The sequence below is a fragment of the Pongo abelii genome, chromosome 12 (genome assembly GCF_028885655.2).
Source record: "Pongo abelii isolate AG06213 chromosome 12, NHGRI_mPonAbe1-v2.0_pri, whole genome shotgun sequence".
NCBI lineage: Eukaryota > Metazoa > Chordata > Mammalia > Primates > Hominidae > Pongo > Pongo abelii.
Window position 1 is genome coordinate 63,114,038 of NC_071997.2, and position 288,358 is coordinate 63,402,395.

A 288,358-nucleotide genomic window follows, 5' to 3' on the forward strand; every position below is an offset into this window, starting at 1 on the left:
GTGTAAGGAGTGAGGTAGGGCTCCAGCTTTTCCTGTTTCTTTTCAAATTTCTAACCCATTATCTCAAAACCATTTACTACTGGGAGTCTGAGGCAGGAGGATCACTTGAGGCCAGGAGTTTGAGATCAGCCTGGGCAACACAGTAAGACCCTATCTCTAAAAACAAACAAAAAATCCACACACACACACCACACACTAGCCAGGTGTGGTGGCATATTCCCATAGTCCCAGCTACTTTGGAAGGTGAAGTGGGAGAATTGCTTGAGCCCAGGGGTTTGAGGCTGCAGTAAGCCATGATTGCATCACTGCACTCCAGCCTGGGTGACAGAGTAAGATCCTGTCTCAAAATAACCCCCAAAACACACTTATTAAAGATATAATTTTAAAACATGTTCATACCCACACCTATTAAAAAGCAAATACTAATGAAAACTTAGAAAAAACTTGTGGCATGACTTTCTGTTTGTGGATGGTTTTATTCCAATTAAGATGTATTCAAGGCTTAATGAGATCTTACAAAGAAATTCAGGAATAGAAGGAGATGCTCTTCTACCTACAAAATATTTAAATGGAGGAGCTGAATTAAAACTGCTAGGAGGGATAAAGTGAGTTGTATCAGAAATGCAGAAACAATACAAAGATTTCGAGATGTACATAGAAAGGTATTTATTTCAGCACTGTCCACAACACTGTCTGGTTCTTGGGTTGCTGCAAATCTCTGGACTCCTTGTAAAATCAATCCTAGTTGCCTTTCTGCTACGTTAGCCAAACACAATCCTAACTGATGCAGTATATTTTTCCTGTGTGTTCTGTTTTCACTTTTTATTTATTTTCTCTTAGCATGGATTACATTTTTAATTTGAAATTTGTTATGAGAAATAAAAAAATATTTTGAATGTCTGACAGCTAAGGAAGAAATGACAGTAATGCAGACAGAGAAATTAGTGGAAGGCATGAAATCATTTGAGAAATGTAATTTAATGTATAGCACAGCAACCACTGTATTATGATCAGGATATTGAGGACTTGAATACGTTGCACTTTATTTTTATAACAGATAAATAACCAGAAAAAAGAGTTGATTTAAGAAATTTATTATTTTTTTAAAAAAAGCAACTTCCAGGGTTGTCATTGTACAGGTTTTGCCCAGTCTCCTATAGCATGGTATAGTGATAACTGATTTTTTATAACAATGACTCAGAGGCATTGAAGATCCATAACTATCTTCTGAATTATCACAGAAAGAAGAAAGAGTTAGAAGAGTTTAATGTTAAGTGTATTAAAATCATATTCTAATTCTTTTAATTTGGTTATCTGAGTATGATAATATAGGAGAGCTCAGATAACAAGAAAAGGCAATTGGTTAGAACACTCCATTCCCACAGGATGTGCATTAACAGACTTTTTACTGCATATATCTTTATATAGTTTGCAAACTAATTCAACCCTTTTACACAGCATTAATTTTTTTTAACTGGGTTGACATTGGGCTGAAACATTTGCTTATCATCTTATAATTATTTTTTTCCTGTTCTTTAATGGATTTTACCCCCATCTGACATAGTGTTTGGATTTTAGTGTATGTGACACTTCAAGATCATCTCTGCCCATTCTAATGATAGTTACAATGAGGTTACCCATGGCCAGATATCCAAGACTATTAATTAATCCACCAACTCTGTTCTTAACTTTGGTAAAAGAGAGATTGTGTCTCACTGGAGGGTGAACCAAGCTTCAGGCAAGAAACTGTGAGCTGGCTGTCAACAGAATATGGTTCTTATCAAGGTTCTTATTAATGCTGTGCAAACAAGGGTTTCGTCATTTCAGTAACTATTCGTACATTTATAAAAGCAATACAGTCATGGGAAAAACCAACAAGCACAGCTTGGTAGAATAACCTGCCATGAAATATCATCGGCTTTATAATAATTTACTACAACTGTTCTTTTTATTCACACTGGATAGGAAATGCTTCCATCTAACACATGGAATACGAATATATACAACACAAATTTGGCTTTAATAAAAAAAAACAGTTCTAAAGGACAATAACACGGGGGCTGAAAACAATAATTTTGTGCAGTTTCCTGATCATAATCACATGTCTCCTGCCTTTTACAGGGAATGACACAAGTATTGATGGATTTTGTAAACCAGTTAAAACATTTTCCTGTCTGTAATAGCCCACTATGAAGATATCACCTTGTTCATACAGTCTTATAGAAGTTTCTCCTTCTTAACTGTAATTCTAAATAACCGGGGATGACACACTGAGTCGGTTTTAAGAACAAATCCTGCTGAGCCTTTTCAACATCATCATACATTTGCAGTTCCCTATTCCATCAAAACGCTTTGCCGAAACAACATCTTGTAACTGCACTGGGCATATGACTGATGTGCTGAATGGTGCATTTGCACTGATGCTCACCATCTCGTTGCTCAGCAACGTCAGCATCTTGGCTTGAACTTCTGAATGGCCGCGGGAATCACGCGGCAGTGCCACGGGGTGGGTGGACTGTTTTAGACTGCCAGCAGTCAAAACAGTTGTGATGGGCTCAATGTTTCTACACTGTGAGCCTGGGGAACCCATTCTCCTATGGAATGGTTTTCAGGGGTCCAGCAATGTCACTGCAGGTGGCTGAGATATTCAGGCCCCTGCTTATGAGGAACTACATGAAAGAAGAAGCCTAGTGTTCTAAAAAAAATAGACAATGTGGCAGGGTTAGGGAGAGGCTGGGGGGTTGCTTTCATGAGTCTGGAAATTGGTTTTAGCTCTCTGAGAAGGCTGGGAGGCTCTGTTGCAGGCAGCTGTGGGAGAAGGCTAGGGTTGGAGGTACACCTGGAGATGTGTCAGTTTGGCGTTGGCACTGCAGATTCAGCGCCCGTGGTCCCTGACTAAGGCACTCTGCCTAGATCTATTTTCCCCTGACTGTACCTTTTATGCCCCTTGGCTTTCCCATTCTCCCTGGAGACTCCTGTTTGTTTTTGCTTTCTAAGATAGAGATAGCAAGTAGGGTTCATTTCTCTCATCTGACTGTTGGGTTCATCTGACTGTTGAGTGGCGGCTCTTTGGAATTGTAATTTGAGAAGGATTGTGAAGAAATCAGTGGGCTTAATAGGAAATAGTGCTGTGATTGATTAGCAATGTCTGCCATGGCCACAAAAATTGGTATTGATAAAATAAATGCATCCCAGGCCCTTATATCTCTGTTCTAAGTAAAGTGAGCGAATGAAGCTGGCTTGATGTATTTTTAAAGGATCTTTGGAGAACATAGCCCAAGCCACTAAATTTATATTTATTTTATATTCTGCTTTGTTCCAGAAAAGATTTGAGAATTTGGGGGGCTTGGGACAGGAATTTGTGGAAAGCTAGAGGGAGATAATTTTGAATAGGCTGATGCAGGAGGTCCACGACAATGAACTCTGTTTTTACCCCTGGTGATGAAGCCCAGTGTTTAGCAAGTGATTATAGGGCTTATTGATTAAACAGATCCAGAAAGACCTGGATAAATGGGGTGAGTCCTAGGCATGGTGGAAATTTCAGGCAGAGCATTTCTGTGTTGCAGATCTGATGTATTTCCCCTTGGTTAACAGCTGAGGTTCTATGTTGAAAAGCCAAAGAGAAATATATTTGTATACACACACATGCCTTATGGGGGTTAATCAAAGATCCTTATTTTGTCAGGACCATTGTCTCTCAGCTCTACCCAGAAGTCTCTGGTGCACGGCTTTACCAAGGGAAAAAAAAAAAAACAACAAAAAACTAGTGATACTGTGTGATAGGTCCTAATGATGGTATTTTGGGAAGATCAGCTTATGTTTATCTCTGGAAAACAGGATAAACTTCATACCTCAAGTGATTTAAACTGAAGCCAAACCTTGATTTTTAACATGAATCATTAACAGGTTGCTCTTTGACAATGCCATTGTCTGTTGATTTAGGGTCCATGTCTGGCCAAAGCCAGCCACCTCTAGCTGCTGATGGCCTGTGGGTTTTAGAAACTGACTGATGCTCCCATAAATACGCCCCTGTCTATTGCACACAACTGATTTCACTTACACATCAACATAGCAACATACCTTTTCCATCAGTAAACACCTGCTCCCCTTCTCACTTGGAGACTGGAAGAATTTGCAAGGAAAAGATGCCATACATTTTTTATATACCTGCAAATCCCAGGAGAACATCCTTCTGCATACCCGTCTGATGTTGAGTTTCTTACCACACCAGTGACCCCAGCATTTCCAAAGTTGTAGGCAAAGGTTTCCTCTTTCTTGGGTGGTGCACAGGGGTGAAGGCCCTTAGGCTTCTAGGCCAAGGGTCCAAAGTCCAGGGATGGAGGTGGAGTAGAGGCAGGAAGGCAGCATTTTAGAAACCCAGCAATGTATTTCTTATCCAACTCTGCATTTCACCCTCAGATAAATGATTTTCTTACTGGTCTCCATGAGACATAATCCTGTTGAGAGCATCTTGCAGTTTCACTGTCTCTGGAACCTTCTAGAGGTGATAGATGGCTGGCTATAAATCTGACTGTAGTTGCCTCATCATTTGTTTCCTGGCAATTTAAAATATCTGTTTCTTTCCGCTGATCATGATTATTGGTATACTGGCATTGCCAACCAATTTTTAGAATGTGTGAATGTCAGTGGGCTTTATCACCACTCCTCTTCTCTAATTGGAAAGACTTGTTCTAACACCTCCTGAAGTTTCTGAGAGAGCCCAGAACAGGAACTTTGGGCTCTAGACAGAAGGCCTTGGAGGAGGGCGAGAGGGAGGAGGTGCCCTGTTGGGAGGTGGAGCCTGGGGGGGAGGGGGAAGGGTGGAAGGTGGGGACGGGATGGGAGGGGTGGGGGCGCTGGGGGGCGGGGGAGGGCAGTGGGGTGCAGGAGGTGGGGGGGTGTAGATGGGGGCAGGAGGTGGCGAGGAGGTGTGGTAGGCGTTGTTGAGCGGATACTTGGCTGGCTGGTTGTTCTTGACCCTGGTGAAGTTGATGCAGCGCCCCTAGAAGAGAATTGTAGAGAAGGAAACGTGAGTGGACAGCCTCACATCAGGGCCTGTGGTGCTGTGGTGGGCAGCTTGCAAGCAATATGTGGAAAGCCGGCCCCTGTTGGTGACAACTCTCTAGTGGCACATAGTAGAACTTGAGGACAAGTGAGCTCCCCACTTCCTTTTCCTGGACTGTGTTGCAAAACTGTTAAAATTCATCTTTTCCTGGAGTCTAACTCTCTCAAGTGGGAGAAAGGGAAGGAGACTGACCTTAACTGGGTGCTGTGTACAGGGGTCATCAAACTGAATCTCCTCAACAGCCCGGCTAACCGGGTATTATTAACTGTTCCGTTGCACAAACGAGGAAACAGAGGTTCAGAAAAGCGAAGTTACTTTTTCAAGGCCACACAACTAGGAAGAGGTGGGGTTGGTGATTCTAACCCAAAATAGACTCCAGAATTATTCTTCCTGCTGCTACTTTGCCTTCTGGAAGGGGTCCTCCTATTTCATAAACAAAAGTAATTTATTTTGATTATTTCAATTACATGCCTGGAAATGGCAGAAGGTTAACACCACGAGCTTCTCTTATATTGTAATTTAAGGATGTAGCTAGAATCTGTGATTGGAGTTGTCATGGAGGCCCTGATGCATTTCCCTCGCCTGTGCCCCCTCAACCACTTGTTCCAGGTAACGAATGAAGGAGGCAGCTATCTCTACTGATGTGATCAATACAGCTTCCTCATCCATGCCTTGCCTTCTCCAAAGTGCTAGTAAATAATAAACAGTTTATCCTGCCCTTGTTCTGGCTGTGGGAATCCCTCTTCTACATGCGGCTGCACCTGTGCAGGTACACTTAGTTGTTGTCACAGGAACTGATAACCTGTGTACCTTAAGAAATACAACCTGGGGACATTCTATTGCCAAGCAGGCATCTACTCTGAATTCTGCTTTTCTCCTACCCTTCTTGGGTACTCAACTGAACAATGCAGAGAAGACCCTGGAACCCCTTACAGCAGCCTCCTGAAAGTCAGCATCCAAAGCCAGCCATAAGTAGCCCTGTCTCCCCTATAGTGTCTCTGCTCTGCTCTCCAGAGTCATAGGCATGCTTTCTCTGTCCCCCAGTAGATACCCCCTAGTCTCATCTGGTACTCAGGAACTTCTGTGCAACACTCAGCTCTGCAACGGAGGGGAGACAGGGGTTCTGCTCACCATGTTCCGTGCTGGTGTGAGCTCTCTTTGCTTGGCCACTTGCCTGGGTGGGTACCCACCCCCCTGAGGTCTCCTGGCCTCCCTCACTTCCCATGCCTGTGGGGCATCTTATTGTTCTCTCTCTGGCATGTCTGGATGCTTACAGAATTGCTCCCCACAGCGGCCGGGGTGGGGTTGCTCCTCTCTGAGGCTGCCCTCCATGCTAGGCCTGGGGCTGGGGTGTGGAATTGTTCCTGGCCACATGTTCCAGGATGGAAGTTATCCTGTGGTGTCCAGCCTGAACGAGATATGTCCAGAGAGCACAGAGTTTCCCTTTCTAGGCCTTTTAGGGATGAGCCTGAATGGGAATGAAGAGGGTGAGGTGTGGAATTTGGGGAACAATTACTGCTTAAATTAGCTCTAGGACAAGAGGAAAATGAGAGTGTGCTATTAGAGACTTGGCTCAGGATGGGCCACAGCAGGGACAAGCTGCATGCTGAGCACACCTTCCCTCCCTGTGCACAGCCCTGTGCGTCCTTCAAGTCATAAATCATGTCCCTTTTCCTCCACACATTTCCCCCACAGTGACTCCAGCCTCCACTTACCCTTTGCTTCCTTGAGTTCTCTAGTTACAGCCTACACCACACATTGCAGCCTGCATACTACAGTTACTTCATCTGTAAGTGCCTTGCCTCCCAGGCCAGACGAGAAACTTCTGGAAGGCTGCAGCCTTGTTTTGTGCTTTGCTGCTCCACAACTCACAGCCTCACAGGGTGTTCTGCATGGTACAGGGACTTTTGGTAAAAACGGAGTTGTTTGAGCCACTCAGGAAAAGTAGGGGGTGGGAAACCTTAGCAATAAAGTGAAAGTTAATTCCTAGGACATAGCATTAGTCAGAGGGCATCTTGGTGAGGAAGGGCCAAATTCGATGGGACTGCAGTTGGTTTAGGAGTTGCAATGTCATGTTTAGATGCTAGCACCCCTGTTTCTCTGAGCTTGCATTTCATGTGATTAAACCAGGTGCTAAGCGGGGGAGGCTGTGACTGGGGTTCCACTCACCGCAGAAAGAATTTACCTCCTCCTCGCTGCACTGCCCAGAGCTCCCGGTTTATGTCCAGCCTTTCAGGCATGATGCCGATTTTGTAACCCAGTACTGTACATTCCCGGCTGTTCAAGCTGCCCTCTTTTATAGCTTTATAAATCTAAGCCTTGGTTACAGTTTATTTATGATTCTGGATAAAGCTTTCCTTTAAGATGTGAGGGCCCTAATGATTACCATCTGTGATGAATTCCCGTGACGACAATTTAGAGCTGGGATTTACTGTGCTATCTGTTCTGCCTTTCATTCCTAGACATGCTAAGTCAGACAGAGAGGCTCAAGAGATTCACGTCCTTTAAAGATGAAGGGAAACCCTCATCCTGGGGAAGGAGCTGCTGGTGCCTGGGGTCGAGTGCTCATCTGGCTTCAGATCTCTTCTAGAGCTGGCCACCAGGCTGGCCGAGAGGGGAGGCTAATTAATCAATGAATCCAGAAGCTCATGTACTTATTCTCTTCAATTGAAATAAGTCACTCTACTGTTTTTACCAGAGGCTGTTTTGTCCAGAGACAAAATCAGGAGCTCTCAGCCTTCTTCTGCCAATATCTCTGTTCATAATCCATGTTAGGATTCCCAGGGGTTTTCAAAAAAGCTGAAAGCATCCACAGACTAAAAGATGGTCTCTCACATCTGTCCTCTGAAGATGGGATGAAAGAGGGCAGTGGGGGCTGTGGGGGGAGGTGGGGAGGAAGACCTGAGGTCAGCACGTCCAGCTGCCGCCGTGGTGTCTTGGCCAGAGCAGCAGAGGGATGGAGATGGGGTGGGGTAAAATGGTGATGGTGGAGGCAAAGAGTCCTCCTTCCTCTGGTCAGTAACACCCTAGGGGTACACCCATGGGTCACCTACTCCAGAGCATTGTGCTGTGGTTCATTATAGACCCTCCCCCGCACTTCCCATCACCTAGTCCTTTAGAGCTGAGCACAAAAGTCCAGAGCGCTCATCGAGCAGCCAGAGGGGAGGGGCAAGCTCACAGCTTCTGCGTGGCCCCCACTGTGGGACACCCTACAGTGTGATGTGAGGTGGGGGTAATCATACCGCCTGTCACTTACAGGTATTAGGAGGACTCCCTTAATCAGTGTTATGAAGGGCTTGGAACAGTGCCTGGAGCATTGTGTTTAGCAAATGGAGTCTAATGCTGTCTCTCTGCAGATGGGGATGTGCAGACACAATAAGACCCTGTCTGTGGTGGAAAGGCCAGTTGGAGGTGGTATTAGGTGTTCCAACTCCTAGTTTAGTGCCTTCTGAGTGAGCTGCAGACTAGAGCTTCTATACTCCACACCTGGCTTCTATAATAAAACTGGTAAATAGGAAAAAATGTAGCAAAAATGTAGGGAAAAACAAAGCAGCCCCTAGAGCCTGCTCTCTTATGTTTGTTCTCTCCTCCTGTTGCCACTAAGTCCTGTAACTTATTTCTTATAGGACCTCCCACAGTGCACTGCACACACATTTGACTGATGTTGAATTTATCTTCCTGAAAAAAGGTGCAGACTCGGCATCAATAAATCCCTGGGGTAATATACAGTAAGACCCACAGTCTTTGTAAGAGGGGTGTGGTTACAATAAGTTCTTAAAACCTGGAGTCAGAGGTGCCAGCACAAACACGGTAACATTTAGACCATATAATTGGCCTAAAGATCAGTTCACACAACATCGTTTTTTGCTTGCAAGAGGATAATAGAAAGGCCAGATGTTCTCAGTGTCATGTAGGCCAGCAAATCTGCACCAGTGTTTGGTTAAAAGGTTGCTAGGACGATTGGAACTCTCACTTCATAACACTGGTCTTCGTGACCCAGTTTTATTTTCTACAGTATTGGTTTTGGGTGGTTTAATTCAGATCCAAGATTTGGCTTTGACCTCAGTTTACCTCAGCATCCTCATTTACAGGAATGAATGCCAATTATTTTCACACATTAGCAAAAATTTCTCAGATTAAATTCTAAGAAGAAAATGCAACAATATCTCCAGCTAAATGAAGGCTTAGCAGGATGCCAGCTGGCTTTCCTCCTAGGCTTGAAAGTACCATTTTGATTTGGCGGTATCTAATGGTGGTGGGAGGACTATTTGAAAAGTCCAGGTACATTAGCATCTTTATTTATCATCAAAACTCCGTCAGTTAAGTATCATTATTTTCATTGTACAGAAAAGAAACTAAAGTCTCACACCTATTTAAATAACTTGCTCAAGACTACACAGCCAGCAAGTGGCAGAGTGGGATTAAAACCTAGTTCTGTTTGCCTCAGGAACTCATCCTCTTTATACTGTATTCCTGAATATAGACTAAAAGTGCAAATCATTTCTTGAAAGACTTGTAGATAGCATCACACAGTGTAGCACTTGACCACGATCCAGCAGCTCTTGACACAGTCAAGCGATTCTTCCCGAACCTAAGTCTGGTCAATTCACTCTCCAGCTCAAAATTCTTCAGTGATTCCCCAACACCTTTAAAATAAAAGCCAAGCACCTCCACTGGCATACACGGCCCTTTGGGATCTGGTCTGTGCTTATGTCTTTCAATTGATGTTTTACTCTTTTCTTGCAGGATGTCCAGCTTGGTCCACCCTATGCCCTCCACAAATATTTGTTCAATGAGGAATATAATTTGCCATGTGGAACTCTACTCTAAATGTTTCCCATTAGAAACATTGCTCCTTAACTGGTTGGTGAGCACCTCTGAGGCACCCTCAAGGGCTTCTCCTCTGGAGCCTACTGTTGCTCTAAAGAGCCCAACGTTCAAGTTCAAGTTGGCACTCAACAAATACTGCTCACACATTGGAGCTCCGAGGTGCAGCAAGATGTCTTAGAAAGCTCTGATTTTTCCCTGCAGGTTTAGGCTCTCCAAAGGTCAAGGATCCATGAACACAGCTATGAGTTTAGGGCTTCTCAGTCACCTCCCCATGGTCTCCTTGGACATCTCCTAGGTTCTTGGAGAAAGGATGGCAAGAATCCTACGTACTTCCCTTGGTTTCCACACTCGAAAGGTTAATGTTACCTCTAACAATACTTTTTGGGTTACCTTTGATTGCTTTATCAAAGGAAATTGTTCCTCAACAAAAAGCTTTGCCTAAATTGGAGGTGACATATTCTGAAATGGTTATGATGAAATGGTCAGGATGAAAGATCTTGTTGATCAGGTTCTGGATTTCCCTGGGTTTGAACTCCAGGCATTGATGGTCTGAGGCGTTTAGAGACAGGACACTGGTGCTGGGGGCTGTGGTCTGCCTTGTGGGTTGCGGTCAGGAGGTAGAGTTCTACCTCTAGTTCTTCCACTAACATACTCACTGTGAAACCTGGGGCAAGTCACTTTCTCTCTATGGGCCTCGGTTTCTTCATCTGTCCAATAAAGTTGTACCAGCTAGATGACGTTCAAGGGCCTTTCAGCCCTAATATTCTATAATTCCATCAACACTTTTTGTTTTGAGATGGAGTCTCACTCTGTGAGAGTGATCTCAGCTCACTGCAACCTCCGCCTCCCGGGTTCAAGCGATTCTCCTGCCTAGGCCTCCCAAGTAGCTGGAATTACAGGCGTGTGCCACCACACCTGGCTAATTTTTTTGTATTTTTAGTAGAGACAGGGTTTCGCCATGTTGGCCAGGCTGGTCTCAAACACCTGACCTCAGGTGATCTGCCAGCCTTGGCCTCCCAAAGTGCTGGGATTATAGGTGTGAGCCACTGCACCTGGCCTCCATCAAAATTTGAATTCCTTTGAAAACTTTTCCTTGGATAATTTAATCTGAATTCTTTTGGGGCAGCCAGTTTGCACATTTCTTTATACTAATTAGTTTGGCTAATGCTTTGTATTGCATGTTTTTCTGGTTGGTCATTAGATTTTTAAAAATTAATAAATTGAAACTTCAAAATTGGAGGTCTGCCTTCTGCTTTTCTATTATTGTGGTAAGAGTTTGAGCTTGCCTGCAACTTCTGAATTTGGGTTTGTGGGATGACAGGGAGATGTGAGAAGAGGTGTGGGCCGATTGTGTGCAAAAGACTTGCCAGTGGTGAGCTCCTGTGTGCTGAGTGTTATGAGACATCTGTTTGGGCATCAGGCACGCTCCGTGGAGTGGGAGCTGGACTTTGGAGATGGTTAAAAATATGCTATGGCCTCCACAGATTAAACCAAATAGTTTCCTATGAACAGAGGTCATCTAAGGAAATTGGATTTCACAGGAAGAACACTAAAATAATTAGATTGTAAAAGTATAACATATATGCCAAGTTTCCTCTGACAAATACCTTTTCTCTCTGGCCTAGTTCTCCCATTGATTATCTTATTTTGGAGGGCTGTAGGTATTTCTCAAGTTAACTAATGAATTAGGTTTCCAAAGTCAGTTGTTTGGAGTTATGAGCATAGTTTCTAACTGAAATCATTCTTGTAAACTCAGGCTAGACCACAAAACCTCATTGACATATTGAAGGCAATTGACATAATCCTGCCGAAGATGGTGCTCTACTGATGAATTAAACACATGAACAATGAATGGATGGCTGGATTGGATGACTTAATAGTTAGCCTTCTACCCTATGATTCTCTTCATTTGTTAATTTATTTATGCATTTATCCTTTTGACAAATGGGTTTTAAGTGCCGGCTATGTCCTCAAAGGTGCTGCAGACAGTATTCAGCAAATGTTGAGGTCCCTGTCCTCATGAAGAATACAGTCTAGAGGTGAAGACAGACAGTAGTCAAATGGACCCCAGCAACCACATTTGTGATCTGTGACCCTGAGCTTGGCCACAGTTGATTGGACCAGTTGATTGGACAACTATGCTGAGCTAGACCAATCAGATTCTCTCTCCTGTGAATTTGGAATGACCACTGAGTGACAGGTAGTTAGTTAGTCAGGGCTGATCATTTGAATAGAGGGAATGTAAAGTGGGAACCTGGGGATGAGGGAGCAGCCATCTTCTGCCACAGTCAGGGAGAAGCAGGGAAAGCTCTGATTCTGTTTCGTAAAGATCCTTCATACTCATTCATTCTGCACTGCCCTCATTGTTGCTCATCTTCTAACACTTGGCCACCAAGTAAACCAGTCTTCCTGCTTTCAGCCTTTCCCTTTCACTTCGATATTTTGGTTTTCCATGTAAAATTCATACACATGCGCACACACATATATAAATAAAAATGTGCATATACATACATATATATGTATGTCTACATATGTATAGATAGAGGTATGTATAAAATGTATGTATACCTGTATACATAAAAATGTGTAGATACACAGACGCATTCAAAGTTATCTTTCTGGCCAGGTGAGGTGGCTCATGCCTGTAATCTCAGCACTTTAGGAGGCCAGCACAGGTGGATCACTTTAGCCCATGAGTTAGAGACCAGCCTGGCAACACAGTGAGACCCTGTGTCTACAAAAAATAAAAAAAAATTGGCCTGACATGTGTGCCTTTAGCCCCAGCTACTTGGGAGGCTGAGGCAGAAGGATGCCCAAGAGTTTGAGGCTGCAGTGGGCTATCATGGCACCGCTGCAGTGCATTCCAGCCCGGGCAACAGAGCGAGACCCTGTCTTGCTCCTTCCCCTTCCCCAAAGCTGGAGCCACAGGCAAAGAGAAGGGTGTGTTGTGAGTGGTGATGCTCTGATCCTTCTCGGCTCCCTTTTCTCCACCTCAAACTTGCCCTGCCTATAAATCTCATAATAGCCTGCCTTTTATGTGCTGTTCATGGAAAGGGATCCAAGGTCAACTCTTTTAGTTATTTGATTCATTTTGCTGACACACATACTGGCACGTTCTCCATAATAATGTCTTTGGATGCCAGAACTGAGGGTAAGATGAAAGCACACAGGAAATATTTGGTAACACAAGGAAACTAGAAAAATGAAGGAAAGGGTAGAAATAAAAATGGCATCTCTTTAGTGGGACATGTGTAAATACAAGGTTTGTCGAGAATTAATGTTGAGATATGACTTATTTAACAATAAAATTCCCTTTTTCCATCCGATTACACAGTTCTTTGTTGAAAATTTGAAAAATACACAATGAAGAAAGAGGAAGGGAGAAGGGAGTGTTAAATTATAGCATTCAGAATTAATATTTTGTGCTTATCTTTACAGAACACAGACACACACCCAGTGGTGGATTTATTTACGAAAATGGGATCATCTGTATGAAAGTTTTAAAGTAGTTACTGTGACCATTTCTCCCCTGTCATTTTCAATGGTTGCATAATCTTCTATCACATGGAAGCACCAAATGCAGTTAAGAATTTCTTTATTGTTGGGTATTAAGAGTGTATCTAATTTGTCTCTATTATAAACAATGTGGTGATAAAACTATTTATCCATAAATATTTTCATACATCTGTCAATTGTTTTAGAACAAATTGTTTGAGGTAGAATTTCTGGGTCAAAGTTTATGCACATTTTAACAGTTTTTGATAATATATTGTCAAACTGTCTTCTAGAAAAAGTGATATTCATTCGTAGTTCCAATACTATTTTATGAGAATTTCTATTTCCCTACACTTTCAATTACAGAGTTTTAGAATTAAAAATTTTTGCCAATTTGACTATCTGAAGGAATTGTATTATTGTTTCCATGTTCACTGTCTTATTATTTGTGAGATGAAAGTTTTTAAAATGTGTGTGTGTATATATGTAAAGATATATGTGTATATACATATACATATATACACTCACACATACACACATATATATACACACACCCACATATATATATACACACACACTACATATGATTTGTCCGCTCATATACTTTGCCCACTTTTACTGAGGTTTTGATCTTTTTTTATTGGCCTTTTTTATTGATTTGTAAGAGCTCTTTATAGAGTAACGATGAAACTGGTTGATATGGTTAGGTTTTGTGTCCCCACCCAAATCTCATCTTGAATTGTAATCCCCATGTGTCGAGAAAGAGAAGTGATTGGGTTATAGGTGCAGTTTTCCCCAAGCTTTTCTCATAATAGTGAATATGTTTCATGAGAGCTGATGGTTTTTATAAAGGGTAGCTCCCCTGCGCTCGCTCACATGCTTTCTCACCTGTCGCCATGTAAGACATATTTGCTTCCCCTTCTGCCATGATTATAAATTTCCTGAGGCCTCCCCAGCCATATAGAACTGTGAGTCAATTAAACCTCTTTTCTTTGTAAATTACCCGGTCTTGGGTAGTTCTTTATAGCAGTATGAGAGCAGACTAATACACTGGTTATGTAAGCTATTTTTTTTTTTTGGGGTGTGATTTTTAAAATTTTGCTGATGGTATTTTTTGATGTACAGAAGTTAAATAAGTTTATGTGGGTAGCCAATTATATCAATCCATAGAGTCTATTCTTTTTTTTTTTTGAGACGGGGTTTCACTCTGTCACCCAGGTTGGAGTGCAGTGGTGTGATCTCAGCTCACTGCAACCTCTGCCTCCCAGGTTCAAGTGATCCTCCCACCTCAGCCTCCCAAGTAGCTGGGACTACAGGAATGTACCGCCACACCTGGCTAATTGTTTTGTATATTCGGTAGAGATGGGGTTTCACCATGTTGCCCAGGCTGGTCTCAAACTGCTGAGCTCGGATGGTCCACCAGCCTTGGTCTCCCAAAGTGCTGGGATTACAGGTGTGAGCCACTGCCCCTGGCCCATAGAGTATATTTTTTCATATCCTTTAGAAAGGCCTTCATCAGGGCTGGGCACGGTGGCTCCATGCCTGTAATCCCAGCACTTTGGGAGGCCAAGACAGGCAGATTACCTGAGTTTGGGAGTTTGAGACCAGCCTGACCAACATGGAGAAACCCTGTCTTTACTAAAAATACAAAATTAGCTGGGCATGGTGGCACATGCCTGTAATCCCAACTACTTGGGAGGCTGAGGCCAGGAGAATCACTTGAACCCAGGAGGTGGAGGTTACGGTGTGCCAAGATTGTGCCATTGCACTCCAGCCTGGGCAACAAGAGTGAAACTCTGTCTTAAAAAAAAAAAAAAAAAAAAAAGCTTTAATCATTCTTTTTTTTTTTTTTTTTGGTTATGTTATAGTTTCACTTTTCCATGTTTATAGAATGTGGACTAAAGAGCCAAACTACTAGGATTCAAGAGATCTGGTTCTGCAACTTACTGTGTTATCTTGGACAAATTAATTACCTTCTGTTTTCTTTTCTGTAAAATGGGTTAAATAATTGATCCTAGCTCATGAGATTATTGTAAAGATTAATGAAAATAATAAATAACTTTTTTAAATTTTTGAGACTGAGTTTTGCTCTTGTTGCCCAGGCTGGAGTGCAATGGTGCAATCTCAGCTCACTGTAATCTCTGTCTCCCAGGTTCAAGCGATTCTCCTGCCTCAGCCTCACAAGTAGCTGGGATTACAGGAGTGCGCCACCTGGCCAATTTTGTATTTTTAGTAGAGATGGGTTTTCACCATGTTGGTCAGGCTGGTCTCGAACTCCTGACCTCAGGAGTCCTTGGCCTCCCAAAGGAACTCCTGACCTTGGGAGCACTTTGGCCTCCCAAAGTGCTGGGATTACAGGCATGAGTCACTGTGTCGAGCCTATAAATAACTTTGAACGGTGCCTGACATATAAAATTACCCAGTAAATGTTAACTATTATCATCTGGAATATATTTTGCTATGAGGTGTGAGGTGCAAGTTCAAATTTATTTCATCTTTTTCTAAATCAGCCAATTGTGCTAACTCAGAAATACCATTTGTTAAATAATCTACCACCTTCCAACTAATTTAATGCCAGCCTTATATGGCAGATTCTCACTTGTTCTTTCATTTGTGTTTTCAGACCTCTGTTCCACTTCTCTGATGTGTCTGTCTATATCTGTAGCAGCAGTTTCCACTGTTATAGTTTCACAATGTATTGTAATATTGATCTTATAAGTCTATCTTTATTGTTTTTCAAAATTATCTGCACTATTCTCATCTGATTGTTCTTCCAAACAATAATTTAGAATAATATAATTCATAAATTAAGTTGGAGAAAATGGCCTTTTATATTTTTATGTTTTCTCATCCATCAATAGCACATTCCAAATTTGTGATTTTTGAATGTAAGTTCCAGCCTTCTTTAAACATTTATTCCTAGATTTATTTTATTGTCGGTATTGTAAAGTTTAACTTTTCTCTATTTTAGCATCCTACTCTTAGTATATTTATTTTGTATTTAAATATTTTACTGAATTCTCTTACAGTATTTCTGTTGATATAATTTAATATTTTCCATTTCTAATATTTACCTATTATTACATTTTCTTGTTTTATTGCATTGATTAGAAATGATGTCAGGCGCCCTTATCTTATTCTTGTCTTTAGTGGGAATACCTTCAGTATTTCATAATAGTTTAGATATCCTTACTTCTGTTAAAAATATACTTTAATTCCAGTTTAAGTGTTTAAAAAATTTAAGCAAATATCAAATACCTTTTTGATACAAAGTAAGATAACCCTATTGATAGTTATTTTATTCATGTTAGGGAAATAATTTCCTATTCACAGTTGATAGTTTCAAAAAGTAATATTTTAAATTCTATCAGAATCTTTTTGATATCAAGATCATTACATTATTCCTATATTTTCACCTACTGATATATATTTTATAAATTCTTTTCTAATAAAAATTATCTGCACATTTCTGAAATAAACTTTTGAAAAGTTCTGAAATTAATTCTCTTTGACTTAGGATTTTTGCACCCAAATTCACAGGTGAATTTGGCCATGTTTCTTTTGTTGTGAGCTACTTTTCATCAAGATTATGTTAACTTCACAAAACAATTTGGGAGGATTTTCATCTCTTTATATGTTCTGTATTTCCAAAATAGCATAAGAATTACTTGTCTTATAACAAGTACATAAGCATGAGATAATTCTCTCAAAAATTTTCTAGACATGCTGTTATTTAAAAGTATAGTTCTTTGATGCCTTTAAAAATTTTTGCCACAGATATTGACTTTTTCAGGTTTTGTACTTTTTTTGAGTCAATTTCTGTAATTTATCCTTTCTTAGAAAATCATTCATTCATCAAGATTTTAGAAGCATTTGCATAGATTTTACTTTGTCCACAGGGCATTCTTACAGGTAAACAAATCTCCTTATTTGTTGTGATAGCCCTTTTGTCTTTCTTAATAATTACATATTTTCATGTTCTAACCTTTTTCGGATTTGTCTTTCAAAGATTCATCGATAATACTGGTAGTTCCAAAGAAATTCTTAAAGACTTATTTCTCAGTTCTACTGATTTTGCTTTGTTTTCATTAATTTGTTCTTCATTCATAGATTGTGTTTCTGCTTTCTGTAGAGTTGTTTCATATTATTTTCTAAGTTTTAACTAATTCTTACCTCATTTGTTTTCATTTTTTCTTGTTTAATAATGAAAGAATTTAGGGCTATGATGTTTCCAAATCCCACAAGTTTTTATTGAGATGTTCCAATTGTCATTATTTTCTAGGATCCCAGTTAATTGCAGTTTTGATTTCCTCTTGGACTGAATAGTAATTTATAAGACTGCTTTAAAACTTCAAAGTGCTTTTTTTTTTTTTTTTTTTGAGACAAGCTCTCGGTCTGTCGCCTAGGCTGGAGTGCAGTGGTGTCTAATTGCTTTTTTAAAGCAAGAGTTTAATCCCTTATTGCTAAATTCTAGATTTTTATTTTTATTTTTAGTGGTATATGTGGACTCTAAAAATTATATGTTCTCTCTTTTTTCAGGTTTTCTTTGTGGCCTAAGTTATAGTTGATTTTTACAAGTTAAGAAAATAATATGAATTATTTATTTGAAGGGTGCTGTTAAATATCCATGAATCATTTTTTGATTCGATTTAATTAAAACCTCTATATCTTTTATTTACTTTTTCATCTGCTTGCTTTATTGAAGTCCAAGGGTGGTTGTGAGTTTATTAAGTTACTTTTCTGCAATGTTTTACACAATTATATTTGCACAAACTTTGCCCTTTAATCACTGGGCCACCCAAGAGTAGCAGGGAGGGTGCTCTTTCAGGGCTCTCTGGGCAGAAGGAAAATCTTCCATCCCAAATAATTCTTGCTTCCTGTTTGTGGTGGTGGTAGCTTATCTGCAAAGGTGGCTGCCATCTTTTCCTCCTGTAGTACACATGTGCTGTGGTGAGGAGGGGTCTATGCCTCTACTCCCTTGAATCTGGGTTGGCTGTGATTGTTTTGAATATAATGGAAGTGATGTTGTGCTGGCTTTGAGCCTGCCTCTGAGGCCTGACAGTTTCTGCTTCCTGTTTTTGGTGCCCTGAGCCTCCATGTAAGAAATCCTGGCTGGTCTACTGCAGGGAGGCCTGTTGAGGTACAATGAAGGCGGTCAAAGGAGTGAAGAAGCCCTCTGGGATGTCCAATCAACCTTCCAGTGATTCCAGCCCCAGCCGCCATCTGACTGCAACTTCATGAGAGACTATAAATGAGAACTACCCAACTGAGCCCAATCGACCCAAAAAATATGAGGAAAAATAGCAAATTATAGTTTAAGTCATTAGGTTTTTGGATGGTTTGTTATGGAACAATACTGAAACAAGAAGCAACTCATCTCTTTGCCTAGTGGGGTCATTCATGGTGTGTGGAAGCTGAGTATGAGTTATAGGTTTCTCTTTTTTTTTCTGGATTCTGAACTTGGCACCCTTCCTAAAGTTGCTGTGAAGGATCCTGATCTGTGCTTTAGTCATTGCCTGACGGACTAGGACTTTATGCCACTGGAACCCAAGGTCCCCAGGAGAAAGATGGGATAACTGGATGACAGAAAGATATAACCCCAAAGGTAATCATCACACATTTCCTTTTTTTGTCCTCTGGATGTTATCCTGCAGTGTTCATTTTGAAATGTAGGTTATAGATTAGATGAAGAAAATGTGGTACATATACACCATGGAATACTATGCAGCTGTAAAAAAGAATGAGATCATGTCTTTTGCAGGAACATGGATGGAGCTGGAGGCCATTATCCTTAGCAAACTAAAGCAGGAACAGAAAACCAAATACTGCATGTTCTCACTTATAAGTGGGAGCTAAATAATAAGAACTTATGAACACAAAGACAGAAACAACAGACACTGGAGTCTACTTGAGTGGGGAAGGTAGGAGGAGGGAGAGGAGCAAAAAAGATAACTATTGGGTACTGGGCTTAATACCTGGGTGATGAAATAATCTGTACAACAAGCCCCCATGACACATGTTTACCTATGTAACAAACCTTCACATGTACCCCCCAACCTAAAATAAAAGTTAAAAGAAATATAGGTTGTTATGTTGGTGAGAAAGGGCTGAACTCAGGACTGGGAAAGATGTTGCAATCTGGAAAGGGGTTTTTGCCTGTTTACACACTTGTGCATGCTTACTTGTGTAAGCTGAGCCTATGACATCCTATCACCTTCTCTCACGCTGCCAGTGGGTAGCTCAAGGTTGAAAAGTCTCTCCCGATTCTGAAGTCGGGCTAAATACATATACTCAAATTGCCATTTTGACTTGAAAATCTTAAAAAATATTAATAAATACTTGGACACAGAGGAAACACAGTAAGATAAAGTAGCCTTGCCATCAAAATAGGGATGAACAAACTCTGTCCTAAGGCTATATGAAATGCTAACTGTCCATGTCTACGCTACGCGTAAAGTTACAACTAACTACTTGCCATACAAATGAATGAAATTGTAAGGCCAGGTGGTAAAGGACTCACTCTGATGGCCCCTGAGGAAGGTCAATAAACTATCATAGCTAAAAAAGGCAAAAATATTCTAGATGACATAAGGAAATAAAACCTCCTTGTCTGATGCTTAAATCCCTTCTTTAAATCTCATAGCACTATATGAAATCATGGCATGTTATGTTTGCACCTGTTTAGTTCTGACAAATTTCAAAAAATAAAGACAAAATAAAATAATAAATTGAAAGACTATACTAATGGTCATTCTAAGTAGTTAGAGTCATTTAACTGGGGACAGGAAAAATATCCTCAAGATTCTTAACAGGCAAGACAGAAAGGGCAAGAAGGAAGATTGAGTGGGGAAGGTAGGAGGAGGGAGAGGAGCAAAAAAAAAACTATCTGGAGAAAGGAGATTAGGAAAAGTGATCAGGTGGCCAAAGTGCTGTCACTAAACAGGGACTGGCTCTGAGAATTCAAACCTTTCAAAGGGGCAAGACAAAGAATTATGCAGAGATACCCTGTGTAGTATACTTTAGAGGTGGCAGAGAAAGTTGAAAACATTAAGAGGAAGCAAATCATGCTGAGTGGTGACCCAGTGTGGCACATCCTAAATATTGTTTCTTAACTTTGCTCTTCTTAAAACCAGCCATTGGTACTGACCATCTTCTCTTCATCAATGGCATCAAGTCCAATGTACACTCCTGAGTCCTGCCAAGCAGTGTAGCAATAACTTCTCCAAAGAGCCTGGTTTTAATCAACATTTTGGATGGGTCTCACTAATACTTTAGATTTAATGCACTTTTCTAAGATTTAAAAAAAAAAAAAAAACCACCATGGCATGGTCATGCTGAGTGAAAGTCTGACCCAGGATGAACTAATATTATTTAGAGTCTTCCTTCTTGCCCTTTCTGTCTCGCCTGTTAAGAATCTTGAGGATATTTTTCCTGTCCCCAGTTAAATGACTCTAACTACTTAGAATGACCATTAGTATAGTCTTTCAATTTATTATTTTATTTATGTTGAGGTATTTGCTTTAAATATTGGTGCCAGAAGATAAACCAACTAAGATTGTTTGGTCAAGAGCATTATTTAGCTTGGATGTGAAAATGTAAAATTATGAAATTACTGATTCATCTGGTGCACAGTGCTAACATAATCCTGCTCCATATATACAAGCTCATGGATGAAGGTTTGTTTTCTTCTTTTGCACCAATGCGAGGAATGCCATCTTCAGGATGAGTTCTTTTCCTATGCCAGTAGCTGTCAACACCTTTTCCCCAAAATGGAATATTAATTTTTTTTTAAAAAGAACAGGTTTGCTTCTGTGCTTCCTGTATTGTTGCCAGTGAGTGGCACTGTTATGGACCGAATGTGTGTGTCTCCCCAAATCCATGTGTTGAAGCCTCAGCCTCCAATGGGGTAGTATTTGGGGGGGTGGGGTCTTTGGGAGGAACTTAGGGTTGGATGAGGTCACGAGGGTGCCTCCCTCATGATGGGGTTGGTCCCCTTAGAAGAAGAGTTTCCACGGGGCTTGTTTTCATTCTACTCACACATGCACCAAGAAGTGGCTATGTGAGCACACAGCCTGGAAGAGGGGCCTCACCAGAACCTGATCACACTGGCACCCTGATCTCAGACCTCCAGTCTCCAGTACTGTGAGAAAATAAATTTCTGTTGTTTCAGGCCCACAGTCCATAGTATTTTGTTATGGCAGCCTGAGCACACTAAGAGAAGCATCCTAAATGGGTAGGTGTCTGCTAGGTTCACAGCACTTCACACATGCACCTTTTTCCTATCCCACAACATTGTCACACTGGCCAAGCCCCCTACTCATATGTATTCATTTGAGGGACCAGTTGTTTGTTATGGAGTGAAAAGTTTCATACTAATCCCATCTGCCACTCACCGAGTGCTTATGCTGTGCCAGGCTTGGTACTAGCTGCTTTATATTCATCAACTCATTTTGTTCTCCTAAAAGCACCATTGGTTAATATCCCCATTATCCTGATTCAAAAATGTAGAAATGGCTCAGAAAGGCTGCGTAATTTTCCCAGGCTATCTCTGTAAATAAGTGACTGAGTGAAGATATAAATCCAGGTCTGTTTAGACTCTATGCTCTTTCTTTTGAGCAACATGTGCTTTTAGATTGGAATGAATCTCGGGCAGAATGAATCAAGAAGCATAGCCATGAAAACAGTTGGCCACCAGTAATATTACCCATTTGAGAAGTTTCCATGGGTCCCAACACTTACCCAGCCTCCGTTGTTCTGTTCCAGCTTTCCATGTCTCTATTTCTTCCTTCTTTAGGATTTCAGTGCCCTGCAGCAGCCCTTCCTAGAGAAGTGCCTTGTGTATCCCTATCCCTTTTTCCAATCATAATTTACTTGTCTTATGTGCCTGTCCCCTTATAATCCTCTGTGCCTTCTAAGGGACAAACCTCTAATCAGATCCACAAGCTGGGGCCACTATAGTGGTTTATTTCTTAATAGGCTCTATCTTTCTATAGACACAAAAATATACTATGACAGAGATTGATAACTGTCTCCCATATGCATTTTCACTTTCTTCCTTTAGTAGTAGAACTCCTGAGTTCCACTGGCCACATGACCAGCCAGCAATGACTACATTTCCCAGCCTTCCTTGCAAAAGTTGCTTCAAGAGGCAGTAAATGATGCTGAGCTTGACCTAGTGTGATGCAAGGATTGCAGGTGGGTGTGGCCTCCTTTGCATCAAGGTGTGGCCATGTAATCTATGCTCTGGCCAGCTGAACGTGAGCAGAAATTATATGTCCAAATTCTAAGCTGTGCCTTAAAGGGCACACCCTAGCCCATTTCATTGTTGGACTATGCTGACAAGAACCACACTCTTGGGGTGGTGGAGAAACAAGATGGAAGGAGTCTGGGCACCTGACAGCATGGAGCTGCCAGGTTGACTCTGGACAGTTTATTCCCAGAGAGTTATATGTGAGAGGGGAAAAAAAAGTTCGATGGTTGAAGCTTGTATTATTTTGGGCTTTTGGTAGGTCAGCTGAACTTCTAACCTAAATAATATAATTCAAGAAAGGAACCTTCTGACGACAATATTTTATTCTAAAGGAGCGGCCCCAGTGCTGGGCATTTGGGGTGCTGTGGTCGGCTCTTGTGGTGATCTTCTGGGATTAGGCTGGGCTTTGGGAAGCCTCTTACTTTTTGACCATGGAGTTGGATGCCCACCTTTAAAGAGGTGAGACCTGCCCAGCTGGCTCCCAGAAGCCTCTAGACTGTTTCCTGGACTTATCTGCTTTTTAGGTAAGGGCTGCCATGATCCTGCCAGAGTGCCTCTCAGATAAAACTAAAGGAAGACAGTAGTCAAAACCCTGAAGTATTCCGGCTGATGTCAGACAGAGAAATAGAAAATTTACAGCACTCAAAATCTGGGATTCATTTAGGAGTAAAAAAAAAAGCATGAAGTTATCCAACCTCAAAACTGTTTTCAGGCTTCCACTGGGCCCCAATACTCTTCCTAATTGCAAGACCATGTAGAAGTTGGATCTGAAATAAGACCATGAGCCAGTATCAAAATGCCCCATTTTCATGGTGCACGAAATGCTTCAAGAATCCAGCCTGCACTAATTAAATGTCTGTGATACTTCTCCCCAGGCTGGGCTGAGCTTGTGTTCTGTATGATCTGGGAAGAAATGGTTGTTGGATTCATATTGAGATTGTAAGAGGAATCTTTAAGAGGAAAAAAATATATACGTTAAATCTTTTGGAAAGAGGCAGGGTAAAGCTTTGGGGGGATTTCAGCACCTGGATTATAAATAAAGAATGTTGCTAATTACCAATGAGTTTTATTCGTTCATTAAAAGTGGACTCAGCAGAAAGGTCCACTTGGAGAGATGACAAACGGTATGACCTCTATTTCATTTCTTCTATTTCAATGGTTCCTCCTAGTTGCACAAACCCTTACCAGGATAACAAGGTCACCCCAAGTACCTGGATGGGCCTCTGACCCCAGAATTCTTCTCAGCCTCCTCTCACTGCTTATGTTGCTGCTCCTGGCTTGCAGCATTTCTTACTTCTCAACCACCATTTTGGCTCCTAGGCTCTCCCATTTCCTACCGATTGATGAGGCCTTTGGAACTAGCTTGACCTTTGTCTTCCTCCGGCCTCATGACCTGCTCCACATCCTTCCCCAATTGACTGGTCTTTCACTAGGTCCCACTCTACAGGGGATGAGGTCTGGGCCCTGGAGGAGCCTCTCTGAGCTAGATCCCAGGGCCTGCTCACAGAGATCAGCCCTGGAGTGAATTCAGCCAGAGAACCCAAATAAACTCTGTGAATCCAGACAGTCCAGGAAAAGAAAGGTGACCTCATGCTTAGTAAGAACAATCTCTGTTCAGTCTCCAAAGACCCTGAAATGAGTGGGGGTGCTCGTGGTTTGGCCCACTCCCCCGAGCTGTGGCTACCAACCCTCTCATTGAGGAACAGGATTCTTGAGGCTGAGAGATGTGGCTGGGACTGAGGCAGAGGAATGCAATGGAGGGGCAGTGTAGGGACACACTGCAGTTCTGAACAGCTCACTCTGATTTTCTGGGAGCCTTAGCTATGCAGTGGTTGAAATTATGAATAAGCAAAAAGCCCAATAGTAACAGCAATACTCCTTGTCCTCTTTCTGGCCATCACAATTCCCACCTGGCCCTTTCCTGCCTTTCAGCCTTCTTTCTTTCAAGGCAGGGACTTTGTCGTATTATTTGGTTTTGGCCTAAAAGAAGCTCTGGAATAGCATCCAACATTTGCTAGTGTTCAATCCATAAGCTCCCTGAAGAGGCTAAAGAACTACATTGTGAAGCTGGAGAGGGAGTTTGGGAGTTTGCATCGTCAGTTTCTCTAAACTTGTTGCTTTTTCTCAGCTCGCCTCTCTCCTGCATCCTATCTCCCTTGCTTCTCCCCTATCCATGAGGTTAATGAGTGCCTCTGGTAGTGAGCTGAGCAGAACACCAAAATTTCCCTGCCTTGAGGTGTCTTCTTCCTACTCTCTGTACCCCGGACATGTCCAGACTACCACTTGGTCTGATATATATATTTTTAAATTATGTAATAAAATAAAAAATAAAATTTTAAATTCATTCTGTCACCCAGGCTAGAGTGCGGTGTCACGATCATGGCTCATTGCAGCCTCAACCTACTGGGCTCAAGCGATCCTCCCACCTTGGCCTCCCGAGTAGCTGGGACTACAGGCATATGCCACTGTGCCTGGCTCAGTCTGATATTTTCAACATTAGGGATCCCCTGTGGGTATCTCATGGAGACTCCGTTTAAAATGCCAGAGTGTTACCCAGGAGAGAAATTCCCTGAACACGGGCATCCAGTAACATGTGGGTTAGCCAGCATAAAGATCTATTCTTCTGAGGCCAGGGAAAGGGTGCTCGGGACTGTGAAATTTGAGTGGTGGTGATCGGGATAAAGGGACACAGGAAGGTCAAATTTTGAGGGAATGGGGGGAGGCAAAAGGACCAAAGTGTGCAGAGCACTACAGAGAAGGGAAGAGAGGGGCTGGCCAGGAGGTTAGCACACGAGCTCATTCACACAGGCTGGGAACACCACAGAAAACGGAGGGAGGGTGACACTCTAGATGTCTTCAGGCAGCTTCTGACCTGGAGCTTACCTACCCAAACTGTGCAGTGAGCCCAAGAGAGACTTGTTTAATCTCCAAGAAGATTTCTCTTCATATGTTAGTCACACGGTATAATGTGTACTAAGCGCAAATATTAATATTTTAGGAGGAATACTTTTGTAACAGAGAGTGGAGTTGAGACTCTTCTGCCTCTTATGTCATTTTCATGGGAAAATGACATTTTCCAAGCTGCCAGGAGCCACAGATTTTCATGTTTGGGGATCGAAGAGCAGCTGTATCTGAAGACTGCTGTGCAGGATCATGCCAGAGTGTCTGCCAATCCTTTATGCTCCGGTCAAGAGAGCAATGGTGGGGCCCTGCAGGCTCTTTCCCTAGGGATGGAATGGAATGCAAGCCCATGTTCCGAAACTTGGAAGTAGGGCACTTGCAGGGAGGTAGAGATTTGAGGGCAGGAGAAGGGAATAGGGAGGAAAAAAGGTGACAAAACTAAAGTGAAGGCAGCAGCAGGACATGGTACTTCATTCTTCCCATAAACAGAACAATTATATGGCTGATTACCATCTGGATTACCTTTCGCCTACTTTCAAAGTGTGTTGCCACAATCTTCCGTCAACAAAAACCAACAGTGATCTCAACCTTCTGTTTCAGAAGGTTGGTAGTTACATGAACATTACTTCTGATTTGAGTCTTTGACATAATGATCATACACAATCTGACGATTGATGAGGATGGTATCAAAAGGAAAATTCCCAGTCTGTAAGCCTAGAAAGTGCTTCTGAGGAGATCCTATTTGTGTTTTTGGCTGGCTTATGCCAAAGATAACCTGGAATCTGTATCAGTACAGGTCATCTCTCAAAGGCTATTGGCACACTAGCTGGCTTTTTCTATTACCTTAAATGCTACTCAGGGGCCCTGGCCATGCAGCTATAGTAGACAGCATTCAACTTGTCATTGGCAGGACCAGGTGGAGATGAGAACACAGTTTATGTGCCAGAGTTGAAAACTCTAAGGGAAGGGTGGAGGTGTGGTTTTTGCTCATTACATACCCAAAGGTTAACTGAAATTGGGTATACACCTACATTTGAGATCAAGCAAATAATCTGTAATTTTTAGCCGTTTCCTCCTTTAGGGAATTCATATTTCCTTAAGCAAGCAAGGTCTTGCCTGATTTTCTGATATTCTTTCTCTTAACACCTCAGTTTGATTATTCTGATTTAAAGAATCTAGCACACAATGAAGATATTAAAACCTTCTTCACTTTAAGCAAACCTCCTCAAAAATTAGAACATTTTGGGTCATTTTTGTCATGATGATGACAATGATGGTGTTGATGACAATGATGTTGGCCCTTGTTTGATCTAAGCTTCAACAGTGACCTCCCAGTTTGGATCAACCTTACTGGAGCTAAAGGAGACGATCTTGAGTTGCTTTGCTCACGTACTGAGTGCTATCCTTCCAACGACAGCTTTCCTTATTCTTCCATTTGTGTAATAAGGAAGTAGGAAAACTCAGGACTTTCATCTCTTCAGGCTGGTAAATTCGTAGGAAAGAAAAGTTACCAAACAAAAGAGAAAAGAAAATGGGAGGAAGACTGCAGGGGACTTGGAGAGTGACACAGGAATTAGAGAATAGAATTCTCTAATTCTTTAGAATTTCTCTTCTAAAGAAGAGAAATTGGCTCTGAGTAAGGCATGGCATTTCCTTTGGCCTGTTAATGTCCAAGTTACAGGTCACACGAGTCTGTACAGCTTTCCTCCCTATCCATGCACCCTTGAAGTGATCTCAAGTCCTGGGCCATCTTCCAGCCTGCACAGGCCTCCGGGGACCTTCTGAGTAGAGGTGACCTGACGCTGATCAGAGCTACTCCAGGCTGGAGGAGAGCCAGCTCCTTGCTTCTCCACACTGGACCTCAGGGTCTCCGAAAGGTGGGACATGCTGATAGTAAAGAGCCTCTTTCTGAAGGCAAATCATAAAGACATGCATTCTTTAAATAAAAGGGTGTCACCTCCCCTCATATCTGAATGCACATTAAAGAGCACAAAAAGCATCAGTTATAAAAAGTGATTACAAAACTGTAATTTATGCAGAATGGAACCTCACAGAAGGTTCTGGGCCATGCAAAAGTGGTTTATACACCACAAATGTCAGAGTCTCACAGCTTCAGAACATTTCCTTGTGAATGAGAAGAGTCCTCTGAGTTTCTCATCTTGATATGCAAGGGCTGGGGCTAGGTCCCTTCTGCAGGAGTCTGAGGCAACCTGGATAAGGATTCCTCCTCCTCCAGCATCTTTTCGCTCTCCACCCCTTCTTCACCATCCAGTGACTCCAGGGTCACCCCCGGCCCGCTTCTGGTCTGCTGTTATTCTGCCTGATATTACAGTAGCCTCCTAAATGGTCTCTGGGGAAACGAAATTTTTCTTGGGTTGCTTGTTTGTAACTAGAGAGTTCATTACTACTGTTACAGAGAATGACTAACTACAACTTTGCTGTGGGGGCAGATGGAGACAATGACAGTTCTGTCACTCTGGAATTAATATCTGGGAAGACATCACTGTCCACTTCAAATCACTGAAGGAATATTGAACACTGGCCTTTTAAGCTCTCAATGTTTTTCACTTTTAAAGGTTCAAATCTTGAGCCAGGCTGCTAGAAAATATTACCTCATCACACTGTCACTGGGTGAAGAAAAAAATTGTAAACTAAATGAAGATTGAATTTCATGCCAAAGATCTGAGTCCAGAAACCTTGGGGATCACTAGACAAGGAAAATGACAAGAAGACAGGAGAGTGATTTTTAACAATGGTGAGCTTGCAAATGAGTGTCCTGGGAGACCTGGGCCACAGAAGTGATGGTGGTGTTGGATGTAATGTCAGCGGAAGTGGCCACTGCAGAGAACCACTGTGTCCTGGTGTGACCAGTCACTCACACCTCCTCACTCAGGCTTTGAATTAATGGGCTGGAACATTTTTCCGAAACCCGCCAAGGAGTCTAGCTCAGACATCATAGATCTGGTTCTAAAGTCATCCCTTAAAGCTCACATCTGCTTCTCTCTTTCTTCTTTTAAATTACCATTTCTTTTATTAAATAAAAGCAATTAAAAGCATTAAAAACTCTATGGAAAAAGGAGAAGGGAAAATCCTGGGCTCACTAACTCAACACAGCCATTGTTATTATTTGCAAAGTATATATTTATTTCCACATTTCATCATTTTCACATTTCAATGGATCTCCTATTTTGAGGTGATGCAACAGGAATCTTTTTTTTTTTTTTTTTGTAGTGGGGAAAACTAAGTTTAGGCAAAATTTAATTGACTCACTGAGAGTCTCTCTTTGATTGGTTGTTCTATGATCAGAACTCCACGCCTTCTTCACCATCCAGTGACTCCAGGGTCACCCCCAGCCCCCTTCTGTTCTGCTGTTATTCTGCCTGTCAGTAGCCTCCTAAATGGTCTCTGGGTCTCAGAACTAAGATGTTACTGAGTCTCTTTTATTTTTACTTTATTCTTAGATCCCCTTTTACTCTCACTCAAATGAAAGCTGAATTATGATATAGGGACAAAATGGGGCTTAATCTGGAGAACTGAAAAGAAATAACCTTTTGTATCAGTATATGAGCTAATAAGCCCCCCGACTCTGATATCTCCTTATGTGAGATTTTACTGTATTTTAGGTGCATAAAACTGTAAAGATACTCTTTGAAAGGTATTCTTAAATAGATCTCAATGGGAGATGACTATTTCGAGGAACAGCATTCACTGGGCTCTGCTCCTCTGTAATTGGAGAGTCAGTCCCTTTACAGCTCTTGGTCAACAGGTAGCTGTTATAAATGTGTAGTGTCATTTAAGAGCCCCATATTGTTGCAAAAAATAAAAACCCTAAACAATGCCTTCCCATATGTTTCCACTTCTCAATGTATAAATGAGTATTCATTAAATTTTTCTGTGGCATTCCATCCATCTCCTCTATTCCGTAAATGATGTTTTATTTAATAGGCTTTCATTTTATTAAGATGGTGTGTATGAGCAGTATTTCCAGGATATATCAAATAAAATCACCCTTTATATTTGAGGTAATAACGATCTTTTTAAGAGTTTCAAGACCATTTGATGCATGGAGAGAGATCACTGGAGCATAGGGACGTCCAGGGGTCAACTGTTCCATCCTTTAGTTTCATAGTTAGCTAGGATTGGCCCCCAAGCAATCTGCTCAGAGAGAAGACAACTGACCCTGTCTGCATAGAGCAGAGTTGACTTGCTACATAAATTCATTCTAAGAAGTACATTCAACTTAAGCTGAGACACAGAATATATGTTTTGAAATGTTGTTTTAAAGAATAACAATATATACATACTTGCTTTAAGAAAGATTATCATAATTTATAATTATAGAGTATAAAGAGGCCTTTTATGTTCTACATACAAGCTGTAATCTTAGCGTCACACACCCAGAGATTTCAGGGCAATGACTTGTTGCCCCATTGACAATACATGGGAAAACTCTGGAAGTCTTTGTCTGTTTACCTACATTTAGACATTTCTCATCACTCCAGGCTCTAATGGTAATGTCTGGTGAATGAGGAAACCCACTTTAAGAGAAAGATACTACAACTGCAACGGTTTAATTTTGGTTATGAAACTCAAAGTCTAGAAGAGCCTTCTCTTAAGGATCCCTTCAGCAGCTCTGTATGGTGAGGAGAGAGCAAAAATCACACTCCCCTAGGTGGAAAATCTGAGCCACAAAGAGGAAGGTCAGGGCACAGAACCAGTGTCTCTTTGCAGCCATGAGACTGCCTTGGCTTCCTATATTAATATTTCTATTCACTATTTTTTTCTTTTGAGTAGGTGGAACCATCAGTAACAAAAATGGTAACTAAAATAGACTTCAAGTTACTTGGCCACCCATTGCTTTAAATCATGGCTCTAACTCTGCAGGTTTAATAAAATGCAAAAAGATACTGTCTGCAGTTTGAGACAGTTTCCCTCCAATAAAACTTTCCTTTGAGGGTATTATTTTGCTTTTCAGCAGCTAAAAGCCTCTTCAAAAAAAAATCAGGAAGGATGGAGATGCTTATGGGAGGGCTCAACATAGTGGGAAAGGGGATCCTTCTGATGGTGGAGGAGTCTGTGGTCAAGTTCAAAGCCGCTGGTCTGGGGAAGCTCCTGTCTCAGATGGACAACAGGGGATATGGGCACTTTCCACCATGTGTGCTGATGACACTTGGCTGGGAGAGGTGCCTGATGCATGGGAGGATGGAGTCAGGATGCTGACGAAAATTGGACAAGCTGGAACAATAGGCTAAATTAGACAAGATGGTAGTTAGGATTAAAAACTTAAGAAAATCCACTGAAGAGGCACAGTGATCTGGCATGGGGGACCCCCTGGCCCAGTTCCAGCCTGCATGAAGAGGATCTGGGGGTTTCGGACCATCTGGTCAACATGGAGCCGCTTTGTAACGTGACTGCTCAAGGAAAGCAAATGGGTTCTCAGGCCAAGCTGCGAGGTCAGCGCCCCTTCCTCAGGTTTCCAGCCTGCTCCATCCTGCCAGGCATACGATCATATCTGCTGAGGCACTGTGGGCACTTCAGTCAAGAGGTTTCGGACAAGCTGAGAAGCTTTCTAGGACAATGACTTGATCATAAGCATCCCTTGGGCCGCTTGTTAAAAACAGAGGACAAAACCCCACCCTGTATCTACTGAATCATGATTACCAAGAGAATTTGTCATTTTAATATACATTGATAACATAACACTTAATAAGTACTGCTTATAATCAGAAAGTCTTGTGATACACAAAGATAATGAACTTGTTTAGCATATAATATAGTGCCTGGCTCATGGTGAAGGACTCAATACAACTCAATAAGAAATACTCAATATTGCTTATTGTGGCTTATTAGCAATACAAAAAAATGGTGAATGTATAAAAGAACAAGATGTACTCTTAGCCAGTTGGTTAAGGGAGATACCCTAATTTTCATCAGTAGGGTGTGTGTGTGTGTGTGTGTGTCCTCCTTCTGGTGGACACTGTGATGTTACCTAGGTTAAAATTCCTTAAGTTAGAGGGATTAACCTTTCTCCTTTTGGGGAATTTCTGGCAGGTTGAGGAGATGACTATGCACACAGAAGCCTTTATAGTCACGGCAAGGGCCTACAGCCCATTTTGCTTGTGCATGCTCTAAATCAACCCCAAATCAAATAGTAGGACCACCAGAACCCTGATTAGGGACCTGGGGACTGCCTCCCAAGAAGAGGCTGGCTCTGGGGCAAGCTGCCCTTTTGTGGTGGATGAAGAGATTGTGACCTTGGGTCTTATCATGGCTTAATTCTTTTAAGCATTCATTAAGTCCATGAAATAATAATCATAATAAAATCTCTACATCATAGCCATTGACAGAACTTAGAGTGGGTTTCCTGATGTCAAAATGGAGCAGTTATTAAGGCTCCTGGTTTGTTTTAATTGGACCTGGGCCTTTCAGACCAAAGTTGCCCCGGCCTTTGGAACCATTTATACTCCTCCTGCCTTGAGGGTTCCCACCCCAATTAAGTGGTGAGTCTAGGTGGGGCAGGGATATTTAATAGGCCTTTGGTTTTCTGTAAGCCTTTTATTAATGCTGTAAGTTACAGCGGCTAGATACTCTGGGCTGGGTTTCACCTTCTGGTGCTGCATTCTTGGCTGTCACGGTTTTGTTCCCAGTGTGATTTTCAAGTTGGTCAATGTTAAAGCAGGAAGTACTACCCCTCCTAGAACAGCCCAGGTTCACCTAGATGGCATAAGTGCTTTAGGAAGAAGGAATGTGGCAGACAACCTTGTCCTTTCTGTGGATCTTCCCAGCAGCTCTCTGCTCTTAACCTACCCACGTCACTGTCTAGTGTATTTTCCAGTGAAAAGGGCTAACTACACGTGCATTTTCCAAGCAGTTTGAATTCCTGGCTATGGCACACTGAGTTGATTACTTTTATACTGACAACACAATGAAATCTCCCTACTGACTTATCCTCAGTATAAAAATATAAAGGGATACCCATCCCCCCCTTTTTTCCAGAACTGAAAATAAAACTTAAAATTCCCAGCTGTCATTTAGTACTATTGCCTTCAGCTTGAGGGCTTTTAAAAGAAATTGGCTTCAGAAAGTGACCCAGACCATCTAAAGCCCACTACAGCTGAATCTTGCCAGCTTAATTTTAATCTACAAAGGCATGGGGTGACTTTTCTGCAGTTTTCACATGAGGGCCAGGAGAATGAACTGTTAGAACCTTTGCTGCTTGGTTGACGTTGTTCATTTGAGGACCTTCCACCCGGCTCCTCTCTGCCTCCTTAACAGTTGCTCAAGGAGATGATAGGAATCCCTTGTCCTGAGATCTCTGGGGTTAGAAGACACCCTGAAGAACCTGTCCATGAGATAACCTGTGTGCCCCTCTGAAAAGTAGCTTCCTCCAGGAATCAGCCTGGGGCCAGTCCAGTAGGGCCTTGGTTTCACCTGGGGATAGCAAATCCACAAGCCAGGTGACTGAAAGGAGACAGACATTCTCTCATAATTTCTTCTCCATGAAATTCGAGCTCTACAGGGAAGAGGATCTTTTCCATATACCACCTAGTGCCTAGAAAAAGAATTGAACTGGGTACCTATGAATAGTCCCCTCACACACAGGCCCTCCACCCAGGTCTGCTCCTTGTCCCATTCCCACCCCTGACTTGCAGTAGTTAATTAATAAGGATATTTTCTTTTAATAATAACAATGCTGATATGCACCAGCCACTGTGCTGAGCATTTCATGCACAATATTTCATATACTAAATGCACAATATTGCATTTAGTAATCACAACCATGAGCTCCCATGGGCTCATTTTACAAGTTCAGAGTGGGTCATTAGTCAAAACCACACAGTGAGTGGTAGGGCTAGGTTTCAAACCTAGCTCTGCTAATTGGAAAGTCTCTATTCTTACACTCTGACCTAGGTGATCTTGAGCCCTGAGTTGATGTTGTTGATACAGAAATAATTACACAAAATTGAACTCTCAGATTCACATTGTGCTCTTGCAATAGGCGAGTGGCCCGTCCTCTCCAGTAAAGCCTCATTAGGGATGAGGGGGCCACTTGTGTGAGCTGGACACTGGCCAGCAGCAGGGATGGGAGGCCCTGAGGCCCTAAGCACTTTTGGTGGGAACTGCTGACTGGTGAGATGCATGTCAGTCCTTGGCAGGAAGCTAGGACAGATTATTAAGCAGATGGCTTATAAGTTCCAAAGACAGGAAACAGTGGTCATCCCTGGGAGCAAAGGTTTGCCGAAAGTGAATTGTGCCAAACCTCATTTTTTTTGCAAGTCCCACTAGATTCATAGATGGGGGCTGACAGATGTAGTTTATTTGCATTTCAGCAGATCAGTTCACACGGTGTCTCAAAGCACATTTAGGGGAAAGACGGAAAGATGTGGGATATTTAACTGCAATTCAGATGGCTCAGAGAAGGTTGAACAGGCAGCACTCAGAGAGTGCTGGTTAACTTAGCAATGACAATGGTCAGTTGTTTTGAGTGCCAAACAAGGGTCAAGAATGTAGCAAGAACTGAGTAAATATTTGTTGGTAGTATTAAACTCATGGGGGAAGTCTTCAGTGGTCCCGTGAAAGGGCTCTTTCTTTGATTTGGCAAAAATTTACAGAATAGATGAAGAGTTTGGGAAGTGGAGGGGACAAGGTCTTGCTCCTTGATCAAGGGGAGGGAGCAGTAGGGTCTAGTGTCTTTCATTTTCTTTTGACCTCTGGAGCCAGTCTCTGGGACATGGTGATGGGTGAGGAAGACTGTGGGTCTTTCATTGTATCTGGACACACTGTGTTTCAGGAGAACTTAGGGGTTCTGAGGGGGAGGTTTGAAGACTACTCTGAGAAAATCGTGTGCATGTACATGTGTGTATATATGTGTATGCATGTATATATGTATGTGTGTATATATGTATGTATATGCATGTATGTATGTATTAATAGATATGTATGTGTATGTGTATGTTTGGTTTCCCAGCCCAAACATCTAGAACCCATCTAAAACCACCCATCTAGAACCAGATTATCTCTGCTTACCTGTTTTTCATATTGGCTTTCTGTTAAGACTTCATTGAAAGAAGAAGTTTTTTGGCTCGAAAATGTTTGGAAGCCATGGAATCTGATGATATCAAAGGTTCCTTCTAGCTCTAAAAATTAACTGTTCTTAAAAATTGTGTAGAAGGAACCTTGCTAAAGGCAAACTCTAAAAAATACTGGTTTTATCTGCCACTTCGTTTTCACCTCCTGGCACACATGGTCTCCCTGGCAAACCTCTAAAAGAGCTCCCACCTCTGGGCCTACCATCTCCTTTCTTGTAAGTGCCTCCTAGCACTCTTCAGGCCCCTGACAGTGTTCCTGTACATTCCTTGTATCAAATTGTCTTCTTAAGTGTAAATGACTGGCTTCCATTTTCTCAGTGGTGATATCTTTGTTGTTAACAAAGATTTAAACTGATAGAATATCTGATTAGTAGAGTTTTAAGCAGTGTAGCCAAGTGAAGAATTTGAAGAAGAATGGGAGAGAGGCTCTGGGTCAGTAGAACCTCCATTAATCTTACCTAGAGAAATGTGGCCTTTTGCCCAAGTTCATTAATTTTTTTCAAAGCCACTTTTAAAGTACCTACTATGGGCCAGCATTCTACTAGACTCTACTGGGGGCAAATATTGAGTACACATAATCTCAGTTCCCACTCTCATATGGCTTGCAGGCTGAGGAGGGGAGGCTACTTTACTTAAACATTAATTTGTTAATTCAATAATTATTCATTGAGTGCCTATCATAGCTGGGATGTAGTAGTGAATAAACCAGATGATGTCTATGCCCCATGGGGCATATCTTTAAATGGGTGGATAATTAAAATCTGAGATAAGCATGTAATGAATGTTAAAATGGAAGTTTTGACTATGTTCTGAGCTGTAAGATATTCTAATAAGTTGCCTAATAGGGAAACATCTGTAAACTGGCTTCATGATGCTTGGACTCTTCAGCCAGGTGAAGGCTATAAAAGGGGCCTGGGTAGGGTGAAGGATGTATGAAGGGATTTCTTGAAGAGCTGCTGTGCTGTGAGTCTCCAGAGACCCCTCCAGTAGAGATTTCATCAGGGCTTCCCTGGGCTTCCCCTCCAGTGCAGTGAGGCTGTCCCCATGGGGCTACTTGGAGAGCTTGGAATGGGTTGCCTGAAGACGGTGAATACAGAGTTCTCATGTCTGAGAAAGTGGAGGCAGCCTGTGCAGCAGGATGGAGGGGCTGCAATTGGGTTCGCCCATCCATGTGTCCTGTAAGTCTCTCTTGTGGACCAGATGTGGGTCGTGCCGAGGAAATGCAGAGCAGAATCATCTTGGATGCTGTCCAAGAGGCTATGTAATAGGACAGAGGGACTTCGGCAGTAAGAAGCTGGAGGTGACTGCTAGACCCAGAGGCTATGGAAGCACCACAAGCAAACACTGGGAATAAAGAAACACCTGCCTATGTCAAGGAAACTACTGGAAGGAAGATCCCAAAAGAGCTCCAAGGAGCACCCCAGGGGAAAAAAGAGAGTCAGTGTTAAACACAGGCTGGGCCCACAGAGCACAGGCCAGCTTATAGTGGGACCAGTTCAAGGAAGGTCTACTTTTTCTCCTACCTCTGCTCACCTGCCCCTACCTAGGAGGGGTAAGAAATTGGCTAACAGACTTGGGTGGGGACTAGGAGGAGAAGAGCAAAATGGAGAAACAGGGGAGAGACAACCTCATCCTGCCTTTTCACAGGGTGGGGTTGGAGTTTAGCCTAGCTAGGGGAGGAAGGAAGGTTTACCCTGGCTCAAGTTGGAGGTTTTGATTAATCTCTCGGATTATACTTTCTTTTTTATTTATTTATTTATTTTTAATTTTTTTTTATTTATTATTATTATACTTTAGGTTTTAGGGTACATGTGTGCAATGTGCAGGTTAGTTACATATGTATACATGTGCCATGCTGGTGCACTGCACCCACTAACTCGTCATCTAGCATTAGGTATATCTCCCAGTGCTATCCCTCCTCCCTCCCCCCACCCCACAACAGTCCCCAGAGTGTGATGATCCCCTTCCTGTGTCCATGTGTTCTCATTGTTCAATTCCCACCTATGAGTGAGAATATGCAGTGTTTGGTTTTTTGTTCTTGCGATAGTTTACTGAGAATGATGATTTCCAATTTCATCCATGTCCCTACAAAGGACATGAACTCATCATTTTTGATGGCTGCATAGTATTCCATGGTGTATATGTGCCACATTTTCTTAATCGGATTGTACTTTCTACAACTGAATTTGGAGTTTGTTCTTGAGGGTGGACCTGCTTATAGCCTAAGAATACACTGAACAGTTACAGGGCCTGCCATGGCTGTATCTGGTGGCAGGAGAAAAAAATCTCTCAATGAATAAAATTTACAAGGAGTAGAAGAGAAGGAAATACAAACCAAAGCTTTGTTTTGATCATGTCACTTGTCTTCTTGTCCCACGAACCAGGTACCAGTGCTCAGAAGGAGAGAAACAGTTACAGAGGAAGTGATACAGCTTGCAGGCCAGGGAATGGCTTGGTTTTCCTTAACCTGGGGATTCCAGCATCATTTTCTCTTCTTCCTCTTCACAAGCCCCAGAAATGCTCTCCTGGACCAGGCTCTTATGGATGTTCAGGTTCTCACCCACATTCAGCTCTTTCTCTCCTACAGGCTTGGCTGTGACTCAGTGTGGAGGCGCTGCTTTGGCCCTGGCCCCTATCCTGTCCTGGCTGACACTGCCTGGCTGTGGGTTGCCCTGGGGGCTGGCAGAGGGACCAGAGCAGCTGGGCTGACCCCCTCCCATGCCCCGCACTGGCCCATTATGCTCAGTGCCCCCACATACGTCCCAAGGCTGTTGGCAATGGGGGCATGATCATCCACTTGCGACTTGTAAAAGTCACAGGGAATGTTGACTGGAACCCAGGCCTCCTGGCGTCCAGGCCCTGGCTCTTTCCATGACCCACATGTGAGACATGCGGGAGACTGACTTAGGTGTTGCCCCAACACTCTGAAATGGAATTTCTGCACAAGCATGAAAGAAATACATCTAGGCATTTAACAGTGTGTTAGAGACAGGAGTCTGGCGACCCCACCAAGCTGTGCTTCCACAGGATGAGCTTTTCCAGGGTGGAGCTCTGGCAAGATCGCTGGTCTTTGCAGAAGGTAACTACATCAACAGGACTGGCCTGACAGCTTACAAAGAAGAGGCTTTTTGGGAAGATACCTGTTGCATCTTGTTGACAACATGTGTCATTTTGTCTGGCATGTTTTAAATGTACAGAAAAAATAAAAAGAAGCTCTGGTCCCTTTAGGAAAATAGGTTTGTTAAACCAACTGGCCATTTTTATGTGAGTTAAAAGCAGGAAGCAGATGTGGGAATGTTTCTTATGTCTCCATCTCAGGCAACTGGCCATCTGGCTGACAAAGAGATTATAGGCTGCCCAGCCATGAGAAGCAGCGCTTCAGATGGTCCATGTAGTGAGTGCACTAGGCCATAGATTTGAGGTTCTAGACACAGCTCAATCTGCTCTGTGGCTTTTAGGCCCCTCCTCTGTAAAACAAAGGCACTGGCTTTAGTGGTAGGTCTCTTAACAGCGATTGCTTTAGGGTTATATAATTTGCACTTTGTATGTTATTAATTTTGTCTAACAGTAATAGCCAGGTGTGGTGGTGGATCATGTCTGTCATACCAGCATTCTGAGAAGCTGAGGCAGGAGAGTTGCTTGAGGCCAGGAGTTTGAGACCAGACTGGACACCATAGTGAGACCCTCTCTCTACCAAAAAAAAAAAAAAAAAAAAAAAGGTGATGTGCACACGTAGTCTTAGCTAAGGAGGCTGAGGTGAGAGGGTCACTTGAGCTCAGGAATTTGAGGCTGCAGTGCACTCTGGCCTGGGCAATATAGTGAGACCCCATGTTTAAAAAAAATTAGCTAGGCTTGGTGGCATGCACCTGTGATCCCAGCTACTTGGGAGGCAGAGGTAGGAGGATCACTTGAGTCCCAGAGATCAAGACTAGAGTGAGCTGTGATCACTCTACTGCACTCCAGCCTGAGTGATGGAGCAAGACCTTGTCTCAAAAACACCTCAGTACCAACTGCATGTTGTATTATGTTGTTTACAAAAAAAACCCCAAGAAATGGATACATATGCTGTTTTCTGAATAGTACAAATATAAATATGTATCTGTTTTATCATGAAGCATAGGTTAGGTTAAGGGATCACAGTCTGTGCCTGCTCTTAGGTATTGCACTCACTGGTTAGAGCTGACACCCTATGAATGGGCACTGCCCTGCAGTTAAGTGTGGCATGGAGCCAGGAACACCTCCTGGGAGCTGCCTTGGGTGGTCGTATATGCAGAACCTCATGGATCTTCTTTTCCACTAAGTACTCAAGGCTGCGCTCCCTGGGCTTTGCCTCTTATCTACACTCAGTCAAAGTACCACATTCGAGATCCTGTGAAATTCTCTTTCCCACTGTCACTTGCCTGGTTTTCTCCTCTCTTTCTCTACTCCTCCCATCCTCCTCCTCCCCTCCCCTACTTCTTTCTTTGTGATTCTCCTCTTTTACCTCCTTCGTGTTTTTCTTCTTCTTTAATAAAGAATTTACTAATTCTACCATATGCAAGGTATTAGAGATAGAGGTAGAAGCCAGCTATCAAAAGCTAAATGAGTGTGACATAAAGCAATATTACGATGGTCTGAGGCACAAGGCATCTCCAGTCCTGGTAGGGATGAGCAAAGCTTTCCAGAGGAGAAAGGACATGGGTTGACTTACAACGAGAAGAGAAGGAACAGCATAATTTGGGCCAGGGATGGTGTGAGCAGATGTCCACAGGTGGGAATACATATGGTGAGTAGGCTGAAACAGCGTCTTGGGGGCAGTCTGCCTTGTGCAGGACTCCTGAGAAGCAGGCAGCGTCTGACTGTGGAGGGCACTGGGGGAAACCCTTCTTAGTCAGTCCTGCATTTCCCAAAGTGCCTTTCACAGACTGTTAGTCCCAAGTGATGCTCTATGAAAACAGATCAGTAATTTACAAGTTTGGGAAATGCTGCATATGTTCCCCCTTTGGAGATTCCCAATGCATGTCGGCTTATTAAAGCATCTTTGAAGTCCTGCAGAGAAAAAGCCCTCTTTAACACTAAGTGCAACAATTTCCAAATGTATTTGACACCTATGAACAGCTGCAGAATAATTATTCCACAAAACACACCTTGTGTGGGCAGGCAGTGGGAACCAGCGAAGATGTTTAAGGGAGTGTAGTTCTTTGCTGTGTAGGAGTAAAAATTCCCTCATGTCAGAGAGAGATGTGTGTGGCGTCTACACAGAAGAGCCCAACACCTGCTGCCATGGTTGATCCCCCTCTGTGTTCTGGGGAAGAGAGTAGTTGTGCTGGTAAGTGAAGAAGGGTGGGTTTGCATTCCTTAGCACTGAGAGCATCTATTGCCCGGGGGAATTAATGAAGCTCGGCATATATGCCAAGAAAATGTTTTCACTGGCTGGAGAAGAAGTTGCATATACATATGCATGCATGTGTAAACTTTTGCTGACTGGCAACCCGTTTTGATCTCATACCCTCCCTGTTTCTCCTTGTTTAGCCAGAGCCTGAGCATATCCTCTAAGGAAAATCTTAGGTAACACTTCCTCTCTGTAGCCTTTTCAGACCAGCCCTTGCCTCTGGCTTGTCACCTCCACCCAAGATCTCTCTCTTCTTTATCTTACTGTCAGTGGCAAACAAATTATCACTTTGTAACAACCATCTGGTTCTTTTTTTTTTTTTTTTGAGATGGAGTCTCACTCTGTCACCCAGGCTGGAGTGCAGTGGCACGATCTCGGCTCACTGCAACCTCTACCTCCCATGTTCAAGTGATTCTTGTGCCACAGCCTGCCAAGTAGCTGGGACTATAGGCCTGTGCCACCATACCTGGCTAATTTTTGTATTTTTGTTAGAGACGGGGTTTCGCCATGTTGGTCAGGCTGGTCTCGAACTCCTGACCTCAAGTGATCCACCCCTGTCGGCCTCCCAAAGTGCTGGGATTACAGGCATGAGCCACCATACCCAGCCAACATGTGGTTCTTACGTACAATTTTCCTCCCCCATTCCCTACTAAGGAATGCGTAACTATGCTGTGCTGCAGGGTGCTTTGTACATTTGCCGATGACTGCATATATGACATTGCATGCTTCTGGTTTTTTGGTTTTCAAATGGTAGTGTGTCATATGCATATGTGAACAGCTCATCTTCCTGCCAGCCAAAAGGAGAGTGAAAGAATAAAATCATTTTGGCTATTCCCACTGACGCGATTTTGGAATATAGCAAGGCCTCCTTATTCACCTTGAATGTGTTTCTAAAGGTCAACATGAACAATTAAGAGGCTAACAGCTAGGCAGGACAATGAATTAACAAAGCAAAACAAAGGGGTGATAAGTAATGACAATCTGTCAGTGTTTCATTCTGCCTTCTGGGCATTATTACGGGGTGAACAGAAATTAGATTTCCCTGGGCAGAGTGTTTCTGGATGGACATTGCAGGAGTGAAGAGAGCTGGAGGGACAGTCAGGTGTAAAGAGGGATAAGTTATCCATCAGCCAGTCTCATTGGCTTTATCTCCAAAAAACTTCAGACTCCATCCACTTCTCACCATTTCCACTGGGTCCACACTCATCTACCACCATTGCCTCTCATCCGGGACTCCAACCTTGTCACTGATCTCCCGGCTTCGCTCTGGCCTCTGTATAACTGATTCTTCCCACTTCATCCCTGGTCATCTTTGTAGAATGTTAATTACAGGCAGGTGGTATTCAAATGTGGAGGACGCTAGGGCACTTGTCTCCCCACTGCTAAGCCCTCCCTTCCATGTTACATCCAGAGTAAAATCCAAATGTCTTTCCTCAGATTACAAGCCTGCCTGCAAGGCCATCTCCCCTGCCGTCTATGACCTTACTGCCCACCCATCACCGCTGGCCTCTGAGTTCCTCCAACATGCCAAGCTCTTTCCAGCCTTGCAGGCCTTGTGCCTGCTGCTGTCCCCTGATCTTAACGTAGCAGCTCCCTCTTGTCATTCAGATCTCATCTTCAATGTTGCCTCTTTAGAGAGGGCTTTTCCCACCATGCAGGCTAGATATCCATTGTCTTTCCACTCATCACACTGTTTTGATTCTTAGTAGAGCGCTTAACACTTGGGTGCTGTGAATCCTAGGATATAAACTCCACGAAAGGACCATATCCTTGTTTACTAGTGTTTAGCACAACAAATAAATATGTGTTGAAAGAATAAATGCTAGTTCCTCCGTTTATCAGCTGTGGGGCACAGGCACTTGAGCCCTCTGTAAAGATAATTTCCCAGTATGTAAAACAGGAATGGGAACAACTATGTCACAGGGTCAGAATAAATATATTAGAAAATAATTGTAAATTATATGGCTCTCGTCAAACATGAACCATCATTATTGCTCTAGTCAACTCAGGTTCCTTTTTGTAAAGTGAGGATAATATTTGCTTCTCTGGAATTTTTCAAAGATAAAGTAGAACAGATAATCCAATAAATGTACAGATACTTAGAACAAGGTTTTAAAGGACGCAAGTTCTTCTCTGTGATGATGTTGTAGGGAAGAAGCAGTAGAGAGACCTTGAATGCTTGTTTGCTTTAATAAAACACTCAATGTGGTGGCAGGCACCTGTAATCTCAGCTACTTGGGAGGCTGAGGCAGGAGGATCACTGGAGCCTGAGAGGTCAGGGCTTCAGTGAGCTGTGATAGTGCCACTGCACTCCAGCCTGGGTTAACAGAATGGGATGCCATCTCAAAAGAAAACACCCCAAACACCTAACATGCTGGCTTAGAGCATGCAAGACTTCTGCCTAAAAATAAGTTTGGGATAGGAATTGGCCCAGAAAGGCAAAGTCACAGCTGACCTAATAGAAAACCAGAAAGGGCAGAGATCCATAATTTCTGAAATTCTTACGTGAAGAAAAGTCAAAATAGTTGAAGAACTCAGGGCCTGTATGGAAATCATGTCATTCCCCCTTCTCACAAGCGTCTTCCAGACCAGTCCTCTGGACCAGCGTGTCCAACAGACACATAACATAAACCACATGGGCCTTTTAAGTTTTCTAGTAACCACATTTATAAAACAAAAAAAGACAGGTGAAATTAACTTTACTAATATATCTTCTTTAACCCAATATATGTAGAATGTTATTTCAACTTATAAAAATCACTAAAGAAATATTTCCTATTCTTTTTTTCATATTACTTCCCTGAAAATCCAGAGTGTATTTTGCATTTATAGCACATGTTGTTTCTCACTAGCCACATTCAGGTGCTCAATAGCCACATGTGACTAGTGGCTGCCTTTTTGGATAGTCAGCTCTAGATTTTACTTTTGAGATGTTCAGGATCTAAAAACATCTTTTGCTACTTGTGGGGGTAAGAAGGGAGGCCACAATTTTTAAAAATGTGAGTCCATTTGTAATCCCACTGACAGCAGCAGGGGGCAGACAAATGCCTAGGCAAATAGGGGTGGGTCCCCAGCACAACCCCACCTCCAAGTCGAAAAGAATTTAAAGCCTGAAAACCAAGCTACAAGTCAAATCCACAGACCGGATTGAGAACCCCTCTTCCTTTTTGGCACAGTTTCCTCTGATTGATCCCACCCTTTACCTATTTTACATATACCTACCCTTTCCTAATTGGTTTTCTACACTGTTGTGCCTACCTTTGAATGTCTTTGCTTTAACCATTTTTGCATACTCACAAACCAATCAGCATGCACTTCCCAGTCTGAGTTCATAAAAAGTCCCAGACTCAGCCACACTGGGGGAGAGAGAAACCACCTGACTGTGTCTCCACTAAGATCTGTTCCATCACTCAATAAAATTCTTCTCCACCTTCAAATTGTCAGCATATCTTCATTCTTCTTGGATGTGGGACAAGAGCTTGGGAACCGCTGAATGTGGGTACAAGCTATAACTCAGGGTGGGGTGTGGGGGGTGTTGCCAGCAGAGGTCTCATTTGGCAAATTGGCCGAGAAAAATCCTGCTTCACTACCAAGTTGCCTAGTGTTTTTCTACACATGAAGGAAAAAGCCATGGTCAACTCTTCCACTGGCCAGTGAAGAGCTTAAAAGAAAATTCTCTTAAAATTTTAAGTTCCTGTCATGGAAATATTTTTATCCTCTGATCTCCACAGATGCTTTACTACATGTAAAACTGTATGTGAAACTGCATCTCTCTCTTTTTCTCTCTCTTTGGGAAGTACTAGGAAGATTACTCACAAAAAATCAAATCACATCCCCCCTCCCAATGTTGGTATTTCTGGGGAAGGCTTATGGAAAGCTGTGTTTTTTCATGGGGGAACAGTTTGTGCCATGGTTTACAAAGCTAAAGAATTTCAATAGTCAAACTGTTGCCATAAAAAAATCAAACTTGGAAATATAACTAAACATGTTATTAATGGAATGGGCTTGAGAGAGCAAGAGAATTCTTTTGGAGTAAAGTTATCCAAAGTCTATGTGTTCTCCTTTGACACATAAATCTATTATCAACCTAGTCTTGGACTTTTTTTTGGACAGAAATTGGGTAAGCTTTGCAAAAGACAGGCACAAAGCCTGGCTGTGGATGACACCCTGAGGGTCAGAACATTCATTACAGCACTGGCGTCTACAGAAATTTGAAAGCACAGCAATGTTGCTGGATAAAATTGGCATTTTCATATGGGCAGGGTAACCTTTTTGGAAGCCTTCATGTTGCTTAAGAGTGGCCTGCTGTGGGACATAGATGTATGGGTTTCTGACTTGATGCAAATTGCTTGTAAGGTCAAGTTTTTGCTAAGAGATTCTATTTTGATCCATTACTAAATATATTTGCAACTTGAGGACCACCAGCAGTGGATCTACTGCAGAACACACTAGTGCAGCTGATGAGGTGCTGTGGGATATGGGCAGTTCTCATGGGCTTATTCCTGATTTTAGGGGGTGTGCTTATTGTTTACAAGCACAGAGGGTGGCCTCAGCTCTGCAGCTTCCTTGGCTATCTCTGGAGGACTGCATGGCATCCCCTAGGCCTACAAATGTGGTGGGACACTAAAGCAATGACTTCAGGAACTCTGCTAAGCTTGCTCCCACTACACACTCATCTTTCCATTGCTCTCCACCACGATGCCTAAGACAGCCAGCCTTGTTGGTCAGAACTACTTCCCTTGTTAGAGAAAGAAGGAAAATAATTTTCTTGCATAGAAACACAGATGATTCCACAGTGGACTTTCCATTAGGCCCACTTTTACTAGTTATACCACTAAGTAGAATGCTGCCCATTATTATTTCAATTTTCCAGACTCTGTGACATTTAGGGTTTTCCATTACAATTCACCTTTAATAAGCAGGAAAGTAAATGGAAAGGCTTATATACGATTTATCCCCATTTAAAGCTTGTACTTAAGTCAGGGCCACAGAGTCCTTGAAACATAGGTGTTGCAGTAATTGAGGCCAGTCAATGCCTTGGTGCCAGCTGGTGGGGCCACACCATTCAGTGAAGCAACCAAATTCAGATGCTGGAGGCAGACACAGAAATGGACAGAGGTGCTGAATGCTAGAGGAATGGAATGAGCACCCTCACAACTAGCTCTGTCATCACTGTGGATTCTCAACATTGCTCTCAATGGTATTAGCCAAAAAGAAAAAAAATGGACAAACACTAATATTAAACAAATGTTATAGGAACGAATTTGTAAAGTGAGACTGCTAAAGCCTTGGAGAGTTTTTTAAAAATGAATTTTCTATTTTCAAACAAACTTAAAAGTTATTAATAAATGGCAATGACAAAAGTATGAATAGCAATTATAATAAAAGTTTAGTGTTTTAAAGTTTTAATCAGCCTCATTTTATCTGGACACGTCCCTAGAAGACCTTGCGAATTCTCTCTCCTTATTAAGAGATGGAGGATTCATTCAGATGTCTCTTTGCCTGTGACTCAAATGCAGTTTCCTATGAAGACACATCATAAAAGTTTGCAAACAGCTGTGGCCTGGAGGTTGCAGAAAAAAATCATACTCCCTGGAACAAGGAAACAAATTGAGCTAGGTCCTCAGTGCTGTGAGGGAAAGTTAGAAAGAAAAAAAAAAAAGCCATGGTTCCTTCCCTCAAATTGCTTACAACTTATTCAGGGAGTGAAAAGTCAGTATTGGTCAAAATTAACTTGGTGCTAAACTTTGTGGCTGTAAGCGGAGGAGGAAGGAAGGGCCAGACAATGAGCCTTGACTGGGAGAAGGTCTTGGGCTTTGGGTGAGTGCTGAGTGCCTGAAGGATTTGGGTGGATAAAGACTGGAGAAGGTGCAGCTTGCAGGTGGGTGCTGCTGCACTCCCTACCCTCTCTGGTTGCAGGTTTGTGTGTCCTCTCTCAGTTCTTCTCCCTTCTGGCCTTTTACACATGCTGTTCCTCCAACTAGAAGGCCCTTCTCTCCCTGCACCAGGAGAGTTTGTCCTTTGGATCTCAGCCAAATAGTCTCTTCTCTTTGGAAGTATGCCCTGATGCCCTACCCTGGGTTAAATATTTTGGCTCTGTGTTCCCAGAGAACTCCAAACTCCCCCTCATACCATCTACCACGTGGAGCTGTAATTTAGTGATCTTTTCTGACCACTCCAGTGTACACTCCACAAGGGCAGGGATCTCGCCTTGTTCATGCTAAATCCCCACTGCCTAGCTTGGTGCCTGCTGGAGAGTGGGAGCTCAAGATGTATTAACTGGATGAATGGAGTTTCTGTCCTAGACACAGTGTTGGTGGTAAAGTGGGAGGCAGCGAGAGGTGGAATCAGGGAGAGCATGAGGTGATCTGGGAGCACAGCATCCTGTGCAGGAGAGCAGGCCCGTGTGGGAGGACATCAGTGGGTATGTCATCTTGGGCAGGATATAAAAATGGAAAGGTACTGGGAGGTGGCAATAGGTAGGAGGACACGAAGGGAAGGGGTTGGGTGGCAAGGACTAACTCTGCCTTTTCCTCAAGAGATAAGGCTGAGTCTGGATGCTTATCCTCCTCTCGTGGCCTGGGGTGAGGACTCAAGGAGAGCCAGGCAGTGTCGAGCTGGTGGGTTTCCAGTCTTGCCACTTCCACCAACACTCTTTGTGACCTTGAAAAGAGCAGAGATCTTATCTGAGCCTCATCTTTCCTATATTAAAAAGAGGATAAAGTAAGGAGGTGATGGGTAACAGATGAGATAATGGACCTGGGAGGGCTCGGGAATCTCTCCAGACCACCTTTCCAGACCTCAGCTTTGGTGCCTCTACAATGAAGGGTCTGGGATTATGAGGAACTGCCAGTCCAACTCCGAGACTGAGGGTCAGGTTGAGTTGGGGTGGTCATGGAGATGCTGAACAAAGATGGGTGTGTGTGGATGTTTTATAGCAGGCTGGCTCTTCCCCACACTGTTCAAAAGCCTATCTCCTAGGTCAGATTTTGCCATCTATAATCTAACCCAATACTTTCTGGCCAGAACAGAACTTCCCACCAGCATGGATTCTGATGATTCTTAATTGAGGCCTATCACAGAGATGCTGAATGTCCCTCGAGATGATCTTTTCTGGTGCCATCAGCTGGAGGAGCAGGCCCGCAGAAGCCAAGTGGCTAGACATGATCATCATGCTTAGACAAAGTAGCAAACCTCCTAAAATATTATACACTTGGGTAAAATTCTGACCCTAGAGCTAAGCCCTACCTCCCTCAATCCTGATTTTGTTTGGAAGGGAAAAAATGAGGTCAGAGAATTTGAACAGGGTTGCTTTATTCCCATCCCTGTCTGGTTCAGCCTTAGCATTTACTTCTCCTCTGTTTGCTATTTGCAACCTGATTCCAGGACTTGACCTTCTGTTGTTGCAGCTGTTTGGGAGATGAGACAATTTGAAGTTGAAAGTCCTACAAGTTGAAATTGAAAGAAGCTACAAAATGATGATGATGATGATGGTGATAATAAGGAGGAGGAGGAATGTGTGGGAATGTGAGTGTGTAATGCTTGTGGAAAAAGGGGGATCAGATTGTGAGGATTGGAAGAGAGGGAGAGGGAGGGGGAAAGAGAGAAGGAGGGGAAGATAGCTCAACCACAGCAATTGCTTTCATACGTATTTACTCAGAGACACTTCCTACCATGGAAGAAGGAAGTTGGCGCAAAAAAAATCCCAAGATGGTATATTTTGCAGCATCAACTTTGGGTTTAACATCTCTGAAAAAAGTTAACTTTGCAGGTTTTGGGTACAGTTGGTTTTTGCTGTGGACAGAGAGTGTTTTGAACTTTTTATTCCTTAAATTCAGCTAACTCAGCCAAAAATTCTAAGTACTCATGTCCCCCTCCAATGAGACAGCAAAGGAGAGGCTTCCAAGGGTGAGAACTGAATGAATACTACAGAGAATTCAAACATCCAGGGAAGATGGCTGTGCCAGAATAAATCACACCCTCTAGGAACATTTCCTATAATTTGCTCTTTTTTCTTCCTTTTTCTTAAAATGATCCATTTCTTACAAAAATTTATAAAAGGTCACAAGATTTTCCCTCCAGATCTGTTGGGACCTTACACCTGGTGTCAGATAGGAATTCTGAAGATGTCCATTTACTCAACGTAAAGAGCTAATGTAAACTTAATTGTTTATTGTGCAAGAAAAACGACTTTCATTTAAGACTTCAATATGTAGATAACTTGGTTCTTTTGGTCATTGCTGGTTTGAACATAAAATAATTCTGAGAAAGTTTTTCCTACAGGTTAAGAGGTAACTAAAATTCTCTGAAATCAATGGCAGTTTTCAGGGGGAAGGAAGGGAAGAAAATGAACTCCTGTCTTTTCAAATTATTTATACCTATCATTTTATTTAATCCTGAGACATTCACTCTGGAATGTGGAGAAGTGCTGCCAGCACAGGAGCAATGGGGTTCCCAAGGTGTGGCTGTTTCCAGGAGCTCCAGTTCCAGCTGCTCCACTCCTCCAGCCACATCACAGGGAGAACAGAGCCCATCACTTCCCACAGGGATGTCCTCACTTCCTGCCCTCTCACTCATACCTGGGCTCTACAACCCATGTCACTAAGGAGGACTGGCACTTCCCCCTAAGCCCTCCAACCCCTTCTCCTAAGAGTTCCTGCAGTCTAACAGTGAGTTCTTGTCTTCAACCCCTTCCTCTACTGGATCTCTGCCATATGCACTTAATCATGCTCAAGTCTTACTAAGACAAAGAACTCTTTCCAACTCTAGATCTCCTCCAGCTACTGCCTTGGCTCTCCCTCTCATTGTTTGTTAAGCTTTGCTCCCATCCCCATCATCCCACAGAGCTTGGGTCACTAAGGGCACCATAACCGCCTTACTGCTAATCTTATTAGATGATTGCTCTCAGTTTGCATCTTAATTTCCCATCATTTGACACCCTACCCTCCTCCATAATGTATTATCTTCCGTTGGCTTCCATGACCCCAGACTTTCCTCTTGCAACTTCTCTTTCTCTTGGCTGGTCTTTCTTAGTCGTCTTCTTGCTCCATTTCTTTTCTCCACCCTGACTTAAAGGATGTGACCCTCAGGTTTCAGTGCTTAACTTCTTCTCTCTACCCCTTTCGCTGGTTTCCCCTCTATTCACATTGGTCTCAACTGCCATGGCCAATGACTCTCAGATCTTTGCCTGCAGCCCAAAACTCTCACTGGAGCAAAACTGCCCCCCGACTAGGGTGAGGCATGCGAGGTGTCTAGGGCACAAAATTTAAGGAGGCATGTACTCGCAGGTCCCTGCTTTCACACAACCCTGACAGTGAGCAACGCAGAGAGTTCCTGCCCTAGATGCCTTCATGCTTCCCCCTGGTCCTGACCTGCTGCAGTTCCTTTTTGCTTGGATGTCCCACAGGCACTGTGAACGCCACAAGTTAAAAAGCGACGTCCTCATCTTCCCTCCCAAAGCTCTCCTCATCCTGGTGAATGGCAGGCAGCACAGTCAGCAATGTCACTTGGGTGAAATCCTGGAAGTCCTCCTTCACACCTTCCACCCTCTCATCCTCCACACCCAGGCAGTTACCAAATCTGTGATTATTTGCTCAACATCTTGTGAATCCAAGCTGTCTTCCTTGCCTACCACTCTGCACTTCACGGTGCCAGCCTCTCTCACTGCTGCTATGTCCACACTGCAGCCAGCGTGACCTTTCTAAAATGCACATCCGATTGCGCCTCTGCTTAAAACTCTTGCAGTAAGTTTCCACTGTCCTCAGGGTGGAGTCCAGCCTCGTCAGGCTGGCAGACCAGGCTCCCACGGCTGGCAACCCAGGTTCCTCTTCACCACAGTCCCTCCTCTCAGTGCCTCCCACTCTGTCCTCTGTACCCTGCTCCTTGTGTCTCCCTGAAGGAGCCAGTCTCACCTGCAGATCTGTACGCAAGCTTCCCTGTCACCAGAATATTCTACCCCCCCCAACTCCTTTCCCCCTTCTTGTCTCAGCTTAAATGTCCATTCAAGAAGGCATTTGGACTCCAAGGCTGGTGAGATGCCCTTCCTGGGTATAGCTCCCACACCTCATGTGCTCAGCTCCATCACAGAGCCTTTCACACCAGGCAGTGTTTGGGAGCTTCCTGTTTGTCCCTGTTCCTCGAGGGCAGGCACAGGGCTCATTCATTCATCTTGAATACCAAGCACTAATACAGTGCTCATTGGCTCTTAGAAGACGTCTAACAAGTATCTGTTGAATGCATGAAGGAGTTCAGGAATCCCTAGTGTTGACTTTCAAGTCTGAAAGTCCTAAATTCAAGCCCCAGACCTCCTTACCAGCTGTGTGTCCTTGGAAAAGTTAGTAATTTTCCCTGAGCCTCAATTTCTGTTCTTTAAAATGGAGATCATCATTACCCCAAGTTATTGTGAGTGGGTTTATGCTTCTGTAAGCATTTGCAGTTCATACAGTGCGTGACACTCTCTTCTCTTGCACACCATACATACATACATGAACTCCTGGAAGCCAGAGTTTAGTCCTCTGCTAATGGATATCTCTAGTGCCCAGCCCAGAAATGGATTCTTAGTGGGAGTGCAATTGGTTTTTGTTGAGGGAAAGCAGCCATGGCAGGCCTTAGAAATTGGCAGTGAACAGGGAAAAGAAAAAAAGGAAAGGGGTTAGAAGAAAGAGGGAGTGCAGGAAATGTGAAGGAGACAGAAGAGAGGAGAGAGAATGTAAGAGTGCAGACACTTTCTCTGAGGCCTGCTTATGCTACAGGAGGCTCATCTGCTTTAGAAGGACTGGGCGGAGGATGACCTCTCTCCTGGGGGATAACCTGCCCAGGCCATTCTCGCCTCTGCGACAGTAGGGAGACATGGTGCCCATGTGACTGGCCTCACGCCCTTATTAGAAACATCTGGGGAGGATTTCACAACCTCTGAGGCTGTGAAATCCTCAGATGAAGATCTCATCTGAATCCTTCAACTTCAGATGAGTTTCAAACATTGTTTATGTACATTTACGTGTGTGTTTCCCTGGGTCTCTTCTGGTTGCAAGGAGATTCAGGCTTGCAAAACAAGCCCTGAGTGAGCTTTAGTATTTTGTTCTTGCAGATAGTGATGGAATGTACCAGCCTCCTGATGCCAGATCTGAAAACAGATGACATCCAAACCCAGTGGGTTCTCCGGGAGCACATGAAGTGGGGTGGAGTTCAATTTGGAGTAAAAGTGACTGGGGAGGGCTCAGGCTGGTCGGTAGATGATTGAATTTCATCCAGAAAAGACATATGAGGCTGAGTTCTATTTTCTCTTTTCCATCTTCTTTACTCAAGCAGTAGCAATGATATGGCAGCCTCAGTCTAGGTTAACCATCTTCCTGATAGGAAAGGGACTGTCAAAAGCACATGAAGAGTGTGATCAGCCTATCTTACTCTTAGGGTTTCTGAAGGAATGTGGAGAGTTGCCTTTACACTGTTTCAGAAAGGAAAGAGAAGATGCTGCCCTGAGTGAAAAAGAGGGAATTGGACCACCTCACTGCTTCTCAACCTTAGATGCCCGTTAGAATCACCTGGGGAGCCTTTGTGATTCCCAGGTGATTCTATAAGTGCCCAGACCTCATCCCAGAACAATTAAACAGAACCTTTAGGGTAGGACCTTTAAAGCTCTCTAGGTGATAACAATGTGCAAACAGATTGAAAACCACTGGAGTCCATGCTCTGATCTCTGAATTCCCTTACGTTTCTGTGTTTGAAATTAGTGATCTAGGAACAGAATATGTGAAGATGGGAAAGATTTCTTTACAACTCACTGAGGTTTAATATTTAGATTTAAGGTAGGCTAGTTATTCCCCAGTTGTGTCAATAGGTGTTCTATGGAGAAATATAGAAAAGGGGTGGCTTGGTGGTCAAATCAGTATAGAAATATTGCTTAGGACCCCAAACTCTCAGGGTGAGAGGTACTCTGAAGTTTGTTTAGTTCCTTATCTTACTGGTTTTCAAAGTGTAATCCCCAGACCAGCAGCATCAGCGTTACTTGGGAGTTTGTTAGAAATGCTAATTCCCAGGCTCCACCCCAGAACTTCTGAATCAGAAACTCCGAGCATGGGTTCAGCAAGCTGTGCTTTAACAAACCTTCTAGGTGATTCTGATGCTTAAGTTTGAGAACCATTGATCTGCTACAGGAATCCCCTATGTCCTGGCCTAGTGGTTAATTTGTCTTATCCGTGTTTGGTAACATTAGTTACCTGGAACATTAGTCTCTGGGGCAGCCCGTTGTGTTGTTGAAACTTGCATCCTTCAATTCTTTCTGATGAAATTTGTTTCACCGTTGTTTCTACCTGTGGGGCTAGCTCTGTTCAATGGGATGGCCCAGAGTAAATCCAAGTCACTTTCTATTAATACATCCACTTCAAGGCATTTAAGATAATTTTCTAGGATTTCTCATTTAATATAACATATGGCCCATAGCTTCCAAAGGAGCCTTTCCCAAATCTACAGTAAAATACTCAGGAAGATGCAGAAAAGGTGACAATTCGCATTACCATCAAAAACAGACGGAGGGGGTAGAAGTGCAGAAGAAAATTTTTGTGAAAATTTATGTTCTCTTGAAGTAGGGGAGGCTTCTCTAAATTTGAAACTAAAGGCAGGAATCATAAATATTTATAGATTTGACTGTAAAATTGTAGAAAACTTCAATAATTTCTAAAAAGTTAAAAGGCAAATGGCAAACTAGAAAAAACTTTGGACATATACTACATGGTTAGACTTTAAATGTCATAAGGATTAATAAGTACCACATACTTAATGCAAGCACAGGATCTGGTACATAGTAGGCTTTCAAAACATTTGATTAATATATGAATGAAGATGGGTTAAGAAAATGATCACAGGAAACCAACACTAAAATATCCAGTGGAAAAATAAGCCAAGTCAAACCAATTGACAAATGAGAAAATAAACATGAAAAAGATCGTTCTACCCCAGTAGTAATAAAAAATACAAATTAGCACCTATCAATCAAATAGGTATGTTAATAATATTGAGGAGCATCTGGGGAGATGGGCGTTTCATAGGGGCTAATGTGAGGGTTAATTTGTACAATCTTTTGAAGGGCAATTATTTGGCCATTTGTATCAAAGCTTTAAAAATTTGCACACTATTTTATCCAGTAGAAAGCTGGACTTTTTATTCTAAGGAAACATTTGCAAAGGTGCACAATGATTTGGCAATAAGGATACTGACTGCAGCTTCATTTATAATAATAGATACTCGAAAATCAATCTCCAAAAAGGGAAGATATGCAATGGAATATGACATGGTCATTAAAATGATATTATTCAAGGATATGTAGTGACATGGAAAGATTATTCCTTGACAATGGTGACGTGATCAGAAACAGCTTGCAAAGTGGAATGACACACCATATCATCATGGACCAAGTAAGTTAAAAAGCTCTCATGACCCCTTGAAGCGTTCTTTCTCAGAACATTCTAAATTCCTTTAACCATTTGCCCTTGAAAGATAAGCAAATTTTCTGAGCTCAAAGAGTGGCCAAACTGTGTAGGAAGCCTTGGGGACCATCCTGGACCATCCTGGGACAGAGGTTCTAACTTCCAAACCTTCTCACCTAGGCTCTGTCAAATGTGTTCTGCTTGGGCAATGACCCCTTTCAAGCATGAGTCTGGCCAGCAACTTTTTGTATTTACAGGAAACTTCGGGAACAATGAACAATATCGCCAAGCTAGGTTCACTCAGTAGAGAGGATGGGAAAGGCATTCCAAGCAGAGAAACCTAGCAAAGGTACAGAGACACAAAATGTCCTGGCATGTTCAGGGTATGGCCAGCAATTAATTCCATGTGCTCAGAACCTATTTGGAGGTGATGAAGGAATCTGGGGTAAGTAGCGTATGAAATGGAAAGGCATGCCTGTCTAAATCAAGCTAAGGATTCTGGATTTTCCCACAGTTTTTGCAAGTCTGAAGTGGAGGCATGGTGTGTTGAGGTTTGGTTTTGCAAGGAGCACTGTGGTGGCTACATACTGGGAGCAGGGGACACCATGTGCTTGGTAAACTTTAACAATCTTAGAATCAGATGTGCTACTGGTTTACTATTTAGGTGGTTTCCTTTGGCACTTTCTCTTTTATGTTGGCCCAAGCATTTCCTGGTGGGCTCCAAGGAACAATAGGACCATGAGCCCACCGCAGGCAAAAAGAGGGAGATGAGTGATGGCAGATGGAAAACATTCGTGTTCCCTGCTGCCACCCCTGACCTGGGGCTTGGATGGCTCTGAGGAGGTGAGTGCCAATCCCAGGGAAGGGCGGTGGCTCTAGGCTCTGGCTCCCTGAGCCCCTGCTCTATGCTGAGCTGGAGGCCTTTCAGCAGCCTCAGAGTCTCTGTTGGTGGGCTTGTGTCTGCATCTGGAGGGCTGGGGTGGAGTCGCTGGGGGGAGGATGAAGGAGACAGGAACTGAGGAGGAAAATTTGCCAGGTTTCTGTGAGGTCAACATGTGTCTGAAGCAACTTAGAATGTAACCGAGAATGCAATTAGGTGATTTTTGTTTTTGTTTTGTTTTAAAGAAAAAATTCAGAACCTGTGACTCTTGTTCATGAGCACATGCCTGGATGGAGTCATTTTGAGTTTATGGAAAATGTGGTCAGCTCCATAAATCAGTGATGAAGAATTCTTACAGACTCACCACCATGCAAGCAAGGCAGGCCTCTCTAGTGAGTCTCCTAAGGTTATGCAAAACAAAACAGAAGCAGCATGTAGACAAAGCTACAATATTGCCCCCCCTCCTCCCCTGGAATTCTTTCCTGAGTAGCCATAGGCAGCTCTGAATTCTGGTTCTTACCTCATCTGTGACCTTTCTTGTGTAATTCCATGTGTACATCGTGTGGCTGTTGCCACGGCAACAAGGACACAATTTTCTGTATTGATTTCTCTCATGTATCTTACTTTAGCAAGACTTCCATAAAGAAAGGGCACTTAAAAGTAAACTGGATAATCATAATTTGTAACAGTGTTGAGAGTATGTTCAAATGTATCCAAATTCTTAAGCTTCTTATATCTCAAATCTATTATTTTGCATGGCTGGAGAATAAAAGTTCAAGGTGGTATTATGTCTCTCAAAAACATATGGAACATCTTCAGCTGTTAATACAAACTTTCATTCAGAATTGGTAAATAAGAGATTCAATTTAAGTGTGATTCATTAGAGGAAGTTCCATTTATTTTCATTCCATTGTTCTTGGATTTATATAACCAGCCTTTTGCTCCCAAACAGCATTGATTCTTCTGTCTTATAAATGATAATATTTCTTTCTATCCAGCCTCTTTCCTATAACCCTCCCACTTCTTAGGTTGACCCAGTTTATGAATTGGTTTCTGCCAAACTGGTCAGTGGAAAATGGAACGTTAACATATTTTAGTGGAGATGTTTTTCAGTTGCTCTGAAAAAAAAATGGGGTCATACACTGTATCAGCATCTTGTCACAAAAAAATACTACTACTGAACCTTAGTTTAGGGATCTTATTATTATTTTTTTCTCAATCTGTCAGAGGAGTCTCACGCATGCTAAAAAAATTTCTTCATTTCCCATAGAAAGCAAATGAATACTTTATAAGACCAAACACCTCCCAGAATACTAACCTTATGGCCTATGCTTGTTTCTCCTAACTGTAGAGTTTGTATTTAAAATTTCATATAGAAAATTGGTCTTGTTGACTGTCACAGACAAAAGCTCAAATTCCATATGCAATGAGGGCCAAGTCAACCCAGCATTTATATGAGCTGGTTTCACGTTTTTACTTGCCTGCCGTCCTAGTCACAGCAGGAACAGCTAATTGGGCAGTGGCTCACATAAACTATGAAACTTTAGACCAAATCTCCTCAGCTACAAACCACCCACTGTCACCAGGTGCAAGGGAAGGGGGTAGCAGGGCCTGTCTATCAGGCTCTGCGCTAGTGTTCTCTAGTGTTAGCGGTGTCATGCTGGACAGTCAGGAGACCATACACACCAACTGCAATATGGCTTGAAGTTCTGTATCAACCATCCCCAGACAGCAGAACAGCACAAAGTAAATAACCATAAGGATATGTGTCATTGATTGAGCATTTTTTTTTTCTTTTTCTTTTTTTTTTTTTCTCTTGAGACAAGAGTCTTGCTCTGTTGCCAGGCTGGAGTGCAGTGGTGCAATTTCTGCTCACTGCAACCTCCGCCTCCTGGGTTCAAGTGATTCTCCTGCCTCAACCTCCCAAGTAGCTGGGATTACAGGTGCCCACCACCACGCCCAGCTAATTTTTGTATTTTTAGTAGAGACGGGATTTCACTATGTTGGCCAGGATGGTCTCGATCTCTTGACCTTGTGATCCACCCGCCTTGGCCTCCCAAAGTGCTGGGATTACCGGTGTGAGACACCATGCCCGGCCCGAGCATTTCTTTCTTAACAAAAAATTTATTTTCTGAGAGAGTCTCGTTCTGTTGCCCAGGCTGGAGTGCAGTGGTGCGATCTTGGCTCACTGCAACCTCCACCTCCTGGGTTCAAGCAGTTCTCCTGCTTCAGTCTCCTGAGTAGCTCGGATTACAGGCATGTGCCACCATATCTAGCTAATTTTTGTATTTTTAGTAGAGATGGGGTTTAACCATATTGGCCAGGCTGGTCTTGAACTCCTGACTTCAAGTGATCTACCTGCCTTTGCCTCCCAAAGTGCTGGGATTACAGGTACGAGCCACCATGCCCATCCTGATTGCACATTTCCATGTGTTCAACAGTGGGCCAACTGCTTTACAAACATTACCTTCTCCAACCAGCCACAGTAGGAAGAAGTCCGTGCCATCTACTTTATAAGGATGAAGTTCAGAGAGGTCAGGTGATTTGCCTGGAGCTTTCCAGCCAGGAAGGAAAGGCGGTTCAAACCCAAGTCTGCTTGATTTGAAAGGAGTTCTAAATGAGATACTTTTATTTTGCTTTTGGATTAATGTGCCTGATTCCCAAAGAAGTGGATAGAAGATGCATGTTGCTGGTAGTTGAGGGAAAACTTGGTCCCGAGTTTTGATCTGTAAAACTTGAGGAAGAGAGACTAGCTCTTACATGAAGAAATAGTGATAGTGTTGTTTTGGCAGAACTGAGGTTGTTTCCAGTGTAAGTTACTTGTTACTTACTATTTGAAACAGAACAAGCTATTCAACTTCTCTTGTTTTTCGGAGAATGCAATTAGGTGATTTTTGTTTTTGTTTGTTTTTCTTTCTTCATTTACAAAATGAAGCCATGGGCTGGATGGTTTCTAAGGTCTCCACTGGCTCTATCTTTCAGGACTGCTCTTGACTAGAGATATTCCAAGCTTAGCCTTGACAATGCCAAGACAAATCCTCACCTGGGGTGAAAGATCCCTCTGTGGTCCTGGGCTAGCTGGGCCCAACACCTGCTGGGAAGATGGTAGGTGTTTTCTGTGGCCCCTTCCTTGCCCTCACCCCATCCTTGCAGTGCTGGTACTCTGTGGTGCACCACTGGCTTGTGTGGCCGGTGGCCAGCAGAGCTCCCTCCTGAAACTGCCCCAAGTAGGGGCCAGTTCTGCTTTATTCTCTCACTGTGCCTATACATTGAGAAGCTCAAATTCTAGGAAGTTAAACCCAACATATTACTGTCAAAATCCTTTTCAGAAAAGCAAATCAAAACTCAAGATCTTGTAATAACCAACATTTTGAAAATCGATGTCTGATTTGTTGCAACATGAAATAATAGCTGGATTTGTAAATCTGGAGTTATTCTAGCTCTGTTTTAGAATCCAAAGTTATTTTAGCTCTACAAAGATGGAGAGAGAAAAAGAATATGTGTATATGTGTGTGTGTGTGTGTGTGTGAGAGAGAGAGAGAGAGAGAGAGAGAGAGAGAGAGAGAGAGAGACACCATTAATGAATTAACGAGTCCTACCGTGTCTCCTGGCTGTGGACGCATCACAGACACACGATCATATCCTTTCCTCAGTAGGACCCACAAGGCATCGAGTTTTCCCTGAAATAAAACAAATGCACCAAGATTACATATGAAACCAGACCTGTGGCTAGCCACTGTAGGCTCACAGAACTTTCCGTGCTTCTTCAGTCATGTGAACAACACAACACTGTCAATATGGTCATGATGGGATTAGTGACTCTGCAGTCCCTTAATTCAAAACTGGAGCTTCATGAATGGAGGAGAAGAAGAGACACACAGGAGACTCTGATGCTTGTGAAGGACGCACTCTGAGGTCTGAGTGCCCCCCGCCAAGTTTGCAAACATAACTTGATTCAAGCTTTGGGCTTTTGTCTTTATCACATTTCTGGGCATATCCTCATACCACAAGTCAATCTTTCCAAATTTCACTAAAGTTTTTTCTTCCCACTTGGTGCCCAGAGCTCATTAGTAAAGACACTAAAGACAAATTCTGGAAAATTACTAAACGTTAAGTGTCGACAGGGCAAGACCAATTAAAGGCCCCTGGAATGCACATCCCTGGCTGTCTGCTAGGCTCACTCAGTAGCTATAACTTGCTCTGAAGCCTGGGCTCGAGAGACAAATTACCAAGCATTACAGATGACCAAAAACCACACCCCTTTGAGGTTGTATGTAATTGGCTGAAACGGAGAAGAGTGAGAGTATGTCAGCACAAAGGCTTTCACAACTGATAACCAAGAACACCCCTACAGGTGACTCTTATTTACATTCCCGGGAACCTGTGAATATGTTACCTTACATGGCAGAAAGGACTTTGCAAATGTGATTAAGGTAAGAATGTTGAGATGGGGAGAGTATCCTGGACTGTCCGGTGGGCTCAGTCTAACTGCATGGGTCCTTCCTAGAAGACCCATGGTGGTTTTTGGCAGGAGGGTCAAATCCAGAGAAGGAGATGTGCGGATAGAAGCAGAGTCACAGTGACTAGGTGTGAGATGGACTCAACCCAATGTTGCTGACTTTAGAAATGGAGGGTGGCCACAAACCAGTGGGTGTGGGCAGCCTCTAGCATCTATAAAAGACAAGGAAATAAATTCTCCTCTAGAGTCTACAAAAGGAAAACAGCTCTGTCAACACCTTGATTTTAGTCTAGTGAGACCCGTTTGGGGCTTACGACATCTGGAACTGTAAGATAATAGATTTGTGTTGATTAAACCTTTAAGTTTGTGGTAATTCATTACAGTGACAAGAGGAAACTAATACAGTCCTTCTCACTCCCTGATATATTCTACGTTAATTTGCTGATTGTCTGTGCCCCCTGGAATGCCAGCTCCATGAAAGCAGGGTTATTGATGGTTTTGTTCACTTCTATCTGCCTATCCCTTAGGACAACATCTGGTGCTCAATATATATTTGTTGGAGGAATGAATGTTCCTAAGTGGTGGGTGCTTCCATGAGTGTCCTGTAACTGAATTGTCCCAGCAGTCCCAGAGGGCTGTGGAGAGGAAATGGAGGGTCAAAGAGAGATCAAGTAATTTGCCCAAAGGCAGATGGTTTATAAACCGGAGAGTTGAGATTGGAATCCATGTCTGTCTAATTCCAAATCACATATGCTTTCTATTACACCAATTGCAGATTCTTCCTCATGCAGATCTTCTGGCGAGAGCACTTAAATTTAGATCCTTTAGAACATAGGGTTTCTCAGCTGTGGGTTGTAACCCTTTAAGCCCTCATGAAATCAATTTTGTATGGGACCAGAACTTTTAAGAAACAGAAGAGAAAATAGTAATTGCACATGGTGAGGATAAGTATTATTTTGTGAAAAATTTATCTCAGTTAAATGTGTATGGGTGTGTGTATATGACTGTGTGTGCACACATGTGTGGGCATAAACTGGGTCAAAATGTAAAATGTATTTCCTACCCAAGCCTTAGGAACATTTGAAAATCCTGATCTTGCAGGGGTCTGTGAATGACAGTGCTGGGAAGGCTGGAGGAGTCTAAAGAGTTTAAGTTCCTGGACACAAAGCATTTATATAGGGGCAGTGTTAAGAAGCATCTCAAATATTTCGTGTTCTGAAACGATTTTCTGGTGGATTATATACACATATAAAATTGTGTTCTTTAATCTTTATAAACTGTTGTTTGAGTTCTTGTGGGTTAAACTTTGTCTTGCCAAGTGTAGTGTTTCTCATCTATTTTGGCAAGGAATTTACAAAAGCCTTGAAAAATATTTTGAAATGATTTTAGAATGCTGGATAGAACTGCTGCTGTGTGCAGCATGGTTTTCTGTATTAAGCCGTTTCAATCACCAGCTAAATGTTTTCCTTTAAGGTTCTTTTGGATAAGCATTTATATTTCAGGATGTAACCAGGTGGGTTTCCTGGATGACTGCCTCTTTTTTCTTTCCCCTTTTTTTCCAGAAAGAGAGGGCTCCCAGCATTTGGCTTTGTAAATCAGCCCACCCACAGAGCTGTGTGTGCTAATCACTCAACTCTGTGACAAATGAGCAATGAGATGGGGCAGAAAGAAGAACACTGGGCTGTTGAAGGAACACATTAATTAACTCAGCAAAAATTTAAAGTTACATGCATAGCAAAAGAGCAGAAACCACCTAGATGTATAATACCAGGAGAATGAGTAGAAAATGATGTTTCTTTGTGGCAACAGATCACCCTACGGTGTAGTGTTTAAGCACAAAGTGACTGAAGCCAGGCTGCCCCAGTTTGTACTGTGGGTCTCCTTTTCACCAGCTGTATGGGTTAGATGAGTAGTTTCATCTCCCTAAGCCTTACTTTTCTCATATTTAAAGTGGAGATAATACTGCCTACTCTACAGACTTGCTATAAGACTTAAAATTAAATATTGAAGTTAGGTACTTGTCTCATAAAAGGTATTCATTAAATGTTACCTATGATCATAGTAAAGTCATTAAAATGATCATTTGGGAGGCTCTGTAGAAAGATGGAAAAGAATGTAATACAGAGTGTAGGAATCCAGCAATTTGAACTTTGTAAGCATACATCTGTCCATCTTCTATTCTGTGCTCCTCCAAGCCTATTTTCCTCTTACCCCAAGCCACAATTTTTATTCCTTCTGCCCCAATCACTCCACCCAAATTGCTCTTGCTAAGGCCACCCATGGCATCCCGACTGCCAAATGCCTTGACACTCATTTCACTTGGTTCTTTGGGGAGATCCGCTGTGCTGGGCCTCTCCTCTGCACACTCTCCCTCAGCCTCTGTGCCACCAGCTTCTACCTGCTCCCTCCGACCTCTCTGCCAACTCCTTTTCAGCTTCTTCTGCTCCTCCCCCTCTGCCTACACTTGACATGGTGGCCTTCATTTGGCACCTCTATTCTCACCTCTCAGCTGAGTGCTCTCATCTAGTCTCATGGGTCCAACTTCCACCTATCTGCCGGCGACTCACAAATTCTATACTCAGCCCAGTACTCTCTTGAGCTCCAGATCTGGGTATCTATTTACCTATTAAATCTTAATTGTAATGTGGATGTATCACATCACATCACAGGTATCGAAAAGTCAAACATTACAAACTGAACTAACTCTTCTCTCCAAACCTGCTCCTCCTTTTGCACACCCTGCCTTGATTCATGGCACCACCAATCTATCCAGATGGGCATACTGGGTACCAGGAATCATTCTAGCCTCCCTTCTCTCTGCCACCTGCTCATGTCCAACATCAACCGTGTCTCGTGAATGTTCTCTCTGTAGCAGCTCTGCTGCCACCTCTTCCCATCCACCCCGACCCACCACCTCCACAGCTCCTGCCTGGGCCCAGGCCCTCATCATCTGTCACTCATTCTGTGAATAGTTTCCTGATTGGCCTTTCATCTCCAGGGTTCTTGTCCTCTCTCCTATTGATTAATAAAGAATTTTATTGTGAGCCCAAATGGATGCACTGCAGTCAATAAAATGAACCATGGAACATCTTACTAACCAGTGTGAATTTGGGCAAGTTACCTAACCTCTCTGTGCTCTGGTTTTCCATTTGTAGTTTCTACTGATCTGGGTATCTAGATCTGGGTATTTACCGATGGATAAGTAGTTTCTACTTTCAAGGGCTGTTATAAATAATAAAGGCATTAGTGCATAGAAAGCGCTGCCCGACTTGCAGGGCGTGCTTGATCCGGGTGAGCTGTTGTCATTGGGCTCTTCTGGCCAAGGCGAGATTAGCTAGTTCCAGGTGTATCCTTAGCATTCTGAGTTCTGATTGTCCCACAAATGAACCTAAACTCTCCAGTCTGTGGCATAGAAAGCAATCCAGGCAATCAATCAATCAACACAACCTATAACCTCTTTCTACTCCTACAACAGGTAGTTTTTATGCAAGAGCTTTAGAAAAGCAGTGTTTGCAACCAAGAAGTAAGCTTTAGAAAAAACAGTGTTTACAACCAAAATGAGAATAAAAAATAACTCTCAAAATTCAATGAGCACTGCATGACAAAGGCTCTTGGAACCTTGATTTTTCTGAATGTAGGCAGAAGTCTGTCATTTAAAGACGGTAGTAGTGGGCTGGTTAATAACAACCCTTTGGGGCTAGATGTGCCACAGAAGAGTCTTCTAAACAGTCTCTGGGCTTCACCTAAAGTCTTAGAGGATCCTTCTGAGTTGCCTCCGCTTTATCTATCTCAGACTTGGATGTCTGTCATGCACAAACCTCTCCACAGCATGCACTTAAGACACTGGTCCTCACTCCCTGGCAAAATGCCCAACTGCTTCTGTGAAGCTAGAACAAAGATTTATCCACAAGCCTCAAGCCCTATGGCAGATTGTATTAGCTGACGTTTATAAATAGCTTTCTTTCATTTGAAGTTGACAAATTTTGACTATAAAATGAGAAATTTACCAATTCCATGCTCCCAAACTGTATCTTAGCCACAGACAATACCTGCCAATTCACAAAGGCAAAGTGGAAGTTCTATGTAAACTCTAGCTTTGGTTTCTTTCTAAGCAATAAGACTGTGCTGGGAATGATTATGCAGCCAGCATTCATAGCACTCTGGAGGTAGAGGGCCAGGCATGGTGGCACATGCCTATAATCCCAACACTCTGAGAGGCTGAGGTGGGAGGATCACTTGAGAGCAGCTTGGACAACATAGTGAGACCCCCATGTTTACAAAAAATTAAAAAAATTAGCTGGGTGTGATGGTTTATATCTGTAGTCCCAGCTACTTGGGAGACTGAGGTAGGAGAATCCCTTGAACCTAGTTTGATGCTACAGTGAGCTATATGATTGCACCACTGCACTACAGCCTGGGCGACAGAACAAGACCCTGTTTTTAAAACAAACAAACAAAAAACCCAAAGCACCCTGGGTCATCAGCTTTTGTGGTGGGGTTTCCTCTTTTTTTTTTTTTTTTTTTGCCAGGCAGCAGTTGTATCTTTTCTTCTGGTTTGTCTGCCTTAGCTAGCTGGAAGACAGTCAGAGATTGAGAATTCTGAGAGTAGTTCAACTTATAAGGCCACCATAAACTGACACCTGACTTTTTACACTTTGAAATACGTGGTAGGCCAGGTGCGGTAGCTTATGCCTGTAATCCTAGCACTATGGGCGACCGAGGTGGTTGGATCAAGAGGTCAAGAGATTGAGACTATCCGGGCCAACATGGTGAAACCCCGTCTGTACCAAAAAAAATACAAAAATTAGCTGGAAGTGGTGGCATACGCCTGTAGTCCCAGCTACTCGGGAGGCTGAGACAGGAGAATCACTTGAACCTGGGAGGTGGAGGTTGTAGTGAGCCGAGATCGTGCCACTGCACTCCAGCCTGGTGACAGAGTGAGACTCTGTCTCAAAAAAAAAAAAAAAAAAAAAAAAAAAAAAAAGAAATACATGATAAATAGTGTGACCCAGCTTTCCCCTAAAGGAAATAAATTAATGGATTTAATGGATAACGTCAGAAACTTTCCCTACACACAGACACACATGCACTCATGAGTGTGTGCATGCCATGCACAGGGTAATTTTTGTTGCACTTTTTTTTTCTTCTTTTGGTTTTTAAGAAAATTTGCCCATATAGCTAGGCATGACTTCACTTGTCTGAAATGGTCAGCCCCAATTTAATGAGAAGCATGGGGTATTGTAAATCCGGGGGTGAAAACCAAGCAAAGGAAAATGCAGGCTAAATATCAGGGAAAATTTCCCGATCATGAGTCTGGAATGAGGAAGGGGGGAGGTGTGGTTGGTGTGGTTGGTGCCTTAAATTAAATAGGGAGATGGTGGGTGGAGAAGAGCCCACTGTGGACTTCTTCCCTCCGTGTGTTCTCTCTGGGTTTGCTTGGCAAATGTGCTCACCTGCTTCTCAAAAACTCCATTTCATGTAAAGAATGAGTCTAATGCAATGCAATTCAATAAGTATACAATTCTGGCTTCTTTCACTGGGGAGCCAGGAGTCTTTTCAATACCTGCTGAGAGTTTTGTGTGAGGTGGAGCTGTTGTTCTCTTTGCTTATAGTGGAGGTAGAAGGCAGGCAATGAGTGGACGGTTCACTCTCCCTCACCTGCCGGCCCCCATCCATTCTCTGCCTGCCTTCTCCATGCCTTGGAAGCCTGCATCTGGATCACCTAGCTGCCCTTTGGTCTTGGTCTGTAAAGAGCCAAGGATTTGCAGGGCAAGAGGCAACATTATATAGGTACTATATAACCATTTAAAAATGTAAACACCATTCTTTGTTTGCAGATCATATAAAAACAGGTGGTGGGATGGATTTAGATTGTCAACTAAAGAAACAGTTCCTGTCAAGTAGTCTCTTTGCAGGGCTGCAGCTCTTTCTGGAACCTAGTAACACCATTTCCCCACGTGCCCTTCAGGTGTAACAGCTCTAGCTGTTGCCAGCCTCTGGTTGCCCCACCATCCCTGGGGATTCCCTTCACTCTGCCCACATCTCTGTTAGTTCAACTCTTTTCAGTGTGCTTTCTGTTTCCTATCAGGACCACGGTGAGTTCAGGAAAGGGAAGCAGAGTTTATGGTACCACATAAGGCTAAATGTTTTGTCCAAGGCTGAGCAAATGTCCTTAGGCATTGTGGCTAGCACGGGACTCATTGTGGATCGAACATCATGTAAAATAGGATGAACCCTGAGATTCCGGAAGCAAGCCTGCCTTACTTCTGGACAGAGAGCACACATGATTACTTTTGAATTTCTTCCTGTGCTTCTATCCTTCTTGTTGCACCTAAAACAATCTCTTTTTCTCTTCTCTCCTCAGAGAGATGGCATGAAGAATGTCACTTTTCTGGATAGAGTATGCCAAAATGGTCTGTGTGGTTTGACTGGCAGGATGCTCTGGGGAGTGGTTTCATAATTACTGTTCATGCCTCAGCTCTTTAATAAGGGATGAGCCAGGTACAACACTGTTTACTGGGGATTCAAAGCGTAGCTGGTGCCTGCAGGGGGTCAAATCTAGTGGAGAGAAGGCTCATAAACATGAGTAATCACACCAATGGCTATGTATGCATTTCCTCTACAGTAGAAGGAGCTGAGTAAGCATTGGCATTGGCTGTTCCACCAGGCAAAAGGAGGATTCATGCTCTGCACGTCCTAACGAGGGAGTCCTGCTGAGGAGCTCTTCAAGTCTACTGGCATCCTAGGTCATTTCCATCTGGCCTTTTAGTTGACTCCTAAGACACTCAGATTCCCAACCACTTAACATTAATTCAGCAGTTGTGTTTGTGGTAAAAATGGACCCAGTGTGAACATTAATGTGGCTCTCCTTGCTGAGATGCCTGAAAAATCACCGCAGTGCAATCATGGCCTCTTTGTCTATTTTAACAATCCAGGCACCACAGTTCCTGCCCCCCAAGGACTTCCTATAGAATGCTGGCTGGGACCTTTGGTGACAACTTCTTCTTCTTTTTTTTTTTTTTTTTCTTTTTTAATTTGAGATGGAGTCTTGCCCTGTTGCCCAGGCTGGAGTGCAATGGCACAATCTCAGCTCACTGCAACCTCTGCCTTCTGGGTTCAAACGATTCTCCTGCCTCAGCCTCCTGAGTAGCTGGGATTACAGGCACCCACCACCACGCCCAGCTAATTTTTGTATTTTTAGTAGAGACAGGGTTTCACCATGTTGGCCTGGGCTGGTCTCGAACTCCTGACCTTGTGATCCACCATCCTCAGCCTCCCAAAGTGCTGGGATTACAGGCATGAGCCACTGCGCCCAGCTGGTGACAACTTCTTAACTCAGCTTGTTAAAACCCAGATGGCTGGGCCCCACTTCCAGAGTTTTTGATTTAGTAGATCTTAGGTGGGGCCCAAGAATGTCCATTTCTAACAAGTTCTTGGGTGATGCTGATGCTGCTGGTCCAGGGACCACCTTTAAGAGCCAGTGCTTTACTACAGAGACTAAGAAGAAGCTCAAGAGTCAGGACTGCTGAAGTGATAATTGGGGCAACAGAGGCCTATCACTCAGGGAGTCTGGAAGTGAAATTAGAGAAGGGAGGCATTGTGAACAAAAGGAGTTTCACTTGATAGGAAAAGATGGGCGAGTGCTGAGAGCCAGTGTGCTTTTGGAGGCCTTTTGTGAGATTCTGAGTCACTGGGCCTGGGAATCTGTATTTTTTTTAAAGCACTCTCAGGTGATTCTGACACTCAGCCAGGTTTGAAAGCCTCTGTATATTTAACATCCTACAGTGCCTGGCACACAGTAGCTGCACAATGAATACTTACTGAATTGATACTAGTTCCAAGTGGGTGTTGGGAATGTTTTTAGATTTCTAAAGGTATTGGCCCATATACTTATTTATCTCATCAAATTCAGTCCTAAACTGCCAGTCAATAGAGGAATAATATGCTGTCAAGTAGAAACCGGAGTTTTCAAACAGAATTAATGCTCTCTTAGTGTCCAAGATTACAGAAACAAAAACCTGGCTGTAACCAAAGACGTGGCGTTAGTCACAAGGTACAGATTCCTGAGAACGGCATAACAGAAAATCCCCTTTCTTCTTCATGGCTGAGAATCTGCTTGGCTCCTTCCTGTCTGCACATGCATGCACGCCACTGCATGTTCCTCATTAGAAAATAATTAGAAGCAAACAGCTGTTAGTCAAGCAAGCTGCATTTTGCCCATATATTTCCAGAGTTCAATCCATTACCTCAGGGGCAGGCTTATCCTAAAAAAAGAATCTCACTGCTTCAAACATGGCAAACCAAAATAGAAATGCGTGGCAATTCAGGTGAGCTTGAGCTAGCTCAGCTGAGGAAAGGTGACCACCAATAACTTTTCGCTACACTGCCTGAAATGGTACTTCTTTTGATTTGATGGAGAAGGCCTGATCCAAAATTAGCAAATTAACTCAGTGAATGATGAAAATAATCTTTGTTGCTATTGGAAGGGGGGTAAGGCTGTGTGTGTGTGTGTGTGTGTGTGTGTGTATGGATGGTGATGGGAGCTGGCTCTATTGAGTCTTTGACTTGAGGTTTGGAGTTGGTTCAGTTCTGTTTGCAGCATGAAACTGGAGTCTGTAGCCCTGAGTTGGGGGCCTTGGGTTCCAGACCTCAGCAGAACAAGGACTTTGCCTATCTCAGTACGAAATCAGAGAGTGGGGACAGATTATGTCTAGAGTCTTTTCAGCTATAATTTTCCAGTGCTGTCTGACAAGCGGCATAGTGCAGATGTTTATGGGCATAGCTAAAGAGTGAAGGTGTTAACTGAATCATGTGAATTCAAAGCCATTTGGACCAAGAAGAATAGAAAAGAGGCCTTCAGGCTGAGCATGGTGGCCCATGCCTGTAATCTTAGCACTTTGGGAGGCCGAGGTGGGCAGACCGCTTTAGCTCAGGAGTGCAAGACAGGCCTGGGCAACATGGTGAAATCTGTCTCTCAAAAAAAACCAAAAAACAAAAATTAGCTGGGTGTGGTGGTGCATGCCCGTAGTCCCAGCTACTTGGGAGTTGAGGTGGGAGGATGGCTTGAGCCTGGGAGGTCGAGATTGCAGTGAGCAGAGATCACACAACTGCACTCCAGCCTGGATGACAGAGTGAGAACCTGTCTCAAAAAATAAATAAATAAATAAAAGAAAATAAAAAAGAGGCCTTTAGGAAGCATTAACTGCCTCCAATGGCTTACACTTCCCAATAAACCAAAGAGGATTTTAAGCTCTGGAGGTGTGGGGGAAAGAGAGATGGTGGAGAAAAAAGATTTGCTTACAACCAGGAAGAGTGAGTCCTAGATCCATGGCCAGTGAGATTTGCTGGTGGGCCCTGATACACTGGCAGGAGGCTCAAATAAAAGGGAATGGGCTTATATTATGGCAAAAGGAGTAGAGATTAGCATCAAGGAGAATGCTGCCATTTTTCTTAGATAGTAGATTGTCTGCTAAGTGAAGTTATAAGATGCTATGGAAATTTATAGTCACTTTCTGGGGTTACTACCCAAGTTACTTAACTCATAGTCTATGCTTTTTCCAGTACCTTGCCATGGTGATTTTTTTTTTTTTTTTTTAATATGGAACACTTCACGAATTTGCATGTCATCCTTGCCCAGGGGTCATGCTAATCTTCTCTATATTGTTCCAGTTTTAGTATATGTGCTGCAGAAGTGAGCACCACGGTGATTTTTAAAAAGCCTAGTTTTCAACCCAGATTATGTGGAAATTGACAAAGTAATTACTTGTACTTTCAAGTCCATAATTTTAGATAATTGTTCCCCTGTGATAAGCTGGGTTTTAGGTTGGGATTTTATCATGTGGAAAGATTTTGATTCTTCACTATGTAAGTGTTTTATCAGGACTGACGATAGATTTTTGAGTAGAGAGACACACCTTGATTGGAGAGTACCACTTCCGGGGGGAAGAAGGCCGACGCATATTGTTGTTGAGATTTCGCGGCTCAGGGAATTCATATTCCTGCTCCGGCATCTTGACTCTTGCATTCTTTGCCTTTTCCAACTTAGCACCTTCTTCTGTGGAGCCCTTTTCTCCCCAACGAACCTAAAATAAACAAAATACAATGAAACGAAATGACAAAATACGCTGCCCCTCGAGAATGAGAATGACAAATACATGCATGAGTCGCAATGTGAATGCTACCCGACCGTGGATTCCTTTGGGTTTTGAGGGCCAGGGAAGAGGGAAACTGTGGAAAAACAGAAAAGGGAAGGACCGAAGGAGCAGAGAGCATGAGCCACATGGGTGGACATTTAGGGAGGAATTGTCCAGGCAGCGGGGACAGCACGTGCAAAGACCTTGCAGGTTCAGGTACGAACTCTGGATTTTATTCCAGTGAGAAAAGAAATCACGAGGACGTTTGAGCTGATGTGTGACCTGCTCTCACTCACAGTGGGCAAGACATGGAAGTGCACAGTGAAAGGCTGTCCCTCCTATCTCTCCATCTGTCTGCCTTACAATCCATATCCCCACCAGACCTCCAGCAGGTTTTCAGCAATTTGCTTTGGGTTTCTGACATTGAGTCATCAGTGTGGTCTACCGCCATACCGCCCTAGGCATGCCTGATATCTAGAGGCTAAGCAGGTCAGGCCCAACTGGTACCTGGATGGGAGTAGTCAGCACATAGATAAGTGTATATTAAGCTGTCCTCTTACCTCCATTCTTTTAATGCCTCCAACGCCTCTCCCACCATAATAAGAGGCGTCTACCGTTGGCCACTTTTTCTTAGGCAGACCATCATCATCTTCTTCCTGCAGAGAAATTGTGTCACATGAAGGAAGCAGAACAGCACTGCTGTGTGGACCTGCCTACCATGGCCAAGTGATTAGGAGTAGAGCTTGTAGAGTCAGACTGCCTGGGTGCAATCCCAGTGCTACTGTTTCCTAGGACCTTGGGCCAATCTCTGAAACCACGTAAGCTTGTTTTCCTTATCTGTAGAGTGGGAATGTAAGCAGTGCTACCTGGTAAGTTTGTGATACAGTCCTGTTCTCTTGTTCTCTTCTACAGCTCTACTCCTTTGTGGGAATCGCATCTAACCCCACCTACATGCTAATGACTTGTGATTTTATATCTTCAGCCCTGATGCCTCTGAACTCCAACTGCTCCCTTGACATTCACATTATTTGGGGGCTAAAAAACATCTCAACAATACCACAGCAGAGATGTCCTGATTTCCCTACCCTAAACATGCTCCCCCTGTAGTCTTCCCCACTGCCTCTCTCTTTTTTACTGCCTTTCCCCCACTTGTCCCAACTTGCCAGCTAGTTCTGTTGCTACTACTTAAAAATCTAAAATCTGTTCACTTCTCCACCCCCACCCCCACCACCCTGGGCCCACGCCCCCATGCACTTGCTCCTGGACACTGTGGTAGCTTCCCCACTGGCCTCCTGCTGCCCTAAGACTCACCTATGATCTGTTCTCCACAAAGCAGCAGAGTAAGTGCAAACGCCAGCTCTGCCCTGCATGTTCTGGCCTTTGCTCACCTTTCTGGCCTTCTTCCTTATCATGTGCCCCCCTCCTCCTGAGCTCCAGCCTGCCTGCCCTCTCTCAAATACTCTGGGCAAATTCCTGTCTTGGGGCCTGTGCATAGTGTCCCCTTGTCCCCTTGTCTAGGAAAGCACTTTCCCCACCCCATCTTCTGATGGATGGATTTTCATATCACTCCTCAGAGAAACCTTCCCTGGAAATTTCTTCTAAAGTAGCTGTGGTCTCTCCATCCCAACAATCTGTTTTATTTTTAGTTAAGGATCTCATCATGGCTTGATATTTACTTAATATCTGTCTCTCCACACTAGAACGTACGTTCCACAGAGGTTTTTGTTTGTCATGCTTACAATTGTATTCCCAGTTTTTAGAATAGCACTACGTTGTATGTGGTGGGTGCCCAAGAATTATCTGTTGAATTTACAAATAAGTTAAATAAGATGACTCAAATAAAGCAGTTAATTCAGTGTCTGCAACTTAGCTCAGTGACAAGAAGTTAGTGTTTATATTTTTTAAGATGAAGAAAGAAGACGAGGAACTTGTAACTTTATGGATGGAAAAAGGGAGGAGATGTAGCAACTGCTCTTCATCTTAGCACTGTAATTATTCTTGTTGTGGGGAGAAAAATATCACTGTTTACAGTCATGGATGGATTATAAGGAAGTGGCATGATTTCTCTCCTGGGTAGAGAAAGGAAGCTGGAAAAGGGGTTGATAAAGCAGAAGAAAGAACAAAAGACGGAGAAATTGCTCACAATGCTGAAGCCTGCTTCTCACAGCCTTGTTTTGGTGGCATTTGGGTGGAGTCCTATGCAGGGCACCACTGCGTGGGATGGGGCACCCCATGCAGGAGGCAAGGTACAAAAAAGCAAAGGCAGGAAGGTCAGGACAAAAGGTGACAAAGCAAAGCAGAAACACGTTGGCACATTAAGACTCCCTGAGTTACATGTTGTGCTTGGGATGGGCAGTCTTCTTTAAAATGATTTTTTAAAAATTTAATACATCTTAAAGGACAGAGAGGTCATAGCAGACTAGGATGTACAACATTCTGACAGCTGACACTTGGGTGTCTCTCTCGCTCTTACTTGGTTGCTCTCTCTCAGATTCTGCTGACCCTTCTATTCAAAGTGCAAAGTAGGTGCTCAATAAACACACATTACATTCATGATAACACACCATTGAATTTATGCAGCCTTTCCCATGTTATGTGCCATTCTTTTAAATGCTTTAAATGTATTATTAATCCTTTAATCTTGCAACCACCCAGGAAGGTACATGGTGTTATTATTCCTATTTTAGAGAATGAGAATAGAGAGGTTAAATGACTTAGGTCACCCAGCTTGTATGTAACAGAGCTGGATTTGAACCCATGCAACCTCATTCTCGTTTGATGGTTTTTCAGCATTGGCCAGTCTGGATTTTGTTCTTTTGTGGTTTGCTTTTCCAATCATTTGATGGCAACAAATACATGCTCATTTTTGACTTCTCCTTGTACCTGCTAATTTTGATAATTTTTTTTTTTTTTTTTGGAGACAGGGTCTCACTCTGTCACCCAGGCTGGAGTACAGCCTCAACTACCACAGCTCAAGCAATTCTCTCACCTCAGCCTGCCTGAGTAGCTGGGACTACAGACACATATCAATGCACCCAGCTAATTTTTCTATTTTTTGTAAAGATGGGGTTTTGCCATATTGCCCAGGCCAGTCACAAACTCCTGGGCACAAGTGATCCTCCCACCTCAGCCTCCCAATGTGCTGGGATTACAGGTGTGAGCCACCGCACATGGACTTAGTTTTGATAATTTATAACTGCAAAATCTAACACAATAAAGTCCCCAACACAATAAAATATTATAGTTCATATTACTTTACCTTATAATTTCAGAGGTTTCTTTCACCTTATGATGTGAAAGCAGGAATCTTATATGTCTTATATGTGGTTAAACTTTACATTGGAGGTGGATGTATGTTTCTGTGTAAGTGGCTGTACACAGATGTACAAAATATGGCTCTGAAAGCCTGGGCATTCCCAGTCTGGGGCAGTTTTCCAAAGGAGATAACAGAAATTCTATCCCCTAAAGCTGAACACAGCAGCACCACAAACGTTAAGAAACTCCAAGAATAAAGCCGCTTTACTCCATAGGGGACTCAACTAGGTTCATGAGCCTCTTAATTTTTTTAGAAGCTCATCTAATTAAGCCTTTTCACTGCACAGAAGAGGAGTCAGATCTAGAGAAATGAAGTGACTCCTAAAGGTGAAGTTCTGGTGTGGTTTTCTGATGCCTTGTCCAGGGATTTTTCTCCCCCTATATTTTACGAAAAGAACTTAAAAGAAGGATTTACAACTGGCTTTCTCTAATTCGCAACCCCGCTGAGTGCTCAGGATATAGTAAGAAAGCCAGTTTCCACCGCTTTCCGGGTTCCACTTGCACACCGAAGCAGCCCTCCCTCTAGTCCCTGATCCCTCCCTCTTGCCCCTGGCCCCTCCCTCTAGTCCTTGGCCCCTCCCTCTTGTCCCTGGCTCCTCCCTCTAGTCCCTGGCCTGGGGAAGGAGGCGCCGCCCTCGTGCTCAAGGGCAGGGCCTGGCCTTCTCGCAACAGGAAATGCCTAGGTCTTGGGCAATCTCCACACACTGCCGCGCCACCGAGCCCGTCGCTTAATCCCCTGACCGGGGCTGGCCTGCCAAGCTCAGACAACAGCACCAGGCAGCACAAAGGCCCAGGGGCTGACGGACGGGAGAGTCAGAGTTTCCCCTGCAGTTAGCATGGGTCTGTTTACACATTCTGGAGACAGAAGAGTTTTGCAATCCTCAGGAAGAGAGGGGAATCTTTGATGTGTCTTTCCATTTGGCCAAAAAATGGATGGAGTAGAATCCCAGCCCCTCAGCAAGGCCACTAAGAAACTCGGCAGCACTGGAAGGTGGATTTTTACATCTCATTAAATCATAAAGGCTCTTGAGACCTTCCTCCTACACTGCCCTTCAAGGATGGTAGCAGGGAGGGAGAAAACACCAGTATAGAAATCCTCAGTGTGAGCTGGCTTTCGTTTAGTAAACAAAACAAAACAAAACAAAAACCTTGCTGTCCTCTATGGTTATTGGAGCATGGGGCTGGATGAGCCCAATTGCTTTGAATGAGAAATCGGGCTTGTGGGAAACGAGAAGATGAGCAGAACAGAGTGGGGCCGAGCTACCAGCGAACAGCTACGACCCCCCATCCCCCCGAGTGGTGGGAGTGGCCGGTGGTAAAGAAGAGGCCCTTTAATATTCCGTCAGGGGTTGTGGGCTGCACTATACTTTTAAACCTTTAGTAAAATTTGCTGCACAGTTGGATTTGTGCCAGAGCTGCTAGATCGTGTCTAGCAAACCGAGAAGATGAGATAACGCGGAAGAAGCGAGGAGTAGGAGTCAGTGGTGCCTGGGAGAAACCGCAGGGATTGGGGAGGGAGGCCGGTTTCCCATCAAGGGAAGTTGTGTTTAAATCTGAAAGGATGTGGTGGCTCCAGACGTCCAGCTGGCTGGAGCTTGGGTAACACAAATGGCAGCACATTCCTCAGATGGTAGAGGCCCCTTCTGACCTGCGTGTCCTCAGGCAGACCTGGGTGTGCCTGCAGGCACAGTGCTGCTCGAGGAAGAAACAGCTGTAGAGGATGAAGTCTGTGAACTCACTTGGTTAGCCTGTAATTGGATTAGCCCTGTGCTGTCCTCAGACCCTGAACTTTTCCCATCTTTCCCAATCATGCCAGGCTTTTGTGCAGCTCCACGCTTCAACATGCAGGGCTCCACATGCCTGGAAAGCCCTTCTCCCATTGCTTCTACCCATCCCTTAATGTTGTTTAAGTGTAACCTATTCTGCCAAGAACTCCCGGGTTCCCCAGAGAATGCAATGCTCCCTCCTCATGAGTTTCCACAACTCCACCTTCCACTCACTCAACACGTTTAACTGTTAGTTATTAAGCAAACCAGAGGGTAGAAAGGATGAATTTTCCAGATTCTGGGACTGCCTCACTCCTGCATGTAGACTGTGCATGGGACAACTCCACAGACTTGATGTGAATAGCGCCCCCTGGAGTTGTGCAAAGGGTGGCCCTCTCAGACTCAATTGATAAGTTCTTTAACATTCCTGCTTCTCTGATATCCATTTACTAGGAGAGCCACATGGCTGGTTTGACTCAAGAAGGCTTACAACTCCCAATTCACTGCAGGTTTCAATAGGAACTATCAATGAAAAGGAGCACATAACTGAAAGAGAATCAAACCCAAGGCAGTAGCTTTAAACCAGCTTTTAAATTAATTTTAAATGTCATTGAACTGGAGCACATCTTAAACATATAAGCTCAACAAGGGACTTTTATTTGTCAATTATTTCACTAACTCAAGCAACTATCATTGAGTCCCCATCACCTGCCAGCACAGTGTTATATTTTGAGAAAATAAAGAGAACTCAGCTGTCGACAATTTTGTTTACATTTATAGAGGAGTGAGTTTTGTGAGAATGATGACATGAATTAAAGGACTAAGGCTACAGAAACTCCCAGGTCTGGGAGGCTCCGAAGGGCAGAACTTAAAGTAGAACTGGCAGGACTGTCTCATCTGGTCTTTGGGGAGAAGTCAGGGAGATCCCCTCAATGTCAGTCTTGGAGGTAATCTCCTAGGAGTGAATTGGCAAGTCAGAAAGATCCAGCAATACTTCTGTTTGTAAATACAAAACATTCCAAAGGATTTAAGCTTTCGCCATTCTGAGCCGCATTTCACATGTCATGGCACCATTATATCTGTTTATGTAAACAAAGTGATTAAAGACAACACAAGGATTGTCCTGTATTCTTCAATAAAGAATAAGGTGTTTATTTTCCTAGCAGCAATGTTCTTTTTTTTTTTTTTGAAGTATTAAAACATGAATACTGAATTTTGGGCCTTCTCTAGGACTTCTGTTTGGAGTGTATGTGTGTGTGAATGTGTGTGTGAATGTGTGTGTGTGTGGGTGGGTGTGCATGTGTGTATGTGTATTTAATGGTCACTGGCAAGAAGATGCCTGACAGTAGCTTTGCCCTTCATCCCTCCAGGGTGGAGGCTACTCTAGGTGTCTGTGTAGACATGGCTGGAAGGATGCCAGACCTGTTGCTATTAGGAGTTCAACTTATCTGGCCCTGTATAATTTTCCATAGCTCAGTTTCCCTATCTAAACATTTCTTGCCACAGAGAAATTGTTAGGATCAGTGAGCATAATAAAAAATCTGAAAATAAGCTCATCCTTCAAACTCAGGTGCCTATTGTTCACTGGATGGGCATCAATGCCTTCAACAGGCACCCCTCTCGCTTCAGATACAAAATACCAACCTATAGATGTCCACATATTCACATCCTTTCTCACTCTCACCCGCCCCCCAGTGCACATATACTAATCCATGATTAAAACAAGAAGACACATTCTTCTTTTTTTGGAAGAGTTGGGGTCTTGCTCTGTTGCCCAGGCTAGAGTGCAGTGGCACGAACATGGTTCACTGCAGTTTCCAGCTTCTGGGCTTAAGTGACTCTCCAGCCTCAGCCTCCCGAGTAGCTGGGACCACATGTGTGACAGCCACCATGCCAAGCTAATTTTTATTTTTGTAGAGATGGTGGTGGGGGGGTCTCCCTATGTTGCCCAGGCTGGTCTCGAACTCCTGGCCCCAAGCAATCCTCCTTCAGCCTCCCAAGGTGCTGGGGTTACAGGAGTGAGTCACCATACCAAGCTCCCGGATGCATTCTAAAGCTTCATGATGAGACATGGTGATGTGGGAGAATGAAAGACAAGACAGGCGGGAAACATAGGGATAAGAGAGCTAAAGAGAATAGCTACACACTAGGGCCATGGACAGAGCACAGAAAATAAGTAGCCATCTTTACATCAGTCTTAAAAGGGGCTGTGTGCCCTGTATGAGTGACACGGGTCAGAGACAGGTGACACTGCCACTCAAGAAAGGAGCACTGATGCTCCCAACAAGGAGCAGTGGACTTGCTCTTGGTTGCAGGAGCTACATTGTCTTCAGGGACGAGTGAGGAAAGACTGCTCTATGCTTTTTCAGGTATAAGTTTGAATCCCAGTCCCATCACTTAATAACTGAAATATTGGGGCCACTAGTATTTTAATCTCATTATACCTCAGTTTTGCATCTATAAGATAGGGGTTCATAATAGCATACTTTTGTTTCAGGGCTGCTGAATGATAAATGTACCACAAAAAAGTGCTTCATATAATTGCCTGCATAGTTATAAATGCTCAATAAATGTCATCTTCAGTAATTAACCACTATTATTATTAATTTTCATACATTCACATGCAATATCCACCAGGAATCTCTGCCTTTCTTTCTGATTAGGACTGATTAGGTCACCAGCTTTATAAATGTCCAGTTACACACTCTCTCTCTCTCTTTTTTTTTTTTTTTGAGATAGAGTCTTGCTCTGTCGCCCAGTCTGGAGTGCAGTGGTGTGATCTTGGCTCACTGCAACTTCTGCCTCCCAGGTTTAAGCAATTCTTCTGCCTTAGCCTCCTGATCAGCAGGATTACATGAATGTGCCACTATGCCCAGCTAATTTTTTGTATTTTTAGTAGAGACAGGGTTTTGCCATGTTGGCCAGGTTGGTCTCAAGTAATCTGCCCGCCTCGGCCTCCCAAAGTGCTGGAATTACAGGCATGAGCCACTGCACCTGGCCCAGTTACACACTCTCTTAAGGCATCTCTGGCATAGAATCTCACACTTACTGTCAGCTCACAGGAGGCACTCATTCTAGAGTTGTTGAATAAATAAGATTTTTAAATATCAAAAAACATCGGGGCTAGTTACATACCTTTTACCTCTATCCTATTTGACTTCTCTAATGTCCCTCAAGTCAGATTCTAAGATCTTGATTTGCTTGATGCTAAAAAGTACAATGTTTTAACTATTATTGCCTACGTCTCCAGTCTGGGTAGTTTCTTGATTTATTTCTGACATGATATTTAGTTGATTAAGCCAGAGGGTTTCAAAGGGAAATGAAAAAGGGGAGGCGCTCTAGGCTCCAGGAAAGGAATGTTTTGTTTTTCATTGCAAATAAAATGTACTAGTCATCTGTCCAGCCCAGGTCTGGCCAAGGCAGTTTGATTAAGGAAGAAAATGGCAGGTGTTTCCAGAGCTATGCCTTTGATAGAGTGAGAGAGGACATGGGAAAGGAAGCATCTTCTCTTTCCAGCACATTTACTTCATATGTAGGTCTGTGTGTGTCTGAGACATGGAGCTGCTTGGGGCTAAGCCATAACCCACTTTCCATTCAGTCATGGGGCTTCCTGCTATCTATTGCCTTTCAAATACGCTTGATATTGGGAACGATAGGATCTTTGAGAGCCTGTAAAAGTGGCAGATGTTGGAAGAATATGGTATGAATTCCTGGGTGTAGCTTTTATTTTGATGGTATTTAATGAGACCGAAGTTTAGTTTCTGAAACAATACTATTTCAGAGAGGCCACAGGGCCTGCACCAGGTCCATTCTTCCTTCTGAGTGGAGCTATTCTCACCATGGCCACGGGGCCTACTAGGAAGCTTCTCTTTGGCCAGATGCGACCCAAGAGCACCAGTCTGTTGGTTGGCTGTGAGCTGTGACTGATGATCTATGGTCTGGTGTGAAAAGATGAGCTGGACCAAGTATTTTCCCCTATTGGGAACTGAAAGATGGAAACTGAGAGACTCAGCTATAAGCACTGGGGGCAGATGGTGAAATGAAGACTGGAAATATCAGATAGGGTCAGGAGAGAGGGCTCTGTACAAACCAGAGTTACAAGGGCAGAGAGGAGGCCAGTAAGAGAAGGCAGAAGGGAGTAAATTCCCAGAGAGAAGCAGAGCTGCTAGCAGTGAAATCGAAAGCCCATGAGGGTGGTGTCTAGAGCTGCTTCAGTTCTTTCCCCAGCCACAGTCTACCTGAGTTCTTTCATCTTGGACTAGCTTGGACTGGTCTCTATTTTTTGCAGGCTAATGAGGCTGATAAAAACTCAAATATGGTCATAAAATCCATGGAAGGTGATTACATGCAGAACAAAACCGTCACATGAAGTGCTCCATTACTGCATTCTCCCATGAACTGCCAGTTATTTGGAGTAACTGGAGACTTAGGGAGGGATCCCCACTGGTGCCACTTGAGAAGACCCTTAACCCAGGAAATGTCCCTCTTAGTTGTTAAAACTGAGCTTCCTTGCTTCTATTGAGCTCTTCAAGTTTCAAGTAATTTCTCTTTGTACCCTCTTCATACAAGTGTGTCATTGTTGGTTACATAGAATCTCAGAATATAGCTCCTTTTTCCATTATGAATTTTATATTTTCTATTAAAAAGGTCACTGAGAGCTTATTATAAAGTTATCTTCATTCTCTAAGTTTAGTTATTTAAATAGTAGACATGCCTCTCTCAGAATATGATGCTTATAGAGCTGAAGAAAGTTGGGATAAATAATACTGAAGGTCTTCATATATACGGCAGAGAGTGTTTGATTTCATATAGCTATTTATTGAGTGTTAGACACTGGGATTTGAATACAGGGAGTGAGAGGAAAAGACTCTAGATAGAAACTATGATTTTCAGAGCATTGTATAAAATACTTTGCATGGGCTATGTTAGGTTATCTGTTTCTGTGGGATTTCTTTCTTTCTTTCTTCTTCTTTTATTTTATTTTGCTGCCAAAATACATTAGGAAGGAGATTAGGTGGCCTGACTCACAGGGCCAACACACACGCTAAGGCAATCAGCACATGCCAAAAAGTGCCTGATGCTAAAAAGTACAATGTTTAAATTTTTATTGCCTAGGTCTGCAGTTTGGGTAGTTTCTTGATTTATTTCTGACGTCATATTTAATTGATTAAGTCAGAGGGTTTCAAAGGGAAATGAAAGAGGGGAGGGGATCTAGGCTCCAAGAAGGGAATGTTTTGTTTTTCATCAGCAAATGAAATGTACTAGTCGTCTGTCCAGCCCAAGTCTGACCAAGTATAATCAACTGCAGGTGTTCACGTGAGTTACCCCTTTGATAGAGTGACAGGGGACAGGTGAGGAAGCTTCAGCCCAAAAACTCCTTTAAGCCTAACATAACCCTTTAGATTCAAGCATTCTGAGGTTGTCATCCTGTTTGGGAAATGAAGTCAGTTTTCTTTGGGTGTAACTACAACTTTTATGAAACAGAAAAAACTCAACTACTTCTCTTCCTTGCTTTTAGCTATCCTTCCTAGATGGTTTTCTAGTTTGGGCTTTTTTACTTGGCTTCAAAATTGTGTTGCTGGGTCCTTCATCCTAAAAGTCCCTGCTGAGCTTGTACTGTGTGTGAAACCCTAGGCTAGATGTTGGATCTGGGGTAAGTCAGAGCCCAGTCTTACACCTACATCCCCAGGTGCACTTTGGCCACTATGGCTGCCACATCACCTTCTAAAGGCAAATACAGAGCAAGAGCCAAAAGAAAGAGCCACAACCCTTCTAATTGAACACAACAAGGGAGGGAATGTTCTTTGCCTCTGGGCAAACAAAGTCCTAATAAGGGAGCTCCTTGCTCTATTTTGTTATGTTTTGGAAGTCTAAGAGATAGCTGCACACAACAGAAACAAAGCCAATTGCAGTCGTGGAACTAGCCACGGTACTTTCTCTTGAAGGATTAAGGAAAGGTTTTTATGTATGTAAAGAAGGTTTTTTCTTCTTCTTTGCACAGCAATGTAATTTCCTCCCTTGATTTCTGGGCAGAAAGTTAGCATTCCAACAAGATGTGCTTTAATTGATTGCAGCTATTAAATCCCTTGGCTTCCATGCATATGGTTCAGAATATAAGAGCCACATGGAATTTTTAATTTAATCATTACTCTTTCTGTATGTAGGAAACTTGACAAAGGCATTGGAAGGGGAAGGGTGAGGAACTGGCACTTGATTTGCACACAACAGACCTTAGGTATTGAGGAAAAGAACTTGAAACCTTATCAATATATCTTTTGGTCTCATTGAGTGTTTAGATATGTAACCCTGGCTTCTGAATTGGTGGATGTTACTTCTAGAGACTCCAGCTGTACTAAGAGTGATCAGATTAGCAAAGCCACTTGCTAGGCACTCTTGCCTTTCTCATGATTAGCCTTAGCCTTTAATGCCTCCACTGTATTCTACTCCAGGCCACCCTTGCATCAGAACAGCTTACTGGCGAATTCAGTGGTAGAGTCCAAGAACTTTTTTCTTTAGATGATGAGAATTTGAGAGGAAGGCCAGGATATTAACATATCCCTCTCCAGCATATTTTCATTACTGCCTGGCACATCTTTAGGTAATATTGTTTTTAAATTAAAGAAAAATGAAGTATTTGGCATCAGGCTATTCCTAGAACCAATGATTGGAGAATGTAGCAAACCGTGCCTGATCTACACACATAAAGCATTATGTCTCTGCAGGAGAAGAGAATCTTAGGGTTTGTATGAGAGGAAAAGTCAGTATCTCAAAGCTCCAAATAACTGTACTAATAAAAACATTTATTTCCATCTCAAATTTTATCTCTGCAGGGAGAAAAACCTCCAAAACCCATTGTCTTTTCTGGCAGTTTAGTTCAGTTTCTTGTTCATCCCTGGTTAGGAAAGGCCAGAGACTTTCCTCCCTTCTGCTTCACAGGCAGGTATATTAAATCCTTTGAGCTTGACTTCGCTCTGCTCTGCAGGGGGCTAAGTGTCCAGCCAGCTCTCTACCCTACTCTGCCACCCTGCCCACCCACTGTCATCCTGCTGTGGTCACTTACCTCACTCTCCTCGGCAGGGGGTGGAGGGACCTCCTTGATAATCTGAAAAGAAAACAGAGAACAGGTCAGTGAAAAATCTCTGGCTACTTGCCTCCTAAGAGGCCTGCTGTCAGGAGGTACCATGGTGGTGCTGCCATAATTACCATGGCAATGGCCCCAGCAAGTTGGGCTTAATCAGTGCCATGAGAGGTGTCTTTGTTGGACAGAGTAGCTCTGTTAGTTAGCATATGACTCAGGCTGAGGGTTCCAGTCTCAATTGCGTCTTTTGTGGTTTTGTATAGAGAAATAAATGTTCCACAGATAACAGTTTCATTTCCTACCCCAGATAGCTATCATGCAAATTTATTCACTCATTTATTCACCAAGTCATTCACATATCAGATTATTCATTCATCTATCCAATCGTTTACACATTTAACAAAGAATTGTCACACAATGGAAGTTAACATGGTGCTTTAGGGATGCGTCAAGCGTGGACCCCACTCAGGCTGCTGGCAGTCCTTCAGCTGTCACTGGTCCCCACGGGTGTCTTTGCAGGGTGGATGTGTGGCTCAGGCAGACCGATTCCCAACAGAGGCAGCAAAGGAGTGTCCAGGGATTTCTTTCAGGGCACTGACACTTAGGGGCACAAAGATTTAACTAACAGTGTTAGAAGATTCTGACTGTCCCATCTTTGGGGCTGAAGAGAGACGTGGAAACTCTGGGTGGGCAAGTAATTGGGAGACAGTCTAACCCATGAGAGAATGATGACACATGGGATAAAGACAGGGTGGGGACAGCTGGGGCCAGTGAGCAGCCCCTCCTCCCTCTTGACCCCAACTTGTACCCCTCTGTCATAAAAGGAAAGCCCTCACCGTTAAATGGATTTAGAGTCTCTTACATGGCATTTGGCAATTATCTACTATAATTTCACTCTGTCCCTTGGAGGGCTTCCTCCTCTCACCCCAAACTTATTATCAGAATTTTGGGTCCCCTACTTGGTTCTTTCACTTAGAGGACTTCTGGTAAATATAAAGCTCATTCCCTATCTCTTGATGCCTTAACATCAGGCGCTGCCTTTGTAGGTGGGTGCTCAGGCACAGTCCACAGGACCCATTTTTTTTTCTTCCAGTTGGGGAGCCGGCCTCTGGCTGCAGGCCAGGCTGCTTAGCTGGCAGCAAGCACCTCTTCAGCTCTCCCTACTCAGCACATGTCTCCTCTGGTTTGAAGATTATTCTGGGACCTTGTTAGGGCTCCAATCCCCACGCTGTTACCCACCCTACCATTATCTATAACGTCATCTCTGCATGAGGAGGCAGGCTTCCCACTGCAGGTTCTGTTAACCTTAGCCAATGGCCCAAGACTCCAGTCCTCTGAAAGTACGGTATTCCATTAATTGAAGAGGCAGAAGTGAAGGCCTCCAGGGGTTTCAAACTCTCATTTCATCTGCCTCCACTTCCTGGCTGCTGTGAGACGCCTGGTGAAGGTCTCTGGAAAATGCAAAGCCATGATTGTGCTCACCCACTCAACCCTGGCTCAGAGTTCCTTAAGGAAATCTCTGGGGAAGATCGCTACTGCCTAGGACTGATTTCCCATCATCCCAGAAGCAATAAATTACTTTACAGCAGGAAATGTCTGGAAACTGGAGGGAGGGGTGAGGATCTGGGGACCAAGATCTGGAATGCATCTGTTCTCCTGGGGCAGGGGTAGGGAAGGGAGTGAGAGGGGGAACAGGATGTTTGGGAAGAGACAGATGTTGAGAGGGCAGCATATGTGGCAAGGCCCCTGGGTGTGAAGAGGTTTGGTGCTGAGCAGAGGGCTTTTGTCTCCACGGTGCTATGAGCTAAGCACAGCATAGATGTTATATGTGAATTCCAGACCTGCCTTCTCCCGACTGTCAGGATTTGATGAGTCCCTTAACCTGCCTGAGCTCCACTGTCCTCATTTGTTAAATGAAGTAATAAGATGAACCTTGCAGGAACTGAGTCATGATGAATGATCATGTGTGTTAAGCATCTGGTAGTGAGTAGGTGCTCAATAGATGCTGCATGCTATTGGTATTCTCCTTTCCCTTCCTTGTTGTATTTGTCTCTTACCTTGATTACATCTTTCATACCCCCCCACATATACTAAATGCCTTTGCATGGTGGCTTCCAGACAGAGATGCCAAGGGGCCAGCATTTCATGAACTGAGTGAGACAGGAGGCTGGTGTTCTGACAGTGGCCAAGGGTTTTGGGGGAATCAGTAGCAGTATGCCTGGCCACATGTGTGTCAGCATATGACGCTGGCTGGGGAATGCAGTTCCAGGTGGCCCAACACTCAGACCAACCCATCAATGAGGTTGCTGTTTAATTTAATGTATTAAGTATTAATTGACTATCTATTCTACATCCTGCAATGTGCCAGACCCTAAGGAACCCAAAACACAATGCGAAAATACATGATTCATTAAATATTGACAAAGAGGGGCTGGTTTATGATCCAGATTTCACATTGACACACTGTAAGTTGGGCACCTGAGCTTCTGGAAAAAATGCCACTCTGTTCAGGTAAACAGGAATTAAGCACCTCCAACCTGGTCTCACTGGTTGGGCTTCTGGTTATGTTCAGCAGGAATGGGCAGGAAGTCTTCTCATTGCTTCAAGCCCATGCACTGAAAGCTTGCCCCTGGGGAGCAGGGTGCAGCTCACCACAGGATGGCAGGACAGCTTTTAAAAGTATGATCTAGACAGGCTAAGCTTGGAGTCAGGGATGAGAATTCCAAGCAGTGAAGTTGGATAGACTGTCTGTGAGTGGGCCAAATCCTTGTGCCAGGACCAGCACATGGGCCACCCAAAAGAGTGCTCTGAGCACAGGGACATGTCAGCTCTCTCAGCCCACTCCACTCCCCTCAGGGCCAGAGTCTGTGTTGCCTGGAGGAGCAGCTTGGGCAAAAGCCTGCATTGCTCTGTAGCCTGCGGCGCCATGGCAACACAGCCACACACAGAGTAGCCATAAAAATAGACATCTCCATGTTTGCTTCAGTACTTAAAACCAGTGCACCCCTGCTAATGGCTTCCCATGGCTTTTAGGATATAATGCAAACTGCCCCCATGTCCCACAGGGCCCACATGATGTGGCCTCACTTCCCTCCCACTGTGTCTCTCTCCTTCACTTTCTGCACTCCAGTCTCCTGGGCACCTTCCTGTTCCTTCCACATGCTCTGCTGCTTCTCAAGTGCAGTATCTTCTGCCCAAATGCTCGCTACCTCCTCCACGCTCAGTCCACAGCCCTGCACATTCCCCAGTGAACACCTACTTACCAAACAGATCTCCAGTAAATGCACCTCCCCTGGGAATCTCACAGAAAGGACAAGGTCCTCTTTGTGGGCTCCCATCATGTTTGTTTTCTGTAGCATTTTGAATCATAATTGAAAGGCAAATTGCATAATTATTTGTTTCCAACCAGCATGACTAGAAATCTTCTATTTCCAACTAGAATGCAAACTAGAATCAGCTTCCAAGCTCAGGCTTGGTTTGGCCCACTCTCCTTTTTCTCAGGTTATGTGAGCATCCTCCTGGTTATGGGTGGGCTCTTTTGCGCCTTCCTCATTAGAAGGGACAAAGAAGATGGATAGGGTTGAAGGGTCATTAATAAAATATTTTAAAGGAAAATTCTCTAATAAACATAAGCATAACATGGAAGAACTAGATGGTAGTATGGGAGTAAATCTGAGAACATTTTTCATATTTCTACTCTGCAGGCTAGTACTACTTCCCCACTTACTACCACCTTTAGACTGGGTATTTTAGAGAAGCAGAAAGTGACCATTTGCCTCCTTGGGATAGCTGCCCTAGAGTCCCTTTTGCACTAAGAGATGGACTGGTGAGGTAAAGGGGGTGGGAAAAATGAGATGGAATATGAAACTCCTGAATTCTATTGGTGTTTCTTTGATACCTGAGAATTTCTTGAAACTGCTGTGTGTTGGGAGATGCATCTCCTCTCCTCTCTTACCAGTGACTTTAATTCTGACTTTATCCATCTCTGTTCAGGCTGACATGAGGTAGGGCCAGATCTGATGACGATCATTGCATAGATAAAGGAAAGTCAGAAAAGACCAGGTAGAATCTGATCAAATTGAAATGTTACTGACAACTTCTCATTGAGTCAAACAAATTCCAGTTTTTATGTGCACCCCTGAGTTTGGCTGTTGGAAATAGTAATGATGGAAGATGTGGAGATGCAGTCAGCATAGTATGAATAGAGTAAAAAGATCACATGTGCTCAGGGCCTGTTTGAAGCCTGGAAAATTGAACTATTTTGGCTTTATGAATGAAGTTCAACCATTTGGGTCTCTATAAAGCACTCTCTAACAGTTCATTTTGTTTTTATAAATGGTTTTATAAACTGATTTTATAAATTGTTAAAGTGAAATAAAGCACCCGATGAGTTTATTTTGATTTTCTTTTTTCTCTAGAAGTATTGAAGTTTGATTCTTAATGTGTAGGCTTTGATCCTTGCTGCTGTGTTTGTCACTTGCTAACTCTACTGTTACAGTCTTGTGCAGTGGAACAAAGGATGCTATCATTCCAGTTCTCAACATGGGCACCCTTCCCACCTACCAGATGATGGCTGCACAGGCTCACTAGACATTCCATTTGAAGCTGCAAGTCAGGCCCACATGCTGCTCTAGCAGCGAAAGGATGCCAGGCCTAGTGATTCCTTGTGGTCCCCTGTTTTGCCTCTGTCACCTTGTGGAGAAATCCTCCACCACAACTTCACAACTCTCCTCCTCATCTTTATTGTCTCCTCACACTGTGACGGGGACTGGTTAATAGGGTAAGCTGTACAGACAGGCTCATTGTCGACAAATGCTCATCTCATGGCATGAGAAATGGAACAAAACAGGAGACTCATTTTTGGCCCCTTTCTTCTTAAGTTGTATTTTTGTGTCTCCATGTCCTTTTTGCATGAGCTGAATGCAGAGCACTTCCTGCAAGTACTCTGTGCCGAAGGCTGGTCTCTTGCTGCAAAGGAGACACTTCCTTGACACACAGACATCTCTGCTGTTTAGACAAAGTCCAAGAGAGCAGCTTCAGATAACTCCTTTATTAACAAAATGAAGCACTTGTCCTCTAATTTTAATTAGCTCAGTGGTTTCAAACTTTATTGAGTATCAGTATTGCCTGGAGGGCTTCTTAAAACACAGCTTTCTGGGGTACACCCCTGAGTTCCTCATTAGTGGGTTTGGGGAGGGGCACTTGCATATCTGACAAAGTACCTGCTGGTCTAGGGACCACACTTTGAGAACAGTGAATTAGCTTATTTCTAGGAGCCCCATACCTCTGTTAGATATGTAGGGGCTATGTTTAGCTTCAAGTCAGACATTCCCATGAGTGCTCTGTTGAGACTTGCTTATAGCTGATTAGAAATACCAGCTTTGAAGCTGTTTCATTCTAAAAATTATGGTGTCCCTGCTCCATTGTCAGGAACTCTGGGCTCTCGGTTGCCTCCCCTCTCCTGTGTGGGGGAAGACAGAACTATTTCTGGAGTAAATTTTTAGCTCTGCATGAAGGTACTCCTTGGCTTCCACTGATGTGAATTTGTGGTCATCTGCATACAAAGCTGGCATGGCCTGGATTTCTAGATCCAGCCCTGAAACAATCCCAGCCAGATGGCTCCCTAGGAGTTAGGGACATGGATCTTATCTCTCTCTGTCTGCACTCTTAGCAATAAACTCACTGAACTGTGTTTGTTCCTCTGTCTTCTGCACTGGACTCTGAGCTCTTGAAGACATGGGCATACTTATCTCCTGATACACAGCTCAGTGTTTGTTACTCGGCCACTATTTCTGGAATAAATGATTGTGTGTTCCTGAAAAGGGAGGGATAAAGGAAGCATTTCTGATTATAATAAACTTCCTTGCCTCTCAAATAAGCACTTAATACATGTTACAAGATTCAATTCTGGTCTCTTAACCCTCCATATAAATGTTTCTTCAGTAGTTAAGATGCTGAAAGTCCCAACTGCCAGAGTGGGTTGTGATGCTTGGATGCATCGCATCATGGGAATCTAATAAGAGTCATGGGTTGGCCTTACGGTATATTATGCCACCTTATTAGATATCACCTATACCCCCTTTCATCCCCTAACCCAGGCTTCCATGTAAATTCACTTGCCCTGTGATTATAGACTCCATTTTCCAGTTTTGTATCCCAAATTCATTTCTAAGAAGACTTTCTGAAAATTTGAAAACTACGTGCAGTCTGTTTTGTTCCAACACAGATATGTAACTTGTGACTGTTCATATGTGGTAGTTAAACGGGGCATTAAAATCACCAAACTGCAAAACTGTGCTAGCTCAAAATATGATTTTCACAAGGTAAAGGAGAAGGTAATGTATATTTTTAGTCTTTTGTTCTTCATAGTCAACTTCATATAACGTTAACCATTACCATTTAAAAGTGTGAGGTGACAGTATTTGGCACCACTGAGTAACATCGGGTGAATGTGAAAATGCTGCCCAGCCACCAGTAGTGACCTGGGGAGGAATATGCAGAAACCAGGCATACCTCATTTGCTTTCTCACTTAGGTGTGTCCTTGTGCAAGTCCAGCATGTACAGCGCTCCTGAATGCGTGTTCTTTTCCTCATTAAAAACCTTTTACATAGCATTGTCAATAGGAGTGTGTGTCCTGGTTCAAAAAATGCAGGGGTTGAATGAGGGAGGAAAGCCTTCAGCCTGTGCAGGAGATGTTTGTAAAGATATAAGAGAAGATGAGATACTGTGAGAGCAATGGGCATAAAGAAACCCAAATGAGCTTCCTCAGAGACCATGCTGAAAAACTAAAGAAAGGAGAATGGAACTCACAGGAGCCACCATTTGCTTTAGAGGGGATTTGAGGCATGTGTGATGGAGTGAAGAAAAGGAGGTAATGCCGAGAGCAGCAGAATGGTACTTTCATGGTTTTCAGTCTTATTTGGAACCACGCAAATTGCTTTTTTTTTTTTTTTACATGAAAAGAGGAACCTGGCAACACAACAAAAGCTGAAATTCTATTTTAAGCCAGTGCAGAAGGAATAACAAGACACTGAGTCATAGCCATCTCCCCTTGTGTTGTGACACTTTGCCCTAAGAATGTCCTTCCTTCCGTCTTGTCTCTGTAGCTCAAAGCCACAGTGCTACATCAGACTCATGTCCACTAAGAAACTTCACCTGTTTATTTAAAAAAATCAAGGTAAAGAGCCATATTTACTGAAGTATCTTTTATTAAGAACTTAAGGTGTTTAAAATGGTGGCATTTTTATTGAGTTTATTATTCTTTTTTAGCGTTAGGTTGGAGCAAAAGTAATTGCAGTTTCGTCATTCCTTTCAATGGCAAAAACCGCAATTACTTTTGTACCAACCTAATTATTATTTTGTAAGATGGCACAGTTTTGAATGTTCTGCTGTGAACCCATTTCCCCTATTAGTCCTATTATTTTCATGGGCCAAAATTCCATAATGCAGTCATATCTTCAGGAACACACTTCATGTTATAGGAGAAATGGTAATATACAGAGAATTTTCAATGTATCTGCTATTTAACAATTATTGTTAACTTTGGACAGAGCAAAGGGAATAGTGCTGACAGGGACTGACTTCCTCATCCTTTTTCTGGTCTTTTGTGTTTTCCATGTGTATCATAAAATCCAAAGGGCCCAGGTAATAAATAATATTCCTTGGGTTTTTGGTAATTTGGGATTGTGAGCTCATGTGTAGTAGGCATTTACCTATGGGAATTCTACGAGGCCTGGGTTGAGAGACCAACCTACCAGAGGTTTCAGGTTTCCTTTTGCAGATCCCTAAGCATTTCCAAACTTTTTCTCAGCTTCCAATTTACAAAACCTCAAGTAGTGTAAGTTTGAACTCTAGACCTCTCAGAGGTTATGAATTCTTAGGGACACAAACATACACACTCACATCAAACCCATAGCCCATCTTTCACTCAAGGCTTTAGGCAGCTTTAGGCAGAAGACTCAATTTCAACTCCCAAACTTCTATGGGCCCTTGAAAGGCTATTAAGCCAAACCTCTAGGTTACTGAGATAAGAAAATCTCAGGCAGGAAGCCACTGCTTTTTAGGGTCAGCTGACCATCTGATTTCCAGATCCTGCTTTATTTGGGCCCTGGAAACATCTCCTATTTTCTCATGAGCCTGGTTATGCATTTAAGGCAACTTCTATTCTATTTTATCCAGGAATTTTTTTGTTTTGCTGTGGAGTCTGCTGTATAGCCAGCCAATAGTAATGGATTTTTTTTTTTTTTTCCCACAAATGATGACTTCCTGCATGCTCAGAGGTTAGCTCAAATAAATGTGCCTGTACTTAGACGACAAAGGTCTTTTCTGAAGCCTTTGATTTAAAGCACTGTATGTCCTGGGGGACTTCTGGGTTGATCTCTTAAAGCCAGCTCAACTGCTGCCCCCCTGGCCTTTTAAATTCTGCATGAGAAGCCATCAGAACAGAGTTACGTATAGAAGAAATGCCAATCCAGATCTGAAAAGCCATCTAATAAGGGCTTTAATATCACAGCTAGAAGGAGATGCTTGCTCTGACCCTTTTTACATTGTAGCCTTCTGTTCTGGCTCCCAAACCTTGTAAGTATTCTTTTAATTGAAGTCAAGAAACCAAGGGAAAGTAGGCAACTTGATATGGAAAACATCCAGGAGAGGTGAGATGCTGGTCAATGGCGGGTAAAGGAATCTTTCCACGGTATAGACAGCATCAATTGAATAGAGACCTCATGACTGATTGGGGTGGGTTAATGCTGGCCAAGGACTGCCTGAATCCAGTAATTTTACACTGTAAAAGTTTAGCAAAGGATGGTACCAAGGGTGTTAATTTGGAACGTGGTAGCAGAAATTTTCAAAGAAATGAGGTCAACTTTTTTTTCCTCCAATTTAGAACTCAGATTTCAAATGATTTTGTCTCTCATCTCATCTCCCTTAAGACTGAGACTATTTGAAAGGCCTGATTCATCACTGTCTAAAGTGAGAGTTGCAGCAGGAACTTTACCATTAGTTGATAGGGCCTAAGGGACTCACATGGTAATGTGAGAGAATGGCTGTGCATATTCTCCATCAGATGGTATGTCAGTGTCACTGCAAAAGTCTGTGAAGTGAAACAGCAAAATAAATCCATGATTTCAGATTCCCTGAGGCTTGAAGGAGCAGCCTCTGGCCTCTGCCTGGGTTACGGGAAAGCTGATTTTAGACACTAGTAGTATCAGTGGGATCTGAGCAGGGCACAGAAGGAACAAGGGTGAGTTGATGATGTTCACGAGATGTTTAAGCTTGTTGATATTGGTACAGCCTCCAGGGAGGGCACGAAAGAGGCTGCATCTTAGGATCCAGGAACCTGCTCTTTTAGCTGCTTCAGCGTTCTCTAGGACTGTTGTTTCCCAAATAGTATTTGGCAGAATACTGGTGTCCTTCCAGATGTCAGTATGTTAATAGGTGTTTGGGAGAGTACAGGTAGTGACAGGCCAAGGAAGAGTTCTAGGGTCAAAATAAATTTGAAGAGTCACATGCAAATTATCCTATTAATGACTCTGAGAAGTCCTGCAGTAAAAACAGTGATTCAACTTAGTTTAAGGATATCTTTAAAACTCACTGTCTAAATGCCTCTTGTTCTGAAGTGCCCCTATTCATACTTGCAGGGTATGATTGCCCTGACATAGTTTGGAAATGCTGCCCCTGAATACTTGTAGCGTATAAAAAGTCCTCAGGTGGTTTCAATATGTAACCAGGCTTGAGAACCACAGACCAGGGAATCTTGAAAGGGAGAAGCAGATTCACTTAGAGAAGGTATGAATATGAAGAAGCAGCCTTAGAGACAATATGGTTCCAATTTTCTAGTTTTTCACACAGGGGAAATTAAGGTTAAAGGATTGGACTAATCCTTTAACTGGTAGAGGAAGATGTGGCATTGAAACCCAGTCGACTTTTCAACAACAACTCGCCTCTTTCCATTTCACTGGCAGGCATAAGCATAGGGGTTGGGGGTTATCAGGCAGCCCACAAAGGATGAAGGAAGCCAGAGATGAGAAAAAAATGGGTGTGTGAGGTGTGTGGTATACCTGCCCTCCGGAGGTGAGGGCAGGTCATGGCAGGGCTCTGTGTGCTAACGAGAAATAATCTTGTCAGCTGTAGCGTGAGGCTTGTCCAGATGGGAATGGGTGGAGGCTGGAACAGGATCAAGAAAGCACAATCAGTATTAGGCCCAAGATGCCTGCGTCAGAAGTTGTCTGTCCCAGTCGTGTTTTTATTAAACTGTCAGTAAATCCTTTTGGTGATTTTAGGCTTGGGTTGTCTGGCCCTACAAATTGAATGTTATTCTTAACGGTGTGAAGAACATTATTTTAATGCTTTATTTTTATTTCCATTTAAGGTATATCAAGTTTTTGATTAATTTTTGTCCTTTGCAATTTGTCATTGGAGATGTCCAGTGGGCTTATTTGTTGAACTATCCTTGAAATTCAATTAAATGAATTAAACGTGATCTGTTACATAATTCTTTAAAAGCTGTTCGTAAGATACCTACAAGGCCACTGAAAACAAGACAGGGAGAACAGAATTTTGTTTATATAGGAAAAAATTTGAATGCATGGACATGAGCCTCTCCCAAAATACTGAAAAAAATTGCTGTTATTTGAACAGAAATACAGTGATTTGATTTGACCTAAATAGTGTGGTGTTTTAACTAGCTGGATTGCAGAAAAATTGCAGCTTTAAAAGCAGGATTTTTTTTCTTTTTAATTGTGGTTAAAAGCACTTAATATAAAACTTATTATCTTAATTATTTTTAAGTGTACAGTTTAATAGTGTTACATATACTCACATAATTATGCAACTAACTTCCAGAACTTTATTTTTTTAAATAGAGATGCTGTCTCACCACGTTGCCTAGGCTAGCTCAGACTCTAGGGCTCAAGTGATCCTCCTGCCTCGGCCCTTCCAAAGTGTTGGGATTACAGGTGTGAGTCACTGTGCCCTGCCCAGAACTTTTTCATTTTGCAAAATATGCTAAGATCTTTTCCCTTGGAGTTTCTCATATACCATTAACCTCTCAATAAAATGCGCATATTTCTAGGATTTTATTTAAGAAACTGATTTAAATGTCCTTTGTTATGTAATATTAGATACATATAAAATATTGCATATAACATACATGTAAGTAATGAAATAGGATAATACAAACCCCCATGACACAACCACTCATTACAGTTCCATAGGTCTGTGGGCTCCTTCTGCATCTAACACTCTTCCCCTAGGAAGACTTAGCTTTTTAGTTTGATTTGGAAAATACACAAATTATAATATGTACTAGGCACTGTACCATATTTTGGGATTAGTTTCTGTGACTAGTTTCTCCTCGCCATGGAGGAGTTCATGGTACAGATTCTCCTCGATGTATGATGGGACTATGTCCAGATTAAACCCATTGTAAGTTGAACATGTCATAAGTTGAACATGCATTTAATACAGCTAACCTAGTGAACATCATGGCTTAGCCTAGCCAACCTTAAATGTGCTCACAGAACAGTGACATCAGTCTAAACTTGGGCAAAATAGATAACACAAAGCTATTTTATAATGAAGTATTGACTATCTCATGTAATGTATTGAATACTATACTGAAAGTGAAAAACAGAATGGTTGTATGGGTACTTGAAGTATGCTTTCTATTGAATGCACATGGCTTTCATACCATTACAAAGTCGAAAAATTCTAAGTTGAACCACCATAAGTTGGGGACTGTCTGTACAGTGAGAGATATATACATAAATACTTGTGATAGAATGAGCAAATGCTCTAATAGAGGTATGAGAAAAACACCATGGAAACCAAGTGAGATAGCAGCTGATCCTCCCCAGGTGAGGAAAAGGTGCGCAGGATGCTACTGAAATGGACTGAACAGCAAGCTGGACTTTGAAGGAAGAATTGCATAGAGAAAATAAAGAAGGTGAAACTATTTCAGCAAGAGGATATAATATGAGCAAAAAAGATCATGATAAGGAAGTACCTGGTATGTTTAAGGAGCCCCAAAGAGTAGAGTGTGCCCACAGTTGGTCCTCCATCCACTTGGCTGCTAATGAACTTTGAGATACACTGAGCAGCAGCTTTGAGCCAGGCACTGTATTATGCTCTGGGGACCTACAGCCTTGGCTTCCAACAGCTTCAGCTTAACAGAGGAAGACAGACAAGCAAACAGGCAATTTTCACAGCATGATCAGTGCTATGAAAGAAGCAGGCACAGGTGCTAAGGGAGACCCTGCACAGGAGGTGAAGGTAAGAGGTGAGGCTGGAAAAGTGAGGCCAGGATGGAAAAGCCCTACTCATGCCATCTCAAGGGATGGAAACTCTGTTTTATAGCCGCTGAACACTCAAGAGAATTCTAGGCAGGGTAGTGAGTAGGCTCATCACCTGGCTGCCTTTTTTAAAAATGAAAAGTCTCTTTAATGAAGGTGAGAAAGACTAAAAGAGCAGTTAGGAAATTGCTGAAATAATTCAGGTGGGAGATGTAGAGTAAGACAATGGTATTCATTCATTTATTCCACAAATATTTCTTAAGCAACTACTGAGTGACAGGCACCGTGACTATGCTGGAGTAGAAGGTGCGGACGGATGTGAGATAAGATGAGGTGTGGGAAAGGATGTGCTATAGGCAGCTCCAAAGTGAGATAAGACAAGGAGGGACAGAAGAAGACTTCAGCAGTTGCTCTGCAGTCCATAGTTTGGGCAGCCTGGAGGACAATGGCATACCCACTGATGAAGAGCAGGTTTGGGGGTAACGTGAAGAGTTTAGCAGGGAGTATGTTGAGGGTGAGATGCCTTCATTTGAGATGTCCATTGATCCCTTTAATGTGGGCTGGTCCTCTGGAGCCACGGCCAGTGATGAGTAAACACATTAAGTAGTTGAAGTTGTGGGAGTTGGTGACATTGACCAGGAACAAGGTGTTAGAGAAGAGGGCGGAAGGCAACCCTGGAGAACAATTGGCAAGCCAGAGGAAAGAGAGCCCATGAGGGAGACAGGGAGAAACTGCACAGAGACATAGGAGAAGAGCCAGCAGGCACCAGTGGAGGAGACAGTTTAAAGGAGAGAGAGGTCGACAGTGCCTACTGCTGAAAGAGGTAAAGAAGAATGAGAAGTGAATGGAGACCAGTGGCTGGGAAATTCAGTTTTGCAAGCGAAGGATTGGAGAAATAATGGCAATGACGCTCAGGGTGCAGTGGGAGGAAGAGGGAAGGAGAGGAATTGTGGACAGTGGATGCTCTGCAAAGGAGTGTGTGGGTGAAAGGAAGGGAAGTAGAAGAGTAGCATGAAGGAGACATAAGGCATGAGATTAACATGGGTTGGATCCATGTTCCCACGTAAATCTCATGTCGAGTTGTAATCCTCAATGTTGGAGGAGGGGCCTAGTGGGAGGTGATTGGCTGATTGCAGCCGTCAGTCATCACCTGATCCATCAAGTGATTGGATCATGGCGGCGGGTTTCTCATGAATGGCTTAGCATCATCCCTTTGGTGCTGTTCTTGTGATAGTGAGTTTTCCTGAGATCTGGTTGTTGAAAAGTGTGTAGCACCTCCCATCTCGTTCTTCTCTTCCTCCTGCTCCCACCATGTGAGACGCCTTGCTCCACCTTTGCCGTCAGCCATGACTGGAAACTTCCTGAGGCCTCCCCAGAGGCAGAAGCCACTATGCTTCCTGTACAGCCTGCAGAACTGTGAGCCAATTGAACCTTTTTTCTTTATAAATTACCCAGTCTCAGGTGTATGTCTTTGTAGCAGTGTGAGGACAGACTAACACAGACACATTTTTTAAAGGATGAAGGTGGCTGGCATATGTTTGTAGGCAGAGGGAGGAAGCCAGTGGAAAGGAAAGGAGGAAAATGCTGAGTGAGAAAGGATGAAACGAAGAACATCTGTGGCAAGGGAGGGAGACGGATGCTGGAGGAGGATGCACATATGAGGGTGCTGGAGTGCAAGGATTTCTCACAGCACAGCTTCTGTTTTCTCACGGAGATAGAACAGCAGGGTGTCTACTGAATATGAGATGGCGAGAGGTAGTACAGGGAACTTCAGGGAAACGGTTGCAGTTTGGGAGGAGTTCTTATCCATAAAGGTAAGTTAGCAGTTTGCTAAAGTATGAGTGCTGAAGCCCTCATAAATGTGCAGTGGCCCCATCAGCAAGCTGGGCTGCTCTCTTCTGAGGTGACTGATATCTTGGGAGCGGGAGAGGAGAACACACACCACCGGGAAGGTGTAGGTATAGGGACAGAGGGGAGATCGGGAATTGGGGTGTTTATCAGAGTGTCAACATGGGGTCATGAAACTGAGAGCCCCAACAGGGATTTCTTCTATAATCCAGATTTCTCATTTGGGGCAGCCAATCCCCACTGCTAATCGGAATCTCCAGTGTCTTGCTACCTGCTGAAATTTAGGCAGGATACGATGGCCTTTCTCTGTGTACATAAAGCTACCCCCTAGCTGGGCTGCAGGCTCCCATCAGGGCATTGGCTCTTGGCTGGGGTGAGGGTAGACTCTCAGGGTTACCTGCATTTTCTACAACTTTTTAGTGCCCTAATGTCACTGATTCATTGATGACTTTTCCCCCTACACATTCAAGCCATTCATAACATTTACTCGTCTAATACATTGCAACTTTTTTTTAAAAAAAGATCCTTTTCTGTTTTAGATTTCCTAGTCTTCCTCTTTTTAAAGTTCAATTTTGAGATTTCAATAATATTGGACCAAACTTATGAGTAGCTGGAGTGGGCATGGTGTGACTTGAAGGGTTCTGGAAATGTCCCTTGTGGAACTGAGGCAGGACTTTATTATTATTATTATTTGTGAAAATATTAACCCCTTGAATTACCTATTTGAAAATGTGAATAAGCCCAGTGTGCATAGTCCAATACCTCCCTCCCCTTCAAGGTGGATGTTTTGTGCCAATGAATAAGTATAGGAATCTTAAAAGCCAGAGGTCCGCCTGGCGATACTGAGGAACAAGCTGGGAAACACTAAAGGTTTGCTTCAGGATGTGGTCAGTTTTCTCTCTCCCCATCAGTCATTACTGGTAGATTACATCTGGCAGGCTGGCAACAAGTTAATTCAGGTTCCATTTGGCTGGAAGTTAAGAGCCCAAATGGGGGAATGGGGTCCTTAGGGAAAGGCCAAGTGCAGTGGGCAGGCATCATCTGTCACCCTCACCCATCAGGTTTCTTCTTCCAGACAGGACCAGCAGGAAGCAGGAGGATGCTGAGCAGAGGCAGGCCTGATAGCAACCCCTGTGCCTGGTCTGCTCATCCTGACCAGTACATCTAAAACTGCTCTTTGTAGTTAGACTGGGCCTGCCCTCCTATCCAGCCATGCTGCAGGACTTCATCTCCCATCACTTCACATACCCAGCCACCATGGGTTAATGTGTGGCTCAGCGGGGGTGGGGGCCTTGCAGGTTGTTAAATATTTTGAGTATCACTCCTAAAGAAAAGATTGCAGCAGGAAGGAGAAGGCACACAGCAGACATGTACCCCACATTTTTTAGGTCTTTTCTGCTTTCTGGCTTTTCCTCCAGCATTGAGACGCAGCTTTGCTAGTAGGTTGAGGGGCATTCCCCACCCTTGGGGTAGATGCAGGAAGAGTGACAGAGGAAGGCTTGAGGACCATTGTTTACAAGCATGCCCTCTATTAACCTGGGGGCTGTGGTGAGGGGTTCTGTAACTCAGGGGAGAGAAACTTCCCTGCGTCCTCTGAATGAAACTCTGATGGGAGGCCCATGTTCACCTTCATTCCTGAGTATACTGTTTAGGAAACACATGACCTTAATCTGCCCTGCTCCAGAGCATCACCCCTCGTCAAGGAAGCAAGTGATCAGCAAGTAGTTTGAGGGGGCAGACCAAGCACTGGAGCCCAAGCCAGCTTTCAGAAAGAGGAAGAGGAGGCAGCTTAAATAGACATCATAAACAGGAAAATGAATCCCTAAGATCAACCCTCATAAAGAAATCCTTCAAGACTTACAAAGTCAGACCACATTAAGACATTTTGGTTGCCTTCCAAAGCAACAGGGACTTAACCAGATAAATTCATTGAAAAATATTTTGAATATTGCAAAACTCCATTTGGCCTTGGGTGACATTTCTTCTAATAACAAAAGGTTTATTTTGAGAAACATTTCCCAAGAATATAAACTGAATGCCATCCAGTATCATAATAGATTCCTATTACCGTAAAATACTTTTAAATAATAATAATATACAGCAGTTACTATGTGTTAGGTGCTTTCTAAGCACATATATATACACTCCTTTATAGTCTTCACCATCTAACTATGAAGTGGGAGCTCTTATTGTCCTCATTATACCAATGAGGAAACTGAGAGAGAAGTGAAGAAACTTGCCCAAGGTCACACAGCCAGTATTTGGTGGAGCACTGCTTGGCTGTTCTAATGTTCCTAGCTGTCCTCACCCAGAGGTAACTGTTTGTAAATAATCAAAGGGTCTATAATAGTGTTCACTGCCTGCTACTACTAGGCCTGCTGATTCTTCTTTAAGAACACACTGTAAGGTTTTTCTTTTCTTTTTCTGGACTTGAAAATGTGCTTGTTTTTGAATCTCCATAGAAAGCACTTGGGCTGACTCATGAGGATTTTTTACCCTCAAAATAAAATGGTTATGCAGCCTTAAGTGTTTAAAACAACATTTAACTCTTGGAGCTGCTCTGGTAAGAATCTGTTTAAAATCTTGGTGAAATCCAGCCCAGCCTGCAGGGTCCTAATGAATCCAAGACTTGTGCCTGTCCTGGGTCTCTCCTTCCATACTTGTCTGCTGCAAGTCAACCCTTTCCAGAAGTCTCTGCCACATGGTCCACATCCTGGTTGAGCTTCTCATCTCATTCATTTGCCACCTCTTTAACATGTCATCCGAAGCCATTTCCCCTTTCTTTTCAAGTCCAGTGCTCTGCCTCTCTGTGGTCTTGGTTCAGTTGAGCTGTACACACAGATGTGAACTCCCTCACACTGTGTGCCAAATGCTGAAGTTTCAGAGGGAAAATGAAGATGAGTCCCTGTCCTGGAGAGGCTCACTTTCTATTGTACCCTGCCAGCCCTTCCATGGAAGAACTAAAATACAGGAAATGAAGATGCCATGGCAGTGGAGCAGTGGCCACTTCACACTCATGGGCTTCACAGCACACACTGATTTGCAGAAAGGCAGGGCACAGGCTAGAAATAGACACGTCACAGGGAATTTTTTTTTTCTTTATTTGGCTATTACTTTGTTTGGACTTTTCCCAGTCTAAGGGCCAGGGAACAGAAATTGACAGCCAGACATTTACCATTTGGGATTATCGTCAGGGTGGATTATTCCAGGCCCTAAGCTATTTTGGGGAGACATTGTTATGTGGTGACTCCATATGACACTGATGGGGAGGAGGCAGGTTTTTATTGATCTTGTAGCTAAAGTGCTTAGCTCAGTGCTGGACACACAGTAGGTGTGTCCTACAAAAGTTGCCAAAATCAATGAAATAAAGGTAAGTGCCATTCTTTATTGTTGAAAATAAAGAGGTCAGGCCAGAGACACTTTCTCAGATAGGTAGACTAGTTACTAAGACCAGGGTGGCCTTAGAAGAGTATAGGTTGGGCAACTCAACAAATGTGTGTGTGTGTATGTGTGTGTACCGTACACAGAGGCATATATGTTCATTACATGTCGAATAACACTCACCATCTGTGGTGTCCTGTGGATCTTCCCTAAGCACCAGAACTAAAGCGGCCACCCCAGTTGCCCCACCCAAGGGGTATGGCCATTGGCAATCTCACACCCTAACTCATACTGACTGCTGATGACTCATGGTTCCATTGATCAATGTCAGTTCAATATCAATTTTGTATAAATTGTATAAAAAATGTAAGATTTGTCTCCCATCTTTAGGTTTTTAAAAATCCCTTTCTCTCTACTCATGGTCTGTGAACTTTATGTCACCCATCACCTTGCATGGCCTGAGGTTTGGGGCACTTACCACGGTGCAGCAGAGGGGCCAGAACCACCAGAGGAGAGCCAAGGCTAGGAGCAGGAACAGGATCAGCAGGGCGATGGCCAGGATGGAGCCGTCAGACTGCGGGGCCAAGAGAGAGGCGGTCAGCAGCGGGACCGGACCATGTGTGATCTTCCCTCCCCAAACACCCATCACTGATAAGCAGATTTAAGGCTCAGAGAGCAGCACAGTTTGCCAAGCAAATGGCTGAAACTCTGCCCATCATTCTGGGGCTCATGGCCCTGCAACACACTCTGTTTAGCCAATTTTCAAGGGAAATGAATTTATCTTTTCAGAGAGGCCCTGTTCTTCCCTTTGAGGAACATTCTGAAGGACCAACTGTATAAGAGACAGAGCAGGCATGAACATGGACTTCCACTGCTCATCTGGCCCCGGAACACCATCCCCTGCCTGGTAACAGCCTCCTCACTGGGTCTGATGTCCCAGTCTCTGCCTGGGCTGACTCAGGACCGTTGTACTCTGAATTCAGCCTGCTCCCCTGAACCCATTCACACAGGTGCATGTAACAGATTCATAAAGCTGTGGATGAAAAGTCTAGAGCCTGCTGATGGGATGCCTTGTAGGGTCTGTGAATCCAGGTGGTGGGGGCAGAGCAACTGCTGCTGAACCTGGGAGGCAAGGGGCTACAGTCAGATCAAGTGGCTACGTGGGAATGAGGGAGGGAGGAAAGCACCAAGACCAGTTTTACCCACTTCAAAATGTGGCGAGGCCAGTCCTAGACACAATTTCTGTGGACTGAGATGGCTAACTTTTAGAAAACACAGGCCCCACTTGGTATCAACATTCTGAGTTGCTGGTTCAAGGAAGCCGCTTGGGAACACGTGTCTAAGTCCCCTCCACCTGCCTCCCTACAGCTACTGGGAGTGCAAATCAGCAAAACTTTCTAGGAGAGAGGGGGCAAATTGTGATAGGTATCAAAAGCTTCCTTCTGCATAGAACTGGCTATTCCACTTTTAGTCTAAGAATATAATCAGATATGTTTGTACAGATAATAATGAAAACATAAATGGTTAATAATTAGGGAAAGTTAAATAATGCATTACAGAATTACCATGCAATTGATTACTATGTAGACATTATATTGTCAAATAATTTGATTTATTCATTTTTTTTGTGACAGGGTCTCACTCTGTCACTTGGGTTGGAGTGTAGTGGTGTGATCATAGCTCACTGCAGCCTTGAACTCCTGGGCTCAAGGGATCCACCCATCTCAGCCTCCTGAGTAGCTGAGACTGCAGGCGCATGTGACCACGCCTGGCTAATTATATTTTTTTTGTTTTTTGTAGAGATGGAATCTCACTTTGTTGTCCAGGCTTGTCTTGAACTCCTGGGCTCATGTGATTCTTCTGTCTTGGCCTCCCACTGTGCTGGGACTATAGCTGTGAGCCATTGTGCCTGGCCATATTGCCAAATAATATTTAAATGATATTTAAATAAGATGACAAAACACTCCTGGTATAATGAGTAGATTTATGTATGTGTATGTCAAGAGTGAGAGAGACATAAAGACTGTATGATATTTACTAAATTTTTAAATTTATATTTACTAAATTATTAATAGCAATTTTACTGGTAGTTGTTTTATGGTAATTTTCCTTTTAAAATCTATTTTCTTTCTTTCATAGTGAGAAAATAAGCTACTGAAGTTTTCTTTAAAAAAATCTGTATTTGGGGGCTTCCCACTTTGGTGTTAGAGCTCACTGGGCCCAGGGATTCTTATCCAGGGGCAGGGGATCTATGGGGTACCCAGGTGGGCTCAATGGATGGACACTGTGACCCTCCTGAAATGACACCTGTGATGTTTAGTGCAAATGTCTTCAGGGGAGACTGTTCACAGCACTATCAGATTCTCAAAGCTGCTCCCTCTCCTACAGTACAGGGAAGGGAGGCTGGGTGGTCTGCCCAGGGTAACACAGCAGGTGAATAGCAGAGCTGGGATGTGGCTCACTCCCACTCTGAGTGCTCAGCAGGGGCTTCTGGAAGCTGTTTAAAGGCAGCTCTTACTTGCTGAAACTCCCTGGAATGTCTTTGACCAAAAAGCCAGGGAACTACACACCTCTGGTCCCTAGCCAGGGCTTGGGAATGCCAGACTGCCCCCAGGGGAGCTGCAGCCTCACAAGTGCAGGTGCAGGGCTGGGCAGCCCAGGGGTAGTTGGGGGAGGGAAGAGAGCGCAGGGGCCAGACGATGGACATGCCATGGCAGACGGGAAGCTCTGGGCTGCAACATTGATACATGGGTGATGGCAGAGAGCAATGGCTCAGTAGTGACAGAATGAAATTACATGTGTTTTCCAAACTTAGGGCTGGCCAAGGACAACCCTCTTTAATCTCTCAGTCTCTACAGCCCACATTCATAACAGGAAGATAATAAACCTCACTTGCCTCACTGCATTGACGTGTGGATAAAATGATGTAAGCTATCTTATCAAACACCGAGCTGGAACTCGCTCTCCCTCTAGTTCTCCAGGGTAAAAAACATGGTGAGCATTTCAGATCATAAATCTATGTGCATTTGGAATAATAAGTGGTTCTGGTCAGTGAGAGGCTTACAAAACAGCAGTACTTCAATAAAGTCTACAGACTACGTTTATTCACATTATACACAAATTCCCCTCTCCCTGGTTTTATTTTTTCACTTTAGGTAGATGAGCTGTAGCAGAAGGGCTGATATATTTTGGGGGAATTTTTTCACTTCCTTCTAGAGGAAGGTTTTCCATGAAGTAGCGAGAGTGAAGGACTTAGTGCAGAATGGGAGAGAGGGGGCTTCCACACTGGGAGATTTCCTGGCTCTGGATAAAGTGATAGCTGGCTTTTCTCCAGCCAAGCTTGGTGCCTAATGAGGAATAAACCATCCCCCTAATGAGGCCCAGTTCCCTCTGGCTGTGGTGGAGGAGGACAGCCGGGGGGCTCAGGAAGGGGAGAGGTGCAGGAAAGGGGGTCCTTCCTGGCGGGTGGAAATGCACAGGGGCAGACACTTCTTGAGGAACTTTATCCTCCTCTGAAGACTGCTCTGGGATAAAGCCCCCGAATGCACTGTCTGTTTTTTTGAGATCTTCCAGAAACCACTGGATATCCACTTCAAAAGAATGAAGGGCATGACTTTTTGATAAACTTAGAGCTAAAGCTGATGTTTTAGAAGGAGATAACGTATACATGCAACCTCAGAGGTTCATTCATTTATTCATTCAGCAAACGTTTATTGAGGGTCTATTATTTCCCCATTGAACAGAACCAGGAAATACAGGATTGATTGGCTAGTCAAGATGCTTGTGTTCTGCTGGCTGATGGGGCTTGGGCATTCATATAAACAATTAACCACATGCAGTGGTCTACGTGTTACTCAACAGCTGTACATCCTGCACCTTTTTTGTCAGGTAGTGAACAAAATAGGCAGTCTTTATTCTTAAAGAGCTTACATTTTGGTGGAATAAGAATAATGATAATGATGATAATAACATTGTTAGCGCAGTGAACATTCACTGAGCGTTTACTATGTGCCAAGCAGTGTTCTATGTACCAACATGCTTTCCTTATGCTAACTCATTTAATTCTCATTAACAATCTTGTGAATTCAATAATATTCTCTTTCTCATCTCACTAAAAATACCAAGGCAAGGAGAGATGGAGAAACTTGCTGATGGCCACATGGAGAAGCCAGAATTTAAACGTGGGCAGTTTGGTTCCATAGCTCCCAGCAGACCAGCAGGCTATTGTTCTTAGCAAGTAGCCAAGGGCTGAAGAGCTGAGTGTCTGGGAACTAGCACTTCACTGAGGAGGTGACACTCTGCAGAGCAGGGCCAAGGAGATGTCAGCATTCCTGCACAAAAAGGCAAGCACAAATCCCTGGGGTAGGGCAGGGGCAGTGGAGGTCCACATGCTGGGAGCACAGCATGAGTGCGAGTGGAAAGGAGGTGGGGTCCCTGCTGTGGGAGGGCACACAAACCAGGCTGAGGAGTATGGCTTCTATCCTGAGCCCAGGGGAAGGAACCCTTAGTGGCTTTAACCAAGTGACACTGGGGCATCGTGATCAGATTTGCTTCTTGGAAAGCAAATGCTGTTGACACTGGAGAGTATGGACTGGAGGAGGGAAAGATTCAGAATAGAAGGCCCAGGTGGAGGACAGCTGCAATTCTGCCCAATTCTTCTGGGCAGTGTCATTTCCCGAGGTCCCTCTTGAAACGCCTGCATTTTTACGGTTGTGTACAGTGCTAACTTAACAACAGCTAACCACTGTGCTCAGTGCTATCTATGCATTCTCTCATTTAATTCAGTGAGCCTCGGTAAAACAGCCTTGTAGGAACTGTTACCCCGTTTTGCAGGTAAGGAAAACTGAGAATCAGTGAAGATATGTAACTCACTCAAGACCTCCACATACCACCCATAGACATATTTATTTTTATATGTTCACAATGTTAATGTTACAAAACTGGGATTTGAATCCATGTGGTCTAATTTTAGAACCTTGACCCCCCCACACGCATACTTAACCATTACACTATAACTTCAGATTTATAACAATTTAGTTAAGGAATATCTATACTTTAAAGACTAAGCGGATGCAACAGAAGTTGAGATCATGTTTGCAGTTGCTCCTTCCACTCTGACAGAAGAAGTTCACTTACATGGCCCAGTGTGGATGTGCACATAGCATGGGTGAACGTGGACTCCAGAGGAAAGTCAGAGAGGGAGGGGGACCATGGCAGAGGCTGTCTTCCCTTTAGATTCTTGGCTTGGAGTCTTAATCAACTACCTTGTGAAGAGGGATTGACAGCTAATATGAGAAAGGCTCTAGTTACCTGTTGAATATATATCAATATTAGAATAGAAATAGATGCACATCTGCATTGTTTAGTAAATAGTGTTTGCTTCATTCACAAAATAGTTCGGTTATGCTAAACCAGTCCTTTTCCACCTTTACCACGTTCCAAGATGAAGACACTCAGGTGCTAAGGAGCAGGCTCTGCCAGTGGCTGGGAGGCATGTAGAGTGCAGCAGAGCTCACATAGCATAGCCTGACCCCCACAGAGCCTGGCTCTGCTCTGCACTGTTTTGCTTTTGGGCGGACTGCCTCGACTCCTTGGGCCCTGGCCCCCATGCTGCCCTCTTGTGCCCCTGGTTCACTGTCTGTTGGCATACTCCATGCTAACTGCCACCTGCTCCCAAGATCTTCTTCCCGGATTGGACCCCAGGAGGGTCGGGACTGCTGCCCACAGCCTAACTCAGGACTGGTGTGTGAGCTTGGCCTCTGTCCTCCCTCTTCACCAGGGGAAAGGGTGGTCAGGACAGGTGAGACCTTAGGACCACATAGACACCACTCTGGAACTAAGTGGGACCATCTGGGCCAGAGGTCCCCCTTGTGGAATTGTGCCTGCCCAGGCCTCACCTCAGATGAGAGCTGGCAGAACGCAAGGTAGCTTCTGAGAACGGGTGCTCCCTGACCCACAAGTTCAGATCCATTCTCCATGATCCATCTGAGAGTCCACATTGGGTAGGGGGAATCTGGAGTGGGGACCTGTATGGACCTGACTTTATGACACAGATGAGAGCGGAAGCTGACTTGTTCAGCCCAGCAGACTCTCAGTGTTTGCTGCCCTTGGCAGTGCCACCTGCCCTTACCAGGTAGCCCCTGCATGTAGTTCACAAACCTTTGAAAAAGATTCCAGAGGGGGAGAAACAGCAAACAGCCACACATGGAGTCTTACCAATGTTATTTTCTCAACAGCCTAAGTATGAACTCAAGTCCAATTCTTATTTTATTTAAAAAAATGGAAATAAAGTTTAAAAAATCAACATGGCCTTTAATTTTAACAATTTTAACAGCAAGTAGTGGGGGGAGTTCTCAGATGAGCAACTGGAGCTGGAAGCACTTTTGTGGTCAAGCAGGCAGCCCATGGGGTTGCATCTTCCTGTTGGGGGATCATCCATTTTCTTCAATGAATAGTTTTAAGCCTTGTCAAATGCTCGCACAGAGGCCCGCTGTTAAGGAGGCGGACAGGCAATATTAAATATGAAGGCAGGACAAGCTCAGCCCCGCTCCTTCCTTCGGGCATGTGTCATTAGGGATGACATTCTCTGAAGGCTGCCTGGCTTGAATGGCCAAATCCCTGCATCGTGGCTTTCTTTAATTCCCTCTGCTCCCAACTCACAAAATGAGGACCTCTCTTTTAAGACAAGAAGGCCTTGTTCTCAAAGGTATACATTTGGAACTTCAATAATGAAAGCATCTCTTGCTTGGCAGGTGGAATGCAGGCAATTTTGGATTTTTAATGCATGGCATGGGGCAGGAGTGAAATATCTTGCCAGGGCTTGTTTGCTGTATAATGGGAGAGAACCAGGCCTCTGGATGATACAGTATCAAACACTGCTGCTCCTTTCTGTTTTCTTTTGTGGGAGAGGGAGGAGGATAGAATGGAGAGGAATTAGTGGGAGCCTGGGGGAAGTTCAAAATAAAGAAACTGAAATCCTCCACCTCATAGTTGGGTCTGCACCAGGATTCTGCCTGATGCCCACAGCATGGAGTGATTATGTAGCCAATAAAGTGCCTCCAGTAAGGTCTTGAAAACTGTGTTGGTTAAGGAGGGAATGTTTCCTGCCTCTCCTGATGTTTCTTTCCATGTTGGGGCACTCAGTGTGCGTAACTCCAGGCCTGTCTCTGCCCTCCACTCATTCAGTAAATAAGGAAAGTGTAAACCGAGCATGTTTGGCTCCTGTCTCCCGGTTTTCGGGAGTGTGCTGTCTGGAGGGAGCAGGCGGTATTCTCTGCTATTCCATGCAAGCAGCTGTTGTGGGGCCTGATGCAATTTTGTGGAGGCTCTTTAAGAAAAAGAACATAAAAATGCAAATGCAAAATTATAAGGGCTGCTCCCCTGGCCTTAGAAGGGCCTAGCAGGGACCCATGCAAGTGAGGGTCCCTCAAGTTTAAGCGAATCAGCCCCCCGTAACTCTGCCTCTGGCTGTGCATCTTCCCTGGACAGGCCCCCTGCCTGCAATCAGACTGGTAAATCTATTTAATTCTGGGCTTCAGTTTCCAGCCTGTTTGCTGCCACACTCAGTCAAAATCTCCAACTCACAGTAATAAAGGCAATGCTGAGGTTTTCATGTATCATTTTTTGGCCTCATTTTTCAGTTTATTTACAATCAAGGCAGGAAAGAGGCATGCTTTAATGCCCCCACGACAGTGACCCCAATATCTCTGTTTTAACTAACCCCAGGATAGGTCCCAGTAACTACAACAATTACATTTCTACAACAACGGTATGGTCAATTTCTGAAGGAAGAGGTTATCAGAAGCCTCTCTGGTGGCTGGTGGGTTTGCTGTAGTTCTACAGTCTTTGCTAGGTTGTGCAGATTCTGAGTAGCAACACTGAATCACTGAAGCCATTGAAGATACTTGGACGCTTTCACACGGTTAGACTATCTTGTAAACATTTAACATGAAAGAATGAATTGGTAGGTTGATTCTGCCACAATGAAGAGATGTTAGCCGATCTCTGCCAGAAATACGACAGGAAAATAGCTGAGGATCCATTAGAGCTTGTTGAGAGCCGGCAAAGGTCTTTCTCTGGATTCTCCCCTCCACGGGGCACCTGGGGATGCAGCTGATGATGTGAGGCTCCCCAGAGGCCCGCCGTCCACTCCCTCGCCCCCTTTCTCTGGTACAGAGTGAGGGTGCCTATGAAGCACTTTGGAGTGCCTTCAAGGGAAAGAGACCCTTTAGCGGGGGCAGCTCTGTTCCACTAACCTGGTGACTTCAGTAGCAATCTGCTTGTTTTAATTACAAAGACTCAATCCGGGTGAGAGAGAAACAGCAGAGATCAAGGAACTATGTCCACTTCACTCTGCTCCAAGGGGAGACCCTGAGGGCAGAGGGAGAGGCGCATCAGCGACTGGGCAGAGGGAGGCTGGAGGCCTCTGCACACCTGCCGCTGTCCCACTGTGAGCACCAGGAAGGGGTTCACAGGACTGGCGCCTTGGAGGCATCACATTCCAGGGCTCTGAGTGGAATTTAGAACCATCCCAAGCAGCTGGTCTGAGCTGTTTCCTGCCCAGACAAAACTGGCAAAGCATGGGCAATTTTCATTTTGAAAGATGAAATTTAAGCCATTTTATTACTGCTGAAGCAGTTCTAGATGGGCAAGCCTAGAGATCTAAATTCTCTCTCTCCCAGAGTTTATATATTGTTATTTCTGGTAGGCACCTTAGGGATGATCTAACTCATCCACCCACTCTGCCCTGCATGTTTTTGAAATTCTATTCCTCTGGCATCTGTGACTCTCCTGATCTCCCTCTTATCTCTGACCATTCCTTTCCACTTTCCTCACGGGCTTCTTCTTATACTCAACCCTTTAAATGTCAGCATGCCCTAGGAAGTCATCTTTTTCCTCCTCTTTAAAAATTGTGGAGATATATGCACCATTTTGTTATTTTTAAATGTACAATTCAGTGGCATTAAGTACATTTATGATATTGTGAGACTGATGGATCCATTCTTGTCCATGGCCGGTTTTCTTTCTAAAACTCTCAATGGGTTGTCTCATTTCCTCCCATAGTTGAAACTCTCCTCTAGATATGGATGACTTAAATCTTCATCTCTAGCCTAGATCTCTCCCCATGCTTCACGGTCATATTCAGGACCATTCAATTGTCCGGTAGGTCCTATTGATACGTCAAACTCAACTGTTCACACTGAACTCACTGTTTTCCTCTTCAAAGCTGTGTGATTCCCTCCTCTGATCTGATGGCACTACTTATCAGCCCAAGTTGGAAACTTGGAATTCAACCTCAGGTGCCTTTTCCTCCCTCTCTTCCTTCCCCAATATGACACCTGCCATCAGTATATCCTGATTCTCTGATCTAAATACTTCTCAGATCTGCCCCTGTCTACTTCATCTCTAATACCATTGATCAGACTTAGGATCTCATTCTTTCTTTCCTGGACTATTGCAATGATCTCTTTATTGGTTTCTCCACCACCAGTATTACTGTCAGGAATTCCATCTTCTACACTGCAGTTGGAACCATTTATGGCTCTAAACCCTAAAATGATATTCTGATAGATTTGCCTGCCCATGAACTTTTTAATAGCTCTTCATTGCCCACAGAGTTCTTAACATTTGAGAATTTTGTGGAAGTGATACATCCCTTTCCTAATGAAAGTACACATTCACGTTTATGCACAGGCTCACACATTTTTTATTACCATTTCAGGGGGTCCATGAAATCCCTGGAATCTATTTGTGTACTGCTAGGTACAAGGCTTTGAGTCTTTAGCCCATACAAGCCCTCTCTTATGTCTCCAGCACTTCCCCCTCCCTCCTCCCTCCTCACACTTTGTGCTTTGACAGAACTAAATGGCATTAGCTCCACATACATACCTCACTCTTCTGTCATGGTCTTCTCCCTGAGACACTCTTTCTAACTATCATTGCTTGGCTAGCTGTTTTTCATTTTTCAAGTCTTGGCTCAGGTACCACCTGATCTATTCATACCTAACATATTTATTTAACATCTACCATGTGCTAGGCCCTCTCCAAGTGCTGGAGAACAAGAGCATAAAATGGACATGGTTTTGCCAATCATGGACCTTGTCACTGAGTGGGAAAGAGAGACCAGTAAATACCCCCACTGAACTCTGCATTTGTGCTCTTTATCCTAATCATAGCTCTATCTTATCTACTTTATTTTGTAGAAATTATATTATTATGTTCTTGTCTCTGCCACTGAACTAGAAGCCCCTAGAAGACACATATCAGCTTTACTCATATTTGTACCTGTGAGACATAGTACAGTGTTTCAAACACAAATTGCCACTAAATGCCATTCAAGTGTTTATTAGAATGAGGGGAATGAGGATTTAGCAGGCTGATGCCACCTATAGTTAGTGGGTAGCAGGAATGGCGCTGGAGCCTATGTTTCCCATGGCTGCTCAGTTCCCCTCCATGGTCTCATTCCTGTTAATGGCTGCATCAACCTCATGGCAAAGAGCTTGGGCTTTGGAGGCAGGAAAAGATGATCCAAATCCTAAACTTCTACTTACTAATATGTGGGCTTTGAGTAAGTTGCACAACCTCTTTAAGCCTTCCTTTTCTTTTTATGATGTCAAGTTATTTATACTGTTAGTAGTTAAAGACATACACTAAAACTACTCCGAGAATGGGACAAATATGTGGACTTGTAAAATTATTTTTAAGACTGACGACATGGGGGACTTCGCTGGTTCTCACAACCTAGCATCTATTTGGGGGTATCAATGGGGCCTGGAGGCAGTGGGAGAAAACAAACTTCATGGGGCAGATGCTGCTGGGACCAGGCAAAAAGCCTTCATGCCCTAAGGTCCTCACTGTCATACACCAGTCCATTGCAAAGTATCACTCATTCATGACAGAAGGATGACGACATGAAAGTTAATGTACACAGTTAACCCATTTTAACACATTCATTCTTCAGCATTTTTTTCAATACAGTTCATCTTAAATTATATTAAGACATAAAACAGACCTGCTTTTGCACATCCATTACTGATATGTCTCCCAGGGTCAGGCAGAAGGAAACAGAATGACTGTCCACAATTGCTAATTGTTGAGACCCGAGACAGACTCACCCACGAGTGCTCCTGCACACCAGGTACTGCTTGTTGACTTGCGCACACTGGACTCAAAGACTTTTGAAAACTGCTCTTGCCCCTGAAACCTAAAACTCCACTGCCTGTCCTTCAGAATCATTGCAAGTCTTTCCAATGATGGACAGATGAATGTAAGATTTCCTTTTCTTTACATATGTGAAATTGAGATAATTCCTGCTTCCCGGATTGGTTCTGTGATGACATGAGACGAGGTGTGCAGAGATCCTGGCCCAGCCTTCAAAAAATGGCACTTCCCTTTCCATCCTCCCTTTCCTTCTACATCCAAGCCAAGTTCCTGGTGATGTGCCCATGCTTGGCCAACGTAAATGAAGTTGATTTCTGTGAACAACCCTGTACTAACTGTGACTAGAGCTATGGTGTTAGTGGGTGGTCCCAGATTACACATTTGAGAAATTCAAGCCCTTAAGATTGCCATCCATGTGTCAAGAAAAGGGAAACCCAAGTGGATTTTCCAATGGTAAATTTAATATCCTTGATCAAAGTTAATCAACCATAAATGAGGGTAACATAATGAAACATTATGATTCATTCTGGCCACCTGAGAGGTAATTTGGGCTAGAGATGGCAATTAAATTGATAAGACACTGAAGATAGTAGAGTCCTTAACCCAGAGTGGGGCAGTATAGAAAAAGTATTAGGTACCTAAACCTTTGTGGAACTCTTTCTAAAAAGCACGGCTATAAAGCAATGAGGCTGTTCATGTAGTGAACATAACTGAACTCCCACATCCAAATGAATCTAATTATCTCCAAACTAGTGGCTTTGGAGATTGGAGACTACCTCCAGTGATACAGCCATTGCCCAAAGCATTTCTGAAACACCTCCCTTGGGACTCTTTCTAAAGTCAGTTTATAGGCCCCCAAAAGAAAATCTTATAATATCTTAGTCATGCTTTGCTTTTCATGAAAGCATTCATGAAAGTTCTGAGCTTGATAATCCATCATTCACCAGAACTGGTTCCTACAGCTTTTGGGGTTTTAGAAATCAAATGATGACGATATTCCCCTAATCCCCTACTGAGGATGTTCAAATATTGTGGCTTTAAAGTTATGACCATTTCAAAGCAAGAGTGCAGAATATATTTGGAATAGTGACAGCGTTGTTGGAGAAAGCATATGGTTTTCCAGAGCAAATCCTTTGAAGGAGCAGAAATTATATGGATGTATAAATCCTAGTTTGCTATAAATCTTATTACTTTATGCCTTATATGAATAATACCAGAAGGACTGAGATAAGCCATCATTAATATGCAATTAAGGGGAAGATTGATGCCATACTCCCACAAACTCAAGCTTTGAGGCTCTTATCACAGAAGGTGATAAGTACTCTTGCAGTACTCTCGTCACCCTGACCCAGTCATGACATTTCATGTTACTTACGATGGTGAAGGTGATTAAAGTAAATCTTGGATTCATTCAGCACTTTCCTTTCTCTCCATAACATGCATGGAGCTTGTTAATCAAAACCAGTTTTCAGAGAATAATCCAGACAAGATGTAGCTTGTTAGTACTTGGAGTACTTTAGTTCTTGGAAGTGGGGTGTTGAAATAGGATTAAAGAGAAGGTACTTAGTAATGCTCAAATATTATGACACTGGAAGAGAAAGGCTGGTGTCTCATTTTCATTTTTTTGTTTTATTAAACATAGTGATTCGTTTACTTACCATTAATGTAGCCATTTATTTAGTGTATATGCTCAATTGGTCTGACTGATCATCCCTCATGTATTAGTTGGCATCACTGTTACCTATTATTGGTAAGTAAACATCACCTACAATATACCGTGGGCTGTTGCTTTAGATTATGAACTTGGAAAGGTGAATTTGGGTGGTGCCTCAAAAAGATAGATGCTCTACCAGAGCATCTATCATCTATGATCAACCATGAATCTATCATCTATGATCAACCATGAATCTATCATCTATGATCAACCATGAATCTATCATTTATGATCAACCAGAGGTAACCATGATGATCAATTCCTTAAAGCAATGTCATTAAACTGTGTAATAGGGTGTCAATAAACCAAGAAAGTATTTCCCATTGAGTTTCTAATGCATGCTCAACAGTAGGAGGCATAGAAAGATGGACATCAACTTCTAACCCTGAAAGAGGTTGTCAGAGTCCAATTACAAAGTCAGGACTTTGCCTGGAGAGCAGTACAGGTGAAATGCAGTTAAACTCTCAAAGGTGCTGCAATCTGCAGTGCCTGAGCTCAGAGCAGAGGGAGTTAGGAGGCTTGTAGAGGCCAATGAGTCATCCTGGGGCAGGTCCAGACAGCACTGGGCTAGGCCTTAAGGCCACAGTGAAACTGGATAGGTGAAAGAAGAGAGGGCATTCCAGAAGGAAAATGAAATGCGATCAAAGGCACAGAGTAGAAATGGACATAATTTTATTTAGAGTGAGGATGTATGAAATACAAAATTGCCATTGAACATTTTTATCTGTTAGAGATCAGTACATTCACAAATTTTAAGGCCAGTAGGTAGGGGCTAACTGGGGCTGCCAGGCCAAACTCCATCATAAGGAGCATTTTGTAGATATTTACTTTGGCTGAGTTTGCACCTTTTATATACGATCTCAATCTTGAGCTTTATAGATACCTATAAAGTATTTTAAGTCCATAAATTTGGGCAATGCAGGTAAAATAAATAGCTCTTTCATATTTTCTCAGCCTGCAAATGAAACATTTTTCCTGATGCTGGGTTGTGTTGAAAAGAAACCCAGTAATATTTCAGTTGTCACTTATTCAAGTGCTTTTTATTTTTTTAAAAAATGAAACAAAACATGAAGCCCACTGCTTTGGGCACTGACTAAAGTAACATCTGTTCTAGCAGCCACAGTAATGGCAAAGGAATGCTAGTTATGTATTGTTTGTGGCATTGACTCTTCTTTCGAGGAGAAATAAATTAACTTGCTGCCTTTTGCATTTCCTTGGTGCCTTAATGAATAGGTGAGAAGATGGCTGCTTTGCAAAAGGAAAAGTGTTTATATACCCTCATGGGACCTTGTCATTCTGTAGGGAACAGAGGGAGGAGTTTGACTGCCTTCTGGGAATGCAAACAATATAAATCCTGTCAGTCCCAAATATTATCCTGATTAGAAAATACACGTAAGGACCCTGGGGTGACTTGTAATTTAGTGCAATATGACTGTAAGCTGCCAACCAGGACAATATGATCCTGGTGGGTCATCTCCCATTCTCAGATAACCTAGCTCACTGATTTTGCCAATGTTGGACTATTTAAAGAGTTGATAATTATTTTAGCATTGGTAGAAAGGAGATCCTCTCAGATTTTCTCTGCTTTTTGGTCCTTTTTCCCAAACTATTAAATCTCTCCTCTTCCTCCTCCTCCCATTTCTCTTTCCCATTGATAACTCCTTCCCCCCTCTACCAATTTTTTTTTCTTTTTTCTTTTTTTCTTTCTTTTTTTTTTTTTTTTTTTTTTGAGATGGAGTCTTGCTGTTGTTGCCTGGGCTGGAGTGCAATGGTGCAATCTCGGCTCATGCAATTTCCGCCTCCCGGGTTCTAGCAATTCTCTTGCCTCAGCCTCTTGAGTAGCTGAGATTACAGGCACCTGTTATCACACCTGGCTAATTTTTGTATTTTTAGTAGATTCGGGGTTTCACCATGTTTGAGAGGCTGATCTCGAACTCCTGACCTAAGGTGATCCACCCGCCTTGGCCTCCCAAAGTGCTGGGATTATAGGCGGGAGCCATCGCGCCTGCTTTTTTTTTTTTTTTTTTTTTTGAGACAGGGTCTTGCTCTCTTGCACAGCACAGGGTGGCGCAATCATGACCCACTGCAGACTTGAATTCCTGGATTCAAGTGATCCTCTCACCTCAGCCTCCTGAGTAGCTGAGACTACATGCACACACGCCACCATGCCTGGCTAATTTTTCTATTTTTTGTAGAGATAGGGTCTCACTGTGTTGCCCAGGCTCCCAATAACTTTGCGGATCCTTTTTCAATTTTGCACTTCTTCCTATAATTGTGCTTCTCTCAAATGGATTCACTGAACCAGGTTGCTCAACCCAAAAGACTATCTGGAATAGCCTCAATAACCCAGGAGGTGGCATAAATGGACACATTGGTCATTCACTAAAGCTTGGGTTCTTACGCCATATACGTTCTCTCAAGTTCTTAGAGACTAGGAATCCTTATTTCATATGCAATTTATGTAAGCTTGGTTTTCTGATATTCAGGCACCCAGAAGCTTAAACTGTCAAATTAGAAGTGCAGAGTAAAGTATCTAGATTAGAAAACACAGGTATGATATCGAGAAGCGAGAGACCAGAAAAAGTAGAACCATAAACTTAAAAAAAAAACACAACATAGTGATCAGAGACTGCTGTAGGGACAAACAGCTTTGCAAATTGAGAGTTTCATAGTAAACCGGCAAATTTTAGTTGGTGATAAAAATGGGGGAGAATAAAATGTACACATTTTACAATATTTTATAGCAACCATTTTGTGTACGAAGGCTTTCTAGGAAGGAGACTTGGGGTAGGTGAGGGATGAACTCAATTTGCACATGCTTTCTTGGTTCTCTTGATTAATGATTTCTCTCCAGTACTGCCCAGAACCCATGACAGCACTGACTTCAGCTTATCTTCCCATCCAGATTGACAAGCACAAGTACACAGTTCTTTCTATACACGTCTATTTCTCTTTTCACCTCTTCTATGCCCAACTAATAGTTTTCTTTGTTACCTCTCTATTTATCTTGTTTTCTATTCTGTTCTTTCTTGGTCTTGGCCTTCTCTTTTTTGAAAGGGTTTACTCTGTCATTCTTCTCTAATCCCCTGCGTCCTATGCTTGGCTAATTGTCTTAAACTTTTATTCTTTTCTAACATAAACCCTCAAGATGACAAGTTTCCCTGTAAGGACCACTTAGCTGCATTCCAAGTTTGGTTTTGGCATCTTCATAATTGGTCAGTTCTAAGTATTTTCTAACTTACATTATGATATTACTTTGACTCATAAATGCTTTGGGTGTGTGTTTGAAATTTCAAAACATATGAGATTTTCAAAATTGATTGGTAACTTGATTGGCTATTGATTTCAATTGTTTTTTATTTGGTACCAGAATATGATCTATATGTCATTTTTATAAATTTGTTGAGACTTGGCTTATGGTACATGACTGCTTTTTTTAAAGTGTAAAAGTGTACTTAAAAAAGAATAGATATTCTCTGTTGGATGCATATTTCCTATACACAGTAAGCCATTCCCCAAAGGGGAAAGGCTAGAGTTCTTATTTTCCACTGTGGATGGGAGTGGGCAGTAGAAAATAAGTGGCTGATCAGTTTCATTCAGGATATATTTCATTATCTTTACTTTTGGTACAGTACAGACTGATAGAAAATATTTCATTGCATTTCAGATGTATCTGTGGTAGGATGTCTCATTATTTTATGAGCTATTAGGGAAAACACTGCCCATTATATCATGATATATTATTATGATCTGAAACATATCAATTTTAGGGATGTTAAAATGTGGAAAGAAAAGTGTGTCTTAGATTTGATGAAGTACGATATTTTTGTCATTAGTCTTATAGTTGCATAAGTCTTCATTTTATGCAACCAAAAAACTTTGGACCCTATTTTGAATGTTATGCTGGGGCTTTATCATGTGTCCACTAGATTATATTTAATTAAATTCTTCAAATCATTTATATTTTATTAATTCTTTTGGCTGCTTGATCTATTAATTACTGAGATAATTGTATAGAAACCTCCTCCTATGATGGTGGATTTATCAATTTCTCTTTGCAATTCTATCAATTTTTGCTTTATATATGCTGAGGATATGTCATTAAGTGCAGATCAGAATTATTATAACTTCCAGGTTAACTGTTCCTTTTAACATTATGTAATGGTCCTCTTTATACCAATAATTTTGTGCCAATAAGTTTGTTATCAAATATTAATATAGCTATACTAACTTTCTTTTGGTATTTGCCTGATAAAACTTTTCACATGCTTTTATTTTCAATCTTTCTGTGTCCTTATGTTTTATTGAATATATGTTTTATTGTAAATCATACATAGCTGGATATTTTAAAAACACAATCTGTCAATCTGTGTTTTTAAACTGCCGAGTTTGGTCCATTATATTTATTTTGCTTATGGATTATTTTGATTTAACTTCTAGTTCTACCATCTTACTATTTGCTTATCTCAGTGTTTTCTAAAGTGTAGATTCAGAAAAATATTTTTTTCTCAATTTACTCTCAAAACAAGGAAATTTCAAACTTAGGGAAAACATTCTTTAAAATACTTAGATATAAAAATATTGAAAGTCAATTGCTCAAACATCCAAAAAAAACAAATCAGCACGAATCATCCAAAAGATCTTTTAAAAGATATTTTTATACAAACAAAGGTTACAAGGGTTGTCAAAATAGAGATGTTGGCAAACTACTTTTATTTCAGTTCATAAACAATATTTGAGATCTGAGTTCTGCACTCTGATATTCCTGTGGTCTTTTACCATCTCTAATGATTGTATGTAAAACCACAAGCCATCTTGTTAAAATAATAATAATAGTAATCATAATAATAAAAATACTGGGACATTGTAAAAAAAATACCTTGAATTATGTATGGCTCTATGGAGACTGGCTAATAAATAGAGGAGACTGATTTGTGACTAATGTGTTGTTTGTGAATTACAGGGTGCGTTTTGAGATTACTTGAAAACAGATTATTCTCAGGAGTTTGAAGTACTCTAGTCTGAAATATGATCCCACTTGTATTAGGTGGAGGTTGGCCAATCTGAACTGCACTAAGAGAAGTTGTCTGCGGTATCACCAACAGAGCTCTCTTAGATTCATTTTCAAAATGTGAGAACCAAACTTATTTGTGATACTGTATAGGACTGATAGCATTTAGTTTACTTCTTTCCTAACATACTTTTAGGTCTACAGTCACAGCCTCTCAGCAGCATAAGGAGTCTGAAAGCTTTTCTATTCCAATCCCCACTCTGAGGCATGAATGGTGATTACATAATTCTGCCAAGTTGTCCTGCTGCCTGTGCTTGACTGCAACTATAATAGAGAGCTCATTCCCACCCAATGCTGCTGATTAAAAAGGCCTTTTTAAAAACGAAGCCAGAAACTGTTCCTTTGAGCCTATTCTACCCCTTGGATCTATACAACAAATAATCTGTAGAATTAGGGCTCTACAGGTATAGCTGCATGTGTTTCAGAACAGCCCTTTGAATATTGTCTCTATGCTAAGTATGCCCCAGGCTAAAGAGCCCCAATTCTATATTCTACATAACATACTGTATTTGGTAGTATTGCTCATACACTCAGTTTCTCTATGTTCTCCCTTGGAGTGTCCTTGGTACTGAACACAATATTCGAATGGAGATTCTAACTTCACCAAGTTGAGAGGTCCCATCACCTCCTTAGTTTCAGATACTATACTTCTGCTAATTCAACCAGAACTCAGAGTCTTTGGAAACCATTTCACTGTACAAATTCATATAGAGACCACAACATCAGTACAAGAAAACTAAGACTGGGCATCTACTGTGTACCAGGCCCCGTGCCAGCTCTTCTAAGTACATTATTTGTCTAAAGTCATATACCCTGTAAGTGGCAGAACCATGATTTTAGCCACATTGATCTGATCCCAAAGCCCACTTTTCCTCTCAAGTCTTTCCTCTGTGTTTTTGCTAAGCCACATATTTCAAAGGACCTATCACCTATAATTACAGCAATAACAAAGTGCATCAGTGGCTGTCCTTTTTCAAGGGCTGAGTATGAGGCTCTAATGATTCACTTGTAGCCCAATGCTGTGGATTGGTCACTCTTGGTACTAAGTTCCTTTAGCCCAAATAACGGAAAAGTAAACTTAGAGCCTACTCCTTTTCCAGATGACCAAATTCACAAATCAGTGGCATCCAAATTAATGCCATTTTGTTATTAATATATTTAAAGCATACACATGCTAAATTAATCCCCCTAAAATAATGCATTGTGCCTCCCTCAAATGGCTTCCCATTGCCCAAACTCCATATTCTGTCATTCAAACCCTCTTCAAGGTGAGTCTTCTATCTCCCTTCCAGTTCAGTTTTGCCTCATTCTTCCAGGTTACGTGACACTGAATGAGTAAGAAGCAGTGGGTGTGGGAAAGTTGGACAGGAAGTGGAATAATATTGTTGGGGCGAAGGAACCTACAGGGGAAAGTCAGTTAGTGAGTCCTGATTCTGTTCTCTGCAATTGGTTGTTTGGAAGGGTCTTCTTTTCTTCAGAGGTTGTTTCCTGAGTTTTGGGACTGAGCTAATCATGAGCTGCCTACTTGTTATACCTGGATTTCTGGAATAATCTGTCCAGCTTCACTTTGCAGAAGGGGTGAAAATCCTTCTTAGGTAACTGGGAAGTAACTCACCAGGCCCATGAAGTGGACACTCCTCAGAGCATGCCATGTTTGTGTCCATTGACTTATCTAAAGCCTCAGGAGTCTTTGGAACAGGTGGGGAATTTCAGGGTACCTGTGTGATATTTGCTTTTATACCCCAAATTGTATAATATTTACCTCTTTAAGTAATATATCCTGCCTTGGCAACTGTATTGTAAGCCTCTGGAGGGCAAGGACTGGCTATTCTTCGAGTCCCTAACACTTTGCCCAGAGTATAGATTTAAAACACGTTGGTCCTGATTGTTATGATATCATTGGCTCCATTTGCCACCAGCAACCTCCTCCCCATCCTTCTTTCCTTAGTAAAGAGGCCCACATGCATAAAGCACTGGAATGAACTGTCTATCCCAAAGACAGCTACCTACTTGATTGATGGACTGTTTGCTGACCTTGGAAAATAAATAGAAGACAAAAATGTCTCTGATTTCTACTTTCTCTGAAGAGTATGCAATAATTTTTTATTATGTTGGAAGGTGAGATTGCCACTCAGCACAGGCTACTGGATTCACTCCCTACCAGGCTGGTGAAATTCAAGAGATTTTGGCAAGGGCAGCCATGCCAGCTGTCTGTTTACCTAAAGAGTCATAATGACTACAAAACCAGGCTGGATTTGTATTCTCTCGTTGCTTTAGAGCAACTGGTAATGGAATTGAACTGACTTAGAAAACAGGCCTCTGGAAATTTCCTCCAAAGACAGTGTAGGGGGTGGTCACTGCCCTCCTCTGCTGTCTTTTACCTGCAGTCACTGTGGCCTCTACCTCTGGGCTCCAGCACATCCCCTTCTAAGCCAGTCCTCACCAAAGCAGACGGTGCATCCTCAGCCCCAGCTGGCAGCATCCAGATTAGCTGAACTGCTGTAATCTACGTTTCTGGTATTCCAGGGTGAGCTCAGGCCATGCCAATGTTCCCTGGGTCACAGCTTTTCTGGAGTGATCTTGAGTCTGTCAGTCTCTATGGTTCTGCTTGGCTTCCAGCCTTGTGCTGCAGACCCTCACAGACTAGAGGCCTGCCCAGAATCTTGATCCAGTTAGTGGGCTATTTCTACACCCTTCCACCAAGTCTGCACCCCAGGCAGGGGTCTGCTCCTACTGGTGCTGGTGCTTTTATGATGATATCTTTGACTACTGCCCTTCCTGGGAACGCTGGTTATAGTTTCTCACCTGGCAGAATTTTTTCCCCTGTTAAATTATGCTCAAGCTCCTTGGATATGAAGATTGAATTGCTGGCCATCCTTTTCTGAAGTCTACCTCCCAACCAACTCAGAGCCCCCCTGTTCTGATTCTACCTCCTTCTGGCTCCTTTTCTTTCCTGCCAGTAGGTGCCATCATGGTACCAGTATGACCCTTGATTGGGTTCATTCATTTATTCACTCAACCATCATTATTTGCTGAGTAATGAGTATGTGCAGACATTGTGCCAGGTGCTGGGTTGTGACAGTGAACAAGATGGTCTGTTTTGCCTCAAGAAACATAGGGGCAATACTATGCCTGAGAGACAACCGCTCTTTCCAATGTCTGCATTTTCTTTATGACAACTCTCCAGTTGTTTCCAAAGCTATAAACTACCTCTATATGGCAGCCGGAGGCCCGCCTTCCTGTGAAACATAGGTAGCCATGAAGTGTTGAAAATAACCCGGATGTTAACAGGGTCTTTCTTCCTGAAACAATGAACAAGTCTGTGGCTCTCTAGGCCTTTGCATGAGAGGAGGAAGTGAAGGCACGACTTGGAATATGGAAAAGAGGAATTTGGAGAGAAAATTTTGGAGTCTTTGTCTGGCAACATATAAGTGAGAAGGTCCCTAGGCTTGTCATATTGAGCTAAAATTATTTTTTTAGGCAAATTCCTATCTTTATATCAGAAAAAGGGGCCCCAAATATAGTACATATAGAATAGAACAAAAGAACATTTAAGAATCCCAAGATTCTGAATGCATGATAGATTTTTTTTTTGTGGCAACAGAAATTTTGCATGTGGTAATAATGTATCAACTTTACTTGCTTTAATTCATGTGTTTAATTTGTCTAAATATTTCCCTATGTTACTATTTACTTGATTCATTTATTGAGGAAAGCTCTTCAAAAGTAGCAAAGAGTCAGCCTGCCATTCAGTCTTGTTTGACTTATCACCACATCTGATTTACTGGTGTTTTTCTTCCTAGTTATCTTGTGGGCAACATCTTCAAAGTTTGTTTCCAGCCTGCTCCTAAAATCCAGGCTTATCGTAGAGACTCAAAAGGAGCCTGCTTCTTAATCAGGGGGAGATAGCCTGTTTATAAGCCACAGGACATGTACAGTGAATCTAATGGGGCAGGGCATTAGACTTTTACTTGGCAAGGAAAGTTAGGTCAATAACCTAATACACAGCTGTCATTTTTTGACAGACTATTATGTACCTCAAGCCCCTTATATACTTAATCTTTACTATAAAAATGAGAGACAGGTTCTGAAACAGGCCCCAGGTAAACCTGTCCAAGATCACCCTGGAAAGTCAAGGGGTTGGGATGTGAAATTAAGATTTTCAACTCAATATCCTGTATTCTTAATTCCTCCATTATGCTGCAATTATAGAGCAGTTGTTTTCGCTTTGATGTTTCAGGTCTCAGTTTGTTGAATTTCAGGTTTCATTCAAATGGCATTTCTCTAAACAGTGATATGACATGGATCCGCTCAAAGTTATTGAACCTTGTTGCTATTGCAGTCAGGCTGTTTTTCATATAAATCAGGAGAAAAAAACAGGGGTCTTCATTTATTTAATGTTGAATTTGGAACCTTATGTCTAACTTCAGGTCATTTTCTTTTCTTCAAAGATTGTGACTTTCCAACCCAGCAGCCAGTACAAAGCAAATCCTGATCAGGGTTAACAGGGATGAGCATCAACTGGGCCGCACTGTCACATCTTGGGTGTTCAAGATCAAGGGTGTGGAGCGTACATCCTACAAGGATAGTTGCCAACTTGAGAAATGTCTCCAAACTGAAAGGCCCCAGAAACGGATGCAAAACGAGAAGGAAAAACAACAACAAAGTCATAGTCTGGGAGAGCCCATGAACAAACTATGCTCAGAGATATATCCATCCCTGGTTCGGGTTGGTGTCTCTTTAGGGCATGGCCTCGTCCCACTTCTTCACCTATAATTACTATGTTTCAAATCACTCAGGTGTTATCTCTCCATGAAGATCTCCTGACTCTTCTTGACTTCACTTATCCTTCCCTGCTCTGAAATCCTATGGCATTTACACCTGACTCATACAATCTTGTTCTTTATTATACATTTATACACTCTTTTTTTTTTTTTTTTTGAGACAGAGTCTTGCTCTGTTACCAGGCTGGAGTGCAGTGGTGCAATCTCGGCTCACTGTAATCTCTGACTCCCGGGTTCAACCGATTCTCCTGCCTCAGCCTCCTGAGTAGCTGGGATTACAGGTGCGCGTCACCACACCAGCTAATTTTTGTATTTTTAGTAGAGACGGGGTTTCACCATGTCGGCCAGGATGGTCTCGATCTCCTGACCTTGTGAACTGCCCGCCTCAATGTCTGAAAGTGCTGGGAATACAGGCGTGAGACACCACGCTCGGCCTATTATACACTCTTTTATATGCTTGTTGGACTCTTTCTCCAACTGGATTTTAAGCTCCTTAAGGACAGTGACTAGGAGACACAGTAGAAGTCCAAGACATACTTGATTGATTTCCTGATTTTTGGACACTTTGGGTGGGAAATAATAGAATTTTTAAGTATCTAAAAGAAAACAATCTTCATGAAAAATGCTTTATGTTTGTAAAATTTGCTTGCTTTGTTCAAAAGGACAAATCTCTTTTCAATATTTTTCTTAAAGCAGCACGATATTAGTAATTTTCTCAACCTCTGGTTGGAGTTTGGTGAAGAAAAGTGAGGCAGTTAAGACTACAGAGATGGGTGTATTTAAATATCTGGTGAGAGAGGACTCTGGATGTTTGACCATTTTCTATAGTCATGGAGCTCACCAAAGTTTACCATTTGTATAGGAATCTTTTAGCTCTTGGACGGAAAAATCTCTTTCCTGTAAAACTCCATGGAATTTCTGCTTCTGGCTCAGGCAACAGTTATTCATTGCAGACCTTGAAAACTTGTGACACAGGTGTCCAAATGGGCACCAAATAAAGTGAGAAAAGAAAGTCTCAACTACATATTTTAAAAATATTTTTGGTTCCAGGTGATGAACTGGGCAGGCTGTGACTGGCATTGACAATATCCCTTTACTCAGACCCAGGGGATCACTTTTGATTGAAAAACCTTGTCCTCCAAACCAGCTTCCCAAGAAACAAACGCAAGTCCAAGACCTTACTTCATATTTTGGATACCCACACGTTCCACCTGCATCTCTATTTTGCCCAATGATAGTTTCAGCCTTTAATTTGAGCTGCTGTGTAGGACCTGGTTGGGGACTGGAGTTTTATGTTTGAATATAAGGCCCCTTTTCTGGATGAATTTGGCCATCTCTTCTTCCCCCTTTCAGTCACCTGGGCTTGGTCGAGTGATAAACATGTAGCCCCGGATACATGTTGTCTCAGAGGAGCCCCTTGGTTATAACGAGACTCTCAATTAAAGAGCCAGCTCTCTAGGAAGAATCTCAAATTAGTTAAAAATTTTTTCATTAAGCTTCCACTATAAAACAGCTAACAAGTACTGAGCACTTACTACCTGCTAGGTCTTCTGCCAAATACTTTAAAATATTATTTCATTTAATGTTCACAATACTGATAGATGTAAATTTTTTATTATCTTAGTTTTATCGATTGGGAAACTAAAGCACAAAAGGGCTAAACAATTTTTTTTTTTTTTTTTTTTTCCCCGGAGATGGAGTCTCGCTCTGTCACTCAGGTTGGAGTACAGTGGCATGATCTCGGCTCACTGCAACCTCCACCTCCCACGTTCAGGCTGATTCTCCTGCCTCAGCCTCCAGAGTAGCTGGGACTACAGACATGTGCCACCATGCCAGGCTAATTTTTGTATTTTAGTAGAGGCAGAGTTTTGTAATGTTGGGCAGGCTGGTCTTAAACTGGCCTTCAAGTGATCCACCTGCCTATGTCTCCTAAAGTGTTGGGATAACAGACATGAGCCATGGCACCTGGCTAGGGGCTAAACAACTTATCAAGGTCATATAATCAGTACACAGCAAAACTGATTCCCTGATTGTTCCCCCTCCTCCCTAAATCTTCTTCTCCCTCTGTCTTCCTCCTGTCTGGCAGCTGATGGCAAATCCATCCTTTCAGTTTCTTAGGCCAAAACCCTTGGGACATTCTTGATTCTTCTCTCTCTCTAAACCCTACATTCAATGCTTTGGAAAATTCATTAGCTCTGCTTTCAAAATAAATCCAACTCTGACAACTTCTCTCCAGCTCCATTGCCCTCCCCTGATTCAACCCATCATCACCTTTTGCCTGAAATATTAGGAGGGTTTGCCATAACCCTCCTAACAAGTCACACTGCTTCCATCTTTGTCTCTGTCTGCCCATAGCCGAGTAATCTTCTAAATATGAGTCAGACCATGTTGCTCCTCTGCTCAAAAGCCAAAGTCCTTCCACAACCCTGCACATCCTATCCCCGGGCACCTCACTGCCTGCTGCTATCCTGAGAGGGAATGAGGACAGCAGCAGGCATGGAGATGCCTGGGGATGGCACTTCCCTGCCTGCTCTTCTGTGAACACCAAGGATCGCTGGCCACAGGGTCTTAGCATGAGGGCTCTTGGTTTGGGATATCCCACCCTTCCCCATGCTCCCATAGCCTCATGGTTAAATTCCTCACTATCCAGGTTGCTACTCAAATACCACCTTTTCAATGTATCCATTACTCTATTTACAATTGGAACCTACTCGCCTAGGTGGTAGGAAATCCTCTCACTCTCCTCTAATTATCCTATAGCATCTATTACTTTTTACCATAGCATGTAGTGTGTTTACTATGTTTATTACTCATTGTCTTCCGTTCCCTGATCACACAGGTATTTTTATCTGTTGTGTTCTCTGATATATCCCAGGTACCCAGAGTTGTACCTAGCACATTGTGATCAATAAATATGTGTTGAATACATGACTGAAAGAACTTGGATCATAAATCTTAGAGTGGTTATAATTTTGTTGTAAACTAATACAGCATTCTCACATGAAAATGGAATAATGCAGAATACATTATGAGGTGGTCTTGATCAAGGGTCAAGTGAAGAGAAGATTTAGTGGCATGTGCTCAGATGAGGGAGATGTAAGACGTAACTGGAGGCTGGTGTGGGTTGGGAAGGTGTAGTGGGACTCAATGGGAATTCTTTTAATTTTGCAATGCATTGGCAAGGACACCTTTTCTTCCTAATTAGAGGCCCATGATTTAAAGTTGTAGCCCTGTATTTGCCATACCACAAGTTTAGTCCTGAGATGTCTTCCCTTCCCACTTCCTCTGCTCTGTGGTCTCAAGGGCAGTGGCTGTTTCTCGGTGGTATGGTCAGACATAATGAGAAATACAGATCCAACTGTTGGATCACTCAAAAGCTGGGAGGAATCTGGAATGGAGTTATTTGATTTAGAGTATTTTAATCATTTCCTGCAAGTTGGCAGGTCCCAGAAGGGTCAATTTTCAACAGGATCAGGCAGGATACACCTGAAGAAATGTCAACGCTTCTGCATACAGTTTTTAAAATTTGGTGGTGTCCTGCTGAGGCCCACAGACTGAGGGTTGACCAGATGTCTGAGACATGGGCATTTCTCAGTGGTAACACTTCTGTGACACAATCCTAGTTTCTTGCTTTGGGCAAGTAAAACTTTCCCATCATCTGTACCATTTACAATGGGTTACCCTGCTTTCAAGAAAATTGGTTTGCTCCTAACACAAGATGAAAATCGGTGTTGGGGGCATTAGGAGGGAGATTGTTGTCCATCATGAGGACTGGCTTCCTGTTCTTTTATGATAACTCATTTCTATATTATCTACATTCAGTGCATGCCTGCTCTTTCTTATCCAACTGTGATGGTATTAAGGACACAACTCCAGTTACTGAGAGGTTCTATCAATACAGCTTCCAAAGGCCAACGAGGAAGTGACTATAGTATAATAACTACCTAAGCTGACCATCAGGCCAAACATTAGTTTCTACAATGAGCTAATAGAGAAATGTATTCAGTTAAAGAAACTGAATACGCCGACAAAGGTTATTTTGGAAATGCTCATGTTAGGGGTTGATGTCTTTTTTTAATTTTTTTTTTTTTTTTGAGACAGGGTCTCACTGTCACCCAGGCTGGAGTGCAGTGGTGCAATCTCAGCTCACTGCAACCTCCGCCTCTCGGGCTCAAGCCATCCTCCCACCTCAGCCTCCTGAGTAGCTAGGACTACAGGCGTGCGTCATCATGCCCAGCTAATTTTTGTGTTTTTTGTAGAGATGTGGTTTCACCATGTTGTCCAGGCTGGTCTTGAACTCCTGGCCTCAAGTGATCCACACACCTTGGCCTCCCAAAGTGCTGGGATTACAGGCATGTGCCACTGTGCCTGGCCAAGTTTGAGATCTTGACATGAGCTAACTAAGCCCTAACTGCCCCCTGACAGGCTGAGCTCTGAGACATTGACCGTGGGCAGGACCAACTCCAGAGGCTGACGGGTTCTCAGTCACAGCTGCACATGACAACCTCCTGGGGATGCTGTGGAACCACCAAAGCTAGGGCTCATGCCAGAGGCTTAGGTTCAGTCAGTCTTGCATGAGGTCAGGGCACCAATCTTTTTAAAAAGCTCTCCAGGTGATTTTATATATAGCCAGGAATGAAAACTACTTGATGCGAAGGCTCCAGAGAAGGACTATCTGAGGAGCTGGGAGAGAGAATGCAGTCCCCACTCTTGCCTCACAATCCCTATTGTAAGGGCTCCTTCCCCACTCTCTCTCCTGCTTCATCAGTTTTCCATTTTCTCCTGGATTATTTCCACAATAATAAGCAAGTTGCAAATTCTCCCATCCTAAATAAAATGACCTCCCCAAACTCCACATTTTCCTTCAGCTCATACCCATTTTCCTACATCCCTTTAGAGATGAACTCCCTAAGACGTTCTTTCTGTATATGCTGTCCAATTCCCTTCCGTCCATTCTCTCCTAAACCCACTCTATCTGGGACTCCACCCTCATTACTGCACAGACATAGCCCGTCTTACCATCTGGTCAGGCCAGTGACTTTAGATCTCCCTTTCAGCAGAAACGGGGAAGCTGGAGAAGTTAACACAGACATGCCTGATACACTCTGGGGTACAGCACACCCCAATCCAGCCTGGGGCTGGTGGAACAGTGCTGGGATCAAAGCTCAGCAAGCAGAACGAAGAACCAAAAAACTTTCCAGGGTACCTTTGGAGAAGATTGCTGCTTGAGAAACGTTGATAGTGACAATGATAATGAGATCTTTAGTAAAGGGAAAGGTTATGACTTACACAGTGTGTGGTGGTGATGATGACAGAACTGGAGATAAAAGAGAGGCCATCGTTCATGCTGACCTGGAGTGCAGCTTTCCTGAAATGACAACAAGGGAAGCAGACTCAGAGCATGGTGTGCAATGAGCAATAGGCTGAGAGCCAGACACACAGGTCTCCTTTGGGCTCTGCTCTTAACTACCCTTGAGACTGGATACTCTTCTCCAGGGGAGGAGGGGTCTGAGTTTCCTCTTTTGTAAAATGTGGGGGGTAGTCTGTATAGCCCATCCTCCTCTAAAGTTTAGAGAAGTGTCAGGATATGCTTGGCTGGTGTATTAAGGCAGTGCATTCAGACGTTCCGGCATTGCAGTGAGTGGCATTGAATGGGCAAAGCTTATTTTCATTTAACTTGCTAGTCACATTGTAGTTGGACAAAGTATTCCTCAAAAATAGTCCAAGTCAATGGGGGATAGACTGGGCTAACTATAAATGCAATATTCTGCCGTTATCTGGACTCTCAGTGATTTGATGGGGGTGGCTTTGTTACCATCCAACAGACTCACAGAAGTAAAGCAGAATATGAATTTGTCTTCCATCTCTTCCCACTCTAAGACACTCACTGGAAACTGACCTCATGTTTTGCTGGATTTTGCAGCATGGACACTGAGCTAATTTGTGAAATCAGTGGCATCACAGGTTGATGCTGGGCAACCAGAGTTGGAGGTTTTACAATATGAACACACGATTGAAGGCAAAATTCAGATGAACAAGTTCAATTTTTTTCCCTTAAAGCCTCCATTCTTTGTCTAGCCTATTATGGACACGGTTTTGGAGAGGTTATTTTTGTTGTTGTTGTTCTCTGCACCAGCATTGCCTCATTTCCCATGTATTTCTTTTCTTGCTCAGGGTGTCCATTCTCTTTCTTCTGTTGATGGTTTTGATCTCATCTCATTAGTGCTTATTATAATTGCATCACCATGAGATTTTTCCCCCATAAATTAGTTCAGGGAACTTTTTCCGTTCTGAGTGAACATCCGATGCTGTGCAGAGTCGAGGAAGGAGCACCGTGTGGGACATCGGAAGGCGTGAGTCTGGAGTCTTGGCTTGCCATGAACCAGCCATGGCCCTACTTGGCCTTTCTGAGCCTCCTTTTCTCTAAGGAGGAGATAACAATCATCTAGCAGGGCAGTGGTGATGACAGAGCGAGGTCAAGTGTGTGAGAACTTTCTAGAAGTGTAGGTGTGATTAAGCCAGACAGACCTTGGATTGAGCCCAGACTCTTCCACTCACTGCTGTGTGACCTTAGGCAAGCTATTTAAAGTCTTGCAGCCACAGTCTCTATGTCTGTAAAATTGGGATAGTGGGAATACCTGGTTAATGGGGAACCTGGGAGAATGAAGTGAGATACTTTGTAAAACACTTATCGTGGTGTCTGGGTCACTGTAAACACTGGCTCCATCATAAGCTGGAGGAACCTAGAGAAAGGCTCCACTTTCTCTAGAAGCTTTCTTTTTCCCTGTCCCCCTACACCTCCTCTCTCTCTTCCCTGGCTGGGAGGTTCAGTTGCTGGTGAAAACTTACATGCCAACTTCTTTTAAGATAGGTGCTGGACACAGTAAATAAGTATCTTCCACAGAAAAGGGCTTCTCATCTGCAAAAAGGAAATCACTGGATTAAGAAGAGGGAGACGAGTTTATAATTTCAAATTCAGTGACTTCTAGAGAACATCAACCAAGTCCAGGGAGATACCAGAAAAACAAAAATCTTTTTGAGCTTAAAAACTCGAGCTGTACAGCAAACTATCGCAAGGACAGAAAACCAAACACTGCATGTTCTCACTCACAGGTGGGAACTGAACAAGGAGAACACTTGGACACAGGAAGGGGAACATCACATACCAGGGCCTGTCGTGGGGTGGGAGGAGCGGGGAGGGATAGCATTAGGAGATATACCTAATGTAAATGACGAGTTAATAGGTGCAGCACACCAACATGGCACATGTATACATATGTAACAAACCTGCACGTTGTGCACATGTACCCTAGAACTTAAAGTATAATAATAAAAAAACCCCAAAAAAACAAAACTCTTGAGCTGTAAAACCCATTAGCAGTGAACTCAAGTGCTCCTGCCTGAATTATAGCTTCCTGTGGTATGTGCAGTTGAGTCAACTGGTGAGAAAATAGTGAGTGAACTCCTAGATAGAGCAGGAATCACTGAGGGGAAACAAGAAAATATTAGACTGGTCCTAAGGAGTTCCACGTCTAAGGCTAGTTTGAGAGAGAAGCCGTATTTGTGGAAAAAGTTTGCTGACAAATGACTTCACCAAAGTATCACTGGGCTTCATAAGACAAGGAGCTTCCTTTACATGGCTGTCATAGTCAGGTCTTAGGAAAGCACAAAACATGAGCTGTGCTTTTGTGCAGAGATGGGGAAGAGACATTCTTGGTGAGAGGAATGGCATGAGCAAAGACAGGGCATACTAAAGGCATGTTCCAAGGTAGGATATAAGAAGAATTTGAAAAGATCAGTATAGAAAGTTTGGTCAAGTTCTTTGAGTTAGCCTGAGGGATTTGGACAAAGTTCTCTAAGTTATAGGAAGAACTTTGGTGGGTTTTTGAGTAAAACTGAAGTGATGATTTTGGAGGTCGTAGCAGATGTAGCTGTGGAAGGTGGATCAGAGTCGGGGACTCTTGGAGTAGGGAAGTTCTTGTGCTTCTTCTAATGGATGACCAGGAAAAAGCTTAAAGTGGCTTTAATTCAAGCTCACTAAGAACTTCATTGTATCCCAGTTTCTGGGGCCAGAGACAGGGCTGAGAAATTATTATAGTAACTATATAATAGTCATTCCTTCAAGCCTCAGCTTTTATCGGGTATATGTGCTGTACAAAAAGGCTGTGGTGGGGCCTATAGGTGAAATGAAGATGAATAAGATCTATGTCATTAATTAGGCTGTGACTACAAGTTCCTATAACTAGAAGATACAAAGGAATACATATATTATTAAAGGATAATATTCTGCTTTTGTTGTGACACCGATGTCGCTTATGATATCTGCAAGTCATGACTGCAGAATATAGCTGACATTAAACTCTTGCCTGAGTGAAGGTTAGGAAGCTGCCTGGGATGGGAGTTAGAGGACACATCTGAGTGCTAAGCACAACGTCCCCATTGGCAAGAGGAGGAAGAAGATGTACAGGTAAATCTTCAAGTGGTGAAAAGTTAGGGAGATTATTCCAGGTCATTTGTTTATTCATTCATTCAACAAATATTTATTGAAGACCTACTATATACTAGAGATGTAGGCTTTGAGAAGAGAAACACAGTCTCTGCTTTCATGGATTTTATAGGAGGCAGGAGAGACAGTTATTTAACATTATTAAAAAATAAATTCTTTGAGTGTGTACCATGTGCCAAGCAATGTGCTAAGGCTTGCAATGAACAAAACAGATAAAGTACCTTGTCCAAGGAGCCAACATGCTAGTAATTACACAAATTGTTATGTAATTATAATTGTGATGAGCACACAAAAGGAGGAGGGGGCTGGCCCTCATCTGGGAGGTCAGGAAATGCTTCCCCGAGGAAAGGCTATTTAAGCTGAAACCTGAGGTTGGGTGACGGGATGGAGTGGGAGAGGGGGAGGCACTGCAAAGATCCCGGGGCAATAAGGACCCCAGATCTTTTGAGAGCTAAAAGAGGGCCAGTGAGGCTGTTGAATCTAAGTGAGACAGACAATGGCTCAAAATGAGGCTAGAAAAGGCAGCAGGGCCAGATGACCATGGCCACACAGGCCATGATGAAGCTTTTGAAGTTTCTCCTAAGCGCAACAGGGAACTACTGGAGGTTATCCTCATATTTAGAATCAGCTGTTGGCAGATGATGGAATGTTGCAGGAATGGTGACGCTGTATTGAGTAAAATTATAAAGCTTATGATGACAGTGTAGGATCATGCAGTGCCTAAATTGAGCATTATTATTATTATTATTATTTTTTTTGAGTCAGAGTCTCACTCTGTCACCCAGGCTGGAGTGCAGTGGCACAATCTCGGCTCACTGCAACCTCCGCCTCCCGGGTTCAAGCGATTGTCCTGCCTTAGCCTCCCAAGTAGCTGGGATTATAGGCACCTGCCACCACGCCCGGCTAATTTCTGTAGTTTTTTTTAGTACAGATGGGGTTTCACCATATTGGCCAGGCTGGTCTCTAACTCCTGACCTTGTGCTCCGCCTGCCTCGGCCTCCCAAAGTGCTGGGATTACAGGCGTGAGTCACCGCGCCCGGCCTGAGCATTATTATTTTCAAGATGTCCTTCCATCTGTGATGATAATACAGGCAGTCCTCAACTTAACAATGGTTCGACCTAAACAATACTGTGACTTTATAAAGATGCTTTCAGTTGTGTATATTAATGGTGAGTACCCATACAACTATTCTGTTTTTCACTTTCAGTACAATATTAAATAAATTACATGAGCTATTCAACATTTTATTATAAAATAGGCTTTGCGTTAGGTGATTTTGCCCAACCATAGGGTAATGTCAGTGTTTCGAACATGTTTAAGGTAGGCGAGGCTAAGCGATGATGTTTGGGAGGTTAGGTGTATTAAATGCATTTTTGAGTTATGGTATTTTCAACTTATGATGGATTTATCAGGACATAACCCCATCTTAAGTCAAGGAGCATCTACAATGACAGCCAGACTTGCCAGGGCATGTTGCATGCAGGCAATCTCTAAGCACTTCCTGTATGTCACTTAGTCAAATTTAAACTTCTAGCAGAGCTATCAGGATGGTGTATTATTCCTTTCATTTTAAAGGTGAGGAACAGACATAGAGAGATTAAGTAGCTTGTCCAAGGTTACACATGGGAGCTTGGATCTGCACCCAGGCAGTCTGGCTGCAGAGTCTGCATGATTATCTAATAGGCTATAAGCACCAGCCTTGATAGAAGCTGCACTTTGTTTCCTTGTAATGACAACCTTGTGAGTTAAGGCAGGGCAGGGATCATTAGGCTCATATTTCAGATGCAAAAGGGAGGCTGAGGGGGATGACAGTGATCTAAGGTTGCACCGCAAGCCAGAGGCAAAGCCAAGACTAGAAATGAACTCTGCATTACTCTTTCCTCACTAACAGATTCTCCATTCCAGGAAAGGCTTGCATTAGAGAATAAACTGAACTGGGGACAGGCGGGGCTGACTCGAACCTATATTTATTTCCTCGTGGCCATGGCTTATCCTGTTGCACATGCACCAGCAGTACCTGGGAGTACAGATTCCTGCCCACAGAGCCAGCCCACAGAGCCACGGGGCAGCCACAGAGCAGCCACAGGAGGCCTTGTGACTCTGGCTGCCTTCTGTGGGAAGAGCTGGGTCACGCCGAGGAGAGCATCCAAGGCAGCACACTGCAGCGCCACAGCCAGGAAGACTCCAGGCTGGCATGCCCTGCTCCTGGGTTAGCGCCTGGCCTCCCTCACTTCCGGCTGCCTCTGGACAACTCCTCTCTCCTCCCTCCATCCCAATTGGAAAGGAGTGAGAGGATGAGTGTGGCCCAGGCCAGGCAGACATTTCTCACTTTCCCCCTCCTTTCCTTTTCCTTTTCTGCTTGGGAGACCAAATATTTCTGGAGCAAAACGGAGGAAAATCTCACTGGGAGGCCTGCAAAGGCTTCGCTGAGGCTGTGGAAGACCTTCCTCCATCCGAATGTATCAGCCTCCCAGGCTGTGGGCCTGCTCTGTGGAGCTGGCATTTTCTGCTCCGAGAGGATTGTTTGGTTTGGAGCCTGTTTTCATTTTACCACAAAAATGAGTGACTTTTTTCTCTCTCTCTCTAAACAAAGGAGGGCCATTTGGTTTCCATAACTCAGGTCATCTGACTCCTTCCTGGAACTCCATTTGGGAGGCAGAGCACAAAGCCTTCCTTGCCGCACCTCGGCTGTGCCACGTTTGGCCCCAGGGCCGTGCCAGCCTCGCTGCAGCATGTGCCAAAGCCAGTGGTGTCGTGACATATGTGGGGCCGTGATCCACTCCTAGGACAGCCGAGGCCCCTGCTGGTCCACTCTCTAGGTGGCCATTTCGCTGCTCACTAGCACCGGGTGGGCAAGGGAAATGAAGGCCAGGAGCTCGGACTGGCCCACTTGGCTTTTGTTTGCAACTGGGGAGAAAATTAGGGAGGGGTGGGAGTTTGAAATCAGACATTCAATGAAAATTTTATTTTTATGTTTAAATTTTTGTTATTTTCTTTTGAGACAGGGTCTCACTCTGCTGCCCAGGCTGCAGTGCAGTGGTGCAATCATGGCTCACTGCAGCCTCAACTTTCTGTGCTTAAGTGATCCTCCCACCTTGTCCCCCCCTCCCCCACCCCACCCTAGTCACTGCATCACAGGAGTGCAGTGCCACACCTGGCTAATTAGATTTTTTTTTTTTTTTTTTGTAGAGACAAGGTCCCCTATGTTGCCCAGGCAGCTCTGGAACTCCTGGGCTCAAACTATCTGCCCGCTTCAGCCTCCCAAAATGCTGGGATTACAGGTGTGAGCCACTGGGCCTAGCCAAATGTAATTCTTAGAAAATCTTGAAATATAAATTTCTTTTGTCCATTACCAAAGATATTTTAGAATTCTGTGTGTACCTATGACGTACGTTTATCCAAGGCATCTGTCTATAGGAGTCTGACAAGCTTGATCAGGATTTGGGGACCGATGAGTGTCATTATCTCAGAGTGCTAAACGCCCCAGACTTGGGAGCTAGGCATCCCTCAAGCTGCGTACCGAGGGGACAGAGAGGGGCAGAGGATATTTCAGATCACACCGAGTCAAATCTGAGCCCTTTTCTTACTAGTGTGTGACTAGGGACACACGTTCTCCATCTATAAACAGTGGTGATGACATTGTGTGGGGAGTCAATAATATTGTATTCAAGTACAAAGCATGATACTTAGCACTTGAGCATTCAGTAGATGTTACTCTTCTTTATTACATGGGCCTCCACACCTTTAAAATAGACTACATGTATGTATGGTTTAAAATCAGAGGGATTAAACATTAAAATGTACAAAATGCCTGATTGCTTAATGATATCATTTTAACCAAATTAACATCTGTGTAGACATCAGGAATTAATAGGGAAATGAAAAGCTTTAGTGAATTTGTGCGTGTGTATAGATACACACACATATACACATATACATATCTATACACACACGTGCATGCATGTTGATTTTTTCTAACATCATATACTCATGATCTCGTTTGATGCTTCTACAACCCTCTGAGAGAGATATTATTTACATTTTGAGAAACTGAGAGTCAGAAGGGTTAGTTAATTGAGTTAGTGCTGCACCACTTGTTAAGTGTCAGAGCCAGAATTCAAACCCAAGTTTTGTTGAAATAGCTTGCCCAAGGTAAGCCCAGCTAGTCTTATAATGTAGCTGGAAGCACAGCAGGAGCTGAGGCTCTTCATATTGACAGCTCTGGAGGCACATGGCCAAGATCTTCAATGGGCAAGGCTGGATACCAACAGGAGCTTGCCTTCCAGGAGAGGGGGCTAGGGATGAAGAGCTTGAAGAAAAGGTTCAGGTGTCTTTTGAGAGGCCCTGATCATGCCAACTAGAATGAAGCCATGCTCTGGAACCATACACTCATAAGTGTATATTTATATAAGTGTGTATATATATATATAAGTGTATTGTCCCAAGGTTTAGACCTTGGGACAATGTAATCCTTTTCAGACTGGCAAAGAAGAAAGTTCCCAGAATTCTTCCCTGCAGTTTGGTGGCCGTCTAATGGATTTGGGATAAAACCAGGGTTGAAATTCATTAGCCAATTCAAACACCAATCAGAGAAAATCCTTTTTATAAGGGTGGATTAAATAATTCAAATACTTTTCAAGTCTTGGCAATCTTTTTTTGTTATAAATATTTATTTCTGGCAAATAGGAAGAGAAAAATAATCCCTAGTCTTGTGGAGGCAGCGGGAGAGGGTGTGTTGAAACCCCGCAAAGCTGATGTAAGCCCGAAGCAGAGCTTACATTCCCATAGTGACATTCACATTAGGTAGTGGGAAAAACAGTGGAGGTTAGGGACTGAAATGAGCTCGCCTTGCTGTTTCTCCTGGTGTCCCTTGGGTCTAGGGAGCATTTTCAGGGCATTCCAGAGCCAAATATAACTGTTCAGCACCAAATTATCAGCTGGTTTGGGAATGTATCTCCAAATGATGGAACAACAGACAGGCCGGAGTTAGGCTGAATATTTCTACCTCCTCACTGCCTCCAAAAGTATAACCAGCTTGAAAAAAGTTAGACTTGTAAAATATTGTGGAAAAATCTGAAATAAAATTATATTCAGCAGGACTCCAAGTTGGTGAAATTCAAAGAATCTGGGCTGAGCTTTCTGGAGCTCCAGAGAGAATGGAGATGACTGATTGCCCAACTGGGGCTGCCTCATTGATAATTCACAAATGTGTGTGTGGGGGGGTCTTATTACAAAGCAAAATGGGAGCCATTGCCGAGAGTGGAAAGGAATGTACTATGTGTCAGGCCCTGGGCTAGAAGATTTTCAGAGATGAGTGAGATAACAAGCTTTTGATAGAAGACATTAAACTCTAGACAAAGAGATTTTGAAAGTGGAGAGAATGGCTTTTACTTGGAAAGGCTGAACAGTGGTTGAGAAGTCAAGGAGAAATGAGAAGATTCAAAACTGAATGGGAAGGGATGGCAGTGAAATGTAGGTTGGTTGGGCCAAGTTGGGAAACATCCTCAGAATGAGTATACCCACTGTAATGTCCTCTTATCTTGGGCTAAAGCCAGAGGGATGCATTTAAAGTGGCAGAACCAAGCTGGCCACCATCCTTTTCCTTAGACATGGCCCATACCCTCGCTTACAACTCACCTTTTCCCTGACCTGGTATTGTTACAGGGTTTCCTTGGAAGCCCTCCCTGGCTAGTTGCCATGAGATCAGGGGACGGGCTTGGCCAACAGGTTCCAGGTAAGTTTCCTGGGTCTGTAGCTATTTTACCAGTTCCTATATTCTATAGATACCCAGGACATGTCTTTTGATTTCCCATTCTGTTCTCTGAGGAAGGCTGGAGTAGAATGGAGAACACTAAGAGCCTGGACTCTGGAGACCCAACACAGCCTTGCCACTAACTGGCTATGTCACCATGGGCAAGGTTTTTCACTCTATTCATAACTCAAAATTGTCATCTATAATATGGGAGTAATACTTCATAGGCTGTTGTAAATTTTAATGAGATGATATCATTTAATGCTTAGCACTTAATAAGCACTCAACATATAACTGTCATTACTAAGGTAGGGCACTGTTGGGGTCATCGACTGAGGCACCTGCAAAACACAAGGTGTGGATATGTGCACAAACTGAGTGAGTCTTGCAACCTGTCTATTAGGTTGTATCAGGGCTTTACAATATTGGTGTGATAAGAAGCAAGTTACTTATCTAAATAAGATCTTTGGACATGAATATAGTGCAGTGTTCTCAAATGGGGGTTGGTTTTGCCCCTCAAGGGGCAACTAGCAATGTCTGAGCAGTTTTGGTTACTGCAACTGGGGAAGGAATGCTATTGGCATCTAGTGGGTAGAGACCAGGGATGGTGCTGAACATCCTCCAATGCACAGGACAGGCCCCTCCCCACTCCCCAGCTATAAATTATCCAGCCCAAAATGTCAGTAGTGTTGAGGTTAGAAAACCTGGGGTAATGTCTACCATGGCTTTATATGCTTCTTTAGCCCAATGTAGAGGGGCCTACAGATATAACTCTGTAGTTCATGCCCGCAGGGTACTGGTGTAATGCCCAGAAAAGTTTAGAGGTGTTATAAGGTGATGGGTAGAAAAGGGAGGAGGTAACAGCTAGAGAGGCATTGAAAGATCAGTCCTGGTTGGAGTAAGAGAATGTCTCTTGATAAAGCCCTCCAGGCAGGCTTGAATGGGTCCAGGTTTTCTTAGGGGTAGATGGAATTGCATCTGAGCCACTCTGCCTGGTGGAGCTTTATAATGCAAATGGGGCACTCCAGCAATGGGCCTTATATTGCTGCCAAGGCTCTGACATGACATAGATGGGAGGGCTGTAGAGTCAGAACACCTTACATACAAATACCAATACAGGACTCAGAGCTGTGGGCAGTCTTGGAAGGAAATGAAGTGGGTTATTATTGTTACTGTGTTCATGAGGATCAAGATTACATTATGGCCCCAGATGGAGAGGAAGTAAAAGCTAAGGGACCATAAGTCCATTCCCAGAGGAGTGCAGGCCTGGGATCTAGCAGCCCTGCAGATATCTGGATTGTCTGTTGGGCTACACACCCCAAGTTCTGCACAAGGTTGTGACCTCACAGCTCTGGGCACACCAGCATTGAGAATTGTTTGTCAGCACAGCTGGTCTGCCTTCTCAGGATGTAAATTATTATCTACCCATATGTGTCGTTATTTGTAGTAATCACAAAGTAATACACATTAGTATAAAAACCTGGGAAATACAGAGAAGTATATAAAAAAGGAATTAAAATCCTTGATAATCTCAACTTCCAGTGGTAAAATTAGTGTCTTGGGAAATACTATTTCAGAATTTTTCCATGCGTATTACTTTTAACATAATTGAGATTACATATAATTCTGTGGCATTTGGCATTTATCTCTATCTGAAGTTAATAGGGTAGTTTTAGGCAGTACAAGGAAATAAAATGAAGCTAATGGGGTTCAGCGTTCTTGCAAAGTATTTTCTCCTCTCAATAAATCCACACCCAAAACAATTCTTGACTGTTGACATTTATAGAACTTACAAATTATCTTCTAAGCAAAGCATTAGCTTTTTAAGATTTTGTAATCCTGAGGTCAGAATAACTGCAGCACTTAAAACAGCTATAACTTGCTAAGAATACGAATATTTGCAAAGCTTTGTTTTCACTTGGTAGAGGATAATTCAGGATTCATGTGCAAGGTATGTGTCTCCTGACACACGAACCCTTGTGGCAGTATACAAATTTGGAATAATTTTACCTTTGGAATTGGAACTGAGTGGCAAGTCTACCAAAATGGCTAAAGCCTTCCACACACTCATGGCCACAGGTTATGGCAAATGCTGATTGCTCTTAAAGGACACAAATTTACAGAGAAACTCAGAGGAGAGGTGGGAAGGAGACCTTGGGCACACACTTGGGCCACTAAAGTGCTGTGGGATGCATGCTGGCTGCCAGAGCTGAATTGCATGGGGGACAGAGCCACCAGGAGCACTTTCTTCCTTTCCCTCAGCAGTACCCAACTCCTGTCAATGGATGTTGAACAAATATTTAAAGAATGTCAGTTTGAAGGGACACAGACTATTAGCCTGCCTGGGGTTCCAGGAGTATGGCCTGTTTCTGAGTTAATCATCTTCTCTTCCATTATTCTACTGAAATGGCAGAGGAGCAGTATTGCATGGGGAAGGGCAGCGTCCACCTGCTGGTCACCTTACATGAAAGCTGAGCCATGGGGTGCAGAAATAGAGAGGGATGCCAACTTCCCCCCACAGGACAGCAGGACTAGGGGAAAGGTGGGTTTCAGAGAAGTTCACAAGCAAATCTCTCCCAGCCATGCATAAAACAAATGCAGCGCATGCCTGGAGTCCTCGTGGAGCTCACGATTTTCACGTGGAGTCAATTTCAAACTTGGTAGAGCAGGGGAAACATCAGGGATGACTGTCCACCAGGGACTGGTGCAGCTAACTTTGGACCGTGTCAACTCGCCCCCAGAATAAACTTTTTTACTCCCAACTGAAAACCTTGCCACCTAGTTACCTCTGGTGGCAACTTCCCTTTTGTCCCCCAACCATTCTAGATTATGGCAGTAAATTTCAACGTATCTGTATTTTTCTAGAACTGAAAGATGGGAACATCCATTAACACAGTCTCTGCAGGAGCCACTTCAAAAATCAGTGGGCAAAGACCAGAGTTCTGTCTGAAAGAGGGCCAAAGGCGAAACACCACCAGATACACAAAATGCTCCTGAAGTTCAAGAAAAAGGGCCACTCGGGGAATGAGGAGAGGTGCCTTAACTGTGGTCACACAGCCAGCTGCAGACACTGACACTCTAATGCCTGGGGTTCTTCCTACCCTGGTCGGGGGCTTTTTCTCTTGATCTTAGGTTCAAGTCTGGACTTCTCTACTAATGTGTCCTGTGACCTTGGGCAAGGAGTTAAAATCCCTCTGAGTGGTGATTATCTTTCTGCAAAATGAGGGGGCTCTGTTGAAATCAGCATCTCTGAATCAGGCACACATCTGTCACCTGGGCATTTGGAGTCAGTGGTCCCAGGGATCTTTGGGGATCTGTGTCTTGGAGGCAATGTAGAGAAGCAGTCTAAAGCCTTTGGAGTCCGACTGCCCAGGTTCAAGTCCTTTCCACCCCTGCCAACTGCGCGAACTTGGGCACTTCATCTCTCTGAGTTCATCAGCAAAATGGGGATTCAAATAACTCCTCCCTCATTGGGCTGCGGTGATGATGAAATGAGATAACACAGGAGGGTGCTTGGTCCAGCACCAGGTGCGGAGTAGGTACTCAACAATCAGTAGTTGCTATCACTTGGAGGAAGCTCCCTGGTGATTCTGATGGGCATCCCCATGAAGAACATGAGACTATACGCTCCTTTACGTTTCTTCATTCTGAGTTACACAAAATGACATTTCATCACCTTCACATGATATAAAATCCCTAGGGATGTATCAAGATTGCGTTAAGTACCTTTGACCAACATATGGCAAGATTCTGACCCATGACAAAGGAAACAATAGGCTTTTGTTTGGGAAGTTTATGTTCTCCTGCCCTCGATCTTCCCTCCCCATCTACACTTTAATGATCTCCTTAGGGTGCCCACAGCAGCCCTGGAGCCCAGGGGTTTTCTAACAAGAAGTTTAGTTTCTGGAAAATTGGGCATGTTTTTGAAAACAACACCCTCTGGAACGTCTACGTTTGAATGAGTGTTGTCTCTCTTCCCCCTAGGAAGTTGAGCCCCCTCCTCAGAACTCCTAGAACTGTCTTCCTGACTGATGTTCAGTTTGGGGAAATATGTTCAAATGGGACAAAGCTTTATCCTTTGAGAGTGTGCAAAAGTAAACCAGAGCCATGCCTGGTGAATAGGATTGAAAATCAAGTTGAGAAATAAAATTTTGCATCAAAAAATAAAGTGTGCCTATAATATAATGAATCTGATTTCTCACATGGCCTATAAACTCAATTTTAGTGAGTTTGTTAAAAATCAGTTTCTTTTGTTTATAGTCATACCTCATGCATCTCCATGCAACACTAGGATAGTCTAGCATGTTTTTCATTATTGCATTAGTAAAACGTCCATTTTTAATTTACAGTGCATAAAATGGATCATTTCTCAGCTCATACTCCAGTGTCTCCTTTTTAGCATTTGAATCTCTCTGAAAGTGGATCTCCAGTTGAAAGTGGATCTTTTCTTGGCATAGGACACTGAATACTAAAGGAGGAAAAAGTGCAGCCAGAGTAAATACAGTTTGTGTGAAGATTTCCAAGATATTTTCTTGGCCAGCAGAGTTCAGCCTGGTGACTGAGGAACTAACCAAATGTTAAACTTAAGATGTATTCTAGACCTCAATAATTGGCAAGAATTTAAAAATTAAGTTTCAAATCAATTTTGTGGGTTCTTTTCTGATTACGTCAGGGACATATGATCCCAGAGAACTTAGAAAACACAGATAGATGGAAAGAAGAAAGTAAAAATTAATAGTGGTTTCATTCAGAGGTGACGGCTGTTAACATTTTGATGAATAACTTTCCAGTCTCTGTCTGCATATAAATATGTGTGTTTAAAAAACAAAAATAGTATCAGTGTATTGTTCTGTAACATTTTTTTTGAGATGGCGTCTCGCTCTGTCGCCCAGGCTGGAGTGCAGTGGCGCTATCTCGGCTCACTGCAAGCTCTGCCTCCTGGGTTCACACCATTCTCCTGCCTCAGCCTCCTGAGTAGCTGGGACTACAGGTGTGCACCACCATGCCTGGCTAATTTTTTTCTATTTGTAGTGGAGACGGGGTTTCACCGTGTTAGCCAGGATGGTCTCCATCTCCTGACCTCGTGATCCACCCGCCTCGGCCTCCCAAAGTGCTGGGATTACAGGTGTGAGCCACTGTGCCCGGCCTGTTTTGTAACTTATTTATTTTTTTGCCATATTATTAACATTCCCCACTCCCCACATCAGTAATTATTCTTCTACAACATTGTTTAATTATTTAGGGGTGAAGTATAACTTATCTAACAGATTACCTATTGTCAGACATTTAGGTTGTTACCATTTAGATGTTTTTCTTTTCCCTCTCTCCCTCATTCCCTTTGTTCTTTCCATTTTTTCTTTTGCTATTATAAACAATACTGTGATGAATATCCTTGTGGTCAAGTCTTTGTAAACATTCCCAGTCACCTTCTTTTGATGAAGCTGAAATTGAAATTCTGGGTCAAAATGTATAAAAGCAGTTGACTCATTTAAAAAATTGCCTTCCTAACGATTTAATGGTCTCTCACTGATGATGAATGAAAACACCTGTTTTCCAAGACTGCGCATTGTAGTTTTGTTAATCTTTGTTAGTCTGACAAAGTAAAAATGGCAATTGATTATTTCAATTTGCATTTTCTTGGTTATATGAAACATTTTCTATATGCTTATTAATCATTATTTTCTTAAAGATTTCCTTTGCATATCTTTTACTCACCGATATATTCACCTTTTTTTTTTTTTAACTGATTTTAGGAATTGTCTTTATACTAAGTTTATTGACCCTATGTTTGTTATATATCCTGTTTTTCCAGTTTTGTTTCCTGTTTCTTTTATTGTAGTAGGGTTTAACAAGAGAACTTAAAAATATGCGCTCAAACATTCAAATTTTTCTTTCATGGTATGCTCCTTCATGTTTAAAACATCCTTCCCACCTGGAAGATTATATAAATTTTTTTGTTTCCTTCTAGAATTTTTACAGCTTCATGTCCCATTAAAAGTTCTCCTTCATCTGGAATTTGTTTGGATGAAAGGTGTGAGATTAAAAATGAACTTAATTGTTTTTCCAAGTGGTTAGCTAGTTGTCTCAACTCATTTTTTGAATAACCCACTCTTTCCCTATAGATTCGAAAGGCTGCCGGATTTTATACTAAATTCACCTAAGTGGTTCTGTTTATGGGCTTTGTTCCAAAGCTCAGTTCACCTATTGTGGTGTGATCATACATTGTTCCAATTACTGCAGCTTTTTTGTACATCTTAAAATCGGCTAGGGTGAGTTTCCACATTTTTCTTGGCTATTCTTGTGTGTTTATTCTTCCATATAAACTTCAGAATCATTTTGTTAACTTAAAAAGTCCCCTTGGAATTTTCATTTGGATTGTAATAAAAGTAGATATTAATATGAAGACAATTGATATCTTTACAATACTCAGTTACTGCTCCATTTAATAACAGTGATGATAATACGGTAGTACCAGCAGCCAATACTGACTGACTCTTAACTGTGCGTCAGGCCCCATTTTAAGCCCTGTCTGCCACATTTAAACCTCATAACAATCCAAGACATAGTATGGCTATTATTGCCATACTCATTTTACAGAGAGAGAAACTGAGGCATGGAGATGTTAAATAAGACATCCCAGTCACACAGCTAGATACGACAGAGCCAGGACTCTTTTTCCCTGGTGGTCTGGCTCCAGAGCTTGTAACTATGCCATGAGTCTATGGCTTTCCAATTCTTCACACTTGCTTTATATCCCTCAGAAAGTTTTGTGACTTTCATCATATATGTCTTTACAAATTTGATTAAATTAGTTCTTGTTACATTTTATTTGTCTGCCTGTCAATGATAGACTGGATAAAGAAAATGTGGTACATATACACCATGGAATACTATGCAGCCATAGAAAAGAATGAGATCATGTCCTCTGCAGGAACATGGTTAGAGCTAGAGGCCATTATCCTTAGCAAACTAATGCAGGAAGAGAAAACCAAATACCGCATGCTCTCACTTGTAAGTGGGAGCTAAATGACGAGAACACATGGACACAGAAGGGAATAACACACACTGGGGCCTACTAGAGGGTGGAGGGTGAGAGGAGACAGAAGATTAGGAAAAATAACTAATGGGTACTAGGCTTAATACCTGGGTGATGAAACAACCTGTACAACAAATCCCCATGACACAAGTTTACTTATGTAAGAAACCTGCACTTGTACCGCTGAACTTAAAATGAAAGTTAAATTAAAAAATTTATTTGTTGTTGCTATATTTTTCTTGTGATATTTTCTTTTTTTTTTTTATTTTTTATTTTATTTTATTTTATTTTATTTATTATTATTATTATTATTATTATACTTTAGGCTCTATGGTACATGTGCGCAACGTGCAGGTAAGTTACATATGTATACATGTGCCATGCTGGTGCGCTGCACCCACCAACTCGTCATCTAGCATTAGGTATATCTCCCAATGCTATCCCTCCCCACTCCCCCCACCCCACAACAGTCCCCGAAGTGTGATGTTCCCCTTCCTGTGTCCATGTGTTCTCATTGTTCAATTCCCACCTATGAGTCTTGTGATATTTTCTAATGGTTGTTGCTGAACACTGGCAAAGCTACTGATTGTTATAAGCAAGGTATTTATTTTGAAGTCATCCAACTTAATTACCCTCTCGGTAGCCTAGTAGTTCTGTTCACTCTCTAGTTTTCCAGGAAGACACAAGCATTATTTTAGAGCAATGACGTTTGGCTGCTTTTCCTGTATTTATATTTATTATCAGATTTCTGGTGTTATTATAATGTTCATGGCATTGTCTAATATGGTAGTCACTAGCCATATGTGGCTATTTACATTTAAGTTAATAAAAATTAAATGAAATTACTAATTCAGTTCCTCAATTGCACTAGCCACATTTCAAATGCCCAGCAGCCACATGTGGCTTGTGGCTACCATCGTAGAACATTTCCATCATTACAGAAAGTTCTATTGGACAGTGCTGCTAGAACTTTCAGATCAATATTAGATAATAGTGGTGAAATGGATTGTCCTGCTTTTTTTCTTCTGAACTTTAAAGTGAATTCCTCTACACAGTGATTTATTATTAGAATGATGTTGAGTTTTGAATTCAAATACATAGATACATTTTTATGTTAAAGAAGTCTTATCCTATTCCTAGTTTACTGGAAATATTTTTTTAAAATTAGGAACAGATAATGAATTTTAATATCTTCTTGGCATCAGTAACTTTTGCTATATGAGGAACAAATTCCCCCTCTGTCTTCAAAATTGTCTTAGCTATCTTGGTCCTTTTTAAATACATTGCTGGATTTTGTTTGCCAATATTTGATTTAGATGTTTATCATTAGTGAGCTTGGTCTCAAATATTCTCTACTTTTAGTGCCTTTGTCCAGTTTTTTTTTTAAAACCAAGATTATGTTATTATCATAGAATGAATTTATATGCTTTTTCTTGGCTGGGTGTGGTGGCCCACACCTGTAATTCCAGCATTTTGGGAGGCTGAGGTGGGTAGATAGCTTGAGCCCAGGAGTTAGAGACCAGCCTGGGCAACATGGTGAAACCTCGTCTCTACAAAAAATACAAAAATTAGCCAGGTGTGGTGGCTCACATCTGTGGTCCTAGCTACTCAGGAAGCTAAGGTGGGAGGATCGCTTGAGCCTGGGAGGCAGAGGTTACAGTGAGCAGACATTGTGCCACTGCACTCCAGCCTGGGCGACAGAGCCAGACCCTGTCTCAAAAAAACCAAAAAAACAAAAAACAAAAAAACCCAAAACATTTTCTTTATATCTTTCCTCTGGAACAGTACATATCTGATATGGGTCATTTGTCCCTTAAAACTTGGTAAAACTTGGCTGAAAAAAATCTGGATGTGGTGCTTTGGTTCGGGGCGGGGGATGAAATTTCCTCAAATTCCCTTCTCGTTCATATATTTCCTGTTCATCTGTGTCTAATCACACTGTTTAATCCATCCATGAAGTTTTATTTCAGTGAATAAACTTTTTCAAATCTAGAATTTATACTCAGTTCTTCTGCAAATCTGCTTTTGATGAGTATTCTTTCCCCTGTGATCTGTTTGATCTCTTCACACATTTTAAACACGTTTATTTTCCATTCTCTTTCAAATTTGCTCTCTGATCCTCCCTTCTTGCTTGTCCTGTTTGTTTCATTCATCTTGACATGGTTTGTCATTTTGTGCCATCAGCCCACCTTTAGGGGGCTGTTTGCTGCAGGCATGCTGTGGGGTTGGGCTATGTGGAAGACTCCCACAGGGTGAAGGTGCATGGCCTCTGTAGGGCCACAGAGATCAGGGAGGTCACGGACACATTTTGGGGCTAGTTTCTTGACTTGGTGCTTCTGTATCACATGGGTGGTGTAACATCATTACACCTGTGGATTTTCATCCCCTGCCTGCTTCCTTGCCCAATTAAATGCTTGGTGTAGCCTGCTGGAGCCTGATTTCTGCAGGGGGCTCTGCTTTTATGTGATGCCTTGGCACAGACCTGAGATCTGGTGTCCTGTATTGGCATCAGCATTGGGGTCACAGCCTGCAGCCTGGCCTGGAGCCCCTGTGACTTTGTTTCTTACTTAGGTTTTTATTCCCATTTTGTTTCCTATACTTGGAGATTCCCACTTCTTTCCTTTGAGTGAGGCCACACAATATAATTTTAAAAATCATATTTTATCCAGATTTTTGGATCTATTTTGTTGACCACAAATCTAGAAACTGTCTTCGATTTCTAAGTGGTTGATTTTTTAAGCAAATGCAAGGAAATTGGGAGAGAAGCATGTATTAACCTATCTTCTGGTTATGCTTATCATCTAAGAATGTGTCTAAACAATTTCTACTTTTGGCATTAATATATTGGCATTTTATCCATGTCTTAGCATGATCAATTTGCAAAGTTGTTCACAGTCATTTAAAAAAGTATTATATGCCCTACCTATATCTTTAGAGCATAAAGATATGTGCTCTATATCTTTAATTTTTAAATTAAGTTTTAAGACTTGAAAAATCATATTAATATCTCCCACTATCCATATCATTTTTAATTTGTTCTTTTGACAGATTTTGCTTCATATAGCTTGCTATTGCATTATTTGCTGAAGATCCTGAGGTCTCCCTCATGTTTGAAGTGGCTAGAGCCACACAGCCTTAGCTTCATTATTGGGCCTTCAGTTAAGTCTTTCTCATTAATAATGGCACTTATGTTCTCTTGTTGTCACAAAATTCAATGCAGCACTTAGGAAAAAAAATCTTGAAAAAAGAAATATGTGATATAAAAATAAAAACAGATAACATTTTAAAACTTGGGGTATAGAGGTGGGGAAGGAAAATGGGAAAGGTAAAGGAATCTAAGTGTATTTTATTTTACAGGGAGGAATCAGTAGAAACTATGACTTTTGTAAAGTTGACAGAAAAATGTAGATCTAAATATGCTGCATTTAAAAATTTGTTCATCTTTTCTTCCTCCACAGGTTCTTGTTCATATTATTTTCTGCATGGAAATGAACAGGTGAATTACTAACTAAAGGCCAAGTGTTTTCCTCAAACGCTATTTTTCCCCTTAGAATATTTTTAATAGCTGTATGCTTGAGTTTTGGGGTGTTGCTTGCAGCATAGAATACGATCAAATCACTGCCTTCATCTTCTCCAAACTGTTAGTATTGTGCTAAAGGCACGGGTTTGTGATTTAAGCCAAATCCCTACCCCAACAACCTCCATTTCTTTTTGAATATGAATGAGGTGACAAGCCTGTGCATATGTTTGCAACTATATATTAGGAAAGGAAGAAAGGAGAGAGAGGATGGACTGGTTTCCCAAGAAAGAAATAAAATTTCACAGAGAAGTTGGAAAATAGGCCTTTGAGTACTCACTTTACAAATCCATAGTGAGTTTGCATTTCATCTTCTTCCTATTATTATTTGGATGGGGTCTCACTCTGTCACCCAGGCTGGAGTGCAGTGGCATGATCTCAGTTCACTGCAACCTCTGCCTCCTGGCCTCAAGTGATCCTCCAGCCTCAGGCTCCAGAGTAGCTGGGGACCACAGGTATGCACCACCACACCCAGTTAATTTTTTGTATTTTTGGTAGAGACAAGGTTTCACCATGTTGCCCAGGCTGGTCTCGAACTCCTGAGCTCAGGCCATACACCCACCTCAGCCTCCCAAAGTGCTGGGATTACAGGCGTGAGCCACCGTGACTGGCCTCATCTTATTTAATACAGCATCTTGTGTAACCTTTGAGCGATGGCACATAGGGTAGATTCTCTCTCTCCCCAGCCCACTTCCATGTATCTTCAGAGAGCTTGGGTCTGAAAGCCTGCTTGTCTGGGGAGTCTTCTTTGGAAGGTATTGATGTCTTTGAGTTAAACCTTCAGGAGTTTCTGATGTTAGACTTGGGATTTTGGTTAAAGAGAAAAGAGGGACTTAAGCGACATCACAATTGAAAGGGAGAAAAAAGAAAGAACTCTGCTAGGGGCGCACGTCCAACTTTCACACTGTGACTACTCAGGGATATTTCAGAATGTTTTCAAATAGCACGTACTTTTTGGATCTGTGAGAGCATTTCCAAATATTAAGAAAACTAACTGAATGTTTCTAATGTTTGGAATTACTCCAAGGCCAGGAATTCCAGATGTTTGTGAGGAAGCCACAGCATGTGTCTGTTTAACTACTAAAGTGGGTTTTATGATGTCAAGAAGGAAATATCCATAGCCCTTCATTCTTCTTTAAAAACAAGATAACCTCCTTCAAAAGGCTATCAGGAGCTGGGCGTGGTGGCTCACACCTGTAATCCCAGCACTTTGGGAGGCCGAGGCGGGTGGATCATCTGAGGTCAGGAGTTTGAGACCAGCCTGGCCAGCATGATGAAACCCGTCTCTACTAAAAATACAAAAAATTAGCTGGGTGTAGTGATGCACACCTGTAATCCTAGCTACTCAGGAGGCTGAGGCAGGAGAATCGCTTCAACTTGGGAGGTGGAGGTTGCAGTGAGCCGAAATCGTGCCATTGCACTCCAGCCTGGACAACAGAAGCAAAACTCAGTCTCAAAAAAAAAAAAAAAAATAGGCTATCAGGAGGAGAAAACTAGTGTGAGTGATTAGTCAACAAATGTGTGTCCACTTGTCCACCTTGCTCTCTTTACCTCTCAGGGCTGTCATAGCAAAAAGATGTGAAGCATTTAGAAGGTACATAGCATTACAGAAAATGCAGTATATTATGACAGTTATCACTGCAGATGTGGAATAAATAATTATCTGTGTGATGGATGCCAGATGCAAATCATAACCAGTGCTTCTGGCATCTGTCCATCATATAATCATCTTCCCCATCTCTCCTGGTCAACCACATGAATCACGTACATCTTTAAATTAGGAACTTGACTGCTACAAATGTCTTATGAAGAAGCCAATGTTATGATACTTCATTTTTTCTCATGAAATGCACTAGTTTTACTTCCATATTCCTGTATTTCATGCAAGATATTCACCATGATGAGAGTTTCTTGGCTACTCCACGCAAGAACCATCCAGATTGAAAAAAGCTGCAGAATCTACATGTGCAAGCCTAATGGTTTGGTTTTCGGTTTATTCAAGATTAATGCATTTAGACCATTCCTTTTTCACACTTACCCTTAAGAGTCCCAATACTTTGTTATAGAGGCTCACGTTTCCCCAGCCCTAATTAACCAACACCAGCACTCCCACCTGAGAGTGAGCCACTTGGTAGATGGCAGGGGACAAGGAAACCAGTGCCCCACTGCTTCCTGAGGGCTGCTGCAGGGCTGGGGCTTGTGGCTCTGTGTTTTGTGGAGGACGGGGACTTAAGTCCAGCCTTGCTCTGCTTACCAAGCTGGAAACCCATGGGGTTGTGCCCACCTAAGTGGTGCCTTTTCTGACTGGAACCACTGTAAGGGCTCACTATGCCCTTGCTGGGGGTCTTTCCAGGAAATAAGACTTTTCTGCTGGTTTCATGTGTGTGGCCTTGCTGGAAGACAAGGGTGGGAATTCCCTTCCCTGAAGCCAGTTGTTGAAGAAACCCTCTGCAAGGACTTACTGAGTGTGACCGAGTCATTGATCTTGAAGCTGCAGAGGACCCTGTCCACGTTGCGGGCGTGTCGGAAGCCGTTTCCTCTCACGACAACTTGAAATGACTCTGAAATAAAGAATAATGACAAGACTCATTACTTGACCAATAACCTTAAGCTTCCCATCTGCCCTGATTTATAGCATTTGTTCACTATTTCACCAGGCTTAAAATATTCAAAAATTAATTTAGGTTGAACACCAAAAGCAACCGGGTGGGTTCCTTTCACTACTTACCAGTGCATCCTTACTAGGTGTCCCGAGGAGGGCCTATCACTTCTTATTTGAATTCCCACCCTTTTACCTTTGGGCTTACTGGTCCTCCTAATGCAGAACACCTTCCTCCCTCCTCTCTGTCCATTCAAATCTTAGCCAGTTTTCAAATCCAGGCAGTTTGAAAATCTGTGATCTCAGTAGCCAGAGGGAGGCACAGGGGAGGGGTCCTCCACTTCCTCTTTAATCAACTCACCTCCTCTGTGTCTGTTTTGCACATTGTACTCCCCTGAAAGGATTTCTTAAGAGCCCAGGGTGCCTACATTTTAGAAAGTCACTGCCTTAGGGCATTCACAGCTAGTCCTGAACAATGTAGGACTGTCATTATGTATGGTCTGGTGGTGTTTTCTTGTCTTTTCTCCCCCAGCTGGAGAAACATTCCTTTAGGTCAGGAGTTGTTTGATACCACTATGGCACTCCTATCTCTACTGGGCACACAGTAGCAGTATGTAGGCTAGGTAGGAATAACTGTACTTAGGAATGAATCAAAGTCTTTCTTAGCAGTGGTCAGTTGCCAAGCACTACCTACTTGGATTGATATCAGCCCCTCAGTGTAGTACTCATTTGTCTCTGCATAGAAGAGATCATATATCTTGCTGGCCTGCATATTAATTTCTCATTGGCATAATGTATGTTTGATTAATGCACATGAATAAAATCATTATTAAGGAAAAACAACTATCCTTTACAATAGTCCTACCATGGAAAAAACCCAATAATTAGTTGGCTAAATGCTTGGGAATATTTGCTTAAGTTTGTTGGTATCTAATGGTCAGTGTTCCACTTTATTTCACTTTTATCATCCTTTTGTATCTAAAAATTGGGGCTTGGGATAATGCTATGTGGCATATCACAAGAGAAATAGACTAAAGGTCAGAGGAAAAAATGCAATGTTTGTGAATATGGATCTTACACAGTACATTGCCATCTAAATGTAGACTTTTTGTTGGAGGAACAATGAAATTAGAGAATTAGTATACGGGACTCTCAAAGTTTAATAAATGTCATGAGTATATGCCACCTTCAGTCCCAGGAAACTAATTTAGAGGTCATGTTTGCCAAGACAATAATAACTAATGCTAATTGCTCCCTCAATGTGAGTCAGGCCCTCTGTGAAATATTGTACATGTCTGATGTCATTTAAACCTCACCACAGCCTGGGGAGGTACAGATGAGAAAAACTGATCTTAGTGAAGTTAAGTAATTTGTCCAGATCACACAGCTGGTAACTGTCAGAATCAGAACTGGAATGGAGGTCTGTTAGGCATCAAATGTCATGCCCTTAGAACTCAGCCATTAGCTCCTGAACCACCATGTGAAAAGGGGGACTCACTGCCTTCTGACAGATGAGTCATTTAGGAGTTGAAGTTGTGATTTTTTTTTTAAAGCTTATTTCATTTTAATTTTAGGCAGGTTTGCTCATTTTGCAAAAAAGTGGAACAGGCCTGGATGTAAAGCAAGAAACTGAAATTTAAGTAAAAGAATGCAGAGACACTTCATGTGCCACAAGGAGTACAAGTTAGAAAAGAATGCTTTTTAGAAGTGTAAGAGACCTTCACAGTAAGGAAATGGAGACTGTGACATTTTGAATGACTTGCCCAGAGTCATGTCATTAGTAAAGCAGAAAAACTGGGACTCATATCCAAAAGTTAAGGTGATGAGCCTATGGTTTTTTCAAGAGCATAAGTCCTATGACTAGGAAGGATTTATACATACACGTTGACGCAAATGCACAATTGCTACATGTAGAAAGATGGGCTTAGTAGTTTTCTCTAGATGTCTGTCAGGCATCTGACAGATTCCTCAGTTGGCTCAATAAGCAGTTTAGTACGTGTCAAGCATTTGTAGAAGAATCTTCTCTTATTTGCTCAGTTAAGCCTATAGAAACCTATTTCTGTGTCCATTTTGAATGCCAGACATACAGACATCTGTTGTTTGACGTTTTTGCTGATTCCAAATGTTTTCTGCCTCACTGCTGTGCCTACTTCTCTTGTTTCCTCAAAGATCAGCAGAGGAAGAGAAGACTGTGGAAATGCAGGCCACATGCCAAACTCTATTCTCTAACACCATGTTCTAACGTTACCAGTTGAGTTGCTAAATCCTCTATAAAAGAGGCTGCCTGCATGTCTGCTTGGCCCAACCTCAGGGAGTTTAGGAAGAAAGACAGCAGGAATACATGATGTGGCAATGGTGGAAACCAAACAATTTAACCCCCTAGGCCAGGGGAGACGATGGAGGAAATGATGCTCTGGGGAGTGCACCAGGGCAGAGGTGAGCTCCCATCCTGCCTGATAGGGTGTCTGTGTTAGTGCACACATTTGGTTACCAGAAGAGCCCAAACATCTGGCCCAGCAGCCTGACTAGAATGTCAGCTCTTCACACGTAGACGTTATATAACAAAACCCTTTCGAATGAATCTGCCAGTAAGTGAAAACCAGGACACACTAGAACCAGGACATAGTGATTTAACTCCACTAATCTACAAAGCCCTGAACCCACCTTTCAAAATACGTACAGCTGTGATTTTAGGCAACTTGTATGTTGGCTTGCAGCTCCTATAAGAAGTACCTCAAAATTGCAGGGCTTTAGGGAGGAATTTTCCACCTGAAAATGGTCTTTGATGTAATCTTTTAAGTTATCTATCCTCTAAGGTTTCCTTAAGATCTATATTCTTTTGTCACTGTTATTCCCAATTACAATGAAAGCTTCCTGATGGCAGAGGCCAACATTTCTATTTCTTCTGAATGCTGGGCTGTGCCTTAACCCAGGACTAAGTCAGTCTCAGGATGAGCTCATTGAGTGATTGAATAGATAAATAACATATCTTGACACAGAAAGATAATAAAGGGGAAGGATAAGGTGGTCATTTATTCCGGTCCCAGCCAGGTCTAATCCTGTTTGTTTTCTGAGGCTTAATAAGGTCCGTCAATGAAAAGACGTTCAACATCATTAGTCACATGGAAATACAAACCACAACCATATGGAGATATCACTTCATACTCACTATGATGGCTGAAAAAAAAGAGATGGACAATAGCATCTGTTGGTGAAGAAATTATAACCCACATACATTTCTGGTGGAAATGTAAAATGCTGCAGCCTCTTTGAAAAAAGTCTGGCAGTTCTTCTACAAAGTTAAACATAGTTACCTTATGACCCCCAAATTCTACTCCTAGACATGTACCCAAGAGAATTGAAAGTTATGTCCACACAAAAACTTACACATTAACGTTCACACTGGCATTATTAAAAGCAGCCAAAAAATGGAAATAACCTAAATGTTCATCAACTGATGAGTATGGTATTTCTATACAATGGAATATTATTTGGCCATCAAAAGAAATCAAGTTCTCATACATGCTATGACATGGATGAACCTTGAAAACATTATGCTAAATGAAGCAAGACACAAAAGGCCACATATTGCATGACTCCCTTTATAAGATATGTCCAGATTCGCAAATCTACAGAGACAGAAAGTAGATTAGTGGCTGCCAGGACTGGAGGGAGGGAGAAATGGGGGAATAACTGCTTAATGGGTATAGGGTTTCTTCTTGGAGTGATGAAAATATTCTGGAAATAGATAGTTATTATAGTTGTACAACTTTGTGATATATTAAAAACCACTGAATTGTACTTTATTTATTTATTTATTTAGACACAGTCTCACTCTGTCACCTAGGCTGGAGTGCAGTGATGTGATCTTGGCTCACTGCAACCTCTGCCTCCTAAGTTAAAGCTATTCTCCTGCCTCAGCCTCCAGAGTAGCTGGGATTATAGGCATGTGCCAGTACACCAGGCTAATTTTTGTATGTTTAGTAGACACAGGGTTTCACCCTGTTGGCCAGGCTGGTTTCAAACTCCTGACCTCAAGTGATCCACCTGCCTCAGCCTCCCAAAATGCTGGGATTACAGGTGTGAGCCACCATGCCTGGCCTGAATTGTACCTTTTAAAAGGGTGATTTTTATAGCATGTGAAATATAGCTCAATTTAAAAAAAGAAAAAATAAGGTCAGTAAGTAGTTCGATAGAGTTATTCCATTCTGTTTTCTCCTTTTATTTCTTTGGTTTCCTTTTTTCTTTTTGGAAATGTGGAACACATAGCTTTGAGATGACCTCAATAAAGACTGCATATCATTCACTGTGTCTAAAATGAGACATCTGTATATTCTCCACTTGTTCTGGTCACCCAAGATTTTTGTGCCAAATTATTGTTAGGGATATTTCATCTTGTGAGTCAGTTTGAATTTGCTCTCCTCTTAGATGCTTAATGTGGCATGGAACATCAAAAATAGAATGTAGGGACTGACACATAATGGGTGCTTTCTGAGGCCTGAATTGTTCTAGAACTTTTTTCAGTTGTAGTTTTTAATTTATAACAATTTGAGTGAGACATAATTGATATATAATAACTTGCACATAAAGTGTATGATTTGATAAATTTTGACATATGTATACAATCATAAGATAATACCACAGTCAAGACAGTGAGCGTAGCTGTCACCCCCAGAACTTTCCTAGTGTTGCTTTGTAATCTCTCCTCCCAGCCCTCCCTACCTCCACTCCCACACAACTACTGGTCTGCTCTCTGGAACTGTATATTAGTTTGCATTTTCTGGAATTTTATGTAAATAGGATCATGCAGTAAGTAATTTTCTTGTCTGGCTTCTTTTACTCAGCATAATTATTTTAGTACACAGCCACAATTATTTTGAGATTTATACATAGTTTATTGCTTTTTATTGCTGAGTATTAATTAGTCCATTCTACAGGCAAACTGTAATTTGTTTATCCACCTACCTGTGGATGAACATTTTAGTTGTTTTTGGCTATTAAAAATGGAGCTGCTATGAACATTTGTACACAAGTCTTTCTTTGTTTGGACATAGATTTCCTTTTCTCTTAGGTAAAACCTCGGAGTGGAATGGCTGGGCCATATGGTAGGTGTATATTTAATTTTGTAAGAAACTACCAAAACTCTTCCAAAGTGTTGTGCTGTTTTGTATTTGTAAATGAGAGTCCTTCCTCCACATAGAAACGTCTTTAAATGAAAGGAAAGATTGAGCAGAGAATGAAGCAATCCATTTAGAAGAGGTGGCCAAAGGTCAGAAATGAATGCTTCGAAAAACAATGAAAAGTGAGAGGAATACACCACTATCTGATGTTGCTTGAATGTGTCTGTTTTAAACATCGAAATTTCCAAATGGTAAACATGACACCTTAAGAGAACTTCCTTTTGTGCCAACTCACCCAGTTTTATCAGAAACAGTGGGAAACACAGTAGGAATACAACTGCTGCTGAAATGACAGTGTGAGGAGCTAATTATAACTTCCTTCCGGTTCTGGAATACAAGAACTTCAAGTGTAGAGCAGTTGGCAAGTTGCACACTTGATTCCAATTAGTTCCTTCCTGACATCCTTGCTTACATAGCACATTGTGAACTATGGAAGTTCATAGTTCATGAGTGGGACCACAGAAAGACTGTGCTCAGGCACAGCGTGCATTTTCCAGAGAGAAGCTAAATTAGGCAGGGCCGAATGGGTCCATATTCTTAATTAAACAGAAGCTAATCTGCAAAAATATTTAATTAGAAACTTTAAAAAAGAGTCTATATTGGGAGCAGAATTACTGAAATACAAGTAATGTCAAAGTTGCTACAAAAGGTTTCCACATAGCAGGTGACTTCCTGCATGTTTTGGAACAGGGACTGTAAATACAGTGACATAAGCACCATGCTAAATGGCAACCACATGCTTGGCCTGGGTACTGGGGTGACAATGGAGAGTGGTGAGGAGTATGGTGAACTGGAAAGTGTATACGCTTCTTTTAAAGGAAGTTATTCAGTCCTCAATAATCATTAACTTGTAATAAATACAGGTTCAGTGTTGTCAGTTCTGATTTTTCAAGTCAAGATGAAAATCTGTATTTTTAGGTGAAATCTGATTTTCTAAATGTTAGCAATAAATTTAAGTTAAAAAATGCGGTATGAATCAAGAAGAATATATATGCAGATCAGATAGGACTTGTAGGCTGCCAGTTTATAACTTCTGAGAGTGGAGGAGTTCTGGGAAGTTTCTCTCTCCCTATATATGTTCACCAATGCAGTGATTGGATTCCTTCCTCCCTCCCTCCCTCCCTCCCTCCCTCTCTCCCTCCCTCCCTCCCTCCCTCTCTCCCTCTCTCCCTCCCTCTTTCCCTCCCTCCCTCCCTCTCTCTTTCTTTCTTTCTTTCTTGACAGAGCGTCACTCTGTTTACCAATGCAGTGATTGGAATTCTTTTTGATTTCTTTCTTTCTTTCCTTCCTTCCTTCCTTCCTTCCTTTCTTCCTTTTGATGGAGTCTCGCTCTGTTGCCCAGGCTGGACTGCAGTGGCATCATCTCGGCTCACTGCAAGCTCTGCCTCCCGGGTTCATGCCATTCTCCTGCCTCAGCTTCCTGAGTAGCTGGGACTACAGACACCCGCCACCATGCCTGGCTCATTTTTTGTATTTTTAGTAGAGACAGGGTTTCACCGGGTTAGCCAGGATGGTCTCCATTTCCTGACCTGGTGATCCGCCCGCCTTGACCTCCCAAAGTGCTGGGATTACAGGCGTGAGCCACCGTGCCTGGCTGGAATTCTTTTTGATGGCAGCAGATTACATATTCTCTCCATTCCCTCTCCCCAATAAGAGTTCCAGTTAAAAATGTAAAACAGTTCCAGGAATACTGGTTTCCTCAGTTATTGAGAAATAATCAGCCATTAATACCTTAGTGGAAACTGAATTAAGTCTTTAGAAATCTGAAGCTGTAAAGGAGACCCAGAGGAGGTTTTCTCCAGATAGCATCTGCTTACAGATGGCCGTTCTGCCACTGCTCACATGATTCTACGGGGGGGAGAGCTCAGACCATCCACTCCATTGTTGGAAAGCTTTAGTTGTACAAGTTGCATGTGGTAGGCCAAAATCTGCCTCACTGAATTCCTCCCCAACCCCTCCATGGTGGTCTCCTGGAGCTATATACATAATGAGCCTAATAATTTCTTTCTGCATGGGAATCCTCCAAATACCTAAAGATGCTCTTGTGAGTATCTCAATTCCTGGCCTCAGTCTCTGTGATGACTTCAGTTTTTCCTCATCGCACAGGCATCTCATTAGTGCTCTCACTACTCTGTAAGCAGACCTCTGCTACAGTGCTTACTGCGTGGTTTTGTAATTTATTTGAACATATGACTATCTCCAGAGTGAACTGTGAGTTTCATAGGGGTATGGGTGGATTTGGGACTAAGTCTTATGCATTTTTGTATTGATATATTTTCATGTGGGTTGGTGCATAAAAGACACTAAGAATCGATGAAAAGAAAGGAGTAAGAAAGGAAGACAGGAAGAAAAAGAGGGAAAGAAGAAAGAAAAGGAACGAGAAAAGCAAGGAAAGAAGGAAATGAAAGAAAGAATGAATCCATGAATGAATTATAATGTGATTTCCAGATCCATTACCTCTTCGCCTATGGACATGCCTTTGTCAATACCATTCTTAAAATGTGGGACTTGAAACCATGGTCTGAACATGGAATAGGACTGTTAGTTCTCCTGACCTGGACACTGGATGGTTATTGATGTACCCTAAGGTTGTGTCAGCTTTTCTTAGTCAGAGGCATTCTTGTTGGGGAGCAAGACAACTATGATCATTCTTATCTTTTCTCCTATCTTACCGTTAATTGTTACTAAGTCAGGATTCCCTAAACCTGTCTGTATGTGAAACTGGATATTTGAACCCAAGTTCAGTGCTTTATATTTGTCCCATTAAATTACACCTTGTTATGTGCAGCCCAACATATAAAGGCCTGTGCTGGATTTTGGCTTTGTTGTCATTATCTCGCTGCCTCGCCCAGAGCTCAGTTTGCTGTCAGAACCATTGCTGGTGTTGAGCTGGGGTTGAGAGCCAGCTGAGATCACTGTCTTAGGGGAATGCAATAATCAGCAGAGAGTGTCTTGAGCAGGACAGACCTGGGTAGGGCTCCACAGCAGGGACTGTTCTAGGGGCCAAGGAAAAGAAGGAATTCACAGAGTGAAGGGAAGAAGCTAAGAGGAAAGGTTTTTGATGAAGGCAAAGTTTACCTTCTTTATATATCTGTCTAGGGATTGGTTCCACCATTACACGTTAGAAATTGAACAGTTATTTCCTTTTTACTCTCTCCCCCAATACATGTTGAGTTAATTAATCATTTTGCAGATACTCTTCCCCAATTTTCTTTCAGCGGAGAAACATACAGGAATGCTTTTCTCATCTAGGTATGACATTATCAACATCATGATTCTAACACTGGCCTTTAATCCTTATTAAGATGATGCTGATAACAAGCCATCTTGTTTTGCATAACAATTTATACTTTTCAAAGCACTTTCACATAAATACTTGTATCTTTGAACTAGCTTAATGAAAGTCACAGAGGGGCTACGCCTCGCTCTATCTGACGGGCATCCGGACAATGAAATGGGCTCCCAGGCTTCCTGAAAGCTATGTTTACTCCAGAGAATGGTCAACAAGAAATCTTCAAGGAAATCTATGGAAGAAATTTTGATGTAGGATATCTTTTGGGAGTTTCATTCTCTTCTTAGAAATGTTATTCTGTAATCAGCATGTTTAAACCCTTACGACTTGAATTTGAGAGGTGGGAGCTTGCCTTTTACGAAACCTAGTTCTAGCTTTCATCATTGTGTCTTGTTTTAATTTTTTCTCTATAAGAAATAAAGATAATATGATTGGATAGTTTACTCTGATACAGATAACTGTTGTTTGCTTATAAAATATGTAATATTGCACATAAGCCAGAGATTTTAAGAAAATCTAAAGAAAGATTCCTTAGATTGGATTTACCTGATTTGTCTATTTTATTGGTTCTACCAAATAACCTTGGAATAATTTATCTGTTGAATTGCTTTAATTTGTTTAAATTTATTAGTGGATTGTGTATTTTTCTTAGCTTTTCCAAAATTATCTTTTAATTCTTAATTCATTTATTTTTCTTTTTCACTTGATGAGAAACATTGAAATCTATGAATTTGATATGATCAGATCCTGTGGACCCTGGTATTTCTGTGTCATTTTTGTTTTTGTGGTGTTTTTATTGTCTTGAACACCTTAATGACATATAAGGGATATTGTTTACTTTTTGAGGTTAAAATTATTTACAAAGGCAATTTTCCATTGTCTAAGCGGTGGAGATTTTTCCTTTTACTTTGGTCTTACTCTATCTTTGTCTATTAATTTTAGATTTTGCTTCATTTTAGTTGCAGTTCAAAGGTATATTAACTTCTTATGGTTGGTGAAAGGAATTAATAAGGGTCAAATAGGCAAATATCAGTGGCATTGTTTTTTTAACGAATACATGAATCAAGACATTTAGTCAACATTTATTAGCCACCTAGTGAGTGCTGGGTACTCTGCTAGGCAGTGGGAAGTAGAGAGAAATAAGGTTCCTTCTCTGTCTTCAAGGAGCCTACAGGAAGGGAATTCATTATACTAGTGAATTAACAGAAATTGTGTTCATTGTCTTTAGACTTTCTGATTCATTCCAAGGTTGCACAACACAGCCAATTAGATTGCTAAACTCAAAGTCTGGGTTTTCTTCATGAATGCAATAATTGCAGTCAAGGAACTCCCTTATTTTCTAATTGTTTTAAAATTACTGAACTATAAAATGTGTGTTTATAAAACAATTCACACACACTACATGAGAATTAATTAATCAAATATCCTACTCAATTCCACTACCTGAATCACACAAAGCCCAGAGGTGAATTTATCTTCAAGGTAAATTCATGAAGCCTAACTGAGGCTCCTCACTGCACGGGCCCCTTATGAAGCCCTGGCGCTGCATTCATGTGATCATATGTTTTTGTCAAATTTGCCTAGGTAAGATTTCTGAATTCTTAAAGAGATTCTCACCAATCTAACTCTGTGGCAATCACATTTACCCCTGCCATCTGTGTGGTCAGGTAGCAATTTATTTAAAGGTCAGTAGGTAATCTCTTGGGATTGCCTTTCTTTGGGAAATTAGCACATATTTCTGAATAGTTAGTTACCAAGTATTTTGCTAACAACTTTATGTATGTATGCATTTATGTATGTACATATGTATTTATGTATGCATGCTGTATATTTATGTATGTACATAACTAGTTACCACGTATTGATAACAACTTTATATCTTTACATATATACGTGATGTTTTGCTGCTGGTACCGATTTTTTTAGTGCATCTAACTCCCTAAAAGTCTTTCGATTGTTCTAAACTATAGCCCAGAAACTGGAATAAAATCTTTAAGGAGTTCCCTCATTTATACCAGTAAAATATGCCATAAACATTGATGTGTGTAGTGTCTGAAGAGGCCTGAGAGTTCTTCCTTTAATGCTTCCTACCTTATCAGGTTGTATGACATATTTTCTGTTGGCAAATTAATAACTGGCACTGTATTTTGGGAGGCTGAAAAGGTGATATCAACAATAAACTCTCAATGGTGAAAGACGCAAGTTTCTGGGGGACAGGAACTCACACAGAGAGTTTTTCCTTCCTTATCTCCAGCACCTAGCACAGTGCCTGGCATGCAGCAGGCACTTAAGAATACTTTTCAAATGAATGAAAGAAGAGTGATGGGGAACCTGTCAAGAATTATATGAGAAGCGCCAATGTGGTTGAAGTTTTAAGCAGTCCATTAAATATGAAACAAGAGCATGACCCTGATTTTGATCAGTTAGAGAAAATCTTGTGACTCGAAGAAGGCTAATTCTTTACATAGAGACTTCCTTATTAATGACAAAACTATATGGCCCTCTACAGGGACAACCAGAGCCATCCACTACCATTCTGTGAGGACTGGCAGATTAAACAATTAAGATAAATATATTAACTGTGTGAGATGGCCAGCATCCAACTAAAAACTTTAGTATAGCAGTATTTCCAGTATGGCCTATGACCACTATGATTGTCTGGTATCTGCAGGGCCTCATGAAAAAGAGGGGTGATTCCATTTCTATCCAGAGGTAGGGTGTTGGTAGTCACTCAGTATTCAGTGTAAGAATCCAGTATTTCTACAATTCCCTTCTAATTAGGTCCCACGAAAGAAGATAATTTTTTTCTTTTTTTGAGATGGTGTCTTGCTCTGTCGCCCAGGCTGGAGTGCAGTGGTGGGATCTCGGCTCACTGCAACCCAACCTCTGCCTCCCGGGTTCAAGAGATTCTCCTTCCTCAGCCTCCCAAGTAGCTGGGATTACAGGCAAGCGCCACCACACCTGGCTAATTTTTTGTATTTTGTAGTAGGGATGGGGTTTAACCATGTTGGTCAGGCTGGTCTCAAACTCCTGACCTCAAGGGCTCTGCCTGCCTTGGCCTCCCAAAGCGCTGGGATTACAGGCATGAGGCACCGCACCCAGTGAAAGAAGAGAATTTGGATGGATTTTTTTTTTTTTTTTAACTTTCAAACAACTTACATGTGGCTTCTTTCCTTTTTTCCTTGGAGCAAATTCGGTTAGCAATTTCAACTCCTCTTTTCACCCTACCCCTTCCTGTTCCTCTTTCCCAACCCACCACCAATGAAGTACATATGTGACTTGAACTCAAAATATCATCAATTGTATGAAAGCAATTAGCATTTCATTTCAATTTACCTCCTGCACATATGGTGGATGGTTCAGCTGCTAGAATTTCGATGCAGGACTTCTTCAAAATCTAGGAGGAGAGGAAATAAAAGAGTCAATGCACAGCTTATTTTGTTCAAAGACAGAATTAGGGTTTTGCTTTTAGCTACTGAGATAGAGATAGCAAGGTTCAAGGACATTTGGTTGCAGTGGGGGTGGGGGTGGGAGGAGTGTAACATCTTGACTAGTACCAATACCAAACATTTATTAAGCCAGATTGTGCTAGATGCTGTTGGGTGTCCTAAAAGCCCTAAGAATTATTCATTCATTTGCTCTTTTGGCAGGTATTTACTGAGCCTATGCTATGCCAGTCCTAGTTTTTGCAGAGGTTTAACATAGGGTTGTGGAAATGGGACTTAACACTGGAAATGATAAATGCCAATGGCCACTCCTATTGGTAGGTGCAAGGGTGAAAGAGTAGACAGTAGGAGCTGCAGAGTTCATGGAGGAGACGCTGGGGCAGGTGTGCTAGGAAAGGCTTCATGGAAGAGCTGGGAGCTGAGGATGGGACTCAAATGAAAGGGAGTGGGTTAGGGGAGGGTTAGGGTCCAGGCAGGGAATGGTATGAGCAAAGGTGAGAAGGAAAAAGTACACAGACTTCTTGAACTGGAACAAAGGCAGCTTGAAAAGTAGAAATAAGAGAGTGATACTAGATAGAGCTGGAGAGATAGGATGGAAATGGTCAACTCTCCACAGAAGCTGCATAGTCAGATGACTGAGAGGTCCTTTTTTGCTTGAAAAGTCTGGAAAATGTGAGTTTCAAAGGGGGCATTTGTGCCTCACTCTTCAGGAAGACCTCCTGAGACTTAGTTAAATGGAAATGTACACTTGTCCACAAATGAGTCTTATAGGGTTGAGTGGAGAGTCGGCAGAGCACTGTGACTTCACAGGAGTTAATAATGAAGACTTTTGCTGGCTAGAGCGGGGTTTCTCTCCACCATTTATAAATCCTACCTTGAGAATATTGATTCTAGAATTTGAATAAGTATTTTAAACAAGTATAAGACATTGAGTTAATTTACCAACCAAATGCAGTATCTTTACTGAATTTGGAATTTGAGATGGTTTAGAGGGCTGAAGGAAACCCTTTCTCTATTCTTGAAAAGGGCATTTGTTAAAACAACTGACGATATGATTATAAAATTTAAAGTCTGTGAAAGAAGAAAGCATCTTTTAGCATTGGGAAACGCCCATTTATTTGCATCGTGCTTCTTTGTTCCAGCTTAAGTGATATATCACAAGACACAAATGAAAGAGAATAAATGAAAATGTGGGGCTGACTAAAGGGAAAATAAAGGGAAGATGATGCAAGAAGTGAGAATAGCATAGAAAAAATATGCTGTGAGGAGCTTATTTCCTTGCTAGAGTGGACTTAGTTCCAAGCTTTCTAGTAGCAAACGAAAAGGACAGCCAATATTTATGAGCTTTCTCAATCTGTGGAATGAAAACAAATCAGTTTCTCAGAAGAGGTAATATTTACCCATTCCAGAGAGAAATCTGGGCATCCTTATAGAGAAGCATTGCGAAAGAAAATGAACAAACATGCTTAAGAAAATATTAAGATGCATTCATTGAAATAGGTTATCTCCCAACCATGTATTTTAGGTAACTCTATGTACCTGAATGTCACCAAAAGCAACATTTCTCCTTGACAATTCTAAAATTCAGATTTTCTGGCTACTTTTCCTTCACTCTGTAGAACTTCATGGCATTTTTGTACTTCGATTCCCCTATTTGTTTGCAGCATCCTCCTGACTCCGCAGTTGGAAGTAATTAGTTCCTTCAGCTTCTGCCTCATTTCCTCAGCCTCTGGCTTACCTAGCCACCTCCACCCATCCCAGACACAGGTGCAGCCTCAGTTCCTCCCTGGTCCCTAAGTCTATCCTGACTGTAGCATGAAGGGAATGCTCCAGACTCCCATGTCCCTTGCCCATCTCTGTTAGAGTCAGCAGTCCTCACACACCTGCTCTGGGCACCTGGGGCAAACACTGAGCTCCTGTTTTCCACTCATTGTCAGTCTAATTTGGGAACAAGGACCCCAAGGATATATCCTGGGCACCTGTGTTTCCCTGCTGACTTCCCCAGTGTCTTATGGTTGATCTAGTCTTTTCGGTCTCTTGTGCATGTAGCGGCGTCCTAGGACTGGGACTTGCTAGCATCCTGGTGCACAGTGATTCATCCCAGACAGCCCTGCCTGAATTGTGAAGATTGTCCATTCACCCATCCCTGAACTTGCTGCTCTTGGGCTCTTCCTGTTTGATGGGGTACTTCAGCCAGTGGCTGCCATGACCAAGGGAGGAAGCCACCCCCTTTGACTTGTCGTCAGGCACAAGTCTCCAGACAGCCCACATTTGAGAAATAGAGGTAGCCCAGAGGGAGAAACTTATTAAATAGTGATATTAGAACAACACAAAGCTGTTTTTTGATGTTTTAAATAAAATTCCTCAGGCATTTGACATCTCCTAATAAATCATTTTATCATCCAAGACTAAAGACTTCAAAACAGTCCAAGAATTTAAAAAGAGCTTTTGGACTAGTCCTGTCCCCATTCCCCAAACACACACATGAAATTTTCACCCAACCTGAGTTTCAACCAACCTTTTTGAACCAACTCTGATCCTTAACCAGGGATTGGTAAAGGAACCATCCGTGGATCTTTAACCACAAAGGCACACTAACAGGGGTTGTCATAATAAACACATGCTGTATTATTCTCTCAAAGTGTCTGCAATTAGCTGATAAATCTAAGGGGTGTATGGAGGGCCAAAAAATGTCAGCCAAGCACTGTGATTCAATCCAGTAAAAACACAGCTTTCCCAATCTTAACTTAAAACATCTGGAAGGATGCAATACAGCCAATAGAGTAAAATTTATCAGTGAGGGGGATGGGCAGGATTTGTCTGGGACTGGAGCTCCTACTCATTTGAAATGTCTGGTTTCAAAAGGTAGGAAGTCACAATGGCAATTGGTGGATTTGAAGGGTTCTCGTGGTTCTTAGCAGCCAAGACTGTATGGTAATCAGCCTGTCTGAACTGTAGCAGACAGCAGATCAGCTCAGGGACTGGAGACTGTGTGGGGGTAGGGAGGCCCGGGCAGTGGTAGCCATGGCAGAGGTGTAGACACAGCACTGGGGAATCACTGACAGGAAATCACTAGATGCAGTGGAAGAGACTCACACTGGGTAGGGCTGATGTTAGAGGTAAGAGGCTTTGAGGTGAGGGTATGATTGATCTGCCGGGGAGAGAGGGATAAGATAATTGCACACCTCAAGTATAATCCCACATGAAGAGTTGGGTCTTGGCCCTGGTCCGTATTTACCTGACCTATGCTCCTTTACAAATCCCTTAACTTTTCTGAACCCCAATTTTGGAAAGCAGTTTAGTATCCTGAGTAATAGCTTGGAATCTGGAATCAAATAGCTGAGGTCAACTCACTCATGAGCAGTGTGACCTTGGGCAGGTTCCACAACTTCTTTGAGTCCCTGTTTCCTCTCTATAAAAGTGGGATAACAATAGTATCTACCTGAAGTACTAGCACGAAGTTGTTGTGTTGGGAAGATTAAATGAGATCACACAGGCAGAGCCCATAGCACAGTGCCTAAAACCTGATAAGTAATCAACGAATGGTAGCTATTACTATCAAGAACTTAGGCTCTGGAGACTGAGAAGATAGACTTGAACTCTGAATGGGTTTATATTCAATTCCAAGTCCCATCACTTACTGGCCATGTGGACTCAGACAAGTTATCAAACCTCCAAATCTCAGTTTCCTCTGCTGTAAAACGGGATAAGAAAAACACCAACTTCAAAGGGCTGTATGATTGTTAAATAAAATGACAGTCATGAATGCAGAGAGATTTTGTTTGTAAAATCAATTGGATTTAGGTAATAAAATTCATATTGGATTGGACAGTGAGGGAGAGCGTGAGATCAAGGAAAACTGACAAGGTTTTTGTCTTATAGACAGAACTAGGCAGATGTGATTGATCCACAGATAGTTAATAACCCTTGGGTCACCAGCCAGCATGAGCACCTTATGAAAATAAGGCACCAAGAAGAGTGGTCAAAATGACCTTGGCAGTAAAGCACTTAAGAGAATGTCTGGCATGTATTCAAACAACAGTTGCTGTTAACTATTTCTTTGTCATTACTATTGCTACTGCTGCTACTTTTGGGCGTGGACTGTGGTTCACATGTGCTTAAACCCCATTGCCCACTACTGGTCTTCTGCTTAATCATATTTGCTGACAAAAACTGAACCAAGGTTAATGCTATTTTCCTGCCAACTTTTGAACAGATTTCAAAGAGAAAATAGATGGAAAAGTATGTTTGAAATCCATAAAGAGCTAAATAATTGCAATGTGTTGTTTCTGGTAAGTTTACTTTTGTACATCTCATTGGATTATTGGTGGGAGGATGAGTAAGACAGGCAGCAGATGTAAAAGAACTTTGCCAAGTTACAGGAGCTGTTTGATATATTTAAAGTGAAATCCATTGTGGACCAGTCTGCATTGTATATAAGAGTTTATTTTTTTCAAATTCTAAAAATCTAATGTCCTTTGTCATGAAGTTCTCAGTTTATGCAGAGATTTCTCAAGAATCTTTATAGAATTGTGAATATCTGCACAGAGTTATAAGGAATCCCCCCCTTATCATAGGCACGGCATTTTTTTTCCTACTTGCTCTGCTTCTTGCTTCAATAAACAACCAATCTTTATTTACTTGGCCATTTCCTGTTGGATAACTTTTTTGTGTGTTTATAATGGACCAACCTCTTTTATCCACTGATGGTATAGGTGCCTTTTGCTTTCACACATATTTCAGAAAGTCTTTCAGAGCATGTTCCTTGGTGTCTTATTTGTTGTAAAGGGCAAATTCTGGTTTAAAGATGTATGGGGTTTGAAGTATGCTGGTGCCAACGATGGTTAAGTGTCTACTGACCATTTACATCTGTTCAGTTGTCTAAGACAAAAACCTGAATGTTTAAGTTAACCTTGCTCTCTCTGTCACTCTCCAAATCCAGTATGAGTTCTGCCACCTAAGTGCTGGTGATTTGACCAATGAAATATCTCTATATCCATGCACATTTTAATGTAAACTGCCATCCTTTAGATAACTTATCCTAGTTTATAATTTACACTGTTTTTTTTTTTATTGTTTGGTCACTGTCTTCTTAGATTATAAACTCTACAAGGAGAAGGACTGGGTTTGTTTTTACCCATTATTATATTCACAATGACTAGCCTGGCACATGGTAGGCATTAAATAAATATTGGATAAATAAATGAATAAATGAATAAAAGACATGCAGGAATTAAGACACTTCCTGCATGTCTTAATAAACTGGTATTATAGCATATTATGTATTAATCTCCTTTTCCCCCTATAAGTGTAACCTCAGGGTCTTCTGAATATAAGTTCATATTCTGCATCTTGTAATACTCCCCTCTTCTGATTAAGTACCACCATCTTTGGGGACTTGCTGCCTTCCCAAGAGGCCAATTTCAACACCTCATTTTAAAAAAATTGCTTACCTTAAAAAAATAATGTTGTAGGTATATCATAATCCCCTGTATTAGGTCGGCCAGCTTTGTAAAGGCCTCAACCCCTTTTCTTGGGAAAAACATAGAGAACTGTAGTTGGCGGGTGGGGCTCAGCCTCCCACAGAAGGGCCACAAACATTATTACAGCTGACGGCAGAAACACATTGGATAAGCCTGAGGACAGCCAGGCAGCTTGGGAGACACAACTGGCTCAAACACATCTTCAGGACTGTCAATGTTGTCCCCATGAATTTTGAAATGATTTAATCTCTAATTAATAAAATGTTTAAAAAGTTGCCCTGTCTCTACTAAAAATACAAAAAATTAGCCGGGTGTGGTGGTGGGCGCCTGTAGTCCCAGCTACTGGGGAGGCTGAGGCAGGAGAATGGCGTGAACCTGGGAGGCGGAGCTTGCAGTGAGCCAAGATCGCGCCACTGCACTCCAGCCTGGGCAACAGAGCAAGACTCCACCTCAAAAAAAAAAAAAAAAAAAAAAAAGTTGCCTTTTCTAACTAAATTCTGCTCCACACTTTAACAGGCACACATATTGTTAACCATGGACATTACCCCAGATCCATGTCAGTTCTACAGAGTCTGACTTTAAATAAAAATGGAATATGGCCATGTGCAGTGGCTCACACCTGTAAGTCCAGCATTTTGGGAGATGAAGGTGAGAGAATTGCTTGGGGCCAGGAGTTTGAGAGCAGCCTGGGCAACATAGCAACACCCCATCTCTAAAAAAAAAAAAAAAAAAAAAAAAAAACTTTACAAATACAAATATGGAATATTATACACATGTATTTCTGGGATTCATATATGATTTTATGTACGCTAATACACTACACCAAATACATTACACCACTCTTACATGCAACAAAACACATTTTGAAGCAGTCTGTATATCTTAAACAATAAAGCTTATTCTTAAAACATGCCAAAGTTTTTGTCTGAGGGAGGGCACCCCACTCACTTAAATAGACGCTACTCTGTTAGTTTCACACTCAATGAAAATCTGATCCGAAGGAGTGTAGGATAAACAAGGTTCTAAAAGTGAGGAAATTCATTTGTTTCCCCACTAAACCATTTTCCTCTCATGTCTGCAGGAGAAAAGCTCAGAGAGCTGGGAACTTCAAAATGTGGTTTATTTAGTAAGATGAGCAGACTGCAAAAGTGAGTGTCCCTTCTTGGGAGCTGATTTCGTTCTAACATTCTGCTGTTGCTTTTACAGTGGGTCTCAGCAGATTCCTCCGTATAGGAGGGGCTGCAGGAAGAATGGGAATGATCTGAGGATTAACTGAACATGCCCCTCTGCAATCTTTGTAGCCTCTTCAAGCTCTGGGAATTCTTGTTCAATTTGGACTTTTTAATAAGCTGAATAGAAATAATAGTGTAGGAGAAATGCCGGGCCTGAGTGTCTGCAAAATCTGAGTCTAATTAATGACTGCTGAGGCAAAAGATTTTTTTTAAAAAAGATTTTCTGCCCACTACAGAAATTACAATTGATTCTATTTATGTTTTGTATCCAAGCCTGCTAATGTGAATGGTGCCCAGAATGCCATGTTTTACAGATGCAATCTTGGAAGAGAGGGGAGGGGAGGGGCTGAGGGGATTTTACAAGAAACAGAGCCACAGACTGCCCTCTTGTTGTGCAGTGCAGGTCTTCCCTGGGTCACAAAAGCTCTATGGTACTCTGTGTTGCTTTATAATTAATAAACATGCAAAGCACAAGCCTGGATATCATGGGAAATAGGACACACGGGGCAGTCTTTGGGATTGCACAACTTAGCATGTGACCAGGAGGAATGGCAGACGGCATGGAACAGATCCACATGCCAAGCAAGAGCTTCCAACAATTGGTGCCACAGGAGTCCAAGGCAGGGAGAGCTCATGGAGGAGGAGAGAGCAGGGCAGGCTTTGTAGAGATGGGAAGACTGAAGGGTGCCTTTGGACAGGATTCAGATGGGGCGAAGGAAGGGAAGGAGGTTGCCTCCAGTGACCAACAAGCCTGATTTATGAGAAGAGCTGCTGCTGCTGAAATGTGCCTCCCCATCTGCTAGCCCTGGAAAAGGGATTAGTTCAATAAGGCAGGCACTTTCCAGGACTTTGGGAATGTGACATGAATTTTGATCATAGGAAAACCCTTTGCAGTTCCTGTTGGGGTCTTGGAAGAGTAGCTGGGAGGCAAGCCTTGAAGACAGATTTTGCCTTTTATCACAGCTTTGTTAGGGCCTGGGCCAGATTAGGGGGTTACATTGCTTCCCATGAGTGGAAGGGACAAATCAGCACAGGATCTGGTTTTCATAAATAAAATAAATTTATATATACCATGGAATAGATTGATTCCTCGGTTTCGCTGATCTCACAGTTTCCCTGATAACAAGGATGGTCATACCACAGCTTGCGAGAAATCCTTGCAAACATAGTTGTGTTTGCTCAATGCTTGTTGTTTATTGTTGATCAAACATGCAGAAAGCTCTATGTGCTGACTCACTCTCCTTAATAGGAAGCCTGATGTCGGCTTAAATATTTATTCTAGGGAAATTCTCCTAGATGCAGATGACTTGGGGCCAGCAACTATGGGCTCTCCTTTTTCAGACAGTGTCCTTGGTTTCAGGCACCACCCTCAATTGCACACCAAGTGCGGACAGCTGGGAGGAGGAGCTGGCATCGCGGTAACCAGGCCAAGTGTTGGGATTCAAAGCTGCTGACCCATTTCGGTGTTATCTGAACCCAGCTTTCATGCAGGTTCCTGTTTCACTGCCTGAAACACTTTGAAAAGGCAAACAAAGACCCAGGAGCCTTGCTGGACCTTTGCTTCATATTTTTGCTCGAGGGCTGGTGCTAAATTCACCAGTTGTGGTCAGTGGAAATTCCCTGAAGAAGCCACAATATGAGAAGGCACAGGGATAGTTTCTTCCTTTACAGTGTTACTGGCTTAAAGGGCTACAATCTTCCAACCATCCAGACTTCTTCTTGTAATTTTATCACTATATTCTGCAGAAGCAAGCGGGAAAACTGTCATGGTGCTCAGAGGTAGAGTCCTGTGCAAGTGTGGAAGGGGAGATGTTCCTTTCAGCCTGTATCAATTCTCCAGCTTCTCAGGACAATGGTACTTCGTCTGTTGGGCAGTAATGATTTCTGGAGGTGCTCTCCACCTGGTAGTAAGAGGCAAAGTGCTCCCCTGCCCATCCACGATGTATTCAGATCAGGCTACAGGGATTCTGGTCTTGCCTCTGTCAAGCCAGTTCACCTTTTCGGTCCTCAGTGTCTTCCTCTCTGAAATGGAGCTACTTCCTGGCCTGCCTGCATTGTTTAGTAGAGCACAGTGGGCATTCACATCGTGGGCATTAGAAAGACTTGAGTCTATTCGGGATCACTACTCACTGTGCTGTGTGACCTTGGACAAGTTAGTGAATCTCTCTGAACTTTTAGTATCTACTTCTATAAAAGGGGTAATGATTTCTACATCAAATGGCACCTATGAGGATTCAAGGAGATGATTATGTGAAATGATTTGCACAGTACCTGGCACATAGTAAGAACTCACTGAATGGTGGTTTTGATTATTTTTACCTTCCTAAGAAAATAGACGTAGGAAAAATCATGGGCTCTAGAGTCAAGGAAAAAGCAGGTTCTAACCCTGCTTTCCCCCTTAGGGCTGTGTGGTCTTGGGCAGGTTATCTGAGCTTCAGTTTCTTCATCTGTAACATTGGAATAGGAATATTTATTTTGCAGCATTGTCATGATTTTTAAATGAGATAATATTATATGGGAAAAAGGGATAATGTCTGGTTCCAAAGTAAGTTCTCTACAGCTGTTAATTTCCTTCTGCTCTTTTCCTATCTCTCTCAGTTAAGAAACTAAAATGGAAAACAAGTGGGAACGTTTTGAAAAAATCTGACACATAAGTACTTCCTCTTGAAGGAGAGAGGATTGAAGAACAGTGGAAAGATCAAAACATGAGCATCAGATTGAGGAAGCAGAGCATCTGGGGATTTGATGAATCCAAGCCCTGGGCAACTGCCTTCTGGTAATCCAGTGGTGATTTTCCATTTCCTTAGATATTCATGGCCAAATGTCATGGAAAGAGCAGAATCTTTGGAACCAGAGCTGAGTTCAAATTCCCCACTCCACCATTATCAGAGGGCAGACCTGAGGGCAGTTTTTCCAACCTTCTTGCACCTCAGTTTCCTCATCTATAAAACGGGGATACTAAATCCTTCTTCAGAGAGTGGTGGCCAAGTGCCTGGCAGAGGAGCTAATAGAGAGAACATGTTCAAGTCACAGTGGGTTTTCTTCTTCAAGGCTGAAATGCTATGGATTCTGAGTGTCATGATGTCTAGATTTCCTGAGTCTTGATTTCAAGCCTGATTGCTCTGTTGTCAGACTCTATATCTAGCTATAGTTTCCTGTTGTCCTTGGATTTAGCTTCTGCCTGCTTCTTCATTTCATCTTTTGCCATTCTTCACTTTAAGCATTGGTCTTTCATTCTCCTATGCACTGTCCTGGGCCGTGCTCTGCCAAGAACATTCTATCCATGCCTTTCCAATGGATGGCTCCATTACGTCCTTCAGTTCATCTCTTCAAAGGAACCTGGGTTCTTTTTCAACCCTTTTACTCTTAATCTCATGGCCATGTTATTTCTTTTATTCCCGTTATCACAATTTTAATTCCACATGATTATTTATTTACTTGTTTTTAATGTGTCTCTCCCACTGGATTGTAAGCTCTACCAGGACAGAGCCTCTACATGCTTTAGTTGATACTGAATGGTCAGAGCCTGCCATAAAAGACTTTCAATGAGTATCTGATGTATGAATAAATACTAGCCCCTGCATATTAATTTAAGGTTTAAAAATATGGGCATTATGGGCAGAAAACTTTGTGAAGAATTTGAGCTTATCAGAAGCTGCTCTGCAATCTTATTTTGGATAATTAAGCCCAGTCTTATTTTATTATGAGAAAATAACCAGCCACAAAACAACATTCATGGGAACAAGCTGGGATAGAGGCTTCAGATGGGGGGAAAATTGAGAGTTTTCTTTTCAGTATCCAAAAGGGGAAATGAATCTACTTCTTAAAAATAGTTAGCCAACTTTTAGGCCATAATTATTTCTGTCTGATTTGAGAAAGATGAGCTCGCTCTACTTGTCTCTGTTTCTCTGTCCAAGCAAACGTATGAACAACTGCCATAAACATGGGTTTCGAGTACTGGAAGGATCAAAACCACTAGCATAACTCACAGATAAAAGCTCACAGGAATGTTATCATTCAGCTAAAAGTTTGGAGACTGAAGTCTCAAATTAGTTTTCTTTCTATTTTGAATGATGGTTTCGCTAAAATTTCTTAAAGATCTTTGCAGTTATTTCCATTTGGGGATGGAGGAAGTTTTACAAACATTTGGGCTCATGTTGAGCTTGGGTGAGTTGCTAAGGCTGATGTATTCAAGGACAACACTGATTTATGCATACAAAAAAGTCCAATCATCTGTGTGGGAAACAACACTTGGAGTTAGGCACACGGCTCATAAGAACGTCTGAACAGATAAGAGTTGTCCCTTTTCAGAATCTAGGCATCTTAAGGCAGGACTATTGCCTCCTAATTGGCCTACAGTCTCTGGGTATCCCCAGTCTCCCTCCTATGTATGCAAGCACTGCCATCAGATTATTTTCTTAACTTGTTTCAGTAACTACAACCACTGCCTATAGGTTAGAGGCAAAACCCCTTCAAGGCTCATGTTAATCTGGTTTCAACCCAATATCTGGGCTTATTTTCCATTACTCCTGACTCCTTTACCCAAACTGTCCCACTAGATAGATAGGTATTATTATTATTATTGACCCCTGAGTATGCTTTTCTGTCTTCCAGCCTCTAGGTTGAGGTCATAATATTTCTCCTTTGGTGCTACCCATCACCTTTTCCTGGTCTTTCAATGATTCAGGTCTGCCCTGCCTTCTCATGAGGACTCCTGCCCAGAATAATCCACCTCTGAGCTTCTTAAGGATCCATGATTGGCCCCCAGTCCTGCTATTAATCATGTTTTGCATCCCTTGGGTTGTTGTTTTACATGGTTATTGTAGTTCTTGTTGCTTACACTGTCAAGTATGCCACAGTGACCCCAGAAATAATTTAGAGTAGGAGTCCTTCACCTGTGGACCAATAACTGGGTCTGATAATTCTCTATGCTATCAATAATTTCCACTTTCTGGTTAAGGTAGCTTGAGGAGGCATATATTCTTTGCAAACAAGCACTTCTTGAATAAAACAACTGTCACTGGAACATAATTAAGACAGAAATTCCAAACCTGAGGTGGGATGAATTTTTGCAATTCTGTATTCTTAAGGTCAGATATGTCAATGTTCTAAAAGCATACCTGGGGCACTTAAAAAAAAAAAAAAGCAGATTTGAAATATATGGATCCCTTGGATCCACCTGAAACTCAATGCAATAGAATCTCTTGGGAATAGGTATTGCAAACATAATTCTCAAGTGATTTTTATGCATATTCAAGAATGTTTAGGGGATCAAGGGAAGCTGACATTAATATCCCTCATATGATGGGGAAGGGAATTGGAAGAGGCAATAACTCATATGCTTTGAGTGCCTATTGTGTGTCTGGAAAAATATTAGGAATTTTCACCAGTAATCCTTGTAATCCTCAAACAAGCCTATGATGTAAGTCATCATCAGTCCCTGTTTCCAAACAAGAAATGTCCAAGGATCTCTAAGTGTTAAGTACGTGGGCCAGTGAAACTGTGGGTTGCCGGGCTCTGAGCTTCTTACTTCCCACTCTGCATTCCACTCTGCTGGAGCTCCTAGCAAACCCTGAAGGGAGAGCAGCATGGAGGCACAGCCATGCTGGAATTTTCCTGGGTTGGTCTGGGAGGGCTGGCAGATGCTGAGCCCTTGGCCGGTAACCCATGGATCAAGACCCCCTTGACGTCTTAAGAGGAAAGTGATCCCCTGAGCTCTGAATTTGCATCCTGGACCCCAAGTCTGTAGCCTGGTAAGCTTCCAATGAAGATCACAGATGCCTGCCTGATCACAAAACCTAACGGTGGAGGCTGCAGAGCATCTGAACATCATTGCAGGTGCAGCACACATACTGACCTGCTGGCTGAGGCTTTAAGACAGCAGCATCCAATATTCTATCTGGACCAAGGGCCTTGCCTGTGTGTGGGAGGTGGAGAATAGAGGCCCTGGAAGCCAGTGTCCTGTTTACCATTCAGGAAAAGGTGTGAAGAAAATCACCTATGTGTGAAGGAGGACTGGTGACTGTGCAAACCCTGGACAACACTGGAGCCCATGTATTTGGGGATTATAGGTCGAAAGCAGTGGGTCTCAACATTAAAATCACTGGGGAGATTTAAAAAAACTCTTGAGGTCCAGGCTGCACCCCAGACCAGATGCCTAGGCAGCAGTGCTTTTTAAATCTCTGCAGATGACTTCAATGGACAGCCTGGTCTAAAGTGCATCCAATGGCCAAGTGATATAAGTCCAGCCTACAAGTGCTCTGAAGGCAGCTTGCGTTTAGTCACAGTGGGAAAGCTGAGGTGGTCAAGCATAAACCACCAGCCACAGTCTGCCCAGTTAGAACGGAGAGGGCCTCCTGAAGCTTGGCTCACTGCCAGAGCAGCGCCCCTTTCAATTGTTAATTTTCCACTGCAGGGTACAATTGAGAAAAGACGTGTAAAAGGCAGAAGGGAGAGATGGGACGTGGCAGACACAAAGATATAGGAAGAAATGATGTTCTCTCAAGCAGAAAAACACCAGGCTTGGAGAGATGGAATTGGGGTATTAATAGCAGATCAGAGACAGAAGGTGCCTGAATGTCCAGTCTCAGAGGAAGAGCTCTACTTACTGAGTGGATGATGCCTTGCAGAGCCTGAAAGCCGTCATTCACAGGAAATACATGATCCTTACTGTCCGCAATCCGGGCCAGCTGAGAACACAGCAAATACACAAACACATGGGGAGACTGTTAGGCTTGGATGTGGAAAATTTAGGAAAGCCGTTGGGGCTAAGGGGCTCTAGTTATATTCAGAACCCAGGGGAATATGAGGCCTTCACTGGGCTCAGGGGCTGCCCTGAAAAGCCATCAGTAATAACAAGCTCACCAGTGGCCTCTCTGGAGCAGGCCAAGGGTTGGCTCCAGCTTTTACATTTGTTTTAATACTTTTCTCCTCGGGAGCAAAGGTAAGAGTGCCCAGCTTGATGAACGCTTGGCCTGGGTTGATATGTTTATAAATCTGGGCACAGGCCATGGGCTCATTTTTCTCCCATTCACCCAAATTCCTGTTGGCAACTTTATCTGAATCAAGCAGATTCAAATTCCCTTTCAGAGCAACTTTAAATTCAAGTTGTGGTGTTGGGTGAGGCCACCTTCACCTTTCACCCAAACTGCCCATTGAGGAAAGGGCCCTTGCAGTTGGTTCAGCTGCTCCTGCTTTATGGAGCAGGAAACTGAGGGCCAGGAGAAGCCGATGTAGGGCTTGTCTGCCCCCAGATCTCTGTGTGGTTCTGTGACTGCCACAGAGTCAGTGTCAGCTGTTGTGTATGGCTTCTAAAAAAAATATGTTTTATTGTTTTTACTGATTGCAAAAGTAATACTTACTCATTGTAAAAACTTAGGAAAATCCAGGAGAGTTAAAACAAAAAGAAAACAAAGGTTACTCATAATCCTTCTGTCTGTTCATCTATCATCTATCTTTATTAGCCATTTGATAGATACTGTTCATACTTTTTCTATGTGAACATACAAATGTTTATTTTAGAAGTGAGCACATACTATTCTCACTGCTTTGTAATCTTGTTTTATTCACTTAGTGATATATCATGAGCATTTTCCTATGCCATTAAAACAAAAAGAAACTATGAACTACATTGAGGAACATGTATTTAGATTGCTAGTAAGCTTTTACAACTTGCTTATTATATGCATCTATACACACTTTTTTGCCCACTTGTCCAATTATTTCCATATTTTTGTGTTGAAAATGCATTGCGTTTTTCATGGGTGAAAAGGAACATTTGTTATTTGAATAAGAAAATCATACTTGTCAAATTAAATTTGGCCCGGGTGTGGTGGCTCATGCCTATAATCTCAACACTTTAGGAGGCCACGTTGGGAGGATCACTTGAGCCCAGGAGTTAGAGACCAGCCTGGGCAATACAGTGAGGCTTTATCTTTACAAAAAATTAAAAATAGCCAAGTGTGGTGGTGTGCGTCTGTAGTCCCAGCTACTCAGGATGTGCACCTGTATAGTGAGCTAATCAGGAGGCTGAGGCGGGAGGATCACTTAAGCCTGGGAGGCAGAGGCTACGTGGGCTGAGACAGCTCACTGTACCCCAGCCTGGGTGACAGAGTGAGACCCTGTCTAAAACACAAACAAACAGAAAAAACCCAAGTTTTCCAAGTTAATTCAGATATCTTTTGACATCCTGGCAATTTAATGTTTGCCAAGAAAGATGCTGCCTTGATGGTCTGTGTTGAAGACCTCAAGAGCATCAGCAAATGACTTCATATTCCTTACACAACCAGTAATTCCTTCCTGTTTAGCATTTCTAGAAAAATAACCTATTTCAGGGGCATTTATTACATTGATCTGCCCTCTGCACTGACTGAACACGTTCTTCATCATTCACAAGCTCAGTATGCTCCAAACCTGAGGAAATCCATGACCATACCTGTGTCTCATTGAAATCTTTCACACCAACACAGTAAACAATTGCACCAAGATCTCGAGACCTATTAGCCTGGGAAAAGGAAAGAAAGGACATTAGAAAGAGAAGCAGTGACAAATGAACTCCTCTTAGAGCTATCTGACTAATTTCAATGATGAGGTATTTAATGAGCACCTACCATGTGGCTGGTGCCATACTGGAGAAGGCAATCCCCGTCCCCAAGAAGCTCAGACTGCAGTGGACATCACATTCTAACATAACACATGGTGGACTTGAAAAGACACACTGAAGTAGAGTCTTGATGAAGGGCTTTGAAAGATGAGGGAGGAAGGGAAAACTGCAGGCTAAGTTAAATATTCTGGGGAAATGATTACCTTTTCTATTCCTTTGACGGATTTTTACTGACATACATTTCTTTGTAATGGGGGTGTGATATCACAAAAGAATGGGGCCTTTGGAACTTGATATAGTTGAGTTTGACCCCTGGCTTTACTCTGTATCGTGTTTTGGGGATTAAATGAGAACATTTACAGAGCTCCTCACACAAGGCTAGAACCACGTAGATACTCATAAACGTCAGCACATTTTGTGAATAAAGCCCTTTCCATACCTACAGAATAAAGTGGTTTAATGGTATGGAAATTGTGGTCCATATTTGAATAGGTAAATCCATGATCTCCACAATTAAACATTGGGATGGCAACATAATGAATAATACCTAGATTTTGGCTCGATTTCAATATTTGATTTATTAAAGTCTCTGATAATCTGATTTCCAGATTCTCCTGTGTTTCAGAATGGAAAAAAAAATTGGAAATCCTTGGCACTTACAGTGGGTGCTTAATAACTGATAGCAAACATAGAGTGAGTGCTCAATATATGCATATTGATTTTGATTGTGTTATTTTTTCCCTTTCTTAGTACCCAAATCCACTTCTGTTTAACACTGAATTCTAGAAAGGACAAAAACATACGTCTTTTTTTCCTTCATGTTAGAAATTTCCCTGCTGCTTTTAGGATAAAATAAACTTTTAGATTCAGTGTAGCCCCAACTTTATTTGCAACAACTCTGTGATTCTTCTTCTCCAGTTGGACTTTATATAGAATTGTCAAGAAGGGAAAAGTTCAATTTCTTTATATCTTGAGCTTTATCTTTCTTTTTCAGAAGGTCTCCTTCTACTGGCACTCTGAATATTTTCCCAAGTTTGTATGTGCCATACCTAAAATTCCTTCCCACTAATCCCTATCTTAAGCCTCTGACACCCCATCATTTATTTTAGTTTCAATTCTTTCCTTATTAGGGTTTCTACTTTATTTGACTGTTATTTGGCACCCAGTCAAGCCATCTTGCATTCCCATCACATAGTGAGTTTCTACTTTCAAATACAGAGATGTATTATTTTCCAAATGCTCAGGGAGTGTCTGTCATATTACCTTGTGTATTTCCTCATTAGAGTTACTTTTTATACTAGTGAGAGGAGAGTTTACCTACATAATTTCTCTAAGTCCTCTGCCAGTGTAGACTTCAAAAGGCTGACCATTATTTCATGGTAAGTCTCATGAGGGCAGCAGCTGTGTCTCACTCACCTCTGTGCCTCTAGTTTCTAGCAAACGGTCAAGTATATGCCAAGCTCTCAGTTAACACTGAATGAATAAATGAATGAATATATATTTTGTGTTTGTGGAAAGAGCTGAATTTAAAGTAAATAGTTGTTAAGAGCTTGAGGAAAGTGTGATGCTACCATTAACTCCTCTTCTAGAGCCTGCATCTCTAGGATGTTGTTTCTTTCTACCTTGGGCCTGAATGACCCTTTGTCACTAATAAGGCTATGGTTTCAGTACATTTCTATAGTTAATTTGTTTCCTTTTATACTAATTATGCATATAGCTCAAATGTGAAACTTGAAAGAAAAGAATTTCATAAGTATAAATGTTAGTTTTCAATTCATCAGCAAACTTCTTTTTCTAAGTCTATTTATACAAGGTAAAATCTTCATTGAGAGAATTTTTCCACTTGCCTTGAGGAATAATTTTTGAGAACACAAAGAAAAGAAAAAAAGGAACTATTAAAAGAGATGACAATTTAACTTTGCTACCAACTGCTGTTCAACTTTGGTTCTTAGAGTGAAAATCTCAATGATTGATACATTCTGACAAGATTGGCTCTTACATATTTCAAGTAATTCTTTTCCTTCCTCCTGTTTTAGTAGAAAATATAAGGAAAAATTATATCAATGTTTATTTGTTTATAAGTGATATACAGTATTTAAAAACTGTTAGAGCAATATAATGCCATCAATAAAGGCAGGGTAGATATTTTTAATCCTTCAAAACAGAGTAATATGTAAAAATTTTGAAAGGGGAAAACATTTACTATGTGTAAGACATGAAAATTCACTTGTAGAACATGAATTATTATTTCTACTCACGAAACTCTATTTCATTCAGGGGATTTGCAAAGAACACCTATCACATAAATAGAGAGAGTGTGGCCCATTTTAGAAAGGAGAAGCCCCGTTCCATGTATATGTTTAGACACAGCCAGGCCATTGCTTACCTCCCTCTCTGAATAGAAAAAGAGATCTTCATGGAGTTCTCCATCAGTCAAAGCAATGATGACGCTGGCTGTCCGGTACCCTGTTTAACACAATACAGACTGGCTCAGTCCACCCTGCTCCACCCAGGGAAACCCCCTCTCAGTCCCGGGATTCAACCTCTTACCAGTTCAACCACCCAAAGTCAATATTGTGAGAATCACCAACTTTTCTTTTGGGCCTGGAAGCAACTCCAGCATGAAGAAGGACCCTCCATGGGGACAGACTTTAGGGGGAATAGGTTTTGCTTTCTCATTTCTCAGCCTCATCTCGAAAAATGGCCAAACCTGGTGAAATGGTCACTAAACCAACATTTGGGAGTAGCACCGGTGAATCAAGTGTGATTATTTTCTATTAGCAGATACATAACTGTTGCCCAAGCTGTAAGCAAACTCCCACCTGGGCTGTTCAGACGTCCTTGTCACCTGCTGTAATGGACCACATACACCACCCCTTGAAGACAGTTTGGTGAAAGTAATAGTCATCATGATTTACAAGTTGACTGGAAGAATTATAGCAGTTGGCAAAGCCTACTAGAATTATTTCAGTGATTTTTAGGCTTCTCATATCAACGTTCATGGTTGATTTACATTAGCAAGATTTGGTGTTGATATTGAGTCTGTTCTGTTTGTTGCAGTTTAGGATGAAACAAGAAATGGACACTTCTATAGGCCTGGGAGGAAAATCTCTACTGTAATATTGAATCTCTTTTTTAAGAGATTTGACTGAGATACAGAAATGCTACTCATGAAAGGCACTGTAGTAATAATAGCTAAAATAATAAAAACTTCTATGTGCTAGGCACTCTACTAAGTATATTTTATGCAGTTTTTTCATTTAAATATAGGAAAGTTTAAATCAAACTGTTATCTTGATCTTAATGTTATGTTCAGTCACAGTAATGAAGAGGCTTGGAGCACAGAGAAGAACAAGAAAATTAAATTTTACATAAAAATCCAAGACTTTACTAACCTATGCAAATATTTACTAATTTAATGAATTCAACATGCAAAACTCTTCATGGGAATTAGACTGTGGCCAAAATGAGATCTTAATTACTTTTATATAACTTTTCTTGGCATCAACAGGACAGTGGAATTTGACCCAATACATGCCACCTTTCTATGCATTCCTTGTTTGTGATGAAATGTGTGTCTAAGAATTACAGATAATATCATACATGTCTTTTGAAACATGAAATGACTGAAGCACTTTTTCAGCAACAAACATGGAAAAAGTTAAATAATTCATAATGGTAGTTCATACTATAGTCTTACCTTGTCTGTTTTCATAATAAATCTGCTCACTGGCCTGAAAAACATATGAAAGAGCCCTTAGACTTATAACCACTGTTTGCCACTCCAAAAACCATAGTGGATAATGGGCTCTGTTGTTGAATATGCAGCCAATTCTGTCTTGATTCCTTATGTAATTCACCCAGGCTTTGCTCAATTATCAGTGGCTGATATCCATGTAAAGTTACCTCTCATTTAAGTAGTATACAGTCATGTGCTGCATAGCAATGTTTTGGTCAAGGACAGACTACAAATATGACAGTAGTTCCCTAAGGTTATAATGGAGCTGAAAAATTCCAATCACCTAGTGACATGGCAGCTGTGGTAACACAGTAGTTCAATGCATTACCATTTCTATGTTTAGAAACAAATATCATTAGTGTTACAATTGCCTACAATGTATAGTACAGTAACATGCTATATAGGTTTGCAGCCTAGGAGCAATAGGCTACACCATATAGCCTAGGTGTGTAATAAGCTATACTATCTAGGTTTGTGTAAGTACACACTATGATGTCACAGTGACAAAATTGGCTAACAAGGCATTTTGTTGAAATCCTTGTTGTTAAGTGATAGATGACTATAGTTGTCAGCATGGATCGATGTCTTATTCCTTATGGCCTAGTATTTGTTAAGTGACAGATGACCGTGGTTGTCAACATGCATAGATATCTTATTCCTTATGGCCTAGTACTTGTTTCCCTTAAAGCTGAAGTCCCTGAATTCTGTCTCAATCACTGAAGCTGACATCCAACAAAGGACATTTTTGGAGTGGCGGGACTTGTGTGTGGCGTGAATTTGTGACTGCCAGCCAACCATTAGCTAACAAACCATTCATCAGGGTCAGGGAAGGAGGAAGGGAATCCATTTCTATAGTTCTTTTGGCTAGAGTTATCAGTGTCCAAGTTTATGGGAAGAAAATGTACTCTCTTGCTATTGGGTGCTAGTCAGCCCTCTTAATATATGTGCCCTATCTCATCAGTCACCCCATGTTGATATTTCAATATCACGTTTTATATTTGGATTTCAAACTGTTTTAAAATTACCCTTTCAAATCCTTCATGCATGTAAGTGTCTCCTCCTGGCAGAACTTTCTGGAGTTCTTCTAGGCCTTGACGGATTTGCTCTCTGAAATCCAAAGACACTTTGTTAGTCTTATTTGAGCATTTGTTTACTTTGCTGTTGTAGTCATATGTACTGGTCTTCTTCTTACCTCTGTGGATACTGCTGTCTAGTCCCAGTAATTCCCCAAAAGCCTATCAAAGGGAAGGCCTTTATATTATCCATTCAGGGTCAGCCATAGCACAGGATGAGTGGATTTCAAGGATTAAGGGGAAAGACTCTTCTGCAGGAATCTCCATCTGCTTGTAAACACTTTCCTTTCCCTTAACACAGACAGTGTTTTTCTTCTACATTGGAAATGAGTCTCTAAATGCTGCTCCTGATGGGACACACAGCAACTTAGGCAACAATACAAATGGCTCATGTGAGCCAGAAAGAGGTGAGAACCGAGAACCCAGGGAAAGGCCACCACAAGGATGCAGGTGGAAGAGGGTGGCATCCACAGCAAACTGCCACCGCACGGGTGTGCCAAAGGAAACGGAAAATAAAAACCCAAGGAATCTCCGCTTTCCAGGACAGCCAAGAGTGTTTTCTGTGGGCCGGTGCCTGTGTTTTCTTACTCTGATTGTTCAAGGTGACGGTATAGGCAGGAAGAGTCCAACTGGCAGTGGGAAATATAAATGACTTGGGGGCCAAATGGAATCTTTGTGGACCATTCTCTCTGGGATGTAAGAAGTCTACATTCACGTTCCTGTCTTTTAAATAGCTCCATATTGTGCCAAAAAGGGCAATAAAGTATAATTTCTGACTCAAATACCTTATTCATAAACTGTAACCCTATGAAGGGTTTGAAATTTTGCCTTCCTCCTACTGGGGTCTTTTTAGTGGTAGAGGGTGGAGATGCTCTATTTAAATTGGGAAGAGAAACTCCTTTTGAATAGGAAAAAATCTAACATTTATTGAGCATCCGCTATATACAAGGTAGTGACCAAAGATTTCTGATTTCATCCTCGTCATAACCACTGAAAGTGAGTATTACTGTCCTTGCATTACAGGTAAGAAAACTTGGGTTCAGAAAGGTTAAGTAGGAGAGTGGAGACTTGAAGTCAAATCTACCCGACTCAAAAAAGGCTTTCTCCTCTGCAAAGCAGCCTCTAGCATGGAACAATGCTAGAGAAGTGGGAACCTTGCATCAGTGAAAGGCAATGGCAATTCCTAACACTGTCTGGGAACCTATGGCTCTGAGAACGTATGGTGCCAGGCTCTGTCTAGATACATGAAATATAATCGATCCACTTAAGCCTTATGACAGCTCTTTGCAGTAGTACTATTGTTACCGCCACTTCACAGATAAGAAAACTGAGTCACAGAGAGGTTACAGAACTTACCCAAGGCCCCTCTTACCTAAGGCAGAGGTGGGATTTAATCCCAGAGGCCCTGCTCTTAATCAGTATGATAAATACTCTCTTTTTCTCTCATTTATCCTGGCATTGCTTGGAGGGGGAATTCTAAAGAAAATAGTAATCTTTTGTTAAAACTGATATGATGGGGAGACCGTGGGTGAGGGTGGATTGCCAGACTGCTGGAGATTTTAAAAGACAAACAGAAAAGGGGTTTGCCTGTATCTGTCCCTGGGTTGCTGATGCTTCATAGGTGGAATATTTAATACCAAGTAACTCAGACTTTGGAAACTGACTATTGTCTTTTCAATACCTGTGTATCAGACCACATGCCCAGCCACCCAAGTCAGAAACTGGAAGCCCTCCTTGATCCACTAACTTGAATTTCCTTCCTCTCACCATCATCACATTCTGTTAGTTCTATTTCAAACATATCTTGAAATGGACTACTTCTCTATCTCTTCAGCCAACACCACTGTCCCAGCCACCATCATCTCTTGCTTAGCCACTGGGGTAGTCACCTGCTATCTTTTGACTGGCCTCTTGCCCCTTTTTCCATTCTTTCTCCATAAGGTTGCAAGAATGTCCTTAAAGTACAGATCAAATCATGGCATTCACTGTCTGGCTCAAAGCCCTTCAACACCAACCCATTATACCTGGGATTATATCCCAAATCCTTTTCATGACCTTCCAGTGCCTATGTAGATGGCTCTTGCCTCCCTGTCCAGCCTCATCTCACATCATTCTGCCCCCACTCTCTTGCCTTCAGCCATACTGGTCTTCCCAAGCCCCTTTCTCCAATAGGCACTTCATATCGGCAATCACTGCCGCCTGGGAACACTATTTGACCAGCTCTTCATGGGGCTAATTCTTATCCAGCCTTCAGTCCCAAGTTAAATGCCACTTGCTCAGAGTAGTCTTACTTGACCTTCCTAATCTGAATTGTCTTCCTCTATTAGACTTTTTCCTGGTACCCCACAATTTTGTTTTATAGCACTTAGGATATTTTATAACTAATAACATTTGATTATGCAATTATTTGTTTAGGTTTTGTTTGTTTGTTGCAGTTCTAGACTTTAAATTCCTTGAGGACTCGGTCATGGCTGTTTTGGTCCCCACTATATCTTCTGTGCCTACTACAGTGCCTGGAACATAATAGACATTCAACAAATACTTACTGAAGGGGCGAGTGGAGGGAATGGATGTCTCCATTGTTACTCATTCTGGGAAGAAACCATTTTGGGGCAGGGATGAGCTTCCCTTGGCCATGTGGAAGGAGGCCAAGCAGGACCTGACCTGGACATTAGCCAGATCTGGTCACTGACAAGTCTGGGCCCATGTGGTGGTTAAAAATCATTCTCTAGGTTGTATTTCTTATATTACCTCTAATATTCCAATAAATCCCATCAAAAGGCATATTTTAATTTCAAACTCTGTTGTTTGGTAATGAGAAAGGGCATATATCCTGGAGGATAAAGATGAGAGCAGTGTCCCCCACCAAGTCCATGCCCCCACCAAGGGCAGTGCATGGCACCAGCAATCCCCAGGCAGGGGGCAGCTCTGCCCTGTGAGTTACCAGTTTCATGAGAGTCAGAGCAGCAGAGGTAGTGGCAAGGGGACATGACGGGGAGGCTGGGATAGGAAAATTGGGGTCTGTTTGTGAGCACACAGAGGTGGCACCATGGAACCCCTCATAATAGCTGGGGGGCACTATGGGGCAGACGGATAATTTCTGACAGTTAGGTGGGAGAAGCTTGGGCATTAAAAGTAAATATGATCTAATTCTTTGGTCATGGACTAGTGAAGTCTGGGACATTTGGGTAACACTAAAAGTGGAATATTGTGTTAAGACTTGAGACTTAAAAAGAGAACAAAAAAAAAAAAGGGCATCTTGGGGGTGTGGAAATATTTGCTTGGCTTCACTGTATTTTTTCCCTGCCAAATAAAGTCTGGGAACTGGGGTATTTTCTCTAAGCCTATTTCCCTTTCTTTACAAGTATTTTCTTGAGGTTTTTTTTTTTTTTTTTGTACCAGAACAATCAAAGGCTGTTTTGGAAAATGTCCTTATCCTTGATGCTTTGTATCTGGCAAGATACGAACTCAATAGTTGCGAGTGGTGATTACAACCTCCCCATTATACCACCCTTGCTGCTCAAAAGATCAAATAACACATGGCCCCATCTCCCTACTCTCTGCCCTTCTTGAAGGACCCACAACATCTAAGCAAACAAAATGGATGGTTTCATAGGAATTGTGGGTGTGTTTTAGTTCTGGGACAACAGAACTATTAATAAGGGTCTATTCTTATTTTCTCTTGGAAACTGAAGGAGATTGGGAGAAAGATCTTTTAGGGGATGATAAGAACCTCTCTGAGGACTTGGTTATTACCAAGTGAAATGTTATCTTCCTGGGAAATGAAAGAGGCAGGGAATCCTATGAAGAGAGGCTGCTATTACAGAGCCCCTGTTTTCCTTGGTGATTTCACATGTCTGCCAGTGTTCCTACTTAGAAGCTAAGGGTTTTAGGTCACATGTTTTGTGTTCCTTTTGCAACTCCCACTACACTTAATGATTGGCCTCAAGCAGGTGACTGTTGAATGAATGATTCCAGTTTGGGTGCATTCACCCATCATTCATTAATGGCCACTGCTATTTGTTGAGCATACACCATGCACCCAGCACTCTGCTGGTTTGTAGGGGTAGAAGGTGGGGAGAATCAGTCACAATGTCTTCTGGACTTTCTGTTGTTCTAGGAATTGCTCTACTCTTCATGATTACTTTCTGGGATTCTGGTTGTGTTATGACAGTTTGATAACATTGCTGATGAAAACATTAAAAGATGAACACATAAGAAAAAAATTAAATTAAAAAAATAGCTGGGCATGGTGGTGTATGCCTGTAATCCCACCTATTAGGGAGGATGAGGCAGGAGAATCGCTTAAACCCGGGAGGCAGAGGTTGCAGTGAGCCAAGATCACGCCATTGCACTCCAGCTTGGGCAACAAGAGCAAAACTCCGTCTCTAAAAAAATAAATAAAAGAAAGAAAAAAAAATTTAAATAAAAGATGGACACACATAGAATGTCAAGAAGTGCTTCAACAAGACTTTATCCCGAGTATTCTACTGAGGTTTCCACTGCAAAATCTCCCTTAGGATTCTGCAATGGCTATCATATTTTGGTTCTATAAAAACAACCTCCATCACCATCCAAAAATAACCCAACATCAGCTCTGCATTGTCAACTTCCTAGTCTTCTTGTAAAAGAGCTTTATCATCTCTAGTACTCTTCCTTCTTCTTCTTTATTCTGAATTTGTTTTTGTGGATCTAGTTTACACCTGGTATCATTTTCCTTCTGTGGAATTGGACTCTTCTCAAATGCTTTGCAGTTGTTGCCTTTGGTTCTCAACTTATACAGTAAACACCTATCACTATTTATTACCACTAATGCCACTCTTGGAACATTCCCAGATGGCCTTATGGCTCCAATTGTTGACTATAAGAAAACAGTGTAGTGAACAGAAGAACACAGGTTAATTAAACACATTTTGCTGTTACTTTAGGAGTTATGAAGTTCTACAACCAATTGTAATCATTTGTTTACAATGTATATAAAACATAGTCTCTTTGGGACTTTTACCTAAGCATAGGCCAAAATGATTAATATGATATCAAGATGCATGCTGAACCAAAGCTCCTCTTGTGTACTTTTTAGTGAAATACAATTTATACACAGTGACACGCCCAGATATTTGTTCATTTCCCTTATAATTGTTGAATATATTTCTATAAAATTGTTTATAATATTCCTTTATTATATTTTAACATTTGTAGGATCTGTAGTAATATTCCCTTTCCTGATATTATCTGTAAGTTGTATTTTCTCTCCTTTTAGAAAAATCACTCCTTTTTTTTTTTTTTTTTTGAGACGGAGTCTTGCTGTGTCACCCAGGCTGGAGTGCAGTGGCACAATCTCAGCTCACTGCAACCTCTGCCTCCCAGGTTCACGTAGTTCTCCTGCCTCAGCCTCCTGAGTAGCTGGGACTACAGGTACGTGCCACCACACCTGGCTAATTTTTTGTATTTTTAGTAGAGATGGGCTTTCACCATGTTAGCCAGGATGGTCTCGATCTCCTGACCTCGTGATCGGCCCGCCTCGGCCTCCCAAAGTGCTGGGATTACAGGCGTGAGCCACTGCTCCCAGCCTAGAAAAACCACTCTTACCAGTGGTTTATCAATTTATTCTTTTAAAATACTCAACTTTGAGCTTTGTGATTTTCTGTATTATTTGTCTTCTTCCATTATATGTCTGTTCTCAATTTGATTGATTCACTTGTTATTATTTTCCTTTCCCTACTTATTTTGAGCTTAAGAAGTTCTCTCTTTTTACTTTTTCATTGGTTTTAAATCATTTAAACTTTTCTTCTTTTCTAAGGAAAACACTTAAAGCTATACATTTACCCTAGGCACGTGACTTTAGCTGCATCCCGCAAATGTTGATATGCTGGGTTTTTGTTCTTTGTTGGATACGTTTTCTAATTTCCCTTGTGATTTTTCTTTAACCCATGGATTGTCTTTGACACACAGACTTTCTTCGATAACTTTTTATCTCTAGTAAATACTTTTTATGTTGAAGTCTGCTTTGTCTAATATCCATTCTAACTTTTTATGATTGGTGCTTGCACAGTATATCTTTTTCCATTCTTTCACTTTTAATCTATCACCATATTTATATTTAAAGTGTCTCTTGTAAACCATATATAATTGTATGTGGTGGACTGTTATACTAATGTCCCCAAAGATCACCCCTCCCACTGTATGGTCCCTGTATGGTCCCTTCCCATACTGGCTGTGCATGTGGCCATGTAACTTGCTTTAGCCCACAGGACATCTGTAAATATGACAAAAACTAAGGCTCTATTAGCACAAGAATATTGGAGTTTGTTTTGTTGGACTGTTGCAGCCACTGTGGGGGAAAACCTGGTCTTTTCAACTACTTTGAGAGAGAGATCTTCAGCTGTTCCAGAAGCATTGTATTTCCCAGCTGAGCCTAATCCCCAGCTGATCCTATATATAAGCTGCATAAATAAGTCCAGGTGAAATCAGCGTAAGAAATTATCATTTCAAGCTATAATATTTGGGGTATATTTTATGCAGTAATAGATCAATGATATGCTGGATCTTGCTTCTTTAGCCAATGTGACATTCTCTGCCTTTTATCTGGAATCTTTAGCTCATTTTATATTTAATGTAAGTCTTGGAGTGGTTGGGTTTGAGTCTACCACCTTGCTATCTTGCTATTTGCTTTCTAATGGTCACTTCTGTTCTTTGTTTCTTTCTCCTTTCCTATATTCTTTTGCATTGATCATGTACTTTTTGGTATTTCATCTAGTATGTATCATCTACTAGCTTTTAAAAACACAAAGCTATATGTCTTCTTTGTCTTTTTTAGAGCAGTTGCTCTACGAATTATAATATGCATCCTTATTTTATCACAAGCTACTATAAGTCAATATTATGCTACTTCTCACATAATAGAAAAACCTTTTAATATTATATTTCCATGTAGTTCCCTCTTATCCTTTGTGTTATTATTGTCATACATTTTATTTCTCTGTTTGTAACAAATCCCAAAATAGTATTATTTCTGTCTTAGTCAATTGTCTTTTTATGAAATTATGAAAAGATAAAAAATAACCTTTTATATTTACCTAAATATTTATCATTTCTGGTACTCTTCCTTTTTCTTCTTTATTTTTAATTTGTTTTTGTGGATCTAGTTTATACCTGGTATCATTTTCCTTCACCCTAAAGAATTCCTTTAGCATTTTTTTTTTCATAGTGCAGATTTACTGATGATGATTCTCTTAGGCATTTTCCCCCCTCTGAAAATGTCTCATTCTGCCTTAAATATTTTAACTGGATATAGAATTCTAAGTTGATTTTTTTCTTTTTTCTCTTTAAAGATATTGGACCTTCATTCTCTGGATTGCATTTTTTTCCTAATAAAAAGTAAGTTATTATTTTTAATGTTGTTTCTCTTTAATATATCTTTCCTCCCTTCCCTCTGGCCACTTTTAAGATTTTTCAGAAATTTGACTATGATGCACTTAGGTGATGCTTTCTTTGCATTTGTCCTGCTTGAGGTTCTTTGAGCTTCTTGGATCTGTGTGTGGATCATGTTTGGTATTCTAATTACACAAATACATGTTATCAAGCAGTGTAGATCACTTGATAGTCTCCCATAAGTCACAGGACTGGTTCATTTTCTCCCTCCAGCCCTCAAACTTTTCCCTTTCTGTCTTTCAGTTTGGATAATTTCTATTCACTTGTTTTTAAATTTATTAATCCCTTTTCTCTGGTGTTCAATCTGGTTTTAAGCCTATCTGATAAATTTTTTATTTCAAATAATGTATCTTTCAGTTCCACAGTTTTCACTTGGTTCTTTCTTTGAGTTTTCTTTTTTTAATTTCTGATGACCCATATCTTCCCCCATTATATTTGCCTTTTCCTGTAAATTATTTAACCTATTTATAATAGTTGCTTAAAAGTCAGAAAAAAATAAAAATAAAAATAAAAGTCCCTGTCCATTAATTCAAATAACTGAGTCATCTGTGGTTTGTTTCTATTAACTATGTTTTCCTTTATTGTGAGTAATATGCCTCTGCTTCTTCCCATTTTTCATAATAGTTTACATTTCAGTCACTGAGTATAAAAAAAGCAGTGCAGACTTTGGTATAATATTGATTTGTGTTGTTTACTCACTGCAGAGCATAAGGCTTTTATTCTTTGTGAGCTAGGGTGAGGGGCTGATCATTAGATTCCTCCTTGAGTCAGGGTGAGCTTGGGCTGGGCTGCACCTTTTGTTAGATTCATGTTCCCTGTTATTAGGCCAACTCCTGGACTTTTGCTCTGCCCTGCCTTTGTGATCTTCTCAGTACTTGAATTGGTAGATGGCTAGGTGCAGCTTCAGATATTTTTGCTTGACCTTTGTATTTCACTCTGGTAGGACTCCAGAATCCAAGCACAATGAGAATCCACCTAATTATGTGATTTCTCTCTACTCTGCAGGCAATTCCTCCACTGCTGCTTTCTTGGAAAAATGCAGAAATGTGGGTGAGGGGGGATAACTTAGGCTGAGAGATTTCTTTTTCATTTCAGATTCTAATGCCTCCTTCTGGCACACATGGTTATGTAAGACTCAGCTGACTTTTCCTTATCCCTGCAGAGTCTCTGTCTATGGCAGACCCACTCCTCCAATTACCCAAACCTAGACCACGCATCCATCTTTAAGTACGGAAGCTTCTGCAGAAGCTTCTCTGCTTAGCTATTATATAAAGGGTTTGTTTCTCTCTAATTCAGTTAATCAGTGCTTCCTGCATCTCTGCTAGCCTCCTGGAAACATATGAATTTTATTTTGTCTGGGCTTTTCTGGTTGACCATGGAAATGAAGGCTTTTCACATCTCTGAATATCATAAACAGAAGCAGACATACTTTACAGTTCTTTTCTAAATGTTTGTGACTACACATTTGTCTCAAATCGAAAGAAAAATGCTAGATGCTGATTACCAGCATACAAATACACTCTAGTATCTCTTATCTTAAAAAAATTTTTTTAAGTCTTCTTTGATCCCACATCTCCCTCTAGCTACTGACCTATTTATTCACATCTCTCTATACGACACAGCTTCTTGAAACTTGTCTCCTCACTCCTTGTCTTTTCTGGTGGAGTCCTTCTTCCAATGTTTAGTGATCTTTGGCTGTCTGTCCATATCAAATGAATGAGACTAAAAGCCTTGTTGGAAGCTCTGCATGCATGGTGGGCATGCCAATTGATGAATGACCAGCTTTTTTTTTTTTTTTTTAGTAGTTTTTTTTTTGTTGTTGTTGAAGACCCTCAAATATCATTTTATGTGTGTGTATTTTTCCCTCTAAGACATTTATTTCTACAGAGAAGTAGTTTTCAAACTCTTTTCTTAGATTTTAAGTATGAAATTGGACAAGGAAGAAGGCTGGAAGTAGCAACATTTGTTTTGCAGATGTCTCTATAATTTCTCTGTGCCTGGTGTCCCTGACTATGAAACCATTCTTGTGCAATTTTGTCAGAAAATATGCTTCTCCTCTCTGGTGGAGGTAAAGAAGGGGTAATTTTCAAACTCTAGTGGGAGGGAGGGATGGTTCTGAAGGTTGAAGAGCTTTTAAACAATCAATATTCCAGTTTTCACTCTGTAACCCTTCTTTGCCTTTTGCAATATCTAGGTTTTGAGCTTTCTAGGATTCTACAAGGCTACATGGCTTGTTCTTCTTCAGTATTTCCTTCCACAGGATTATATTTGACTTTTCTCCACAGTGCCATATCATTTGCCACTCTTCCTTCCCTTCTATTCTTACATGTGGTGTTTTTATGGTTTAAATATTTCTCAGTTTCCTCAAAGATGGTCTTTGTGCTTTTGTTTCAAGTTTTCCTGGTTTGGAGTTGGTTTTTTGAGAGAAAGGGGAAAACATTTTAACTTATTAAAATATTTTTATTTATTTTAATTTAAAAATCTCATTTTAAAGTCGCAAGTCCTCATTTTTTAACCCACTCTGCTCTGACTTTTGTCTCCACAACTCTGCCTCTGCTGAAACTGCTTCTAGCAAGGACCTCTACATTACCAATCCAATGGTCACCTCTCTGGCTTCATGTTCCTCAACCTCTTTCAGCATAAGACACAGTTGACGTCCTTCATTTAAGCAATGCTTTCTTCTCTGAAAGATTTGAGAGTAGATTTGTGTTTTATGGCATGATTTCCATTACACCATACTCTCTCCTTCTGCCTCACATTTCTATGTAAGTTGTTCCATCTCATCTAGAACTCTAAAGATTGGAGTTCTAGCTCCAGAACTCAGTAAGATCACCCATCCTCACATCAGCACTGTTTTACAAGGTCACCTCATTCTTCCATGACTTCAGAGCCAAACTCCATCAAAGAAGCATGAGCTTTGGAGGAAGACAGACTTGGGATGGAAATCTTACTCTACCATGTGCTAGGTATGTCAGCTAACCTCCCTGAACTTTAGCTTTCTCAAAGTAAAACAAAGGTGTGGAACGCTAAGATCCACCAGATTTCTTCCAGCTTAGAATATTGCATCTGATTTGAACTGGGAACCAAAGAGCAAGCAGAAGTAGAACCTGGGTATCTTCTGGGAACTGGGGAGGCCACGCTTGGCAGACAGGAATAGTCCATGATGTAACACAGGATCCAGTGCAGAGCCAGAAGTGAAGCTGACAAAGAGGAGCCCATCAAGGAATTTTTAAAGGTTGTAGCATAAGCTGGCATAAAAGACAAGAGTGATGGTTTAATCACAGGACAAGATGGATTTGTCCAAACTCTTCTTTATACAGCTCTAATTTCATTGGTCACACATTTGTGCAGTAATTTCACCATGTGGTTTTCTATGGCACCATCTGGCTTTTGAAATAAACCCTGTTAGACCTTCACATACCTTAAGACTCAGCAATTTAACTCCTGGTTATCTACACGCATACCCTGGATATATTGCGGGTTCTGTCCCAGACCACCAAAATAAAGTGAATATTGAAATATTGAAGTAAAGTGAATCTCGCAACATTTTTGGCCTCCCAGTGCATATAAAAGTGATGCTATACTATATTGTAGTCTATTAAGCATGTAATAGTAGTATGTCTTTAAAAAGTACATACTTCAAATTAGCCGGGCATAGTGGCAGGTGCCTGTAATCCCAGCTACTCAGGAGGCTGAGACAGGAGAATCACTTGAACCAGGGAGAAGGAGGCTGCAGTGAGCCGAGATCATGCCATTGCACTCCAGCCTGGGCAACAAGAGCAAAACTCGGTCTCAAAAAAAAAAAAAAAGTACACACTTCAGTGAAAAATACTTTATTGCTAAAGATTGCTAATGATCATCTGAGCCTTCAGTGAATCATAATCTTTTGCTGGTGGAGGGTCCTGCCTCGATAATGACGGCTACTGACTGATCAGAGTGATGGTTGCTGAAGGTGGGGTGGCTGTGGCAATTTTTAAAAACAAGACAACAAGAAGTTTGACCCATCAATTCACTCTTCCTTTCACACAAGATTTCTCTGTAGTATGTGATGCTCTTTGATAGCATTTTACCCACTATAGAACTTCTTTCAAAATTGGAGCGAATCCTCTCAAACCTTGTTGCTGCTCTATCAACTAAGTTCATGGAATATTCTAAGTTCCTTGTAATTTCAACAATGTTCATAGCATCTTCACTTTCATCTCAAGAAACCACTCAAGAAACCACTCAAGAAACCACTTTCTTTGCTCATCCTTAAGAATCAAGTCCTCATGAGTTCAAGTTTTATCATGAGATTGCAACAATTCAGCCACATCTCCAGGCTCCACTTCAAATTCTGGTTCTCTTGCTGTTTCCACCACATCTGTGGTTACTTCCTCCACTAAAGTCTTGAACCCCTCAAAGTCAGTTGTGAGAGTTAGAATCAACTTCTTCTAAGTTGCTGTTAATGTCGATATCTTGGCCTCTCCTGCATGAATCACAAATGTTCTTATTGGCATCTACAATGGTGAATCCTTTCCCAAAGGTTTTCAATCTACTTTGCCAAGATCCATCAGAGGAATCACTATGTATGGCAGCTATAGACATGCATTTCTTAAATAATAAGACTTGAAAATCTAAATTACTCCTTGATCCATGGGCTACAGAATGGGTGTTGTGTTATCAGGCATGAAAACAACATTAATCTCCTTGTACATCTTTATCAGATCTCTTAGCTGACCAGGTGCATTGTTAATGAGTAATAATATTTTGAAAAGAATGATTTTTTTTTTTCAAGAAGTAGGTCTCAACAGTGGGCTTAAAATATTCAGTAAACCATGCCGTAAACAGATGTGCTGTCATCCGGGCTTTGTTGTTTCCTTTGGATAGGACAGACAGAGTAGATTTAGCATCATTCTTAAGGGCCCTAGGATTTTCAGAATGGTAAATGATCATTAGCTTCAATTTAGAGTCACCAGCTACCTTCACTCCTTACAAGAGAGTTAGCCTGTCCTTTGAAGATTTGAAGCCAGGCTTTTGACTTCTTTCTAACTATGAAAGTCCTAGATGGCATCTTCTTCCAATAGAAGGCTGTTTCATCTCCACGGAAAATCTGTTGTTTAGTGTAGCCACCTTCACCAATGATCTTAGCTAAATCTTCTGGGTAACTTGCTGCAGCTTCTCAGTCAGCACTTGCTACTTTGCCTTTTATGTCATGGAGATGGCGTCTTTCCTTAAACCTCATGAGCCCACATCTGCTAACTCCAAACTTTTTTTCTGCAGCTTCCTCCCCTCTCTCAGCCTTCTAGAAATAAAGAGTTAGAGCTTTACTCTGCATTAGGCTTTGGCTTAGGGAATGTTGTGGCTGTTTTGATCTTCTATCCAAACCACTAAAATCGGCAATAAGGCTGTTTTGCTTTTTAATCATTTGTGTGTTCACTGGAGTAGCACTTTTTATTTCCTTTAAAAACGTTTCCTTTGCATTCACAACTTAGCTAACAGGTGCAAGAGGCCTTGCTCTTGGCCTGTCTTGGCTTTTAACCTGCATTCCTCACTAAGCTTAATCATTTCTAGCTTTGAATTTAAAGTGAGGAACTTGCAACTATTCCTTTCACTAGAGCACTTGGAGGCCATTGAAGTGTTGTTAACTGACCTAATTTCAATATTGTTGTGTCTCAGGGAATAGGGAAGACCAAGGAGAGGGAGAGGGAAACAGATGGGGGAAAAGCTGGTTGATGGAGCAGTAGGAATACACACATTTGTCAATTAAGTTTGCTGTCTTATATGTGTGTGGTTTGTGGCACCCCAAAACAAGGACAATAGATAGTAACATCAAAGATGACTGATCACAGATAACCATAACAGATATAATAATAATACTAACGAGTGTTGAAATATTGAGAGAATGACAAAAATGTGACATAGAGACATTATAATGAGCATATGCTTTTGGAAAAATCATGCCAACAGACTTGCTCAAATCATGGTTGCCACGAACCTTCAATTTGTAAAAAACACAGTATCTGCAAAGTGCAATAAAGCAAAGTGCATAAAGAACTTCTTGCTTTTGCCCACCCTGCCCTCAACAGGAGGCAAGTATAAGTACGTTCATTTCCTCTTTGTTTATAATAGCAAAAAGTTAGAAAAAATTGTCTATGAATAAGAGAGTAGGTAAGTACAGGTGGTATGTTATTACAATAAAATATGATAAAATAGAAAAGTATGCAGTAGTTAAAATGAGCCAACCAGCTATATGTATCTACACAAAAAAAATCTCAAAAACATGACATTAAGTATAAAAAGCAAGTTCAAGAAAAATACATACAATATGACCATTTAGAAAGTAAAGTTTAGGCTGGCTGTGGTGGCTCATGCCTGTAATCCCAGCACTTTGGGAGGCCTAGGTGGCCAGATCACTTGAGGTCAGGAGTTTGAGATCAGCCTGGCCAACATGGTGAAACCCTGTCTCTACTAAAATAAAATAAAATAAAATAAATTAGCTGGGCATGGTGTTGCTCACCTGTAGTCCCAGCTACTCGAGAGGCTGAGGCATGAGAATTGCTTGAACTCGGGAGGCGGAGGTTGTAGTGAGCCAAGATTGCACACTGCACTCCAGCCCGGGCAACAGAGCAAAACTCTCTCAAAAATAAATAAAAGTTTTTAAAAAGTTTAATATGAATATATATTATAGCTTATGCACATATAAAAGTATGCAATATCCATTGAAATGATAAATCCCTAATTCATGATAATAATTATCTCTGGTGAGGAAAGAGAAATGGTAAGCCTACATAGGAGACGCTGCCTGTAACCTCTTATTCCACAAGCGTGGTGGTGGGTAATGAGTGTTCATTAACCTTTTTTTCTACACTTTTGTTATACCTCAAATATTTAATCACTTAAAAAATTGAAGTGAGTAGTGAAGACTGAACCTGGAGTTCATGAGGAGGCATTCGGAGGCTATCAGAATCAGCATTAAATACAAGACTCAACAGGTTACCCACACTGGTGGCAAAGGGGCTGAGTCAGGTGACAGCCATGTGGCTTCCGAGGTAGAATTGTGGATGTGGACCAGTACTGGGATTGTTTTTGTGGAGCCATAAAAAATATGTTGGTTTTGGCTAGCTAGCTTTGGATATGAGAACGCTACTGTTCTTTGGTTCTGTTGACTACTTCTAAAGTTTACCTTGCTGTCTCCATCCAGACAACAGAAATGTTTCTGGGCACTGCTTTGTCAGTTTTTATTCTTAATTTGTATTTGCCACATGAGTAGTAGCAGGTGAAGGGTGGTATCTGTGATGTGCTAGGGTCTCTGTTAGGTGCTTTCCATACGTTAATTCATGAAAGTCTCATAACAACTCCATATGGTGGGCATTACTATCTTCATTTCACGTTATGAGAAAACAGATTCAGAGAAGTGCAATTACATGTACATGGTGGCAGAGCCCAAATTGGAAACCATAATGGGTCCTGGTCCAAAGTCTGTGTTTTCTCTGTTACATCTGTGGTGCCCAAACTTGGTATGTAACAGTGTACTATATACAAAGACACAGGAGACACATAATTTTTTTTTTCTGGAGCATAAATTGTACTCCAAAACTTGAGAAAGAACTCAACAGAATTTTTATGTAACATCATATATAATGGAACTATATTATGGAATAGAATACATATGCATGCACATTTTTAAGATAAAAGAACTTTAAAGAAGTTCTTGCTTTTAACAAGGCACTTCAAACTATACCGTGAGGCCCCAGGGGGTACACTTTTACTTTCTTCTACTAACAAGGGTACTCCAGAGGAAGGGATTGAGAAGCAGTGGACTACACTACTCTCACAAATCAATCTGTTCCCAGGTCTGCTAAATTGCTCCATGGTGATTTCTTTTTACCATCATTGTGACCAACATGGAGACCCCTTAGACAAACCTTCTGTGGAGACATTCCCTGTGTGCCCTTATCTGGAAGAAGTCTCCCTACAACTATTACACAAAAGAAACAATAATTTTCATCTGGCCTCATGTTGAGGCAATATTTTCTACCTGCATCCCTCTATATAGGGATAGACTGGCCAAATGTTAAAACTTCAAGAAGGATGTGGGCCAAGGGGAGCTGGGGACTTGCCCTTTGAATCACTGTTGGGCCTACTGTGATGATTTGAGGTGGGATTTGTCCAGGAGGATTTGGGGCCATTCCTTAGCTGTTTATAAAAACCCCTAACAACAACCACAATAGTAACAACAACTAATGTTAATTGAGCACTTTCTATGTGCCTGCATTGTTAACCCTTCCAACAGTTCTGTGAAGTGGGGATCATCATTGCATTCACTTTGTAGATAAAAAAACTGAGGCACAGAGAGGTAAGGAACTTGCCTGTGGACTCAGACCACATAATATTATCTCCCAATCAACAGGACAAGAGAATAAACAAATGCCCCACTCCCTCACCATTTGTCTTAATTTCGCCATCAAGCCCTCACACAACTAAAAGAATAGTACCTCAAAATGAAATGAATCCAAGTTCTTTCAAGCACTAAATATCTTAAGACTCTTTCTCCTTGTTGCTTTTAAATTTAGAAAAGGCCTTTAGAACTATGTCTTTTGGTAATGGCAGCCTGTAATCATTCTACTCCAGGAATCAAGTGATGTCTTCAGAGTATGTCATTTTCCCCTGTGACACTAATAGCAAAACCACACTTTCAACCAAACCAAAGGATGACTGAGAGGGAGAGAGACGTGTGGTCTCTTGGTTTCCACTCAGCAGTTGGAGCCAAGTGTTCTTGGCTTCCATTCTACCTCCTTAAGCAATAAGCAAGATACTTAACCTCATACCTCCATCTGTGAAATGCTGATGCTACCTCTTTACCTCTTTGTGAGGAGTATTTCCAAGTTCCGGTTTCCAAAAGCCCATGAAGATGAAATGTATACAGGGCATAGGCTGCCTCGGGGAACTGTTTTCTTAAAGATGTCAGAGAGTTTGGGTGGTGAATTGTGTATGCTTGGATTTGTTTTAAATTTAAAACTGTACATAATAATAAAATCATGGGAAATCCTACAGTATAGTAATTAAGAATATGAACACTGGGATCGTGCTTCTTGAGTTCAAATTCAGGTTCCTACACTTTCACATTACAGTGGCCATGAGCTTTCTCTACCTCGATATCCCCGTCTTTGATAATACATATAATAAATGTAATTCTCAAAACTACCAAATTAGGTAGATACTATTATTTCCTCTGATTATAGATAAGGAAAGTATACTAGGCTACTGGTATATAATAAGCCCTTAGTAAAAGATTATATTTAGATATACACACATATGCATATGTATGTACATACACATATTGGTGGCTTCCATTTGACTATTACACAGATAAGAAACAAAATAATACATGCAGAGGCCGTATGTACTGGGTAGCTTTGTAATGTAATAGAAAAATCACTGAGTTTATACTTTTTAATTTTGTGAGTTAAAAAAAATGGTGCTGCCAGTGAGTATATGAATGAATTTGAGCAAAGAATTCTGTCTCTCTGGGAATCATTTTCCTCAGCAGTAAAATGAGGTCAGTGGGTTGGATAAGATATAATAATTCTTTGACTCATAGTTGTTCTGTTATGCTTCGTTTTTTAATCTTGCAAAGTTTGGAAGAAAGGTGAAATTTCCAGTCAAAGATAATGATCTTGGTCTGCATATTTTAACTTTTGCTTCTTTTTCCAAATTGCTGTAGAAATAGCTAACTGGTATAATAGAGAAAATGTTTCTTCACTGCTGAAAAATAGGCAAGGATGCCAGAAACTTCGAATTTCTGCATGATGTGGAGCTGCGGAGGTCAGAGTAAGGGAAGGACCCACCACCCCGGGATCCTAGAGCACAAGAAGAAAAGCATGAGGGATGGCGGGGAAGTGAAGGAAGCTAGTTCTTAACACAATAATCCAGCATCTACACCTGGCCATCTTCCTTTAACTTCATCTTCCTCTTTGCCTTGGAAAGACTGCTGGGTCTCTACTCTGCCTAAGATAAAATTACGCTGCATATAAATGTTCTCATTTTCCTTAGCCTGAGCTCTTAACATTTTCAACAAGGATCTTGCATGATCTGCTGCAGAACTTTTCCCAAATCTCAGTACTGAAAAGCCCATGTGGTTCCATTTTTAAGTCACTATACTCAGAAAAAGAATCAGCAGTTGGGAAGAAGAGGACCAATTTTAGGAATTTGAGAAAAATCCCCCTTTGAAATAAAGTCATATAAAAAACAAGGGAGCACATATAACCAATTCTAATTTATATTTATGTTGAAGACATTCTAATGTATATTTACGTTGAAGACATTCTAATGTATATTTATATTGAAGACATACCTTCAACAGCAAGGTCATACACACGTGGAAAAATTTAGGAACAGGAAAGTATTCATAGGGATGAAAGATATTAATTGTCAATTGAAAAATGCAATGGAAGCAGTGAAAAGTAAGCTGGGTGACTGTGAAAACAGAAGCAAAAACAAAATAAACAACTTAGACTGGTAATTACAGGATCTGAATGAAACATTCTCTCAGATGTCAAAAATAATAGAAAGATTAAAAACTTAGAATATAAAGAGATATTGGATAGATTCAAGAACCAAATGGACAGAAGAAATGTTAATCACAAAAGGCATAGAAGAGAAATGTTTTAAGCTGAAAGTTTATTAAGTCTTCAGATAGAATGGCTCAAGTACTATACAAAGTACTGTACAAAATTAATGAAAGGACTACACCTGGAAATACTCTGTTGATATTTAAAAAAATATGTATGATAAAGAGAAAAGGTCTATAAGCAGCCAGGAAGAGAAAACAGGCTACCCACATAGGAGAGATATATTAAATTGGCATCTCTCCTTTCTAATAATGCAAGTTGACTATGTCTTCAGAAAATGTAGGGGGAAAGATAGTTAAGATAGAAGAACTTTATATTCAATGGAAATATTTACCTGGAGGTGAATACAAAAAAATTCTCATATAAATAGTGACTTAGAAGTCTTAATAGTCACATATTCTTCAGGAAAGTCTTACCTAAAAAAAAGACTCAGCAAACTGAGGAATTAAAAATATATAATTAAAACTTAAGTACTGGAAAGGAAGTATGTGTGTGAATGTGTGTGTGTATTCATATATATTCAATGAAATCAGTAAATCTTACAGTAAGTTTAATTATTGTTGATATGTTTATAAAATACAATGCAAATATTTCTTAAGAAATTCAACAAGAAGAATCAGTAGATATTTATTCAATTCTTGTCACTATTGAGGCAAGCAAAATTATCTGGCAACTGTTACTAGGATGCAAATGAAATTATACTTTTCAAATCATTGAAAAATTACACAAAATATCAACGAAAGTAAAAAATGAATGAAAAAGATATATCAGGAAATGCAAACAAAATTCAAGTTTAATAATACTGATTTTGGACAAAGGATATAAAGCCAAAAGCACTAAAGGTGACAAAAAGATTATTTTATATTGATTAGATGCACAATCCATAACAAAAATACACATAAGCCAAGTAAGATGATGTAAATTAAAAAGCAATGTGTTGGAAATTAAAATAAAACAGTCATGGTGGAAAATGCAAAATGTCTATCTTCACAGATCAAGTAAACAAAAATATAAAATATTTAAAAATTGAATTAATGTTTCTTATAACAAAATTTTAATCATCAAAGTATACATATTTTCTAACATCCATGGATACTAAATAAAATTTGATCATGTAGTAGTCCACCAACAAAAATAAAAAATAGAAATTATATAAATTGAATTTTTAAAAACTGCAATGACTCTAGAAATTGAGGAAAGGGTAAACAAAAATGTGAAAATTGTGAAACACTTTTCCTAAATCATCTTAAAAATAGTAAATATAACTATTAAAAAATTAACAATAATAAGAACAGGACATGTCAAAATGCATAAAATTCAACAACCATATCAGATTTAAAGTATAATTTATACTATTAAAGCTTTTATTATTTAGAAAGAAAGTATAGTGAATAATCTTCTTTTTTTTTTTTGAGACAGAGTCTTGCTCTGTTGGCCAGGCTGGAGTGCAGTGGTGCGATCTCGGGTCACTGCAACCTCCGCCTCCCAGGTTCAAGAAACTCTCACCTCCCAAGTAGGTGGGATTATAGGTGCGCACCAACATGCCCAGCTAGCTTTTATATTTTTAGTAGAGATGGGGTTTCACCGTGTTGGCCAGGCTGGTCTCAAAATCCTGGCCTCAAGTGATCAGGCTGCCTCAGCCTCCCAAAGTCCTGGGATTATAGGTGTGAGTCACCACACCGGGCAATTATCTTTTATTTTGAGAAGCCAGAAAAACTTGCAACATAAGAAGCAGAAGGAAGGAATTAATAATAGTAATAAGATAAAATAATGAATCATAAAATCTAAAAATATATAAAACAGAACTGATGAATACATTTAAGAAACAAACCATTAGGTAATTTGAATGGAGCAAATAAGAGAAAAGAAAATAACTTTATACAATTGGAGGAAAGGGGTATAACCAAAGATACAGAAGAGCTTTTGAAAATTAAAAAGATACGTGATAAATTTAAAATGTCAACATATTGGTAATTTCTACCATTTCTCAAGTTAGAAAACATGATAAAAACAATAACACAAAAAGCTGAGGTAACTGTCAAAGAGCTTCTTCAATAATAATTTAGGCTTTGATGGTTTTCCTCTGAGTTACATTAAACTTTGAACAAACGTTTGCTCTCTATATTAGTTAAGCAATTCTGCAGCTTACAGCAAGATTGCCTACTCATTTTTCCAAGCTCATGTAATCCTTTTACTCCCAAACTGACAGAGATTGTATGAAATAAAGCCCCAGATACTCTCAATATTAAATATTGATAAGTAATATCTTTCAGGTTAAATCAAATCCAGAAACACAATAAAAACATAGCAAACCATGATAAAGTTTATTCTAGGAATGTAAGGTTAGTTTTTCATTAGAAAATCTTCTATTTATTTATTTATTTTTGATATGGCACGCTTTGTTGCCCAGGCTGGAGTGTTTTGGCATGATTATGGCTCACTGCAGCCTTTAACCTCCTATGCCTCAATGGATCCTGTCACCTCAGCCTCCTGAGTAGCTGGGACCACAGGGGTGTGACAACATGCCTGGCAAATTTTTAATTTTTTTTTTTTTTTTTTATAGAGATGGGGTCTCCCTATGTCGCTCAGGCTGGCCTTGAACTCCTGGGCTCAAGCGATCCTCCCACCTCAGCGTCCCAAAAGTGCTGAGATTACAGGTGTGAGCCATTGTGCCAGGCCCATTAGGACAGCTTTTGATTTAAAATTTTTACAGAGAGATCAAAGGAAATAGAAGAAAGATATAACTATTTTGATATGGCAAAAGGGTATTTAATATAACAACTATTTCAGATAAAAAATTTTTAATAATCTCGCATTTGAAGAATCCTTCCTTAACAAAGTAGATAAAATGTATGAAGTTAGCATCCAATAAAATGCATAATTGTAAAACCCAATTGGGAATTAAAGTCTGAAAATTTTAGAATGTAAGAAGATACACAGGAAGATATAATAGCTATAAATATTAGAAAAGAGGACAGAATTAATCACAGATACTACAATCACCTTATTGGAAAACCACTTAAAAATTAACTGGAAAACTATTAGAACTAATAAAATGTTTCATTAAAGTGGTGGGATAAGAAGGCAGATGTGGTGGCTCACACCTGTAATCCCAGCACTTTGGAAGGCCGAGGTGGGTGGATTATTTGAGGTCAGGAGTTCGAGACCAGCCTGACCAACATGGTGAAACCCCGTCTCTACTAAAATGCAAAAATTAGCCTGGCATGGCAGCGTGCACCTGTAATCCCAGCTACTAGGGAGGCTGAGGCAGGAGAATCACTTGACCTTGGGAGATGGAGGTTGCAGTGAGCTGAGTTCACACCACTGCACTCCAACCTGGGTGACAGAGCAAGACTCCCTCTTAAAAAAAATAAAAATAATAAAAATAAAAGAAATCTACAAAAAACCTGTTGGAAACCTATTGTTTTCCCCAAAACTAATATTTCTGAAGCTCTTTTTTTGGCAGGGGATGGGGATGGGGGCTGCATGCATGGTCTTTTCTACAGAAAACCCACTAACATGCACATTTTTGTAAATCATTTTATGGAGTTCAATAGAAGCCCATGGATCACAAACTATAGGTTCACCAGTCAAGAGTGAAGAATGACAGTTTGGAGAATACAACAGCAAAGCATTTCTTTCACAATGGAGGCAACTTAAGCTGCCTGGGGAAAAAATGTTGACAATTAGACTAATTTGAAGAAAAAAAACAAAACCGTACTGAGGGACGTAAATGAGACGTGGTATATCCCTAAATAAGAAAATAAGTATAGAAAAAAATGCAGTGCCATTGCTGCTGAGTTAATCTGTATTTTTCACACAGTTCGAGTGAAAATCCTAGGGATATCTGGGAACATAAAAAATTATTTAAAATGTATGTGGTTGGAAAAATCCAGTAAAGACCAAGATTTTCACCCAAGATTAGAAATGAGGATAGATTTTAACATCCTCCAGATGTTAAAACTAATTAAAACAATGTGATCCAAGTATAGAAAGAGACAAAAAAACAGAACAGAATAGAAAACCCAGTAATAAACCCAAGCCTAGCAAAGAGTTTAACTGTTCAAGTTGTTGGTAAAAGATTATTACACAATGGTGTGGGAAGAACTGGCTAATCAATCGGGGAAAGAAACACTGGACGTTGACCTTGTACCTTACATCATAATAAATTCTAGAAGAAGTACTAATTTAAATAAAAAAGAATCAAAAATACTATAAAGAAAGGTAGTAATAAAAAGGACAATGGCAGCCCAATTACAATTATAAATAGGGGTGCTAAATTTCTGAATAATATTAAAAAAACAGAATTCAGATATACATTAAAAGAATACATCATAACCAAATGTATACAGAAATACTAGAATGATCCAATATTTAAAAATTTTTTTATGACATTCACTGTACTAGTAGGTAAAAGAAAAATATCACCATCTTAACAAAACGCAAAATTGCATTTGATTAAATTGAGCATCTATTTTTTTAAATGAATAGTTGAACTTCCTTCACATGGTCTTATTTCTAAATGATGACACATTTGAAGTATTTCAATTAATGTAAGAACAAGACTCTCCTTGGAGTTTCCAGGGACTCATATGCAGTAGTTAACATCATTTTATTCTAACAGTACTTAAATTGACATTGTACACTCTATTATACTAATGAAGTGACCTGCAAACTTTGTTACAATCTATCAACTATTTAAACTGATGAAGCCAGGAAATCTTGGAAGAGCAACATGATACAGTACAAAGTACAGGAGTTGGACCAAATTTAGAATCCAGAATCAGAGTACTAGTTTGGCAGATTACTAGCTATCTGACCTCGGCAGGTTACCTAAACTTTTTGAACCTCAGTGTCCTTATCTGTAAAACTGAAGTAACAGCAGCCAAGATAGAGTATACTTGCTGCTGCCTATATCGCCTGCTGATTACAACAGAAAAAGCAACCAAGTAGACTGGAAAGAAAACAAAACTGGTGGACTGGGGAGGAAAATTTAAACCTAGAGAAATGACCTACACTACCATGAGGTCCAGAATTTCCGCCCCCCCGACTCAAGTAGCTGCAAACTCCCCAAATATGGTGACAGACAAGTTTATAGATTCAAGAAGCTCTGCAAAATCAAAATAGGGTACCCTGAAAGAAAACCATGCCCACACAAATAATCAAACTGCTAAGAACTAAAAAAGAAGAAACTGTGAAAACAGAGAAAAACGACACATTCCATATATAACAATGATTCAAATGACTGTATAGTTCCTTCCCATTAGAAAATAGAGTAACAATGGTTATATGAGGATAAATAAAAAATGATATATAAAGTGCTTTGCAGATAAAAGACACAAATCGTAGGCATTATTATTCTAATTGGAGTTTCTTTACTATATCTTAACATTATATTTATTTTCCATTCTATTTTTTCATCTTCTTATAGCTTTACCCTACGTGTATTTGATCCCAAGAACTGAATGAGAATACAGTCATTCCTCGGTGTAGGCAGAGGATTGGTTCATGATCCCTGAGTATACCAAATCCATGCACTCGAGTCCTGCAGACAGCCCCGCAGAACCTGCATATACTAGAAGTCAGCCCTCCATATATGTGGATTTTGCATCCTGCGAATACTGTATTTTTGATCTGCATTTGGTTGAAAAATACCTGTGTATAATTGGACCCATTCAGTTCAAAATGTTGTTCAAGGATCAACCGTATATCTTTGATATTATTTCTTTTGATTTACCCAAAACCTTTTGCTGAAATGAAAGTCTTTGCTATTTCATATCTTGCTTTTGAACAAGTTTTTCTTAATTCTATAAGGTCTCTCAAGTATTATACAGGTATCTTAATGGACGCTTTACTGTTTTATAGGGATATTATGACGATCAAGTGAGATAGAAAAATATAAATTCCTGTGCCCACCTAAAACACTGCAAGTCATATATTTCAGAAGCAGTACTAGCTTGGAAGTTCTGAAAGCCTGATTCTTTTAGCCAGTCTCCTGAGAAAGAGTTTGAGAGAGATCTTGCCCACATTTCTTCCATAGGCTGATGAGGTTGGGGGTGTGTCCATAAACCATGCTGTGCTTTGCCAGCTGACCTAGGCCAAGCAGTCACCACATGAAATCCACACAGCCTTCAGCAAGGCATTTTTGGCTGTTGTTTGATGTGCATTTGACCCATACAAAATGCTGCTTCCAGCATACCAGGGACTCTACCCTCTGTTTTCTCTTCAGAACAGGAAACTAGCAGTAGTGACGTTAAGGTACACAAAAATTAGATTCCCAGTAGATTCAGAGGATGACTAATTCCAACAAGCATAACAAACCACAATGGGTCTGGAAGACTTGGCATTCTGATAGTGTTTATAAATCCCTGACTCCTCTGACCCTGTCAACTTCCCAGAAGCTGTGAGCATTAGCACACAAAGCACCTGCAAGTGATGTGTGAACCTGGTCTCTTGGCCAAACTCTTATGAATGGGGCATGGACAGCATGAAGCTGCACTAGGAAGCCTCGGGTTGTAGGAGGATGTGACGAACAGGTGAGAGGGGTGTTTAGCTCCCCATCGCAGAACAAAAAACATCTCTGCATAAGGGATGGCATCATCTAAAGACTGAGCAAGATGAGGAGTCTTGAGATGGCTACAGACACCTCCTCAGAGCTTCTTAAAATCCTTGGCCAGTATTGAAGGAAAGTCACACAAATGTCTTGGATCTTATGATTCTCTGTTCAACAGAAGGCAGCAAGGTAAACTGGAAAGAATGTGGAGCCTGGGTCTGGTCTGGGTTCTGTTTGCTATTCTTGGGAAGGTGATATGGCCTCAGTTTCTCCTTCTGTTAATAAGGGATCAGAAACTCCTGTTTTTTTGAATGGAGTTTTTGTGCATCTCAAATGAAATGCATGCACATAGTAGATCAGGTTGAAGGAATAACAGGATTTGAAAACTCCTACATGGTACAGAGCACTCTTTTTGTTACAGATCCTAACAAAGTCATGGGAAAAAAATAGGGACTAGCTCAAGTTTGCTGACTTCAGCCAGGAAATTTTACTCTATCTTGTTAGTCCTATATTCATTTCTATAAGAACGTTAGAGAATAAAGTCTTCCTGCCCTCCCTGTACTGGCCCTTCCTCCTTTTCTTTTTCCAACACATCCATATATGAGTCTCCCAATAATCCCACATGTGTTCCCCATGGTGCTTCTCTCATGTGGGCCATCTCACTATTTAAAAAGTGTACAATTTCATAAATGGGGGAAGACTATTCTCTCCACTCTCTAGTATGCCATCCTAACTATGAATAAATGACATGACTCTGTTATTGCTAGTTTTCATCTGCAAGTAAAATGTGGCAAAACCTAAAATACTTTTGTTAAGCTAGGTCTACCTAGTTTAACTACTTCTTTGTGTCAACAACATTCTTTTACACTGTTTAAATTTCCTTTTATTTTGTGGTACCATAAGCCCTCCCTTTCTACTCCCTTCCTGGGTAATTATGAATAGTAAATATTTCAAGCTCTTACCTGTCTCACAGTGCACTTGTATCTCTGAAACCTTAATCCAAAATAAGTCTAATTTAAGTAAAAGAAAATATAGTCCCCCAATAATATGGTTTGCCAACATTTCGCTCCAAGTTAGCAGATGGAGTCAACAATCAAATGTGAGATTTATCTTAATGTAATTTCATCATTTATAAAATTTCACCAATATCAGGAAATTCTATCAAAAGTAACTGAAGAGTAAACTAGCAGCAGGACCCACGTGCCCGTATGTAAGGTTAAAAACTTAGGGTAAAAGGAGAAACTATTAGATTAAAGTGATCAACAGGTCAAGGCTGGCACCAGAGCACAAATCTCAGGGCTACTCAGGAAGTGATGGACTTCTTAACAACAGAGATAAGAAGTATCCTTACCTGTCTTCTGTCAGTTTCATTAAGGTTGTTCCTCGGGTGGAGAAGACAATAAAGGACATTCTCAACTGTGGGCTGGAAAGGAAAAGAAGCTCTGTTAGGACAGACAATAAGACTGCGCATGCCACTCCCTTCAGGCTCCCTCCCTGTTCTTCGCTTTCTATCATGGCTGCCAGAGCTGAAGACCCATAACCCACAGGGGGCCTCCAAGGCTGGTGCTGCGGGTGTTGATTAGCCAGCAGTGGACTTGAAGTGTGGGTCAAAGAGAAGACACGCTGGGTCTTCCTGAGGCTGCTTCTGACCTGATACCATTGCTCAGTGAGTGTGGATTACGAATAAGAATGATAAACTTCATTGTTGCCCTGTGTTCTGTTTGAAGTGTGTCCCAACAAGGGGACCAATCTGTATGGGTGTCTATAAAAGGGGATCCCGATAGGCAAAATTTGATAATGTTTCCATGGTAGCCTGGTGTATTCTCTAATGATGAGTTGCAGCTTGATGCCATCAGCTATTAACATTATATAACAAACTCCCTTTGATCTGAAACTGGGATCACTATCAACTTTTAATTTCTCCTTGGCTTCCCAAGGAGATTATCCTATAAGGAGAGAATGTGCTGATTGGTCATAAGAATATCTATTCCATTTGGTAGTTATACTTCTCATTATTGATGAATAAATTGGCATGGTTTTTATATGGCAGTGCTCAGGAGCATTCTCAATGTAAGAGTCACACTCTGGAGACAGAAGCACTCTCACCTGAGGACGAACTTGTTTCTCAGTCTGCAAGATGGACCATCAGACTGCAGTGGATTCAGCAATGCAATGCTGTTCTGTGTGTCCAACTTGTTCTTCTGTGATAGCATCAATCTATTTCTTCACAATGCAATAACCTCCCACACCTGATCGGGCTCTGAACCTTGTAGTTCCAGTTCCCCAAGTGTTTCTCAAACCTGCCTCACTTCCCTTATCTTAGCTTAGGATCCTGGCCTCAATCGTCTGACCACTACAATTTCCTAGCTGGTGTCTTGCCTAGGAAGGTTCTTTGCTCCAATTCACTCTTCACACTGTTCCCAGAATTATTTTCCTAAAACAAAAATTAGAACCTGTCACTTATCTGCTATAAAATTTCCAATGACTCCTACTGTCTCCAGGATAAAGTCTGCATTTATTACCATGTGCCTGATGCATCTTTGGAAGCCCTTGGCATGGTGTTTAATATTTGATAGGAGCTCAGGCAATACCTGGTGAATTGAATATTGGTCCCTAAAACAGATCTCAGTTTTCTGTCCATGACCCCATGCTGCCTGGGACTACTTCCCCAGCACTGGGGCAGCAGGACACCATGTCCTAAACGATAACAATCATAATGATTATAATAATACAATAATGGCCAACCTTACTGAGTTCTTACCATGTGTGAGATCATAGTGATTTGCACGTATGATCTCATTATACTTGAACAACTTTATGAGATTGGTACCTATAGTACCAATCCTGATAGTTCATATCAAACTAATAGTTCCTATTTTCCACAAAAGGAAATTGAGGTCCTGAAAAATGGAACAATTTCCTCAAGGTTACACAGTGGGGGAGTGGCAGACCTGGGGCTTGAAGTCAAGTGTTTTAATTCTAGAACTTGGGCTCCTAATTGCCACATTATATACTGCTTCCCTTCTGTCAAGTTCAGCTCTGGAAATAATAAATTTGAAATGTGGAAAATAAAGGTCTCCAAGAGGCAACTTGCATATAAGTCTAGGCTAGAGGCATAATTTGGAAGTCCTCAGCATACTGATGTGGGCAAAGTTGTTCAGAGAGAGTGTCAGCAGTGAGGAGGGAAGTGAGCCAAATACAAAACCAACACTAGTATGGGAAGGGCTGGCTGAGGCCAGTGAGATGGAAGCAGAACGAGAGCCCATGGAGGAAAGAGTTTCAAGGAAGGATAAGTCTGGATCCAATGAAACCCCTGCATCCAGTGGACTAAGGGCTGCAGAGTGCTCCTGGATTTTTCCTCTGGGTCATCCCTGGGTGAGACCTTGGCAAGCAAGCAGGTGAAGGGTGGGGAGGAGGGCCAGATAGCAGTGGGTTAAGGAATGAATGAGAAGTAAGGATATGGAGATGGCCAGTCTTTAAAGACAAATGAGTGAGAAACTAGTAAAGAAATAGGGTCCCATCTATAGGAAGACAAGATCAAGAGATTCACTGTCATTGCTTTTTTTGGGACAATGGGCAGGAGAGATTAGTTTATGTTTGTAGACTGTGGGGAAGGAGCCAGGGGAAAGGTAGAGAAAAATACAAGACAGAAACAAAGACCTGGAGGAAACTGGAGACAATGGGATAAAGTCAGACTAAAATGGAGAGGTTGGCCTTACGTGGGAGGGATACTTGGATCTCAGAGACTAGTGGGAAGGACATATATGCATCTTTTAGGAGTAGATTGGAACTTGAACTCGTGTCCACTACTCTCTGGATTCCTGGTGAAGTAGGAGGTGAGGTTCTTTGCTGACAGCAATGGATGTGAGGTGTAGGTTGAAGGCTTGAGGAAAACAGCAAAGCATAATAATCATTATTAGAAAAATGACAGAGGGTCAGAATAAAGATAACTAAAAGGACTCAAAATGTCAAAAATCCCACTGAGATTAGAAATGATGTACTTGTATTGGCAACAGCCACTGTTATTGAATGAATTTCCCCCCTGCAGTCCCAGCTGCCGTCCCAGCTGCCTTAGACTTTTTATTAAAATGAATAAATAAATGAAAATTGCCCATTCATTCACTTATTTAAAAATACTGACTGAGCATGTACTATGTATCTGGCACTGTTATGGGCACTTGGGCTGTGACTGTCAACAGACGACAGCCCAGCCTCTGCCTGGTAGAGTTTAGGAGATGGTAAGATCTTGGCTCCACACTTTGAGGGGCTCCATGGCCAAGTAGGGTTAGCGGAGACAACCAGAGAAGGGTGCCTTGTCTGGATTAAGCCATATCAACCTCCCTGGTCCTCGGTTTCTTCATTTATAAAGCAAGAGAATTGGATTAAGGGTTCTCTTAATCCCCTCCCTTGCCCCTGCCCACAATTTTCTAAGATTCTAAGATAGTGAAGAGTCTGGGATTGCTGAGGGAACCGAGAAAGATGTTGTGTGCCCACTCTAAGCCAGGTGCTGGACTGGTGGGCTTGCACATGTTTTCTCTTATAAGCCTCATATATAAACTAGGGTTCAGCCAAGGTTGGTGAATCGCTACGGTTGCACAACGGAACTTAGATTCAAACTCATATCTGCCTGACTTCAAAGGCTATTCCACTAGACTCCTCCACTTCAGAGAGAACAGAAGCCCAGAAGAGCAAATTAGAGACAGAGCAGATACTGTGAAGGGTGTGGAGGCAGACTTGTTTTATGTCACTCCAAAGGACCAATGGCTGCGAGTGAAGAAAGGACATCTTGGTTTAATGACAAAAAAGACTTATGAAAACTGGAATTGTCCAACTATTGGACATTTGCCTCAAAGGCAGTGAGTTTTCTCCAGAGCTATTCAAGTAGAGAGTTACACAATGCCTCCTAGGATAGGGTGGGAAGTCTCGTTCCTTTTAATTCCTAGTTTCTATGATCCTTTCAAACATTTTCTAACACCACCCATGTATTTGTTTCTCTCCTTTTCCTGTATTTTTTCTCCCTTCTGTCCTCTCAGCATCTGTTTTTCCTAATCATCTGGGTTTAGATGCTTCCTGCTGTAGCTTCCAATTTTTGGCATAACAGACAAGCCACCTCCTAACCCTTTCCCTCCAATTAGGCAGGTAGGTATGTGTTGAGGTCAATAACCGAATTTGAGGGGAACATGTCTGTCACTACCCAGGGCTTAGAGGATAACCTGTATTCTGAGACAGAGAACCTTACTCAAAGAAGAACTTTATGGTCACTCCTATCAACTGGAAGACTCTATGGAGGCCATCAGCATGAAGTGGAGCTGTGTTAGATATTTACGATGATCAGACCAATTTTACCAAAGACTTTGACAACTTGCTTCAAGCACTCTATGAAAGCTATTACTGTTGTGTTATCCCTTGGAGGCTGCACACAGCGGGGTGAAGTGACCTCATTTCCTTACTACTAAGTCCAAGACTCCCATGATATTTGCAGTGACTATGTTCAAAACTGCATTGCCTTGCCTGGGAAAGTGGTGTTGAAAATGCTCAGAGGATTCTACCAGATAGTACACACAGCTAGAGAGTGACCATTTGTCACATTTTGCTCAGGACTAAGGAGGGTTCCCCTTAGGATGTGAGACTTTCAGTGCTAAAACTGGGAAAGATCTGGGCAAACTGGGGTGAATTGTTCATCCTACACACTGTACACCCTACACTTGAGTCCAGCTAAAATGTGCCAATTGCTGCTGCATGATGCAGTGTGCAAGAAAAATGTTAAAGGTAATAAGAATAGGCTATTCAGAGAAGGGAGAATGCTAAATATTTTTGGTCTCATAACCAGATTTGGCTCCTCCCAAAAACATAAAGCCAAATGTTACTCTAAAATGTGGCAAAAATGAAAACAAAGCAAACAGTCTCTGGTCTGAGATCTGAGAGCCCACCTCAGTCAAAAAACATCCCCAAAGTATGTAGTAATTAATAGAATAGCAAACATGGACTAGTTTGACTCATGACAGAGAACTACAAGTGGACAAAATGCATAGTGTTTCTCACCTGATGAATTTATGAGCCAACTGTTCCACAAAGTAATAGATTTCATTCCAGTGGTGCAGCACACTTCCTGATCTAGGAAAACAAAAGCAGGTGTTGCGTGACTCAGGTGTTTATTTGTCTTTACCTTGTATTATTTATCTTCATATTCTGTTATTTTACATTTGACCTCTCCAGTAACTGGACTTATTACTTGAAACTTCTGTAACTTTGGAAATTATTTGAAAGGCTGTTTCAACCTTCTGTTAGGGTTCTTTAAGATGTTGTAAAAGAACTCCCCTCGTTCTACCTCACACTGCCCCCACCCCAAATCCACATACCCAAACCCTGAAAAACAACAACAGCAACAACAATGGGCCCAAAGAGATTCACAAGTGAGTTTCGCATCTTCGAGAAACAGCTATTTTTGTGCTATTAAATTATTTCTCTGATTAGGGAAGAAAAACTATTCTAATCCATTTAAATGAAATTAGCACACACCATAAACACATCCCCTCCTCAAAGAGTCCAACTTCATTTGTAAATATAGATGCAAAATCTCTAAATCATATTAATGAAATGAATACAGCAGGAATCCAAAAGAATAATAATTAATTGGTGAAGTTTATTTCAGGAAGGTAGTGATAGTTGAACATTTAAGGAAATCTAATTTAGTCATATTAACAAAAGAAGAAAAATGACACAGCTTTTTGTTATACGAAAAAGGAATCCTCTTAGTGACAAAAGAAGGAAACTGTTTCCCTAGGACATACGGAATCATGGGATTTTAGATTTGGAAAGGGGCTTCTTTATTTCCCAAGTTTGACTTCTGTTTCACTGGTACCATTTCCTACTACTTCAGTCAGCTTATATTTTCCATAGTGCTCATATTCAGTTTGTTGCAATGGCTCCAATTAGTTTTTTCTATTCGAACCCACTCTTTTTAGTAGCTGCGATGCCTCCTCCTTTTCACGTAAGGATCAATTTCAGGCAAGCTCTGCATTTCTGCTTGCCATTCTAATAACTATTGAGGTTAGAGTTTGCTCTGTCTACTCTGATATTTTGTACTGCAAACATTTTCCACTGATTTCTGATGATTTTTATTTATTATGCACTCATTTACAATTTTAACATCCAGAGAGCTATTTGTTGCTGTTTTTCCTTTGTTTCAAACGATTTTATAGAGATTTAAGAGACTTTTTGCCTTCCTTTTAATGGAATGATATTCACAAGAATTCTCATTCTGATTGGGTGTATTCCATTTCCTGGAGGACAATTTATTTTTCTTTGTCCCATATCCAGAAATGATACATCTGTCTGACCTGAACAAAAGTGGTACAATATACTCTGGTCACACCATTAGATACTCTGTGTCATAAGGATGTCTCACTTTCCTCAAATTAATCTAGAACTTCAATTCTAGAGAATGTACATAAGCATCTTTTACAGTGATACTCGTTCCACTGTTAGAGAAAAAAATTATAAATCCACCAGTACACAATTTCTATGAATATATTCACACACACATTCTTATTTCTTTAAAAAAATGGGAAAATAAGTTAACATTTGCTCATTTTATGTGGAGAATGCATGGGTGTTCATTATATTATCCTTTGTCCTTTTTTGAACAACACAGATTGTCTAGAATCTTATAATAGGCACTGTAAAAAGGGTCAAAAGCAATGATTCAATCCTGGATTCTTCTCCTCATACAAGAGATATTCATTATAATTATGTTTTTGTGTGCTCATCTTGAACCCCACTTTGGCTAATTTGAGATGATATCTGGCATAACCAGAGGCAGGAAGATAATACTGGGGATTTAATATTTCTTATTAACTATTAAAAATAACATCACCCAGCACTACTCTAGCTGCCTAAGGTGCAGAGATGGCTAAGAAATGGTGCTTTCCCCTCAAGAACTCAGAGTTGAGTGAGGAAGACAGAAGAATTAACACGTAACCTGTCATGAAAAGTGCTGCAGTTGAGGAGTGTGCATTTGGAAAAAAGAAAAGGGAATGGCTCTCTGTGCTGGTGCAGGCTGTGAAGGGGGGTGGTTTTTAATCCCATTCTTGAAGGACAGGTAGAAACTTGTGAGGAAGACAAGGGGAGAAAGATCATCCTTGGTGTAAAACATGGAAGTTGGGGAAGAGCAAGTGGTTTCATGGTGCAGCACCATGCAGCCTGTAGAGGGGAGGTGAGGAGCTGGGGAGATGGGGAAGGGATCTGGAAGGAGCATGCCAGGGTCCCCTCCTGTCAAAAGCACCCCTTTGTCTATTCTGCTCACTCAGCCTTTATACATACTCCATCTGCTTGGGATACTCATCGTCCGCAGTGGCAAGCAACTCTTCATTCAAGACTCAGGTCAGTGGATGCAGTGGCTCACGCCTGTAATCCCAGCACTTTGGGAGGCCAAGGCAGGTGGATCACCTGAGGTCAGGAGTTCAAGACCAGCCTGGCCAACATGGCGAAACCCCGTCTCTACTTAAAATACAAAAATTAGCCAGGCGTGGTGGCGCATGCGTGTAATCCCAGCTACTCAGGAGGCTGAGGCAGGACAATCACTTGAACCCGGGAGGCTGAGGTTGCAGTGAGCTGAGATTGCACCATTGCACCCCAGCCTAGGCAACAAGAGGGAAACTCCATCTCAAAAAGCAAAAAAACAAACAAACTCAGGTTGGTCTCTCCGTGTTGCTTTTAACCAACACAGACAGGACTCACTACCTTAAGCATAAGGCCCTGCCTTATGCTCTCAGGGCCATCGTGTCCACCTCTCTGTCAGCATCCCCTGATACTGGGTGGCAATCGGTCTTAAAGAAATTTCCCTCCCGAGCATTACCTGTTTATTGAATGAAAGAAAGAAGAGCATGAAGAAGAAAAGCCTCTATTGCTCATGGAAGCTTCCTGATCTTTTGCCAACTGAACCTCAACTATTCTGCCTTGGCTTGGATAAACAGCCTGGGTTTGGGACTCAGATGGCTCTTGCCAATTCCCGTGACTTATGTGAAGTAAGCAGCCTTCCCAGTTGGGTCACTGATTCTAGGGCATAGCTGCTTGGTGACTGGGCCCGCATGATCATCAGTAGATCTCTGAACTGAATGGCAGCTGGAGTCTCCCACGAGCTCACCAGAACTGCACATCCTAACCCTAGGCTTAAAGCTTTAGAAATCTTCTTTCATAAAGACCTGGCCATCCTCCTGGACAGGGTTCACTTGTATACTTCAGGTCACATAGACTTATCCAGGGTGCCATCCTTCAGCCATAGGGTGGATGCTCTGGCCCTGGGGGTCCTGGGTGATCTGGCAGAGATGGCCCAACGCTGTCCAGGTGCCTCAGAAGATATGCCACATGACTGGCTATAAGCCATTGCCAATCCAGAATTCTACAACCCCTTTCCACTAGAATCAAGAGATCTCCTTAAAGACTGGCCATTAGTGGCCACTTCTGAAATGCAATGCTGTGTTTTGGTCCATACAACCAGAAAAATTAATCTTTAAAATTCTGGTTACTGAGCGGGTAGGGTGAGATATCTAATGATTAGAGAGGAATCTCCAAACCTCCTTTATCCCATGTCCAATTTCCTCATCAGTAGAGAATTTCTGCCGGGAGGAATTTATATTGGGAAGATGGTTAATGGGTACAAAAAAAATTAGAAAGAATGAATAAAACCTATTATTTGATAGCACAAGAGGGTGGCTATAGTCAATAATAATAAATAATAATTTAATTGTACATTTAAGTGTAACTTAAAAAGTATAATTGGATTGTTTGTTACACAAAGGATAAATGCTTGAGGGGATGAATACCCAATTTTACATGATGTGCTTATTTCACATTGCATGCCTGTATCAAAACATCTCATGTACCCTGTAAATATATACATCCACTATGTACCCATAGAAATAAAAAAATAAAATCAGGAAATTATACTAGGAGGAGAAGCAATGTGTTGGTGAAATAGGAACTTGAATTAGAATTGGGAAACTATTATTGACTCCCTGTTTAAGCAGCAAGAGTTTGAAGTAAATCCTTTTTGTGTTAATATTTCCTCATTCTCAAGGAGTGGTCCTATTTCACAGCCACAAATTAATTTGCATTCCTTTACTTATTAAAAAGTGTCACCCAATGATAATTCACACTTCCAACTTTCTTAAAACATGTCATTTTCACTATACTTCTATCTGACTGATGTAAAGTTTATACAGTTTTGATGTTCAACCTGATTTGTTGATGCCAGATATAGGGAAAGATCCAAAATATATCCTTGGTGTTGACAAAAGTCTACATCCATCAAAACTCTTGCTAATGGGCAAAAGCTGAATCTTCTGAAGAAGAAAATGAGAGCTTTAAGACAAAACTGGAGGCAAAAAGGCATTGACAGGCTTGCTCCTCTGCTAACAGCTGCCCTGTCGCTGCTGGGGTTTGTCACTTCATATATGTAAGTGATCATTCTTTACACAATTATTTAAGCCTTGACCAAAATATACACCCTTTGAGCCACGCTGGAGATGTACATAGCCTGCCTCCTCAATCATCAAAGGTAAAAACACAAACTTCTAAGATTCTAGGAACCAAACTGGGTTTGTCTTCTCTGGGTTATCCTGGGATTCCAAGGGGCCTCAGCTACTAAAGGCAAGAGAGTAAAGGGTTATCTCGATCTGCACCTTGGACTCCTTCTACTCTTTATTTCTGAAACTTCTTAACCCACACATGCAGGCATTGTCCTAGCCCAAGATCAAACCACCTCTTGGAGAAAGAAAGAGCCCTATGTCCGCTGCTTATGGTTTCAGCATGGCAGCAAACTTGTTGGGGGTACTGCTTATATTTCTTTAACCCAAAGCCCCAGTGGCAGGAGGCTTACCTGCCTGATGCCACAGTCCTCTCCCCTGCCTCACCACCACCCACCAATCCCATCTGACTTCCTATCCATGACCACTGGGACCTCAACCAGACCTCCACCCCGCCCCCCGCTGCCTTCTTCCATAGGGATGAATTTGCTGGGTCTATGACTCAGTTTAGACTTTCTGTTGAAACACGTATGTCTCACCTGCACTTGGCCTTGTAACTGATCTTCTGGTGTGGAAACTGCCCTAGTGGCTATTGCCAGAATAATTGACTCAGGGTAGTTCAGACCGCGGGCTTCCTCTCAATCCTGAAGACCTAAGTGGACTCCTGGTCACAACCAGGTAGGTGTTGGCTGGGGAAAATGGCAGAAAGTGGATCCAATTCCATTTTCTTTCCACCGTACAATGTACAGAACATGACATTTATCATGTCAGTCTCTTTATAAGTCAATGACCTTAAACTCTGGCTATGGAGTCCTGATACCATCTTCAGATAGTATGGCCCACCCAGCCATTATCACCAAAGCTGCAGCTGGAAATTAAAACCTTCTAAGCCTAAATATAAATAGTACTAGAAAGTGTTCCATTGGACTCTGTTGTAGATTTTTTTTTTCCAGAACTGCCTTTAACACGTAACTGCTGGGCAAGCTGTAGTCACAGAGAGTTGCAGTGCCACGTTCTAGAAATCAGTGGATGTAAAAGGTCCCTAATTTCGACTCCATTAAATCCTAACTCAAATGCAGTCCTAGCCCCTGAAGGCTGTTATAGGTCAGCTTGGTCTCAGGATGGCACAGAGGGTCCAGACCCCTTCTTGGGATTTTGTGCCTGTGTTTCACTGCACAAATCTCAGCAGAATTTGGAATTCAAGTAGCCTCCCAGGAATTCTGCTTGAAGACAGTCTTACAGAGTTCTGTGCTTGAAGATTCTTTCAATACACTTGGATCCACTCAAAACCAGAGTCAATGCCCTCCCACACTGTCATCTGACTTGGCCTTGGAGAAGGGCTCACTAGACCATGGGGAGGGAAAGCCACCAGTCTTCACTACTAGACCCAGAAGGTTGTTGCTGAAAGCAGCTCCAGAGTATCTTACTTATTTTTGTTTTTCTATGCTCTCCTTTGTGTTTGGAACATGATAAGAAGTCAAGAAATTTTTGTGACATTGCACTCACTGTGTGTTCCCAGTGCAGGATTCTGCATGGAATCTGACACTGCCCTCAGATTATTGTTCAGTTACTTCCAAGGGTCTAATATGCAAAGAGTAGAAGCAAAATAAGAACTCCAAATCTCATTCTGACTTGTTTTCTGAAGTGCATTCTTTTCTGTTTATGTGAGTTTCCAAACCTCCCTGTGGTTAAGCTCCTTAGAAAACACAGGCTCTTTCCATTAGCCACACATACAACCAGAGTCAAAAAAGAATCAAGTTGGCCAAATTGAATTTAAATTATCCTCCCTTCTTTTGCACACAGATTAGAATAGAATAAAAGGGAAAAAGAAAGTTTGCAGTTGGAACCATCACCAAGGAGTCTTTTAATCTTGGAAGAGCAGAGCAGCTCTAAGGATAGAAATTATAAAACTGCCAATTTCTACTTGTCCCTAGCCCCACCCAGTTGAAGTCACTGATGTCCTCAGCAACCCACTTGGGTCCCAATCCTGGAAGGATACAGATATCTTCAGCAGCTTCGGGCGCATGTAAGTGGGACTCACACTTAGTTCTGCTGTCAAAGACCCTGCATTCATTTGCTGTTGTGCTCCCTCCCCAGCTTCTTCCAAGGAAAAGAGTGCACTTTAGAAAACAAGTCAGAATGAGATTTGGAGTTCTTATTTTGCTTCTACTCTTTGCATATTAGACCCTTGGAAGTAACTGAATAATAATCTGAGGGCAATGCCTTCCTCTGCTTCCTCCTAGCTTTGCCCTGTCCTCTGACTGCCTGGAGTCTTAAACCTGGCCCAGGCCTTCAGGCTTTGTCCTCCTATTACTGTTTCAAGTCACAGCCATGCCTCCCTCTTGCTCAAAAAGCTTGACCTTGACTTTTGCCTCCACTCCAACTTCTTTAGACACCAATACAGACCCAAACCTAGTCACTGAGCACTGTACTTTGAATTGGGGCCACCCACCCTGCTCCTGTCTGTGTCACGGAGACCCCAGCACAGGGTGCCCAGCCCCACTCGACTGACTTGTGATGAAATATCCTGTTAGTATATCTAACTGATGCCTATGGAAACAATGATTTTTAAGCTGCAGAATGGAATTTATTAGTGATTTGGGAAAGCAATTTCATGGGACATTGCTAACATTAAAAAAATAGAATAGAATAGAAATACCAGAATATACTGCATACAGTAACAAAAAGAATGTTATGTGTCAACTTTTGTTCAATCACACATAAGTATTGTATATGTACTGTGTCAAGATATAAAATGTATTTTTCTTGTGGATCATGATCAAAAAGGTATACAGCAAAATATGCACTCCTTTCAACTCCACTCTGCCTTTTTCAACAGGCACACGCACACACACACACAACAGATGCACACCAGGAGAACCCTAAAAACATTTTCTGATATCAGCTATTGGTACTTTTGGTGCAGATTCAACACAAAAGCACTGTTGTTAAGAATACAGACAATGGGTTAGTAACCCAAAAGGTATTTCCCATAATTGAAATGCACAGCTGCGGCTGTGTTTCTCACACTCGCCATATTCACAGAGATGAAGCCACAGTAGCCACTTTGCATCCCCCAGAAAGATCAAAGGGGGATGGGTCAACATCATCGAGTGAGAGTGGCTATGGATGATGTCACTTAGGAGGAAGTGACTCAGAATGAGGGCACCAAGGGAGAGGGTTTACAAATATTGTATCACAAAAGCAGCAGGTCCATTGTTGGAAATTTTGGGGGAGTGGCTAGAGAGGAGGGAAAGACAAACAAAAGGAAGAAAATAAAAATCACCATCATCCCACAGCTCAGATAGAACCATTGCCTTCACTGCAATGATTCTACTTGCAGACTTTTCCCCAAGCATCTTCAGTTTGTGTATTTACAGGTTATGGTCTCTGCTCTTTTCACTTAATGTCATTATGGTTATGAACAAATTTTTATTTCATTCACTAATCCTTCCCAACATCACTTGTAACATCTGCATTTTCTCCACTTTATAAATTGTATAACTTTATAATAGGTATAATTCCTTTTTGTACATTGAGTTGCTTCTACTTTTTCACTATTATAAAATAATTCTGATGAATATTTTTTAACAATATCTTTACATACGTAATGTGGGTAATATTTTGAATTTTGTACTGTGCTTTTCTCTTTAGCAACTGCACAGAAAGTGACCCAACACACCCTGGTCAGTTGGAGACATCCATCTGGCAGGAGCCACCCTGGAGCAGTGGGGGATTCTGTTTTTCCAGCAGTGATGCAGAAAGGGGGAAAAAGTTAACATTTGAAGTTCAAAATATGATTTTTGCAGCAAGACAACTGGTTTGGAAGCAAGATTTTGTCAAAGAGAGATTTTCTAAATTCCTTTAGCAGTTAAAGAACAAAACTTGGAGGATTAAGATCACAATATAAGGAGGACATAATTTCCTCTTCTGTCATTTGGTGAAGAAATCCATGCCTTAGGGTAGGCAGTACAGCAGAGGGACAGAAAGCCCTCTGCTATCTGAGGATTATGAAAAGAAAAGAGAGGGAGGGACAGATGCTAAGAATGGGGGGTTCATGTTTGGCTCTCTAGGAGCTAATTACCCTATAGACTGTCCCCACATCAATGTAATTAGACCGTGCAGTGAGGGTGGGCAGAGGAAGGACAAACCGATCTCATTATTGTTTAATTTGCATGTATTTAACTATAAGCCATAATTTTTTCACATTTATGGTTCATTTTTCTTTGTATCAATTAAGATAAGCTACATAATTTGCAGAACCTAGGGTAAAATGAAAATGCAGTGTCTCTTGTTCAAAACTTACAAAATTCAAGATGGCAAGATGGCCCTTAAACCAAGGGCCAGGCCCTTCAAAATGAGAGGCCCTGGGTGACTGACTGCACAGGTCCCATGCCCATGAAGCTGACCCTGGTCTCAATATTTTTGGCCCATTTTATATTGGGTTGCATATGTTTTCTTAGTCCAGGGGTGGGCAAGCTTTTTCTGTGAAGGGCCAGACAGTAAATATTTCAGGTTCTGGGGGCCATGTGGTCTCCGTGGCAACTACTCAACTCTGCTTTTTGTAGCACAAAAGCAGCTATTGATGGTACATGAACAAAATGAACGTGGCTGCACTACAATAAAATTTTATTTACAAAAACAGGCTGCAGGCCATAGTTTGCCAACCTATGTCCCAGACAATCACTTTCTTTCAGACTTGTTTTTTTCTAAATTTCTATATTCACTGTCATGTCTTTCTCATGACAAGATAAGACACAAATCTGTATTTTTTTTCCTGATAGCTGAAGTTTTGGTGTACTTTGCTATTCATTTCCTGTTATTTATTGCCGATAATGCAGACTGGAAAAATTGTGCCTTGGGAGATATATGGAGGCATTCTTTGTGACCTAATAAATATTTCATGGGCATTTGAAAGGAAAGTTTATTCTCTGTAGGGTATAGGGTTCAAAATATATTTTGAATATACCCTTGAATGCTTAAGTATTCAGAGATGTCTTTCAGATTCTGCTGAGATAATGGTTTTCATCTCCAGCAGTCAAAAAAATTGGAGTTATCTTAAACATTTCTCAAATATTGAAGCCCTGTTGCATTCCTAGGATAAATTTTACTTGGTCTTAGGACATTATTCTTTTACTATACTGTTAGTTTTTTAGCAAAATGTATTTAAAGTTTAAAGTTTTTATTCAGAAGTTGGTGGGAAGTTTTGTGTATGAAGGTATTATCTTTGGTAGACATGGATATTAGATATATGCTAGCTTCATAAAGTGAATTGAGAAACTATTTTTTCCTGCTGTCTGTATGCGTTTAACACTAGTATTGAAATTTTCTGTTCCTTGAAGATGTGACAGAACTTTCCATGAAACCAAGTGGTCCAGAATCGAAGGACTCCTTCACAGAGACAAATCCATCTCCTTCAAATACCCAGATTCTATTGGTGAGGGAAAGGCAACATTTGAAAAACTGAGCATTTTAACTAAAGGGATTTTTAAAAATCACCACAATGGACTATTATCACAACTTGGATTCAAAATTTATGGATTTTCCTCCCTCTTGCTACCCAGAAGGCGGACTTAGAAGGAAGAAAAGAGGAGTTTGGGAAATAAGAATAAACTGCATCTTCTTGCATATGTAAATGTAATATGAGTGATTTTTGCTACCTCACATAAAAATTTTACACTTTTCATTTTCTCTGTTGACAATCCATTCTTTCAGTTTTATATTTTGCTACAAAGTCTCACTGATGGCCTTATTATGACTTCTTAACTTTTCTAGAACCATTCCTTCTGTTTCTTTTATGCTATGTCTTTTTCTTATACATTTTTTCATATATATTTTCCATTTTGATGTCAATAATTTTAGGTAATTTTTTCAGTAAGTAATACAATTTTAAAATGTGTATCATTTTAAAGCCTGACTAAGGAATTTTAAAATCACATTTCACTCAAGACCTTATAATTATTGAGCTTTTTTGGAACATTTAATGTGTAGAGTAAAAAAACTAACGCCAGTCTGAATCTCACTTTCTTTTTTCTTGAGCCTATTTTTTTTTCTTTGTTGGAAGAATGTAGACTTTTCTATTCTTATATTTTAAGAAATTATCAAAGATTGTACAAGTTGTAGACCATTTTAAAAAACTAATTAGGCTGAGTATTTTACCTAAATCTTCCAAATCTAAAGACTCCAATCTTTCTGCAGCTCAGGAAAATTATCTTCCTTTATTATTTTTAATTGTATCTCTTATAAGTGTTCTCTGTCCTCAGAATTCTTATTGTGTATATATCTATATCTATATCTATCTATATCTATATCTATATCTTATATATATATATACTAGATATTAGATATCCTGGACCTAGTCTTTGTACTACTTTTCTCTTTTCTCATTATTTTATTTTATTTGAGACAGGGTCTTGCCCTGTTGCCCAGGCTGAAGTGTAGTGGTGTGAACTTGGCTCACTGCAATCTCCGCCTTCTGGGTTCAAGCAATTCTTGTGCCTCGGCCTCCCGAGTAACTGGGACTGCAGGCATGCGCCACCACGCCTGGCTAATTATTTTTGTATTTTTAGTAGAGACGGAGGGTGTCTCAACATGTTGCCCAGGCTGGTCTCGAACTCCTGACCTCAAGTAGTCTGCCCACCTTGGCCTTCCAAAGTGCTGGGATTACAGGTGTGAGCCATCGCACCCGGCCTCTTTTCTCATAATTTTAATCTCTGTATCCTTTCAGCTTAAGTTCTGAGGAATTTTCTCAAACTGTCCTCTCATGAACTGAATCTACTTTTTTGCAATATTCAATGTGGTGGTCATTATTTCTAATGGATTTGAATATTCAGAAACAGCGTATTTTTTCCCCCAAAGCTTCTTATTTTCAGCTTGTTCCTTTCTCGTGACAGCTGCTTTTGTCTGTTGATGCAATATTATTTCAGAATTTATTGAAAATACTATTTAGACATATATTTGCTTAAATTGATTCTATGGTCATTTCCACTTCTTTTGTGTAATAACCATTATATTTTATTTTTTTAAACTTTGATTCACATTTCAGATAATTTCCTGAAGAAAATTATCCCACTCCCCTTTCACGAAGAATCCATATGTATCTGAAAATGCTTTTTTATTTTTTTCATGTGTAAGTGATATCTTGGCTAGGTATTAACATTTTAGTTTATAAATCCATCAGAATTTGTTCATCAAAAATTTTATCCATCATAAAAGATTAATTGTGTCAATCAAAATTCACCATTTAATGTTCAGAGCCTTCGCAGGTACCATGTGTTTTCTTCCCACTTATAAAGTTCTTCTTTTGTCTTTTAAAGATTTTCACCAGGAAATGTCTAAGTATTAGTGCCTTTTAATGAATAATTAATTGAGATTATCACTTGATGAGCCTACTGAATCTGCATTTTCAAATTTTTCTTAAGTCAGAAGAGTTTTCTTCTATTAAAGCATTGAAGGTTTCTTCTAGACTATACTTTAGCAATGCAAAGTTATTTGGTCCTTTGAATAGCTATTTTTTTCATTCATTATTTATCATTTTATCATTCATCACTTTCCTCTAACTGTGTTTTCCTCCTCAAATTACGAGAATTCCTTAAACATGCCTGCATCATTTATTTCATTTTTTGCATTGTCTGTTCTGCTCTTTACTGCTTCTTTGGTGACTTCAAATTTTTCCATATTATTTTATATTTCCTTAACTGTTCTAGGTCCCTTATCTTCTCATTTCGTATTTTATCTCCTGTTTCACAAATTTACTTTTTTATTTAACTTAATTGAAGTCATATGGTACCACAATTGACCTTTTTTTTTTTTTTGCTACTGAAAATGCTTTCCATAAATATATTATTCTTCCACCTCAGGAATTTTGTTTAATCACTTATCTTAAGGTGCTAAAGTTTTGTAGGCCCTATTTTCATCCTTGAATGTGGAAAGGTATAACTTGGCTTGGCATTTGCTTCCAAAATAGCTTACACACACACACACACACACACACACACACACACACACACACTTGCATCATCTCACACTTACAAACTTCTCTAAGGAATTAATCTGGTGAAAAGGAGTTAGTCTTGATGGCTAAAGTAAGCTCATGTTGTTCCATCAGTCAGGGGAGAGTGGTGAATAGAATCGACCCCAGTCATTTCCACAAAGGAACTTCACCTTTGCAAGGTTTGTTTGCTTGTTTTGGACACGGTTAAATCATTCCAGCTTGCCATATGTAGGGGCTGTTTTGGCCTGGCCTCTACTTCAGGTTCGCATTGAGCTATACCTGGCCTCATTCTTGATCCCTAGTACATCCACATAATTAAACACAAAACTCTGCTGTTTCCCTGGAGGCTCGCGGTCTAGCGGGAGGACTCAGCAGCGCTGGACAGGATCACAGTCAAGGAGGTGCCTGGTTTTCATAGGCATCTCTTGTGGCTTGGTTTCCCCTTTGACCCCCACAGAGCAGCTGCCTCTGCATGATGCTGATGCCCAACAGCAACAGGGCTCCAAGGGGATGGTTCTCATCTCTCTCAGGTCCCCACTCGACTACAAACTCACTTCCAGATCTGGGATTATTCTAGGGGCTCCTCACTGATCTTTCTCTGCATATTTTTTTACAATTTGGCAACAGAGTTGAAAGTAGACCCTGGCTTGACCTCTTTCATACTCAGTCCATCTGCTTTATTTCTAGTGAATTTCTAACGCATGTGTTGCATGTCAGTGTCAACGCCCTTAGTCTCTGGACCTGATGCAGCGTCTCCTAGACACTTTCTTCAGACTTTTTCTTTTGGGAGATGGGACAGTTTTAGATGATAGAGGGGAAAGGAATGAGGGAGAAGCTAACTGTTTATGCTACAGATCTTTTTCTGAAGTCATAAACTTGCTTTCTCATCTCCCATTAAGCCCCTCAGCTCATTAATTTTTAGTTTCTGCTCTTATGGTTCCCCAAAACAGCACTTCCAAAAGTCACCAATGCCCTTATTTCTGCTAAAGTATATGGCTTTTTTTTGAGTTCTCATCTTGCTGGACCTGCTTATAGTATGCCATTTATTGATCAGCAAACTGATATTTGAGTGCCTGGTTGGTCCTTTGGAGTCTATATAAAGATGAATAATTATGACACTTGACATTTACTGAGTACTTACTAAGCAGCAGGCATTGTGCTGGGCACTTTACATTCATTGCCACTTAATAATAACAGCTAGCATTTCCAGTGTGGCCAATGCTGTTCTGAGCACAACCTTATGTGACACAAACTATTATTATCTCCCTTTTTCCAGACGAGGAGACTGAGTTCGTAGAAAGGTTAAGTAGCTTACTCAAGGACATACAGCTAGTATGTGGTAGGGCTGAGATTTGAACCCAAGTGGTCTAGACTTAGAATCCATGTTGAAGTCCATGCTTGTCCAAACGCTATGCTCACAAAGTCTTTCTGAGTTTAACCCTGTGCTCTTAACCATTAGGCAACACTGCCTCCCCATGGAAGGGTCAGGAAATGTACAATTACAGTTCAAAGTGTTAGGTGTTAAGGTAGTGAGAGGTATTAAAGAACTTCCACTAACTGTTATGGGAATTTGGGAGTGAGGATTCCAGAAAATACTTAGAGCACTTAAATGGAAGCAGGAGTGCTGAAATGGCTGCCCATTTTAATGGAACAAAGTGTGCAAGCTGCTTTACCTGTTTGACCTTCAATCCCCTTTCCTTTTGATATTGTCTTTTACAACAGTTAATCAGGATGACCATATAATTTAAAATCCAAACTGAGACACTTTTGAGAGTAAAAGAAGAAGAAATTTATAATTATGCTGGGACAACAAGCATAGACCAGGCCTGTCCTGGGCAAATTAGGATGTTTGGTCACTGTTAACAATAAGCTTTAACGTTTATTTATGTTTAGTGTTGTCTAATAGCATCTGAAGTTTCATTTTACCTTATATTGTTTATTAGTGTGACTGGTGTAAAGTTACAGTTAGGAGTCTTCACTTTTATTTGCTACAGATTTCTTATTTGCTATATAATTTCTGCAAACCTGGAATCTGCATTATTTTTAATGTCAAGAGTGATGGTAGGCTGACTATGATTCTGATCATAATCCTTTTGCAATCAAGATGTTGGGAAAGCCATCTTCCAGGAGGTCTCTACAGGTATTTATTAATTAGGGCTGCATATCATTAAGTATCAAGGGAAAAACAGGTCAGGTCACTGGATGAAACCCCATAGGACAAACGCTAAGGGTTTTTCCTCTCCATCTCTTGAAAATGGACCACTCCACTGCTTGTCATGCAATATGAGTTGTTATGGGGTTAGGAGATTCTGAATAAGGAAGGAACTTTGAATGAAGAAATAACATAGAAAAGTGGTTGTTCTTCTTATTATTTTTTTCTTACCACAGGGAGCCCGCAACTAGTAATAGAAGGGGACCATGTACTAGTAATCGTCTCAAAGGATAAATGGGCAGGCATCACCTAGGTAAAGATGGGTGCGGTGGTGAAGGGCATTACAGCTAAAGGCAAGAGAGGGCATGGGTTAGTTTGGGGAACTATACAATACAGTTTTTTGAAAATTAAAAAGATGTGGGATATGGTAAGATACGAAGTTTTGGAAATGCACAGTGACCTGAGCAATAAGGGTCTTGGATACTTTGCTGAAGAGTTTACACTTTATCCTGAAAGAGCTTCGGAAATGTCTAAGGGGTAAGAGGTGAGAGTTAGGGAAGATAGTATCGAGATTAGATTTGTGTTCTAAAAAGATCAATTTTAGAACTGATTGTCAAGAATACAAGGTGGGGAGACGGGTAAAGAAAGGAAGCAAAGAGACCGATAACTGGGTGAAAATGGTGAATGCCTGAGCTAAGACAATGATAAGGTAGAGAACAAGGTCAACCTGGGAGAGATATGGCAGTGGATGTCATCAGTCTTGAGTGTGAACAAGAGATTACTCTCATATCTCTGGCTTAAGTAGCTGGACTTATAGTGCCACCATTCACCAAGACCATAAATTGAGGAGGAGATGATTTCAGGGGAAAACATCTGAATGATCACGCCTTCCCCCCATTGAAATTCTGTCCCTCCTTCCCTCACTAATACAATTCTTTGCTGGTTCTCTGACCTGCTTCTTCTCAGCTCTGTTTAGTGTAATTTCTTCTCTTGCCCAGACAATTCTGTTAGCAATTCCTTTGGGTTGGACTTTGGCCATCTTCCTCTTCAAACTCCACCTATTCTGGGCAGTTTAAAATCCTGATATTATCTTGATATTATTTATTATCCATACCTGCATTTTCAACTATTACCCTTGGGCTTACAACACTCAAGTTTTTATTTTCAGCTCCAGGGTATCAAGCCAACTGCCTACTCAACATCTCCATGCACATGCCCTACATGTTCAGACTCAGCATGTCCACATCAACTTCTCTTTCCTTCTGATGCCCGCTCCTTACTGTTGCAACCCTTTCCTCTCCCATTCACTCACAGCCAATGGCTCATCCAATCCTGCTGATCCTTAATAAAAAGAGCCCCCAATCTCATTTATTATTTTTTTCCTTCATCCTCATTGCAAACATAGATGATAGATATGTATTTCTAAAACACATACATAAGCTTGACACTTTTGTCCTTAGAAACCTTTAATCTCATAACCTATTCGTGATGGAATAAAATCCAAACTCTTTCCAGATTATTTCCCTGTCACACTCATATCACAAAGAGTATGTGTTAGTTTCCTTTCCTAAATGTTGCCTTTTTCTTTACTTTGTCACCTGACAAAATCCTGATCAACTTCCAAGTTCCAGATCCAAAGTCACCTCCTCTATGAAGCCTCCTAAGTCCCTCTCATCTCAACCAAAATTAAATTATTTCACTATTTCCCCATCTCTTCTACAAAACTATGAGCTCCTTGAGACTTGGCACTTGTTTTAGGCATTTTTTGATTCCAGAAGTCTAGCACAGCTTCATAAATATTGAATTGATATATTCCTTATCCTAGCCAGGTACTACTGCTTGGAATCTATGGAGGTATCTTTTGTTAGAGGACCATATTCTGTTTCTCCACTAACACCACCACCACCATGACCACTGCCATCAGCATCATTATCATTATCATCATCATCATCTCCACCTCCACCACCATCACCATATCACCGTGAGAATCATCACTACCAACACCATCACTATCATCACTACTACCATTATCATCATTATCACTATCACTACCACCACCATCACCATTATCCTTATCACCATCATCATCATCTTCATCACAACTATCAACATTGCCATAATCACCACTATCACTATCACCATCACCATTACCATCACCATCATCCTTATCATCACGTCCACTTCCACCACCATAACCATCACCATCACCATCTATCGTCTCAGCACTCACGTGCCCAACGGTTAATTAAAGGTTTTAATCTTTACAACACTTTTGTGAGGCAGACATTTTAATGCCTATTTTATTAATAATACTGAAGTTCAGAGAGGCTAAATAATTTGCCCAAGGTCACAATGCTTGGTGAAGTGTTGAGCTGATATTTGAAGCTGCAGATGCCTGATTCCAAAGTTGGCTTTCTTAAGCCCTGTGTTAAGCATTCCCATGAGGCACATTTCACGTAGGGAGACTTATGAGAAAGGAAGCAAAGGAGTGTCCTGGCTGGTAAACATCATGGCTTAAATGTATATGTACACACAGCAGGACCTGGCAACACTGAAGGGCAAAACATGGCCTCTCAGTGACCTTTGCTCTTCTGCCTTCATATTGTGTGTGGCTTCTTCTGCCACCATCTAAATAAGAGCTCTGCCTGTAGCCCAGCTCCAAGGTGTGTGCTGCCTCAGCTATATCCTCATCATAAGGCCATAAGCATGAGCCATCATTATGGGGCAGCTTTTCTTGTCTTCCTGTTCAGTCTTATGACTCACTGAGGGAGGGACCTGAATCAGAATAACTTGGGAAGCTTTTCCAAAATACACATGTCTGCCTCAGGCCTCTGAAGTTGTGATCTGGCCCTTGGTTGAGAACCTCAGTTTAGCATATTCATTCCCAAGGTCTACAATTTCCATTGGAGCTCTTATCATGGAAGCCTCCCAATTTCTTCCTTCAGACAAATGCCCAGATGTGCTTCTTGGGTGCTAGGAATCAACATCAATGGCATGCCCTGGTCTGCCCTGCCTTCTTTTAGTCAGGAGTTCTCAACCAAGGTGGTACCAACCTTAGAAATAAGTATAGAGGCTGTTATTTATTGGTCATCACAATGACCAGAAAGGCTAATGGTATTTAGAAAGCAAGGATGAGGAATGCTAAAGCATCCCACAGTCCATCATAATGAAACACTGTCCCATCAAAAATGCCAACAGCACCCTCATTGAGAAGCACTAGTTGGAGCCCAGATACTCTTGATTCAAACTCGGAATCAGCCCCTGCAGTGTACAGGCATCCTCTGAGCTCTGCTGCTGCAGTAGTCTGTGTTCCATGGGCTGCTGTCTTTCCCCAGCCTTTCAAATTCCCTCATATTCCATAAAGTATGGAAGAAGAAAGTTTTATCTTTCAAATATATTAATGTAATAAGTGGCAGGAGAGCATGTCTAATCTCCATTTCTACTTTCCATTTAATCTAATTTAATCCCCCGCCATACTTTAGATGAATATTTCATCTAAAGTATGCGGAGAATGGGGAAGGGAGGAAAAGAGAAGGAGCTATCATTGCCTCTTGGGCATATTTGAAACATCACGTCTGACAGTAATTCTAGGTTGACGAATGCTGTATATCCAAGACTTGGCTCAAAACTGACCTTTCTCCAGAAGTCTTATCTCTTTATTCTCTCTCAATGGCTACTTCTTTCTTGCTTATTCAAGCCAAAGCAAGCTATAATTATACGTTTTCAGTAGAAGCTTTTATTGTCCACCCATATCTGGCTTTCCCTTCCATCTAGGCACATGGAGGATTATTCTTCAAGTCTTTTTCCATAGAGTGAGGCTATCTGACCAGTTCTGACCAATGGGCTGTGAGTAGAAGGACACATGTCACTTCTGGCTGGAGCATTTCATGGCCAGCGAGACATCATCTAGCATTCTCTTCCCTCGCAGCCTCGATGGTGGCAGGAGGTATCAGGAAGGAGTCTCCATCAGCCTGGCTCCCAGAACCATCACCATAAGAAGAGCCCCGCTGACTCCTATCAGACATGTAGTATATGCAGAGAATAAAACTTTGTTTTTTGTGTAACTGAGATTCGGGGTTTATTTGTTATCACAGCATAACCTGACCTGCCTTGATTGATTCAATGTTCTTTTGCATATTTAGATTCTTTTTAACTTTATGCATAGATTATGAGACAGAGGGGCTTGGGTTTGAGACTTAGTTTCACCACTCAGAGTGACCTTGGGTAACCTCTCTAAACCTTGGTCTCCTCGTGTGTGAAACGGTAACGATGACTACAGACCTTATGGGGGTTGTAAACACTAAACAGGGTCATACGGGCAAAGTGTTTACTATAGTGTCTGGTAGGTAGCAAGGGTTCAGTAAATGTTACTTCTTATTTCTTATTGATCTAAAATTGACTTTACTTGGCCCCTTTCCCAAATCCTCATTGAAGTCTTTAGCTTTGGCTGCCTGGAGTCCTTCTAACACTTTTCTCCATAAAAGCCTGACAGCCTGAGACTTCTTCTTGTTTATTTTGCATTCCTTGCACCTCCCATAGCAGGACATTGCTTGCAATAGGCATTGTTTTATCCATGCCTGTATTGGAGTACACACTTGTGATCAAAACTGAGTATGTCATCTATGTCAAATGAATGGAAGAATGTGCTGAGTCAAATTGGAGAAATCTAATTACTTTTTCAGTATGAACCTGATGTGTCTGAAAAACATGTCAACAAACGTTTAAATATTCTCTTTGTCTTTTATTGCAGAGTAATCAGTGGGAGAGGCGAGATCCAGTCTCTTGGCTGCATACCAAACATAGACACACGTTGTAAATTAGCATAGAGCAAATCCCATTTGCATTTATGTGACAGCCAAGTCTCCCTAATTGATCCCAGAATTTGTTTCTGGACCACTAGGAATCCTTTAGCATTTGGACATAATTACAGGTTATCTTGGGACAGGTGCCTTCCTCCAACACTCCTTGACACTGAGTTTAACCAGGTTTCCACAGCTAAATAAAGTAGAGGTAGTTACTTGGCTGACCCAGACAGAAACACAAAACAAAACAAAACAAAACAGTTTTGCCTTATTTATTTTTATTTTTGACCCATATGCCAAACCATCCAATTTGCAGGCAGTTCTACCAACTCTTGCCTGGCCTCAAAGGCCTTCTCCAAATGTGGAACTTAATTGGAGGAGCATTTAAAACCAAGCATTAAGTCCACCTCAATACAAAAATAATAATAATAAAAGAAATTCCTGGCCCCTGATAACTATTTTTCTGATACCCTTTAAAATTATTATTGTAAAAGATAGTGTGGTGATTCCTCAAAGACCTAAAGACAGAAATACCATTAGACCCACCAATCCTATTACTGAGAATATACCCAAAGGAATATAAATTGTTCTATTATAAAGACACATGCATGCATATGTTCATTGCAGCACTATTCACAATAGCAAAGACGTGAAATCAACCTAAATGCCCATCAATGATAGATTAGACGAAGTAAATGTGGTATATATACACCATGGCATTTTATGCAGCTATAAAAAAGGAGATGATGTCCTTTGCAGGAACATGGGTGGAGCTGGAGGCCGTTATCCTTAGAAAACTAATGCACAAACAGAAAACCAAATACCGCATGTTCTCACTTGTAAGTGGGAGCTAAATGATGAGAACACATGGACACATAGAGGGGAACAACAGACACCGGGGCCTGTCAGAGGGTGGAAGGTGACAGGAGGGAGAGGATCAGGAAAAATAACTAATGGGTACTAGGCGTAATACCTCGGTGATGAAATAATCTGTACAACAAAACTCCATGACACATTCTTATGTAATTACTTTTTTTAACATCTTTTATTTTAAGTTCAGGGGTACATATGCAGGATGTGCAGGTTTGTATGTACCCCTGAACTTAAAAGTTGAAAAAAAGAAATGAGTATGAAGTGAGAAAAGAGGAGATAAAATTGTTATTTGCAGATTATATGATTATATATCCAGAAAACCCAAGAGAATCAACTAGGAAATTATTTGAAACGTAAAATAATTCACAACAAAATCAATACAGATACTTGTACTCTTTATATGTCTAAGAGCAAACAAAATGGAAGAAAATTTCCCATTACAATAACCAAAATGATCAAATACTTAGGAATGAAATTAACAATAAATATACAAGACTTATATGAATTAAAATCCAAAAATATTTAAAAAATCTGATTGTAGCATTTTCAAGGTGCCTTCTATTGAACTCTTTGCTTTCCTTATTCAGAGCCAATTTTGCAGACACTAAGCCATCTTCCAATGTATTTCTGAAAATAAGCTACATCTGTGTGTTTTAGCATATTTACAGACTTCAATTTCCCTTTTCTATCAGATTCAGTCTGAACAAATTATGAATTTATCATAATAAAATGTCCTGAACACACCTTAAAGTCTGACTCATCAATTAACCCCCTAGATCTCTGGAGCATTTCTCTGGATTGCAGGGGGTTGGAGTTCCTGATACTTTCCATCAACTACAGCTGATTTAACAGCAGAGCAGTAGCTCCTCAATTAAGTAAACTTAATCGCCTTATGCACCATGATTTACTGAAACTCTGATGCGGGGATTTTGAATTCCTGGAATCTACTCAGTTCCTCTAGTTATATTGCCATGTGCTTCTCATTATGGCCCAACTGTACAGGGAAGATGAGTGGAAAGAGCTGGTCTGGGAGTCAAGGGCAGACATTGTCCTAGCTCTGTCATGATCTAATCCTAGGTCCCTGGGCAAGTCACTTAACCCAATGGACTGAACAAAAGTTTTCTTATCTTCAAATTAGGGACAGTCATGCTTTGCCCTACCTACCAAACAAGGTTGTCTTTGGGACCCTTGTGAGAGAGCATGAGTCTGCAAGACACAAGTTCCCAATCCAGTATTTCTTTTGTAAGTTAGTAGTTGGGAACTCAGAAGATATTTTCCCAGAAAAAAGCCAGTACTATACCTGGTGGTGAAGTTTTCAGTCTAATGCTACAAAAATCTGTCTGATGATCCTGTCCCTGGAGTACAACACATAACTATGGTCCTGCAAATCAGCACCAGCAGGACATCGTCCAGGTGTGGGTGCTGGGGTTGGAACTCTGGGGGAGTGGCAACATGGAGTCCCTTTGTACAGTGGAAGAAAGAGAAAATTGGTGCCGAACAGAAGGGAAGTGGCAGGGGGAGTCGGAGGTCTTATGGGGAAGGAGCACATGGTGAGCCTGTGGGGGGCCTTTAGACACATAAGGATTTATTAGGTGCAGAAAATGAATGACAGGCAGTGGCTTTGGAAAGTCTTACAAATAAAGCTGCTCAAGCGTTTACTCCTGCCCTCCAGCCCACCACCTCCACTCCTCCTGCTCTCTTTCCCACATTCTATTTTTGAAGTCTTCAGGGCATACATAGCCAGCCACTTGAGATTCATGATGCAGAATCCACTTTCTCCATTCACGTGACTAATAGCTCCATGTAAAACAGGCCAATATGTAATACATAAACATATACGTAACAAGAGAGGGTGGGGGGTGCTGTGAGAGAGGGAAGGTTGGTCAAATGTTATGTCTGTGGGTTGGTCAAATGGGTGCATTCATCTTGGAAGATCCCATGGAAGACTTAAAAGAGGCTAGCTGCTTCTTTGCTTTTTGCTGAACAGAGCCTTCCAAATCTAACTTTTCAAATCCCTGATTGAATTCCCAGCAATCTATTTTTCCTGACTATAACCAGAAAAGCATGTTTAAGTGAACATGAAATTCCATCAGTATAAAGCCTTGTGCAGCCCAGTCCACCAGCCCAGTCGCCAAAGCCACTAATAATGCCCTATTGTGTTGCTGTGGTATTTTCTAGGTTTTCATTATGAAGTCTTTGCTCCTGGTTGAGAAAACATGACGTTCCATTAAATGTATAATCTGGGTTCCCTCCAGGCCAGAGATGCAGCTTGCTTAAAGCTGAAATGAGCTGAGATTTAATGTCATGGAAAAGAGAACCAGTTGCAGGGGAAAAGGGAGTTGCAGGGATTGGGAGAAGAATGGTGGATTCAGTCCCCTGTGATCCCTCGATTTCAGACTGTAGACAGTGTCTTGCCAGCCAAAGGATCTAAGAAGCCCAAGGAAAAAGTGAGTCAGCATTTTTTCACTTTCCACTCTGACTGTGGTTGGGTGCTGGACAGCACTGCATGAGGAGGTTCTTTCTAGGACAGAAGATCATGTCTTTAGCGACCACCCAGGGGTCTGTTTGCCACCACTGCCTTTTGGCCCATCCCCTAGCTCTGGACTCATCAATCTCATAAATTAGCCTGGATCGAGATGGTAAGCTGGTGGGGTGTGCACTTTCGCACCAAGTTCTAGCAAGTTTTTCATTCAGCACAAAAATATCCTTCTCTTCCAGCAACAGAACAGCTAAAGGAAATCAGAGCATCCACCTGAATGTCTGTAAAGCTCTCCCCACCATTTCTTTTCCTGGAGCATTTTTGGGTTCCCAATGTGCTTCAAAGAATCCTATGGTGCACTTAGACATTTACTCCAGGATCAAATATAAAAGCAGGAGCATCCTTTACAATAGTAAATCAGCACGCTGGTTAGAGACCCACTTGACATGATTTTTAAAACAAATTCAAAATAACTTATTTTTGTTGAATATAAAAGTAATGTATGTTCAGTACAGAAAAATTAAGAAAAACATGTAAACAAAATTTAAAATTCTACCTGCTAGAGACAAATAGTACTACCATATTGGTAAATAGAGACATACACATGTGTGTGTTTAACTTTTTAAACAGGTGGAATCATAACGCAGATGATGTTTGGTAATTGCATTTTCATCTAAAAGTGTATAGTATATTAAGAATTACGTATTTCTCCTAAAATAGCTTACAAGCTTGTATAACATGCAATGCAGATTCAATACTATGCATATATCATACCTTAGTAAATCTGCTGCTGTTAGACACATGTAATCCTCAGCTTTTTATTATAAACAGCACCTCCATAAATGTACATGTAGGTACTTCTTTGTGACTGTTTGGATTTTTTTTCTTTAGGACATGAAATTTCTCAATGGAAAGGTAGACCCCTCATTTTTTAAAAGCATTTGACACATGTCGCCAAATTATCTTCTTGTCTGCACTATCCAGTATGGTAGCCACATGTGGCTATTAAAGTTCAAATTAGTTAAACTTATATAAAATGAAAAATTCACTTCCTCAGTCGCACTAACTACATTTCAAGTGCTCAAGTCACATATGGCTAGCAGCTACTGTATTGAACTGCACAGATATAGAACTTTTCCACCAACCTAGACAGTTCTACTGGACAGCGCAAGTCTAGAAAGACTGCACCAATTTACATTTTCCCTAGTAAGAAATGACAGTGCCTACCTCCCACAAATTAGCCAATACTGAATATTGTAATTTTTAAAAAAGTTTTTGCCAACCTAACAAAAATTATATTGTTGATTTTTTTCATTTCTTTGATTAATAACGACTTTTTTGGTTCATTTATTGACTCATATTTTTTTCTCTTGTGAATTATGCACTTAGGCTATTTCTTATTGGGATTTTGCTTTTACTGCTTTTTATATATGAAAATCAATCTTAAGAGAGTGATTTATGTGGCAATAGTTATTGTAACTTCTTATGTTTTTTCATGGCTTATTTTTCATTTATAGAAGTGTAAAATTTTAATATATTCAAATCTCTCTTTATTTTCCTTTATGGTTTCTTCCTTGTCATGTTTTAAAAGCTCTAAACCTAAGATTACAGTAATATTCATCTAAATTATCTTCTAGTTCTTTGATCATTTCATTCTAAATATTTAGATTTTCAACCTTTCTGAAATTTATTTTTGTGTATGGTTTGTAAAGTATAAATCTAACCTTTTTCTTTCTCCATGTTATCAATCACTTGTCCAGGAACCATTTTTTTTTAATTAATGAATCATTATATACTGATTTGAAATTCCACTATATGTTTACATGTGTTTGGATCTACATGTACTTGTCTTTTTAGATTTTCTACTCTATCCACCTATTCTTTGGCCTTTACCATCCTGTTTTTATAATTTGCATTACAATACATTTTAATATTTGGAGAGAGAATATGGCTTCATTATTCTTTTCCAAAAATGCTTCAGCTCTTTTTACCTGTTTTTTTTTTCTGCTAAGATAAGCCTAGAATCATTTTGTTAAATTCTTATCATCAAAACAAACTCTTTCAGAACTTTGACTGAAAAGTTGAATTCAATTTCTAAATTAATTTGGGGAAAACTGGTTATCTCTATAGTATCCATATCTCTAGAGTATCTCTACAGTCATCCATTCACAGACATGGTGATTCTGTCCCTTTTTTTTTTTTTTTTTTTTTTTAGATTTTCCTGAATATCATTCTGAATTGGCTTTTTAAAAAAGCACGGAGGAGGAGCACCTCCGACTGTTTTCATGGACTGTCTCTGAGTCTGTGAGCTGATGCTTCCAGCCACTAGAAGTAACAAAAGAAATTCCATTCCTTAGCACTGGAGCATATTTTCAGTATCCACCTTCTCATAAATCTGCAGAAAAGAAATCTCACTTTTCATCCAAAGAATCTGGAGTTCAAAACAGCCTTTACGGAAAAATCAAACTCCAGGGGCAACTGCAAAGCACATTTGGTGTCTAGCTAGCCAGCTTATTTTGCAGGACTCTTTTTCCAACTCCTAAATACTTTCCAGTCTGTGAAATCCATCTCCCCACCACTGTAACAGCAAAGCGCCTCTCCTGGCACTGGAGAGCTCACTCAGTTTTAATGAGAACGGATCTTCTGTGAGGGGCTTTTTATCGTTGAAGCTGGTTTTCAGCAGATAGCATGAAGCTTCCTTGGGTGGCTGTGGCTTGGCAAACTTATGCGGATTTGGGAAGTGCTTCATTGGTCAGAATTCAGCTCTCCCTTGAGCAAATCCTAAAGCCTAACCACTATCCATTTTTTTGCAAGGAAACCAGGGCTCCTGCACCTCCCTGGTAGCTCACCAGTCAAATGGCCAAGAGCTTGAATTCACCTACATCTGGGGTTCTCAAGTCGAAGGGGAGGGACATTTGGCAATGTCTGGAGGCATTTTTAGTTGTCACCACTAATAAGGAAGGAGTGAGGGGCGGGGGATGTTACTGGCATCCAGTGGGTAGAGGCCAAGGATGCTGCTAAACGTTCTACAACGCACAGGACAGCCCCCACCACAAAGAATTACCAGGTTTCAATCTCAGAAGTGCCAAGGTTAAGAAACCCTGCCTTTCATTCTCACTCAGTGCCCGGTGAGAAGTATGCATTACATGATTAGGAGCAAAGATAATGCCTTCCGTGGGACAGCGTTTCAAAACAAAACAAAAAAGCAAAAACAAAAACAAAAAAATGCGACGATTGGCTTTAAAATGCCCAAGCCTCTAACTTTAGGAGTGCCTGTGCCTGCAAATTCTGTCTTTGGTAAGCAAGCCTTTCCCACCAACACGGGAGGGAGTCACAGAAACTCAGCAAGACAATAGCATCCTCCAAGCCTCTTGCATGCTCCTGGGACACAGAAAGCAAGACAGAAAAGAAGTCTGTCCCCTTCCGAGCAAGCGGCGTCGCCTCGGCTGCGGGCTCTGGAGCCGAGGCTGGCAGGAGCGCGCCCCAACAAAGGCGCAGCACTCCGCCGCCGCCTGCCGCGCGGTCCCTCTGTGCCCCTGGAGATGCGCTCCTGTCCCCAGGCGACCCTGCCAAAGAGCCCGGCCCGGGGCGAAAGCGTTCTCGCCCGCTTAGCCTGGGGTAGGGGGGGGACAACTCGCGGCACTTACTTGTCCAAAATGAAGTACAGGTCAAATCCGCCGTAGCAGGCTGGACCCCCATCTTCCCTGCGTCCCCCTTGCCCGGCGCAGATGAGCACCAGAGTGGCCAAAGAGAGCCACTGGAAGCCGATGCCGAGGGCTCTCCGCTCCGCCGTGGCCATGGCCCGCAGCCCGGGGAGAGCAGGGTCCGCTCCTTCCCACGCTCCGCGAACTCGCCACGACCCTCAGGGACGCGCCATCCGCGGGCCCCTCCTCGCGGGTCCTTTATTCCCCCTCGCTCCCTCGCAACTCCCCGGAAGCAATTGTCTGGAGGAGTTCAAGGTTTTCCCTCTGGTTTCCGCTCCGATGCTGTTTCTGGGTTTCGGGTTTCAAGGATCCCAATCCTGTCCTCCGCTTCTTTTAAAGGGGAGGGCTGCCTCGGTCCGGGGCCGCCGGGCAGCTCCCGAGGCCGCGCCGAGCTTTTGCAATGGAAGGAGTTCCGTCCCGACGGTTCTTTGTCCCAGATTTTAAATATGATGGGGTGGGTTTTCAAATTGTTCTTGGTGGGGGGAGTGCTTTGCCTTCTCTCCTTCCTCTCTGCCCCCCTTTCGCGTTCTTACGGGGAAGAAAGTTCAAAGGCTGCCACCTTGTGGACAAAGGCGGCGAAAGCACGCATGGGACCCGCGGGAGTGCGGCGGGGGCGGGGGCGCTTCCAGGCTTCGCGTATAAATTTCCTTGTCCTTACTATTCTCGTGTGAGCTGTGCGTGTTTTCTTACTCCTTCCTTCTTCCCACGCACTTTCCCTTTCTTTTTCCATGACCGCCCCTCCATTCTCTGCAGTCCTTCTATCCCTTCTTTTCCTTTCCTATCCTGCATCTTTTGATAAGGTCACTAAACATTGGATGAGAACTTGTTTCCTCCAAGCACGGTGACTCCGGCTCCCCAGGCTAGGACCTTTGCAAACACGCCATTGTGCAGATGAAGTAGGGGAAAAACGGGACCTTTGTGGTCTGAGTCATCAGAGTGACCTTACATGGTCTTAGTCTGGACCATAAGAGAGACTGTTGGGGTCCGGTCTGAAAGCATCACAAACAGCCCCACAGAGTGTGGTACTTAGGGCTGCTCCCGGCATGGAACAGCTGAGCCTTCTAGATCGCCACCATCTCCATCTTTTAGAGATTCTATGATAATAGTTCTTCTTTTCAGCCTGTGAACTTTGACATTTTCTCTCTATCTTTGATTTAGGATGGAGGAAGTAAACAGCTTACAAGAGTAGAGACGCTCCAAGCAGTTTGGAATTGGCAGGGAAGTTCTGTGCTAGCCTCTCTAAATTGGAGAATCAGCCTCTGAGCCCCAGGTCCGAGTGGTACCCCAGTTCTAACTTCCTATTGTCTTCCACTCTGGGAGCCCTCAGTGCATACGCATGTACTGTTTTCCCAGGATTCTTCCTCCAGACACACATCTTACCCTCCACTTGTGTGCATCCCAGACCCTTATACCCCAATGTGACAGTCCATGATGGTTTCCCCCAACATGTGTACCATGAAATCCTAGTGTCTTGGAATGCTCCACTAACCAATAATCATGTTGTCAAATCAGCCTTGGAGATTTGTCATGCATAGCACTGACCTGCCTCCAAAATGAATCCAGTGTTTCTCACCTCCTGGAATTCACACCCCTTCTACCTTGGGTGAGATTGACCTGTGAGTAATTAAGAAGATGGTGTGTGGCTTCTGAGGACAGGCCATGAGAGATGTTGTGGTTTTTCCCTTCTCTCTGGGATCACTTACTGTAGGAGAGCCCACTGCCATGTTGTGAGAACACACAAGCAGCCCCAAGGAGGGGTCCGTGTGGTAAGGAACTGAGATCCCTGCTGGCAGCCAACACCACTTTGCCAACGTTGTGAGTGACCCATCTTGGACATAGGTTCCTGAGCTCCTGTGAAGCCTTCAGCTGACTGCAGTCCTGTCTGACATCTTGACTGCAACCTCATGAGAGACCCCAAACAAGAACTACCCAGCTAAGCCATTCCCTGATTCCTGATCCACACAAATAAGCGAATTTTTATTAGTGTTTTAAGTCTCTAAATTTGGGGGCAATTTTAAATGTAATAAAAGATAACTAATATATGCCTAGTATCATATTAAAGCCTTGAGAATTTCTGTAGGAAAAAAAAAATTGCTGAACTGTGTTTTCCAGACGTACTTGACCATGAAACTGTCGTTTCATAGATAACATGTATTAAACCCATACTTTGGGAATTATTGCTCTCAGCAAAAAAATAATTGGAGGGAGATTAAAATACCCTAACCATCCAAGTCTTCCTCTTCCATATCTTCTTTCTCCTCAAAGGATTGAAAACCCATGCTGACCCCACTGCAGCTCGATGACTTGAAAGACAGTGAAGAAATCTATAGAAATCAGATGGGTAAGGGAAAGCAGAAACACTGGTGGGAGCTGGTAAGAGAAGAAAAGGGATATGACAATGTGATGGAGAGAGTGTTTATGGGATTGGCAAGGAATAGGAAAGGGCTTGAATGTGGAAAGCGGGTGGAGGGGTGAGAGGAATCAGGGAAGCATTAAGAATGTCTTCTCTCACCCTCATGCCCCCAGGGCCATCTCAGGTTGTTTAGAGTTTAGGTGACAGAGGAATGTGTTGAGAGCTTTACAGGCAAAATAGGTTAGGAAATTACCCCGGAAGGAAGCAGGGGGTGTCTTGATAGAGCTCTTCAAAGTTACAGATACCATTATCCAAGATAGATGAGGGCATAGTTCTTCCAGGGGTGGGAGGAGAGAGGATATTCTGTGGGAAACAAAGTTATGGGGAAGGGGAGAAAGAGCAAGAGGGAACTCTGGACAAAGATGGTATTTTCCAGGGCAGAGAGGCAGTGAGAGGAATTCAGATATTTGAGTGTCCCAGTGCCTTTGCCTCTCTTCCAGGATTCTAGAAAGAAGTTCATCTGTAGATCTTAAAACGCCTCTACCCTGCTCTCCCTCCAGCCCGAGGAAATACATTCCAGGCTGCCTCTTCTACCTAGAGGGCTTTGTGCCAGCCTCACTCACTGTAGGGAGGTGTTCTCCAAACATTCTTGAGAAGTGAGCTTGAAGTTGAGCTACAGAGATATGGTTATTCGCAGGGAGGGTTTAAATACGACAAAGATGTCCATAGTCTATAACAGTGGTAAATGAAGCCTCTTCTGTGATCCTAGCATGTTCTCTCAGTGGGGGATGTTGTCAGGTGTTAAAAATTGGCAACAACTTTTGCCTTTGTTTGTTAGACTGTAGTGGCCTCACAATTAGTGCTTGTAGAGAAATGGGAGAGGTGGGTCAGTCACTGCAGGCTAGAAGGGGGCTTGGGGAGAGTCTTTATGGGTTCCTGCTAGCATTTTCCAGAATGATTTTACAACTCAGAGACATCTAAATGTCAAGATCTTCCTACCCAAATGTTACCATCCTCTTGAGGTAATTCTCAGTGTTCTGACTTGACTGGGAATGTCCTGGTTCCTAATGCCTTCCAAGGCCTCCAGTGTTCTGGAAGAGGTTGATCAGCCTTTTCAAGGCCTGTAGAGATAGATACATGAGGTTTGGAAGGGACTCTTCTGCTTCTTTAATTCAAGGCAGTGGAAGAACGATATACATGGTGATGTTCAGCCTGTGGATGGATATTTCTGGAGTTGGAGAAGTACAGGAGAAAATTAACCATGCATGTGGGAACATTTGAATGGTAACCTGGAAGCCTAGGCAGGGAAGAGTTTCTTGCAGGAAGAAGTCAACAGAGCCATATGCTGTGGAAGTCAGGAGGATAAGCCCTAAGAAAACTCCAGTGATTTGGCACAAGTGTCACTGTGTCACAAAGGAGCATTCCAGTAAAGTAATGCAAAGAATGTTAGACTGTGCTGGGTTACCAGGAAGCGGAAAACTCTCTTTCAAGAAGATAAGGGGATAAGGAGTAACTTGTAAATGTTCAAATGTTTTATTTGCCACAAGGAAGAATCCGAAGATATTCAAAGGTACCAGGAATTTCAAGGTCCCTGCCTTCCAAAAGATTGGAGAGTTTGTCTGACTAGACTGATTGTCTCAAGGCTTTAGTCCTGCACTCTGATCACTGTTCTACCTGAATTTACTAGGCTTCCTTCCTTGAGACAGTAATTATTAAATATGCCCTGCCTATCTACAATATCAGCCTCTTAGTAACTCGCTCTCTCTTACTTGCCCTCTACTTTCCAACACATGTGACTAAGCCCTTCTCCCCGGTTGTCAAACACAAAGTTTACTGTCCTAATAATCTATTAAGAACTCACTGGGCACTAAGTGCCATTTGTCTGCATTCTTAACATTTTAGAAAAGGTTCCAGGTAACCCAGACTACCCCAAAAAATTTTGAGTAAAAAACAATTTTTTTCCTTAGAGAAGAAATATTTGCCACAATGTGGAAAAATCTGATACTCTCCATAAAGTTTTATGTCAGTCAGGTAGGTCCAGTGTTTTCCAGGATCTTGGAGGACCCTCTAGTCCCTGGGACCACCATAGGCAAAAAGTGAAGTGAGTGTTCCCAGAAGCAATTTATCATCTGGAACAACAAAGTGTCTTAAGAATCTGAATCAGCTGAGTATTGACTTTTGGTGTTAGGGAAAACAAAGATACAGTAATAAAATTAAGCCCAGAGGCAGAACCATAGGCCAGAGCAAGATGTCCTGATGGTATCTTATAGGTCAAGCCAGCCACAACTTCAGCCTAGAAACAGTCAAAACCTCGTTGAACTCAGTATCCCATTGATACCCTATCCAAAGCCCAACCAAGTCAACCTTAAAAATAAATTCAGTTCAATAAGTCCCTTGATTCATTTAAGGACACTCCAAAACCCATCCCAAAGCCCTGCTAACACCTACTCCAATGCAGTGATGAAACCCATTCAACACAGGCCCAATCAAACTCTGACCAATTCAGAGCCCTGCAAAAAATCAGCCCATTTCCTATATCATTGTCAGCCCAGAGGCAGATCCTGTTTAATCTGGTTTGCATCCCAGCTCAGCTAGGGCCACACAACATCCCTGTGCGTCTTAAGTCACAGCCAAGCCTCTGAAGAGCACATTCTTACCAAGGATCTAGTCAAGAGTAATCCACAGTTTATAACAACTTACTCTAAAACGTTCATTTCAGATGCTCAAAAGGACCCAAAGCCTTGCTGAACAAAAAGTTCATTTCATTTAGACCAGAGACCAGGGCAATTCAACTCAGAACTCAGATGACAGTGGAAATGGACCAGTACAGTCCAGGGTCCTGACAAGCCCAGAGAGTACAAATGCCCAATGGAAGCCTGTATTAAGCAAGTCAAGGCCAACACAAATCTAGATACAAGACCAATTCAGCCCAATCCTGTCCAATTCTGCTCAATTCTGACATAATTAAACATATTTAAGACTAGGGTCTTACTTGGAGACACCAGATCAATTTACAACTGAAGATGCCAGGAAAAATCTACCCAATCCATCAAGCCTAACACCCCTTTGATCATTTTGCTAATGGCCACCATCCAAGTCCAAAGCCAGAGGGACTAGTGGTTCTCAAAATGTGTGAGCATGTGTGTGTTGTGGTTGATGTGGGGAATGGGTACTGTGAAGGTGGGGACAAAGAGATTTGCTAACTCTGAAATAAACAATGGAGCTTTATCAAGGTACCTTCATCTGAAGAATATCAATAATGAATGTGGGGTTTGAGGAACACATATACTTTTAAATAGTCTTAAAGTGACCCATTTTGTTTCCTTCGTGCTTCAGACCCTCTTCCTCCTGATGTGATCTTTTGAAATAGGTAGAATGAATGATAATTCCCATATACTGTTTGAGGCCTAGGCAGGACAACACACTGACTAATGCTGTAACCTCATGTCAGGCTATTTGGGGCAAAGTGCAAGTCCACCAGTCTTAAATGGGTGACTGTGCAAAGTACTTGACCTGTCCGTACCACAACTTCCTTTCTGCAAGATGGGGATAATAATATTATGTACCTCATTGAGTTGTTATGCAGTTTCCATGAGATAATGTATGTTATGTATGGCCCTCAGGAAGCATGCAGTCAATGCTGGCTTTTATTGTTATTGGAGGGTTCTGGGAAATTGCTCATGAATTTCTTCTTGATATGAGAAAAAATTTTAGAAGAGCCACATTCAGAGTGGCTCACCAGTGAACCAAAGCTATTTATCTACTGTGGACATTCACATTATCAACTTTGAAAAATGCAAAGATAAATATTCTAGCTCATCCAGGAACTACTGGGAGTTGTTGGTTTCCTAGGATGCATGCAGAAAACAAATAGAAAACATGCTTTGGGGATATCAATTATCTATTGGCAGCCCTGCTGTTTCTGCTAGCCAAAAATGCAGGATAGCTAAGCTTTAGTGGAATGTCTTGAGTACATTGTAATAACCCATGATGCTTCTTTCTGATATTGGGTGTTGAGATCTAGGGATTCATAGGAAAGAGCCATTATTATTCCTTCTCATTAACTCATTCATTCATTTGAAAACAGTTTTTGGATATCTCTTATTATATGGCAGGCCTTGTGTTTGAAGATAAAAAAATAAATATAACCTGGACCTTAACAGAGTTTAGTTAGGAGACAAAACACATAAAACAGGTGTTGGTACAATAATGTGGTTTAGTCTGTCTTTTAGAGGAAGCTCAGCATGTTCCAATCACTGCACTGTGCCAATCCCAAGAAGTAGTTCTGACATAGTGGACTCCTTAGTGAGGCACTGTTGGTTTACAACTCATGAGGGCGACTCGTGCCAGAAGATGAATGAATTAAAACATGACAAATGTCTCTTCCTACTAGTAATGAGACATGCTTTCACCAAGAATATTCAAAAGTGATCAGGGAGGAGCCTGTGGCAATGAGACCAAGATCTGGGCTAATTAAGCCACTTCCTGTCCGAGTGAAAGGGATCTCTTGGGTGCTTGCTCTTATTCATAATCCATCATGGCTTACCAGGGCACAGAAGGGCTTGGGGCAGAATTGTAGCTAGTGACAAGGTGTGCATTTACCTGATGGGTTTGCCTCTGAGCAGTGACACCTTAGGGAAGTGCTTGGGAACACTCAGACCTGGGTTAGATTTCTGGCATAGGTTTTCAGGCTGAAATGAATATGTCCAAGATGGGGGTCTAAGAAGTGGGCTTATCCTGGAACCTCATATGTAAAAGCATTTGTTCTTTCTGTGGCCAAAGTAAGAGTGGGGAGATCATATACCATTCTTATAAGAGAGTCTATGTGTACCTGAGATAGGGGTTGATTCATGAAGCTAGGGCAGACTCTTCTCAAAATAGGGAGAGTTGAAGGCATGAATGGTGTTCCTACCCCAGGTCTTTTCTCTTCATTATATTTTTCATCAAGTGTTGAAGACTCACCTGCTATGCAATCTTAATTGTAGTCATAAATGTAGGTACTTAAATTGTGAGCTTAACCCAAAGAAATAGTGGGGTCAATTAATTAACAGATAAAGAAGACCAAGGGCCTTTATAGCATAGGGGAATTACTATCTTGGCTTGAAATAGAGGAAAAAACTCAATGAAATTATTTCAAATCCAAGGACCAGTAAGGAGGAAGTAAAGGTCCAGCCCTAGAATACTGTCCTCTAGAAATCGAATTTGCTTGGAGGCAGAGGCAAAAACCTCAGGTGGTAAACAAGAAGGCTTTTTAATTTGCTGTCTGAACAGAAAATTATAAAACAGAAGTATGGCAGGAGGTTATTACAACCTTGGTAGGTAATGGTGTCAACTTAAAGCACAGTGTTTAATCATATAGTCAATTCAGGAACTGTGGGAAAGAGAAAAACAAGGGAAAAATCCAAATCCTATACATAGCAATACGCTATGCATATGTAGTAGACATATTTGGAATATTTTTTCAACATTTTGATAGTTACCCATAAATCATGTTCTCCTAAGAAACAGTTAAAACAACGACACCTTCTAGTCTTCATTGCAGCTAGAATTCAGATTTATAAACTGCAATCCTACTATGCATCTTCAGTTGAATTACTTTATCCCTCTCTGAGATGTTTCTTTATATCTTTTCTCCAAAATTTTCAGTGTATTCTCCTTTACTCTTCATTGATACTGCTGCTTCATATTTAATTGCAAAATTATAATCCTGAAGACACTTATATAAATTTTATATACAGGAACAGTGCCTAGGCTAAAGAGCTTTTGAAGTCATGAATGTATGAGTTGAAGCTATGAGTGTGCTTAAATACCACCTTGGGCTAAGTGAAGAAAGTAATAAGGAATAAGGGCAACGATGGAGCCCAGGGGAGAACCAACATCTTTACAGAGCTTGACATAGAAAGAGGAAACAAGAAGGGAAACAGGCATTTCTAGAAGAGAATAGTCATGAATATCAATTGGAGTAGAGAGGTCAAGAAGATAAGAACTTAAAGCTGTTCATTAGATTTGGCAGCTAGGAGTTCTTTAGTGATCTTCATGCAAGAAGCTTTGTGGAAATTTGGGAGAATAATTTATATTTCAGTGAGCAGAAAAGTGTATGAAGCATCAAGGTGAAGATGGTGGATGGAACACCCCCATCTAAGTTTGCTCTCTCTCAGAATCTCACTAAAACCAAAGTATGGGAAGTAAACATCATCATCATCATCAACAACAACAGCAATAACGAGTCCCAAAAGGATGGGAAAAAGGAAGCAGGAACAATATCAATACAAATCTAACAGCTGGAAAGTTGCATCTAACCTGACAATGGGAAAAGTGATGAACCCTCCTTATCCGTATTGCAGAGTCACTGGTACTGAGGAATACAGCATGGGGCTAAAATAAAGAAAGTAACTGAAGGCTCTTTAAAAAGCAGCTAGATCCCCAGATGCTCTCTGATAGTCAGTCTTCCTCAACCTCAGCAGAAGATTGGAATGTCATTCTCTGATGAAAATAAAACAGGTTTGGACTGGGGGATGCTAGGCATAGCTGAGGCCATCAGTTCTCTACTGAAAATAGGGGAGTTGTGGGAGTAGAGGTGTACTGAATGTACTGAATGCTGAAGGCTCAGACCTTCAGCTCTATTCCCTCACTGATCTCCATGAGTGCTGGCAGCCAGACCATTACCTTCCAGGCAGGAATTTATTTTATTTTATTTTATTTTTTTTAAGATGGAGTCTCACTCTATTGCCCATGCTGGAGTGCAGTGGCACCAGGCAGGAGAATGAAATGTTTTCTATTGGGAATTTGTCATCCCAAGAAAAAAACTCTAAAGATACTAACATTAGGGCTTTTTCAATGACTGACTCAGCCCAGTCACTCTGCAAAGAAGCCTAAAGAAGACAAGCTCCACTCACAAACTTTGAGCTTCCCACACTTAGACATGAACAAATGAACCATAATGACCACACATTCACAGAAAGGATGTGTAATGGTTTGGCTCTGTGTCCCCACCCAAATCTCACGTCCAATTTTAATCCCCAGTGTGGGAGGAGGGCCATGGTGGGAGATGATTGTGTTACTTCACCCTTGCTGTTCTTGTGATAGTGAGTGAGTTCTCATGAGATCTGGTTATTTAAAAGTGTGTAGCACCTCCCTTTTCTCTCTCTTCCTCCCGCTCCCACCATGTAAGATGTGTCTGCTTCCCTTTTACCTTCCACCATGATTGTAAGTTTCCTGAGGCCTCCCCAGAAACAGAAGCCTGTATGCCCACAGAACTGTGAGCTGATTAAACCTATTTTCTTTATAAATTACCCAGTCTCAGGTATGTCTTTATAGTAGTGTGAGAATGGACTGATACAGACTGTGTTATAAAAGATTGAGACAAACACACACATACACACAGAGAAAAGCACTTAGAGGTAACAGAGACCATGTTGAAAGAAGAGCTTCTTCCCCAAATTGCTATTTTCAGAGCTTTTAGAGAAGATATTACATCCATAAAATAAAAAAAATGCTAGAAAAAGGAACATTCAGATAAAAAAAGAACTTTGAGAAATTATGACACAATAGTATAATTGAAAAAAACACAACAGAATATTAGAAAAATAAGCTTGAAGACTTTTTTTGTAGGAAATAGAGCAAAAAAGACAATGCAATGAAAAAGAGAAGAAAAAATGTAAATAAAATAATGCACAAGTGCAGACGGTCCAACATCTGAATAATAGAATCATAGAATGAGAGAACAAGGAAAATAAAGGGAAAAAACGTGGCACACATATACACCATGGAATACTACACAGCCATAAAAGAGAATGAGATCATGTCCTTTGCAGCAATCTGAATGGAGCTAGAGGCCATTATCCTAAGTGAATTAATGCAGAAACAGAAAACCAAATACTGCATGTTCTCACTTATAAGCGGGAGCTAAATATTAAGTACACATGGACACAAAGAGGGAAACAGCAGACATTGGAGCCTACTGAAGGGTGGATTGGGGGAAGAGGAGGAGGATCAAAAAACAACCTATTGGGTACTATGCTCATTATCTGGTGACAAAATAATCTGCACACCAAACCCCCAAGACATGCAGTTTACCCATGTAACAAACCTGCACATGTACCCCCTGAACCTAAAATAAAAGTTGGAAGTTTTTGGCCAGGGCAATCAGGCAAGAGAAAGAAATAAGGGGTATTCACACAGGAAGAGAGGAAGTCAGATTATCTTTGTTTGCCAATGACATGATCCTATATCTAGAAAACCCCATTGTCTCAGCCCCAAAACTTCTTAAGCTGATAAGCAACTTCAGCAAAGTCTCAGGGTACAAAATCAATGTGCAAAATTTGCTAGCATTTCTATACACCAGTAATAGGCATGCAGAGAGCCAAATCATGAATGAACTTCCATTCACAAATGCTACAAAGAGAATAAAATACCAAGGAATACAGCTAACAAGGAAGGTGAAGGACCTCTTCAAGGAGGGCTACAAACCACTGCTCAAGGAAATCAGGGAGCATACAAATGGAAAGACATTCCATGCTTATGGATGGAAAGAGTCAATATTGTAAATATGGCCATACTGCACAAAGTAATTTATAAATTCAATGCTATTCCCATTAAACTACCATTGACATTCTTCACAGAATTAGAAAAAACTATTTTAAAATTCATATGGAACCAAAATAGCCCATATAGCCAAGATAATCCTAAGCAAAAAGAATAAAGCTGGAGGCATCACGCTACCTGACTTCAAACTATACAACAAAGCTACCGTAACCAAAACACCATGGTACTGCATAAAAACAGATACATAGACCAATAGAACAGAATAGGGAACTCAGAAATAAGACTGCACACCCACAACCATGTGATCTTTGACAAACCTGACAACAACAAATAATGGACAACAAATTTCATATTTAATAAATGGTGCTGGGAGAACTGGCTAGCCATATACAGAAAATTGAAAGTGGACCACTTCCTTAAACCTTATACAAAAATTGACTCAAGATGGCTTAAAGACTTAAATGTAATACCCAAAACTATAAAAACCGTAGGAAAAAATCTAGGCAATACCATTCAGGACATGGGCATGGGCAAAGATTTCATGACGAAAACAGCAAAAGCAATTTCAATAAAAGCAAAAATTGACAAATGGGATCTAATTAAACTAAAGAGCTCCTGTGTAGCAAAAGAAACTATCATTAGCATGTACAGACAACCTACTGAATAAGAGAAAATTTTTGCAATCTATCAATCTGACAAAGGTCTAATATCCAGAGCCTGCAAGGAACTTAAACAAATTTACAAGAAAAAAACAACCCAATCAAAAAGTTGGCAAAGGACATGAACAGACACTTCTCAAAAGAAGACAGTCATGCAGCCAACAAATATGAAAAAAAGCTCATCACTGATTATTAGAGAAATGCAAATCAAAACCACAATGAGATACTGTCTTATGCCAGTCAGAATGGCAATTGTTAAAAAGTCAAGAAACAACAGATGCTGGCAAGGTTGCGGAGACAAAGGAATGCTTTTACATTGTTAGTGGGAATGTAAATTATTTCAACCATTGTGGAAAGTAGTGTGGTGATTCCTCAAAGATCTAGAAGCAGAAATACCATTTGACCCAGCAATCCAATTACTGGGTATATACCCAAGGAATATAAATCGTTCTATTATAAAGATACATGCATGCGTATGTTCACTGCAGCACTATTTTCAATAGCAAAGACATGGAACAAACCCCAAAACCCATCAATGATAGACTAGATAAAGAAAATGTGGTACATATATACCATGGAATACTATGCAGCCATAAAAAGGACTGAGATCATGCCGTTTGCAGGGACATAGATGGAGCTAGAAGCAGTTGTCCTCAGCAAACTAGCATGGGAACAGAAAACCAAACACTGCATGTTCTTACTTATAAGTGGGAGCTGAACAATGAGAACACATGGACACATGGGGAGGTGGGGTACAACACACTCTGGGGACTATCAGGGATTTGGGGGGAGGGAGAGCATCAGGAAGAAAAGCTAATAAATGCTGGGCTTAATACCTGGGTGATGGGTTGATCTGTGCAGCAAACCACCCTGGCACATATTTACCTATGTAACAAATATGGAAATCCTGCATATGTACCCTGGAGTTTAAAATAAAAGTTGATTTAAAAAAGAAAAAAAAATCATGAAGAAAATTTCTTAGAATGAAGGACGTGAGTGTCTAGTTTGAAAAAATGTTCTGAGTTCCCTGAATAAAGCTAAAAATAGATCTACTCCAAGCTCATTATTACATTTCAGAATATTTGGGACACAGAGAAGGCTTTGTAAGATTCTAGAGGGAAAAATCAGGTCATGTAAGGAGAACCAGGAATTAAAATGACCTTGGGTTCCTCAACAGCAACATTTGAAGCCAGCAGGTAATACAGGAAAATTATTTACAACCCAGAATTGGGTTGTATGTCCACACATAATCAAACTGTCAGTGAAATGTTGGGATAGAATAAGACATGTTCCAATATGTGAGATCTCAAGAAATTTACCTGCCATGCATATGTTCTCAAGATGGTGCTAGACAAGATGCACCAAAATGAAAGAGGAAAGCCAGGAAGGAAGACTTGATACCAAGAAAACAGGGAACCCATCTGTGATAGTTAACTTTATGTGTCAACTTGGCTAAGCTGTGGTGGCCAGTTGTTTGGTCAAATACCAGTTTTGACTTTGCTGTGAAGGTGTTTTTTAGATGGTGTTAATATTTAAATCAGTAGACTTTGAGTAAAGCAGATTACCTGTCCTTTGTGGTGGGCTTCATCTAATCAGTTTAAGGCCTTGAGAGAAAAGATTGAGGTCCGTGAAGAAGAAGGAATTCTGCCTCCAATGCACCTTGGGACTCAAGACTGTAAGAATTCAACTCTTCCCTTGGTCTCTAGCCTGCTCTACAGATTTTTGACTTGCCAGTCCCCACAATTACATGAGTCAATTCCTTAAAATAAATCTCTTTCTTCCTCTTTCCCTTCCCCACCTTCCTCTCTCTCTCTGTCTGTCTCTGTCTCTCTCTCTCTTTCCAAACACACATATCCTATTGGTTCTATTTCTCTCGAGAACCCTGCCTAATACACCAACTCAGGAGAAAGGCAAAGGGAATTCTTAGGATGACAGCAAAGGGCCACCCTAGGAGGATGGCTGTGCAGATGGCCTGGAGAACAGCCAGTCCAGAGAGAAGCAGAAAGAAGGTTTCTAAAAGGATACTGCCAAGAGGAAAAAGAGAAATTATTAATAATAGTTACCTTGATGTGATTGGCATTGGAGAGCTAAGTCTCACTTCGAAAATAGACAGTCAATAGATAATGTCTGAAATTGATGAATCAAAATATATCAGTGTATGCATATCATTGAGAAACATGGCAATGTAGAAATGACAATATTTAGTTAAAATAGTTGAAAAGGTCTAGGAACAGGGAGAATGGTGAGATAGAAAATGAGAGCATTTTGTTATGTGACATAAAGACAATTTGACTTTTTTTTTTTTTTTTTGAGACAGCGTCTCACTCTGTTGCCCAGGCTGGAATGCAGTGGCATGATCTTGGCTCACTGCAAGCTCCGCCTCCTGGGTTCATGCCATTCTCCTGCCTCAGCCTCCTGAGTAGCTGGGAGTACAGGTGCCCGCCACCATGCCTGGCTATTTTTTTGTATTTTTAGTAGAGACAGGGTTTCACTATGTTGGCCAGGATGGTCTCGATCTCTTGACCTCGTGATCCACCCGCCTCAGCCTCCCAAAGTGCTGGGATTACAGGCGTGAGCCATCGCGCCCGGCTTGAACAATTTGACTTTTAAACTATGCATATTTATTATTTGGAGTAAAAATTTACAGCATTTTATTTCATTAAATTTTTTTTTTTTGAAATGGAGTCTCTGTCACCCAGGCTGGAGTGCAGTGGTGCAATCTTGGTTCACTGCAACCTCTGCCTCCTGGGTTGAAGCAATTCTCCTGCCTCAGTCTCCTGAGTAGCTGGCCACCATGCTTGGCTATTTGTGTGTGTGTGTATTTTTACTAGAGATGGAGTTTCACCATGTTGGCCAGGCTGGTCTGTAACTCCTGGCCTCCAGTGATTCTCCTTGGCCTCCCAAAGTGCTGGGATTACAGGCACGAACTGCTGTACTTGGTCAAAAATTTACAGTATTTAAAAAAATGAGATGCTTCAGATTTTTCTAATGGTTCTGCTAAGGAATCCTGCTAACATTGCTTCATCCTAATGAGGTATTAGCACAATGAAATGCTAGGCCATTGAAAGTGACAATCACATGAACTAGATATCAATACATGAAGTTATTTATAAAATAATGTTGACAAAACTGAAAGAATTGAAAAAAAACACTGCACAGAGTAATTTGTAAACATTGAAAGCAACACTAAAAATCATATATATATATTCATAAATCATGCATACATACACAGTAAAAATTATATATAATATAATACATTGCCTTCAATGTTTATAAGTTACTCTGTGTGTTCTTTGTTTTATAAACACCACACCACACACACACACATACACAACTTAACAGTTATAATTAAAATGTAAAATAATGCCCAACATTATGAGAACGATTTAATAAGTTTTGAATCAGTAACAAAATCTATGTAGCCATCACAAATAAAGCACATGAAGTCCATAAAACATGAGAAAGTGATATCATTGTGCATTCTTACAAAAAATAAATGTACGATATATGCAGCTTATGTTGGCAACTATGAAAAATGTTCATATGGATAAGAGCTCAAAAGTAAATGTTACAAATCACAGTGTTAAAAACAACAGTAAATTGAAGGGGAGGCAGTAGACACAGTGAGTGTAAAAAGTTAACTGTGAAGCTATAAAATGGGCAATAGTTGGGGTAGAGTTGGAGGTAGGGAAGAAATACAAGGTTGAAGGAGCTTTTGTGTTTGCTTGTTTGTGTGATTTTTTTTTTAAGTTGGGAGTTAAGTAGATATCCTTGTCTGAAAAGGGAACAAGGAAATGTAGAGGCTGGCAATGAGAGAGAGAGAGACAGAAAGAAAGACAGAGAGACAGAAAGAAAGACAGAGAGACAGAGCTAGAGAGAGTTGGATTTAGGGGTTAGCATTGACCAAAGAAATGAATTATTGTATGACAAGAGTTCTGTTAAAGGCTTACATGAATGCCATAGTTCCATTAAGACTCACAACTGTGACTTTGACATTATGCTCCTCATTCTGTGAATGAAAATCTGGCAGTTACCAAATATCTTTGTTAAAAATCCATGTGCCTGTAAGGGATAGAGCTCGGATGCTCCTTTGCCCATGTCACCCGTTGAGACAAAGGAAAGCTTGCTGATAACATCTGTAAGTGGGAAGGTGAGGAACTGAACAAGTTTTGAAAGTTTAGGTTTAAACCTGATAATCCTTTTTTTTTTTTTTGCAATTTTTTCCATGACTGGAATTTCTAGGAACTAGATTTTCTGAATCCCATTCATAACACGGTGCTTGGCTTTGTTATTTCTTTATTCTACTGCAGGATGTTGATTTTTGTGTCACCAACTTGCAATTTGTCTAGTTCCTTTGAATCCTTTAAATGACTGTATAACTCTCATGTTTAGATAAGTGGATGATGGGGATTCTTCCTTTGACTTACATAAGGGCTGAAGGTCCTTGAATTCCAACAAGGGGTTGCTGCTTTATTTACTGTAAAATTACTTTTGCAGAGCAGATGTATAAAGCAAGTCAACAGGAAGAAATCACTTGAATGAAAGTGTTGTAATTGCATTTGGTTTCCAAGAACGTTGTTGGGCTCCTGTGGACATCTCCTATGCTCTGATGGGTGGAGTTCTCATGGGGAGGTGAGCCCCCACGAGATCCACCGGGGCCTTTTCAGTGGCTCTCAGGCACTCTGTAGAGCTTCGTGTGCCTGCCCATGGGCTTGTCTTCCCCAGAGCTTGTGAAATAGGAGAAGTCAGTGCAGAATTCTGGGGAATCAGATTCTCAGATGCCTCTTGAATATGGCATCAAGTACATTTAGGGTCAAATGCAAAGATCATCTACTAGTCAAAAGTCTAAGAGTCAATTCAATTCATCTTAAGTCTGAGTCATTCCGAGTCCCATGAATGAGGAGAGTTAGGGAAACATACATGCATCAGAACTCTGAACAGCCATCCCCTTTCAGCCCCTCGAAAGGCTTGAACTTGCATGTGTCCACTCTCAGTGAGTTGCTGCCAAACTAATTCTGTTTACCTCCCACACCATGGACACCTTCCCCGCTTTGAAGTGAAAGGGGTTGGAGAGGGAGCTAAGCTAATGCTAAAATCCTTTTTAAAGGGCTCTGACAGCCCTGGAAAGGGGAGCCAGGACCAACACCAAGAGGGAACTCTGGTGAGTTTGGGGATGAGAAGATTCTCTAGCCACCAGGGTTCTGCATGGCTTCAGTGACCGGTGGAAATATTAGCATTGGCCAGCCTTCTGCCTCCCTACTGCTGCAAAATAAACCGTCCTAAAACATGATGACTTAAAACAATGAATTATTATTTCCCATGGTTCTGAGGGCTGACTGGAGCTCAGCTGGGAAGCTCTCATTTGGGGTCTCCCATGTGACTGCAGCAAGATATCAGCTGGACTCTGGTCATCTGAAGGATCAACTGGGCTGGATGTTCAAGTGGCCCACTGGTATAGCTAACAGCGGATGCTGGCTGTTGGCTGGAAGCTCAGCTGGAGTTGTAAATTTTGGCATGTACTTGTGGCCTCCCCATGTGGCTTGGGCTTCTTCCAGCTTGGCCACTGGGCTTCAGAGGGAGTGGTCCTAAAGTGAGCATTGCAATGACTCAGGCAGAAGTGACAAGTCTTCTTATGTGTTAACCTTAGGAATCTCAGACTGTCACTTCTGCTTCTCTATCTTGGTCAAGGGAAGTCACAAAGTTTAGCTTAGATTTGAAAGAAGAGAATTATACTCTACTTTTTGATTCATGGAAAAGCATGCCAATAGAGTAAGGGAAGAAATTGATGGAAGCCATATTTGACTGCCTCCCACAGCCTGAATAGACTTCAGCCAGGGCACTATAGCAATGGGTCTGGAGTGTATGTAATGAAATGACACAAATGATTATTAAATGCTTAATATGTATATGTATCACACATCATTGCATTTTGTCTTTTCCACAACCCTATGCAGTAGCGGGGCAGATTGAATTTTCAGCTCCAATTCTTCACCACCCGCTTTTGCCATCTAACTGTTGAGTGCCTTTCACATGAGAAGTGCACAAAGGGGTTATTTACCTGCACCTTGACTTTTGGCTTGATCATAAAACTTATTTTAGCCCAAGGGATAAAAGTAAATGTGATGCAAAGAGGGACTTATGTGGCAGACCATGCTCCATGAGAAGGGCTTCTCCCTGGAGGTGCTGCCCTTCCACCTGTAGCCAGAATGAGGGGCATGGGGCACACTGGAGCCAGATGGACTTATAGCTTGAAGGAGAGATGCTCAGCCAAGTCCAGACTCAGTCAGCTAGTTTCCAGCTAGCTGCCCATAGATGGATGCAAAATGCTTGTTATTGAATGCTACTAAGATTTTGTTGTTGGTTGTAATAGTTGACAACAGTAGGCATTATTAACTCCATTTCCCCTCTGAGGCCCTGGGAATTTAATTAACTTAGCTAGGAACCAGTTTTTGAATCCAGCTCTGGCTAATCCACTGCCCCACACTGTCTGCCACACGGGTATCATAGGCAGGTGTGGCCAAGCCTCTAGGAAGTTCTTAGAGATTGCTGACAATTTTGATCTTGGGGGGTGTGTGGGTTGGGAAGGAGGTTGCTGCACTGTGTTTCACTGTTTATTGAATAATTTCCACTGAAGAGATGAAAAGCTGAGTAGGGAGGACCCATCTCCGTTGCTCAAGCATGAAAGAGAGCATTGTTGATTTGAGCGCCTTGTTCTATTAGCTAAAGACTCGAAAGGCCTGGGAGGGCGTTGGTCTCACTGAGATTAGCTCTTGCGTGTGTGTGTGTGTATGCGTGCGCCCCAAAGCTCTGGCGCTTGATACTCTTGACAATGAGAACAAAGGATTTAGCATTCATCTAAGACTTAGCTTTTGTTATTAATGCAAATTAAAGCTCTTTTTTCCATAAGCTATGTTTGCTTTCCCACTGAATGATATTTGAATACATGTCTGAGAGGAAAATACTGGAGTCAGAGAGAGAGCCAAACCTGAGACCTGGTCCTGGTTTGGCCTGGGTGGTTCTGAGCGAGTCCCTTTGGCTGGCTAAAGCTCAGTCTCTGCATGGCATCATGGCATCTGCCTCTGCCACCTCATGCCATGAGAGGCAGATGACACCCCCACAGTGGAGAAAAGCACACCTTCATCCAACAGGTGGTAGATAAGCAAATCTGCATATTTCTGGAAAATAAATTATTAATTCATATCTAAGACCTAGATAGTTGATTTTTAATTTTTTTTGTCTTTTTAATAAAATAATGCATGTGGGGCCTGTCTCTGTTAGAATCTGGCCCAGTCTGTCCAGGTCACTGCTAAACATGGCCATTGTTCACTGTAGCCAAGCCAGACCAAAGACAGAGACATCAGCAGCTCAACAATTGCCCCTCTCGTTCCTCAGCTTCAGGGTTACCACAGCCCTGTCACACGTACCAGTCCCACTGGCCACCAGCCAGACCCTCAAAGCCTCGTGAAAAGGCCATGGGTGGTGTCTGCCATTGACTCATCTCCCTTTCTAGCCCCTGGCAAAGGCAGCATTTTAGGCCTGTATATTAACTCCCCTCTCTTCCATATTCCCTTTGAATTGAACAAATAATACGAAAATAGAGTAAAAATTTGTCCTAGCAGTAGAATAGATGAAAGATGCTATTGAAAAGCCAAAATCTAAAAAGTTTTTGTTACTATAATACAATGAAGGACCAGTCTGAGGGAAGTATCAATGAGCTCATGATTCAAAACAAACAGTACCTGAACAGTACATTAATGGGACTTACAGCTAAGCCTCAAAGGGCCTGGATGTGAAAGCAGGACAAGGAGCATCTAGATGCAGTCAAACCTCTAATCTGCAAATGATTCGTGGTCCATGCCAGCAGGAGAGCAGGTGACTGAAGCAACAGCCCCAGCTTCCATTTCACTCCGGTAACCTGCAAGTCATCTCAGCAACAGGGTTATGATGAGAATTGTCATTGTAGGCAAGAAAGGGGCCATTGCCCAAGCCTAACATCAGCAGCACCAACAACAACCTGTCAAAGAAAACATTTGGCACAGTGGGAATGTTTCCAACATTGAGGGTGCCTTTGGTGAGACCTCTACCCCGACACAAATACTGCTGTGTTCAGAAAAGGAGAGGACAGAATTGAAGGCAGTTGCCCCTGGGCAAGGTCTGACTCTGCCCATGACATCAGGATTTTCAAGAGTAATAGGCATGCAGGGTGTGATGGGCTTTGACTGAAGCAACAGCCCCAGCTTCCATTTCACTCCGGTAACCTGCAAGTCATTTCAGCAACAGGGTTATGATGAGAATTGTCATTGTAGGCAAGAAAGGGGCCATTGCCCAAGCCTAACATCAGCAGCACCAACAAGAACATGTCTTTCTCTTCCAAGCAAGAGAAGCATGCTGATGTAGGGAAGACAACAGGGGTGTCAGTTGCCTTAATGGTCCCCTAACTAGAGAATCCTGTTAGAAGACCAAGTTAAGTGTAGGCAGTAACCAAAGTTGTGCCCAGTTGGGACATGCCTGCTATGCTAAGGGCCTCTGTTTTGGGGCTTTCTGCATATTACTCACACATAATATGTATCAAGCAAAGTAAAAAATTCAGAAGATTTCAGGGGGATTTTAGTTGTCGAAATTAATGAAGGTGGGGGGACACACCAAGTTGTTTGAAGGGATGTTCTGCTAACTTTGTTCGATTGTGTTTACAGCTGCATGCCACGAAAACTTGTCCTGTGTTCCATCTGATTGTAATTTTCTGAGATGAGATGTGAACTTGCTTCAAACATAAAGAAATTGACTTTGTAACTTTTTAGTAGGCACCAAAATTTTCAGGAATGCATGTAAATTTAGGGAAGGCTGTATTTCCTTTGTTTAGAACACTATCAGGAATTGTTTGCTGTTTCAGAAAAATCATGTCATCAGTGCCACACAGCTTGTGACACTTAAGCTGTTGCCAGCAGATACTTATATGAATCTGCATTTCATGGTGATTCCACTTCCTGGTGCAAACATCTAAGTATTGAAGTTTTTAATATTTTATTTTTGTGAATTTGAACTGTCAGAAACTGATAGAAATGTCTTCCCATTTTGTAGCTTTGCTAGTTTCTTTTAGCATTTCCAATAGATTTTTTTTGGTGTTATATATCTTCAATCTATGTAATTTTGTTTCTAAAGTTGATGACTTCAATGTAGATTGAATGTTTTGTTATCCCAAAGGATCTTCTATTATTTTATTCACTAATTTTGCCACAAATTGTTCTTTTTGACAATATTACCACCCCTGATTTTATTATTTATTTAAAATGTATCTATGCATTCTTTCCAATTTCTTTTTTCACATATCAGTGTTTCTTTAGTTTTGTCTTTTCTAATATCTAGACTTTTAAACAAAATCTCAATCTTTATCTTTGAATAAAGTAGTTCAATCTAGTCACTTTAAAAACTTGTAAGTTTGAAACAATTTTAGATTTATAGAGAAGTGATAAAGACAGAGTTTTTATATACCCTGCTCCCAGCTTCCTCTAATATGGATGAACATCTGAACATATATATATATATATATTTTTTTTTTGAGATGGAGTCTCACTCTGTTGCCTAGGCTGGAGTGCAGTGGCGCGATCTCAGCTCACTGCAACCTCTGCCTCCTGGGTTCAAGTGATTCTCCTGCCTAGCCTCCCGAGCAGCTGGGACCACAGCCACATGCCACCACACCTGGCTAATTTTTTGTATTTTTAGTAGAGACAGGGTTTCACCGTGTTAGCCAGGATGGTCTCCATCTCCTGACCTCATGATCTCCCTGTCTCGGCCTCCCAAAGTGCTAGGATTACAGGCATCGTGAGCCACCGCGCCTGGCCCCCAATCTGAACATCTTAAATAACCATGACACAATGATCAACACTGTGAAATTAATGTTAAGACATTGTTAAGCAATATTATGAAACTATCATTGTTATAATATTATTAACTCACCTGCTGATTTTCTTTGGATTTTTTAAACCAGTTTTTTCATTAATGCCTTCTTTCTGCTCTAGGATCCAAGACAGGATCCCACATTGCATTCAGTCATCAGGCCTCCCTAGTTTTCCCCAATTTGTGACAATTTCTCAGTCTCCTTGTCTTTCATGACTTTAGCAAGTTGAATTGGGTTCTCCAATAAGACGTGTCCAAACCCTAACCTCTGGTACCCCTGGAAGAACTTATTAGGAAATAGGGTCTTTGTGGACGTAATTAAGTTAAAGACTGCAGGATGAGATCATCTTGGATTTAGAGTAGGCCTTAAATATAATGACTTAAGAGAAAGGAGAAGAGGATTTGAGACAGAGAGACATGCAGGCGAGAAGGCCGTGTGAAGACGGAGGCAGAGATTGGAGGGGTGCTGCCATAAACCAAGGAACACCAGACGCCACCAGAAGCTGAAGAAGCAAGGAGGGACTCTCCTCCTATAGCCCTGCTGACACCTCAACTTCAAATTTCTGGCTTCCAGAGCTAGGAGAAAATAAATTTCTGTTATTTTAAGCCACTGAGTTTGTAGTAATTTGGCATGGCAGCCCTGAGAAACAAATACAATAACCTCGACACCTTTGAAGATTTCTATCAGATCTTTTGTAAAATGTCCCTTGGTCTGGATGTGTCTGAAGTTTTCTCATGATTATACTGGGGTTATGGATTTGAAGGAAGAATATGAGCAAGGTGAAGGTCACATTATATGAGAGGACACAAGATATCAACCTGTTTAATATTGATGATGTTCACCTTGATCACTTGGTTAAGGTGGTGTCAGCCAGATTTCTCCACTGGAAATTCACTATTTTTTTCTTTTCTATGTTCTGTTGGCTAGAAGCGTGTCACTGAGTCCAACCTATGCTCAAAGGGAGAGAATTAAACTCCACCTTCTCTAATTTTACATTCTACTTTGAATCTTGGAACTGACACATCTTCTTTTTAAATATCCCTGGAATGTTTTCAAAAATTGATCTAGACTTGAGAAAAGCTCTATAAATTCCATTAGGAGACTCACATGCCACAGATAAAACTATAAATTAACAATAAAAGAACAAATGACATAACAATTCAAAATATGGTCCTACAGTATTTTTTGTAGTTGAAGTAATAAAACATGTAGTTATTGGCTTTTAAAATAAATAATAATGATGTTAAAAATATATGTCGAAAATTAAGGAATGAAGTCAGTTATACACAGAAGAAATTAATGATGGTAAATGGTTTTATTGCTTAATATACAAGGAATGATAAGCTTAAGGAGAGTAAGAATTTAAAAATTAGTAAGTAATATTAAAAAAAACATACACTGATGAATTATAAAACAGAAAAACGAGAGAATTGATAAGCAAACCCTAGATCAACGTATTTGGTTTGGAGCAGAGCCCAGTGTTAAGATGACACACACCTGGTTGCAGAAGTCATCTGGCTGAACTATTGCAGCTTAGGCAGGAATCTGCACCAGGAGCCAAACCTTGGCAATGCAGTGTTCAACTTTAACCTCGTGTCTGACAATCACAAGTTTCAGGAGGGGCAGCTTTGTTCTGATTCAATTGTGGGCCACAACAGCAAGCAAAGACCTCTCTTTCAAGTATCCAGATTTCAGCATCAGAACCAGACCTTCTGTTTAGGGGACGGCAGCAGCTGCAATTCAGCTTATTCTGGCAGCCATTGAGGAGTCTTCAGGCTCAGTGAGACATGTATGGTTCTGGCTTCATGTAGAACTGAGAGTGACCAGGAAGGCCCTTCAGACACAAATATACTCCCAAATATACAGACATGGTAGGCAAAGCCCTAGGGAGACAGAAAGTCTAGAATCTGGCAAATCTTGGCAAATGAGTTTTGAGCGTATTACCAGGGAGCTATTATTTGCACCCCAACTGTAAGGCAGGATACTCCAGTTATCTAGAAATAATTTATTAGGAGCTGAAGTCCATTTTCTGACTAAGCTAAATGTTTTATCTTGCGTTATGAAACTGACCTTTTAATAACACTCAAATCATAGAAAGAACATTAAAAAAATCTGAGCGAAGTTCTATCCTCCTAGTTCATTTAAAATAATCCATTCAAATATAAACATTTAAAAGTTTATCTCATTAATTTCTTTTTTTCCAAGTTAAGGTAATCTAACAAATATTAGATAAATTAGATAAAATAAATCTTTCAATGTATCTATGACAAACTGATTGTTGGAATTCTGTATAGTGATAAAAAAATAGAAATATAAGTTGAGGATATCTGCTATCACTTTTGTATATTCTTTGTACTTAATGGTTTAACCAATTCAATTAGGCCAAAAAAAAGTGAGAAAGAGAAAAAAAATGAAAGAAAGAAAAAGAGAGAAAGGGAGGGAGGGAGAGACAGAAAGGAAAAAAGAAATAATTTACAGTACATACCGTAAAAAGGAAATACATGATCGAACTCGTAGGCATTATTATCTCCACAAGAGTACCTTTACTTTGGAAACCAGTCGCATGTCCAAGAGTCACCAGACCACCCTCCCCTCTGACCAGCTGGCTACAAATTCAGCCTAGTTTGAATATGTGGGTAGATATTATTTAAATGTAAGGTCTGGCATATTTTCTCTTATGCCTTAATTTTTTTTTTTTTTTTTTTTGAGACGGAATCTTGCTCTGTCTCCCAAGCTGGAGTGCAGTGGTGCGATCTCTACTCACTGCAACCTCTGCCTCCCAGGTTCAAGCGATTCTCCTGCCTCAGCCTCCCGAGCGGCTGGGATTACAGGTGCCCACCATCACACCCAGCTAATTTTTGTATTTTTAGTAAACACAGGGTTTCACCATGTTGGTCAGCCTGGTATTGAACTCCCGACCTCATGTGGTCCACCTGCTTTGGCCTCCCAAAGTGCTGGGATTACAGGCGGGAGCCACTGTGGCTGGCCTCTTGTGCCTTAATTTGATTGTGCTGATATTCTTGATTGATTATTTCTAAACTTTCAAATATTTGGGACATTAAAACTCAGTTAATGAATATATGTATATATCAATATAAAAGTTCCTCAGAAAAATTGACTTATAGGTTAAAATGTATTAGTGAATGTTCTGGAAGGATCCAATTGCTGGAGGTTTGTTTTAAATGATCTAGTTATGTCAGATAAACTCTTAGATAAGCCCTTGCCTTGCCCATTATTACAGTATCTACAATTGGGCAGAGACCAGAAAGATACTGTAATAATGGGCAAGGGCTTATCTAAAATATTTTTTGTTAACGTCGCTCTCTGAGAGGCCTCTAATAGGATATTATCTGCTCCTCTCTGGTGTCTCTTGGGGTCATGAAGTCAGGAAAACTTCAGATGATCCTGCAAGCCAGCCAGCTTTGTGTACGCTCTGCATCTCCCAATCCCAATAGGCCAAGTGCGGAAGATGAACCGTGGCCTGGCGTTAGTTACTCAGGTCATCCCCAAGGCCAAACAAAACTGCAAATGGAAAGCTGTGCACAGCAGGCTTCTCAGTGGTGATTTAGAATCTTGCAGAGCGCAGGGCTTGGCCCTGGCACAGCCCAGGAACAGTGAGCTCTCTCTGCAGTCCTCTTGTATCCTGGTGCTGAATGAACTCATTTTCACTTACACCACTCTTCTGGGAATATGGGTCAAAGGCTGAATATTTGGAACCACCAAACATTGAGTTGAGCCAGCAGTGAGAGGCCTCTGCCTCATGTTGGAATCAAAGAGCAGTTTCTTTCCATCTGCACAGGTCTACTCTCTTATTGTCTTCATAACATGATCTTACTTGTGCTTTCAACTTTTTAAAATTGTGATTAAGTATTGAGTAAGTACAAAGACTACTTTGAAATATATGTAAGATGTGAAGAATAATGTTACAATACACACCCACGAACACCCCTCCCCTCCGTCTAGTTTGAGAGAGAGAGACCATTACTACCACCTTGGAAGTCTTCCATGTACTCATCATGAACACTTCTCCCCATCTCAGGGGTTAATATCTACACCCAATTTCGTGTTATTATTCCCTTGTTTTTCATCATAGTCTTACCACAAATGCATGCATTTCTAAAATATGCATGTTGTCTATTTTGCATGTTTTTGTACTTTATATAAATGCTATATGTTTTCTTGTGCAATTTGCTTTTTTGGGCCCCAAATTATTTTCCAGAGAGTCATTCATGTTGTTGTGTGTGGCTGTGATTAATCTAGTTTTCTTTTTTTAAATGTTTAGTATTCCTACTAAATAAATATATTTGTCTGTTCTACTGTTGGCAAATATTTGGATTATTTCCAGTTTTTTGCTGTTTCAAACTCTGTTGCTATGAACTTTTTTGTACATGTTTCCGGATGCCCATGTGCAAGAGTTTCTCTAGGATATATACTGAAGAGTGCAATTATCGGATCAGGATATTCACAGCTTCAACTTTATTAGGCAATGCTGAATTGTTTTACAAAGCAGTTGTATAAATTCACAGTTGCTCTGGCCATTTTCTGGTTACTGAACATTCTCTTCAACACCCGATATTAGACTTTTTCACTTGCCACTTGGATGGGTATACAACGATCTTCCCACTATGGCTTAAATTTGCATTTTTCTTATTACTAATGAAGTTAAGATCTCTTCATATCCAGATTCACCATTCAGGGTTCCTCTAATGTTAGAAACCTATTAATGTCCATTTTTCTACTCATCTTTTTCTCATTGATGTGTTAGAATTCTTAACATCACTTTTGTACAAATCTCTTACCCAGTTTATGTGTTGCAAATATCTCTACTAGTTTATGGCTTGAGTTTCCACGTGATTTTTGTTGTCTTTGGGTAAACAGACATTCATATTTCTAATGTAGAGAAATCTATTAATATTTTATTTTATGGCTAAGATTTTTTATGTGAAGTTTAGCAAATCCTTTCTTCTCTCAACTGTCATGTAGTTATTATTTTATATTGCCTTCTACATTTTTTTGCCTTTTATATTTAGAGATTTAATATACTTGGGATTAATTTTTTAATAAGGTGTGAGGTAGAGGTCTATTTCATTTTTCAGTTTGTTTTTATTCCATTTGGCTACCTAATTGTTTTAATACCATTGATTAAAAAGCCCGTGTTTCACCCACTGAACCTAGAGTGCAACCTGTGTTCTATTCCAGCCATCTGTAGATGTGTGAATTTATTTCCAGGCTTTCTATTTTGTTCCATTGATGAATTTGAATATCCTAATACTCATATCACATCATTTTAATTACCATGTCTCTGTCATAATTATGATAGGTCTAGTTCACTCACTTCATTGTTCTGCACCAGTAACTTGGCTATTTTTGGCCCTTTCAAGAAGAGTCTGAAATTTTATCCTACTTGAAAGCTGTCGTTTCGTGGATGATGACAGAAGACGTGAGACTTCTGGATCAGAGACAAAGGACTTTATTACTCGTGTCACAGCAAGCAGTATGACCATGAGCATGTTTGTGTCAGTGCTCGTTGCCTATAAGTCTCATAGAAGTGACGATGTAGACCAAGATTGATGCTTGCACACACAGTGGATTGCATTACTGAGAGAAACCCTGAGCTTTGGGAACTCGAATCTTTTATAATAGCATGCTTGCTCTTTCCTCTAAAGGAAGACACTATCTCTATCTTCCAAAGCTATTTGCCATACAAAAAATCTTTGCTAAAATTAGTTAAGAACAAAGGGCAGTCAGTGCTTCTACTCACAAGATGTATAGAAGCACCAACAACTCATGGAGAACTGTCTCCCAACTGGCCCCTGATCTTCCATGTATATTCTAAATTTAGTTTGTTATGTACTACACACACACACACACACACACATGCACTCACACCCAATATGTTGAAAATTTGTTTTCAATTTGCCTTGAATCTATAGATTGCAGAAGAGCTGACATTTTTGTAATATTAAATCTTCTAATTCAAGGCTATGGTGTATCTCTGCATTTATTTAGTTTACCTTAACATCTCAATAAAGTTTCCATAGAAGTCTAGCACTTCTTTTGTTAGTTATTACTTAGCAAAATGATATCTTATCTCTGCTCAAATTCCTGCATTGTCTCCCTATTTTACTCAGAGTAACACCCAAAGGGGCTCTTCATGATTTAGTTTTCCATTACCCTTCTGCCCTCATCTCCTATTACTCTCTGCTTTGCTCATTCTGCTTCAGCCACATTGACCTCCTTGCTGTACTTTTAATGTGCCAGACACGCTTCTGTCTTAGGCCTTAACACTGGCTGTTTCCTCTGCTCATAATGCTTTTCTCTCAGAAATATTGGCATGGCTAAGAACTTCATCTCCTTCAGTCTTTGTTCAAATGTCACCTTCTCAATGATGCGTATCCCAAATACCCTATTAAAAATTGCAAACTACCTCTTACCTCCTGACACTCTTGATTCCTCTTACTCTGCTCAGTACTTTTTTTCTTAGTATGCTAAGAAATAATACTATGCTACTATGTTACAGTATAAATTACTATCCTACCAAATATCCTACTATTAATTAATTATATTTATCATTATTTCTGTCTCCTCTAACTAAAATGTTAGCTAAAAGAGGCAGGGATCTTTGCATTTTTATATGCTGATGGGTTTCTATAGTGGAATAGTGCTATGGATGTAGCACTATTAAGGTGCTTAAGAAATATTATTAAATAGTTTTTCCTAGGTATGTCATATCTTTTGCAATTATAAGTGTATCTACAAAAAATTAAAGTTTCTATGTTTGCTGCTGATGCATAAAAATACAATTCATATTTGATTGTCATTTTGGTACTTAGAAATCTCTAAATTCTCTGACTCCCATAACTTATATAGGTTTGTTTGAGTTTTTACACAGAAAATCATGTCATCTGGGCAGAATGATGGCTTTTTTCTGCTTTCTTTCTAATCTTTATGTCTTTTTATTTATTTTTCTTGCTCTACTAACTTTCAGTACAATGTTTCTAGAAATTGTGATGGCAGGCATCTTGTTTTATTTCTTTTTTTAATAGGAATGCTTTCATTGTTTTATATGATACAGTAGATTTTTGGAGGGGATGATCTTAGTTTAACGAAGTTTCTTCTGATTCCTAATTTTTGACTTCTTTCAAGTATGAATATTCAAATTTACTATGTATTTTTTGTTGCTAGTGAGATACATCACAAAATTGTTGTCTTTATTGCAGCAAATTATATTATTTCCTATGATCAAATCAACTTGGATTGCTGTGAAACATCCAACCTAATCATGCTATATTATCTTTTGTATACATTGCCCAACTGATTTGCAATGATTTTGTTAAGAAATTTTGCATCTATATTTATGACAGAGATCACTCTTTAATTTCACTTTTTCATACAATCCATTAAATCAAGTTAACAATATTCTTATGAAATGAGTTGGAAGTACTCCTGGTTTTGTTTTCCCCCTATACATTTGAATAGTTTGTATAAGTTTAGAGTAATTTGTATCTTCAATATTTGTTAGATTGCCTGTAAAAACCATCTTGGTCTGAAATTTTCTCTTGTGAAGTTTATAAATTTTTGACCCTATTCCTTTACTACTATTGTACATTTGTTTTCAATTTTATTAATTTTTGAATTGTCAATATTATTTCTTTCCTCATATGTATTTTGTATACATTATGCTCATCCCTCATTTGTAAAATTGAAGGCCTAACTCAATGTTCAGCCATTCTTCTATAAAATAAAGATTTAAGGCTATCAGTTTTTCACTACATATTGCTATAGCTACTACTCATAAGGTTCTATATGCAGTGTTTTCATTATTGCACAGTTCTAAATGTGTTTTACTTTTATTCATGAATTTTTTGTTAGCGCTTGTATTATTTAGAATTAGTATACCTGATTTCAAAACAAATGGGTAATTTGGTTTTATTTAGAGAAAAATGTTTATTTTATCCTAATTAAAATTAGGTCAGAAAAATTTCTTCTTTTATGATGCCAATCATTTGAATTTTTTTTGAGATTTAATTTATGTCTCAGCAAGTGACCAATATTTGTAAATGTTTCTTTTTCTTTTTCTTTTTTGAGACAGAGTCTCGCTCTGTCACCCAGGCTGGAGTGCAGCAGCGTGATCTCGGCTCACTGCAAGCTCCGCCTCCCGGGTTCATGCCGTTGTCCTGCCTCAGCCTCCCAAGTAGCTGGGACTACAGACACCCGCCACCACACCTGGCTAATTTTTTTTTTTTTTTTTTTGTATTTTTAGTAGAGACGGGGTTTCACTGTGTTAGCCAGGATGGTCTCGATCTCCTGACCTCGCGATCCACCTGCCTCGGCCTCCCAAAGTGCTGGGATTACAGACGTGAGCCACTGTGCCCGGCCGTAAATGTTTCATACGTGCTTAAGAGGATATATATTCTGCAGTGTTCTACATATGTTTATTAACATAAGCTTGTTAATTGTGTTAAACATTTTTTATAGCTGTAACTACTTCATTTATAGCTTACTGAAAGATATATGTTAAAATCTTCAACTAGGATAATGAAATTGTTAAATTCTCAATTCTTATAATTTTTCTTTTATGTATTTTGGTAAGTATATATAATCTAGAATTTTTATATATTGCTAGTGAATTTAATTTTTTATCCTGAAATAGGGGCTAGACAATTCTTCTAAGAAACATGGGATTTACCAGTTCCCAAAAGTCAGGTACATGATATTGTATCCAGTTTATGAGTCACAGTTTTATTTCTTTCTCACTCACAGTAGGGAAATATCTAAGGCCATAACCTTTGATGGGGTTTTGATAAGTTTTTACCTCTCGTGGCTTCAGAATATTTTGGAAGTTCTACCAACCTTGTAGTGCACTTCATGTGAACAGTTATGAAATAATATCAGTATGAGGAAAAATATAGCAGTCTTATCCCAATAAAAACTGGTAAATATTAGTATTTTTCCAAATGGTGAGAATCAATGTCTTTAGTTTTATTTGTTAGGATTATTTGTGGCTATTTCACCTGAAGACATGGGAATGGATTAGATATTCCCCTATGGCACTGGGGATTAAAAAAAGATGTATGGGAGCAACTTTTAAAAATTAAGAGTTTTATATTGTAATACACAATATTTAGAGTCTCTATTTTCTCTGAGACCTTTCACTTTCCTGGCCATCAGTGAATGGAAGTTGCTAACTTTGAGCCAAACAGGATCAAGGAAAATGGAATTGGGATTCAACATGAGTTATTACCTCTTGAACTGGAAAGACATGTAAACATGAAAGATGAGGCTGAAAATTTGGTTCAGCCGTTCTGTGCCATGAGCACAAAAAAATCCATCTGCAATATGCGAAAAAGAGGGAAGTAAAATTTAGAGAAGAAGAGAGAAGAGGTAACACGTGGCTTCAGGGAGAGAAGCAGACTTGGGTGTTGGTGTCAGCAGAGTTCCTGGATGTAGTCTTTTTGATAACCAGCTGCTTTTCTTGCCCTCAGATTTTTTTAGATATTCTTATATCCTTGCAATAAACCACCCTTTCTGGCTTATGTGACTCTGAGTGAATTTCTGTACTTGCTGATCTGAAACGTTACTGTGCACAACAACTATAGAGCAGCCTTCAGAGCAGTTGGAGAGTCTTGGAACCATTCGTTGTGGTTAGTGGTGTCTGAAGCACCTGAAGGGGTTCTTTACAGGAGATAGGTCTTGAATATAGGTTGAGTCTAAGGCACTTCAACAACTTGCCACCATCACATTGCACTTTTGATCCAGTGCATTCCAAGTCATAAGAAATTGTAAGAAATGTGAGTATACACTGAATTCAATGCTAAATGACTTTATTGAAACTTAAAGAAATCAAACATAACTAGTAGAGAAAAATTTCAGAATGACGTGGTAAAAACCACTAGAGCCCATATTTTTTCTGCACAGCATATTCAGATGACTAAATCCATAGTAGCTTTAAAAAACTGTTTAGTTCTCCACTGTGTCCCCACAGAAGGAAATGTCCACAACCCATAGTATACTGGTCGTGAAACAGCTTTCTGAGTAAAATAACAGGCTTGCCCCTAATAAAGAGAAAAGAAGAAGCCTATATTAATGTCTATTCAAGGATTCTTTTCTTGCAGAGGATTGGGGGAGTAGGGGTTTCCAAACTAGCTATGTGCTAATGTCAAGGTTTATCTGTCTGTTGTGATGAAATCAATCAATTCAGAGATCTGGAAAATTGCTGTTAAGTTAGATTCCTAGGTAGACACTTTGTTTTTGTGCAGCTGTTCTTTGAATGTCCAGAAATTAAGTGATTGTCTGAGCTATAGAAAGTTAATAGATTCTATTAGCATTCTTCTTTCATTTAGCCATTCATGCATTGTTTTGAATATGACTTGAGTCTACTCTTGATTCACACTTAAAAGGCAGTGTTCCATAACATTTAAGAGCACAGAATCCAGGGCCAAAATGCTTGGAATTGACCCGGGCAAGGATTTTGTGACCTCTCTGTACCTCAGTTTCCTCATCCATAAAGTAGGATTAAAATAGAACCTATAAGATTGCTGTGAAGAACCAACTGAGTTAACACACTTAAAGCACATAGAACGGTACCTGATACAGAGCAAGCACTGCACAAATGTTGGCCTTGATGACCATCCCTGCATCACTGGTGCCCACTATGGACACGCGTGAGGATAGCCTGACAATCCCACCAGCACTAACTTAGGGTGCACAGTAGGGATGCTACTCACCTTGCATCTCCTCAGCCATGTATGTTGGAATCCCACGACACATGTTTGCAATGTTTTCTCCAAACTTGCTCAGGTCATCGACTTTGTTCGGGTTGACTGAGTACATCAGGCCCTTGGGAGGTGGTCCTTCTGGTCCCTTACCCTGAAGCTGAGTGTGGAAAAGACAGGTAGAAAGGAAGAATGGGAGAGAATGAATGCCAAGCCCAGTGGTTTGTTGACTTGAGGGGTATACAAGGCCAACAGTGAGTATTGCTCAGCTAAATTTTTCCATAATCAAGATGAAGAAGAGCCATTTCTAGCTTATTCTGTATATCTTAGCATTTCTAAGTGTCCTAAGGGATTTAGCTGGTTTGAAACCTCAGCTTCTCATAAAAACAGAAGTCTGAGGCTAAATTTATTCTGAAACTTGGATCTCATTTGGTCATCATAGATTCCTTGGATTAGACTATGTAATAATCATCTTCTGAGAATGCAGTTTATTTATTTTCTCTACCTTGTCAATGAAAGGTACCCATTTATCAGTTATAGGAATACGAACTCAGGCAAATATTTTAAAGCATTATGGAACTCTTCTTTCCACTTACCTGGATTAGTATGGCCAGACAAAATATACAATACCCAGTTACATTTGAATTTCAGATAGACAATGGATCTTTTTTTAGTATATCCCAAATATTGCATAGGATATATTATACTAAAAAGACCTGCTGCTTACCTAAAATTCAAACCTAACTGGATATCTTCTATTTTCATTTGCTAAATCTAATAACCCTAACTAACTCTTGCAGAAAAATGTCCTTGGCAAAGTACTGAGGCTCCTATTGGTGTGACCAGAACTTTGCTTCTCTAACGGTCAAGGTTTCAAGTGCTTTGCTCAGCGGTTGTAGAGGTAGGTGTGAGCCACAACATTTGATGTGGCAGAAGTTGCCTTCCCTCAGGCAATCACCAATAACTTCCCCCATTGTGCTGCACACTACAACATACTGTGGTCAAGAGGGAATGACTGTGATCTTCCTGTTATTTACTGAAGGATGTAAAACCTCTCCCCTCACCAAAAATAAAAAGGCTTTTATTTTTACCTTCTTTTCCTTGACCAGTGCATCAAGGGATTGAATGGAGGGCATGACTTCCTTGTTCATTTTGTGCACAATGCATGCCTTCTTTCGAAAGAGTCTGGTTGCAGCAAAGCCCTGTTAAAGTAGATGGCAAATAGTGAGGCATGTGTTCTCCAAGGAGCTTTTCTTATCAGAAGTCAGTTCCACCTGCAGAGAGAAATGGAACTCCAAGATCGTGATGAGCTGGGATAAGAGCACTGGATGTGGCACTGCTTGGCAATCATATTTATTGCTGACATTTGTGAGGACAGACTGCAATTCTGTGAGGGCAGAGACTAAGCATCTAACTGGTTTGCTTTATTTTCAGGTTCCAGCATGATAAAAACCCCTCTATATAAGTCTGTTTTACTGAAATAGACTTTAAAAGCTATCATGTTTTAGTCTCCTTTGATCCTCACATTTCAAGGAGACAGGTAAGACAAATATTATTTTTCCAATTGATGAGATAAAATTGAAACAATAAAGAGTTTGCTATTGAAAGAGTTTGCTATTTAAAAGTATAACGTTTGTTAAATATATAGCTGATAATTCCAGAGTTGGGTCTCCTAACTAGTGCTAAGTGTTCCTTTCTTTGCTCCTCTCTTTCTTTGCTTCTCTTTTCCTTTCCTTCTCTCTTTCTTTCCTTCTCTCTTTCTATTTTTCTTTCTCTCTTTCTTTTTTCTTTCTTTCTCTCTCTTTCTTTCTTTCTTTTTTCCTCTCTTACCAATTAATATTGTCATTTACATTTCCCGAGTTTTAGATGAAATGTCAATTTCATTCTCTTTAGAAGGTCGTAAAACCTCCTTTGAAAACAAAGTGAGATAGTCTAAGCTTTGGAAGCAGTAATGTTGTATAAGTCTTTCAGCATTATTGAGGGTATCTGCAGGCAAGGCAAAAGGATGTTCATATTTGTTGTATATACTCAATCCCTTGAACATAGTGTTTATTGGTTTGAATTTTAACTGATCATGCAACACTTATTAACAGTAGTTATCTCTAGGGAACAAAATTGGATGAGCAAAATGGGCACCTTTACTTATAACTGTATGCTATGTGTAATTAGAATTTATTTTTAATTTCTTTATGGTTAACATGCACATTTTTTGTTAAAAAGAAAACCAATTTTTCAACAATAGAGTGAAAATTGCACGTTGGCTACCTACATTTCCATAATCCCAGATGGAATTCCAGGAGTCCCATCCATTGTTATTGTCAACATTGGCCACATTGTGTTCATTGTTGACACTCACTGACTGCTGCCCACTTCCAGCATTGTTGTTGTCATTGTTGACGTTGATATTCTGAAGTTTATAAGAGATTGAGAGTGATTTAATACCACATTTCCTTGCAAATGCATTTTGGTAGCAAACTTGAAAAGGTGAGACTTACATAGCTAGCAAGGGCAGGAGCTAGAAAGACTCCAAGAAGTCCAGCAAAGACAATCTGAAATCACAAATAACATTGGTCTCCTGTTACATGGCACAATGATATCTTCTTCTTTCTTCCTCTATCCAAGCTTATAAAAAATATTCACTAATTTTACCAATGTGTTCAGTTCTAGTTCAGTGTGTTTTCTTCTTCTCTTACCTTGCATTTTTTAACCATAAAAGTTTTTAACCATAAAAGTTTTAATGGTAATGTGAAATTGCTGATTAATTATAAGTAATTATATTAATGTGATACATAGTTTTAGAATTTTTAGTGTAGGTCTTATGAAATGCTGGAAAAATTGATGAAGAAGGGAAGTTGAGAGCCAGGAAAGCTGCTTTCATCTCATTGCTGCTTTCATCTCAAAGCTGCTTTCATCTCATTGCCATCCAGTACTGAGGAAGAAAATGTAATTTTCAAATAGTGATAAATCAAATTATTGAATCAAATCCCTTTTAAAGTAAAACCCAGAATGTACCATCTTGTTTCTCTTCAGTTTAATAAGTGGTATCATAAAGATGACTTTGCTAAGATGATACTTCTGGAAATGTCAGAATAGAGTTTAAAAATTTTTAAGATTGCTCAAAATATTAACTTTATAATAAAACATATACTTGGCAAATGAATTTCCTATAAATTATCATTGGTCAGAATGCTGTTTTGTTGAATTATATTGTGTAATATAAACCATAGGTGTTATTAGAAAGCAGAGAACTGCCTTTCTTATTTAGAGCTTTCAAGGACTTGCTATAAATGATTATTTTTTAAATGCTTTATAAATCTTCATGATTTTTCTATTTTGGATAAACTCAGCTATAGTTAATGACAGAGCATCCTACCTTGAGTAGATATTTGGATTATTTAAATCTAGTAAAAGAAGAAAGTTATACTTCTTTGAGTATTAAGAGGTGGGAGTAAAGATTCACTTTTAAGTTATTGAAAATATGTGTATTCTCCTAAATATTAACAAAAATGATTTGGGGTAACTGACATGGCTTGGTTATTCAGCTTAAATTTGTACTGTGGCTTATGTTACACAGGTTGTTGATGTTCACCTCCCACTCACTTGTTTCTAATTGTTTTATAAGGTCTAAAATTCTCTCTTTAGAGAAATTCAGAAAATTCACCTGGCACATATTTTGACCTCCTAGGAAACATATTTGTATTAGTATTGAATTTTGGTCAGTGCCCCAATATAAGAAAGTTACTGTTTTAAAATAAAGCAAACTATCTTATTTTCCTTGGAAAAAAAATAAGTTTTACAATAAATAGCCATAAATGAATACTATGGTTTGAAATGGCTATAAGTTCTAAAAATCACATCTGAAAATGATTTCAGTTAATTTTCCTATTTAACATGGGATGTTTTCTTCCTAATAGAAATAATCTTTTTATTAAAAAAAACTTTCCAAAGCAATGGATTAGTAGGCCGGTTGGATGCCAGTGATGAGAAAGCAAGGATAGAGTGTCTGGCTGGCAAGAGTGATCAGCAGAGGTGACATCACTAGCAGTGTCCCAGCATACTTGGTTTAATTATTTATCACAGGGTCCCTGACATTGCTTGTCAGAGCACAGAGCTTTATGCAGGGTGCCTCATTCTTGGTACCTAGTCTCATTTCCTTTGCCTGGGACAAAATAGTTTTGAGAACTGCTCTAGAGATTCAAGGTAACTTTTAAAAAAAAATTTAAATTTTTTTCCCAATAGCTTAAAAAGGAGTTAAAAATCAGTCTCCTAAAAAGTCAGAGGTAGAAGAAATTTTAGAGAACACCTAGTACAATGCAATCATTTTACAGATAAGGTAACTGAGCTTCAGGGGTTAAGTGAGTTGGCCAAACTTATACCTCTTGTTCACAGCAGAACTAGGAGAGAAATCAAATCTAACCTGTGTCTGGAGCTCCCTCTGACTCTTTTAAACTTTGCTGCTATTAAGAGGACCTAGTTCTAGGTAATCATTTTACATTTGCAGCCCCATTATAAAGTAGTGTCTGCCGTAACGTTTTCCAGTGAGTAGTATGTTGAAACATGAAAATAATCATCTGATTCTAGCCCCTTTGCATCGTGTTGTGAGAAACCCGGCACTACTAGTTACTTTGGCAGGGTTTCTCGGTCCACCTCCTCCTAGACTCTCAGGTTTCTGTCTGGAACCACAGGAGAGATGCTGTGGTAGCTTCATATTTCAGATGCTTTCTTAAATAAATGGTCATGCTAGAGCCCAAGGCAAATCTTTCTTTCTTGGAGATCCATTCTACTGTAACAAATGTGACAAGAAGTCTATCTCAGCCACTTATTTTGACAATAAGCTTTTCATCTTTCCTGAACATGCTCAGGAATTTTGGTAAATAAAAGGAGGAATTCAAGAATGAGGGATGATCGGCACTTTCTAGGGCTTAGGAACTGCTTACCCTGCATGGAGACTGGAATCAGGTGATGTGGAAAGTCATTTTGTTAAAAATAGGTCAGTGTAAGGTGCTCAGACAGCTGTCTAATCTCAGCACAATTATCCTTCTCTATAGAGATGCTTATGAATGCCATGATTACATAAATAGAAAAAAGATTTTTTTTCATTATTTCTTCTTCTAAAAAAAAGGGATACACGTGCAGAACGTGCAGGTTTGTTACATAGGTATATGTGTGCCATGGTGGTTCGCTGCCCCTATTGACCCGTCCTCTAAGTTCCCTCCCCTCACTCTCCACCCCCCAACAGGACCTGGTGTGTGTTGTTCCCCTCTCTGTGTCCATGTGTTTGAAAAGAGAATTTTTCTAAAATTTTCCATGATGGGGCCATAAGAAGCAGACCTCCCAAATCTCAGAATATTGACAGTCTCCAACCATATGGCAGTAAATTCAAAAGGAAAAATCTACTCACTGTGAACTTCATCTTGTCTTCACGAAAGCAGTGGACAGAGGAGTAGGCAAGCATGGACCTGAATGAGAAGCCTTCTCATATTTGTACTTAACCAGGTTGACTCAAACTAGGTGTTATCAGGTGGGGGTCAAAGACTTATCTTCCTCAATTTCTCCTATCTGTGCCATGAGCCAGTGTACCAGGAAACCTTTCAGAATATCTGCATGCTTAGCAAGGAAATTTCACATGGAGTTGACCTGACTCATCACTTGTTGAAGCTGAAGGTATCACAACAAACTCAATATGATTTATGATAACTTCTCACCCAATCGAAGCTGTGGGTGTGAGTATTTTACACGTTAACATTGCTCAGATTCAGAAAAAGAATAATCCCTAAAATCAAACAAAATCACAGCTGAAAAGCCACGTGTATACAAGGCCTTCCAGATAGCAGCTCCTATAGGAATGTAGGAATGGTTTCCACTTCTTAACTTTTATCTGAGCCCATGGCAATGGTTTTGCTTAGACTAAACATGTTTTGTGAGCAACTCCCACCAAACCTATCCCTTTTCTGCAGTGTTGAGCTCATTTAATGATAGCACCATATATCTGGTATAGCCCTTTCTTCTCAGCCTCACATCCAGTTAGTTACTGTCATTTTATCTCTGAAATGCCTCTCAACTCTGACCTTGCCCACAGCTCCCCTCACCTGGACTTTCACAACAGTCATGCAATTGATCACTCTGGTCACCAGTTTCTTATATTCCAATGCATTTTCTTCATTAACCCTGAGGTTGTCTTTCTGAGGTGCATAGATAGACATGACTCTATCATGCTTGGAAATTTCACTGGCAGCCTACAGAAAATTCAAAGTCATTGGAATGGCATCCAGGGTCCTTCGTAATAAGATTTCCAAAGGCTTCCTGTCTGCCACTTTATGCTATGTACCTACATTCTAGCTCCACCAGCGTTCCCACCATTCCTGGAAAAGTCAAGATGTGTATGTCTCCATGCCTTTGTACATGCTGTTGTTTTATCTTGGAGGGCCACCCCCTAGCCTCTCTCTTGGTAGACTCCTGTTCATTGTTCAAGGCTCAGCTCAAATATCACTGCCTCCATCACATCTCCCCCATCTGCTAGATAGAACTTTCCTAGTGTTTGTTTTTTCCTTCTGGGAACTATAAAAGCAATATCTTTTTATTTGCTTCTAGATAATTTAGTTTTCAGAAGTTACATTAAAATAATAAAAATATTTTCATCAAAAGCAGAGAGTAGAAACTGTCAATTGGGCAGACAAGTAAAAGCTCAAAACAGGTTTGGAGGTGTGAGTTGGTTTTAATTTTTTTCCTGCTTCTTCCTATACAGTGAAGCTAGTAAATTAAATTTGCCAAAGAGGAAAACTGTATTTCGTTAACTACCAATCTATAAATTTTACCTTTGGAAACTTCGTGCCCAAAATTTTCCTCCTGTGCATGGATTGAAACCATAAGATGGGATCACATGGTTATAAAGCTTGATTCGCTATCAACATCTCTTCAAAAATGTTGGTAGGAGTGGATTAGAACAGCTGCAGTATTACTGGATATTTTTTAATGTGTCCACTGATTTCTTTCAAACTCACTCTTTATCCACAAAAGGTGATAAGCCTGGAGTAAGGGGCAGACATGTGTGAAGAGGCCTTCATCTGCTTCAGAAACTTCATGTCACTGAGAAGTCAATGAGTGGGCAACATGGTCTCTACCTTTAAACTCAGCCACTGGTAGTCATCTTGGTACACAGGTGCAGTGCCCAGCACACATTTTGCATGTCATAGCAAGGACAAGGGCCTGAAGTTCTGCAGTGGACCTGTGAAATGCTGGTCTGGAAGTTGTTCCATGACAGATAGACAGATAGATAGATAGATAGATAGATACATACATACATACATACATACATTCATACACACATACACATACATAGATACACACACATACATAGGTAGAGTTCAGGGTCCAATAATCCCCCCCTTAGAGACTGACAATTCACATTCACACATCAAATGGGCTAAGAAATTTATAAGGGAAAAATCTATGTTTCATCCAGGTTCTTCTCATCTCAGTTGACTACAGAACCTGATTGTTTTCCCTTTTTCTTTTATTTATTTGTCCTAACATCTCATAACAACTCTGGGGACCTCTGCCTTAGTGAAACAATTGTGCCGCCTCTGAGGATGCACCCTGGATTTAAAAACCCATTTGGGGAGCTACTGGATGAAGCTGGGAGCCAGGAGACCTAGATTCTATTTTCCCATCTTTCAATGAGTCATTTATTTTTTTCCTTTAGGCCTCAGGTTTCTTGTGGGTAAAGAGAAGAAATTCCTCCTTTATACAATATTGGTACTTCAATGGCTCTACAACCAGAAAAACCTCTTTTTCTGTACTTTGTGTGGTGTGGAAGGTTGGGGGAGAGGGAGTGTGGGGGTTGAGGTGGGGGTCAACCCTCACCTCAATCCTGGTCTCATCCAAGGCCAAAACTCCTAATGAAGCATGAGCAAGACTTTTGCCCTGAGAACTGTGTTTTATGTTTCATTCTTCCCATGAAGAAGAATGTCTTCCCAGGAAGATAGAACATACCAATGTTTTTGGTCACCTCCATAGAATCTAAAATATGCAGACACATATATGGTGCTCCGTAGGCCCCTTGTAAAAATTTTACTTGCGTAAAGGAGATGTTAAGCTACGGGATAAAAAGTGCATTATATTTAGTCATTTCTGGTTTTGGTGCCAGCCTGAGAGGGGCTGCCCTACACTGGCTGTGATGACACATTGAGGGAGTCTCAGTTGATGGTGTGACCTCTGTGGCTTGGGGTTAGTGTGGAACAAACCAGCCCATGGGTAAATAGAGCCTGCCCTGCCTGCAGAGATTGATGCTGGGCCATGCCAAGAAACAAGCCCCTATCGTCATTTTATCTCACAATGCACACATACCCAAGGCTTCATTCTACTCCACACCCTGTGTTGTACTCTGTGGAAACTCCCTCCGTGTGGAGCAGACGGGATGCATCCCATGTGCAATATGCTCCTGTGTGCAACTGGAGGGAGGCCTGCAAAGGACTAAACTGCTCATTTAAAGATGTCAGTCAGATCCCAAATGGTTGGAACCAAAGTGCTTTCCCACAGAAATCAGACTTTTCACATTCCTTCTTGTTCTCTGAGTGGAAGGGAATGTTTGCCTATAGGGTACATTTTAATCATTAAATATTCTTATTCAAGATTCCATCTCTGTACAGACCTGTTAATGGGCTGACCTAGTGGTTATTAATACCTATGAAGCCCTTAGTAACCTTGGCTTCCATTTCATTCTTGCTCCATTTTCTGATAGTTAGGACTCAACTGGCCTTAGTCCATTTGTCTGCAAATGATAATTTATTTGTTTGAGTGTGGAAGTCCCTTCATGCAGAGACTCTATTTCAGTCTCCTTGCCTTTACTCTTGTCTTTCTGAGCAAATTGCACACCAGTCTGATGGTCCTTTGGATGGTCCCCAGTTAAGTGATTCATTATGAGGTCTGAATACACTTCACTGTGGAGAAATTTCTGCCCCTCCCTGGTCTTGATTTCCCAGCCTGTAGCTGAGACTCTCATGATGGTTCTGGTGACTACAGCCTTGGTGCTTGCAGCAGTGACACACCCTTATCAAAGCCTCCATATATACTTATGGCTAGGAATGACACTTCTAAAAAATAGTGATAGAAACACGTAAAATAACATTTTAATAGTTATTGCTAGAGGATCTTCAAGTTCCAGAAAATCCAAACTTAATACATAATTATTTTTGTATAGGGGAGAAATTCTTTTCAAGTTACAGCAGAGTGGAGGGAGCACTTTGCATTACCGAGCAGATATTTTTGTTGTTTCCTCTGGGACCATTGCCTTCCAAAATACATATAACTCTGCCTTTCTGTGGCTGTTTGTATGTCTGTTCAATTTCATTTGCCAAACCTTCTGGATCCCCTCAGAGGCAGGCAGTGATATATTATGCCTAAGATTAGTTGTTACCTTGAGTGGTAGAGTGATATAAATGGGGTTTGGAAAAATCTTGCTAAAAGAAGATCTCCTGAGTAATTGCATCATGTGTATAAAATATATGAAAGCAGAGGTAAAGACAATGCTGACCAATAACTTCATGTTTATCATCGTGAAGGACAATCGAGCCTGGTTAAACACTTCTGTTCTGAAAAAGATTTAAAGAAAGTATGCCCATATGAGGAATAGAAATCACAAAGTGACAGCAACATATTGCTTTATAATTATGTCCTGGCTAATCCAGAAATAATAACACTATACTTTGTTCAGTGTTCGTATTGAAGCGGTTTAGAGATAATGGTGTAAAAGCACTCATACTGATGGTTTGTTCATTAAATAACAGCAGTCAGGCTGGGAAATGACTAAACTGCTCATTAAAAGATGAGAATAAGATCCCAAACGGTTGGAACCAAAGTGCTAGCACTGGCAGAGCAGTGCCTAGAGCCAGGGCCTTGCGAGGACCCCAGGCCGCCACACCATGGCTTCGCTGGCAGAAGAGGCCAAAGTAAAGGGCTTGCCCTAAGGCCAGTGAACAATGAAGCACAGTTTTGTAAATCATCGAGTTTTCTGTAGGGTAACCGGTCAGAACTGCTTTCCTTTTCTACGTCTTACATAGAACACAATACACACATATGCAATCTTTTCACTTCTGAAAGAACACATCTTCAGATGGTGACATTGGATCCTCAGGGCTGCCTCAGGGAATTTTGAGTTTCCATGTTTATTCAATTATGCTCTCTCCCTACCTACATTCCTAGTCTGTAATTCCTGGAAATGCTTAATAAAACGTATCCATCAGGATTCATTCTGGAGTGTGCTTTTCCTTCAGAGGTCCCATTGGATTTTAATAAAAACCTCTCATCCAGGCCAGGAAAGTTCTATCATTTGCTTGCTCAGAAATGGGTCACTGGGCCTACAACCCCCTACTCATTTTCTCATATTGAAAAATAGCCCATTAATAGCAATGCATAATGCTGCAGCTAATGTCATGCCCCAATTAAGCACAAGTGCTACAGAAGATTTAAAGATGTAAAACAAACAATGCTCACACTCCAAGATCCTGAAATCTATACGAGAGGCAGGGCTGGCTTTATAGATGTGTGACTAGTGCAGTCACAGAGGGCCCACACTTGGAAGAGAGCCCCACACTTGGGTTTAGTGCTTTGCGGTTGCCACCTTGAAAATCCTAATACTTTTATTTTTGAATTTTTGTTTTCTAAATGGAGTGAATGGGACAATGGAGCATTTCTTTCATCCTTTGCATTCTTCCTGCTTGGAGCCTTGGTTCACACGTGGTCCTGATATGCCCACCTACCTGGATGGGCTCTTGATCACCACTCCTCTACTTCTCTCTACTGGTGGTACACGGCTAGAGGCACAGGAAGAGTTGAGGTCAGACACATACACCCAGATGCTGAGTTGCAGAGGCCACTCATGTTGCAAAAATCCCTATGCCCAAGGGAGTGTGTGACAATAAATGGCAGATCAAAAACAGCGTCACAAGTTGAGAGAAAGAGATAACCTATGGATGAAAGGAAAAAGCTTTTTTTCCCTGCTATCTGAACAAGGGGTCCCACATTTTCATTTTGCATTGGGCATTGCAAATTGCATAGCTAGTCCTGATGGGAGGCAAGACACACACGTAGTATAGACACACCAAAGCAAGATGAGAGGAGGGTGAGGTTCTGAGAGGCTTTGACCTATCCAAGGTCACATGGCAGGTAAGAATGGAGTGATTGAATTCACATAATCCTGGAGCCTGTGCTCTTTCCTTTATGCCAAATAAGCAGTAGAGACAGACGTTCAAAAGAATGTGCCATCTCTCAGCTGGAGTGGTTACAGAGGCTTCATGCAGCATATGGGCCTTGGCTGAGTCCTGTGGGATAGACTGACAAAGACAAAGAGAGACAGAGGGTCAGGCCACTCCAGCCTAGAGGAGCAGCAGAGCCAGGTGGTGTGAACTGGAGGTTCAGTAGTTGTGAAGAGACTGTCTTATGGCATTCTTAACACTCTCAGATTTGCTTTTAGTGTTGCTAAATATCTCATTTAATCATAGTAGATAGAGAAAAATTGACTCAGGATTATCTAACTTATCAAAAACCTACAATTTACTACACACCGAGATCAAGATATTACAGGGATTTAATCTTCACCAATTGACACTTGAAACTTCCCTTTCTCTTTGGCCCAATGCTTCCCTGCACGTCTGAAGGTTCTTTTCTCTTTTCCACACCCACACGTTTCAACAGCCTTGAGCTCCTCCCAGTAAATTAATATTTTCGGTAGTGGCCATGGGTGTTTCCCTAGAAACGTAGTCACTTAACTTTTTCATAATTGACACACCTTTCAATTTGATTTAACTTTTGCATAAAGGACCATCAAGCACATATAAAGGAAAGTATATAAATAAGTATATACTTTTTAGAAATGTAAATACACTTTATTATTTAGAATTTCATGACTCACCTTGAAATAGAATGTATGTAGAGATGATATATGATGGAATCTCTGGATATCTATTAGGCTGTGAGTTTCCTTCCTTCCTTCCTTCCTTCCTTCTTTTCTTCTTTCTTTCCTTCCTTCCTTCCTTCCTTCCTTCCTTCCTTCCTTCCCTCCTTCCTTCCTTCTTTCCTCTCTCCCTCCCTTCCTTCCTTCCTTTCTCTCTCTCTTTCTCTCTTTCTTTCTTTTGACAGAGTTTCACTCTTGTTGCCCAGGCTGGAGTGCAATGGCGCGATCTCGGCTTACTCCAACCTCCACTTCCCGGGCTTAAGTGATTCTCCTGCCTCAGCCTCCTGAGTAGCTGGGATAACAGGCACCTGCCACAATGCTTGGCTAATTTTTTTGTATTTTTAGTAGAAACAGGGTTTCACCATGTTGGCCAGGCTGGTCTCGAAATCCTGACCTCAGATGATCCACCCACCTTGGCCTCCCAAAGTGCTGGGCTGTGTAGTTTTTTGAGACAGAACTCACACTACTTGTGTCTAGCACACTTCCTGCCCTCAATGAAATTCTGATACAAAAAAGGTTCTACTAATGTTTGCCACTTTTCTCAAATCTAGAAGAGGCCAATATCCCAGAAAACCCCCTTCTCTCTTCTTGGGTGGGAGCCAATATAGAAAAGAATTTAAATTTAAAACTGATTCTTCTTGGACCTGTCATAGCATCAGTGGAGCTCAGCTTTCATGACTTATTGCCAGCTTCTTCCCTCCTTCCCTTCAGTGACTGTTCAAGTCCTTGCCAGATTATCCAAGTCCTCTCTATCACTCCGATCTTCAACCTAACAGCCTATTGCATGGAGAAACTCAAAGGTATCAGGCTTCTTGAACTGTCATCCCTCCATCTTCCATCTTTGTCTTCACCCAAACTTCATTCCCTCTCATCTTGGAGGAATATGTTCTTAATATATCATTTCTAAGACCAACAATTCTATCTCTGATTTTCATCTTCCTCTATCAAATAGCTGTCCTTTTCTCAAACTTCAGTCTCTTCCTTTTTGATTTGCTCCTTATTTTTGATTTGTATGGCCAAAGTTTCTCAATAGTAACAAAATAAAACAAAACATAAAAACTTTCCCTTAAGTCTACTTTCCTCACAAATGGAGACCTTATATCTCCCCTCCTCTTTACATCCCTTAAAAGAATCACATACATTTTCTGATTCTATTTCCCCACCTACCATCATGGCCCAACCCACTGCAATTGGGCTCCAGTATTGGTGAGACCAAAGTGAGGAAGACAAAGAGCCTAACTTCAAAATTGCTGACATGCCGCTATCTTTTCAGTACTTATTTAACTTCTTTGTACTTTTCGATCCTGCAATTCCCTTATTTTGAAAAATTCTCTCCTTTCTTTACTTCTGTGACACCACTTTCTCCCATTTGTACTTCAACTGCTCCTTCTACCATCTCAGCATTTGCTTTCTTCTCTTTCATCTTTCCCTTCAATGTTGGCATTGGAGTCCATCCTTGGTCTTTTTTTCATCCTTCGCATTCTTCCTGTGTGACCTCCTCTATTCTAAATACTTGAGCCACCCATACAAGATGGAAAAACAGGTCCAACCCTACTGAGCTTCAGGCTTTAGTTTGTTGCGTACATTAGATGTATTCAATAATCGTGTTTCAAAATCAAATAGACTGCAAACCAAATTATTTTCATTAGTTCTCAAACATGCTGTTTTTCTGTTATTTCTATTTATTTTAATGGCACTTTAATCTCTGAGTCAATCAAAATAGATACCTCAGCTATTGTCAAATTGATTCACAATGGATAACCATAGCCTTTAAATTCTATCTTTTAAATATCTATTTTAAAAAACCATCTAAAACTCTTTTCTGAGCATAAAAGTAACTCACAAGAAATTGTGGAAAACATAAAAATTATCAAAGAATAATTGACACATATCATTCTACTATGCAGAAATAATCACTGTTAACTTTTTGTCATATTTTAACAAAACTTGTGACTTCTTTGATTCATTTATTATTAGAAATGTGCTGTTTAGTCTTCAAATTTGGGGAGATTTTTCAATTATCTTCCTGTTATTGATGTGTAATGTAAATTCATCATGATCTGAGAACACACTTTGTATGATTTATATTCTTTTAAATTTGTTAATGTGGGTTTTGTGGCCTAGCAGGTGGTCTATCTCGGTGAATGTTCCATGGAAGCTTGAGAAAAATGCATAGTCTGCTGTTATTCAATGAAGTATTCTATAAATGTTGATTAGATACAATTTATTGATGATACTGTTTAGTTTAACCATACCCTTACTGCTTTTCTGCCTACTTGATTTATTAGTTCTTGGAAGAGGGGTATTGAAGTCTCCAGTGGTTTGTCTACTTCTCTTTGCAGTTTTATCAGTTTTTAAAAAATAGACTTTAATTTTTAGAGCCATTTTATGTTCATAGCAAAATTGATTGGAAGTTACAAAGATTTCCCAGTTCTATTAGTTTTCATCTCACATATTTTGATGCTCTGGTGTTAGGTGCACATCCGTTAAGGATTGTTATATCTTCTGGGAGAACTAAATCCTTTATAATTATGTGATGCCTCTCTTTAGCCCTGATAATTTTCTTTATTTTGAAGTTCACTTTGTCTAAAATTAATACAGGTGCTTCAGTTTTCTTTTGATTAGTGTTAGATGGTGCATTTTCTCCACTCATTTACTTTTAACCTCTCTGTCTTTATATTTAAAGTGAATTTCTTATAGACAACATATAGTTTGGTGTTATTTTTTATTTTATTATTATTATTTTTGAGATGGAGTTTTGCTCTTGTTGCCCAGGCTGGAGTGCAATGGCATGATCTTGGCTCACTGCAACCTCCGCCTCCTGGTTACAGGCGTGTGCCACCACGCCCAGCTAATTTTGTATTTTTTGTATTTTTAATAGAGACAGGGTTTCTCCATGTTGGTGAGGCTGGTGTCGAACTCCTGACCTCAGGTGATCCACCCGCCTCAGCCTCCCAAAGTGTTGAGATTACAGGCATTAGCCAGATTAACTCTGTCACTTTCTGTCTTTTACGTGGTGTATTTAGATCATTCACATCTAAAGTGATTCTTGATACAGTTGGATTAATATCTATCATGGCTGTAACTTCTCTGTTTATTCCATTTGTTTTTTTGTTTCTGTTTTTCTTCCTCTCTTTTTTGCCTTCTCTGGTTTTAGCTAAGGATTTTATATGATTCCATTTTCTCTCCTCAATTATACCTTTTAAGAAGTTTCTTAGTGATTGCTGATTTTGCAATGTGCATTCACAACTAATCTAGATCTACTTTCAAATATCACTATACTGCTTCATGGGTAGTACAGGTACCTTTTAACAGAGTACTTCCAATTCCTCCCTCCTATCCTTTATAACATGCTGCCATTCATTTTACTTATTCATATGCTATAATCTCAAAATACAGTTACTATTATTACTTTGAATAAATATTGATCAATTAAGAATAATAAAAATGAAAGATTTTATTTTACCTTCATGTATTTCTCCTCTGATGCTTTTTTTTCTTTATGCAGATCTGAGTTTCTGACCTATATCCTTTTCCTTCTGCCTGAAAAACTTCTTTTGATATTTCCTTAGAGGTCTGGTTTGCTGATGATAAATTTCTCCACTTTTTGCTTGTCTAAGAAAGTCTTTGTTTCTCCTTCATTTTTTTAAGGATAATTTTTGCTGAATGTATAATTCTCAATCAGTGATTTTTTTCTTTTACCACTTTAAATATCTCACTCTAATGTCTTTGTGCTTGCATGATTTCTGAGAGACATCCACTGTAATTTTATCCTTTTTCCTTTATCGGTATGTTTTTTTTTTTTTTTCTCCAGGCTTCTTTCAAGATTCCTTTTTTGTCTTTGGGTTTGTTTTTTTTTTCCAGTTTGAATATGATATGCCCAGGTGTAGATTTTTTTGGTATTTATTCTGCTTAATTTCATTAAAGTTCCTGGATCTGTGGTTTGGTGTCTGATTGTATTTGGAATGTTCTTGGCCATTATTAGTTCAATAGTTTCTTCTGCTCCTTTTTCTCTTTATTTCCCTTCTGGTATTTCAGTTATAAATATTTTACACCTTTACAAAATGTCCCATAATTCTTAAATAGCTGTTCATTTTTTAAATTTTTTCTTCTCTTTGTATTTCAATTTGAGAAATTTCTATTGGCATACCTTCCAGTTCACTTATTCTTTCATTCTCCACGTCCAATCTATCAATGAACTCATCAAAGGCATTGTTCATTTCTGTTCCAGTGTTTTTGATTTCTGTTTTTTCCTTTGATTCTTTCTTAGAGTTGCCATCTCTCTGCTTACATTACCCATCTGCTCTTGCATGTTGTCTACTTTTTCCGTTAGTGCTCTTAGCATTGTAGTCATAGTTATTTTAAATTCCCTATTTGATAATTTCAACATCCTGCCATATATGAGTCTGGTTCTGTTGTTTGCTTTGTCTCTTCAGACAGTTGTTAATTTTTTTTGGCTTTTAGCATGACTTGTAATTTTTTATTGAAAGTTGGATATGACCTATTGGGTGATAGAAACTGAGGTGAATAGGCATTTTGCATGAGGTTTTATGTTAGTCTTGCTAGGAGTTGGATTGTGCTTACTGTTGTGTATAGGTGACAAGAGTGTCACTCAGCATAATGCACTGAGATTCGTATGTGTCATGGCACATTTTAAAAATTGAGTTATTCCTTTTTTATTATTAAGTAGTATCCTAATATATAAATGTACCACAGTTCACTGAAAGGCATTTGTGTTGTTTCCAGTTTTGGGTAATTACAGGGAAAGCCACTGCAAATATTCATGTACAGGTTCTAATGGGCCCATATATTTTCATTTCTCTTTGGTAAATACCTAGAAGTGGGATCGCTAGGTCATATGATAATTATATTTAACTTTATGATGAATTACCAAATTGTTTTCCAAAGTGGTTTACCATCTTGCATTCTCACCAGCAATGCATGATTATTCTAGTTGTTCTGCTCTTTAACCATGCTTGGACTTTTCAATTTTGTTTTGTTTTGTTTGCTTATTTGTTGTTTTAGTCATTCTAATTGGTGTATAGTGGCATCACATCATGGTTTTAGTTTGCATTTCCCTAATTACCAATGATGCTGAGCATCTTTTTACGCACCTATTTGCCATCTGTATATCTTCTTTGGTAAACCATCTTTTCAAATCTTTGGCCTGTTTTTAAAATTGGAATGTATGTTTTCTTATTATTGAATTTGGGAGTTACATATATATTCTAGATATAAATTCTTTATCAGATGTACATATCAGATATGTATTTTACAAGTATTTTTTTCCCAGTCTGCCTCTTATTTTTATATTTCTGACTGTCTTTGGAAGAGCAAATGTTTTTACTTTACTGAGCTCCAATTTATTAATTTTCTATTTGTGAATTTTTAAGGATGATATTAACTAAAGGTATTTCATAGGTGTTCTTTCTCAGAGTGAGGACATTCCTTTCTACTTCTAGTTTTCTGAGAGTTATTATCACGAGTGTATGTTGAATTTTGTCAAATGATTTGCTGCACCTATCAAGATGAACACATGGTTTTTCATTTTTAGTATACAATATATTAGATTATAGTAAGTCCTCACTTAACATCGTGAATAGGTTCGTGGAAACTGCAACTTTAAGTGAAATGATGTATAAAAAAATCAGGCCAGGCACGGTGGCTCATGCGTGTAGTCCCAGCACTTTGAGAGGCTGAGGCAGGCGGATCATGAGGTCAGGAGATCGAGACCATCCTGGCTAACACGATGAAACCCCATCTATACTAAAAATACAAAAAATTAGCCGAGTGCATAGAACCTAAAGTATAATAATAATAATAATAATAATAATAATAATAATAAATTAAAAAAAAATTAGCCAAGTGTGGTAGCACTTGCCTGTAGTCCTAGCTACTCAGGAGGCTGAGGCAGGAGAACTGCTTGAACCCAGGAGGTGGAGGTTGCAGTGAGCCAAGATCGTGCCATTGCACTCCAGCCTGGGCAACAAGAGCATAACTCCATCTGAAAAAAAAACCAAAAAAAATCAATTTTACTGTAGGATAATTGATACAAGTGAGAGTTAAGTTCCTGAGGCCTATTTCTGGTCATTAAAAACATCATCAAACTTCTAAATAAAGACCCAAAACATTTTTTATATTAAACATTGAAATAAATATGAGCTATACATACATTAAGAAACATTCATAAAAACAAGTAAGATAATTGGTTTCCCAGTTTCTGGTGAAGCTGGTGTAGTAGTAGTGGGTTAAATCAAGGAAGAGATTTTGCTAAGAGAAAATTATATGGAGCGCTTCTT

General features: G+C 41.2%; 2 protein-coding genes and 1 non-coding gene across 9 annotated transcripts; all 3 read right to left on the reverse strand.

The window, feature by feature from the left end:
* Positions 1 to 1,078: 1,078 nt before the first annotated feature.
* On the reverse strand, positions 1,079 to 238,558 carry ANTXR1 (ANTXR cell adhesion molecule 1). 7 transcript variants are annotated; one of them, XM_024242099.3, is made up of 18 exons: positions 237,887 to 238,558; positions 211,457 to 211,528; positions 206,766 to 206,837; positions 180,773 to 180,854; positions 179,709 to 179,742; positions 178,395 to 178,474; positions 175,841 to 175,909; positions 174,015 to 174,095; positions 160,582 to 160,642; positions 148,637 to 148,735; positions 128,152 to 128,221; positions 126,592 to 126,670; positions 99,052 to 99,147; positions 81,036 to 81,077; positions 69,455 to 69,550; positions 68,676 to 68,843; positions 57,902 to 57,982; positions 1,079 to 5,002 (listed from the first exon to the last, which is right to left on the reverse strand). In XM_024242099.3, the coding sequence occupies exons 1-18, from the start codon at positions 238,036 to 238,038 to the stop codon at positions 4,742 to 4,744; spliced, it is 1,695 nt and encodes a 564-aa protein (XP_024097867.2). In that variant the 5' UTR covers positions 238,039 to 238,558; the 3' UTR covers positions 1,079 to 4,741. The 7 variants fall into 7 exon arrangements, with proteins under 7 accessions (XP_024097867.2, XP_054404090.1, XP_054404094.1 ...); XM_054548115.2 differs by lacking the exon at positions 211,457 to 211,528 and having other exon boundaries at positions 237,887 to 238,462; XM_054548119.2 differs by lacking the exons at positions 1,079 to 5,002; positions 57,902 to 57,982; positions 68,676 to 68,843; ... (1 more) ...; positions 81,036 to 81,077; positions 99,052 to 99,147 and adding an exon at positions 104,823 to 105,063 and having other exon boundaries at positions 237,887 to 238,457.
* On the reverse strand, positions 68,354 to 68,460 carry LOC112132245 (U6 spliceosomal RNA). The gene has a single exon (XR_002914040.2). It is a non-coding gene; the product is annotated as a U6 spliceosomal RNA (small nuclear RNA).
* Positions 238,559 to 269,201: 30,643 nt separating the features above from the next.
* GKN1 (gastrokine 1) lies at positions 269,202 to 275,564 on the reverse strand. Its single transcript, XM_002811944.4, has 6 exons — positions 275,511 to 275,564; positions 272,605 to 272,658; positions 272,379 to 272,516; positions 271,201 to 271,311; positions 270,122 to 270,269; positions 269,202 to 269,449 (listed from the first exon to the last, which is right to left on the reverse strand). Exons 1-6 carry the CDS (start codon positions 275,562 to 275,564, stop codon positions 269,355 to 269,357), a joined length of 600 nt encoding a protein of 199 aa, XP_002811990.4. The 3' UTR covers positions 269,202 to 269,354.
* Positions 275,565 to 288,358: the final 12,794 nt, after the last annotated feature.

What these genes read in the sequence shown, in the direction of transcription:
- ANTXR1 (XM_024242099.3), bottom strand. Translation starts at nt 238,038, where the DNA reads ATGGCCACGGCGGAGCGGAGAGCCCTCGGCATCGGCTTCCAGTGGCTC. An exon ending in TGCATGAAGGATTTGAAAGG is followed by an intron (nt 179,743 to 180,772) that starts GTAATTTTAAAA and finishes TATGTTTTTCAG; the next exon opens with GCCAGTGAGCAGATTTATTA. An exon ending in TTATTATGAAAACAGACAAG is followed by an intron (nt 178,475 to 179,708) that starts GTAAGACTATAG and finishes TGTGTTAAACAG; the next exon opens with GGTACCGGACAGCCAGCGTC.
- GKN1 (XM_002811944.4), bottom strand. Translation starts at nt 275,564, where the DNA reads ATGCTTGCCTACTCCTCTGTCCACTGCTTTCGTGAAGACAAGATGAAG. An exon ending in AAGACAAGATGAAGTTCACA is followed by an intron (nt 272,659 to 275,510) that starts GTGAGTAGATTT and finishes TTGTGATTTCAG; the next exon opens with ATTGTCTTTGCTGGACTTCT. An exon ending in CACTGGTCAAGGAAAAGAAG is followed by an intron (nt 270,270 to 271,200) that starts GTAAAAATAAAA and finishes TTCCACACTCAG; the next exon opens with CTTCAGGGTAAGGGACCAGA.